Below are 288,358 nucleotides of genomic sequence, written 5' to 3' on the forward strand. Positions count from 1 at the left end.
AAGGACAACAGTTTGCCCTTTTTGGATTGTGAGGTCCACATAGACGAGGACAGAAGTCTGAGTGTTGGGGTATACAGGAGACCAACACACACGGACCAGTACCTGCTTTTTGACTCTCACCACCCACTGGAGCACAAGCTAGGGGTCATCAGGACCCTGCAACACAGGGCCGACAAGTTACCCACCAGTACCCAAGGCCAGGAAAAAGAACACAAACACCTGAAAGGGGCACTGAAAACTTGTGGATATCCTGACTGGACCTTTGTGAAGGCTCACACAAGATCCAGAAAGGAGAACAACCCAGTGAGAACTGAAGAGAAGGAGAACAGGCGAAACAACATAGTGATCCCGTATGTGTCTGGACTGTCTGAAAAACTGAGGAGGATCTTCAACAAACACCAGATCCCTGTCTTTTTTAAGCCAAATAACACACTCAGACAAAGACTGGTCCACCCAAAAGACCCCACACCACACAGTCAGAAGAGCAACCTGGTGTATGTAGTTAAAAGCAGTGAGGAATGCTCAGATCTCTACATAGGGGAAACCAAACAGCCACTTAACAAGCGTATGGCTCAACACAGAAGAGCCAGTTCCTCAGGACAGGATTCGGTGGTCTTCCTTCACCTCAAGGAAGAGGGACACTCATTTCAGGACACCAATGTTCAGATTTTGGACAGGTAGGACAGATGGGTTGAGGGAGGCGTGAAAGAAGCCATCCATGTCAAAGTGGAGAAGACATCTCTGAATGGGGGGGTGGTCTGCGACATCATCTTTCACCATTTTACAATCAGGTCCTTTCAAAACTCCCCAAAAGAACTACTCAGCAGAATGACTCAGGTGAGGTGACTCATGCTAACGACCACCATTAGCATACGAGGACTCGGTGAAACTCGCATTTCAACGACCCCCTTTGTCACTCCCTGGCTCCCAACGACCATCGTTGAGGAGCCAGACCGGCCTTGGCAATGGTCGTCGGAATGTGAATAACACTGACCACACCTCACAGGGGTTATAAGCTGAGGCAACATCAACCACCACCAGAACTGAAGAAGCCTCTTGGATGAGAGGTGAAACGTCTTCAAGGAACTTTCTTAAAGTCCAGTTGGGTCATATATTGTCATTTGTCAGTCACAGAGGATGAATGCTTCTACATTTACACTCTGGACACATTTTACTCATTATCTTTTTGCAGGATGTTTATTGTGATCCATCCATTATCTATACACCGCTTAATCCTCATTAGGGTCGCGGGGAGGCTGGAGCCTATCCCAGCTGACTTAGGGCGAAGGCGGGGGACACCCTGGACAGGTCGGCAGTCTGTCACACAGGGCTACATATAGAGACAAACAATCGCACTGACATTCACACCTACGGGCAATTTAGGATAATCAATTAACCTCAGCATATTTTTGGACTGTGGGAGGAAGCTGGAGTACTTGGAGAAAACCCACACATACACAGGGAGAAGATACAAACTCCATGCAGAAATATCCAGGGTAACCGGGACGTGAACCAAGGATCTTCTCGTTGCAAGGCGAAGTGCTAACCACTCTACAGCCCATGTATTGTTATGAAGTATTTTATTACTTTTACTTTTAAAATGAAGGTCCAGAACACCTCTTCAAACAATTTCCTGGAGATGTTATCTTTATCCTGGATGAGAAGTTAATTACATTTGTGTAATCAGTGTCAGCAGTGCAAAGGTTGACATTTATTGCTCTGTTTCACAGCAGTGCATGAATACAGCACACTGGGCATTGAACCAGAACATATAAATGTGTAAACATACAACACATCATGTTTTACCTAAACAGAGTGTGGACTCGGCAGCAATAATGTGCTGGATTGTGATCTGATCTGATTTGGACAAATTTCTCTCCACAAAACATTAATTTGCCCTGAAAAGGTTTAGAAATAGTTTACATATCCCTGTTTAGATGTGATAGAAACAGTACAGTTGTTTAGTGGACTTAGAAGAAGCAGTGGAAAATAAGTACTTGAACTTTGTATCTTATATTACTTAATACTTCTGCATGACAGCATTTATCTGACAGGTACTTTTTTCATGCACAAAACATAAATAAAAATCTGTAAAATATAATTACAGAGGAGATTTAACATTGAAGGCACTTCTGTCTTGCTCTTGTAACAAAAGGATGTTGCTTGAATGCATGCATTCATGCTGTCTGATTAACACTGAAACTAATTTAGTTGACTTGTTCATCATTTTGATTTCTGTTTTTCATACTGAGTCACGAAACTGACACTATACTTTTACACTAGCTAAATAAATAAATATAAATTGTGCAACATGTTTCATGCTCTCTATTTATCAACAGTTGTTGGCAGAAATGCATAAAGACACAAGAGATCTGTAAATGTCTAATAAGAAATGCATGTTAAACTTCAAGGATACATACAAATTATGGTTAAAACATAACTTTTGCTTGTATGTTTAGTATAAAACTGCACAGAATACCTTTAAATATATTTTTGCTGCTCTCTTTTTGTTGTGCTTGTGTTTTGAACCATTTTTGTTTTTACCTTTTTTCTGTTTTATTTCATATTTGGTTTTGTATTTATGTGATAGTTTTAGATTTATTATTTTAGGAATCACTTTGTAAATAGTTTTTGGGAAAGTGCTTAATACAATATGCAACAGAAATGAGCACACCCCTGTGTAATACCTTTTAAATGTCAGATTATGCAAGGCTGTACACCTTATAGTCCATCCATCCATCCATCTTCTACCGCTGGTCCGGGTCGGGTCGCGGGGGCAGCAGCTTTAGGAGGGAAGCCCAGACCTCCCTCTCCCCGGCCACATCATCTAGCTCCTCCCGGGGGACCCCAAGGCATTCCCAGGCCAGCTGGGAGACATAGTCTCTCCAGCGTGTCCTGGGTCTTCCCCGGGGCCTCCTCCCAGTGGGACGTGCCCTAAACACCTCACCGGGGAGGCGTCCGGGGGGCATCCTAATTAGATGCCCGAGCCACCTCATCTGGCTCCTCTCTACGCGGAGGAGCAGCGGCTCTACTCTGAGATCCTCCCGGATGGCCGAGCTTCTCACCCTATCTCTAAGGGAGAGCCCAGCCACCCTGCGGAGGAAACTCATTTCAGCCGCTTGTACCCGCGATCTTGTTCTTTCGGTCACTACCCAAAGCTCGTGACCATAGGTGAGGGTAGGAACGTAGATCGACCGGTAAATTGAGAGCTTCGCCTTTCGGCTCAGCTCCCTCTTTACCACGACGGACCTGTACAGCGCCCACATTACTGCGGAGGCCGTAGCAATCCGCCGGTCGATCTCTCGCTCCATCCTTCCCTCACTCGTGAACAAGACCCCGAGGTACTTAAACTCCTCCACTTGGGGCAGGACCTCATCCCTGACCCGGAGAGTGCACTCCACCCTTTTCCGGCTGAGGACCATGGACTCGGATTTGGAGGTGCTGATCCTCATCCCAACCGCTTCACACTCGGCTGCGAACCGATCCAGTGAGAGTTGGAGGTCCTGGCACGATGAAGCCAACAGGACCACATCATCCGCGAAAAGCAGTGACGGAATCCTGAGGTCACCAAACCGGACCCCCTCAACACCCTGGCTGCGCCTAGATATTCTGTCCATAAAAATTATGAACAGAATCGGTGACAAAGGGCAGCCCTGGCGGAGTCCAACTCTCACTGGAAACGAGTTCGACTTATTGCCAGAGATGCGGACCAAGCTCTGGCACCGGTCATACAGGGAACGGACAGCCTGTATTAGGTGGTCCGTTACCCCGTACTCCCGGAGCACTCCCCAGAGGGTTCCCCGAGGGACACGGTCGAAAGCCTTCTCCAGATCCACAAAACACATGTGGACTGGTTGGGCAAACTCCCATGCACCCTCAAGGACCCTGTTGAGGGTGTAGAGCTGGTCCACAGTTCCACGGCCGGGACGAAAACCACATTGCTCCTCCTGAATCCGAGGTTTGACTATCCGGCGGACCCTCCTCTCCAGTACCCCTGAATAGACCTTCCCGGGGAGGCTGAGGAGTGTGATCCCCCTATAGTTGGAACACACCCTCTGGTCCCCCTTTTTGAAAAGAGGGACCACCACCCCAGTCTGCCAATCCAGAGGCACTGCCCCCGATGTCCACGCGATGTTGCAGAGGCGTGTCAACCAGGACAGCCCCACAACATCCAGGGCCTTGAGGAACTCCGGGCGGATCTCATCCACCCCCGGGGCCCTGCCACCAAGGAGCTTTTTAACTACCTCGGCGACTTCGACCCCAGAGATGGGAGAATCCACCCCCGAGACCCCAGGCCCCGCTTCTGAATCAGAAGTCGTGTCGGTGGGATTGAGGAGGTCTTCGAAGTACTCCCCCCACCGATTCACAACGTCCCGAGTTGAGGTCAGCAGTGCACCATCCCCACTATACACAGTGTTGACAGTGCACCGCTTTCCCCCCCTGAGACGCCGGATGGTGGACCAGAATCTCTTCGAAGCCGTCCGGAAGTCGTTTTCCATGGCCTCGCCAAACTCCTCCCATACCCGAGTTTTTGCCTCGGCGACAGCCGCAGCTGCAGCCCGCTTGGCCAGCCGATACCTGTCAGCTGCCTCCGGAGTCCCACAGGCCAAAAAGGCCCGGTAGGACTCCTTCTTCAGCTTGACGGCATCCCTTACCGCCGGTGTCCACCAACGGGTTCGGGGATTGCCGCCGCGACAGGCACCGACCACCTTACGGCCACAGCAACGATCGGCCGCCTCAGCAATGGAGGCACGGAACATGGTCCACTCGGACTCAATGTCCCCCACCTCCCTCGGGACATGGTTGAAGTTTGACCGGAGGTGGGAGTTGAAACTCCTTCTGACAGGGGACTCCGCCAGACGTTCCCAGCACACCCTCACGATCCGTTTGGGTCTGCCAGGTCTGACTGGCATCCTCCCCCACCATCGGAGACAACTCACCACCAGGTGGTGATCGGTTGACAGCTCCGCCCCTCTCTTCACCCGAGTGTCCAGGACATGCGGCCGCAAGTCCGACGATACGACAACAAAGTCGATCATCGAACTGCGGCCTAGGGTGTCCTGGTGCCAAGTGCACATATGGACACCCTTATGCCTGAACATGGTGTTCGTTATGGACAATCTGTGACGAGCACAGAAGTCCAATAACAGAACACCGCTCGGGTTCAGATCGGGGGGGCGTTCCTCCCAATCACGCCTCTCCAGGTCTCACTGTCATTGCCAACGTGAGCGTTGAAGTCCCCCAGCAGAACTATGGAATCCCCAGAAGGGGCGCTCTCCAGCACCCCCTCCAAGGATTCCAGAAAGGGCGGATACTCCGAACTGCTGTTCGGCCCGTAGGCACAGACAACAGTAAGGAACCGTCCCCCCACCCGAAGGCGAAGGGAGGCCACCCTCTCGTCCACCGGGGTAAACTTCAACACACAGTCACCGAGCCGAGGCGCAATGAGTATTGACACCCCTGCTCGGCGCCTCTCACCATTGGCAACTCCAGAGTGGAAGAGAGTCCAACCCCTCTCGAGAGGGCTGGTTCCAGAGCCCCTGCTGTGTGTCGAGGTGAGGCCGACTATATCAAGTCGGAACTTCTCAGCCTCGCACACCAGCTCAGGCTCCTTCCCCGCCAGAGAGGTGACGTTCCACATCCCTAGAGCCAGCTTGTGTAGCCGGGGGTCGGTACGCCAGGCTCCCCGCCCCTGGCCACCGCCCAACACACATGGCACCGGACCCCTATGGCCCCTCCTGCGGGTGGTGGGCCTGCTGGAGGGGGGTCCCACGTCTCTTCTTCGGGCTGTGCCCGGCCGGGCCCCGTGGGAAGAAGCCCGGCCACCAGACGCTCTCCATCGAGCCCCACCCCTGGGCCTGGCTCCAGGGGGGGACCCCGGTGACCCGCATCCGGGCAAGGGACTCGTGGTTCCAAGATTTTTAGTCTTCATTGGGGTCTTCTGGGCTGCTGTTTGTCTGGTCCTTCACCCAGGACCTGTTTGTCTTGGGTGACCCTACCAGGGGCATAAAGCCCCGGACAACATAGCTCCTGGGATCATTGGGACACGCAAACCCCTCCACCACGATAAGGTCGCAGCCCCGGGACACCTTATAGTATTTGTGTTATTTCCAAGTTGAACAGTAGAGTGGTGTTCTCAGATGAAAAAGTGTTGTGAACAGTAGAATTTTCTCTGTTTTGGACCTGTGGACTGTTTGCATGTCTGCATCATGACTCCACATGAAAAATAATTGAAAGTAAAAAACTGATTGTGAGGCTTTACAATGATGGAAGAGTATACAGGAAGATCAGTGAGCCACTAAAAATCTGTGAAACGCAGCAGTTATCAGGAGGTGGTAGCCATAGTACCACTAATCAGAGCTGCAGTGTCATCTTCTTAAAATAACACCACAGATAGACCACTACATTCACACTCAAGCTGTGAACAGACGGGCAGCTGCTTCAGATTTGGTACAGGAATTCTGAATAGAAATCAGAGTTTCTGTGACAGTTCAGTGAGTGTAAAGGACAAGAAAAAGCTCGTGTTTGCTGTTCAGAACAAAACTGCAAGTTGAAACTTTGCTAAAGAACATGAAAAGAACCCTGATGAATATTGAGAGCACATTCTTTAGTCAGATAAGACTAAGATAAATTTGATGAGCTCAGATAGAGTACAGCATGTCTGTTGCTAACCCTATTATCTTTGGGGTCCATTTGACCCCGTTCAATGTTTAACATCACTCAATAAATGAGTGACATAATTTCTTTTGCTTCATATTAAATGACTTTTCCTAATTTAATGGGGACAACAGGGTAAACTTAAAATGAATGTGATATGTATTTCCCATTCTGTACACATGTTGTATGCATCAGTGTTCTTTGGGGTCAATTTGACCACAGGCTTTTAGCTGATGACAAGATGACTCCCAGTCTGCAGAAGCTTGATAGAAGAAAAATCTTCCAGCATGATAATAATCCAAAGCACAAAGTTATACAAGAGTTTCTAAAGAAGGAAAAAGTGGAACTATGGCTTGGACAAGAGTGCCGCTTGACTTGAATTCAATAGAACAGTTATTTTTTGCCCTTCTTGCCTTTATTGTAGACCACAGTGGAGAGAGAGACAGGAAATGTGGGGAGAAGAGTGGAGGAAAGAAATTTGTGGGTCGGCTGCTCAACCTGTTGAGATACAGTGGTGTCTGCTTTGGATAATTTTAAAGAGAAAGGCAGAGCAACACAGCCCCTTTAGCAAAGAGAAGCTGAAATAAGTAGTCTAAAGAATTTTTGGATCAACTTCCTCCAGTGTGGCCTGAACTTTTAACAGTAAATTGTTACTTTTCATGTGACATCGGAACAAATACCCTACTGTTAGACTCAGAAGTAATCTGATTACTGTGAGGTGATACAGTTAAGAATCGTTTGACGTGTAAGTGACATTCCACAGGGGTCTAGTCACTTCTTCCATATGCTGTCAATAAAGTTGTTAACTGTTGGATGCTGAGGTGTTTCAACAGTGTGTTGCAGCTAGTTTCCTCCTCTGTGGCTGCTGCTCAGATATGCAAACTCACAGGTTTTACAAGACAAAGGAGTTTCTGTGAAAGTGAGTCACCACCTGAAGAGTGGGTTAATCTCCAAGTGTCTCTCTGTCTTCAGTATCACAATTACTTAATTTGCATCTCCAGTGGAATCCCACTGCCAGAACCACATTAACATGACAGTAGCTGCCAGCAGCATGCAGAGATACCGGAGCCTGTCTGGGGGCAAATTCATGAGCTGGGAGGTCAAAGATTTTATCATCTTGTTCTATCGTGACCTGTGAGACTTTAAACCCTCAGGGATACAGTGGGTATGGAAAGTATTCAAACCCCTTTAAATTTTTCACTCTTCGTTTCATTGCAGCCATTTGCTAAAAATCAAAAAAGTTCATTTTATTTCTCATTAATGTACACTCAGCACCCTATCTTGACAGAAAAGAACAGAAATGTAGAAATTTTTGCAAATTTATTAAAAAAGAAAAACTGAAATATCACACGGTCATAAGTATTCAGACCCTTTGCTCAGTATTGAGTAGAAGCACCCTTTTGAGCTAGTACAGCCATGAGTCTTCTTGGGAATGATGCAACAAGTTTTTCACACCTGGATTTGGGGATCCTCTGCCATTCTTCCTTGCAGATCCTCTCCAGTTCTGTAGGGTTGGATGGTGAACGTTGGTGGACAGCCATTTTCAGATCTCTCCAGAGATGCTCAATTGGGTTTAGGTCAGGGCTGGGCCAGTCAAGAATGGTCACAGAGTTGTACCGAAGCCACTCCTTTGTTATTTTAGCTGTGTGCTTAGGGTCATTGTCTTGTTGGAAGGTGAACCTTCGGCCCAGTCTGAGGTCCAGAGCACTCTGGAAGAGGTTTTCTTCCAGGATATCTCTGTACTTGACCGCATTCATCTTTCCTTCAATTGCAACCAGTCGTCCTGTCCCTGCAGCTGAAAAACACCCCCATAGCATGATGCTGCCACCACCATGTTTCACTGTTGGGATGGTATTGGGCAGGTGATGGGCAGTGCCTGGTTTTCTCCACACATACCGCTTAGAATTAACGCCAAAAAGTTCAATCTTGGTCTCATCAGACCAGAGAATCTTATTTCTCATAGTCTGGGAGTCCTTCATGTGTTTTTTGGCAAACTCTATGCGGGCTTTCATATGTCTTGCACTGAGGAGAGGCTTCCGTTGGGCCACTCTGCCATAAAGGCCTGACTGGTGGAGGGCTGCAGTGATAGTTGACTTTGTGGAACTTTCTCCCATCTCCCTGCTGCATCTCTGGAGCTCAGCCACGGTGATCTTTGGGTTCTTCTTTACCTCTCTCACCAAGGCTCTTCTTCCACGATTGCTCAGTTTGGCTGGGCAGCCAGGTCTAGGAAGAGTTCTGGTCGTCCCAAACTTTTTCCATTTAAGGATTATGGAGGCCACTGTGCTCTTAGGAACCTTGAGTGCTGCAGAAATTCTTTTGTAACCTTGGCCAGATCTGTGCCTTGCCACAATTCTGTCTCTGAGCTCCTTGGGCAGTTCCTTCGACCTCATGATTCTCATTTGCTCTGACATGCACTGTGAGCTGTAAGGTCTTATATAGACAGGTGTGTGCCTTTCCTAATCAAGTCCAATCAGTTTAGTTAAACACAGCTGGACTCCAATGAAGTAGAACCATCTCAAGGAGGATCAGAAGAAATGGACCGCAGGTGAGTTAAATATGAGTGTCACAGTAAAGGGTCTGAATACTTATGACCGTGTGATATTTCAGTTTTTCTTTTTTAATAAATTTGCAAAAATTTCTACATTTCTGTTTTTTTCTGTCAAGATAGGGTGCTGAGTGTACATTAATGAGAAATAAAATGAACTTTTTTGATTTTAGCAAATGGCTGCAATGAAACAAAGAGTGAAAAATTTAAAGGGGTCTGAATACTTTCCGTACCCACTGTATAATTGAGTGTTTCAAATAATTACACGTATACTCATTTTAGATCTAACTTGCACTTGAGTTCAACAAGTTTCACAGAAAAAACAAAATCCATAACTTTCAGGACTTTCTGACGCAACAGTGGTGTGTGAGTGCTGACGTCAGCCACCGACGTATCGCAGGTCAGCACCGGAGGGATGAAACGGTGCTGCTGAGCGCGCGACAGGCTCAGCTGCGTGCGGCTTGCCCTCAGGACCACTTTTATTTAATGCACGAGAGGCTGCGGAGGGAACCGGGAGAGCTTCGGTAAGTCCAACCAGTAACGGAACGGGTTGGAGGGAAAAGAAGGGAAAGAAGCTGAGCTGCTGCTCTCAGTTTGTAGAGTGTGTTTATGTGGAGAGCTGAGTGAGAGTTAACAACACGTAAATGATTACGTGTTACAGGGTACAGCGGTTTAACGTAAATGTTTTAACAGTAGGAACCAAAGAATTAGTTAAATAACAGACAGTAATTAGCAAATCACAGAAAAAAGATCAATTTACATATTGTAACCCTCAAAAACAGGCAGTAAACTGTAAACCATGTTAAATTGTATTTTAATAAATGGTCATTTGTTCCTTTACGACGGTTGATCCTTACATTGAACTACTTTTACTGTATTTAAACCAGATTAAATATTGTTGTTTCGCAGATATTTACCAAGGTGTAAGCTTCCTACTCCAGGAAATTTTAACCATCACATATTTTCTGCATTCTGGCTGATTTTTGTGCACCAATTTGTTCTTTTTCTGCGTCAGTTTTTGCCGGAAATTTGTTACTTTTTTGACTGTATAATTCGCAGTATAATGGGATATAATGTAGTAAGGCTCTTAGGCTTTCTGTATTTCTTACAAATATTTATTTTCCTATAGATTTCTCATTTATTAGCCCTCATGAGACAAAACTCGCACACGTGCACGCACGCGCACACGCAAAGAGAGAGAGTCTGTCCTCTTTTGCCTCCTCTGTTTGTGGCAGTAGCCTCTTAAAATGTGTTTAATCAATACATAAACTCCTTCACTTTTATAGCTCATCTCCTAAACTTACTGCACTTCAGGATATATAACACATATGTGTTTGATGAGCTGAAGATTAGAGAGAAGAGGCATTGTTGCATCTGTAAGTAAACGTTACAGAGTGATAAACCATTTTATGCCTTTTTTTGCATTAGAGCGGGAAATGTCTTAAGTGATTTTATTTTGTTGGACTGTGGGGTTTGTGTAAAACTTGGCAGTTCTTTGTTCAAGTCACACCATCAAAAGGAAACAAGTAAAAAATGGGTTTGAAACCTCCACGATCCATTTGGTTTCTTTGTTTACTTTAGGGTTGCCACTAACTTCCATTGTTGACTACTTTTAGATTAATTAATTAGCTGTTTGGTCTATAGAATACCAGAAAATGGTGAAAAATGTTGATCTACATTTCCCAAAGCCGAAGGTGGTAAATGGCTTGTTTTAAAGATACTTGTGCTGTTATTATTTCCATTTTCTGCTACTTTGTCCTTTCACTCCACCACATGTCAGAGGGAAATATCGTACTTTCTACTCAGCTACGTTTGTGACTCAGCGGATAATAGCTTTTAAAATACAACTCATAGTTACAGCTTAAGCTGGTAGTTACCAATAGGGCTGCAGCAAACGATTATTTTCACAGTTCTCTTGATTAATCAAGAAGGTGTTAGACTGATTGATTAAATGTTAGAGGATGGTGAAAAATGCCGATCAGTGTTTCCTAAAAAACGTGTTTTGTTCTTGATTCACGCACAATCCCAAGATATTCCGTTTGGAGTCATAGAGGAGAAAAGGCAATAAAAAATCTTCACATTTAAGAAGCTGCAGTCCTAGAATCTAGACTTTTTGTGTCTTAAAAAAGTACTCAAACTGAATAATCCATGATCAAAAGACTTGCAGGTTAATTTGATAGTGGACAACTAATCAAATAAATTTTAATAATAACTGCGCTTGTATTTTGGTTTGTCCTTCAGAATTAGAATTTTAAAATTGTGTAATGACTTATTTAAATGTTTCTTTTTTGTTGTGTGTGCGCTTTTGGTTGAACTGGACTATTAGATCCTAGGGGCACACAGAAACTGTGGGAGGTTCTTTTGCAAATATTTTCTGACTTTTTTTAAACAAAGAATTGAATAATTAATAACATATACACATATCATTTATTACGTTTTCAGCTTTTAACAAGTGTATCCTTCAGTGGTAGAAATCTATATTTGGGGGGTTTGGTTTGTGGTGTACTGCATCCAGATTTTATGGTTACGACAGGGGGGCTCCCCAGTGGTACTGTAGCTATATTTAGGCTGTACGGGACCTACTGTACTGGACTGCACTGAGTTTTATTATCTGATGTGGGACATACTGAGAACTAAGATAAGGTTGTAGTGCTACAGCATCCATGTAACTTTTCCATCAACACAGTAAAAGCAGATTTGAAAGGATATTTTGGTGGGTGTTGATGCAGGCCAGTAAGCATGATCACTGTGTACAGTCAAGGCAATAAGTCTGTGTTACCCTATTTGACATAAAGCTTTCTATTTTGCTGTTATGTCTGACCAGTAGATACAGTAAAATGTATTGTAACAACAGTAATTGTGTTTGAGAGAAACAAACCTAATTAACAAAAGTGGTTAAAAATAGTGTAAACACGTTTTATTCTTTCTATATCTTACAATTTTGCCGCTAGTTAAAACCTTTTTTGTCTTAGCAGGAAAAGGCCCATAAGGCCAATATTGACTTTATCTTATCTAATGACAGCTGAAACATTTAATTAACTAATTAGTTGTCAACTGTTGCATTTATTGCCAACTCTTTTGATAATTGATTGATCAGTTTGAACCATTCTTTAAGCCAAATTTCAAGTTGATTTCTATAGTCTGTTTTAAAACAGCCTGACTAAAAGACTTCTTAAACTTTTAAAATAAAAAATATATAATACTACAATTAGTACAATTTGTTTCTGAAATAAAATAAAAAATAAAATACTCAAATATTAAGAGCAACTAAAAACTTTTGAAAAAGTGAAAATATTATAAATATTTGTGACTGGTTGGTATTATGGGTCACAGACACACACTACCATTCAAAAGGTTTGGGTCACTTAAAAATGTCCTTATTTTTGAAAGAAATTTTTTTTTATTGAAGATGACATTAAGTTAAGCAGAAATACAATCTAGACATTGTTAATGTGGTAAATGACTATAATAGCTGGAAACGGCTGATTTTTAATGGAATATCTCCATAGGAGTACAGAGGCCCATTTCTAGCAACCATCACTTCTGTGTTCTGATGCTACATTGTGTTAGCTAATGGTGTTGAAAGGCTAATTGATGATTAGAAAATTCTTGTGCAATTATGTTAGCACACGAATAAAAGTGTGAGTTTTCATGGAAAACATGAAATTGTCTGGGTGACCCCAAACTTTTGAACGGTAGTGTACAACACAATAGGGAACATCGATAGCAACATCCCTTCAGATTTTCTCACGAGTTGTGTATTTGATGTACATTTAGATTAAACAGGACCTGGTGTGCAGTCAGGCGAGGAGAAGGATTTGTGGAGAAGCCCCTAGCTCCCCACCTCATTGGTTCATCCAGGTAGGAGGCCCGAGACCGGCAGCTGCTGAGGAGCCTGGAAGGTCTCCTTGTTCTGGGACATACCTGCTGCATTTTTCATTGAGGTAGGGAGGGAGGTTCGAGTAGCTGTGGCTGACCTGCAGCCATGCATCACTTAAGGACTACAGTGACAAGGCTTCGGCCTCTAACGGCTTCACAGACAGCTCAGAGCCTATCGCAGGACAGACTGGTGGCGGTCAAAGGGGGCTCGAGGACATTTAAGCCCACGAGGCGCCTGAACACATCTGTGGCTGCTGAGCCCTTCCTTAATGGCACCAGCTCCAACTATGTAGAGGAGATGTACTACGCATGGCTGGAGAATCCCAAGAATGTGCACAAGGTACAGTAAACATGTTTGTGGTTGACTGCATATGTGCATCATATGAAATTTGAATTTGCCCTCAGGGGCATGGATTTCTGCAAAACAAAAAGCACATGCAAGTAATGGTGTCACAGTGTATTCAAGACTTGAAACAGTGAAACTAATCTACATCAACCTGCAGTAAGACATTAAGACCAAGCAGTTTTTGGATGTTTCTGTTCCTGTCACATTTTCACTCAGTGTGGGCTCATTTTTCATTACAATAACAAGCCCTGCACCCCTATGGAAACAACTCAACCATGGCTAGAAGAAGAGAACAATTACAATTTGTTAAACATTAAAAAGACAGAATGAAAATTAAGACTGATTATTTATTGTACAAAAATTTAATAAAATGAAGTCAATATATACAACAATTTCCAGAGGGCCCACATGTCTTACCAATACTGGAAAAAAAGTAGCTCTGCATACTACAGACATTTCACTATATATTTACAGCATCTACAAATTCAGTTTTTTCTCCGTACTCCTCACATCAACTCTAGAAATATAGTTCACCATGCTATATGTACATTCTAGCATATTGCTGACACCTCGCTCATCTGTGTTCTGTGTTTGTATTTACTTAAAGACAAAGTGACTTGTAGACCTTTCAGAGCACCACATTATTAGTTTTTGTGTAAAGAATTCTCACACAGATTGGGTCAGTTTTTTTAGCTGCTGCTTGTTCTCCAGAGGAATCAGCAATTTTGACAACACAACCTTCTTGTAATAAATGACATCATTACTGAGTTGCTAAATTGTTGCAACCTTACTGTAGTCACAGTTAAATGTTTCTTTTTTTAAATGTTTCTCCAGAGCCATTTATTTAATCGGCTCCAAACTCAACACTACACTCAGGTCTTATTAGTATTACTCATTTATTTCTGCAGACTTGTCTCCTCTTTTGTTATTTATTTTATTAGATTTCTTTCTTGTTGAGAACGTTTAAAGCTGCACTGTTGTGTTACCCTCATGTTTGTCTTTATGTGCACAGTGATGCTTATGGGTAAGCCATGCCATGCTTCTGCTCTGAGCTCTCGTAGGAGGCGGTCTCATTTTTCCTCGCTCCGTATCTATCTCTGTTCTCCCCACACCCTCATGTCTTCTGCTTGCTGCACTTTTTGTCTCATCTCGTCTGTCTGACTTGGAGCGATCGCTTGGCACTGGACCTTCGAAATATCGATCATGGAATTCATTAACTGGTCTCTCAACGCAACTGACAAGATTGTCGCCACAAAGAGCACAGGCCTTGAGGAGCCTACCTGCCGGGATGGGAGTTTTGCCTCTGGTTACGTGATGGACGCCTGGGGGAAGTGGAAGGGGATCATGTGCCTGGCACCCCTATCTGTGGAGGATGTGGAAGATGTTCATATATTCGGATTTATAATGACAGGCCTGCTGATAATTGGCTTGTTCACTGGCCTGAGCTTCGGGAAAATCAGGAAGACCGCAGATAGAAACGATGTCCAAACACTGCTGGTCTACGCAAATGATCGGCTCGATGCTCGGTATGACGAACTCAATCATAAGATGAACAATTTACTTGGTGTGTCTGTTGATGTGAGTCGCAAAGTGGAAGCCATCAGGGTGAGAATCGCTATAGCTGGGGTCTAAAATTCTTGAGAGCAGTAGGGGGAAGGTGAAATTGCTCCTCTCCCCCGCCTAAACAAGAAGGACACTGATTACATTCTGGCGCCCCTGGAACAATAACAAACTCCTCTGGAAGTTTCATGGCCAAGAGATAGCTCTCCTAACCCCCCCCCACCTTCCCAAGGACACCTGTTGACTTTTGGACCGGGCCAACCAAGGACGTCTCCATAGCAACCTGCTGTGTTATCGCGCTCCCACCCTCGCGAACTGAGACACCAGAGGTCTGAGACAGAAGAAGATGGGCTACACACATACACACACATCGGACTCATTGAACTGAGGACTGAGCTAACCATTCGCACACACATGCCCATACCCCCTCCCCTCTGCCTCCACAAGCTTCCCTCGCCATGCACAGGGGTCAGGAATCCATGCGCAGAAATTGCTGCACAGGAACCGACTAACTGTGCAGTGCTCCCCCCTCCACCACCCCACATCCTTATCCCAACTATCCTTGTCTTATGTCATGCTTTGCCTGTTTGCGGGTTTTTTTTTTTTTTTTAAGGTTCCTTCTCAAATTGAATTTCCCAACATTGGAGGTTTCATTTGGTACAACGAGCCTTTTTTTTCATTTACCCTCTGCTATCCCTACCCTACCCTATCCCAACATGTCTTTTTCTTTTTTCCTCAAGAAAGGCACCGCGCAGCACTGCGCAGCAGCCTGAGCTGTCATTGGCAGGGCAGCTCAAATGAAATTTCGTTGTATGTGAAAGTGTGCAATGACAAATAAAGCATAAATTCAATGACATTGAACTAGCCTCGACAAAAGTCGGGGTTAGCCAAAGTAGAATGCAAGTAATTGATATTTGGGATCGAACAAGTATCGGGGCCAATGTTCAGCATTTTTCTTATTAATGGTCTCTTCATTTTTATGAAGGAACTCCAGATAATAATAAATTAACTTGGTACTACTTTGCTATGGGAGAAGGCTCTGTCTTAAAGGGTAAAAGAAGTGATTACACAAAGACTCTTAACATGATTACCTGCAGCCTCACTCTGAGAGATGTGCTTTGATTTGTCTTTATCAAACTTTATTTATAGAGCACTTTTCATACAGTTAAAAAATGCAACGCAAAGTGCTTTACAACATTAAAAACATTAAAAACAAGAAAACCCATCCCTCCCTCCCTCCATATATACATATATGCACACAACTGCAGAAGCACACACACACACGTCCACACACACACATCCCCATACATACACAGACACACACACGCCCACAGACACACACTCCCACCACTGACAGTAGGGAGACATGGCATGGCGCTGTCTGTGTAGTTTCTCATTCATCCAGGTCATGGTTATCCAAAGTTGTTTAAATCAATCCAACTGGACTTTAAGAAAGTTCCTTGAAGACATTTCACCTCTCATCCAAGAGGTTTCTTCAGTTCTGGTGGTGGTTGATGTTGCCTCAGCTTATAACCTCTGTGAGGTGTGGTCAGTGCTATTCATATTCCGACGACCATTGCCAAGACCCGTCTGGTTCCTCAAGTCTTTGTCTGAGGGTGTTATTTGGCTTAAAAAAGACAGGGATCTGGTGTTTGTTGAAGATCCTCCTCAGTTTTTCAGACACTCCAGACACATACGGGATCACTATGTTGTTTCGCCTGTTCTCCTTCTCTTCAGTTCTCACTGGGTTGTTCTCCTTTCTGGATCTTGTGTGAGCCTTCACAAAAGTCCAGTCAGGATATCCGCAAGTTTTCAGTGCCCCTAAGGGGCCAAAGACTGGTCCACCCAAAAGACCCCACACCACACAGCCAGAAGAGCAACCTGGTGTACAGTTAAATGCAGCGAGGAATGCTCAGATCTCTACATAGGGGAAACCAAACAGCCAAGCCATGGCTCAACGCAGAAGAGTCAATTCCTCAGGACAGGATTCGGCGGTCTTCCTTCACCTCAAGGAGAGGGACACTCATTTTAGGACACCAATGTTCAGATTTTGGACAGGTAGGACAGATGGTTTGAGAGAGGCGTGAAAGAAGCCATCCATGTCAAAGTGGAGAAGACATCTCTGAACGGGGGGGTGGTCTGCGACATCATCTTTCGCCATTTTACAATCAGGTCCTTTCAAAACTCCCCAAAAGAACTGCTCAGCAGAATGACTCATGTGAAGTGGCTCATGCTAATGACCACCATTAGCATACGAGGGCTCAGTGAAACTTGCATTTCAATGACCCCCTTTGTCACTCCATGGCTGCCAACGACCATCATTGAGGAACCAGACGGGTCTTGGCAATGGTCGTCGGAATGTGAATAACACTGACCACACCTCACAGGGGTTATAAGCTGAGGCAACATCAACCACCACCAGAACTGAAGAAGCCTCTTGGATGAGAGGTGAAACGTCTTCAAGGAACTTTCTTAATGTCCAGTTGGATTGATTTAAACAACTTTGGATGGTGCTCTGATGTGTTAATCCTCCTGCAGCAGCACGCCTCTGTTCAGTCTTAAATGCCCCATAACTATTGCAGTGATTTTTGTTTTGACCTGCCTTGTCAGGGACCTCAATGAGTGGTAACTGTCCAAACTGTAGTGGGGTAAAGGTTACACAAACAGAAAGTGTCATTCCTTTGCATGTTTTTTGTCTGACTGTGCATGTTTTAAGAGTAAAACAGTCACAGGAAGCAATAGAGCAAAAAATCAGTGAGAGATAGCACAGCAGGTGGAATGTGGCAGTTTTTCATATTGAACGTTTCTTATAAAAACATTATGAGTACAAAATCCTATAAATTAGAGTTGTCAAAAAGGTAGCATATGCATTTTAAGTTCCAATACTTGGCCTCTTGTTCCAACTGTGTGTCTTTCAATCTTTCAGTTAAAACAATACTGGAGAGTAAGTCATTTCACCATGACTGTTTAACTCTTTCTTTAACCCGGTTCTAAATGGGATGCTTAAATACAGTTAATGCTGCCCTTTAGGAAAAAGACTCTCTCTGACTATGTGATTGACAAAAAGAGAAAAAAACCAAATGTGATAAGTGTGTAAGACAAGGATTATCACTTCTAACTTTCTCTCTGAGCAATCTTTTTATATGTTCATGTCTCTGACATACATAATTCTCAGTACAGTTGTTGTTTTTAGCACGTGTTTGAGTTTACCTGACAAGCAAGACTGCAGTTAAAAAATAAGTACTTTAGCACTGCAGACAAGCAGCTTGGAAATTACTCTGAAGTAATAAGCTGATAGCTGAGACGTTATATATAAAAAGGTCACACTACACATGTGCACAAATAGAGTTTCCATGTACTGTATGTTCTTACTGCTGGGTGCACTGTAAAAAGTGTGTTTCCTTTTGAACTGAACAAATTACTGATATATTACATACAGCTGCTGTTGTTACAACAACAACAACACACACAGACACACACACACACACACACACACACACACACACACACACACACACACACACACACACACACACACATATATACAATGGATGACTGGATATCCACAAAAATAGAGACAGTCCTGCTTACATGCCAGGTGCAATGTTGAAACCAGTGAAAATGTTTAGTCGCATGTGCAGCCTAAATGTTTGCCTTCTGCGGCTGTTTCAAAACAAATCATTTGAAACGGTAGAAAGTTTTAATTTAAGCCTTTCTTGCTTTTTAAACTTAAAGCCAAGAATAAAACTGTGGATGTTCTCAGTCATCCAGGTCATGATAAGTCTCAAGCAAGCATAAGTTATGGCAACTGGACTAACCTCGTGTGAGTCGAAAACGTTTCACCTCTCATCCAAGAGGCTTCTTCAGTTCTGAAAGCCTGGTGGGGAGTACCAGATATTTATCCACCAGGAGGGTGGTGGCAAAAACAAGTGGACAAAGACCCGAAACCAATAGACTCGTTAGGAGTCGTTAGCCTTTGATGGGCGGTCGTTACCCCTCCCAGCCCTCTAGGAGGGTGGTTGGGGGTCACCTGACTGCAGGTGGGACCCTCCCAAGGAGGCTGCACCTCCTTGGGAGGGCTCTAAGAATGGCGTTGTAAGTGGTGTCTCAGGCCCCCTCCTCTGTTCAAAGATGGTCCATCCCAAGGACAAAATTCCAAGGGAGAAACAAAGCAATGTGGTGTACGCAGTGCAGTGCAATGAGGAATGCTCTGACCTGTACATTGGAGAGACTAAGCAGCCATTACACAAGCGCATGGCACAACACAGGAGGGCCACGACCACAGGCCAGGACTCAGCAGTCCACCTCCACCTCAAGGAGAAGGGGCACTCCTTTGATGACCACAAGGTGCGCATTCTAGCCAGAGAGGACAGATGGTTTGAGAGAGGGGTAAAAGAAGCCATTCATGTCAAACTAGAAAGGCCATCTTTGAACAGAGGAGGGGGCCTGAGACACCACTTGTCTCCCACTTACAACGCCATTCTTAGAGCCCTCCCAAGGAGGTGCAGCCATCTGTCCCACCTGCAGTCAGGTGACCCCCAACCACCCTCCTAGAGGGCTGGGAGGGGTAACGACCGCCCATCAAAGGCTAACGACTCCTAACGAGTCTATTGGTTTCGGGTCTTTGTCCACTTGTTTTTGCCACCACCCTCCTGGTGGATAAATATCTGGTACTCCCCACCAGGCTTTCAGAACTGAAGAAGCCTCTTGGATGAGAGGTGAAACGTTTTCGACTCACACGAGGTTAGTCCAGTTGCCATAACTTATGCTTGCTTGAGACTTAAAGCCAAGAAGAACAATGTCAGATCACGTCAGTAAGCTGATCAGTGGCTTAACTTGGAAGCTGTGGACACACACTTTCACAGTGTGTGCTTAGGTTCCATTAACAGAAACAAACACTGCGCAGAACTTGAAACTTTGGGATGATGCTGATTATAGAGTGATTTCACATTTGTACAAATCCAGTCCCAGTTTAATAATAGATACATAATTTCTGATGTTTTATCAAGACTTTTTGTAGCCTGCAGTCATTTTTTGTTGATAATAAAACCCAACACTGTGCAGCCAGGTGTTAATGTCCTCACAACACTGTGGTAAATATGTTATGCCACGCTGCTCCTGTAAGCTGATTGCCACTACAGAGGAGGACATGAACAAGCTTCCTTTATGCTGTGACTACACGGATCTGTAAAACTTCTCACAGCAATAAGCCAATTACTCTGCTCTGTGGTTAGAAGATAAGATGGAAGGTCAGCTACGTTGAGCTTTTTGGAGAGGCATCAGTCAGTCAGCAGTCCATCACTATGATCTTCACTAAAATATGTAATAAAAGACTATTGACTGATTTATCAAGTTTATCCACACCCATGGTCCTCAAATGATGAATCCAAATGATTTTAATGAACTGAATTCTGAACAGTTAACAACAACTAAGAATTTTTCTAAAGATATCTGAGGCACTTGGAGGATTAATTCTAGGGCTGGACCCGAATATCTGAATTACAGCAGTATCCAAATATTCAGATATTCGTCATTAATTTGGGCTGCATTTCCGGAGCCCAGAAATTGCTATTCGGGCCAGCCTTAATTAATTCCTGTAACACTAATGGTATTATCAAGCCAAACTTCTCACATAAGCACATGGTTTGTGCACTCAGGCTACACGATTGGAAAATACTGACATTGCGATATTTAGTTTTTCTGTGACAGAAAAAAACATCAGTAAATACAGCTTGTGAATACATCAGGCATAACATTATGACCACTGACTGAATAACACTGATTATCTCTTCATCTTGGCACCTGTTAGTGGGTTGAATATATTAGGCAGCAAGCGAACATTTTGTCCTCAAAGTTGATGTGTTAGAAGCAGGGAAAATGGGCAAACTTAAGGAACTGAGCGAGTTTGACAAGGACCAAATTGTGATGGCTAGATGACTGGGTCAGAGTATCTCCAAAACTGCAGCTCTTGTGGGGTGTTCCCAGTCTGTAGTGGTCAGTATTTATCAAAAGTGGTTCAAGGAAGCAACAGTGGTGAACCAGCGATGGGTCATGGGTGACCAAGGCTCACTGATGCACGTGTGGAATGAAGGCTGGTCTGTGTGATCCAATCCAGTAGATGAGTTACTGTTGCTCAAGTTGCTGAAGAAGTTAATGGTGGTTCTGATAGAAAAGTGTCAGAATACACAGTGCATCACAGTTTGTTGTGTATGAGGCTGCATAGCTACAGACCAGTCAGGGTGCCCATGCTGAACTCTGTGCACCACAGAAAGCACCAACAATGGACACGTGAGCATTAGAATTGGACCATGGAGCAATGGAAGAAGATGTCCTGGTCTGATGAATCACATTTTCTTTTACATCACCTGGATGGCCGGGTGTGTCTCTTACCTGGGGAACACATGGCACCAGGATGCAGTGTGGGAAGAAGTCAAGCCAGCAGATGCAGTGTGATGCTTTGGGCAATGTTCCTCTGGGAAACCTTTGGTTCTGCCATCCATATGGATGTTACTTTGACACGTACCATCTACTTAAGCATTGTTGCAGACCATGTACACCCTTACATGGAAACGGTATTCCCTGATGACTGTGGCCTCTTTCAGCAGGATAATGTGCCGTGCCACAAAGAAAAAATGGTTCAGGAGGGGTTTGAGGAACACCACAATGAGTTTGATGGGTTGACTTGGCCTCCAAATTCCCCAGATCTCAATCCAACCCAGCATCTGTGCGATGCGCTGGACAAACAAGTTCGATCTATGGAGGCCCCACCTCAAAACTTCTAGGACTTAAAGGATCTGCTGCTAACATCTTGGTGCCAGATACCACAGTACACCTTCAGGGGTCTAGTGAAGTCCATGTCTCAACGGGTCAGGGCTGTTTTGACAGCAAAAGGTGGACCAACACAATAATATAGAAGGTGGTCCTAAGGCTATGCCTGATTGATTTAACTTTACAACAGGCTGCGGTGTAAACTCTGCAGTCTTCACGATATTCACCAAATAATGTGTTGTCAAACAGACTGGACGTCTCTCATTCAGGCCCCAAGCAGATTCTGTTGTTTCCGTTGCCATGTTCCTACTTTATGACCATCAATAAAAATTCCAAACAGTGAAAATTTTCAGTTATTAGTCCTCATTAAAAAGTGGACAGAAAAAAAGTGGATAAGAAATTGAAGAAAAAATTAAACAACTTACAGAGAATTATGCAATAAACCCAAGTGATCAATTATGGTCCGAACTACAAAATGCAAAACTAAACCTCGATAATATCCTATCCAAGAAAACAGAGTTTTTATTACAACAACTAAGATATAATGATTTTGAACACAATAATAAATCTGGAAAATTTCTGGCGAACCAACTCCAGCGCAATAAAGAAAAATCCTTCATAACAGCAATTCAGGATCCCTCAGGAAAGTATACTCAGTCACCTCAGGAAATCAACCAGACCTTCTATAATTATTACCAGAGTTTATACTCAGCAGCAGTTAACCCAAACATAGAAGATATACATAATTTTCTCAACAATCTAAACATGCCCGAACTAACGTCAAATTACAGAGACATATTAGATGCTCCACTGACTATGAAAGAATTACAATGTGCATTAGACAGTATGCCAGCAGGCAAGGCACCTGGTCCTGATGGTTTCCCTGCTGAATTTCTTAAACATTTTTGGTCAATGTTAGCACCCCTTTTCTTCAGGACAGTGACAGAGATTAAAAATAATGGTTATATCAGTCCGCACATGAATACAGCTGCAATTAAATTATTATTGAAACCAGACAAAGATCCTACGCTTCCCTCTAGCTATCGACCTCTGTCACTAATCAACACCGACATCAAAATTATCTCAAAAGCTCTCGCCTCTAGGCTGGAGAAAATCATCCCATCAATAATTCACAGCGATCAAACAGGATTTATAAATGGCCGACACTCCACCAACAACATCAGAAGACTTCTAAATCTAATCTCTTTGACGCAACGCCACAACAAAGAAGCTATTGTTATGTCACTAGACGCAGAAAAAGCCTTTGACAAAGTTAATTGGTCCTTTCTCTTTGCTGTGCTCCACAAATTTGGCTTCGGAGAATCATTTATCCAGTGGGTATCAGCTCTGTACAACTCACCCAAGGCTACAGTCACCACTAATGGGATCACTTCACAAAGCTTCAGTCTGCAAAGGGGAACGAGACAGGGATGCCCACTCTCTCCCTTATTGTTTGCGATCTTTATCGAACCATTAGCAACAGCTGTACGTCAGAACACCGATATCAAAGGTATCTGTGCTCTGGAGTCTGAACATAAAATTAACCTATACGCAGATGACATTTTACTTTATCTACAAGAACCCAAAACTTCAGTAAAGGAAGTATTTAACCTCATCACAACCTTCTCGCGTCTTTCAGACTACTCCGTCAACTGGTCAAAATCAATTATATTACCTTTAACAGAAAACTCGTGGAAGCCCGCAGCCCAAAACTCGCATTATTCTTTTCCTACTGGCAACATCAGATATCTGGGCATAAATATTTCCTCCAAACTCTCAGAATTAGTTCACCTGAACTTCACTCCACTTTTGGACAAAGTCTGTGATGATCTGAGGCGTTGGAACAACCTCCCCATCTCCCTTTTGGGACGAATAGCTACAGTCAAAATGAAAATATTACCTAAAATCAACTATCTTTTCTCCATGATTCCATTTAAACCCACATCAAAGTGGTTCCAATCATTAGACTCCGCTATTGGTAAATTCTACTCAAAGAATAAAAAGGCTAAAATCAGTTTGACTACCCTCCAGAAGAATAAATCCGAAGGGGGACTGGAGGCTCCCAACTTCATGTATTATTATTTATCCAACCAAATACAATATCTCACCAAATGGATACATCCTCATGAAGAATATAACTCCTGGCTGGAACTAGAACAGTTAGATTGTAACCAGATCAAAATCTCTGACCTTCCCTTTATCACTTCTGCCCTTAAACATCACTCCTGCTTCAAGAACCCTATGATCGCTTCCACCTTGTCTGCTTGGTGGAAAGCACTGGAAACCACAGGCTCCCAATTAAAACCCAGTATACGCTCCCCAATCTGGCACAACCCTGATTTTGCAAACAACAAAATAGCTCTTTATTTCAGCACATGGGCAGAGAGAGGAGTCACTCACCTCCATCACCTTCTGGATGATAACACATTTAGGACATATATAAACTTATTCCAAACATTTGAAATAAGAAATGGAAATTTTCTTCAGTACCTACAGGTAAAGAAGACTATTACAAGTAGAATTCCATCGCTTCAGACTACTTTACAGCCAACGGATTTACAGCCACCTGAATTTGTCGACTACATTGTGAAACTCTCTCCAAGAAATAAGAAGAATCTCTCAAAAATTTATGGTTTACTCTCAAAGACACACTCTATACACCTACCAACTCAAAAATGGGAAAAAGACGTATCCAAATCTTTTGACTCTGATTTTTGGACCCAAATCTGTGAAAACACATTTAAAATGACTAAAAACACCAACTTACAATTGATCCAATTTAAGGTGCTTCACAGAACGCATATAACGCAATATAAACTGTATAAAATGGGCTTCTCACGCTCAGACACATGTACGCAATGCACCCAAAACATGACTGACACTTACTTTCACGCTCTGTGGCTTTGTACACCCGTCTATCAATTCTGGGTAACAATCACGCAGAAACTCTCCAATATTTTGGACTGCGGGATTCCACATTCCCCGAACGTTTGCCTAATTGGTGATCTAACGCAAACAGCCCTTCCAGACATTCATATCCAACCCACACTTGCAGCTATCGCCATTGCCAAAAAGACAATTTTAGTTAACTGGAAAGATAAGAAAGCCCTCAACATCACCCATTGGCTGAACCTCCTCACAGAACACATTTCACTAGAGAGAATATCTGCTATCAGAAAAAACCATTTGGACTCCTTCAAAGAAAAATGGTCTCCATTTATTAAATCAATAAATATTAATCTATAGCCTCCGCTTGTATGTGGGCGTATGCCATTTCCCTCATAAAATTGTAATTATTATTCTGTCTGTGTGTATGGTCTGACTTCTCTCTGCTTTATTTCAGCTTATTAACCCTCTACCTTTTTAAGTAGGATGGCACCATGGACTTCAAGGCTGTGTGCATACACTGGTGGTGTCCCTTCCCTATTGCTCTTGGGGTTGCTCTCTGGCTCTGCGGGGCCTGCGTGGCTCGGGCCCCTCTGCCTGGGGGTGGGTGTCCCCGCTGTCTCTCCCTTTGAGTCCTGGGTCTGCTGGGTTTGTGCGCTCTCCTGGGGCCTTGGGGGTGGCGGCGGCTGGTCTCTTCTGGGGCGCCCTGGCTGGCCCTGGGGTTTGGGGTGGGTCGGCCCTCCGGTCGCTCCCCTGTCCTTTCCTGCTCTGCTTCCCTCCTCCTCCCTCCTCTCCTGCCTGGCCGCTCGTCCTCGTCCCTCTCCCTCCCCTGGGGGGGCTGGGGGCCCTCCGCTGCCTGGGGGTCTGGCATGGGGGCCGGGTGGTCTCTCTGGGGGGGTGGCTCTGGCTCATCCGGGCACAGGCCTTGGTACTTGCCTGTGTGCCGCCACTGGAGATAAATTTCTGCTGGCTGGGGGCTTCTGTCCGGGCCCGGTGCTGTCCTGGGGAGTAGTGGGGTGGGTGGGGTCTCGGTGGTGCTGCGGAGTGGGCGCCCTGCATCCTGGACGTGCCGGCTCCGGGGTGGGCGTGGGGGCTCATGGCCCTTGCTTCCTAGTGGTGCGGCCTGGTCCTCCCTCCGGGGCGGGGTGCTGCATGCGGCTGGCCCGTGGTGGGGCTGTGGCGCCTACCGGGGCGCTGCTCTAGCGCTGCGACTTCTGGGGGTTTCGGTGCTGGCCGGGCCGGTCGGGTTCGTGTGGGCTCACCTTGGCCTCTTGCCTCTGGGCTCTGGGGGCCCTCTGCATCAGTACCGGTGGTCTTACTACCTGTCTCCCCCGCTGCTCTCTCCTCATGGGCCGGATCCACACCAGACTGCCTCTTACTGTGCACTTCACACACTCCACACGTCACTGTATATAGTTAGTCTTAGGCACATATAGGGACACAACAGTTAGGGCCCTGAGAGCAGGTGGGGGCAGGAATGATGGGCTCTGTGGTGGGGCGGATGGCAGGGCTCTACGGCCTTGTCTCTTCCCCATCACCCTCTTGCTTGCCTCCCCTGCTCTCTAATTTCTTTTTAATGCACCACATACACTCACACCTTGGGGGTAGGTCTGGGACGGCTCGGGGAACTTGGGCCAGGGTAGGCTGCAGAGTAGCCATCCTCTGTGGTCCTCTGGCCTGCCCCCTGGACGCCTCGCCCAGCCTCCCCACTTTTAATGCACCACATGACACTCAGGGTTACACTATCACGGTGCAGGGATAATGTCTCCAGTCTGGGATCGGGAGACATATTAACAGGGAGTAATGGGGGGATCTCACTAATATGGCCTCACTGGTGGGACCCGGCCCCCTTATAGCTATGGTGTGGCGGGGGTGGACCATCATCCGTGTTGCTGTCGCTGGGGGGTCCCCGGGACCTGGGGGCTGTGGTCGGGGGGGGTTCTCCTGCGTGCCCGACGGGTCCGGGCAGGTGCGATGGCTCTTGGTGGGCTGCGGGGGCTGGATTGGCCGTCCTGGTGGGCGCTGTGGCTGTACTGCGGGCTGGTGGCATGTGGTGGCTCTGTCCTGGTGGGTTGTCAGGGCGCATTGCGGGGAGTGGGGGCCCTGGGTGTACTGCGCTCACCTGGGGCCTGGTGCGGGGGGTATGCGGGGTGCCTCCCTGTCGGCGTCGCCGGGCCCCACCACACTGTCCATTTTTACCCTCTGGACTCACATCGGGTCCCGGCTCCGATTTCCTCTGGCCGGCTCCCGGTGGTGGCCTGCCTTGTGATGGGCTGGTTGCCATCCCTTCGGTGGGCCGCTCGGCCCCTGTGTCTGGCTTCCTGGCTGTGTGGGGCCGTTGGCCCCCTCGGGGGAGGGAGAGGGGGTGGGGGTGGGCGGGTCGGGTGGTGGGGTGGGGGGTTTGGTGGGGACTGGGGTGGGCGGGGTTAGGGTTTGGGTGGCGGGTGGGTCCTCGTGCCCCGGGCCACCTGGGTCGGTCTGGGCGCGCAGGGGGTGTCAGTAGCTGCTCCCTCTTGTTCTCCGGGTTCGCGTCGTTCACGGTGGCCCCGGTGGCTCTCTGGGGGTGCCGCCCTGTGGCTCCTACGGCCCGGGGGGAGGGATGCCCTGTTGACTTGGCCCTGCCTTGCCGTGACTGCTGTTCTGGGCTTCGGGGTTCTTCACACTTGCATGTTTGATCAGGTCTTGCCAGCTACTGCCGAGTCCCATTTCAGCGATTGATGGGTCCCGCCAGAATGTGCTGAGAATTTCTCCAGTTTCTACCCTAAACTCATTCTCTCTCGCACTAGTATCCTTTTCTGGCCTATTCTATTCTATTCTATACTATCAAGACACCCACAATTATGGTGCTCAGTACCATTTGTTCATTTATTATTGAATCTCTTTTTCTTTTGTGTTGGTTTGGTTTTCTTTTCTTTTTTCAAATTTTTATTTTTTATTTTTTTTTTTATTGATGGGCAATTAGTAGTTGGGCATAACACACCACCTTACAATCTTTAATTGCAATAGCAACGCCTGTTATTTTCTATCCCTGTTCATCCTGTTCGTCCTGTTCGTCCTGTCCAGTCTTTGTTTCCCCCACACATCACTGAGGTGTAGCACTGCCCTCCCTGGCTCATAATAGGGAATTCTAATAAAGAATATCTGCTTAGCTTTCAGGGAGGGCCGGTGATGGTCACACACATGCACTAAATATTAAAATATTTGGCTGCAAGACTAAAATATGCATCAATCTCATATATTGTTGACTCCCCTTTTGTGGAGTTAAACAATGAGAACAAATGCAGACAAAAAAAGAAGAGAAGAAAAGAAAAAAGAAGAAAAAAAAAAAAAAAAAGTGGACAGTCAGACTTACAGTATGTAGAGCTTGTAGAGGTAAATGAAAAATAAAGTTCTACCCAAAACTCCTCTCTTGTTGAACATGTGCTTATTGATAGACTTCTTGCAGTTAATTACGTTCATTTGTGTGAAGCCAAACCATGGCAAATATTCCATTAATTGTGCTATACCTGATGATGGGTTTCCATTTTGCAACCAAATCTTCCTTTTTTAGTGTTTCTCTCCTGTTCCTCGCTCAAGTTACTTTGCACCTGTGGATTGTGCGTGTCAATTATTATAAAATTTAAAAGATAATACTAAGTGTATCCAATAATCTGTATATTGGAGTGAATTAAGCTCCATCAGACAGACAGCTCTTGTATATTAGGCATTACTTCTTAAGCAATTGCATGAAAACTGAAAGCATTCTGCCCAAAGTACATTTTCATACAGCCAATAGCTTAGTGAAGCTGAAGATGCTGTGTTTGTGTGTGCATGCCATATGTGCATTTTTAATACTCTGCACTCCTTGGTTCAGCTGAGAAGCCATGAGTGAACATTGTGACTCAGTGCTGCTTTGCCAGTAGCTGCAAGAACGCTGCAGAAGTGAAAGCATTATTCTGTTTGTTAAAAGGTGCTGAGGAAGTTGTCTCCTCTTCTTCTCTTTGCAGTCCTGGGATATATTTTTCTGTAATGCCAATGCTGGAGCTCCACCTGGCTCAGCCTACCAGAGCCCTCCACCCATCAATGGGACCTCTCAGGGACTAGCTAGTGTGCAAGCGCTGGTGAGGGCTCAGCCCAATGTGGAGAAGCTGGTGGGGGATCATCTAGCAGTACAAACACTGATCCGAGCATACCAGGTATTACAAACACTACAAAGCATATCAGAGGGTCTGCAGCACAAACACATGACTGTTATCTTCAGGCCTCTGCTATCAGTACAAGATATCCTACAGTGGCATGATAAGGAAGAACAGCAAGAACTGACAGCAGGTTGTCAGTGCAGTGTGCTGCTGGAGAAAAAGGATTTTGTCCCCTTGGCCTGAATAACAGCTCATTTTTCAGTTTCCATGTTCAGGTTACAGAATGGTGTTTTATGCACTAAATGTAATTCCTATCTAATGTATTTTGCAATAAATCACCACACGCTAACTAATCTATTAGATTCATGCCAGGATTAGGAGACTGTCTTAATGAAACCTTACTGTGACTTCTATATCAAAGTGAGGGATGGCAGTTATACATGTCAGACCACGTATACAAAAACAGTTTTTGTGTAAAATATAACAGTCATCTTCATTCGAAATTAATGTTTATTTATTGATTGATTTAAAAGGGATCAGTGCACGTAAATGTCACAATTTCATACACTGTACTAGATTAGAGCTTCAAGCTGATGTGCATCTGTAGTCCCTTGACAGGTCAAAACAAGACATAAAATGCAATAACAGACAGTACAGAGTAGTAGCACAATAGACAGATATGCTGAAAAGAACACATGATGTAAAGGTACAGATAATAGCACATCCCAGAAGTATCCTTTGATAAACACAACTAATTGAAATGAATGAAAACTAATCAGCAAAGACCAGAAAAATGGAAACAGACAGGAAATGCTGCAAAATTACAAATTAAGAGACTTAAATTTGGCAGCTTCCTTAAAACCTTTGACTTGTAACTGCATCTGGTCCAGACACATGTTAGGAAATCCTGATGGAAGCAGTCAGCCATTTACAAAGGACACACAGGCACTGATCTGCTGAAACATGTTGACAAAGCATGTACACATGCGCTTAGCCGTGTTGCCCTGTTGCAGGTACGGGGACATCACATAGCGAAGCTGGACCCCCTGGACATCAGCTGTGTGGACTTTGATGATGCCCCATGTACTGTCGGGTTCCAGAACGTTGGTGAGAAAAATAACGTTGCTGCATGTTTATTTATTTTCCATTTTAATTTCTATTTCCAACCTTCACTTTCCTGTTATTTGTTTAGTTTGTACACTGTCATCTACCTTTACCTGAGCATCCTTTTCTTTTTTGTTTACTGTTTTACCTCTTCTTTTATTATCTTCATTCAAGTTACACACCCATGTCCTTATCTAGAGGGGTCACCCCTCCACCACTGGCCTCCAACCTCTTTTGTTTACCCATCCTTTCCCTGTAGTATGCTGTAGATCCAGGGTCACCACGTGGCTCAGCTGGACCCTCGTGGCTTGACACCTTCTGATATCATCACTTTCGCTCAGTAAAGTAGCTCAGCAGAGTATCTTTAACCTGCAATGTGTTCTGAGTTTTAAAACACTCTTATCACTACCTCTACTACTAAATTCAGATGATATATAAAAACCTTTTTCATGACAGCCATTTTGACCTTTCACAGTGGGTACAGCAGAGGTGTATCTGTGTTAGATCATTCCATCACATGTCCCAGTAAGCCATGACATTGAACCAGCATCCACAAAGCAGGGGCTCCCTGACGCAGAATGCAACATTATTAATATGAGGGATTGAACAACTATCAGGGTCAGTATCAATCTGACAGTAAACACGGGGAGAGCCTCATAGCATTACATGAAGCTAAAATGCCATCACTTGTATTTCTATTGTACATATTCAACTATTGTAATCCTTATTTATGAAGAAGCCTAGTTGTCAGTGACAGGTTCCCTGCTATCATGTGCTATCAAACCGAAGTGAGAGCTGTATTGTCTGCACTGGGGACAGTTGCTGCTCTAAGCCGTGTATAAGTATCTTGAGATCCTGTTCAGATGTGACAGGAAAATGCACTGTGAGATGGATAGACAGATTGGTACAGCATCAGCAGTAATGCGGGTGTTTTACCGTATCGTCGTGGTGAGGAGGGAGCTGAACTGGAACACAAAGCTTTAAAATTATAAACTGATCTAACCCTCATCTATACTCTCGAGCTTGGAGTAGTGACCGAAAGAATGATGCTCTCCTTCTCCTTATGACTAAACTCTAATAAACTCTTCAACCTCACTTAAGATTAATCAGGGTGTGGAACAAGGAAACCGAATAATGTGCATGCAACAGGATCAAGGGTTAAGCACAAAAGCAGAGGGTTCAATTTCACCAAAGGTTGTAGCAGTTAATGATTTACTAGCAATAATAACTTCAGATTTCATTGCTCATTAGAGAGAGTAAATGAGTCATAAATGGGTTTTGCTTTTTTAATAATCAAAGCAAAGAAGTCTGAGCCTGTTAAGCTATAGGGGGATTTACATAAGCTAAATGACCTTTTTTTCTTTTTACAGCTTGGCAGCATTAAAGTTGATTTGACTGAAACTCAAAACTCTTTTAAACTTATTAGAAATCTGTGTCAGATACGTTTTAATCAATTTACTGATTTATTGATCCATGTTTGTGTCATAATAAGTCATGCTTGCACATGCTTGTCCTGCTGTTTTTTAGTTTTTGTCTCTGAGGGATAAGACATGTTTTATGATGTTGTTGGTGTTGAGTGATTTTTAATTAACAGTCTTAATCCAAAATATTCAGTCCATGTTAAGATAGAGGAGGGGACTTGAAAATTTAAATTGAAGGTAAAGAAAAATTAAGGTATCGAGCCAATGTAATGAAGTTACCTCAACTTCAATTTGGTTTTATATCAACTAAAGCAAAAATCTGAGTTTAAATTACAATATTAAGTAGATGCAACATATCTAAGTCACCCCAGCCCATTAAAGAGTCGCCATTTACTGTGTGTTAGCATAGTGATGTTAGCATTTTACTTTTTCAGCAATCAGTTGATTTGTATGTTAATAAGCCCCCTTTGGTCTCATCTAGAAACATTTACTAAATTTAACTCCTGATATGAACTTTGTCTCAATACTGTAAGGACGTGTGTGTGTGTGTGTGTGTGTGTGTGTGTGTGTGTGTGTGTGTGTGTGTGTGTGTGTGTGTGTGTGTGTGTGTGTGTGTGTGTGCGTGCGTGCGTGCAGTGGCATGTTGTGCATGCTGCAGCACACTGTCGTTGTGCCTTTTGAAAAGATTAGGCCTCTGAGTTCAAAAACAGATGACCTGTAGTAGGATGTTTCCACAGCTAATAGTGGCATTGTTCAATATCACTGAGTTTTGCTTTGTCCTGGTGGCACTGAGGTTCACAGAGGTTAAACAAAAGGTCAGTGTCAGCCTCCAGTCAGCCAAGAACACGTGAGAAGCTCTGTGTGATACTTATCCTGCATGGTTGTATGTTTGTGTTTTCCAGAATTTTCTTATTATAAAGAACATTTTTGCAGTTTGACTGCTGAAGGTAGGACCAAGACCCTCAAACCTCAAATCTTGCTGTTTGCTCACTTAGTGGAAACTAACCTGCGCCTTACATCCAGTGGTCAATGGTGCATTAACATTAAAATCTCTCACTTGCTCCTGTGGTTCTGCTGGGATAGTTTACCGTTAGCTTATTAACCCTCTGAACTCCGTTGTGGGCTCAGTTTTCACTGCAATATAAAGTCCTGCACCTCTATGGAAACAACACAACCATGGAGTAGATAGAAAAAAAAATGTCCTTTGTACAGTATCACACAGCTAGAATGCCATAAATCATAAAAAAAGAAAAACTGAAAGTTAAAGAACTTTGAAAAACCATCATGCCTATTATTTTGACCTACAGGTGTTAATAAACTGGAAAAAATGGTGGCTCTACAGGGCGGCATGATGGCTTGGTGGTTAGCACTGTTGCCTTACAACCCTAACCTTGCTTTGCTTCCCAGCCACGGGTCTTTCTTTGTAGAATTTGCATGTTCTTCCTGTGCCTGCGTGGGTTCAGAATGTGTTTACACAGAGCAGAGAGGAGATGAAAAGAAACAAAACACACTGGATCAAAAACATAAATGCCCAGTTGAAGGGCAGAGTAGAGTGAAAAAGTTTGTAAAATGTAAGTGGTTCAGTGTCTGCTGTTCGTAGAACCTTCAAATTTTTTTTCCAGTTTTGGTAACAACTGTGAAAACTTAAAAAAAATATAGCTAGAGATGATAATTACTAAGTTTTTCAGTTTTTAAAAAAAATAAATTACCAAAATTCAACTTTTGTTTTCTTTTTTAAATGATTTATGACACTCTCGTTCGGTCACACTGCACAAAAGATATTTCTAAGTTGTCTCGACTTCTAACTATGGTTGCGCTGTTTCCATAGAAGTGCAGGACTTCATATCGCAGTGAAAAACGAGCCAACAGGGAAGAAAAATTTTGCAGCAAGAAACTGCTTGTTGGTCAGAGGGGTAACTAGTAGTTATAGCATCAGGGTTGTAGCTGGTGTCCTCAGTGTTTGTTCTTTGTTCTGGAAGATGTCAGTTCTGACACATTTTACTGAACCAAATCGATCTGCAGGGTAGAACTGCTTTGAAACAAGGTGTGTGTCTTGGTTCCTGCCAACCTTTGCTCAGTTGCCGACCAAACAGGCTTATCTGTGCTTGCTTCTTTAAAATCTTCCTTTGATGATTAGATTACACACAGACACTGCTTGATGACTTTGCACCATCAAAGAAAACAAGTTGTGTGTGTTTTTATGTGTGAGGCAGCTCACAGAGGGGGGGGAAAGTCTAAAGATCTCTTATGTAACACAGAGAGCTGACTCTGGCATATTGCATTGAAAAGCCTCTGTCCTCAGCACAGCGCAGCACTCTGCACTAATTTGCTGACATAGACGTGCAAACAGACAGATACAAGCCTCGCTCCACCCCTCTTCTGTTCCATATTGCCTTATCTCTGCAAACACAAGCTGCTCTATAATGTCTCAGAGTGTTCCTCCTCAGAATATTGACCCAGCAGTCCTGCCCTGTGTGTGGTTTGTTGTTTGCTTTCACCTAGAAGCTGCTGCTCCCTGTGCTACTGTTGAGTTATTATAGGACGGCATATAGTCAATTAAAGAATTCCTGGAATTTGTAAAGTGCCATCCTTGTTCATTAACATAGACTCATAAAGCCAAAGAAAGTCACGAAAACTGCAAACTGACTTTAATTTCACAATGTGTTGATTGTCTGGAACTAAAAATATGAACCTAATGTTTTGATACCTTCTCATTTAAATTTGCTTAAATGAGGTTAAAAATTGCTTTTAACCTCCTTTGGAGGTACTCAAGAATATAAGAGTAGGAAAATGACCAAATTCTCACATATGCTAGCCTTTAACCAGTAAAAGTTTTGCTTAGGTCTAGGTGTAATTTTAGGTTTGCCTATTGTTTATAAAATGTCAGAAAATGATTAATAATGTCAATCAGTGTTTCCCAAAATTTAAGATATAAGATGACAAACAACTGGTTTTGTCCACAACCCAAAGATATTCAGTTTACTGTCATAGAGTATGAAAACAGCCAGAAAATATCCATTATCTATGCACCACTTAATCCTCATTAGGGTCGCAGGGGACTGGAGTCTATCCCAGCTGACTTAGGGTGAAGGCAGGGGACACCCTGGACAGGTCACCAGTCTATCACAGGACTACATATAGAGACAAACAATCACACTCACATTCACACATATGGATAATTTAGAGTTATCAATTAAACTGAGCATGTTTTTGGACTGTGGGAGGAAGCTGGAGTAACTGGAGAAAACCCACACATGCACAGGGAGAACATGCAAACTCCATGCAGAAAGATCCCGGGAAGGCCGGGACGCGAACCAGGATCTTCTAGCTGCAAGGCGAAAGTGCTAACCACCAAGTCACTGTGCAGCTCTACCAGAAAATAATAGCATCTAAAAACAATACTGCAGTCAGGGAATTTGGGTATATTTGGAATATTAGATGATTAATTTAATAGTTGGCAATCTATTCAAATCAAAGCTAATCACATGGGTATCGAAGAAAACAGTGAGCGTGCTCCTCGGGCTCCTGACCTGACATTCTTTCTCTGGTCTCGGAAGCTGCAGCTGTACCAGAGAACCTGCTGTTTCTTCTCTTGATAGTAGCTGCAGACCTACCTCTGCTCACCAATGATGATCCTCCACATGAAGCTCAGATTGTCTGCAGCTGCTGACTTACCAATGTGATGTTTGCTCTCTGCATACGTTTAAGCTCAAGGGGAAAATCACAAATTTACAAGTGGTCACAAAAACATGCCCAACACAGATCCTAATGTTTAGGTGTTCCACATTATCATGACACCTGACTCCTAAATCAACTATAATCTAAATATCAGAACTCTGTATTTGTTGCATAATTACAATAAATGACTTAGTCTTTTAAGGACACTTTAAAGGATGTTATGAGGAAATTACATACCTGTAAAAACAAAAATGGTTACTAGAAGTTAAAAGGAGGTTAAAGGAAGGACCTGATCTCGTTTGGCAGGTTAACTCAGAGCCTCGAGGGGCTGATGAGGAGAGCTCAGCCATTTTGAGAATGTAATCTGTTCAGTTGTGATTCTGTTGATTCTGCAGTGGAAAAAAGAGCTTTGGTCTCGCAGGAAATTAAAAGATGGAAACAGATACATTTGATACTAAAATGTTCCTTAAAGGGGTGCTTGACTGATTTCATCCACAAGTGTCAAATTATAGCATTCCTCATTACCCAGAGTGAGATATGATAAAAATTTGGGCCATTATGGGTAATGTAGGATCTGTTTTTTAAAACAGGAACTACAGATCTTATTTAATTCCGTCTCTGCAACTCGCCCAGCTTTATAGAAATCCTATACTAAAAAAAAATATAAAATAATTTAAATTGTTGGATTATTCCTTTAATATTTGAAGCAACTATCTCATCATAACCATGAGATAAAAATATGATTTACTTGATTTACTCGTGTGCCCAAATGTAGGACAATAACACTAGTTTCTGTGCATTTACATGTAAAGACCTAAATACAGTTAAATGAACCAACAAAAATAATCAGTCATTATTAAGCAAAAATGCCAAACATTTCATACTTCGAGTTTGTCAAATGTGAGGATTCATTGTTGTTTGTCATGGTATTTTAAATCCCTTTATTAGACATTTTGAAGGACGATCTGATAACAAGAAAACTTTAAAGGCAAGACAAAGTGTGTTATTATTAGATGTATCATTGTACCACATTTCAATAACAAGGCAGTTCAGCTCTTTGCATGGGATGTATGATAAGATATACAGTGGGTACGGAAAGTATTCAGACCCCTTTAAATTTTTCACTCTTTGTTTCATTGCAGCCATTTGCTAAAATCAAAAAAGTTCATTTTATTTCTCATTAATGTACACTCAGCACCCTATCTTGACAGAAAAAAACAGAAATGTAGAAATTTTTGCAAATTTATTAAAAAAGAAAAACTGAAATATCACACGGTCATAAGTATTCAGACCCTTTACTGTGACACTCATATTTAACTCACCTGCGGTCCATTTCTTCTGATCCTCCTTGAGATGGTTCTACTTCATTGGAGTCCAGCTGTGTTTAACTAAACTGATTGGACTTGATTAGGAAAGGCACACACCTGTCTATATAAGACCTTACAGCTCACAGTGCATGTCAGAGCAAATGAGAATCATGAGGTCGAAGGAACTGCCCAAGGAGCTCAGAGACAGAATTGTGGCAAGGCACAGATCTGGCCAAGGTTACAAAAGAATTTCTGCAGCACTCAAGGTTCCTAAGAGCACAGTGGCCTCCATAATCCTTAAATGGAAAAAGTTTGGGACGACCAGAACTCTTCCTAGACCTGGCTGTCCAGCCAAACTGAGCAATCGTGGAAGAAGAGCCTTGGTGAGAGAGGTAAAGAAGAACCCAAAGATCACCGTGGCTGAGCTCCAGAGATGCAGCAGGGAGATGGGAGAAAGTTCCACAAAGTCAACTATCTCTGCAGCCCTCCACCAGTCGGGCCTTTATGGCAGAGTGGCCCGACGGAAGCCTCTCCTCAGTGCAAGACATATGAAAGCCCGCATAGAGTTTGCCAAAAACACATGAAGGACTCCCAGACTATGAGAAATAAGATTCTCTGGTCTGATGAGACCAAGATTGAACTTTTTGGCGTTAATTCTAAGCGGTATGTGTGGAGAAAACCAGGCACTGCTCATCACCTGCCCAATACCATCCCAACAGTGAAACATGGTGGTGGCAGCATCATGCTATGGGGGTGTTTTTCAGCTGCAGAGACAGGACGACTGGTTGCAATTGAAGGAAAGATGAATGCGGTCAAGTACAGAGATATCCTGGACGAAAACCTCTTCCAGAGTGCTCTGGACCTCAGACTGGGCCGAAGGTTCACCTTCCAACAAGACAATGACCCTAAGCACACAGCTAAAATAACAAAGGAGTGGCTTCGGAACAACTCTGTGACCATTCTTGACTGGCCCAGCCAGAGCCCTGACCTAAACCCAATTGAGCATCTCTGGAGAGATCTGAAAATGGCTGTCCACCAACGTTCACCATCCAACCCTACAGAACTGGAGAGGATCTGCAAGGAAGAATGGCAGAGGATCCCCAAATCCAGGTGTGAAAAACTTGTTGCATCATTCCCAAGAAGACTCATGGCTGTACTAGCTCAAAAGGGTGCTTCTACTCAATTCTGAGCAAAGGGTCTGAATACTTATGACCGTGTGATATTTCAGTTTTTCTTTTTTAATAAATTTACAAAAATTTCTACATTTCTGTTTTTTTCTGTCAAGATAGGGTGCTGAGTGTACATTAATGAGAAATAAAATGAACTTTTTTGATTTTTAGCAAATGGCTGCAATGAAACGAAGAGTGAAAAATTTAAAGGGGTCTGAATACTTTCCGTACCCACTGTAAAAGAGATTATATAAAATAGGACTGCCTCTGGTCAAAGATTTAAATTGCTAACATTTGATCAACTATTAGGGGCACAATATAAAACTCATCTAAGTCTTCTGAATGCATTTGCAAGTGTTTGTTTTTTAACAGAAGGAAATGTGGCTAGAAAATGAGCCTGGTATCAAAATGTAGGTAAAAATGAGAGCTTTCATCTGCTGGTACTTTGCTTTGAGCTATCCAACATGGTGATAGGACCCTTAAAAGTTTACCCAAAATGCATTTTTTTAAAAGTTTTGTCAACTGAATTATCAGAAAACAGAAAACAGGTCCATGGTACCAATGCTTGTTCCTATGACTTTATGTCACAGAGTTTTCACTGGGGCACACTATGAAATATCCCATGATATTTGTGCTTGAAGTTGGTTAAAGAAGAAAACTGTGCTAAACAAAAACAAGGTTTTGTCTTTAGATTGTACTACTTGACCTGTAACTCTAAAAGTATTTACAGTACAAAGGTAAAAAATGTGTATGTTTGTATTAAATGTGTTGAAGGCATTTTACATATTTGGTTGATTTTATCTGGAATGACCCATACATCCTTTAGTTCTTGACAAATTCTTCAGACGGTTGCAGGTTGACTTTGTCGTCTTCACCATGGTCTTCTAAATGAGAATGTTAAAATTTAGGCCAGATTCAATCCAACTGACTGCAGCTAAGAACTGATTTAGTGACTCCACAGACAGCCATTTACATTTATTCTTCGTTTGACCTGTCAATATGACTAGCATTTTCTGTACTAAATAATTGATTGATCTATTAGGAAATAGTTGACTGAGTTATGGATAATAAAAAACTAACTTTATTAAAGTTTGCCATAAAAATGATGATGAAAAGAGACTCAAAGAGTTGAGATAGAATGTTTCTACTCCTGTGGGAGTCTGCTTGCAGCTTTTTGGAGTAATCTTCCAGATTGAACAGCTGCACGGGGAGTTAAAAGAGTGAAGATAAAAACAAGGCAGGGATTACAAATTCTAGGAAATCTTGAATTCAGTGAAGTTTTCTTTCTCTCTCCTTTTCTGTTTCTTGGTAATGGTTTGATGTCATGGAGTTATGTTTTTCTGTTTTGCTCTGTTTCTCCCTGTTTCTCCATCTCTGCATTGCTATCTTGCATGCCTGTGCTTGTTATTTTTGACCTTTTCTCCTGTCAATGTGTTCACAACAGGTTTTTACGGGCTGGCTGAATGTGACTTGGACAAGGTGTTCCGCCTTCCCACCACCACCTTCATCGGCGGCAATGAGAGCGCTCTGCCTCTTAGAGAGATTATTCGCCGCCTTGAGGTACAGTTCTGAACAAATGTTTACATACACTTGTAGAGACCTTGCATATCATGGCAATCATGAGTTTCCAATGACTCATATAACTCCCACTTTTCTATGATGGAATCATTGAAACAAACACTTTGTACTTTTTTTTTTGCTAATTCAGGAAAATATAGTGTAATTTTATGGTTGAAGATTGGAAAAAACAAATTGCTACAGATTTTAAGCTTGTTTTTTTGTTATTTTTAATTTATCAATATACATAAATCTTGTTGATGATTTAAATAGAGTAAAATAGTTTTATTTTACGGTCAAACACTGTAAAAAGACAAATTAGGATTTTTTTCACTAAATGTGTACATTAATACTTTTGTCTGTAATTTTATTAGATATTATCTGTAAACAAAACATAGAACATGTCAAATACTAGTAAACTGTTCAAAAAGCTGAAAAAAGTCAAAAACTGAAAATATAAGTTTTTATAGTATATTTGAAATAACTATTTGTCTTGCAGCTTTTATGCAGAGGACATCATCTAAAACAATGCTAAAAGTCTGAATTTTCTATTAGTTTCCAAAACACACTGTATGTATTGTTGAAGTTTTTTCCTAATAAAACCCTTGTTAAAATAATCCCTTTAAACATTTTAAATCTTGTATTGTTTTACATCCATATCTACTAGCTCACAGTTTCTCTCTTCTCTGCCTAATAAGATCTAAAATAATCTTAACCAGAATTAGAGCATCTCCTAGAGTCAGTATATAAATAATGCACCCCAAACAGCTACCTCATCAACTAGAGACCGACTAGCTGTCATCTAAATTTACATGTCCAGCACTGCAGATTCTTAAAAAAAAATGCACAAATTTCTGCATAAATATCCATATTTCATGCAATAAAAGATTCAGGTACATCAGACATTGTTGAGCAGATGGTCCCCTTGTGATATGAGTTGGAATAACCCAACCTAGTCTAGATCTGAGTCAGAAATGTTCTCCTTAATCTGTAGTTTTTGCCTTAAAGTCTGACCATTCAAAGAGACACATACTGACTCTCCCTGTGTCCTCTAGATGGCCTACTGTCAGCACATTGGGGTGGAGTTCATGTTCATTAATGACCTGGAGCAGTGCCAGTGGATCAGACAGAAGTTTGAGACTCCAGGAATTATGCAGTTCACTCTGGAAGAGAGGAGGACGTTGCTGGCTAGAATGATTCGGTCCACCAGGTCTGTCTGTGTTTCTTCACATTCCTCAACACACCTTAGTAATTCCCTGAAAAAGCATGCAGAGCATCTAAAGGAGGAGTTTTTTTCTGAGGGGTAGATGGAAGGGGGAATAGATTCTGAGCCACAATGTGAAGCAGCAACGCCCCAACTGTCTCCAGGTTTGAGGAGTTTCTCCAGAGAAAGTGGTCCTCGGAGAAGCGTTTTGGTTTGGAAGGCTGCGAGTCTCTCATCCCGGCCCTCAAGACCATCATTGACAAGTCCAGTCAGAGTGGAGTGGAGAGTGTTATCATGGGGATGTCTCACAGGTAGAGGCCTTGCATCTTTTTTTTTTTTTTTTTTAACCTTAACACTCTAAACCCAGAGTCAGAATTAATGAATCAACCACACCACAACCCAAATAAAGCAAATCCAGGCTGAAAATTGGGATAATTTCATCAAAGTCACTTTATTCTACACTTAATTATCTGAAACAAACTTTCTGCTTCTATACAAAAGAATGGTGAAATATCCTTTCATAGTTCATGTGCAAAGTAGTGGGGAAATAATTTTAGAGGTTGTAAAAATGGAAATAGTAAAATACCTAACACTAGTATCTGGGGCCACCATTTCTCCAGTAACACCTGTGGGCACAGGTGGAAATGTTGTCCATGTTGATCCCAGTTGCTTCAGGTTTTGTTAAACAAATAATCAGAGTAACTCAGCTTTTTCTCTTTTTTATTTATGGCATTTATTCTGCACAAAAGACATTATTGAGTTCTCTCTCCTTCTAATCATGGTTGTGTTGTTTCCATAGACATGCAGGGCTTTATATTGCAGGGAAAATTAACCCACACTGAATAAAAATGTGACAAGAATTTAGAGGCTTAAACTATTGTTGTCTAACTCACACATTAATGACCATCACCACCCTGAACTCTCACATGTCTCACGTCCTGCACACAGCCAACAATATAATGTGAAATGTGCAATATACACCACTACCTCATTCACTTTGCTATTTATATTCACACTGTTATTTTTAATGTATATTTGTAAATAGACTGTTTTGCACTATTTTTTAAAGATTTCTGCACTGAAAAGGAGAAGCTTTCCAATTTCGTTATACACTGTATAATGACAATAAAGCATATTCTATTCTATTCTATTCTATTCTATTCTATTCTATTCTATTCTATTCTATTCTATTCTACATGGATGCTTTCTATTCTGCTATCGTGTGTCGTCCTGTCCTCAGTTACTTATCGATCTCTTATCAGAAATTTGTTTTTCTATTTAATCCAGCATTGCCCAATAACCCAGTGATTTGTAGAAATTAAATATTTTTTTTATATAGTTAAACAAAAGTAAAGCAGGTTAATCGTCACTGATGTCTCTTTCTCTCTTGTGTCTCTTCAGAGGGAGGTTGAATGTGCTGGCCAATGTGATCCGGAAGGAGCTGGAACAAATCTTCTGCCAGTTTGATTCCAAGTTGGAGGCTGCAGATGAGGTTTGAGCACCACCTTCAGAGAGCCACGCAAATTATTATTAAACCTGTTTGTTGTAAAGCTGCAGATTAATAATAGTCTTCGTGTTATCTGTAGATGGACTTCTGTTATCTTACTGTTATCTTACTTCTGTCTGTTATCTGTAGATAACAGAAATCAGATCACAATTCTTTAATTTACTTTAAAGTGCTGCCTCATGTTGCATTGCACCAGAGCTGCAACAATTAGTTGGTGCATTGATTTTCCAATAAGAAGAAGATTTTTTGTTAAATTACAGATATTATCTTGTGAAATCACAGAAAAAGTGTTTATTTACACACAAACTATAATTTAAAAAAAGGGCCAAAACTGTCCAAATCAAAAATCTCTATTTTTACAAATAGTGGTTCCTTATTTTACAGTATGTGGCTGTAAAATTACACACTTATACTGTATTTAAATCCCCTAAAAACTGAATTCTTTTACACATATTTACCATTATTTTCACAGTTTTTATAGTTGTTGACACCCTAAACTGCAAGCTGTACCTCTTTATGTTTGTGTTCAAGGGTTCTGGTGATGTGAAATATCACCTGGGGATGTACCACAGGAGGATGAACCGGGTCAGCGACAAGTACATCACATTGTCCCTCATGGCAAACCCGTCCCACCTGGAAGCTGTGGATCCTGTAGTGCAGGGAAAGACTAAAGCCGAGCAGTTCTACTGTGGAGATACTGAGGGCAAGAGGGTTCGCTCATTTAGTTTGTTGTAGTTGAAGGTATATTAAGAAGCTGTGGCTGTTTTTGAAAAGCATGTTTGTAATGTGATTTGCAGGTGATGTCGATTCTGATTCACGGCGACGCTGCGTTTGCAGGTCAGGGCATTGTGTATGAGACATTCCACCTGTCAGACCTGCCGTCCTACACCACCCATGGAACCATACATGTGGTGGTCAACAACCAGGTGTGCACAGCTGCTGTAGCTAGTCAACAAATAGTCACTTTCAGATGCAGGAATCCAGCTTTCTCTGTAACCAGGTTTATAGTGTCGGCAATAGAGCCAACAATGATTTTGTAACTCGCCAGCTTTCATATATATTCATGTCTTATGTCAATATGTCAGATAAATTAATTCTTTCACACAGGCTCTCAGTCTACCCTGAAGGCCACTTTATAGCTTCTGCATTTTTGTGTGCAGAGTTTTATGCAGCAGATACACATGGTGGTTCCAATGCTATTGGACACAGCACAAGATTTCTGGAAAACTTCCAACTTCCAACTGGGACAATTCATATAAAATCAACTCAATCTGAAAAAGTTGCTACCTGGCCCATTTACATTAGCAGATTTTTTGTACATTAACTTTAGTATATTTAAAGAAGCCATTCCCTTATAACTTGTTACGTACAGGAACAAAACCCTTGACATGACATTTTCAGGGTTGAAAAACACTCCGTTAAAAACTGCAACCAAATCAGTTTTCATGCAATGACCTGACTTAGTTTGAGCTCAATCAATGGAAAGCATATAAAAATCAAAGCTCCTCCAAAGTCATGCATCAACTACTTTAATTACGGCTCTGCTCTATAATTATGAATTATAAAGGTGTCAGTGACAGAGAATCTCCTTGTACAGACTTCACTCACAACAAACTTTTGTTTTGAGCACAATTTGTTTGCCTGATGCATGGCAAGAGAATGCAATTGCAGAGCAGCAGTTCACATTTGCACATGCAAATTCTTGGCAGCACATGTACTTTATAATCCCATAAAATTACAAAAAGAAAAAGTCAAAACTTAGATTTTTTTTTACAAAAATACTGGGATCAGTAAACAGAATGCGACAGATGAATAGTTCAAGGACTGACTGAAATAATAATGCAACAAACATGCCAGTTTGTAACAGTTTCTGGCTCTGATATTCATGTCATTTTAAAAGATAGCACATTTTCTGATTCAGATAAGTCCTGTATGAATTCATTTGACATAAATGTAATAGTTGTTTGTTTGTATGTCAAAGTCTTGCTCTCCAGTTTTCCATTCACGCTTTACTGTTTATTGCGTTGTGAAAATAATTTAAAATGCACACTGGAAAGTGATTTTTCTTTTGTGCAACAAATATTCAGCAAGTTTTTAATCACAGAGAATTCATTCAGACAAATAATGTAAGAAATCTATAAAAACAGACAGGTATTGTGAGTTTGGAAATGGTTTAGTCTAAAGAATTTATCGCAACTGAATTTATTAAGAAATCTGTTTTGCTACAGTCCATGGGCTTGCTAAATCATTAAATCAGAAAGTGATTCTGTAAATTTCACCCCAAAATGTTGTACTTTACTAAACACACACCCTGATATGACAATGATAGACTATATTCATATAGAACGCAGTGGAAATGACCTACAGCATTGTGGGCATACTGCTGAGTTGCATCTGAGCTGCAGTGGTGATTAATAATATATTTTACTGCGACACCCACAGATTGGTTTCACTACAGATCCTAGGATGGCTCGTTCATCTCCATACCCCACAGACGTAGCTCGAGTGGTCAACGCGCCCATCTTCCATGTCAATGCAGACGACCCAGAGGCTGTGATGTATGTGTGCAACATAGCAGCCGAGTGGAGGAACACGTTTCACAAAGACGTTGTCGTGGACCTGGTAGATATTTATCAACACAGACATACCGCTGTCATCACAGATACTTGTTAAACTTCTGCATCGCCACTTTCAGGTATGTTACAGACGTAATGGCCACAATGAGATGGATGAGCCCATGTTCACACAGCCGCTGATGTACAAACAGATTAAGAAGCAGAAAGGAGTGCTGCAGAAGTTTGCTGAGAAACTCATCACTGAGGGAGTCATGACAGCACAAGAATATGAGGTAAAGCAACTTGTTGATGGCTGTTTGTGAACCATATTCAGTGTAAAGAAACTGAGGTCCAAAACAGATACATTTTATATGTTGAGGGCACAAAAGAACATCAGTGGCACTTTTACCTCGGGAGTTTTCTACACAAAGTCAACATTTTACACTGAAGGAAAAAGGCTTGACTGAGTGTGCAGGATGAGTGGGAAAATCACAGGTTTCGCTGTCAGCTGGAGGAAAGCTGTCGCTGGCAGACGATTCTGCTGTGTGACATCTCAACAACCTAAAGGTTGACTGCAACGAAAAAAGCCTTTGACATAAAAAACAGCAGTGTTATTTTAAAAATTCAAATTTAAACATTTTATTATTATATTCATTTCTAAATTAAACATTTATCTCTTTCAAGATTAGAAAAATTGTTTATACATTTCTCCAAATCTATTTAGAACTCGAAAAGCACTCAGAGAGCACAGTACTCCACCAAGGCTGTTCATTCCTCCATATGGCATTGTCAGAAATGAGGCATTTTTTTTGTTGAAATGCAGCATTTGTTTATTAGTTATTAATGATCAGACATCACAGCAACATAGAATGTGGCCATTTAATATAGATGTACTCACAAACAAAATGACCTTGCGCTGAGCACAGGCATGTGTTATGCATGTGTACATTATGTACGGATACCGAATCACGTGACCTAAATATGTAGCGGACGGCGGGAATTGATGGGACTCGGAAACACCCCCACAATTTAATCAATTGTTCCTTGTATAATTTCCGACGGACAAGTCCCGATAAACCCGCAGTGGTGGATTTGTAGTAGGACCGCAATCATGTGATCGTCAGCAGGCAACTGACATAGTGTTCACTTGTAGTCATAGTTACAGTGACAGCTTGTCGGTATTTCACAATGATACAGAAATCTTTCAGAAATCTGTGAATCCAGACTATAAGCCGCATCACTGCCAAAATCTAATCAATTGGTCCTTGTGTCATTTCTGACCTTCCCTGAAAATTTCATCCAATTCCATTAGTCCATTTTTGAGTAATGTTGTGAACAGACAGACAGACAAACCAATGGCGATCGTCACGTAGCTCCACTGCGTTCCTTGGCGGAGTAATAACTATGAGTAGGGCTGGGACCAAAAATATGACCACGTTTCTTTTAGATTTTGTTGATAATGGTGGGTGGCAGACTGATGTGCATGCACCCCACATCATGCAGAATAAAAAGAGGGAGTGTAACCCAGGTTCTTTTCTGAAGCTACACTTTACAGATGTTCCCTAAACACCTCACATATAATAGACGTGAAAATCTGAGGATTTACGGAGTGCCCGAAGAGGCCGAAAAAGGCTCTGCTATTATGTTGTCTTATGTTGACAAACTTCTTCATGAGGGTCTCCAACTACCTGAGGACGTGGATGATTTGCAAATACAAAGGGCGCATCGCTTACTAGGCCCTAAACCATCAGCTGGCAGGTGGCTGTGTACCGAAAAGCCTCTAGTCTCTACTGTTGCTGCAGCACAGCAGCCAGCTGTGAGATGCAAACTGGAGAACTGATGGTTTATAATATAACTTTATAATAGACTTGTTCCTGTTCAGATACTTAACGTACATTTGTCTCTTTCAGGAGGAAATAACCAGATACGACAAAATCTGTGAGGAAGCATACAATCGCTCCAAAGATGAAAAGATTCTGCACATCAAACACTGGCTTGACTCACCATGGCCTGGTAGGAGTCCTGTTTTTTTTTTTTTTTTTTTTTTTTTTTTTTATTAAATGAATGGTTTAAGGTGTGACAGGACAGCAAACAGTATTTTTAATGCACTCGCCGATATTAAGATACACTTTTTTCAGATTAGTGGAAAGTTCTAAAATACTCTAAAAACTCTAAAATTAGGCTACTATTTTATTTGATCTGTTGGATAGTTATCTAAATCAGTTCACATTAAATGAGATGATGCTCATATTTAAACATAACATTTGCAAAAACATGTAACACAAAAAAGATATTTGTCATAATGTAAGTTATTAATAGAGGAAGTTTTATGGTGATCAGTTCCTCTAAACTGTATCTCCTCTTAAAGTCATGAGTGCTGTAACAATTACATACAGCTAAGCCAAGCATTTGTTGGTTTCAGTTTAGCAGATGTGAGAATCATTTGCCTTATTTGTCTTATTTGATAGTAAACTAAATTCAGTTGGGTTTTAGACTGCTGCTTAATAAAGCAAAATAGATTGTTGTTGGGCTGTGGGATATGATGTTATATCAAAAACTTATTATTCAAGAAAATTATTTCCATCCATCCATTATCTATACACCACTTAATTCTCATTTGGGTCGTGGGGGGCTGGAGTCTATCCCAGCTGACTTAGGGTGAAGGCAGGGGACACCCTGGACAGGTCACCAGTCTATCACAGGGATCCACATAGAGACAAACAATCACACTCGCATTCACACCTATGGACAATTAGAATTATCAATTAACCTCAGCATATTTTTGGATTGTGGGAGGAAGTCAGAATACCAGGAGAAAACCCATGCATGCACAAGGAGAACATGTAAACTCCATGCAGAAAAATGTCGGGAAGGCAAGGATGCAAACTGGGAATCTTCTAGATGCAAGGCAACAGTGCTAACCACCAAGCTACTGTGCGGCCCTAGAAAATGATTTATTGAAAAAAATCGTTTTAGTCGCAGTATGCAGTCTGGAGTTGGGATGTTCATGATTGTTGACTATTTAATTAATTGCTGTCCGTACTTTAACAGATTATAAATGTTTTTACTGAAAGTATAAGATCAAGGAGAGACATGTATTGTAGATCCCCTGCTGTACCTGCTTACGCCACCAGATGAGGCCTCTTACTGTTTAATACTGCAGAGAGCATTGTGGGAGTTTAGCTGGTAAAGGGCCACCATGACACAGTTTTCTGTGAAGCCTGTGGACATGGAATGATGTCCATTGACTTAACTATGTATAATCAGTTAACTGATTATTGATTGTTGACAATGCTAATTTTCAGTTAAGAAACCGGTATAAAATTTGCATCCTTAGCCTGCATATTTGATCCACACATTGAACTTTTATGCTTTTGTGTGTGTGTTTTCTGTATATTCAGGTTTTTTCACCCTGGAGGGTCAGCCTAAAAGTATGAGCTGCCCTTCAACTGGCATCAACAAAGATGATCTCAGCCACATTGGAAACATTGCTGCCTCAGTCCCGGTGGAAGATTTCACCATACATGGAGGTGCTCTTTTCTCTTCTCATATTGTGTCTGTAGTGAATATTCTCTGAAGTTGCTGTCAGGATCTTTTAAGCCTGTTTGTTTTCTGCCTTTGTGTTCATGTTGTAGGTCTGAGTCGCATCCTAAAGGGACGAGCGAACATGGTGAGCCAGCGAGTGTGTGACTGGGCTCTGGGGGAGTACATGGCGTTTGGCTCTCTGCTCAAAGAGGGAATCCATATACGTCTCAGTGGCCAGGATGTGGAGAGGGGCACGTTTAGGTAGCACATAATTCTAACAGGAAAAGTCAGCTGACTATATATTCAGCATTTTTATGGCTAAATGGGGATGCTGCATGTCAAATACTGGGTTTTAGTTTGGAAATGTGTCAAACGATTTGTTTAACCCCTCACAGAGGGCCATCTGACTGCTATGTACACAGCTATTTATGTGGGTACTCATGCAGCATATTGTTTGAAAGCTGAGATTCTTTTAATTCAATTGATGCACACTATTTCTAAATACAGTCACAGCAGGTACAATCAACGTTCAATAAAATGTTGCCTTTAGTATAACATAGTACATTAATAATTACTCACAGATTGCTGCTGCATGGTTTTAACTTTGCATTCATAGTGATTCCACACTGAAACCTACACCTCTTCCTCATAAAACCGAATCAGTTAAAGTTTTAACTGATTCGGTTTTTGTGCAGATGGCTATCGGTGTCATATAGCCAGTGAAATTCTGACAAAATTTGGGGTCATTCAGAAATGTCCTTATTTTTGAAAGAAAGTAAAGAAAATGCTTCAGTTTGAAAATGTAGTTTTAAGCATTATACTTTTCAGTAACAACAGAGAGCTTTAACCATGTCAGACTTGCTCTGCTTTGCATTTGTACTATAAAAATAGGCTTTAATCTACTTTTCAACTTTCTTTTGATTCCATCCTTCTAGTTGTGGTAAATCTTAGCCTTTCTCCCTGTAGCAAGGTTAAACCCATCTGCTCCTGTTCCCAATCTTGATCAGGCACAAAAAAAAAATAAAAAATATCGTAAGGGAGACATTTCTCCCTCTTGACCTGTGGTTGTGTTTTTGTCTTCATCTGAGTCCTCCTCTTATTGATCTGCATCTCATGTTAAACAAAAATCCAAAATTCAGCTTGATGATTTTCTTTTCTATGATTTACTGCAGCCATCGGCATCACGTTCTTCATGACCAGAATGTCGACAAGAGGGTCTGCATCCCAATGAACTACATTTCCCCTGATCAGGCTCCATACACTGTCTGTAACAGCTCTCTGTCTGAGTATGGAGTACTAGGTGAGTAGAGGAAAAACACTGAACTCTTCGAGAATACTGAACATTTGTTAGGACATTACTGTCCTAAGAGGGGTGCTCGTCATTGAACATGTTTGGTTTTAAACCTGTTCTCTTCTGTGTAGGCTTTGAATTAGGCTTTGCTATGGCCAGCCCCAATGCCCTGGTCCTATGGGAGGCCCAGTTTGGAGACTTCCACAACACAGCTCAGTGCATCATCGACCAGTTCATCAGTTCAGGACAGGCCAAGTGGGTCAGACAGAACGGCATCGTGCTGCTGCTTCCTCATGGCATGGAAGGAATGGTAGGACCAGAGGAACTTGATCTGCCACATTCAGCTTTTAGCTTATGATGCTGTAATATAATTTACCAACCTTACACATCATTGTGTTGTTTACAGTCTGAAGACATAAACCGGCTGACAGTACAAACTGAAAGAACAAGAACTGAACAGTATCAAGGCTGAATTTAAAATACTCAAACAAGCACTGAATGATCCAAGCATGTTTGGTTTACATGATTTATTCAAACTATTAAGGGCCTGCAACTCTGAACTTGTTTTCACCAACCACCTATCCTGCATGGTGACACATGGCACACTTACTTGTAACAAGGTTGAAAGATTTTTAAAGTTATCTTTTTTTGCCTTTATTGTAGAGGATAGTGGAGAGAGAGACAGGAAATGTGGGGAGAAGAGTAGGGGAAAGACATGCAGCAAATTGCCATGGGTCGGACTTGAACCTTGACCACTGCGTGGGGACTATAGCCATTTTTCATGGGTTGCCAGCTCAACCTGTTAAGCTACCAGGGTGCCATTGAAAGATATTTTTATAAATTAAAAAACAACAATAGAATGTATAAACTTTAAATTTCACATATTTGTAGCATGTAAGTTCATATTTTTTAGACCTGAATTTGTATGATGGTTAAAAGATTTTTCTCTTGACCGTAGGAAAAACAAGTAAATCAGTGATGGCATTAAGTGTCTTAGTAGTTGGTGGAGTGCAGCTGTAATTAATACACAATACCCTACTGTGACAGTCGAAATGTAGCATATGTATATTTTCAAATTATCTACAAAAAAGCTATAACCATACACCTCTGATTACTTTACTCCCCTCCCTCACTCAGGGTCCTGAACACTCGTCTGCCCGACCTGAAAGGTTCCTGCAAATGTGCAACGATGACCCAGATGTTTTCCCTGTGAGTTTGAGTACAAAGATGTGAACAATTACATTCAAAAAATATGTACCTGTAATTTACACTACAGTTCAAAAGTTTGGGGACACTTGGGTATGTCCTTCTTTTGAAAGAAAAGCATTTTTTCAATGAAGACAACATTAAATGAATCAGAAATACAATCAAGACATTGTTAATGTGGTAAATGACTATTCTAGCTGGAAACAGTTGATTTTAATGGATTATCTACATAGGGATACAGAGGAACATTTCCAGCAACCATCACTCCTGTGTTCTAATGCTACATTGTGTTAGCTAATGGTGTTGAAAGGCTAATTGATGATTAGAAAACCCATGTGTAATTATGTTAGCACATGAATTAAAGTGTGAATTTTCGTGGAAAACATGAAATTGTCTGGGTGACCCCAAAATTTTGAACATGTGTAGGTGTGTAGGTACACAGGCAAAGCCTGTTACTTACTTTCTTTTATATTCAGTTTAACTGAATTCTCTGCTTTTTCTAAAATAAGCAAATACTGACATAATTTACTGAAGTTATTTAAAAGTTTGCTAATGTGACTTGTATGCAGAATTACAGACTTTTTAAACCCCACTTTTTTGTCAGAAATTGTCAGAAGACTTTGCCATGCGTCAGCTTTATGACTGTAACTGGATCGTTGTTAACTGCTCAACTCCTGCAAACTACTTCCATGTTCTCCGTAGACAGATCTTGCAGCCCTTCAGGAAGCCTGTAAGTCTTGCATATTCTGAACATGCAACAGAATACAGTTCAAGCCAGTCACCATGTCCTGTGCTCTGTTGTTACTTCTCTACTGGCAGCTGATAGTATTTACTCCAAAGTCACTGCTGCGCCACCCAGAAGCCAAGTCCAGCTTCGAGGAAATGCTGCCAGGTGAGTACTGAGCAAAAAAACAGAAGGAGATAAAGGATAGAAAGCAGAAAGTGGAGATTCAGTTTGTTAATGTAAAACTTGCAACCTGCAGGAACCCACTTCAGGCGTGTAATCCCAGACGACAGCCCGGCAGCTGTCAGCCCAGAAAAAGTAAAGAGAGTCATTTTCTGCACTGGCAAGATTTACTATGAACTGACCAGAGAACGCAAGAACCGAGGCATGGACGACACCATCGCCATTGTTCGCATCGAGCAGGTAATGTGAGAGGAAAAATTTACCCAATACCCCAACACAAGACCTACAAAGATTGACCCTTTGGATTGACTCTGGCCCATTCCCAATATTTACACCCATGAACTTTAAGATGTGTTCCTACTAAGTCTGTAGTTGTCAAGTCCATTAAGCCCCACACAAAATCAATCAATCAATCAATCAATCAATCAATCAATCAATCAATCAATCAATCAATCAATCAATCAATCAGTTATTTACAGCACATTTGTTGAGTTTGTATTTTCAGTCAAATGTAGGATTTACAGAGGGTCATGCTAACCTAGTTTGCTAAAATGTGTAAATACGGTAACAGGGAATGACAGTAGCAATTGTCCAATTGTACTGGAAATTCTTACTGTTTCTTCTGAATGGAAACTCATTGTTTCCTAGCAACATGTGCTGTCATAGTGTTATGTCCCATTTGTCAACAATAGTGTTATTTTTGAAAAACAACCAATTCTCCTCACATGTAATTCTTCCCTAAAGACCTTAATCATTCCACACTCAAAGAGTGAAAGTGTTCATTTAGCCTTTGTGCACTTAGTGCACATATATTAAGTATTTTTATTGTAATGATTTACCTTAGTTGCATACACTACCATTCAAAAATTTAGGGTCACTTAGAAATGTCCTTTTTTTTTTGAGAGAAAAGTTTTCTCATTTTTTTTTCAATGAAGATAAAATTACATGAATCAGAAATACAATCTAGACATTGTTAATGTGGTAAATGACTATTCTAACTGGAAATGGCTGATTTTTAATGGAATATCTACATAGGGGTACAGAGGAACATTTCCAGCAACCATCACTTCTGTGTTCTAATGCTACATTGTGTTAGCTAATGGTGTTGAAAGGCTAATTGATGATTAGAAAACCCTTGTGCAATTATGTTAGCACATGAATAAAAGTGTGAGTTTTCATGGAAAACATGAAATTGTCTGGGTGTCCCCAAACTTTTGAACAATAGTGTATGTTCTCAATAATCAGTTATAGTTTGTTAATCTGAGGTGTGTCTTTTCTTTCTGATGTGTATGATAATCAATCAATCAAAGTTGTACCCTCTCTTGATGAACAGTGACAGCAGTGGCTACATTTTCTGTATCCCTGAAGCTGTTTCATATTGTTCTGTGATCATTTGGTCAGTGACCAGTGGGATTTTAGAGTGTTCTTTTGATTTTTTTGGTTTTTCAGCTATCACCGTTTCCCTTCGATCTGCTGAAAGCAGAGACTGATCGCTATATAAATGCTGACCTGGTTTGGTGTCAGGAAGAGCACAAGAATCAGGGTTACTATGACTACGTCAAGCCCCGCATCCGTACCACCATCAACCGAACACGCCCTGTCTGGTAAGTTTTACTTGAGCCGGCTCTATACTCAATGCAAATTTCTTTTCAGCTGGAAAGATGCTGTCGGACACTTCCCTACACTTTATCAGCATTTAATCCCACTTCATGCAGCAGCTAGCCAGCTGTGCAGAGTAGACCTGAGTTGGATCACAGTACTGCTAATAATAACCTTGATTATTAGAGCATTTTTCAAAAGCCAGGTCACAATGTACTTCCAACTTTTTTACAATCTATGTTCATAACCTGTCAAACCAAAAATCTGTAAGCAGGAGCAGAGACATGAGAAACGAAGTTTCACAAGCAACTTGAGAGCAAGAAGGAGGTGTTAAGCCGGAGCACATGCAGTCTGAGCAGCGGAATACAATTGTACTCATAAGTTTATATCCCCTGGCAAAAGTGAAATGTTAGAAAATATGTTTGATCATGGAAAAACCTTTCTTTCATTTAGGGTTAGTGGTCAGGCAAAGTTATTTATCGTCACATAAATGTACTTGCTGTGATCTTTCATGTTTTCATTAAAAAAATGGTACATATTTTACAAATTCTGCCAGCGAACGTAATCTCATGAGCACAACTGTATCTGAGTGGAAACGTACATCAGAGCACATAAGTTCAGGAGCAGGAACTCTTTGAGTGCGAGGGCAGACCAAGAGTTCTGAAACAGAGTTACAATAGACAAAAACAAGAAATCCGACTCTTAAACTGGAGAACCACACTCCTGAATATAGATTAGAATGGACCCTCATAATCCCCCCCTTCTATAACCCTTCAGTGTACGAGTGATTGAACCCTACACTCTTCCATAAGTGGGTCAAAATGACCGGTATTAGAATCAATGTGTTTTTCTGCCTTTTGTCATTTTATTCAAGAACAATAATTTGTATTCTCGTATTTATTTTATCCTTGTCCACACAATAATTATTTCACAATTGAAATATGTTTATTTTATTTTAATTATGAATATTTTGATAACTAAAAAAGAAGAATATTACACAGAACATAAATAGAAGAATGTCAGTATCCATTTTGTTGACATTTTTCCACACTTTTCCTCCAGCTGTTGCTGTTCTCTGTCCCTCCAAGTTTGTGCACTGCATCACCTCTTGTATGATGTTATCGATGATAAAGAGCTTGTGGTAGTAATACAAATATTAGAATTTCTTTAAAAATATAAAAGGTAACTTAAAAAATTAAATGAAATGATATTGAAAACTTTTTTTGAGGAATAGCTTTAATATAAAATGATAAAAACTTTTCATTACAAAGACAATGCAAGAAAACGACCTCACTGGGTCATTTTTGACCCATTTATGCATCTAAGAGTCAGGCAAATTTGAGAAACCAAATGTTTGAAAGTTTAAAGTCTCACATTTTAAGTAGTGTAAACCACTTTAAGATACGAAAACCACAGCTACAATAGTTCCTTACTTTGTAATAAGAGTGTAGCAAACATGGGGTGGTTGTTGAATGTGCTGCACATTATTCACTCTAAGACTCCATTTGGCAAAATGCTTTCAAGATTTTTTTTTGTCAAAAACCTTGTGGGTGTTCACATTTTCAATTATTTTAACTTTATCTTTGACCGTGGTTGATGAGCTAAACTCCTCTGCCAACTTTATTCTGACCAACTATAAAGCCTCTTTCCCTGTCCTTCATTATTTCTCTACCACAAATTAGACTTCATAAGTCACTCTGTAAGCATGAATAAGCTCATTTGTGTTTCTGTGTTTGCAGGTACGCTGGTCGTGAGCCGGCAGCAGCTCCAGCGACTGGAAACAAGCAAACTCACCTCATGGAGCTGCAACGTTTACTGGACACCGCATTCAATCTGGAGGCTTTCTCAGGGAAATTCTAACAGCTCGTTTTTGTCTCCGCCCACACTGAGCTTCAGGCACCTGACTCATTTTCCTCAATATATTTACATATCAGACCTGTGAACAGGCATAATCTCACGTCAAAATGCACAAGACTTTTAACACTGTTACCATGAAGACCTCAGTGTTCACAGTGGTGGACTGAAGAAATAAACCTGCAATGAATGTATGAATTTATACGAAATTAACTTTGAAGAGTTTTATTTTATGAGTTAATCTCAACCTGCTCTGCTCTGTACATCAAGAATTTCACAGATATACAGAAATGTAACACCTGTTGATTAAATTCATCTGTGGAAGATTGTTTGCAAGGGGAAAATAATGATGCATGTATTTCAAAGAATAGTTAAACACTGAGGGCAATAGGCTTATTGGCTTTCCTGCCAGGAGTTAGATAGCTACCACTCTCATATCACTGTGTTGGCATAGAGATGGAAAAATAATACGAAAAAATACAATTTATGGTTTTAAAAAGGGGTGAAGTGCAGGATTATTACTCAGCCGGGATTATAGACGCTTTAAAGGTTGGATAGAGTCCCTGTTAGCTAACTGTATTCACCTGTTTCTAGCCTTTATGCTAAGCTAGGGCTAGCTGCCTCATATTTAGACATGACAGTGGTGTGCATCAGCTAGAAAGCAAATGAACACATTTCCCATCATATTTAACTATTCCTTTAAACCTGATGTTAATGGTGTGTTTAACAGTATATGCTATATTAAATGCAGTGTAATAGAAATAAAAGAATCCAGTATACTGGTGATCATTTAAAAGGTTGAGACTGAGCCGCGATGCAGTGTACAACAGAAATGAGCGATATCAATGACTGTGAAATGACTCAAAGCTGTATCACCTTAATATTAAACAGTAGAATATTTGTTTTGATGCAAAATGAAAAACTGAAAGTTTAGATTTACTATAATAAAATGCAGACCTCACAGATGGAACTCAATGCAACAAGTAAGTTCAGAACTTTATTTTTTCAATATTTTGTGAAACCATCTTTTTTTTTGACATGCTCAATCCACCTCTACAGGCAGATTACCAAATTTCCGGAGAGATGTTCTGTCATTTCTAATTTTTTCAGCTGCTCTTTGCTGGAGGGGTTGTGTTGCTCTACCTGTCTCTTAAAAACAAACCCAAGCTGTTTTACTGGATTCCAGTCAGGCAACATACTTGTCCAGGCCAGTATTTTATATATCCATCGACATTCATGTTGCATCTACACTACTGTTCAAAAGTTTGGGGTCATTTAGAAATGTCCTTATTTTGGAAAGAAAAGCAGTTTTTTTTCAACGAAGATAACATTAAATTAGTCAGAAACACAGTCTAGACATTGTTTATGTGGTAAATGACTATTTTAGCTGGAAACGGCAGATTTTTAATGGAATATGTACATAGAGGTACAGAGGAACATTTCCTGCAACCATCACTCAGTACATGAATAAAAGTGTGAGTTTTCATGGAAAACATGAAAGTGCCTGGGTGACCCCAAACTTTTGAACGGTAGTGTATATCATCTCCCCAACACCATCTGTACTCATGCAGCCTCATATCATCACACTGCCACCTCCATGCTTCAAGGTGAGGACCATGTGTTTACTGTTGTAGTCCTGGTCTGGTACAGGACAAACATCTGAGCTAATCAAATGTATCTTGGTCTCTTCTGACCAAAGAATGTGCTTCCAATATTAATCAGAAAATTTCATTTTGCAGCGGAAGATTATATTTTCTAGGATTTTTTTCACAGCTAGAATGTGAAAGTAGAGCACTGTCTATGACATTTGTGGTGGAGGACCACTGCAGCTCTGATTAGGGGTACTATGGAACATTCTGTACCTCCTGACGACTGCCACAACTGCTGATTTTTAGCAGGTCATCAATCTTCCTGTATCCTTTTCCATCTTTGTAAAGTCAATTTTTCCATTCTTTTCCATGTGGAGCCATGATGCAGACATGCCGACAGACACAGCCCATAAGTCCACAACAAAGAAAGTTCTGCTGTTCTCAGGTTATTCTGTAGCCATGTTCATGCAATCAGGCTGTCTGTCATACTCAGTTTAGTTTCAATGATCACAGGTTTTCTAACTTGAGCTACGTTCTACTCTGAGGTCTGTATTTTCAATGTAGTCTTTGCAAAGAATTTGCTTGTGATTGTTCATTTGATGAAACGCTCTAATGTTCAACTTGGAAATAATGCAACTACTTTGAGGACAATTTAGAAGTATTTGGCATTTAAATGACATTTCACATTGGCGTCCTCACAGCTGTTGTTTATTGTAGCTGAATGATGTTAAACTGAAATGAGTAAACAGCACGTCTTTTTTTAAGAAAGTAGAAGTGATTGAAAACATTCTCGTCTGCCTCGTGTCCAATCTCTCAGTTGAGGAGTAAACACATTTTTTCTACATTTTTATCTGAGTTTATCAGTCACTTTACACTGAAACAGTGCATGTTTCAGATTCACTGGCATTAAACATTTTTCTCCATTTTTTTCATACATTCTTTCACTGTTTCCATTTCTTGTCTCCTCTGTGGTTCATTCACCATTCTCTCCCATTGCCGTAAACATCCACTTGTGCCAAACACAACAGAATACTTGAAATTAGATTTAATAAAGGATAAAAACATGCCCGCAATGGTGGGGGCTCCTCATGTTTGAAGAATGTATTTATTTTCATATGGTGTGCATGTTTTATTGTCGACAAATAAAGACCTGTTGAATGGTGCTGTTAGAGGTATTTTATTTCAGCTCCAGATTTCAGGAAAACAGACTCTAGTCTTTCATAGACACAATACCATGTCTGAAAACACACATTATTAACCCTTTTAAAACCACAGGGATCACCGGTGACACCGCGGTGCATGTGTATTTCAAATTACTGTAACTCCTCGCTACTTCGTGCAGTTTTAGTCATTCAAACTGCCCCTGAAAGCTGTGAAACGGAGAAACGGGTCTTTCTGGTGCTATTACATGCATTATGGTAATGACTGAGTGCCGTGTGGGGAGAGGGAGTGGAAATGAGGAAATAAGTATTATAGTGCTAAAAGGGTTAAGCAGCAGAGACATCTGTCAATCATTGTAAGACAGTATCGATATTTTTTAAAAATTTAAAACAGACAGAAAATTAACTAGTGTAGTATCTGACCTGAGGTATGTGTTGCTTAGTAGAATGGGATGGAATGTATTTTTCCTGTTGAAGGAAGTCGATGCTGTGTTTAGATGGGGGTCCCAATGTCCAGGAAGTTGATCGATGGGGGTCTTTGGGTGCCACAAAGTCTAAGGGGTTGATTGAAGGGGCCCCTTTTGTTTTTATCATGGTCTTTTAACAGGAACCATATGTTGTGACGTCATACTTGACCAAAGCACATAAAAGTGGCCACAGGTCATTGTTCTGGGAGGTTCATATTGGCTCTGAATTCTCCATCGGGCAGACCATGGTGCCTGATCAGATGCTGTGTTCTTTGCAATAAAGTTATTATTATTATTATTTATTATTATTATTATTAAGCAAGTCAGTGTCAACAAATGTTTTCTTCAATATCTGCACATCCTCGATGTCTGAGAAACTACACTAGCAAAAGCAGTTTCATCTCATTCATTAAATGAATCAGAAATACACTCTAGACATTGTTAATGTGGTAAATGACTATTCTAGCTGGAAACATATGATTTTAATGGAATATCTACATAGAGGTACAGAGGAACATTTCCAGCAACCATCACTCCTGCGTTCTAATGCTAAATTGTGTTAACTAATGGTGTTGAAAGGCTAATTGATGATTAAAAACCCTTGTGCAATTATGTCAGCACATGAATAAAAGTGTGAATTTTATGGAAAACTTGAAATTGTCTGGGTGACTCCAAACTTTTGAACGGTAGTGTAAATCCTTTGTCCAGTGAGGAATCAATAAAGTCATCTTCTCTTATCTTAAATAACAGCCATTGTGATTTACTAGTTGCATTGTTTCAGATGATGATTCTAATTTTTGAAACTGATTCATTGTTCAGCCCTAACATAAAGTCCAGCACCCCTTTTTGTCTTGTGAATAAAGCTCCTGCTCTCTGGACATGAATCTAAATATCATTTTAAGCAGCTTTACTGCTTTAACAACAGAAGTATAAACTGGTTTACTGAATCTTAAAGCGGCTCTGTCTACTAGCAAAGAAAATAAGAAGAAAATGCAAAATATCACTTAAACAATGGTTCAGCAGATTTTTCTTTTCTGTAATACAAACATTCCTTCAAGATTTTACTGTAAGTTCAGATGCCTCACAGCTGACTTCTCAAACTTCGGATGGCTTTTCTGATGAAATCAAACAGATCCACATGTAAACCACCAGGTTTGTGCAGATCAAAACAGTAGTTCTCCAGAAGTCTGTACAGTTCCCCTGCAAGGAAGCATTATTAAAAATTAATATCATATTTAAAAGTAGAAGGTAACACTCCTGTATTTTATCTAATTTCCCTTTCTCTTCCTACAAATTAGCTGGTGTTTAGCTGTGAATTATTTCCAACAAAGTCATGAGTAGTTTGGTTTGAATTACTCTGCTAAGGAACGGGGCGGAGTTATGTGACGATTGGTGTATGTTTGTCTGTCTGTTCGCAACATTACTCAAAAAAGGACTAATGGATTTAGATGAAATTTTCAGGAAAGGTAAAAAATGACAAAAGAACCAAGTGATTAGATTTTGGGAGTGATGCGGCTTATAGTCTGGATCCACGGATTTATTAAAGATTTTTGTATCATTGCCAGATAGCGGCACGGCATCACTGTAACTATGACTACAAGTGACCACTATACCTGCTGCCTGCTGACGAGCACATGATTGCGATCCAACTACAAAGTGACCGCTGCAGACTTAACGGGACTTACCCGTCGGAAATGACATAAGGAACAACGCGATTCAGTCTCCGTACATAATGCAAGACCATTGTGTTTGTATGTACATCTATATTAAATAGCCTTCTATAGTGCCGTGATTTCTGATCATCAATAACTAAAAAACAAATGTTGCATTTCTTTAAAAAATGCTGCATTTATGACAAGCCATATGGGGGAATGAACCGCCAAGGCTGCTCAGTCGTATCATTTGCGACGGCAGAAATCTTTAACAAATCTGTGGATCCAGACTATAAGCATCATCACTGCCAAAATCTAATCACTTGGTCCTTTTGTCATTTCTGACCTTCCCTGAAAATTTTGTCCAAATCCGTTAGTCCGTTTTTGAGTAATGTTGCTAACAGACAGACAAACAGACAAACCAAATTCCTTGGTGTAGTAGTTATGCAGTAAATTAACATCAAGATTTGTCAAAGTTTTCTTGAAATGAGAACAAAATTATTTATAAACGATATAATAAAACATGAGTCAGTTTCTTTATCAGGTTTAGTCTGTGGAAATGAGGTAATATTGTGTTTAACTGCTGTGATGGTGAAGTTTTATAACATGTGTGTTTTAGTAGTTGATCATCATCCATCAGTTTAGAACACAAAACTCATTAAATTTCACAGACATGAGTAAACTTCATGCAATATTCAGCATAAATACTTGTAAAATGACACTGATTATTAAGGGAATCTATAGTACAGGCCACTTAAAATCAAGATCACTGCTGTCAGTTTATCAATTATTTTTCATTTACCTGATACAATTCTTCTCTTGTCAGTGATTTACCACTAAAAATTCATTTCTGTCTGAACGTTAAATATTTTGAATTTTTTTCAAATAAAATAACCTGCAGTTTAACAGTAATAAACAGCAAGCAACCAGCTACTACAGCTGATCTACAATACATGTTCTGACATGCATGTAGAGAACGCATTTTTTTTCCATCTTTTAGAGTTTGTGAATTGGCAGACACTAAATATTAAATGACTTGGATCGAATCAGTGGCAAAAAAATGTGACCAGGATATCTGTAGTCTACTGTGTAGTATAGAGCAGTCGTAGGGGAGCTGGTGTGCTCAAGCTGCAGTGAGAGGTGGGTGGAGAAAAGTAGGACAACGGTGCAGAGTTACATCCAAGACATTTTAAAGCAAAATAATATTTTCTAAATATGAGACATGGTGGGCTGCACAGTGACGTGGTGGTTAGCACTGTCGCCTTGCAGCTAGTAGATCCCCGGTTTGTGTCCTGGCCTTCCCGGGATCTTTCTGCATAGAGTTTGCATGTTCTCCCTGTGCATGCGTGGGCTTTCTCCGGCTACTCCGGCTTCCTCCCACAATCCAAAAACATGCTCAGGTTAATTGGTAACTCTAAATTGTCTGTTGGTGTTAATGTGATAGACTCTATATGTAGCCCTGTGATAGACTGGAGACCCTAAGTCAGCTGGGATATACTCCAGTCCCCTGCGATCCTGACGAGGATTAGCCACTGTATAGATAATGAATGGATGGATGGATGATATACAGTGATGAGTTTTGAGGGGTTTAATCAGCAACTCGAGAGGGAGTTGAACAAATGCTGCTGTGTGTTTGGGATCGCTCACCAACTGTAACCTCCTCTGTGACCAGTAGGTGGTGTATCTGCTGCAGACTTCGTTCCAGATGTTCATCCCCAAAGGTGAAGAAGGCCAAACCCTTCCTGGTCTTTGCTGCTGCCATCAGCTGGATCACAGCTGGACATGTACAGACAATACCAGCCGTTAGGTACCTTTATTCATGTTCCCCTCATGACTGGTATCAACAGGCAAAAAGCTCAAAGTAAAAAGGCTTTCAGACTCAAAAGTCAGTCATCCATCATTACTGTAAGAACATTTCACCTTTAAGTTGTGGGTCTCCGTTGAAAGCTCCACAGCCCCACTTGCCTGTAGCGATGTCGGGCTCTTCCTGCCCATGTTGCCCCTTAAATCCACAGTATGCCTTCAGGGACACAACAGAATCATGTAAAATGATCATCTCAGATCGAACACTTAATATAAACTGGAAAAGTGAATCTTTAAGCAATCTACTAATAGCGTGATGAGAAAATAGTAAAAATAATGAAAAACCTTTGCACAAACGTCACCTTGTTCAGTTCCCTGGTGATCTTCATCATACTGTACTGCTCCCTGCTGTTTTTGAAGTGCAGAGCGTCGATGGCGAGAATCTGCCTCTTCAGCCGAGCCCACACATCTCTGCAAAGATCACATCACATCAAATCCCAAAAGCCCAAAATAAATGTTTTAAATGTACATGAAGCAGCCGCTCGGACCTTTCGAGGTATTCTTCATGAGGCCCTGCCCACTCAAAGCTGTCGCCAAAACCAGAGTAACAGCTGAACTGCTGGGAGCCTGAGAAAAACACAATAAAACACATTAAACACCTACAAAAGGTGAGTTTTTTCCAAGTAAAAAGTTCAGGGCCAGATTAACTCACACTTGGGGCTCAAGTCTGTATTTCCAGGAATACGTGTGTGTGAGAGTCAGGGATGAGAATGACAAATGGCAAAAAACTCTGAAAATGTCTGCCGAAGGCACGGAAAATTTTTGTAAAATTCACTTAGAAATGGCATTCTCTGGTGACTTTTAACAGTGAATATATAAGGCAATCAACACCCAAAATCCATTAATTTCTTCAATGAATTTCACCTGTTTTTTAAAAAAACAATATCCCAATTTGGTGGGCTACCAAGGGGATACTTGATCATTATCATTTATGGTACATTCAATTTTTGAGTTTCATGCCTTTCAAGGAATCTGTTCATTTAAATGCAACATATTTATACCCTGTTCATTTTAATTCTAATACAACATATTAATACCCCAATATTTTGTTGTTCAAAGGAATGGCACAGTTTATATACCATAGATCTATACGTATCCACGCACCAGAAATGATCAAAACTCAACAATATCGTGTGCTTGCATATCCGCGAAATTTAACATGTGGAAGGAAACAATCAGATGAAACTGGCGCCAAATTGCTGCCGAAAACAGGCGGATGTTGTCATTAACATAAATAGCGAGTGATGTTTACAGATAGCAATGCCGATTTCCATTCTCACAGCTGTATCTGATTTTGCAACACGCGTTGCCGAAAGATGTCGGCGGCGGGATGGCCATCACGGCGGGCGGCCATCACAAGCCTCGGCTCGCGACGCGTCGGCCGGCCAGCTGCTTGCCTACCCCTACCCCTACCCCCCTACAATTTTCTCAACGGATTTACATGATTCACAAAAATTATACTTTCGGCGGAAAAAAACTCGGAATTCCGCGGATCTGCGGAAAATTCTCATCCCTGGAGAGTTCATCTGAAATTACAATGTGTGTTCATGGAAATGAAGGAATCCTGTTCAACAAGCAACATTCCTATGGCTCATAACTAAATATAGAATATCAATCAAGTTTAAATTAACATTTTAATTTTGATTCATTGGTTGTTCTTTTTTTCATCAAAAGGTGTTGTCCCCAGTGCTGGAAAATATTGGAAAAAGTCAATTCAAATCCTTGAATCCAAATCAAACCATGACATTCAAATTTGTTCGATAACAAATTTTCATTGTTCAAAAAGATATTTCATTGAAAAAAAACAAGAAAAGCACTCAGAGAGCACAGTACTCTGCCAATTCTGCTCAGTCATTCAAGTCGTATAACTTCCGACGGATGAAATCTTTAAATAATTTGTGAGTCCGCAGCGGCTGATTTGTGGTTGGATTGCAATCACGTGATGGTCAGCAGCCAGCTGACAGTGTTCACTTGTTGTTCACTTGGTGTCGCTGTCTCGAAACGATACAGAAATCTTAACAAATCCATAGATCCCGACTATAAGCCACATCACTGCCAAAATCGAATCACTTGGTCCTTGTGTCATTTCTGACCTTCCCTGAAAATTTCATCCAGATTCATTAGTCTGTTTTTGACTAATGCTGCAAACAGACAAACAAACAGAGAAATCAACAGTGACCATCACATAACTCCATCATGTTCCTTGGCGGAGTAAAAATTTGTCACATGGGAGAAGTTTTAATCAGCTTGTTTGATAGTTTTTGCCTGAATAATGGCTACGTTTTCATCAATCAAGCAATTAATTGCAATCTATACAGATTTCTAATCCACTAAAGGCCTGATCATGTGATTCTACCTGTAATGATCAGACACTCGCTGTCCGCCAGTTTCTCGGTGAAGAGACGTGACACGATCAGCTCTGGATTTATGAGGAACAAGATCTCTTCCTGCACCAGACCCGAGCTGAGGACTCCTCCACCGATCCAGCTGGAAGCAAAGTCCACCTGAAACACACGGATCATCAGCGCTGCTCTGACTGAGCTGTGGATCACTGCTGTGGGCTCTTACCTGAAGCAGTCCGGTTCCTTCAGTCTCAATGCTGCCACATGATGCAACGTACAGTTTATGCAGCTTCTCCGTTGACCTGCCGCCAAAACAAAAAGAGTCAAAGAAGCGAAGAGCAGCTCGGCAGCACTGAAATATCTTAACAGTTATTGGATGGATTGCTGTGAAAATTTTAGATATTCATGTTTCCCAGAGGATGAATCCAAATGAATTCAATCATCATCATGAAGTTCACATTTGAGGTTTATGTACAAAATATCTCATTATCTATGGATTGGACTGCTGTAAAATTTTAAATTCCTGTTCTGTGCAAGATAAATTGTAAAATCTTGAATCAGTTCAACTATACTACTCCACCAAGGAATGTGGCGGAGTTATGTGACAATCGGCATTGGTTTGTCTGTCTGTTTGTCTGTTCGCAACATTATTCAAAAGCGGAATAATGGATTTTGATGAAATTTTCAGAAAAGATTGGAAATGATACAAGGACCAAGTGATTAGATTTTGGCAGTGATGCTGCTTATAGTCTGGACCTACGGATTTGTTAAAGATTTCTGTATCATTGCGAGATAGCGGCACGGCATCACTGTAACTATGACAACAAGTGAACACTACGTCAGCTGCCTGCTGACGATCACATGATTGCGATCCTACCACAAATTGACCGCTGCAATCGATTATTGGGACTTATCTGTTGGAAATCATACAAGGAACAAATGATTAAATTGTGGAGGTGTTTCCGGGTTCCATCAATTTCTGTTGCTTGCTACATATTTAGGTCACATGAGTCTGTATCCGTACATAACATACACATGCACAACATACACCTATGCTCAACGCAAGGTCATTTTGTTTGTAGGTACATCTATATTAAATGGCTACATTCTATGTTGCCGTGATTTCTGATGATCAATAACTAATAAACAAATGCTGCATTTCTAAAAAAAAAAAAAAAAAAACCATGCTGCATTTCTGACAATGCCATATGGGGGAATGAACAGCCTTGGTGTAGTACTGCACTCTTTGAGTGCTGTTCTTTCATTTGTATGTCATGTTGCATGCAGGTTAGTGCATGCAACATGACATACCAGCAGACATTACAACTATCTTAGGTTTGGTTAAGTTTTCTGATGCAACAGCACATCGCACATGATTGGTTGAAGGACTGTTTGGAAATCCAATAATTCACTCTGTACAGTTTGTTGCTTTAATAAATGATGCAATTTTTGCCGCTTCTGCTTTTTGAAAAGACAACATGAAAGAGGACAACTATGATTGTGGTGCCTACATGAGAACTTACTGAGCATTTATTAGACGTTTGTAAAACAAAACAGAAGTTCTTACCTCTTCCAGCTGGGCATGTCTGTGTCTCTGAGGCAGTATCTCTCAAACGTCACCAGTCCTTCCAGTTTAGTGTCTGCAAAGGCATTAAGAAACAGTCACTAACCTTCACTGAAATGTCTTATAAATTGTCAGGAGTTGAGGTTTGAACTCACTCTCATTAGTAACCACATTAAAGTAATGCATGATGGCCCTCAGCTTCTCTTTCTTCCGCTCTGACCAATTTCCAAACAGACTGCAAGACAAGAATCAGCAGTTAAAAATCCCACTAGGTCCACAAAATGAAATCTATGTAAAAGTGTTTCCAGACCTGGTGAAGTTGATGCTGGGGTAGTTGTTGTACTCAGCGTTGGGTCTGGAGGTGTTGCGGTGAGGAAAGGTGCAGAAAAAAGCATTGGCGAGCAGGCAGGATATCTGAACCTGTGACAGAGTGATGGCTGCCGAGCGTCCTCTCTGGAGCAGTGGGACGGCCTGAGAACACACCAACACCTCATCACCATGTTCAGACAAATATTTTCTATCATGTCCTTCTTTTCCTCATTCAAGAGAGATAATCTTATCAAGCACCAAATGCACTTGGCTGGTAAAGCTGGTTCAAGGTACCTGGTGTTGATGTTGATCTTTAATCTACTTTTTAACTTTCCTCATGCCAGACATGCTTATTTATGATTTTTTACTTATTCTGATTATTTTGGGGCTGCACAGTAACTTGGTGGTTAGGACTGTCGCCTCGCAGCTAGAAGATCCCTGGTTCGCGTCCCAGCCTTCCTGGGATCTTTCTGCATGGAGTTTGCATGTTCTCCCTGTGCATGTGTGGGTTTTCTCCGGGTACTCCGGCTTCCTCTCACAGTCCAAAAACATGCTGAGGTTAATTGGTAACTCTAAATTGTCTGTAAGTGTGAATCTGAGTGTGACTGTTTGTATGTTTAGCCCTGTGATAGACAGGTAACCTGCCCAGGGTGTCCCCTGCCGTCACCCTAAGCTTCTGGGATAGACTCCAGCCCCTCTGCAACCCTGATGAGGATTACACAGTGTATAGATAATGTATGGATGGATGATTATTTTTAATTTGTTTTTGAGAAGAAACAATATTGTGAAAGTATTTGAAGAATTAATGTCTTATTTCAATGTTTGAAATCTTTGATAATGGTTATTCCCAAGCTGAGCTGAATTAAAAGCCTTATATTCTACATTTTGCCTCATGTTAAGATGTAGTAGCTTCTATATGAACATATATTTTCATAATAGAATAAATAAATTTAAAAATGCAGTATTTCAGCTCTGATGCAGCTTTCTCTATATGAGTATGCCACTTTGTGGTCTAAAGCTATATCCTACTCACAGCATGATCTGATTGGTTGCACATCTTGAAAAACAGTCAATCAAAACTAAAGGACAAATGTTCAAAAGTTCTAAAACATCAACACCAACACACAAAGTTACACAGAATTACATTAAGTCTTTGTTATTAGGTTTAAAGTTTAATAGTTTTTCTACAGATGCAAAAAGATACTTATAAAGAAAGTATATTTTTCGATAATTTAGCAAGTTTCACTAGTTAACCCCTTATGTCTTTGGCTGTTTCCTAATTTATTTTACTTTTTAAAAAACACCCAGATTCTGTAAGACCAAAGTCAAATCAAGCAGAAGAAGTATCCTTGTTGTTATCAGCAGGTCATAGTCATTTTTAATTCCAACTGAATCAAACTGTGAGTCAGAGAGTCAATACCAGGTATTTAAAAAGAAGGCAGTCACTCTGGTGCTCTTAAACTCTTGAACTCGATCAAATATGGTGTGACAGAAATGAAGCACAACATTGCTAATGTGTTCATTACTCTGCAGCCTCTTAGCTGAATGACAGTACATGAGATATCTTTTTGTACACTTGATGTTACCTTCTTTATTTGCTCAGGCAGCCTCAAAGCCAAGGCAGCGATCTTTGGAAACAGTGTGTTGAAGTAGTTTTCTGTTTTTGGGACACGCTGGAAATAAAATACAAACATTTCTTACCAAGTAGACATTCGGTGTTAAAACTAAATCATAGATGTCGACTGACTCTGACCTTGACGAAGGTTTCGAGAGCATCAAACGACCACCGATCTTTATACTTGGGGTTGTATTCGACAATGGCCGTCTGGTGAGTAGAAACAGAGGAGAGTTGAACATTTCGTGTTTATCAAAGACAGATTATTGAACATTACTGTACAAATGCTGCCACGCACTGCTACATCATTGACGCTGACTGTTGTTTTCCTGGCCAGAGTGCTCAGCTGCTTGGAGATCAGCTTCCACCTCGACACCTGGGAGGGCCCACCATGATTCACTGCCTGTAACATGATGTATTTTTTCCTGATTGTAAATTACATAAACAGTAGAATGCAATAGAAGATCTGTCATATTTTCACGCAAACCTGGAAACAATATGAAAATTTTCTGGTTTCAGCTTTTAAACTTGTGAAGATTTCCCTCTTTTCTTTAGGAGAAATAAATAGTTGAGGATAATTTGCAGATTAATTAATAATGAAAATAGCAAAGTGAGTCAGTCAGAGTGGCAGTGTCATGGTAACTTCTTTGTACAAAGCTCAAGTTTCCTTGAGGTGTAACCTCCTGAAGCAGCTTTATCACTGTGTTGCATCTCTTTGTGATGGTTTTATGTTTCCTTGAGGGTGTTCAACATTTTCTGGTTGTGTTTTTTTGTCTCTTTGTGTTGGTTTTCTGTCTCTTTGTGGTATATTTGTGTGTTTGTGGTCACTTCTGTAGACTTTTTTTCCTGATAACATGGTCATTATTTGAGTTGCTGTTTTAATCTGAATGTAATACTTGCTTGTGAACAGGGCATCTTCACAAAGTTACTGTGCCACAGGTCCCTGCCCTCCTGAGGAACGAGTCTTGCTCCACAGTTGAACAAAGACACCTGCAAGACAAGCGATACAGCCAGATTCAATAAGTGCTGAACTGAAGTAAAAGTGCCCATAGCACAGTGTAAAAATACTCCAATACAAGTAAGTAAGCAAGTCCTGCATTCAAACCTAAATACAAAAATAGCAGAAGCATTATCCTTACCTAAAAGTACCAAAAGTTAAGGTCCTGACTAATAGATTATCATATACTCACATACGGAGTACAAGAGTTCATAAATGTATAAAAACGATTTTAAAAAGTAACTTCATTCTGTTAAAGTTACAGAACAAAAAGATGTAATGGGACAACCAATACATTGAACAAAAATGGGAATTTGACCATGACTTAATATTTAAAAGCAATAAAAGGGGAAGCTTACAAGGGAGTTATATACTGTTAAACGCACTGTGTATGTAGCAATTACCAATTCTCACATTTTTAGTAAAAGACACCAACCTTCAAGTTTGTGTCTGTGCAAACAATCACAACAAAAAAGGACAAACTCTTACATCTATAAGGACAGTGTGTGTCCTGCTGAAGTGCAGCTTTCCCAGGCTGACATAACAATGTGGAAGTCGCTTCAGATCATCCAGCTGACAACACGAAGACTTGACCTCCTCCTTCTGTGTCCTCATTGGCAGATCAGCCACCTCTGGAGATCTAGATCTGACATGGCCGGGGCTTAATGATCTGGCTGAGGTTGATTGTATGTTTTTGGTATTGCAGGGTCCAGAGGAATAGGAAGACGTAAAGTCTGTTAAATCTTTTTCACTGCACTGCCCGGAGGAGGAGGATGAGCAGCTGGGCTGACTTGAGTTTTCTTTGCTGTTGAGCTCTTTTTCAGGCTTGTCATTGTCACTCCTTTGCTGGTCATTAGCCTGGAGAATGGCTTTCACCTGAGAGCTGTCATTTTTGCTCTGCCGCTTGGCCATCTTTGGAGGAAGTTTAGAAACAAGACATGACCGCAGGTTATAAGAGAGCTAGCACAAAATAAAATACAAAAACAAAACAAGAGTACAGTCATGCCAGCAGCTCTGTGATGCTGTGTTAAGGCCCTTTCAGACATATAACTATTCTACTGACTTCATCAGTCTGTTTAAGTGACAGCATTCTGTCAGCTTCAATCCGACATACCACCACCATGATAGAAGGAGCCACAGTACCACATTTGTCATACAGATTGAACAGAACGTTAAGTGAAGCATAACACATAATAATGAACTAATAATAAACAAGAGTCTAAATCTAAACTGGGTCAGTCCATATCAGTTCAGAAAGCAGTTTTGCTTCATTGCCTCAGATTTTGTTCAGATTATTTATTTGTTATTTTGGACTCAAAAAGAAGTCCTCTAAAGTGGCAGAAGGTTGAGAATTTCACATTTCAGACATGTTTGGATTTTCACCCTCACTTACCTGGGGAATCAATTTGAGGGTTCAATGAACAGAAATAAAACTCTCACAGTCATGATATTTGGTGAGGACAAAACTGTTTCCAGCAGATTATCAGCCCTTTAAAATGAAAAAAGTGCAAAATCTTTAAACGAGGGTGGCATCGGGCCTCCAGAAAGTTCCTGCAAGTGTGTATATATGGATGCATTCACATGTGCTACCAAAATACAATCTTTGGTTGATATTTCACCAACTTCGGAGGCCTCTTACATCCACAGAATTTGATGTGTGGCAAGTATGGCAAAGCAAGGTTCAAGTGTTTTGCTATTATGACATGTCAAAATGTGGACTCTTTCATGAGACCACAAGAACTGGTGTACTTAGGGAGGCAAAGTCTTAAGTTGCTTATATATAGTTCATGTTAACACATAGGAGGCTTAATTTGCCTTACAGAATTTCCCCATCCATACACTGGAAGTGAACATTAAAGAGCTGACAAACACAAATAATAATATACAATAATTCAACACAAATCACAATAAGTCTCCTGTTTGTTAAAATACTTCTGAAAATAATAAGCCTTTATAATGGCTTCCCTTTTAATGAGGGTGAAAACACAACAATTCCTACATCTGCCCCAACATGAGTTTATGAGTAAGTGTCGAACCGACAAGAAAGGTGGGGGAGTTGCTGTCATCTTCAAATCTGTATTTCAGTGCAACGAAATTACTTTTGGTGATTTTAGCCCTTTTAGAATATCTCTGTTTTTTTAGTAAAAGGTGATCCAAAAGTTCTGTTTTTAATTATTTATGGAACTCGAAGATATTCTGGAAAATTCCATTGATGAGTTTGCAGAACTGCTGTCAGTTATCTGCACTGACTAACTTTTTTTTTTATCATGACAGAGGATTTTAACATTCATGTTGAAAATAACCTGGATGGCAATGCCAAAGAACTCTCTGCTCTTCTTGACACTTTCGGCCTCTTGCAACACGGGAAAGGGTCCACACACTCTCAAGGCCGCACTCTGGATCTGTTTTTTTCTAAAGGTTCCCTTTGTTGATGTGAAGGACTTGGCTCTTTCTGACCATTTCTGTGTATTCTTTGACTTACAGACCATTCCAAATGTTCAGTTAACCTCTATGCCTGACAAGAAAAGGTACATAAATGAAAATACCAGTGTTAGTCTTGGTTAAAATTAAGATAACCTTGAGCAGGCCAAAAACACCATGGAGGAACACTATGACTGCAAGGGCCTAGAAAATAAGATAGCTCCACAACTACTCTCAACAGATAAATGCGATGAATTTGTATGCTTTTTTAATGAAAAAATACAATCCACAATGTTAAATACTTCCACAAAGCAGAAAAACAATAAAATGATGCAATCCCTAAAACTGCCCAAGAATAACTCAGCTGTCATGTCAGAATTCAATACAATTGGCCTAAAGACTTTAGAGGAAACAGTTCAGCAGATTAAACCATCAACTTGTTGTTTGGATCCAATGCCATCTGACTTTTTCTAAACTATTGTAAAGTCTGTCCTATTTGATTTGCAGTATACAATCAGTTGCTCACTGGAGTCAGGCACATTTCCTAAATCACTTCCATTAGGCCACTCTTAAAAAAGAGAACTGTGGATGCTTCCATTCCAATTATAGACCTGTCTCGAATCTTCCTTTCATAGCCAAGATTACAGAGAAACTGGTTTTTAATCAACTCAGCAATTTCTTGAACTCCAGTGGACTGTTTGACAAATTTCAATCAGCTTTCCAACCTCATCACACTACAGAAACTGCTCTTATTAGAGTGACATAAGATTGAACACTGACTCAGGCAAGGTGTCAGTTGTGGCCTATTGGATCTAAGTGCTGCGTTTGACACAGTGGATCACAGTTTACTGCTGAACAGGTTGGAAACTTGGGCAGGATTCCAAGGAACAGTCCTGGACTGCTTCAAGTCTTACTTGGGGGAGCAGAGATATTTTGTGACCATTGAAAGTTATGAATCCAATTGAGCGGCAATGACATATGGAGTACCTCAACGGTCAGTCACTGGACCCCTTCTTTTCAGCCTATATATGCTGCCTTTGGGTCAAATTCTCCAGAACTCAAATGTTAACTATCATAGTTATGCTGATGATACACAGATATATCTAGCACTGTCCCCTGATGGCTACAGTCCAATGAAATCACTGTGTCGCTGCCTAGAGCAAGTAAATAATGGGATGAACCAAAATTTCCTTCAATTAAACCAGGACAAAACTGAAATCATTGTTTTTGGCAACAAAGAGAAAAGGACTGCTGTTAGTAAATACCTTGAGTCACTACCCCTAGAAACCAAAGACCAAGTCCAAAATCTTGGTGTGCTGATAGACTCAGATCTGATCCTCAGTAATCATATCAAGTCATTCACAAAAATAGCCTTCTGTCGGCTTAAGAACATATCCAAAGTTAAGGGATTCAAGTCCACAAAAGACCAGGAGAAACATATTCATGCTTTCATTTTCAGTAGAATTGACTATTGTAACGGCCTTCTGACTGGACTCCCCCAAAGGAGCATTTAAAAGTGTTGACCAGAACAAAGAGATCAGAACACATCAGTCCAGTTCTAAAGTCTTTACACTGGCTCCCAGTAGGCCATCTCTATCTGAATTGACCAAATAACTAACAGTCCAGTTTATTTAGGTTTTCCTAAGCAGTGAATCTTCTGTCCAACTTCTGTTCTGTGCAAATAGTACATATTTAAAGAAAGTGAAGTCAATAATGTTTCCGCAGGAACAGCATGCATGCTGAAATCTTCATTGATATAATCAGCAATGACTCACCTTCATGCATGAATCATACGTCAATAATAGACTAATTTTACACCTGCTCTCTGATATACTGATTCAAAAATGTACTGAAAAATTAGGATATTTTCAAATATTTTAAAATCACAAATCATGAGCTCATGACTCACTAAAGGCCCTTTCAGACCTGCACTTCTTCCTGTTAACATGACTGCATCTGAACATGTCGGCTTCATGTCTGAATGTGCACACCGCTCAATTCTGAATTAAAGTCGCAATGGAAGTCTTACAAGGTCAGACCTAGAAACATTTCGATATCACTTACAAAATAGCACTAGTCTGAGCTGCACCCATTCTCAGAGACACGCAAGCAACACTTGTGTGAAGCAATTTATTGAAGGCTTTTTCTGCATTTCAGCATCAACCTTGGTCAAGTATTGATCCACTGCTCTGAAATTTTATGTATATGTGGCACCCATAAAATAGTGTGACCAGTTATGTGATAAAAGGTTAGAATAACTACTATGTTCATTACTTTGTCTGGTATGTACATGTGTGTCGATAATAATAAGGGCTAAATAAATTGTCATTGTGCTATTGAAGCTGAAAAATAGCAGTCCTGTGCAGGCAGCGGTGGGGCGGAACCTTTGTTTTGTTCCGGTTGCACCTAGGAATGGTGCGAGGGAACACGCGTCCCGCGCTCTCTTCAGAAACAATCTGGAAAGAAGCGCGGTGCACTGATGTTTCATTGTTCCTGCTTTATCCACCTGATACAGGTTGCATACACACATTTGTTATTGTGGACTCACGCTTGAGACCCGTAACAAATCTTGGGGGCTCGTCCGGGATCCACTGCCATCTGAACCAAGAAGGGAAGTGGGTCCAGTGATAACCAGAACCACGAGGCCAAGGCTAGAGACTGAGCGACAGCCAGGACGACAGCTGGTGGGTGTCCATGAGGGAAAGTGAGGTCCAGAGGAGGACCTTCATTCCACCAAGGGAACCGCACTGCTGCCTCATCACTGGGAATGCTATGTCAACAGCACGGAAGGAACTCGTTTGGGGTATCAAAAAGAACCTGTTTAAACTCTCCGGTAGTGAAGTTTATCAGCTTGCAAGAGACATTGCAACTGACAATCAAAGTGAAGACTTACAGCCTACTGATGAAGAAATCTGCGTGGACTTCATTCTGGAGTACATGCGTTCTGACACCTTACTGCAATTAGAAGATGGGGGTATGAGTCAGTTATTAATGCTAAATGATCATTTGTTGTCCATCATTGGGGATTGTACCACAGGTGCTGCCACAAAGAGGGTAGCATGGGTACAAGAAACACTCAACACCACTCAATATTTCTCCTATATTGGTTTCTCTTCATTGGCTCCCTGTTAAATCTAGAATAGAATTCAAAATCCTTCTTCTGACATATAAAGCTCTTAACAACCAATCTCCGTCATATCTTAAAGACCTGATAGTACCATATTACCCTAGCAGAACTCTTCGCTCTCAGACTGCAGGCTTACTTGTTGTTCCTAGAATCTCTAAAAGTAGAATGGGAGGCAGAGCCTTCAGTTATCAGGCACCTCTCCTGTGGAACCAGCTCCCAGTTTGGGTTCGGGAGGCGGACACCCTCTCTATTTTTAAGACCAGGCTTAAAACCTTCCTTTTCGACAAAGCTTATAGTTAGGGCTGACTGGGTGACCCTGACGGGGTGAGCTGGTGTTTTCATTTGCACAACTGACTTCCCCTCTTGACGTCCCTTTAGTTTGCCCCTAGTTATGCTGCTATAGGCCTAGACTGCTGGGGAACCTCTCTGGATGCACTGAGCCCTTCTCTAACTACCTATGTATTTACTATATATACCATTATTGCATTACATTCACTCTGTTTCTTTCTGTGTCCTTTCTCCGAGTGTCCCTGGTCCCAGAGCTGGATGCTGGATGCTTCAGATGTGTGGCTGTGTTTTATGGTCCTTGTGTCCCACCCCCCCACCTCTCTATCTCTACCCCTCTATCTGTATCCCTCTATCTCTACCTCTACCCCTCTATCTCTACCTCTCTACTTCTTCTGTCCCTCTCAACCCGCCCGGCCAGCAGGCAGATGGGTCCCCCCACATTAGAGCCGGGTTCTGCTCGAGGTTTTTTTCCCTGTTAAAAGGGTGTTTTCCTTGCCACTGTCGCCTTTTGGCTTGCTCTGGGGGTCAGGCATATGGGTTCTGTAAAGCGTCTCGAGACAATTTGACTGTAATTGGCGCTATATAAATAAAATTGAATTGAATTGAATTGAACCACTACACCCACTCAGGCAGAAAGGGACACTACACTCACACACACGCATGACCCTGACACACCACCCACCACCGCAGTACATGCTACACAGCACACTGACTATAGCATGGAGACACACACCACGGGACAAAATATAGACCAACTAAGGATGATGTATAATGAAGTAGGCAAGAAATTGCAGCACGTGAAGGATGTGAATAGTACACAACCTATTGTAACCGGAAGTACAGGTGAGCCAACACCACACTCACAGGTAGTGATGGACAGAATGGTTCCGTTAAAGGACCTTTCCTACCTTCAGCGGAGGGAATTTAAGTTACATGGGGGACAGATAGGGGACCAAAACTCTGACATAACCTATAGTAGTATCTGCAAACAGATAGATGAGGGAGTCAGGGAGGGTTTCGCAGAGACAGAGGTAGTTCGAGGTGTTGAGAGTTATTAAACCTGGTGTTTTCAAGGACATGCTTATTAACAAGGATGAAATCGCCATTAGTGAGATTAAAGGATTTCTCAGATCCCACTTCGGTGAAAGGGCAAGTACTGAACTGTTTCAGGAATTGATGTGTGCAAGACAAAATGACCAAGAATCCCCCCAGCAGTTTTTGTACCGCATGATGGGACTCAAACAGAAAATCCTCTTACAGTCAAAGCAGGTCACTACAGATATCCGTTACGACCCCAGGACTATTCAGGAGGTTTTCATTCACACGATCTATCAGGGGCTAGGTCCAAAACATAGTGACATTAGACAGCAGTTGAGACCATTGCTTTCAGACAGTCAAGTCAGCGATGAGGAAATTCTAAGCAAGGTTATGAAAATAATTAGTGATGAAAATGAACACCAGCGCAGGCTAGGTCAGACATCCAGACAGAAAATTACACATACACATAGTGTTCAGGCTGAGGGAGGAGATCGAGCTGCAGATAAGAAAAACAGCGAGTCTATACAACAACTCAGTGCACAAGTGGAGACCTTAACCAACATGGTTGCCACTTTGATGGACCAACAGATGGGAGCCTTACAGGCAACACATTCCACAGCAGTATCATCTCAAACACCACGACATGCACAGTTGCATAGCCCCCAGTTTCCATCTCACCAAGCACCTTTTCCTCCAAGCCAACCTTCTGGAAAGAGGAGAAAACCATTTGGTTGCAATAACTGTGTACAGCAAGGCTTAGAAAACTGCAATCATTGCTTTGGGTGTGGAGGCACAGGACACCGAGCAGTAGGTTGTTTAAAAGGAACCAAACAGCAGGGAAACGGGAGTTGGTCTCTGCCGAGGGACAGCCAGGGACCACACCACCACTTCAGTCCCACCCAGTAACCGCAGCATACAAGCAAAAACGCCTGAGAAAGAAAAGAAGCCCACACATCAGCAAACCTCATCCAGACAAAACACAAACAACTCCTGAAAGCACACCATGCACAGCAGCACTAATTGGTAGGAAAAGCCTGCTAAGTTGCTTCATTAATGGTTTTGCAGTGACTGTTTTACTTGATACTGGCTCACAGCTTAGCATCACTGATAGGCCAACCTCCCAGGCAATAACAACCCTAATCTCACAATTCAAGTCCCCTTCCTGGTTAGTCAGCTTCCTCTCCCCCAGCCCCTACTTGGGGCTAATGTCATTCAAGAGATGTTTAAAAGCGAAGAGTCTGCTGCTGATGCACACGGCATGGTGGTCGGCCTCCTCCGAAAAGCACTTGGAGTGGAAGAACAGCAGGCCAAAGTCATGGTCAACTGTATTGAAGTTCAGAAAACAGCAAACTACAGTACAGCCACAGTCAGAGTAGGGAGAGAAGGTGTCAGCATCCCAGCTGGTAAAACAATGCATGTGCGATGTAAAGTACCACCTACCTTTGATGTGTCCAACACTGTAGTTTTATATGAACCACCAGAAGAGAGCGCCCCCCTAGAACAGCTCAGTGTTGGGGAGGGGCTGCTAGAGGTTAGGAAGAGTAGGTGGCCCTGTGTCAGTGTACCCATTTCCAACCACACTAAGCAGGTAATCACTACACCGAGCAGAACCCAAATTGGTTCCATCCAACATGTAGTTAAAGTACTTGAGATAGGCCAACAGGAGGCACCACCACAGGCTAGTGTAGAGAGAGCTGAAGTTAAAAATGTCAACTCTTTGAGCAGCCCCCCTGCAGACCTTTGGAAACCACCTGTGGACCTCAGCCATCTAAATGCAGAACAACAGCAGATAGTGGAAAAAATGCTTTTTGAGGAGTCAGCAGCATTCGCTCGGGATGGCAGTGACATCGGATGCATCCCATCTCTGCAAATGTCAATTAAACTCAAAGATGACATCCCTGTTCAAAAAGCTTATGTGTCAATTCCAAAACCCCTGTACAAGGAAGTTAAAGAGTACATCCAGGAGTTGCTTGTGAAAGGATGGATTGTGAAATCACGGTCACCATATGCGGCACCTGTTGTATGTGTGAGGAAAAGGGATCGATCATTGCATTTGTGTATTGATTACAGACTCCTCAACAAAAAGACTATGCCTAATCGGCACCCGTTCCCTCGCATACAAGACCTGATCGATTCACTTGGAGGCTACAGCTGGTTTACCATATTGGACCAACCTTTTATACTGCATACTGATGCTTCCCAACAGGGCCTCGGAGCGGTCCTTTACCAAAATCAGGATGGTAAGATGAGAATTATTGGCTATGCCAATATAATAAATAATAACGCACGTTAACACCAGCAGAACAGAATTACCATTTTCACAGTGGAAAGCTTGAGTTTCTGGCCGTGAAATGGGCAGTATGTGATAAATTTAATGATTACTTGTACTATGCACCCCATTTCACTGTCTACACAGACAACAATCCCCTGACTTAGGTGATGAGCACAGCGAAGCTGAACGCGATGGGCCATCGCTGGGTTGGACAGCTGGCAGACTTCCACTTTGAAATCAGGTATCGATCTGGCAAAGAGAACATTGATGCAGACACCCTCTCTCGATGTCCTGTCGATATTAATGAACTCACTAGTCAGTATACAGAAAGACTGCCAGAGGAGGCAGTGCATGCCACCTGGGAGGGAACCAGGACAGCCCAGCAAGATGAAGTAGCTTGGGTGGCTGCCCTCAACATAACATCGCAACCACAAACAGACTTTGAACCCTGTCCTGTAGTCAACCATGAAGAGCTTGCAAAGGAGCAGCAGAAAGATCCCGTCATCGGAAAAATATTGGAGCTACGAGAAAAGTCTACAGAGCTAACTGATGAGAAGCGCAGAACATTTGACAAGCCGACAAGAAAACTGGCATGAGAATGGAGAAGGTTATATGTGGCGAATGGTTTACTCTACAGGAAGACCTTTGGTCGCAGGCAGTTGATTGTGCCAGCCACCTATAGACAGACAGTGCTTACTCACCTACACGACAACATGGGACATGTTGGTGTGGAAAGAGTCCTAAGTCTGGCCAGAGATCGTTTTTATTGGCCTTTCATGAAGAGAGAGATTGAGGAATATATCACCAGAAAGTGCCACTGCATAAAGCAGAAGAAGCCAAAATTACATGATAGAGCACCGATGGGGAGTCTGACATCAAAGTCACCCCTTGAGTTGGTATGTATTGACTTCCTCCACCTTGAGACTAGTCGGGGTGGGTATGAGTACATCCTGGTGGGAATCGACCACTTCACCAGGTTTGCACAAGCGTACCCCACCAGAAACAAAGCAGGCAAGACGGCGGCTGATCGCATCTTTAACGACTTCATTCCCCGGTTCGGATATCCAACTAAACTCCATCATGATCAAGGTCGGGAATTTGAGAATGAACTGTTCAAGTCCCTCAGACAGATATCTGGTGTGAAGCATTCCAGAACCTCCCCTTATCATCCACAAGGCAATCCGGTGGAGAGGTTCAACCGGACCCTGTTGCAAATGCTAAGGACACTTGGAGAGAAAGAAAGAGAAAATTGGAAGGATCACCTGCCTCATGTCATTCACGCATGTAATTAAAATAAAAAAACATGAGTCAACAGGTTACTCTCCACATTACTTGCTCTATGGCAGGGAACCACGCCTCCCTATTGACCTACTGTTTGGGCTGGTAGGAGGAGGATGAAGCCAACACTCAAAGTGGATATGCAAAAAAATGGAAAGAGAGAATGACAGAGGCATACAAGATAGCCAGCACTAACAGCCAGCAATCAAGTGCCAAAGGGAAACACTATTATGACAAACGAAACAAAGGTGTCACTCTACAGCTAGGGGACAGAGTTCTTGTCCGGAACCTTTCTGAAAGAGGGGGGCCCTGTAAATTAAAACCCTACTGGGAAAAGACAATCTACATTGTCAGAGAGCAACTTGGTGATAACCCGGTTTACAAGGTCAGTCCTGAGAACGGAGGCCGTCCACTGCGCACCCTTCATCGAAACCTGTTACTCCAAGTAAACAGCTTACCACCAGACCCACCAATCTTGACTTCACCTGTTAAGTTACAGAAGAGGAATGTAAAGTCAACACAGCCAGTGAAAGCTGCTGAACAGACACAATACGGTAGCACAAGTGATTCGGAGGAAGACGAGGAAGCACCTCGTTATTGGCTGTGAGTACCAAGAGAACTGTCAAAAGTTGATACAGGTGTTCACAAGCAAGACCAGTCTCTGGGTAACCCTGAGATGACTGGAGCGTACCCAGGAGAATCTATTCAAGCTGGGTCAGAGTTTGGAGGAGAAGGTGTAGGTGAGGTGGAACAAGAAGCTGGGAAGTGAGGTGATGCCACTTACAGAGGAGCCACAGCCCTGCGAGGAGCAAGTGCTGTTGCAGGTCAGAGACTCAGACACAACAGATGCACACATTCAAGGAGCACAGCCTGATACCCAGTTCATGGTGAGGAGATCTACCAGAGCAAGGCGGCCTGGTCAGATGTTGACTTACACCTCACTGGGCCAACCAACCTACCAGCCACGGATTCTGGTTAATGCCATAGAGACACAGCCAACATTTTACAGGTACCAGTATCCACATTCTCACCCATATCCATTCTCACACACATGCATCATACCTGCCACATACCTACCGATCACCCATCCTGTACATTGCTATTGAACCGTTTACAGCAAAGTAAGAGGCGTTAAATTAGTATGTTAGAACATGGCTTACGAGGTTGGTTGTTTCATATATTTGTTGGTGTTTGGTTTTATAGATGTATAAGTTAACAGGGTTAAGAAAGGTGATAGTTATTTGGATTAGAGATTTCAAGTGTCAGGAGCCACTTTTGTTGTTAGGGAGCATGTGGCACCCATAAAATAGTGTGACCACAGTTATGTGATAAAAGGTTAGAATAATTACTGTGTTCATTACTTTGTCTGGTATGTACATGTGTGTCGATAATAAGGGCTAAATAAATTGTCATTGTGCTATTGAAGCTGAAAAATAGCAGTCCTGTGCAGGCAGCGGTGGGGTGGAACCTTTGTTTTGTTCCGGTTGCACCTAGGAATGGTGCGAGGGAACACGCATCCCGCGCTCTCTTCAGAAACAATCTGGAAAGAAGCGCGGTGCACTGACGTTTCATTGTTCCTGCTTTATCCACCTGATACAGGTTGGTAACTGTGAATAATCTATAACTCTCTACCTCCCAAGGCCGCGCTTTATTAGAGTGATTGTCTGTGAAATGTTCTGTGTTGAAATGTTGAAACAGTTACATACATAAAAGACAAAGAAAGTTAAGCTTGTTTTATGCTTGCCGCGTCCGCGAGGTCCGTGCGGCTCCGTGCGGAAAAATTATGTCATTTTCGCACCCACGCCCCCTCCAGCGGCCTTTCCGTGCGGAAAATTTCCGCTCCGCGCACCTCCACATTTTTCTAACCAACGTGGACAGAGCCGCACGGAAAAACATGGCGGAGGGCCAGGACCTACTCGTAGCTGAAGTCTAGAAATACGTGAACTTATACGATTCATCACACAGAGATCACCGTGGTATGAACTATTCATGGTGTGAAATAAAACTAACTGCTGAAATGCTTTTATTCGGTAAAATGCCATGTTGTAAGTGGTGTAAACAATGGCAAACTTCTTCTTCTCTAGTTTAGTACCAGAGTAGACCAGGTAGACGTGTGTCTGAGCTACACTGCCCCCTGCAGTTTGGAAGCAGACTTCTTCTTCTCTAGTTTATTACTAGAGTAGACTAGGTAGACGTGTGTTTGTGATACACTGCCCCCTGCAGTTTTGGAGCAGACGCGCACGGAGTATAAATGCGCACACGTTCTCTCACACAGATTTCCGTGCGGCTGATTTCCGCGCGGCTCGTTCATGCGGAAAGTATATTCCAGCCTTTAGTCGGTCTCGGCGGAGTTTTCTCCTGCTGACGTCATCACGAGTGCCGCGAAAATGGTCTGATATGTAGAAAACAGTATTAAAGTGTTCTGAAAGCTCCCGTACACTATGAATGTTTAATATTTACATTGTCTAATGAGATTAACAGGATTTACATTTACTTAGTACAACTGAGTTAATACTGTTTATAGTGAACACTGATTGTTAATAACATGAAAATGGTTGTTCTGTTAAAAATATTTTGCTACATACGTTGACAAACATTTTCTAGTAAATACATTTCAGTAGCCTGTAATTATTACAGAGGTAGAGTGTCAAGCTTGGCAAGTTAAAAAGGGACAAAATGTACTAATTTGGATGATGCTGAAAATAAGCAGCAGTATTGTGACCAGTTGTATACTGTGAAAATTAATGCACTTTAATGAGTACAAGTGTTTATTGGACCAAGAAAAAAGGTCACTGAGGATGTGTGTGTGTCAGAACTGGTAGCACATCAGAATGAAATTGTGCTTTATTGAAGATGTGAGAAAATAGAATGCAATGATGGACTTTAGTGAACTGAGAACTCAAATATGAAAAACTGGAATGTGTACAACAGAAATGCGTTTATGAGCTTTGTTCATGATTTTGATGTGTTTAATAAAACACACAGAGAAACAATCTGGAAAGAAGCGCGGTGCACTGACGTTTCATTGTTCCTGCTTTATCCACCTGATACAGGTTGCATACACATTTGTTACTGTGGACTCACGCTTGAGACCCGTAACATATACTACAAACTTAAAAATAAGATAATGAATGTAATCCATTTCCTACAAGGATGTAGGAAATATAGTGTAGTGAACTGGATTTACAGGTTTGATTGTCTGTTGAGTCCATTGTTTCAGGTTCAGCAGGCAGAGAGTCCATGGGAGGAAGCTCATGGCTCACTCATGACTGGCTCCTAACCAACAGTGATGTCACAACATCATGTTTACGTCAGACTGAGGTGGGCAGAGACTTTTCCCTCCTGCACATGGATATTAAGTCAAACTACACAACATAAGTTCTGCACAGTGGAGCTCAAACTTCAAATACTCAAACACATATATTTAGATAGACTTGGACAGCTGATAGTTCCATGGATGCAGAACTTCAGAATGTGTTTTCACAGTAGACTAACCTCTAGAAGAGCAGAAAGGGAACCTGCCCACATTCCACATACAAGCTTCTACTTCGACAGCTGTAAATTATGCCATTACACACGGAAATCTCCAAAATGAGTAGGTTCGGTGCACTCACCTTTCAGCAAACACTGAACCCGATATGTTCAAATGTAACCTTGTTGTTGTTGGAAGCAGGTTTCAACAATGTAAAAGTAGAAGAACAACCACACGCACTCACTCAAAGTGAACTTTACTTTCACTTTGAAGCGAAAACGAAAGTGAACTGAAGACAGGAACAAAAACAAAACCCGCCCCCCAAAAAGTAAAATAAAAATTCCTCAGTCTTTATTACAGCATAGATGATTAGTCTAGATATTTATACCGGGCAATTTTGTTTCCACTAGACTAAGAAAAAAATAAACATATACATAAGCCAACTTAAAACTCCTTTAACTCGAGTTTGATTATTGAACACAAGATGGCAGCAGTGAGCCAACTCGGATTTGTTCACCTCACAAAATGACCATCATGTGTTCTTGCTTTGTTTCAATGATACTTAATACTACTACTACTACTACTACTACTACTACTACTACTACTAATAATAATAATAATAATAATAATAATAATTGGGGTCACTTGCTGTTCTATATAATATTGTAGTTCTTAAACTTAATATTTCATTTGTGTTTTATCTATTATTGTAGAGTCTTGCAAATAATATTTCATTTGTAATTAATATAATTTAGTGAGGTCTTAAACTTAATATTTCATTTGTATTTTGAATAATATTGAAGGGCAATATAATATTTATTTTGTCTTTTATATGATTTTGTATGGTGTATATATTTAATTTAGTCAGGTAAATGAAATTTATATAATTTACTGTAGGGTCATAAAAATGTTATTTAATTTGTATTTAATACACCTTTGTAGGAACTTAAATTAAATATTTTAATCAGTCAGGGGAATTTATATTTCACATAGTATTGAAGGATCTTAAACTTAATATTTTATTTGTGTTTTATGCAATTTTATAGGGTTTTAAACTCAGTATTTAATTAGTGTTGTTATATAATACTGTAGGGTCCTAAACTTGATATACACTACCATTCAAAAGTTTTGGGTCACTTAGAAATGTCCTTATTTTTTAAAGAAAAGTTGTTTTTTTTTTTCAATGAAGATAGCATTAAATGAATCAGAAAATCAGTCTAGACATCGTTAATGTGGTAAACGACTCTTCTTGCTGAAACAGCTGATTTTTAATGGAATATCTACACAAGGGTACAGAGGAACATTTCCAGCAACCATCACTCCTGTGTTCTAACGGCACTTTGTGTTAGCTAATGGTGTTGAAAGGCTAACTGATGATTAGAAAACCTTTGTGCAATTATGTTAGCACATGAATAAAAGGGTGAGTTTTCATGGAAAACATGAAATTGCCTGGGTGAGCCCAAATTTTTGAACAGTAGTGTACATACATGCTATGAACTTTCAAAGGGAAGAACTGTACATTTTACACCACTGCATTTAAACTACAGTTGCTAATTACAGATACTACCTATAAAGTTAAATGTTTGCTGACACTGTTAAAATAAATGAATAAATAAATAAAGTAAAAATATTTTGTGCAGCAAGGGTACCCGACAAAATATTTCTTTAAAAATTCTAATATGCTGTAACTTAAAAAAAAACAAAACGTGACAGTAAATGCAGATATCTGTAAAATAATGCTATTTTTCAAACTGTGTAACTTTAGTCATTTTACACCTTTTTTTTAACTCTTTTTTTTACAATTAGCTTGTTTTCACAGTGTATTGTTACTTTTTTCTTAGACTGAAGAATTGGATTCTTCATCAATCATCATAACTTAAAATGTAGAAGAAAAATTCTGATGAACAGATATTTTGGACTTTTCTTTCATTTTGAGGGGATATTGGATCATTTGACCTCCAACATGAAAGGTTACAAGGCCAAAAGCCTATTACATGTTTGAATGCAATGTGACACGTAAGTGTGGCTGCTGAATAAAAGTGAAACAGCAACAGGCCTTTCTGAAATGGTATAAAGTGATGACTGAATCCAAATACTCAAGTATTTGAGTAAATATACTTTCCACCACTGAGGGCTGGAGCGTATCCAGGCCCTTAGAGGAGCACAGTAGTAGTTCAGCTGTTCCAGATGTTGGGATCAATGCATCTACATGGACACTGACCAGAGGAACGCTTTACTTACTCGGCTGTATGGATTCCACCGAGATCAGAGCAGAAATGAAAGCAGAGTCCATGGCGACAGATGGTCGTAGGAGTAGCATGTAAAAAGATGAAAATCAGAGGTAGAAGTACAGAAGTTCATGTTAATAGCAACAAAATAAAGCTCTGCAGCAGTGGAACGGGGTCAAAATACTGCTGGAGCAGGTCACCCAACCTGAGACCATTTCCATGACCTTTACAGATGGAGTTGGATGGAGAGATCCAGTAGACACTGTAAAAAAAAAACAAAACAAAAAAAAAACTCTAACAATTTATTATTATTTTACAGATTTGCAGTGTGTTGATGAACGCATTAATTAACCATACAACACTGGTCAAAACTGTAAATAATGTCCACATCAAAAATCTGTATTTTTATAAATGGTAATTTGCTCTTTTGCAACACTTGATCAAACAATTACATTATTTTTCAAAAAGTAGGATTTTACAGATGTTTACTATCATTTGAAAGAAAAATTACATATGCACCAAAGATTTAAAAAGCAGTATATATTCTTTTAACTGTCATTTGACAGCTCTCCTTTCGTGAAATTAGAGATAATATCTAGTAAAATGACAGATAAAAAATATCACTGTGGAACAGCTTTTGCACATCAAAGGGCACTTCATAATCTGCTTTCTGGCCTTCAGTAAGTCTAAGGAAACAGCAGTTCTGGTATATTTTACTTAGAAAGTAGGATTGGATTAACAAGCTTCTTCTCTGTGTAATTCTCTGTTATTTACCAACAGTTGTTATAACGTCCACTCATCTAAGTGGCTGCTATACAAGGTACCCAGGATTTGCTCTGAAATATGTGAAAAAAAATACTACAGCTTCATGATTTTATCTCACTGAGAGAATTTAAAGCACTGATCAAAAGATGAGTAACCAAATAGCCAACTACTACTCCTGAATTTTGTTTTGTGTATCTTAATCCCCTGGTTGGTCTCATATATTTTCCTTTACTCTATGTCACTTGTGTCATGCTTGATGCAATAATATTTGTAACTTTACAGTGATGTGCCTTCTTGGCCAAGTTTTCCATGAAAAAGAGATTTTATTCTTCAGGGACTTCCTGGGTAAATTAAGGTTAAATAAATAAGACAAGATTAGCAAAATAAAGTTTTTTGGTGGTTACAATATTCCACCATTTTAAACATATTTTTGTTGTTATTAATTTGACCAAATAAAAGTTAATAAATGGAATATTGTAGATCAGCTATAGTACCTGGTTGTTCTTCCAGGAATTCCTCTTACTGAGGAGGCATCACTCAGACCATCGGCATTTCCATGAATTTTGATTGTTGTGGAGAGATGACATGGTTTTCGGTGTTTTGCAGGGCGAACATCCCCCTCACTATGTAGATCACATGTATTTGTAAAGTATAAAATAAGTTGAGGATTTTCTTTCTGAAAAAATCCTAATGTTATCTTATAGGCACAACAGTAAAACGAGAAACGCACTCAGAGACCACACTACTCCACCAAGGCTGTTGACCAATGAAATCTTTAAAAAAAATTCATGGTCCGCAGCGGTCGATCTGTAGTAGGATCGCAATTATGTGATCATCAGCAAGCAGCTGACATAGTGTTAACTTGTTGCCATAGTTAGATGATACAGAAATCTTTAACAAATCCATGGCTCCAGACTATAAGCTGCATCACTGCCAAAATCTAATCACTTGGCCCTTGTATCATTACTGACCTTCCTGAAAATTTCATCCAAATCCGTTTGTCCGTTTTTGAGTAATGTTGCGAACAGACAAACAGACAGACAAACCAATGGGGACCAATGGTGAACTCAATATTTTTGCTTTTTTATATCAGTTACAGCTGATAAAACAAAACCAGAAATCAAAGTGCTTCTATGATGGAATAATGTGACTTTATTTAAGGTTTTCTGTGTGGCAATTGCTTGACAAATTGAAAAATAATCCAAGAAAATATATTAGCTACAAGATGCAAAACTGATGTGGTGCAAATTCTGACAAATATGTAGTTAAATAAACCTGGTGTTTTTAGACACAGCTTTGTCTGGTGAGAGTCTTTGAGGCAGAAGGGAGCTCATTTTTGACACTGAGTGCAAATTAGGATGTTGTATGCTTACAGGACATGATTGTGGAGTAGCTGTAGGGCGAATGCCATCATGTGTTCCTGTGATGACAGTCATGTGTGTTGCTTTCTGCACAGACACTCACGCATCATGTGTCTGTTAGGAAACAGTGGTTTCAATGAGGGCGGAGGACCCTCGTTCACTGCCTCAGTCGTCCTGCGTCTCTGTGTTATTCTGGGTCAGCCATTTCCCTGGAATGTTCCGCCTGCTGCCAGAGAGAAAAGTCACTACAAAGGAATGCACACATAACACTGCAGAAACACAAGGATGACTTAAAAAGGCCTGAAAGTGAGCAGCTCATGTAAATGCTTCTCTCTGTGTGACTGCGAGCAGTGGCAGCACATCCTCTCTTTAAGGCATGAATGTTCCAGTTATGAAATAGGTGTGCACAATCTGGTGAACCATCTGCCTGAACTCTACATAACACTCCCAGGAGCATAATTAATCAACCACCAAAATCATAAATCTGAATCTGAGAGTGCAGGCAGCTTTGATTCTCCCTCTTTGTTTCCTCATCTTTCTGCTGGAGGTCGGATTGTTGCAGCAGTGACAGTTGAGTCAAAGCAGGGTCAGCGGTGTGCACCCTCCCAGGTTTTTCTGTACAGTTATGAGGTGGAGGACTGCGTTACTTTGTGCTGTGACATTGTGAAATGACTGCAGCATGCTGGAATTGTGTGTGATTGTACTATGCGGCAGGTCGTGGGGGAGGAAGCAGCTGCAGCGTGTGGAGTGTAGAGGTGGTGGTGGATGTGGGGTGATATGGATAGAGAAAAATGAAGAAATCTCGGGAACCTGTTTCCAGGGCAACAGAGGTCTGAAACACACAGGCATAGAGGGAGGTTGGACTTTTTATTCTCCACACTGCACTGCCCTCCGGCAAGATACTGCAGACACGTCTAATAACTCCAAAACACTGGCTGGCCCTGCTGCTAAAACACTGCCAGGTTTCACACACACACACACACACACACACACACGCACACACTCTCCGTGTGTTTGTTTATGAGTGTGTGTGCAGGCATGTGTGCTGCAGAGGAGGAGGAAATGCTGTGACACTCATGCATGCATGCATGTTGCAGGTGCATGATTGCAGTAAGTGGAAACCCATGTTGGCATGATGCATGGATCATACATACGTGATCACTTGCAGGTGACGTCATGTTCCATGATAGCTCCCCCTCACCCTCCTCTTCCTCACCCTCCTTCTTCTTCTTGCTCTAAAATGATCTGCTGCTCTGGTCTGCAGTCAGGCAGGCAGACTTTGTAGGGGGAGGAGGGACAGGAAAGGAAAATGCCTTTCTCTGTGGGAGACATTAGCCCTGTGATCTCATGAATATATTACAGAGCAATGAGGAAGGTGTAGTGAGCTGCCAAAGCACACACTGCAACAGCTTATATTCTAATTGCTAGTTAGTTATTTAAGTTTTTTTTATATTCTTAGTAAATAAAAGTGATGTAAATTTAAACCCAGAATAGTTGATTAATGAGCGTGTGTGGTATGAAAAAGCTATTATCACCAGCCCAGCCACGCTCCATTAAACGGTCATCAAGCAGCCTTGCCTTGTTAGCTCCGACTGCGACACTACGGCTAAGCTAAAACTGTTTAGCCGAGCTAACACAACAATTAAGCGTCTCCATCGTCTGGCAGCTGGCGCGCACATACAAGGTAAGCTCACATGTCATTATTATCAACATCACCCTTGATTTTATTAATATCTTTTATTTGTGCTATCTCAGCCTCTGTCGTTAACCGTGTAGCTAAGTACTTAAGCTAACGTTACACAAACTTAGCCGCTCTAGCTACTTAGCCTCTAGCTAGCTAGCTAACGGTGCCAGAGCCAGCGGCGTTTAAGAGCCTCCACACACTCATCTCCTTTTCCAGTCCTCCGCTGCCACTTACAAGACACAAACTTAACACTGCGAAGCTGCTACACCACCAGCACCGCTGCCATTTCAGCAAAACGGCACCATTTCTGATCATTACTGTGCATTGCAAACCGCTTTTTAACCGCAGCCTCAACATTATCTGCGTTAATCGAGCAGCCAGAGGCGGGTAGGTGAAACAAAACATATGCTTATTCTTATTTTTTAGTGATGGGCAACACACCACACACGCACACAAACACACATTCACACATACACACTCACACTGATACAGTGAGGCAGGACTAATGCACATCACATAGACTGCTGAAATGCTTTGTTCTGATCTGCTGCACATCTCAGCAGCGTGTTTTTGTTTGTTAGTGTTGTTGCAGCAGGAGATACATACACGTAGGGAGGAGTGTTGATTTGCATTCTTTTGCATTGTCTCATCATCGCCATATGAGCAGGTAAATTATCACAGGAAGAAAAGCATGTTTTACAGTAACAAGCCTGTCTCGATGATGCTTCTCAGCTGCTGGTTTAACATGCATGGCTTGTTGCAGTGTGCACCCCCACCCCACTTTGGCCATGACTTCCTGAATGTATCATGGGCACAATAACATGTTGTCTTGGCATGAAGCCAGGTTGAGTTAGTTTGGATCAGTGTTGACATGAAAACATACAGAAGTCCCTTTTACTTCAGCCTTGCAAATCTCCACATGTGAAAAACTATTAGAAAATACCCAATGAATAGTTGTTTTTGTTTGAAGGATTTTTTAAAAAGCAAGAATTTATCTGATTAGTTATGGAATAGTTTGCTCTAAATATGAAGCGGGAATGCATTGAGGTGAGGTGTTTTCATAAATGTAATCAAACAAGTTTTCAGTCCTATTTAGGTGGATTTGTTGATTGGTTTTTTTTTATGCGTTTTTATATATGTGCAGACCAGAGGCTTTGTTGGCATCTTGATACACTGTCTGGGGACTTGGCCCAGTCAGGCAGTCTTAAGATTTTAACCTGATAATTGCACCATTTCAAGTTGTTATTTCGGAGTTTTAAGAAGACACTATCTAACTTGCAATAAATACACTTTTTTTGCGGCATTTTGGTGTTATGCCTTGATCAGACTGGAAGGGTCAGGAGGTTTATGACTGAGATAAATTTATTTTTGATTGTTAACCTTTCCTGCATGCTATGTTATCTGCTTATTTTGTGTATTTTCTTCATTTCAGTTGCCTCTAGAGGTGTATTCATACGGACTAATATGATTAAATATATATTTTGTGTTGTGCGTAGATTGAAATTTTATTAATAACTTGTTCACATTAATTATGAAGGATTCTGTTGATTCATTAATGCTCATTTCCACTTGTGAAAGTATCCCTGCAGATTCATCTATACACGACCCTGGCAATATTTTGGAAGTCTATCCACTACCCTTCAAAAGTTTGGGGTCACTTTGAAATGTCACTATTTTTGAAAGAAAATCAGTTTTCTTCAATGAAGATAACATTAAATTAATCAGAAATACAGTCTTAGACATTCTTAATGTGGTTAATGACTATTCTAGCCGGAAATGGCTGATTTTTAATGGAATATCTACAAAGGGGTACAGAGAAAGATTTCCAGCAAGCATCACTCCTGTGTTCTGATGCTACATTATGTTAGCTAATGGTGTTGAAGGGCTAATTGATGATTTTAAAAAAACCCTTGTGCAATTATGTTAGCACATGAATAAAAATGTGAGTTTTCATGGAAAATGTGAAATTGTCTGGTGACCCCAAACTTTTGAACGGTAGTATATATTTTTGAGAAAATTTAGGCTTAGTAATTAATCCACATAAAAATTTGGGATTTGGATGTCCTGATCAAGTTTTTCATCCCCGGTCCAATTCAAGTAAATTAATATTAAGTATCTGCTGAGACAGAGTCCTAATCTGATTCCATTTTCCTGTGTAATACACATGTGAAGTACATTAAAGTATTTAAAGTACAGTAAATTAAATCCTTCACAACTGAATCACTATCTAATGTATAAAGAAAAAAATGCATTTCTGCATCGAAGCCATTTCTTAATGTTGCACTGGTCGTGACAAACCTTTGTTTAAACCTCCAGTAAGGCACTGTTGACTTTTCCCAAATCATGTGTCTGCAGACAATATCAGCAATATCAGCAAAGGAAAAATGTTCCCTGGGTTCAGTTTGTGTTAATAATTCATCGGTTATTGATTGATTATGGGTAAGAAAATCATCTAAAATTTGCACCAATATCATCCTGCCACCAACTGTGCTCTCGCATTAGGACATGTGTTAGACAGAGGACATTAAACTAAGGATCGTGTTTTTGCTCATATCAGTTGAAAAATGCATCAGTAAGTCCCTGATCTTTGAGAACAGATCTGGACACCCCCAATTTTGTGCCATATTTACTCCGCCAAGGAATGGTGGAGTTATGTTACGGTCTGCATACTTTTGCTTGTTTGTCTGTTCGTCTGTTAGCAACATTACTCAAAAACGGACAAACGGATTTGGATGAAATTTTCAGGGAAGATTCAGAAATGACACAAGGACCAAGTGATTAGTTTTTGGCAGTGATGTGGCTTACAGTCTGGATCCACAGATTTGTTAAAGATTTCTGTATCATTGCCAGATAGTGTCACAGGGTTACTCTAACTATGACAACAAGCTACGTCAGTTGCCTGCTGATGATCACATGATTGCGATCCTACTACAAATCCACCGTTGCGGGCTTATCAGGACTTTTCCATCAGAAATGATACAAGGAACAAATGATTAAATTGTGGGGGTGTTTCCAAGTCCCATCAATTCCCGCCACCCGCTACATATTTAGCTTGCGTGAATCAGTATCCATGCATAACACACACCTGTGCTCACCGCAAGGCCCTTTTGTTTGTGGGTACATCTATTTTAAATGGCCATGTTCTATGGTGCCGTGATTTCTGCCACAAATTTTTTCAAGATTTCAGCCGACCTAAATGATACGACTGAGCAGCCTTGACAGAGTTCTGCGCTCTCTGAGTGCTTTTCTTGTTATGACTGTTTGTGTAGAATGTTGCCCATACTTCTGTATGTTATTGAAAGTAGTCATTTAGCTGAATGCTGTTTAGGATGCATGTTGTCCTATTGCATGTGGACAGTGTGACTGGTTGCAAAGTTATAGCCACATCATGTAATAGATGGGCCAAGAGTTCCTTTGCATTATTTCAGAGTGAATTGTAATACACTGCTCTCTCTGCAAAGTAAGGTCATCCCACTTTATTTCCATGCTTTGCCCATGTTCCACGTTGTGGGTGCAGGATAGCTATACTAGTGCTTTTGGATTAGTTCAATGAATGGAGATTTAAGCTAAAATCATATACAAAGGTGTGCCACAGTATACTTGTTTTCTTACATTTTATTTAATAGTAATATGGGTGACCAACCCTTTAAATAATCCAGATGAAGATGTGCTGGTGAGGAGAAATGTTATTCATCAGTCAACCTCCCATAACACAATACCCCAAATAAATAGCAATCAAGCAGATCTGCTGCTTATGTTGCTGACAAAAAATCTGCCTGTAGAGCCCAATAATAACTTTTCTAACTACAGCAGTTTGCAATAAAACAATGAAAAATGTTTCTGTTTCTACGCAGCTACTTGTTGCCTTATGTTGTTAGTTACTTTGATGATTCGAGAAGCAATCAGCTATTTTATGCTATTTTAAAAAAGTTTAATGCATGATTGGAATGAGGGCTATTTTTTTTTTTAGAAAATTATTATTATTATTACTTTTGTAAAAAAACAAACATAAATTGACATCTAGGATTATTCATGAAAAACATATAGAGGTCGCTGGTGGAGACTGGGATGATGAGAAGGTTGTGAAAATGACTGAAAATGGCACAATGAAGTAAGGGACTTTTGCTCAGTTAATTAGTTTGTATATAAAGTTAAAACATTGTGGAAGTCTGGCACTCCTATAGCGGTTGTCCAGCAGATTTTTAATTAACTGTCACTTATGACATGACAGAAGACTAAAGCTGGTACTGGAGTTTTGTTTTTTAAAAATAAAACTAAAGTTGATTCTTTGACTAATTATTGCAGCTCTGCCACACACATGCACACAGTAAATTGATTTTAATGATGACATAATGACTTCTGTTAATTTTCAAGCAAAAAATTAACCCTGAGTAATATTGTAACACATACAGTTTGTGTTTTGAACATACAATAGGTGCTCCAGGCTTTGATTTATCTATCTGAGACACTCTTTAATCCCTCAGAGAAGTAATATCTTGTCCCTTCAGGGTTGAGAGCTGCCTTTTGCCTCTCATGGCGGCTGATGCTTTTCTGTATTTAAGAGGCTATTAATTGCTAATCTCTCAGATCCCATTGAGGCTCTTAATTTGTGCTTCATTAATGGCAAGGTCAGTGCAGGTCAGCCAGTGAGGGCTTTGTATTGTACAGTATGTTTTTATCAGGAAATGGCCTTCATCAAGGTTTTTTATCTATTCATTTGATTCCCAGATATTATTGTAAGAGGATATTACCGCTGAAACATTTAAATAATTTCTTTTTTTTTTTTTTTTTTTTTTTTTTAATACAGCAGCACTACCTGTAACAGTGACTGACTTTGAAATGCTTGCCACACCTACCGTTGGGTATCATAGAGAACAGCTGTTTTTCATTGTTTTCTGACCGTGCAGATACTAAACAATAATTGCCATCTTATTCAATAAAATCTTTCATTGGTTGCAGCCTTTTTACACATCAGCCACAAGTCTTTTAATTTCCGAAAGATTGGAGCCAACCAAGCATTTTTTACCTGATTGGTAACAGCACAAACCTAACCCCGATTCTTTGTTAATTTCTGTCACACATGGGTCCTAAAGGGAGAGCGCAATTTGTTACAGGATGCTAGGGATGTGAATTTAAGCAATTTTCTTGCTCAATAATTATCAATCAGTACATTAAGCTCTGATGCTCAGGTGCCATTAACTGCCACAAAAGTCTTTGTCATCGTGGTGTCTGTTACTAGCTGAACCCCCACAATGCTTTCTACCTCTACCTACTACCTCTTCAGGTTGCTACACTGGTAAACAGTAAGAGGCTCGCCGCGGTAGAACAACCAGGTACTATAACTAATCTCTGACATTCATGTAGAGAATACAGCAATGCGCTGTAGAACTCTTAATTTGTCTATCATATACATTGGATTAATTTTAATAACTTTAATGTACTTAAAGTGTGGCTGATCTTGGACAAAGGAATCAGTTTGGGACTTTATATTGACAGTAGGGCTGGCCCGAATAGCAGTTTCTGGGCTCCGGATATTTGGCCCCGATTAAAGACGAATATCCGAATATTCAGGTTCGACGCAGTGGGCAAACGGAGAACGGTTCCATCGGCTTGGGTGGGGGGGACCATCCTCCGTTTGCCTACTGCGTTGGACGGTACGGACCAAACCGAATATTCTGCTCGTTCCTCCATCCGTCTGTCCGCTGCAAGTAGGGATGGACAAAAACAGCAAAAGGTCACATTGAGCAAACTTTTTGTTTTTGAAAGGTGCTGTACACATAAAGCCGTTATGTACTGGGACACACTGACTCATTTTCTGGAATACTATATTGTATGGTAGTGTGGATATTGGAGTGCTCTTATTTTCTGGGATTTTTCAGGTAAGCCTCAAGGTGACGTCTTGAAATATTTTAAACCTGAAGATACTGAGTTTACTGTGATTATACGGCAGCAAAAAGCAGAAAATCCTGGTTGAGGATCTGAAATCAGAAAGCAATTATTTTTTTCCCGCAATTAGTTTTGTGTAAAAACTAACCAATACCATTTATCAGTTATCAAAATCAAAAATTAACAGACTTATTGTTTAATCTCTAAAACAGTTACAGGTTAATTTTCTTTTGTATTGGTTAATCAGTATAACAATCAAGATCTTGAGTATTGATAAGTGCGTGTCAAAACAAAAGAACCAGTTTAGGAGTCTTCGTTTGTGTGACTGTCTGGTTGCTCACTAGTTAATTGTGTGTGTGTGTGTGTGTGTGTGTGTGTGTGTGTGTGTGTGTGCGCGCACGTGTGTGTGTTTTAATTGATTAAATAGCAGAGGGAATATTTAATCATCTCTGCTAACAAGCTGCAAACCCGTCTTTCCCTCAAGCATTTCAAACATATTTGAACATTAATAGCTGTTACTCTTGAGTTAAATTGATAATCAGTTTAATTGAACTGGATTGTAGCTTTATGGCTCCAGATATAATCAGCTGCCGACAACCTGTTTGACCAACAGGTTTCTCCTTCTCTTGAAGACAGGAAGACATGGTAATAAAGGGATAAATAATGAATTTTAGATATTTCAATGCTGTAGTTATTGTTATTTTTAAAAACATTTTTACTGCGCGGCCAGATAGCTCAACTGATTGCACGGATGACCCATGAACAGGAGTTGCAGTCCCCAACGCAGTGGCCTGGGTTCGATTCCAGCTCACGGCCCTTTGCTGCAGTTCTTCCCCCCGTTCTTCTCCCTACTTTCCTGTCTAAAGCTCTACTAACCTATCTAATAAAGCCAACAAAAGGCCAAAAAAAACCCCAAAAAACATTTTGACTAATATTGCCATCTCCACCACAATTATTCATGCCATTTCATAGTTAATAATTAACTAGAAAAACACTCAGAGTGCAGTACTCCACCAAGGCTGCTCATTCCTTGTGTGATTTCCGACAGATAAGTCCCGATAAGTCCGTAGCGGTCGATTTGTTGTAGGATCGCAATCATGTGATCGTCACCAGGCAGCTGACAGTGTTCACTTGCTGTGATAGTTAGTGACTCTGTGCCATTATCAACAACACAGAAATCATGGATCCAGACTATAAGCCGCATCACTGCCAAAATCTAATCACGTGGACTTTGTGTCATTTCTGACCTTCCCTGAAAATCTCATGTAAATCTGTTAATCTGTTTTTGAGTATTGTTGCTAACAGGCAGACAAACCAACGCCGATCATCACATAACTCCGCCACGTTCCTTGGCAGAGTAATAATCTCTAACACAATGTCTTACTGTCTTATGTTTATTTAATTTATTTAACCTTTATTTAACCAGGTAGGTCAGTTGAGAACCAGTTCCCATTTACAGTGACGACTGGCCAAGAGGCAGTTTGTCATTTCAGTTATTTCAGCAATGATGACAAATTTCATTAATACAAATTACAAATTTTGTAATTACCAATGTAATCCATTGGAATAATAAAAGGTAATTTGGATACTTTCGATTATTTCAGAATCAGATGCTGAAAATACTGCAAATTCTGTTCCAGAAAATTGACACAGCGACAAAATTTTGAATTGTCACAAATATCTTTTTGTCTTTATGACTGAACACCAAACGTACGCATGGGTCTGAAAAGCATGATATTTTTAAAGAATTTGCTAAAATGACAGCATTTATCACAGCCAGAAACTGAAAATAGAACGACTCATTGGATTTTTGACTTTCTGATGCTCTTTGAACCCGATGTGTTCTGTCAGAAACATCAACAAATCTAAGCTTAAAATTGTGGTATGCCAAATCAAAATCACATTATTCTACAAGTCTCATTTAAAAGTTTGCCAAAAATAAAGTTGTGTGGCATTACCACGATAAAAAGATATTCTGCAGTTGTCTGTGCAATTGTGAAGCCATTAGTGATTTAGCTGTCATTTGACAAAAATTCTATGATTATTTGGCTGAACTGCAGGCTGTGTTCTCAAAGTACAGAGAAGAGAGAAGAATTAACAATTAAAAATCTAAGTGGGTCATTACATATCATTTCATCAAGTGGTCCCCGCCTGACCCTCTCAGATTTTTCTAAATTTTTACACACTTATAGAACATTATATATGATGGAAAAATCTAAAATTTCAAGGCATCATTGTAAAGAGTTCCAAAGTTATGACCATTTAAAGTAGGTACGGGGTACCCTAAAATTGTGACCAAAATTAAGACTTGAAATTTTCGGCTATTTTCAGGCTTCTATAACTTCTGAACAAAAAGAGCTAAAGGTCTGAAATTTTCAGGATCATTTCATAGGAATCCATAGTCCTAAGAAATGTGAAAATATTTACTTAAAATTTATAATTGCATGTTACAGAGAATGACAAAGTTGAGATTTTATCCATCGTGAACTTGTAAAATGCTACTTTTGGCCACCTGTTACACAAAAACTAATCATCCTATTCATTAGAAATTTTATGTGCTGTATCTTGGCTACCTAGGGAATGGATCTCTGTAAAATACAGGTCCTATGTTATGTATGATATATAAACAACTAAAAATCAAAAATATCTGTCCGACCTTTGGATTCAAAGGTCAATATCAGCATGTGGGATAGGTAGTATCACAAAGTAAAAGACACTGTGTGAAAGTACAGGAATTGCCCTAAATTTTGACACCAAGCACAACTTGCTTCTATAAATCCCTCTATGTTAAATGTTCCAATTAAATATGCATGTTTTCACCCCATATTTTAGCCATATATAACAGAAAATTTGGTGATTTTCAAGTGTTCAAATGTATATATTGCCGAGTAAAGAAGATATTAAGTACTTACAAATTTTCAAGAATATTTTGCAAAGTTGGTTCAGTTATGTCTTTTCAGAATTTTTTGAACAGTTCAGAAACCTTCTTTTCTGCATCCTGGCTAAGTTTATACTGATGACCCGTTGGTGTCATCAAGTCCGCAATTTGAGTAAGGATATGGTCTGTTGGCACCCAACACTGGTTTGTCCTTCCTCTGCAATAAATACATTTGAACACTTGAAAATCACTAAATTTTCTGTTACATAACTACTAAAATATGGGGTGAAAACTTGCATATTTAATTGGAACATTTAACATAGAAGGATTTATAGAAGCAAGTTGTGCTTGGTGTCAAAATTTAGGGCAATTCCTGTACTTTCACACGGTGTCTTTTATTTTGTGATACTACCTATCCCACATGCTGATATTGACCTTTGAATCCGAAGGTCGGACAGATATTTTTGATTTTTAGCTGTTCATATATCATACATAACATAACATAGGACCTTTATTTTACAGAGATCCATTCCCTAGGTAGCCAAGATACAGTACATAAAATTTCTAAAATGCTACTTCTAAAAGTAGCATTTTAGAATTTCGCAATGGATTAAAATCTCAAATTTGTTATTCTCTGTAACATGCAATTCTAAATTTTAAGTAAATATTTTCACATTTCTTAGGACTTTGGATTACTAAGAAATGATCCTGAAAATTTCAGACCTCTAGCTCTTTTTGTTCAGAAGTTATAGAAGCCTGAAAATAGCTGAAAATTTCAAGTCTTAATTTTGGTTGCAATTTTAGGGTACCCCCTACCTACTTCAAATGGTCATAACTTTGGAACTCTTTACAACTATGCCTTGAAATTTTGAGTTTTTCCATCATATATAATGTTCTATAAGTATGTAAAAATTTAGAAAAATCTGAGAGAGTCAGGTGGGAAATTTTCTTAAAATCTGTTGATTTCATATGGAATGACCCAAGTGGTAAAATATCTATAATATGTAGAGTTGCTATTTTTATCCTATATAGTTTTTTTCAATTTTTGCAAAATACATTAAAGAAACAATGCTTTTTATTGAATTAAAGTAAGCTAATTAACCTTAAATTTATGGTATTTTCACTGTCATACAAGACTTTTGTCTCATTCTTGCCATGGTTTCAAAATGTAAAGATATTCAGAAGAAAAGGATTAAATCATCAAATCTGACAATTTTTCACAGTTTTGCTTATAACTGATATTTTGATAATCAAACCGGGTTTCTGTTGATCCAACAAACCCTGCAGCTCTGACATGCAGACAAAGACAAGGTGACATTGCACCATCAAAATGTAGACACACAAAGATTGTCTTAATTACAGACCTCCAAAAAAGGGTCATAACACATTGTAGGGCCACAACACATGGAAAACAGATACATTTGGTTCATATAATAACACTTTCATGTTTATCTGCCACTTTCCCTCCTTTATTACCAGACGTTTTCTTTATCTCCATCACATTTCTCATCCCTGCTCCAGTGCCGCTTGCCTCCCACCTCCCACTGATGATTTTCTTTATCTGACGGTTGCCAACTGACATGCTAATTTCCCAACATCAGAGCCTTGAACATCCCCTCCCCCGTTTCTTCTCTCTGGGTTCCTTTTTGCACTTAACAGATTTGGGTCAGACACCCCACGTCTTGTATGAAAAGAGAGAGGAGGGGTGTTGTTGCTCACATCACGTGGCCACGATACCTGAATTCCCTCCTATCAAAAGGTATCGTCAGCCTCCAGACAGTAGTTTGTAACTTCCATCACAGCTGAGCAGCAAAACCACACAAAAGGGGGGTGTAAGATGTCTGACTTCATCACATGCTGAAATTGAACACAGGCAGCACAGAGTGTACCTGTGGAGGAATGATTGAGACTCTCTGTTCTCTCTCTCACAGTCTCTTCACTCTTTTGACCTCCGCTTCTTGACATCTCTTCTTCTTCTTTCCTCTTCATCCCACTCCTTGCCTGTCTGTTCTTTTCTTATCCTTTCCTTCTTACCTCTCAGCTACCGCAATCACACTGACAGCCAAAACACCAGAGGCGCTCAATCAACCCTCGACTGACCCTTTGCTCCTGCAGCTGCTGGCTGCATTATTTTGCGAGGGCTGAATTCCGTTTCATGTAAAGACGAAGCTGATAAGAGAGAAGCTCTCCAGTGTTTCCCAAAGCCCAAGATGACAAATATCTTGTCACAACCCAGAGATATGTTATTGTATCTACCCTCAGATGTGCATCGTTTTGGATAAAAGCATCTTCTAAATGAGATTATAGATATTCAATTTACTAACATAGAGGAGAAGAGAAGCCAGAAAATATTCACATTTAAGAAGCTGCAGTCAGAGAATTTCAATGATTTTTCTTTAAAAAAAAAAAATGACATAAACCAATCAGTTATCAAAATAGTTTTTGACTGATTAGTTAAGTAAATTAATCAATCCATTGATTAATCATTGCAGCATTAACATTCATTACATATGGAATCTACAGCCAACAGAACTTGAACAGAACAGGGAAAAAAATATATATGTGTGTGTGTGTGTGTGTGTGTGTGTTTTGTTTTTTTCTAAGTAATTACATATTTTTGATTATTTGATTTGTTGATTTAGGTTTTCAGTGTGGGGATGCAATTAACAATTATTTTTGTAATTTATTTTAATTTATGCTCATAAAATTACAGTTGATTAGCAAAAACTCCTTAGAGTAATTAAAGATATCACCTTGAAAAGTTTTTTGTACATATGCCACTGATGGGTTCTCCTGCCTTAGAATGCGCAGGAGAACAAATATTATCAAAAATATCTATAATGCTTAAATATGAGACTCCAATAAATAAAACAGGTTTAAAATATGTTTACTTAAAAAAATTTTCTTTTTTTCGGATGAGCTGATGATTTCCTTTCTTCTGGTTAAATCCTCTTTGGGGGTGCCAAAAAATTGCCTGTGATGTCTTCAGATCCCTTGTTTTGGCAGATGCCTTGAGCAGCCCAAAAATATTCAGTTTATTGTAAAATCCTCACATTTTAGAAATTACAAACAACCAATATTTGACATTTTGGCTTTTAAAGGTGCTCATTCAAGTATCAGAATGATTACTCAAGTACTAATTGCAGATCTGATCATTTTTTTATGTCTGCAATAAATTTTTGTTCGCTAAAAATACAGGAGGACACAAAGATCACAGTAATACAAAAAATGTAAAGATGATTCGTCTTGGCAGCAAACAAGTATGTGTGTGTGCGTGTTGTGGAGTGATTGTATGTCGGTGTGCTGAGAGGAGAGTGTGCCTCTTCACATCTCTGTTCTCTTAAATTCCTTTTGAAATCAGCAAACTATATTTAGCTCGCAGCACCCTCCCCCTCCTCTGAGAGGTATCAGAGCTACACAGTCAGCGATAGGCTAACGTTTTGATGTGCACAGTCCACACACATGCACACAGATTAAAGTGAGTGGCTCAGAGTGGGAGGGCACTCTGTCTTTGTGCACACAATGTGGGCTGTAGTGATGATAAATTGTTGCTGTGCAGCAAATGAGCTGTGAGTAGCCTATGTGCCTTTTTATATGTGTGTGTGTGTGTGTGTGTGTGTGTGTGTGTGTGTGTGTGTGTGTGTGTGTGTGTGTGTGTGTGTGTGTGTGTGTGTGTCTTTCTGTCTCTTAGGGCTGCCACTTAAGGACAGTGGGGGCTCTCTAATGATCCGCCGTTCATCCGATGAACCCCCTTAACTCCATGAAACCCTCCCTGCCTCCCACTCCACAAAGGTATACACACACAGACAGACACACTGTGGTGACATTAACCTCAGTTTCTTCATGTGAGCCACCTCACCTGCTCTGCCCAGCATATATTACACCGCAGTTGTTCAAATTGAATAATTCCTTCTGTCGTTTTTAAGCGAAAATGCCAAATATTTGATGAGACATTACAGTATATTGACATGCTTTGAATTTTGGATCTCACACATCTTAAGAACTTAATTTCATGAAAATTTTATCTGTGCCTCCCATCTGACCCCCTCAGAATTCAATGATTACTTTTGCAACAAGAAAAGCACTCAGAGAGCGTAGTACTCCGTCAAGGCTGCTCAGTGGTTGTATCATTTCCGATGGCTGAAATCTTGAAAAAAGTCGTTACAGAAATCACGGCAACATAGAATGTGGCCATTTAATATAGATGTACCCACAAATAAATTGACCTTGCGGTGAGCACAGGCGTGTGTTATGCATGTGTCCGTTATGTACAGATACCAAATCATGTGACCTATATATGTAGCCGGCGGCGGGAATTGATGAGACTTGGAAACACCCCCACAATTTAATCAATTGTTCCTTGTATCATTTCCGACAGATAAGTCCCAATTAGTCCGCAGCAGTCAATTTGTGGTAGGATCACAATCATGTGATTGTCAGCAGGCAGTTGGTCCTTGTGTCATTTCTAGCCTTCCCTGAAAATTTCATTTGAATTTTTGTTTCAAACTGAATATTACAGCCCCTTGAAATACAAAAGGGTGGGTCGAAATTTACTTTTTTAAGTATTTCTGAACCCTCATAATTTCATAAGTACAGCAGATAGACATATGATTTTCAGAATTTTCAGGGCTGAAAATCACATTTGAAAATATGTGACCACATAAAATTTACATCCACTAAAAGCTGTTTTTTGTTCAGTGTGATTTTCTTTTTTCTATGCCAGAATCATGGGATATATTGTCGTTTCAATTGCAAAACTGCAGCAGTTTAATATCTATGACATAGTCATGGAAACAATCATTGGTACCCTGGATGTGTTTCTGTTCTCTGATCATTCACCGGGGAAAATGTAGTATGTATGTGTGTAATTAGTAATGTAATCCTTTGGATTATAAAAATCTGACTTTATCTAACTGTGCTTTGGTATTATTTTTTGCACTGCACGAAAATCAAAAAGTAAAAATATTACACCTTATGCTTCACAAAATGGAGGTAACTACAAAATTTAAGGTTCTCACAAGTATTCTGTTTTCTCTTGGACTTTCTGAACCCCAAAAGGCACTAGCAGGTTTGAAAAGCATTTTATGTTTTATAAAATTACTAAATTTACACAATTTATCAAAATTAGCTGTTTAAAAACGGAATCATTGGATTTCATTAAAAACATTTTTTTAACCCTTAGCCGTGGTTGCACTGTTTCCATAGAGGTGCGGGACTTTATATTGCAGTAAAAAATGAGCACATAATAATGGTCAGTTACATAGTTCACATATGTACACACATTCAAATGTAATGATATCTTAGATTCGTGTTAATGTATATTTTCAGGCATACAGACCCTTTGCAAAAAATTAGAATACCATGGAAAAGTTTATTTCTTTCCATAATTCCATTCAAAAAAATTAATCTTTCATAGATTATAGATTCAGAGCCCCAATTTAAATGATTTCAAGTATTTATTTGCTTATTTTTACATAATTTGGGCTTCCAGCTCATAAAACCCATGAAAACAGGAATTCAAAAAATTAGAATACTGTGAAGAAATCACCATTTCCTTCTCAGTTTTTGCAGAAAACAAAGAAAGAAATTAGGATCACATCAAATCAATCAAAATATGGTACTTTTCAAAACGATATGTCAATCTTCAATACTTGGTTGGGAATCCCTTTGCCTTAATCACTGCCTTGATGTGCCATGGCATTACCTGGGAGTTATGGAAGCCCAGATTTCCTTGATGCTTGCTGTCAGCTCTTCTTTGTTTTTGGGTCTAGTGCCCCTCATTTTCCTCTTGATATTACCCCATAGATTCTCAATGGGGTTTAGGTCTGGCGAGTTGGCTAGCCAGTCAAGCACTGTGATGGCATGGGCATCAAACCAGGTTTTGGTGCTTCTGGCAGTATGGGCAGGGGCCAGGTCCTGCTGGAAGATGAAATCTGCATCTCCATACAGATCCTCAGCAGAAGGAATCATGAAGTCCACCAAAACATTCTGGTAGACTGTTGGGGTGACCTTGGATTTAAGAAAGCAGAGTTTACCAACACCTGCACCGGACATTGCACCCCAAATCATGACTGACTGGATATTTCACACTTGACCTCAAGCAGCTTGGGTTCTGTTCCTCACCCGTCTTCCTCCAAACCCTTGGACCTTGATTCCCGAATGAAAGGCACACTTTACTTTCATCGAAAAAGAGAACCTTGGAACACTGGCCAGCAGTCCAGTCCTTCTTCTCCTTGGCCCAGTTGAGATGCTTCCTACGTTGGCTCAGGCTCAGAAGTGGCTTGACACGAGGAACCTGATAGTTGTAGCCCATCTCCTAGATGCGTCTGAATGTGGTGGTTTTTGAAGCTGTGACTCCTGCCTCATTCCACTCTCTCCCGATCTCTGCCAGATTCTTGAATCTTCTCTGTCTGATAATCCGCTGAAGCCCACGGTCATCTCTTTTGCTGGTGCATCTTCTCCTACCACATTTTGCCCTTCCGCTAGACTTTCCATTGATATGCTTGGACACAGCACTCTGTGAACAGCCAGCCTCTTTAGCTATGAACTTTTGTGGCTTACCCATCCTATGGAGGGTATCAGTGATGGTCTTCTGGCCAGTTGTCAAGTCTGCAGTCTTCCCCATATTGAACCAAACTGAGACAATTGAACCAAACTGAAACAATTTAATGACACCTGGGGAAACCTGTGCAGGTGCTCTGAGTTTAGTAGATGATTAGTGTGTGACACTCAGTTTAAAACATTCATGCCCTGCAAAATTTGGGCTGATTTCTTCACAGTATTCTAATTTTTTGAATTCTTGTTTTCGTGGGTTTTATGAGCTGGAAGCCCAAATTATGTAAAAATAAACAAATAAATACTTGAAATTGTTTGAATTGTGGGCCCTGAATCTATAATCTATGAAATTTTTACTTTTTGAATGGAATTATGGAAATAAATAAACCTTTCCATGGTATTCAATTTTTTTGGAAAGGGTCTGTATATAATTTAAAATAAACAACTTTCAACTATTTGGTGGTCACTCTGAAGGCCTAGTCCGTATGTCCTTATTGTGATTGCAGTAATGCCTGACAAAATCAGCATACCTGCAGGTTAATGACTACAGCTGTGATCACTGAGTAAGTTGGAAACAGCAGAAAGTTGTGGCCACAGATCCTCTGAATGTGACTGAACAGCTGGAGACACAGCTGGTGACCCTGATCAGTGTCAGTCCTTCAACCTCCACTCTGTCTCCTCTTGCTCTCTGTGCTCCCCTGTGCTGTGTTTTTATACAGCCGTCTGGCACAACAGAATAAGTATGTAGTGATTTTAATGCAAGCCCATAAACACTACAGGTAAACAAGTTATTCCCAGTAAAATCGTTTGTATAGCCTGTTTGGAAATATAATCACCAACAGGCAAACTGTAGTCCTGTCTGCTAAAGCTGGAGGAATGCTAATTCTTGATTCCTGGAATTTCAGCTACACAGACAGCTTCATCTTATCTGCCGACACTTGTCATTCCTTGATCTTAAACAGGCTTTCTAGGGAAATAGCTTAGAGATTTTTTTCATTCATTAAACCTTTATTTATACAAAAAAAAATGATCATGGTGCACTGCAAAGAATGTTTGAGCTCAGCAAAATAAAATGTACGCAAATGTTTGCATAAATTTTTTGAATTATGACAACCTCTAATGAAGTTCAACTTACAAACTTCACTGTTAGGGGTATTCGTTTTCCCACTACAAACAAAGGTGTTTTTAATTACCAGTCTTAACTGTCTGAAGTCGTCCAGGCATGTTAAGATAGAGGATGGGACTTGAAATCCTGAACTCATGGTGAAGAAAAATTAAGTTACCAAGCCAAGTTCATTGTGTTACTTTAACTTGGAATTTAGTTTTAAATCGACTAAACACAGAAATCTGAGTTGCAATTACTCATAATAATAAGGTGATACAATTACCAACAATTCTATCAGCCCAACTAAATAGTGGGGATATGAAGGGCTGATGGAATCCCACAACTTCGGAATTCTGAGAAAATGTCCATCTTTCCAGTTTGTTTGACTAGCTTTACCTCAAAAATTTACTGATTTACAAATGAAAATAAATGAATGAATTCCATCGAACAGGTTTCTCACGATTGTAGATCCTTGAAACTGTTAAAAGAATAAATGTTTGTTTTTTTTCCAGCATTTTGGAACCGCCTTCAATAGTTTCACTGAAGCCAAAACAGTCTTTGAGCCTTTTGACTGCTCAGTTTCTTTGCAGTGAGCAATGGAAGGAAAAGCAGCGAGTTGCTAGCTCTCTGACATAACAAGCAGTGGCTGGAAAATGTGGCTGTCGAGAAACAAAAGAACAAAGCAGTGTTGACATAAAATCAACTTAATTTTCTGATCGTTTGACAAAACAAATAATGAAAAATGGACAGTGAAATATAAAAAAACACCTTTGTTATAGAGACAGAGGCTTCAGTCTGCTTTTAAATAATGCCAACAGTGCAGAGGAAGTGGTTTACACAAAGGGAGGAGAGGATAACCTCAACTGTTAGATGAATAAACCACGTTTAGGTTAATCGTTGGATCACCAGAGTAAAGGATGTATTCATGACCTTTTACTCAACACGTCTCTCTGTCTCTTACAGAAACATTAGCTCTAATACGGTGTTGAACACTCAGGAAATCTTAAAACATCTGTGATATTGTGACATTTACCAGTTATTGATATGTACATGAATGCTCTCCCTGCCTCTGCTGAACCTACTCGATCATCCCACTAACTCGACTTCATGTCCTCCTGCAGCAGTGACGGCCCCTTCCTAAATGAGCCAGTCTCCTGGCAACCAGGCACCAATCAGCACGCAGGATCTCTGTCTGTAGTAACCACAGTGTGGGGTGTGACCAATCCCACACACAGCCAGGTAACACATGACTCCTTGTTGGATGCTGTTCTCATCCTGTGTTGTTTTTTTGTAACTGTACATATATCTATATTAGGTTTAGAAATTTGGACTTGTAATCCAAATGTAAAGTTTTTTTTGTTTTGTTTAAAACTGGCTGTAATACTTATTTTTATAATGCATAACCAAATGATAGTAGAGCTACAACAAGTTATCAATTTGTGGAAAACTATTGAAATAATCCCTATCTATTTTGATAATCAATTAGTCATTTTTAAATTTAAAAAAAATCTCTGGTTGTAGCTTTTTTTGTCTTTTTTTCCCCCCTCCCATGATAGTAAACTGAATGTCTAAAGTTGTGGACAAAACAAGAAATTTGTCATTTTGGGCTTTGGGAAACACTGATCAATATTTTTTTTTTTTAACATTTTTTTATATTTCTGAGACCAAACAACTAATCAGTTAATCGAGAAAACGTTTTACGAAATGAAGTTGCAGCCTTAAGCACAAGCAAACGAAAAATACACAATTCATCATCATTATTTGCAGCCCCAATGAACATTATGTTGTAATAGATTTTATCTAAATTTTAATTAATTATGAGTTTTCAACTTATCCTGAATGGTTGGGCTCACTTCCACCGTGTAACCACCACGACAGCACTCTATTATAATAATCTTCAGTAGCTCCATAAAATTATAGAAAACTGTCACAAATTTTTCATCATTTCCCACACACACATCCAAAAATCTCTTGTTTTGTCTGACAGACAGCCCAAAACTGAAAAATATTTATGGGAAAAGCATTTTATCTTTACATTTACAAAGTTAGATGATGCAAAGTTTCCATTCAGCATGGCTTCAGTAAATATACCAAAGTTATTATACATACAAATCCTTTGGTTCTAAAGGGATCAAGGGGGAACCTTTTTCAGATTTGATTGATTTTTTTTTTTTCATGGGATGACTCCACTTTTTGTTGCAGTCTGACCAATACATTGAGCTAAATCCACTGGCTGTTATATTTATCTTGTGACTGAATTTCTGAATAAGCACCTCAAACTGCTTTCAAAGGTCACACCTACACTTTACTTCACAGTGAGGAGGAGTGAGCTGCAGTTTGAGTGTAATTCTCAAAACTTGGATAAATTCTGTTAAATTTCAAACAAAAAGCAATGCATGTTTCATCTGACTTGAACTTTTTAGGAGTATAAAATCAACCCAGTTAAACTTTCTGTGTTAGCGTACCACTTCGTGGTCTATAAGAGTTTTCAGTGATAACCTCTCTGTGTTTCCTGTGTAGGTGTTTTGTGCACCCATGGGCCCTGGTGAGAGCTCTGGCAGTCACATGATGCCCGGTGGCAGCCCTGGTATGGCTGCCGGCATGGGCTCCCAGTTCATGGGCCAGCAGTCATATGGAGATGCAGTCTCGAAAGGCTATAGCCAACCAGTCATGTACGGACGTCCCAGCGCTGCCTACAACCCAGCCTCCGCCTACGGTGGAAGGTACGTTGCTTTTCTCATGCTGAAATTTGAGCGTTTATGTGTAACTACAAATAAATATAAGTTGGTGTGTTTTAAAGGTACAAAAAATGTATTATTATGTTATATATACAGTACCATTCAAAAGTTTGGGGTCACTTAGAAATGTCCTTATTTTAGAAAGAAAAGCAGTTTTTTTTCAATGAAGATAGCATTAAGCGAATCAGAAATGCAATCTAGAAATTGTTAATGTGGTAAATGACTATTCTAGCTAGAAATGGCAGATTTTTAATGGAATATCTACATAGGGGTACAGAGGAACATTTCCAGCAACCATCACTCCTGTGTTCTAATGGTGCATTGTGTTAGCTAATGGTGTTGAAAGGCTAATTGATGATTAGAAAACCCTTGTGCAATTATGTTAGCACATGAATAAAAGTGTGAGTTTTCAATGAAAAACATGAAATTGTCTGGGTGACCCCAAACTTTTGAATGGTAGTGTATATTTGCAGCCTGTATCATGTTAACACTGTAAAAAAACAGCAGTATCCACGCAGGACAAATATCCACTGTGATCAGTTTGTGTTACCTGTCAATCCATTATTGATTGTAAATGCTGCTGATTATTGACTAAGAAAATAATTCTAAATTCACATCCGTTGCATCCTGCCGTAAATTGTGCTTATTCTTTACAACACCTGTGTGACAGCAGACATAAACACAAAGGACCAGGATTATGTTTGTGCCTATATCGACTGGTTACAAATTGCCTTGGTCCTTTCCAGTCCCAATCTCTGACATCAGATTTGGACATCCCTTAAAAAAAGCGACTTAAGCAAAACCTTTTCACCACTTCAGAAGCAAAATTTCATGAGTTTTCAAGCAGCTTTAAACCCTCAAAAATGTGATTCTCAACACCACAGATCTGATAATTGATAGTTGTGTCCTAACTAACCCCAAACTTTTGAACGGTCGTGTAAGTTATTACATCCAGGCTTTAGGAGATGAATGATGAATAACTACATAATCATGAATATAATTAATTGTAGGGCAAGCCATAAAAAAAGTTTCCAACTCTGAATCAGTTGTTTTTATATGCACAATAACTGTATTTTGCCCTTTTCAATTTGCGTTACTTTTCCCAGCATTTTTTAGACACTCATAATGTCATAAATATAGGAAATAGACGCATGAAATTTTCAGGGCTACAAAACACATTTGAGCTCTGTTAAATCAACCAAATCAACCCTACATCCACTTGAGGTGTCACAATCAAAAGCCAAAATTCAGACTGTTGTTTGTTTAGCATGATTTTATTTATCACAAATTTTGAGTGTCAATATTATAGTTTCATTAAAAAAATGCACCAGTTAATGTCTTTGTTAGAGAGTAATAGAAGGAACCATTGATGGATGTGTTTTCTGTTTCCTGATAATTCACTGGGGAAATCTTTAAAAAGGACATTTTGGGGAACTTTTAAGGGTCCTATCACCATGTGAGCTCAGTGGTTGGTCAAATCAAGTCACATTTTATCTACATTTTGATACCAGACTTATCTTCTATCCATGATTTGAATAGAGACAAGAGACATTTTTCTATTACAGGCATGTTTTCTAATAATTTTAAGGCATAAACATGCAAGCAATATTGACATATTCAAAGATTCTTAATATTTCAGTGAGGCGAGACAGAGCTGGTGTGCTTTGAAGAACTTTTACCATGTAAATGAACATTTTCTTGGTAAATACATCAGACACAGCTTATTATCCAAAGCAGACTAATTTTAAATGTCTAAATGCATGACTAGAGGGGACCTTTAACTGCATTCCCTTGTAACGTTGATTCCCTCCCTCGTTTCTGATTAATGTTATGATGTTGACAGAATAATGAACAAGGCATTATCAGAGGGAGCTAGTTTACAGCTTCTGCCTTCTTGTCAAGTTTTATCTCCAAACACATTTTTAACAGCATGTTACGTGACTTTCTCGCAGATTCCTCAGGGATAACAACAAGAACCTGGCATTAATTTAGTTCGAAAGCTCTTTACCTGTCAGCATCATTGTAAATTACCCTTCAATTATCTGAGGTTCCTCTTCTTTCAGCAACAAACTATTCTTCTGAGGGATAGTTTATTCTCTTTGTGCTTCCATCTGGCCAATCTCCATTTGTTTAATCCCAGTTTTTATTGTTGGATTGAGGGAAGAATTTAGATAAATCCTTTATGCTAATGCTAATGACATCCAGGCACATCACACTCAAACAGGCTTCAGTTGACTTTATAGAATCAATCATACAGAATCTGTCAAGCTTTGTTTGTATGGCAACTTTTTAAAAGTGATAGACACAGGAGGGAAAATATAAATTATGAGACTAATAAACACCAAAATATTAAGACACTTTTAATTAAAGACAAAAAATATATAAAGACAGCCAGCTTCAGACAAATTGACTGCTACAACACTAAAAGATAATAAATGGACAAAGAACAGGGAATATTTGGAAAGACAATACAAACAGTAGGAGAGGCAAGTAAAAAAATCATCAAATAAATAGATTACAGTAAAACTGTAAACAAGTGTTATTAAGGAGTTACTGTCAGAAGACATGTTTGAATTCCCTGCGTCTACATCTATTAATGGTTGTGCTGTTTCCATAGAGGTGCAAGACTTTATATTGCAGTGAAAATTGAGCCCACAGTGAGTGAAAATGTGACACAAGCAAAAAACAACAGCTTGGAGTTCAGAGGGTAAATTCACATCTTCAGTGAAGGACTTTTACCTGTGATGGAGTATTTTTTGTAATGTATTTTTTTAACTGAAGTAAAAGATCTGAGTTATTCCTTCACCACTGTCTCAATCACACATTAAAGCTGACACCCCAGTGGGAATAATGCTCCACGCTTTGACCTTTTTCTGTGAACCAAACAGGGGAGCAATTTACAGAAATTGGTGACATTTCCATGGCACGTGCATGCTTGTGTCTGACTCATAATGAAAGAAAATGAAAACATAAAAGCAAATGACTCTGGTAATTGAACAGTCTTGTATATTTGTACACAGCACCGTGCTGTTTATTGCATGCTGTCACCATGCATGCTGCTTCTGTGGGGTTTTACATCAGCATATGTCAGCGTGGCTGTTCTCGCCCACCTCTCTGACTCACACTGGTGACGAAACCTCACACACTCGTACGCTTGGTTCACTAAGTTCGTTACCCACTCATCTCCCTACCTTCCCCCTCTCCCTGCAGTTACTCTGGTAATAGCGGAGGTGCCGGCATGGGCGTTCGGCCTCCCTCAGACTTCACTCAGGCTGCTGCCGCTGCTGTTGCTGCTGCCGCTGCCACAGCAACCGCCACTGCTACGGCAACTGTTGCAGCAATACAGGAAAAACAGAACCAGGAGCTGAGCTATGGCCAGGTAAACGATCCTGAGGGAAAACACACACCAAGCATAAACAAAGGGAATGAGAAAGCTGCATAGGCCCAGTGCAACCATTTGTTTTAACTTGAGCTTCTACAATCAGTCCATCAATTTCTAAACATCCTATAAAAAATTGTAACATTTTTTGAACACCTTTTCAGATATTCAGATTGCCTACTTTTCTTTGCCACACATGATTGTAAAGTGACTATCTTTGAGACTGGACAAAACCAGGCCTCCACAAGAAAACTCTCCATTAAACTTGATGAAATTTGACTGTGCCGTTTTCACAGTTCATACTGTGTATCTACTGTACACATCTTGTATCTCATATTCACAGTTCATCCTGGTCATGCTGTTGATGCTACCATTTATCCTGATCTTTACTTTACATGTATTGGTCAGTCTCTCTCATTTCAGAGAGAATTGAGGAAATATGTTCCTCCATCATCTCAGATTTTGTTCAGGGTTTGTTTAGATTGTTATGTGGGAGCCAACACAAAATTCTGTCAGTATTTACAATTTTGAAAATTTCATCTGGTTTCAGACCTCTGAATTTTTCTATTCTTACTCGCAAAAAAACAAAGTCATCTGGTTCAGCCATTTTAATTATGTAGCTCCACCATCCCAGATTTTGTTCAGAGTTTATGTACACTACCAGTCAAAAGTTTGGACACACCTTCTCATTCAATGCTTTTTATTTATTTGTATTATTTTCCACATTGTAGATTAATAATGAAGATTAACACTTTTATTTACAACATAATTCCATATGTATTCTTTTATAGTTTGGATGTCTTTAGTATTAATCTACAAAATAGAAAATAATTAAATAAAAACCATTGAATGAGAAGGTGTGTCCAAACTTTTGACTGGTAGTATATATGTTTTAATATACTTTGCCTGAATTTTGAGAATTTCAGATGTTTTCATGCCTGCTTTTTTTGTTGTCATTTTGTTTAGTTTTTTCCCAACTCAAAAAATGTCTTACCTGAGAAGTCTTTTTAAGGGTTTAGTATCTCCAGAAATAAAACTCCTACAGTCATGACATTTGGTGAAGACACAGACAAAATATTTTTCTGCAAAAAAAACTGGCATAGACAGGCATCTTTATCCATCCATCCATTATCTGTACACTGCTTAATCCTCATTTGGGTCGCGGAGGGGCTGGAGTCTATTCCAGCTGACTTAGGGTGAAGACAGGGTTCACCACAAATCATGGGCCAGAGTCTAAGACTTGACCATGTTCAAATGTTAAACGTCTTCAAAAAATCACCAAGAGAAGTCAGCATTTGGAGGCAGCAGGATGTATTGTCGACAAAAATCCAGGAGTAGTTCTTAGCAGCATTAGGTTATCAACAAGCATTAGGTTGCATGTTCTCTCATGTTTTACAGAGAACATGCCCAGACATGTTCAGACTTTGCCTTATTATTTTGAGACAGATTTCATGCATATTATACCTTTATGTATTACGTTTCCATACCCTTCTTTTAAAAATTATATTGCTTTAAATTTACACAATTATGTTTTGAGTTATCTATACCATTTTCTGAAAAGCATATGATTTGTCTTTACACCAAAAATACATGTTTTACTTTATGATCTTCCAGCTTGCATGTGTGTGTGTCCTCCACAGACACACACCCCATACCATCAAAACATCAGTCATTACTAGAATAGTCATCATTATGTATTTTATACATATGTTTTAACTCTGGTCTTCAGTCTAACAGCATTTGACATAATTATATAAACATTTACTTTTAGCACATCGTACCCAAATAATATTACACCACAACATTCACACCTACGGACAATTTAAAATCATCAATAACCTCAGCATGTTTTTGGACTGTGGCAGAAAGCCAGAGTACCCGGAGAACACCCATGCATGCACAGGAAGAACATGTAAGCTCCACGCAGAAAGATCCCGGGCAGGCCAAGATGCGACCCGGGAATCTTTTAGTTGCAAGGCAACAGTGCTAACCACCAACCCACTGTGCAGCCCAGGCATCTGTGTGTTGTCTTTATATATGTAAAGCTACAAGATGCTTCCTCACCAACATGAAGCTTATTTTGCCTTATCTAATGTTGCTACACATGAACTTGAAATGAACACTGAACGCATCACAGTCAATCTCATGTTTATTTGATCACATAAAGGCAACTGCTGTAACAACAAGACAAGTGAAACAGGAGATCAATGCTGTACTAAAAAACAAGAGAAAACAATGCGTAAGAGTCATCATTCCTCACTTCATTTGTCTTTCATTTATTTGCAGTGCGGAAGTTTTCAAAAGCCATTTCAATGTCTCTGCTGGTTCTAAGTTCACATTTATATTTTCTTCCCCTCCTCACAGTAGATAGGTCTGGGATGGTGACACAACATACAGTGTTTCACCAACAGACATCATCAGATGGAGGACACTTGAACAACACTACTGTCCCACTTCTATGTGTGAATTTTCTTTGTCGGTGGTGAATCCCAGGCAATAACATCAAACACACGGCCTACGTCATTTAAGTAACCTCCATCTGATATCTGTTGGGTGCAAATAGTATAGTATAATAACATATAGTAAAGTACATGGTATGTTCTGTGACCATCTAATTTCCAAACTACAATGAGAAAGAGAAAACAGTACTAGCTTAACATTAAGACACATTGCTTGTTCTGTTTATATATTTGGTGTGTTCATGCAACACTGTTCATTCTGTAAATATCTAATCATACTGTATATATCCATATCCATATACTATATGGATCATATATCTTGGATACTCATGTTTTGCATACTTGCATGCACTTGCATTTATACTGTTCATACTGTTAATAATGCTCATACAGTATATATCTTAGGACATCCATATTGCCCTAAAATCTTTCCACTTAGACATTTTACATTGGACTAAACTTTAAATGCTCTTTTGCACTTCTAACTTACTAATATAGTTTAAGGGCACCCTGACAGCCTCAGCGCTGACTCATGGAGGTAGATGGATGCACTTTACATCCACACTCACATCCCTTATCCTTCTTGGTTACCGCTTCAGTGAATTCAAAGCTTTGTGATTTCTGTTAGGTATAAGCTCATATTTTCCTTTATTTTTAAGTCACACAATATTCCACAATCATGTTTTTGGTATTGTCCAATATTCAGACAATATCCCTTGCACAATACTGAAAAGATACCACTACTGCTGAGCCATTCCAGAGTTGGAGGACATTTGGGCTTCAAAATTTTTGAAAAATACACCTTCTCTTTTACAGTTTTCTGCTACATATTCATCAGTAATAGGTAATGAACTATCAAAGGCTTGATTGGCTCAGCCTACACATCAATGGTTAAATTTATATTCCATGTTTTCATTGTTGTTTGCTAACCTTACTCTAATCACAGTAGCAGGGTTGCTAATCCATGCTGATGTTAGCTTTTTCTCAGGAGTAGAAGCTAGATATTTAGCTAGCTGTTACTGCTGACCAAGAGGACAAACTTACTGATGGAAAAAAATAAAAAGAATTTGTCTTATCCTCATAATATGAGGCAGAGTGAGACATTCAATCAAGGCTGACAATGTTAAGAAAATACGAAAAATAGAAGAGAGGACATAGCTTTGCTCCACACATTATTTTGGAAAACTGATGATGTTAATTCCAGCGTATCATGTGATTCACTGTTTTCTTCTTCTACTCGCTAAAAAGGTTATGCTAACAGGGTTGTGTTGATGTTGTGGGACACACATTCCATGCATAATAATTAGTACTTAAAATATTATGTTGATTAAATAAAAATGTTCCCCCAATGACAAGAGACATTAATGAAAAAAATAGTGCTAAGAAAAGGAGATTTAATTTTAACTGTTTTATTTGAGATTCAATTTGGTCATCATTCGGGATGAGAATAGAGAAAAATGGTATGGTAAATCCAGACTTATTTGGTATTTTAAAAAATATTTTCAAACATTCCTTTCTCCTAGTTTTTTAAAAATTTGGTCTCAGGACAAGTAAATTTACACAACTGCATGTTTTAGTATTTTGTACATGGGCTATTTGAAATTTGATGGGTGGGACGTAAAATATCCTCTAATTCTGGAATGACCCTGCCAGCTTTTAATGGTGAGATACAAAATGTATTTTTTCTTTGATAATAAGGCTAATATAACAATCTGGAGATATTTACATATTAAATCATGGAAGATTTGGATAGTCTAGAAAAGAAACAGATGCAACATGTATGGCTTTCCCTTATAATGACCAAGACAGAAGGGCAAAAGTAAAGGTACTGGCAGTGAAAAGCTGAAAGTAGTGTTAGGCTTCCACATATATCCACATATATAACCACAACATCGATTCCTTGGCCAGCCCTTGCATCTTTGCTTCATGTCATACCCCCTTCTAAGATGATATTTCCTGTCTGCATTTCCACTGCAACTATCAATAAAGGCACAAATGCAAAACAATAATATAAAAAGGTTGTAAATTGAGCCTGGGGCAAAGTGGAGTGTGCACAGTACAATGGAGAGTCATCTTGTGCATCCTTCTTGACAAAAACACTCCTATATAGACAGATGAGTATCACTCAAATGGCTCATATTTTTAAAACACATTTTCTATTGAAGACAGTGCTGTGCAAAGGTTTTAGAGTACCGTATTTTCCGCACCATAAGGCACACCGGATTGTAAGACGCAGTCTCAATTACGGGGTCTATTTCTGTACTTAAGCCATACATAAGGCACACCGTATTATAAGGCACATGCTAAAACAAGGTAACGGAAGCAAAACAGTGAGTTTGGTTGAACTTTATTCTACTACGTATTTAAAAATACACTCACATTATTTTTTGATCAATCTTTTGTCACAAATCCATTGAAGTCCTCATCTTCTGTATCTGAATTGAACAGCTGGGCAATTTTGCCGTCAAACATGCCGGGTTCCCTCTCGTCATTGTCGGAGTCAGTCTCGTTGCCGGGTGGCTGTTCAGCAATGATGCCAGCTTTCGCGAAAGCTCGGACGACAGTCAAAGCAGATACCTTAGCCGAGGCATCCACAATCCATTCACATGTGGTGGCGTAACTCACCCGGCGCTGCCTCCCAGTCTTAGAAAAGGTGTTTTCGCCATCTCTCATCCATCACTCCCACGACGCTCACAACTTCACTTTGAACGCCCTGTTTACACCAATGTCCAGTGGTTGGAGTTTTTTTTGTTAATCCTCCCGGAATGATGGCGAGCTCCGAATTCATTTGCTTCACTTGGTTTTTCACAGTAGCGGTGATATGGGCGCAGATTTTGGAACTCAGTGCACACATAAGGCGCACCGGGTTAAAAGGCGCACCGTCGATTGTTGAGAAAATTAAAGGCTTTTAAGTGCGCCTTATAGTGCGGAAAATACGGTATTTCATTGCACTGAAGTATACAAGCATTAGATACTACAAATGAATATCCTTGCTGGACTTTCACTTCATTTTTGCTACAAGTTTCTTTTGATTTGTTTGTACAAGGATTCTGAAGCTTCTTACTTTCTAAGAGTCTGCTAACTCATAACTCAAAGTTTAGGAGATTTCTTAAGAGTGTTTTTTCAAACTTTTATACATCCTGGCCCTGTTTTGCAGTCGTGATGTTTGGTTGCAGGACTGTGGGAGAGGTGCAAAGCAAACACTGGTTTTCTGCTGCTTGCACAGATCCATGACACATGCTTCTTATTAACAGCAGAGACAGCAAATAATTTGACATAGCTGTCTCCTGTCAGACTATTTATTTTATGAACTACTTATCTGCATAATGAGTCACTGTAGCAGCTCAGCAAACAGTTTCCAGCTGAATTGAAAAGTAAATACAGGCCATACAACATCAAGCAATTTAATATGCATGTTTGCAGACATTGCCATGTCTTTACTTATTTTATTTTATTGATTAAAAAAACACCATACAAATTAATTCCAGGGTGGAGAAAATGCATTTATCAACTTTTATTAACTATAAAATTACTTGTTTTTCTGCCGATGTATTGTAGATCTCGACAGGTTACGAGCCAGGAGGTGGCGAGCCGGCAACAACGTGCACAGGACTGTGATTTTGTTAACCATCTAAACCTCCAAACCTGTCGGCGAGTTTGAAAGGGCCTAAATTATTCTATTTATGAGAACCAGAAAGTATAAAAATAGAAGCGTAGGATTTTCAACCTTCTAACGGTCCATGAGTTACATACATCCAATGTGTAGGTCTACTGGGTAATCAATCATATTGAAACATAAATTGGGATTTTTCATCAAAATCACTTTATTCTACTTGCCTCATTTAAAAAAATACAGTGTTTGCATGAGACTACATGTTTATTACTCCGCCAATGAGAGACTCGGCAGAGTTTTGTGACGATTGCAGTTGGTTTGTCTGCCTGTCTCTCTGTTAGCAACATTACTCAAAAACGGACTATTGGGTTTGGATGAAATTTTCAGGGAAAGTCACAAATGACACAATGTCCAATTGATTAGATTTTGGCAGTGATGTGGCTTATAGTCTGGATCCACAAATTTTTTAAGGATTTCAGCCGTTGGAAATGATGCGACTGAGCAGAGTTGGCAGAGTACTGCGCTCTGAGTGCTTCTCTAGATTGTTTTTGGAAACTAACCAAAGAAATCCAAATTAACCTCTTGACGCCTGTTGTTGCAAATTCGCAACATAACACTTTGATTTAGACTGCAGCCGAGATAGCATATCCATTCCCCCAATGCCAGCTTTTGCATATTCAGTATGTGTGTCGGAACCTTTTGCAACCACTGGTTTCTTGTAGGACCGGTAGGAGTGGGACCTAATTAATATGTATCTGTTATTATTATATATCTGTTCTATGTGTAATAGACAAATTAACAATCTCCACTTATTTTAGCATCAGCTGGAAAGCAAAAACGCGCAAAAATTAAAAAAAAAAATTTAATTGTAAATAAATTCAGGCGTCAAGGGGTTAAGTTTTTTTTAAATGATTTATAGCATTAAAACTTTGTCATGAGGCATAGAGGACATTTCTGAGTTCCCTGTACCACTATTTGTTGTGCTGTTTCCATAGAAATGCATGACTTTATACTGCGGTACAAAATGAGTCCAACAGTAAGCAAAACTGCGACAGGAGCAAACAAAAGCCCAGAAACAGCTTGAGTTCATAGGGTTTAAAAAAGTAATAGCAAAGTGAGAGAAGTCGTCATGGAATAAATTTAAGGGCATATCTTATCTCTGTCAGATCAGCTTATCCATCGAGCTTTTTGAGAGATTTTTTTGTTTGTTTTTTAAGTTAGAGGTTTTTTTATTTTATTCCCAAAAAAGACCACGTTGCCTAATAAATCAGAGTCCGGTTGGTTTTTCTGCAGCATTTCCCTCTCTGACGTACTGCACTACACTCTGCAAACTGTCCAGACTTTGGAAAACCACAGAGCTTTGTTTTCATCCCTTCTGTCGTACTTCCCTTTCCCTCACAGATGGGTGGAGCAACCTCTTACAGCACCCAGTTCCTGTCTCATCCGGGTCCCCGTGGCCCTCCAGGGATGAACCCTGGTGGGATGGTCCCTTCAAGGCCTGGGCCACCTCCCTCTACTGCAGGCTTGTATCCCTCTCACCCTGCGCAGACGCAGAGAATGCCCCAGCACGGAGGCTATCCAGGCGGACAGCAGGGCCTCAAACGGCCTTTCCATTCCGAGGTCAGTGCATGTTTGCTCACATGCTTAAAATGTAAATACACATCTGCAGCTCAGGAGCTGTGTAACAAGTCTGAAGATCTCATTAAGTGATGAGACAAATAAGCTGCTCTGCTATTTGAAGATGCCTAACTAGTTTGTAATGCCTCTGTTTTTTTATAAGAGCATGGCAGATAGTATGCATGGTCATCGTCATCACTTAAGACAAATCTGGGAGAGGGACATGAACTCAAACATTGAGGAAAAGGCATAGGACGAGGTGGTGTCCAAGGCGGGGTGGCCTGTGAGGGATGCGATAAGTAAATTTACACACTATAAGGTGATACACAGATACTACTATACAACAGTTAAGCTTCATAAGATGGGATTAATGAGGGACAATATATATTGGAAATGTATGAATGCCACAGGTTCTTGTCTTCATCTTTTGTGGGATTGTCCTCTGGTCTTCCTTTTTTGGCTACAAGTCATCAAAACTATTGGAGAGTGGTTAACCACACCATTACCAGAGTCTCCTCTGTTATGTCTAATTGGAGACAGATCCCTGCTACCACCAGGGGTGTCTAAAGCAGAGTCTGCCCTGGCACTAGCTGGGTTCATCACTGCAGTAGGAATTATTCTTACACTGGAAGAGCCAAGTAAGGCCTAGTTCTACAGACTGACTGAGGTTAATGACAGATACAGCCTCTTTTGAAGAGCTCATTGCAAGATTAAATGATGGTAGGGGTAAATTCTACTAGGTTTAGTCTCACTTCCTACTAGTGCCCCGTAATTATTATTATCATCTTCAATCATCATTCGCTTTAAATGCCCCCCCCCCCCGTTGTTGTCATTGTTGTTTATTTGCTTTGTTTTTGTTACTGCTGTATTTTTGTTGTTGTAGCAAAATGTTAGCATTAGCTGGTAAATGGCTGTTGCATGTGTTGTTGCAGTTGTTTCTGAATTGAAAATTAAATAAATTAAAACTTTGATTACAAAAATGCAAATACACTTACACAAAAATACCAACCTAACACTATTAGATATTTTCTTTACTAAAAGGCATAAAATATTATATATATTTTTGACCCATACAAATAGAGTTGCAACAATTAATCAATTACTTGTCAACTATTAAATTAGTCTTCAACTATTTTGACAATTGATTAATGGGTCAAAGTAATTTTTTATGAAGAAAAAGTCTAAATTCTCTGATTGCAGCTTCTTACAGTAAATGGTTTTGTAACAGATTCACATCCTGTATTTTTCACTGGGTCAGAAGTCATTTTGTTCAGAATTTACTAATTTGTTGTTAATATATGTTGACTGAATTTTGAGAATTCCATATGTTTCCATAACTATCTTATATTTATTTATTTCACCTTAAAAAATGTTTTACCTTGCGACCATATAGCTCAGCTGGCTGAGCGGGCAACCCAAAAACAAGGGCTATAGTCTCGACGCAGAGGTCATGAATTTGAAAAGCCCATGGCCATTTACGACATGTCATTCCCCTACTCTTCCACCCACGTTTCCTCTATCTCTCTCCAGTGTCCTATACAATAAAGGCAAAAAGGCCAAGAACATGACTTTAAAAAAAAAAAAAACCTGGGAAGTCTTTTTAAGAGTTCAGTGTCTCCATGAATATAAAACCCACAATCATTAAATTTGGTGAGGATACACACAGAACAGTTTCTAGCAGATTCAAATGATTGAATGGCTTCAACAAGGAACAAATTTACAATTATTGTCCCTTGAAAATAAAAAAACGTACAACATTCTCATACGTGGGTGGTATTGGGGCCCAAGAAAGTTCCTGTCAGTGTTTATAGGTGGATATATCCATGTTTCCTACTAAAAATAAAGTCTTTGTTCAATATTTCACCAATTTAGGAGGCCTCTAACATAAGCAAAATGTGTGGCAAGTATAGCAAGACAAGGTTCCAGTTTTTTGCTATTTGGACAAGTCAAAATTGTGATGTGGACCACAAGAACTGGTGTGCAGAAGGGTCTGTAGATTGTCATTATGTGCGTAACATTACAAGTCACTTCCATGATTGTCTTCACAATGAAAATCAAAAACATATGAGGCGTCTTATACTTTACTGAATGTTTCAGTGAAATAGGTTTGTAGAGGCCAGTAAAGAAAGGATCAGATATGACTTTATTTAAACCAATACAAATCTTTTCCAGGGTTTTCCGGGGCAGCAGTATGGCTCTGGCGGGATGTCAGGGTACCCCAATCAGCCTTTGCAGTACCCCACTGGTCCACAGCAAAGATGTGCCCCCTCGCCGTCTTACCCTTCCAGCCGGATGCCTCATATGGGGCAGTACTCTTCTGGATCACACAATCCAGCACAGTTTCCTCCTGGAGCCGGACAGCCCAATCCTCCACAGTATTATAAGGTGATCACAAACTAGAGCCTGACCAGCTCCTACAACCATGATTAAGCTAAGATTTATTTATATAAGACTTTTAAAAATAGAAGTTACTGTAGAGAATATAAGTAAATATACAACTCACAAAACAGAAATAATAAGAAGACATTTAAGACACTGGCATTTTCAAAATCTTTATGGACTACACAAATCATCCATAAATTAAAAAAATACCTCCCAGTTTCATTAATTTTGAATATAACCTCTTCCAAAGTTCAGTGGCTAACTTTCACTGCAAATTGTGTTCTTTATTTTAAGCTGAGTCCTGGGAAAGTCATGTAAACGGTTTTATTTTATTTTATTGCACATTTCATACAGCTTAGTATAGTTTAAAATGTGAGCTGATAAGACAGAACAAGTACAGTTAATTACAGAGAATTAACTCTCTGAACCCAAAGAACTAAAAAAAAAAAAAAAAAATGCGGTACCACACAGTTATGAATGCGATAAATTGTTTAAAAAACAAAAACATGTACATGTCTCATTTAAAAAGATGTTTAAATGAGACATGTACAATAAGATGATATTAATCAAAGATCCCAATTCTAATGTGAAATTCCTGATCAATCATCACTCATCACAGTTGAGTACTTCAGGGACTGTAGGAAAGTTGAAAATCTCACAATACTTCCTGATTTTACATTTTCTGACTCTGATAAATGTTGTAATTTGATTAAATTTTTACATGCTAATTCCAGCGATGGGTTTTGGGTTTCACATCAAGAGAATAATCAGCAGATTGTTCAATAATGAAAACAATTATTTGAGGCAGCTCAGCCGAGTGAATCAAACCCCTAGAATAATTTTAAAAAGAAAATGCACTTTTAGTTGCAGGAAAATGTGTAATTAATACAAATTTTGATTTACAGAAAAAGGTGAAAATGTAATAGTATAATAATAATACTCTAAGTCTTGTAACATGTCATTGTAAATGGCAAATCTGTCGGTTTTAGGGTGTTGCTTGGACAAAAGAAGTGATTGATTTTGGGCATTTTTTTCATTTCACACTATTTTTTGACATGTATGAACACCATTGCACTTGACAGACTGAAAAAAAAAATTCTATTACATCTGCACTGCCTGTAAGCACCAAGGTCCTGTTATCACGCTTGAACTTGTTTCATGACACTTATCCAGGTTGTTTTCTCCTGACGAGATCCTTACTTGTGTTGTACCTACTCAGATGTACGTCGCTTTGGATAAAATTGTCAATTGTAAATAATAAACCAAATTATAAACTGGTTGTTTGAGAATAATCAATAATAGGATTTTTCGCTGTTTAAAGATGATACTTTTTGATGTCTTATAAAACCAGAGACAAACGTGAAAGCTGCACAGATATTTTGTCTGCACCAGTGCTGAACGTCTTTGTGTGCACATTGATGGATTATTATCTGAGTATCATGTTTCTTGTGTTTGGTCTCCAGGTGGAGCCTTTCAATGGTCAGGGCAGCCTGCCATCTGGAGGAACAGGAGGATACAATGCTTTCACACAGGCTGCAGTGAACGGGGTAAGCCATTTGTGCTTCCAATTTGGTAATAACACACAGAAACATGATGGGCTTTTCTTGTCACGCACTTTGAAGATTTTAAGGTTCTAAACCTTCGTCCTCATCCTCGCCTCTCAGCCAGGTCGGGGGGGAGTGATGCCCGGGTATCCCAGCTCGCCAATGGGAGGGAATCCCACCCCTCCGATGACACCTGGGACCTCCATACCTCCCTACCTTTCCCCAGGCCAGGACACCAAACCCCCCTACCTCCCACCAGACACCAAACCCAACATCAACGCCCAGCAGCCCTCAACAGGTGAGAGAGAACCCACAAGTCAGGTTGACAAGCACACAAGATTTCACATATGGATTTTGAGACTTGAGCACAATAAAATACAAAAATAGAACATAATAACTTGAATAACGTGAATAAAATTAATACAAATTTAAATAATGATGTATTAGAAAGAAAAATAAATCTTACTTCAGAAGGATTAATTGAACAGATCAACAATATAAGGTAATCAGTTAACCCTCCAAACTCAAAGCAGAGTTTCCTGTCATATCTCCCTTCACCGTGGGCCTCGTTTTAGTGCAATATAAAGAATGGAACCAGCACATCATGGCTAGAAGTAGAGAAAACTCAGAAATATGTTCTGTGCAGTATGACACAGATGTAGTTCCATAAATCATTAAAAAAGAACAAATGAAATCTGAACTTTTGTGATCATTTTTAAATTTGCTGATTTTGATGAAATATCACAATTTTATGCTTAGATTTAGTTATTTTTCCTGAAGACAACCATATGCAACACTTAAAAAAAAAAAAAAAAAGATAACATACCCTTCAAACATGGGTTTTCGAGTTCACTGAGTTCAACAATAAATAAACTGCAAGCAGTAAGTAAGACAGAATTCAGAAAAAAAATTTAAAAAGATAAAAAATACATTACAATAACACAATAAAATGTTGAGTTTAATGTCAGTTTTTCTGCTCCTCTCAGATCTAGAAAAGCTGAAACAAGGTGAACTACAGTATTTTTTTCTGCTAATGACTGCATAAAGAGGATGCGACCTCTTAGGTAGGATCTGAAAGATGAGATTTTGACCACATGGTACCATTAAGAGCTTTGAATTAGGTACAGCAGCTCATGCTTTCTGCTCTAGATTCTGTCTATAGAGTCACCAGTATGAGCTTTAGTTCACTGTTGCATCAGTGACTCCAACTCTTTTGTTTTCTTCTCCAGGAAACCCCAGTGATGACCTGCGTCTCACCTTCCCGGTGAGAGATGGGGTCGTGTTGGAGCCGTTCAGGCTGGAGCACAACCTGGCTGTCAGTAATCACGCCTTCCAGCTCCGAGACTCCGTCTACAAAACACTCATGATGAGGTAGAGTTAAGTTCGCTTAGCATAATTTAACTGCTCTAGCTGGCAGACCCACAGTTAAACCTCGAAGTCTTTACTAGAAAAGTTTGTTGACTTGTGCGGCAGTCAGATTTGTCTTTTTACTATTGCACACATCTAGAGCTGCTGTTATTTTTTGTTTTGTGTTTGCCTTTGGTTTATGAATGACAGAAAATACTATTTTTGGTGAGATGTTGAAAACCTCCCTCTGAGATTGTGCTCCATGTTGACATGATTCATCACAACATTTTATTCATGCTGCTGATCTCCCAAATGAGATCTGCTATATTCAGATCTGCTGATTGAGAAGGAGGTTCACTGAATTCACGGTCATATTCATAAAACCAGTTTGTGTCATGAAGCATTACCCTGCTGAAAGTATCCATTAGAAAATGGTAAACTGTGGCCATAAAAGGGATCCATATCATCAGCAGTAGCATGTGTGGTTCATGTCCACAGGATTCATCAGTTCAATACTTCTCACTCATTATCTATGGAAGTAGATGTGCAGTGCATTCTAGAAGTGTTGCGTTGCATTTCGAGAAACAAAGTGTCACAGTGTCTGCTCATCATTTGCATAAAGTAACCTTGACCAAAACTCTATGCAAATGAGGAACAAGGAATGTGATTCGACGCTTCTGGAAACTTTAGAAAAACTTTAAAACTAACCATTATAATCTACAGTGAAAACAGATTCAACACTTGCACAACTTATTTCCCACCTCAGAAGTTTCCAGACACGCCAACATGTTGTTCCGGCAGCCAGTGTTTGCATGGCTGTAGGATGGTGGAACCTGTGTTTGACTCCTGGTCACGAACACCTGTCAATCATCTATGGTGACACTGCTTAGTTGTACGACCACCAAGCACCTAATGTTGGGAAATGGCGCGTTCTCTGGTGTCTCAAAGCACCCCTGAGGACACGACCCATCAGACAAACTGGTGCATTCAGACCAGGGTTGTTGGTATTAAGAAAAACCAAGTGTCCAAGAAAACACTCAACATAGTCTTTGCTGGTAATGAATTTAACTGTCGATTAGTTTGTGGTGACATTACATAGGTTTTTTTCAAACTGACTCAGACTGCTCTGACATGAAGGCATTACTGCTTACAGGAGTGAAGTGTGTCACTATCTAATATGTGTCACTATCTGACTTGATATATAAAACCATGAACCACCTCCTCACAGTCTGGGAACATACACTGCCAGAGACCCAAGATCACTGCCGATCTCAGTCAAGGAAAACTGGAGGAACACTGCAAAAATATAACCAGAGCTTCCACTAGTTTAGTGCAAGCCTGGTGACCTGCTGGACCTAAACACTGGGAATGATGTTTTTTCATCAGCTACAGCGGTGCGAATTGGTTGGAAACCGATATAATGGCAAGACAGCTCACCAGTGAGTCAACAAACTCGACCTCTAAGCAATAAAACTACCTTAAGGTTGCCATCAGTCGGTGTTTTAGTCGTTGGACCACAGACAATATATATCTATATGCCTAGTTGTAGCTTCAGCGACCTCTTGACTTCAGCCCTGCTTTTAGAGTAATTATGAAAACTGAAAATTATCGAAACTAATAAAGAGAAATATCAAAACACTTTAATTTTTGTAATACAAAGGGGGAGTAGACAGTTAAGGTGAGCAGAATAAACACAGAGGCCAGACTTCAGTTGTGACTTTTATACATCTAACATGAATTTAATGTGAAATCGGAGCAGCACATCTGTTATTCTTCCACTCAAACCAACAAGAATGTTTGATAACCCCACCCAGTCTGTCTCTGATTGCTGTGCTGTGTCTCCTCCTGCAGACCGGATCTGGAGCTGCAGTTTAAGTGTTACCACCACGAGGACAGACAGATGAACACTAACTGGCCTGCCTCTGTGCAGGTAAGCAGCCTCCCGGATTTTATGGTTTGCTTATTAAAGGTTTTTTGATATTTGGGTCATTCCATATATAATCAACCAAAACTGAACAAAACTTCCCACCTGACACTTTAGAATTAGATTTTTTTTCGTGTACAATAACTTGCATAAAAAATGTTATCATCATTTTATGAATTAGGCCCTTGAAGGTACTTTGGTCCAGATTTTGCACTTTTAAATTAGTGTTGCTATTTCCATAATTTTTGAGCTCTCATAACGTCAGAAAAACTTACAGGTGATAGCCATGTGAAACACAGGCAAAATTGATTTGGTTGCAGTTTTAAACAAGCTCTAATGTGTTTTTCGTCCCTGAAAATTTCATGTGGCTATCTCTTGTACTTAAGAAATTATGAGGACTCAAAAAGGCTTGTCATCTAAGAGCTTTCACAGCACTATCGTGGTGTCGGAAGTATAAAGCAAGATAACAGTCCTACATGGAAAATTTCTGTTCAATAAAAGTATTATTGTCAGAATGGACCATATTATTATTATTGATGTGTTAAAGTTTAAGCAGCTTTTGGTTTCTTGTATTTGTCTGATTTGGGTCTGATATACCTGTGGTATCCACATACCGACTGGCTTCTGCAGCAAAATAATTTTTGTTATTCAGAGATAAAATAATTTTTAATAGAGATGTAATGTCAAAAAGATTGTCTGAAATACGCAAGAGGACGAAGACATAAACTGAGTGAATCTCTACCCAGAATTTCTGGATGTGTTGCGCGATCCGAACTGATGATAAAAGTACCATTGTGTCATAATGCAAAGGTTTAAAGTGCTGGAACAGTTTGAGGCTGAATAGGTGGCAATTATGACAATTGAGAAAAAATGTTCATGTGTAGAAGCTGAACTACTTTTTGAAAAACTCCCATTGCAAATCTTGAGCCAGTCTGCAGTACAAAAAAGTACTTTAATGGTCAGTTATTTAGCAAAATAGTGATTTTTTTGTTGTTCAATACATCAACTAACCGTTGCATTCATTTTAACTTGAACCATTTTAGGTAGTTTAATCTGTAACGATACATCTCTTAATAAGTCTTAAATGGAAAATGTTATTGTGATGTCAATCCCAGTTCAAAATCTCCTTCTGACATGTAGTAGCATGAATTTAGCTAATCTAGTAAAGTCCAAGTACCTCAGATCTGTACTTAAAATGTACTAATTACTTTCTAACACTTCGTAAGTATCCAGCATGCAGGAAATGTCCAGTAGTTAGGCTAAAAGTAAAATTAACTTGATGTTGATCTGTATTGTACCAAATATTTATTCCAGTCCCATGTGGAATTAGACACTGCTACATGTGAAAAATGAGATAATATACCATACTTCTAATCCAGGAACACAACCAGAAGAATGAACTGCGGCTGTAACAGTATACAGTATTGTGTATCACAGCGAATATTGTATTACAGTAGTCAAAAAGCACAGCATCAACATAAGGCATGATTTATATCATATAAAGTAAAGGGCAAAAAATTTGTTTTACTCATCTGTTCATTCTGCCCTTGTGTTGTTGTTTCTCTGTATCAGGTCAGTGTAAATGCAACTCCTTTGTCCATTGAAAGAGGTGACAACAAAACCTCCCACAAGCCCTTGTACCTAAAGCAAGTGTGTCAACCAGGACGCAACACTGTGCAGATCACCGTGACGGCATGCTGCTGTGTAAGCCACCTCGAATGAGACTTTTCTGACTTAGTCACTGCAGTAAAACACATTTATCAACAGCATGTGTTATAGTACACAAAATCTCATTGAAACATGTCTCCCCTCCTGTCTGTTTCTCCCCAGTCCCACCTGTTTGTGTTGCAGCTGGTTCACCGACCGTCTGTCAGGTCTGTCCTGCAGGGACTCATGAAGAAGAGGCTGCTGCCAGCAGAGCACTGCATCACCAAGAGTGAGTTCACTTCAGCACTCCGAACAAAATATGGCCTGCTGTTGTGCAGCACATTCAGTCATAACCCTTCATTTGTGTCGCACTTTTTAAACACACAAAGTGCTTCAAAGTGTTCGAGTCTAGGAGCCTTAACTGCAAATGTTTTGTTCCTTTGTGCCAAAGTTTAGATCTTTGAATCACTAGAAACAAGGCGTCTTAGACTTTGACTTAGACTGACTTTATTAATCCCCAGAGGGAAATTCTGGTCTAAGGATCTTGGTAAGCATGAATGCACATAACAGAATAAAACGTCTGAATTAAAACTTAAGGCAACACCTCTGTGGGATTTTAAAGTTAGCAAGATGCCAGATCATGTTTCTTTATACCAGCTGAAATCGTAACAGATGAGTTTTGGATGAGCTGTAAGCCAAATTTTTCATCATTTAAGTGTGACAGTACAACTCCCATCTTCTATTGTCTAGTTTTCAGCACTAATGTGATGCATTGAGGGTCCTTATCAAGAGCTTACCTGTCTTTCAGTAACAGCCACTGTGGCTGCAGGAGACGCTGGTATGTCTGTATCACCAACTCTAAGAACAGTGACTAAAATGTCCTTTTTCTCCACTTTTTATTTAACTTTACATTGTTTTCAATTCTTTTGAGTTTTGCCTTGGATGTGAGCAGCAGCTAGGGAGCCACTGTACTGAATGGACTAGAGGAGTGGTGTAGGTAGCCTGCTGAGCTGTTGGATGCAAGTTGAGCTGGAGTGTTCTGGATTAGCTGCAGAGGTCTGATGACAAACACATACTACTTTTCTCCTGGAGCAATCAATTAGCTGTGTTGATAATTTATTAAATAGTTTACGGAGTCCAAATGCCAATTTTTTTTCTAGTTACAGCTCTTCGAATGCAAAGATTTTCTCCTTTATGTTGTGTGGTTTTCTTATCAGTGACAGTTACTACTCACACATGTCGCACATGTTGCTCTATGAATGTGGACCGCAAATAGATTCTGAACATTTTGATCACACTGTATGTATAAATGTCTGTATTGAGTCTTCAGACCACCATTTAATGATGCATTTGATTTGTTACTGACTTTATCTTCACGCATAGTAGTGTAGTGGTGGAGTAGCTCTTCAGACTTTTTAAGTGAAAGCCTTTGGAACATGCTGAAATTAAAAATACTGAAAATATTGTTTCAGTAAAAGAATATTGTTTAATCAGGAAAATGTACTTATCCAAGTAAATGTGCTCAAAGCAGAGAGAAGAGAAACGGAAGGAAATAACCCTTTTCAGTTCAAAGCTAAATTAATCACATCCTACATCTGGTAATGAGCAGGACAGGCACAGCTCATCAAACTTTATTTAAATATTTCTGGTTTGTTATCAAATGAATATAAACTACAAAATCAGTAAAGAGTCATTAATACTATGTAATAACCAGACACTAAACTGCTAATGTGCTTTTTTTTAGCACCAACAAACATCAATACAGATCACCGTCACTGACTGAGTATCTTTAACAATCATAGAAAAATCAAAATTTTTCCTGTCATTTGATAGATTTGAACACTGAGGATGATGAGCTAAAAGGTGTACTCACAGTGTCAGTGGTCTTTTAAGCATAGCGTCAAACACTCTACTGTTGAAGTTATAAAGTGAGTGTTTGCAGAATGAGGGAATCACATCCAAAGTTGTCATCTGATCTCCTCCCTGACAGAAATATTTCTCATCTTCAAAACTCTTTGTAACGGCACAATAGTCTTCAGTGTCAGAAGTGGTTTGTTCATATTTCAGTTCCCGTTGTCTAATTCTCATTGTCCAAATTCACTTTTAATCATTTAATTCATCAAATGCAACTTTTGTTCTGTAACTATCACTGTGAGTTGTTTTTGAAAATGAAATACTCTGAGGGATGACTAAAACTTAGTGTTTTTAACGTATTGTGGTATGCCTTTTGAAATTCACATCAATGTTTTGTAAAACCTTCTTTTAGAGTGGAGAATAACAGCAGCTTAGTGTGGATGAATATGTCTCATTTGAATGTATACGATATTGTACAGTTTACAGCGTTGGGTTTCACATCAGATTTCTCTCAGGCTCAATACAGTCTTTTGAATTTTTATTAGTAATTTGTGCCTTTGCTGCATCAGTTTATGATGGAAATTTCTTTATTTATGCCAGAAGAAAAATTCAAGTATCAGGTGGCAATTCCAGATTGACTAGAACATCATGCTCTTCTCTACATTTCTTTTAAACATTTTTCTCCTGTAGATCAACTTTTATAGATTAATATTATCTCTGCTGAGTCAACACGCATACGTGCAGGATTTACTTTATTGTCTTCTATTGTTTCTGGAAGGGGCCTCTTCAAATGTCCATGTGGCACTTATTCACATCATTTACTAAACTATCAACTATTGGATTTTAATTAATCACATATAATGATTTGCAGAACTCATTATTCATATTTTCAAAGTAAAAAGTATACTCGGTACTGAAGAAAAAAAGCTGTCTATTAGTAATGTTATTTTTCAGAATCTATCCCTAAAGACATACACTACCAGTCAAAAATTTGGACACGCCTTCTCATTTCATGTTTTTTCTTTATTTTCCTAACTATTTACATTGTAGATTCTCACTGAAGGTATCAAAATTATGAATGAACACATATGGAATTATTTAGTAAACAAAAAAGTGTGAAATAAGTCAAAACCTGTTTTATATTTTAGATTCTTCAAATAGCCACCCTTTGTTTTGATTACAGCTTTTACTGCTTTCTCTCCATGAGCTTTATGAGGTAGTTACCTGAAATGGTTTTCACTTCACAGATGTGCCTTGTCATGGTTAATTTTTGGAATTTCTTGCCTTCTCACCCAACCCCATGGTTGAGACCATCAGTAGTGTTGTGCAGAAGTCAGGTTGATACACAGTTGACAGCCCTATTTGACAATTGTTCGAATCCATATTATGCCAAGAACCAATCAGCTAAGTAAAGAGAAGTGACAGTCCATCATTACTTTAAGAACTGAAGGTCAGTCTGTCCGGAAAATGGGAAAAACTTTGAATGTATCCCGAAGTGCAGTTGCAAAAACCATCAAGCAGTACAACGAAACTGGCTCACGAAGACCGCCCCAGGAAAGGAAGATCAGGAGTCACCTGTGCTGCTGAGAATAAGTTCATCTAAATCACGGGCCTAAGAAATGGCAAATTAACAGCACCTCAGATTAGAGCCCAAATAAATGCCGCACAGAGTTCTAGTAGCAGACACATCTCTACATCAACTGCTCAGAGGAGACTGTACCAATCAGACCTTTATGGTCAAATAGCTGCTAAGAAACCACTACTAAGGAAAAGCAACAAGCAGAAGAGATTTGTTTGGGCCAAGAAACACAAGGAATGGACATTAGACCAGTGGAAATCTGTTCTTTGGTCGGACGAGTCCAAATTTGAGATCTTGGATTTTTGCGTTGTGCGATGCAGAAAAGGAGAACGGATGGTCAGAAAAGATGAACGGATGGTGGTTCCCACCGTGAAGCATGGAGGAAGAGGTGTGATGGTGTGGGGATGCTTTGCTGGTGACACTGTTGGGGATTTTTTCAAAATTGAAGGCAAACTGAACCAGCATGGCTGCCACAGCATCCTGCAGCGACATGCCATCCAATCCGGTCTACGTTTAGTTGGACCATCATTTATTTTTCAACAGGACAATAACCCCAAACACACCTCCAGGCTGTGTAAGGGCTATTTGACCAAGAAGGAGAGTGATGGAGTGCTGCATCAGATGACCTGGCCTCCACAGTCACCTGACCTACACAGTCACCTGACCTAAACCCAATCCAGATGATTTGGGATGAGATGGGCCACAGAGTGAAGGAAAAGCAGCCAACAAGTTCTCAGCATTTCTGGAAACTCCTTCAAGACTGATGGAAAACCATTTCAGGTGACTACCTCATGAAGCTAATGGAGAGAATGCCAAGAGTGTGCAAAGCAGTAATCAAACCACAGGGTGGCTATTTTAAAGAATCTAAAATATAAAACATGTTTTGACTTATTTCACACTTTTTTGTTTACTATGCAATTCATACATGATACCTTCAGTGAGAATATAAAATGTAAATAGCCATGAAAATGAGAAGGTGTGTCAAAACTTTTGACTGGTAGGGTATGCCCTGCATCCCACTTGAAATCCCTACATATGAGAGTACACACACAGGATACAACTACAGTTACATTGGTAATTATATAGAGTAAACTACAGTTATAGTAGAAAGCAGCTGTTAGCAAATCTAAATGAGCCAAAAACACATACTTAGTGTTTCTCAAAAAATATTCAAGAAAAGATGCCACATCTCTGGCTTTGAGCTGACTCTGGAGCAGAAGGCGGCCAAGCTGTTCTGAGAGTGCTGAGGTAGTTATCTTTCCTTTTTGTTCAGTAAAGAGAAACTTCAGCAGCGGCACCATCCCCGGGACCCCCGGTCTGAATGGAGAGGACGGCGTGGAGCAGACAGCAATCAAAGTTTCCCTCAAATGCCCGATCACATTCAGGCGAATCCAGCTACCAGCCAGAGGCCACGACTGCAGGCACATACAGGTACGAACAATCACACACCTGCACGCCAGGATGAACTCAAATCTGCTTTCTCACACCGTTTTTTTTTATCTTGTAGTGTTTTGACTTGGAATCATATTTGCAACTCAACTGTGAGCGAGGGACCTGGAGATGTCCTGTGTGCAAGTACGTAGTGTAACAAGGATTCACTGCACATTTTGGAATCTGATCTATTGTTAATAGCATAAAGGCTCACTGGCTGTTTGCTCCTCTCATTCACAGTAAAACGGCTTTGTTAGAGGGGCTAGAAGTCGACCAGTACATGCTTGGGATCCTCGTCTACATCCAGAAGTAAGTGTTGACTAAACGTTGTCATGTAATAGTCAACGGTGTAGCCAGCATGAGAAAGGCTGAGAGAAGAAGGGAGTGTAAATTCAGTGCAATGTCTGTTTCCACAGTACTAATTCAAGCTTTGGTCACCCCTAACCAACAGAAATAATGTTTTCAGTCATCTCCTCTTTGCTGTACCACTGATTGATGTTACGCTACATCAACAAAACTAAGATTTTATCAAGACAAGAGATGAACATGGAAGTTAGAATTTGTATAATATAATGGGCAAAAAAAAGATACGGGGTCTGTTCCAAGACCTGACATAAATAAAACCTCCATAACCTGTGCAAATGTCTTTCTTCATTTAATGCCCAATATTTTTTTAATTTTTTAATTTTTATTTTTGGGTGCTATTTGACATTAGCAGTGGAAACAGGTGGGGAACTTGGGAGAAGAGAGCTTCAGAATGACATGTAGGAATTATTACTTAGTTGGGAAACAAATGAAAGACTCGGGTCACCACGCCTGTCCACTAACTTTTTATTTCATTTAAGCCTGTCTTGTCTCCCTTCTTTTCATTTTCAGCTCTGACTATGAGGAGATCACCATAGACCCGGTGTGTGGTTGGAGACCGGTGCCCATTAAACCTGACCTCCACATAAAGGAGGAGCCCGATGGTCCAGTCCTCAAACGCTGCCGTACAGTCAGTCCGAGTCACATGGTCCTGCCGAACGTGATGGAGATGATTGCTGCTCTGGGCCCGGCATCATCCCCCTACCAGAGTCTGACCACAGGAGGCAGGAACACACCCGATTACAGCCGGCCAGGTAGGACAGAGGAGTCTGTGAATGATATAATGCAATGAAGCTACTGGTGTTTTACACTGCCCGTCCAAAAAAAAAAAACGTCGCACACTGTAATATTTTATTGGACCGCTTTTAGCTTTGGGCACGACACACATTTGCTGTGGCATGATTTTGATAAGCTTCTGCAATGTCACAGCAACTCTGTGGAGGCCAATGCATGTGTGAAAATGATGTGTGATGCTCCCTGAACAACTCATTCACAATATGAGCCACATGAATCCTGGCATCGTCATCTTGGAACATGCCCATGCCATCAGGGAAGAAAAACTCCATTGATGGAAAGACCTGGTCATTCAGTATATTCAGGTAGTCAGCTCTTTGGGAACATAACGTTGGTGAACCCGACCAACCCCAGATTATAACCCTAACCCCCACAGGCTTGTGCGGTAGGCGCTAGCCATGATGAGTGCATCACTTCATCCCCCTCTCTTCTTACCCTGATGCACCCATCACTCTGGAACAGGGTGAATCTGGACCCCATGACCGTCCACATTTCTTCTTCGAAGATGATGGTTCACCACTATCCTTCCAGATTTTAATAATGTGTTGGATGGTTCTTAACCTGATTTTAGTAGTTTCAGAAATCTCCTTAGTTGTTTTCTTTGCTTGATGCAGTCCAATAATTTGACCCTTCTGAAACAGATTAACATCCTGGTTGATTAAGAAAAGAGAAACTCTTCACTGCATCAGCTAGGATTAAATAAGTTGTTGCCAGCTGAAACATATTCATCACTGCAGTAATTATCCAATGGAGCGCTCTTACCTATTTGCTTTCTTTAAATCCAAGCAGCGACTTTTTTGTTGGACAGGCAGTGTATTATTAGCAGTTCCTCTGTTCAAAAAAACTGCACCGTTAAAATCTACGAGACTTGTAGTCCAGGCTGTCGACTATTACTGTAAATGGCTGCACAGTTAATCACATTGTAATCAGGATTTTGGCTTCCTACAATTAAATAAACATGATCAACAGAGATTTTGATGTTTAAACTGCTTCACTCAGAAAACAGCTAATGTAGATAAAATCATTCTGTGTCAACTTGGGTAAATCTGACAATGAAACGCCTTATTTGCTCTTGTCTAACAATTTTTTTGTCACACATCTGTCAGAGCTGCAGTAACTAAGTGGAGTCTGGAGGCTTCTCTGTACACAGCTAACTAACTGGCAAATACTGGGATGTTGTAGCATCAGTAAGCAGATGTTCAGCAAGTGACCGATTTTGGGTGCTATTTAATTTATATTCAGCCTTATTTTAAAACTTATTTTAAAATTTTAAGCAGTTTCTTGGTATTGTTTGCTCCTGTCACTTTTTCATTACTGTGAGCTCATTTTTCACTGCAATACAAAGTCCTGCACTTGTACTGAATCAGCACCTAGGCTAAGAGTAGAGGGAACTAACATGTCTTCTCTGCAGTATGACGAAGTCATAATGCCAGAAATTGCTGGTCACGCTGTTGGTCACAGCTAAGTTATGGCAAATCAGTTTTGCTAAGGAGCTCAGAATTTTTGGTTTGTGTATCTGTTGCAAGATGATTTTTAGGGTTAGAATAAAGTGATTTTAAATTTAATTTAAGCTTAGATTTATTTTTTTCACCGATGGGACACACCACATATTCAGATCATTAAAAGGCTGAAAATCTGATGATTTTTGACTGTAATTGTTATTTTTTATGAGATTACATGCCTTTCAAACCTGCTGGTAGGTTTTGAAGTTTAGTGGGTCAAGACTTATTTTGATTCAGATTTGTACTTTAGCAGGAATGTAGCTTAATACTGAAGTGAAAGCAGCACTTATTTAAATCAGAAAGTGCAATACAAAAGTATTTGTCCCTAAAATGAATTAATAATCATGATCTCAGCCTGCAGTATATTTTAAAAAATCACGATTATGATTTTGCAGATATTTGTGCGGCCCTGGCACTCTACTGCATGATCCGTATGGGCACATAATGTACACATTTATCTTTGTAGCTCACTCAGTCAGATCATCGTAGATGCTACGTGAACCAGATGATATTTCAAGCAGCACAACAAAGACGCTGAGTCTTTGGAAGCTGTCTTCTCTCTTGTGTAACAGAAAACAAATGTCAACACTGACCTGCTTTTATTTGCTTCGGTGTATTACAGGGAGTCAGGGATTCTCCAACCAAACTGGATTCACAGACTTCCCCAACACTCCTGGAACCCCGACACTCGGAGAGTACGCTTCATCCGGACCACCACCTCCACTCCCTTATCAGCCCGACCAGGTTAGACACCTTTAAACCCTCTACCACCACCATCTCTGTTACATAATATACAAGCAATCACACACAGACACATTCGTGCTTTTTCCTTGACATAATGCAGCCTCTGGCCACACTGATGATTCAGGACATTTTCCTTAATGGTTCAGTAGACCTCAATGACAGGCAGGGTATAAATACACCAAAGCCAGAAGGCACTGCACTGCGAGCCTGTTTCACATACAGATCCAGCTTTAAAAGTGTCTGTTATGTAAGTCACACTGAGGCAACAAACTGTCTAAATGAGTGGGAAACACTCACCACGAGCTGTAGTTTTTCTTATCCTGCTGCCACAAATACTCACTACAGCACCAAATGTGGATAAATCCGCCGCTGGAAGTAGTCGCCAAACAAATGCATTGTTTCCTCCAGTTTGTTTTATAAAGACTGTAGTAACTTGAACCATTTTAAAAATGAAATTATGTATTGTTAGCTGGTTTTACAGATTTAGGTCTTCAGTAGTAACATTTTATTAATATGCTGATGTTACTAGATGAATCTATTGATTATTTTCTTCATTAACTATTAAATGAGTCACTCCAAATAAAATCAAGAAGATCTTTAAAAAAAAAAAAAAAAAAAAGTTTCAACCTGACCTCTTCAAAATTCTGAGAGTCCAAAACCAGATTTATTTTTTTTTCTTAAAGTATATTTAAAAAAAATAAATAAATAAATAAAAATGTTATTCAGTTGTGGTTGATTGTCTTCTGATTGACAGAGTAAGCAGCTAATTTGTAGTCACCATTTGGCTGAAAATACCATGTTAGCACCCTCACAGAGCTACCATCTTAGCTGTTGAGTAGTTGACTTTCACCTGAAACAGCCTGAAATCACATCGGCCTTCAGTCTGAATTACACAACACTGACTGTCTCTTCCTTCTGGCCTGTAAGTTCAGTTAAGAGTCTTTAACTGGAGCTGAAGTAGACAGTGCTGACTGAGCAGATATTTGGTCACACATGCAATCCTAAGCCACTAAATCACATCCCACCTGTCTCACACAGCTGCTTCTTAGAGATCTGTCCTCCTCTACTGTCACACACTTCTGCTCATTAGCCTCTAGAGAAAAAGCCACAGTGATTTTCCACATGCAGAGTGTTATTTGTGGTGAAATAATGAAGTCTTGCAGCACTTTGTCTTTTTTGTTGCTAAATATTCTCTCCCTGTTTCTGTGTCTCACTTTCTTTGCTGCCAGACGGCTCACGCTGGGCGAATCGATCATTCCCATAACCTCCTCCAGCAGCACGCTTCAGGTGTCCATGGCAACCAGAATCTTGGTGATGCCAGCAGCCCGCTGCCACAGCGGAGCGCCAATACCCAGAATTCTCGACTGCAGGGTGATGGCTCCTTTGGTCTGGGTGGCGCTGGAGCTCCTGGAGGAGATGGAGCTGATCACGCACTAGATGTGAGTTCAGTTACGGTACAGAACTAGCCTTTTGTATATTGTATATATTGTATATATTTTGTATATTGTTATATTTTCTGTTTTTGACATTCTTTGAATATTAAAAGGGTAAAAATCATCTTTTCCATTGAGCAAATCTAATTTGCTGTGTTGAAAGGAAGGGCAATGGTGGAGTTTTTCCTGGAACTCACATTTATCTAATTGATTAATTTATTTTTACCTGCAGCCATAAAATATCCAAAAGATTTGTGTTGCTTATACTGAGAACTTTTTTTTTTCTACTGAGAACTTTGAGAATATTTCCATAATAGAAAAATACAATTTCAGATCCAGAAACTCGAAAGCTAGATAACCCACTTATTTACAAAAAAAAAAAATGCCGAGCTCGTTAAAAGAAAGAAAAACTGTGTGTCTAATTTACAGAAACCAATCCATTCATTTTTATTTCTGCTTAGGAGTAATAACAAAATGAATCCTCTTCCAGCAGAAAACCTCCAAAACAAAATAATTAGTGGAATACACCGATCAGGCATAACATTATGACCACCTGCCTAGTACTGGTTGGTCTCCTTTATGCTGCTAAAAGTCCTCTGACCCAGTGGGGCATGGACACAGGACCTCTGGTGATGTCCTGTGGCACCAGGATGGTGGCAGTGAATTCTGTGGGTCCTGTGGGTTGCAGGGTGGGACCTTCCTAGATCAGGCTTATCCTGGCACATCCCACAGATGCTCAATAAGATTTGGATCTGGGGAGTGTGGAACCCGAGTGAACACCTTTGCTCTATCGTGTTCCCCTGAGCAGTTTTTGCGGTGTGTCAGGGTGCATTGTCCTGCTGAGGGTGGCAACTGGCATCAAGGATTGCTGTAGCCATGGGGATTAAAGGATTGAGGGGTTGCTTGACCTGCAATGTTTAAGTGGGTGGTACATGTCAAACATCCACGTGAATGTCAGGACTCAAGGTTTCCCAGCAGAACATTGCATTATAGCAAGAATCCGGCTCGAAGGAGCAACCTTTTGGGGCAGTGGTGGCGCAACGGTTAAGTCTCTGGACTACTGATCAGAAGGTCAGAGGTTCAAGCCCCGATGCGGCCACTGTTGGGCCCTTGAGCAAGGCCCTTAACCCTTCCTGCTCCAGGGGGTGCTGTACCGCGGCTGACCCGTCGCTCTGACTCCCCCCATTGGGGAGATATGCGAAAATCAGAATTTCCCCTCGTGGGATTAATAAGGGATAATAAATTTAAAAAAAAAAAAAAAGATGATTGATGTTATTCACTTCACCTGTCAGTGGTCATAATGTTGTGGCTGATCGGTGTAAACTCAACCTGAGGCTACACTTCCTCCAATATTAATATATTGCTGTTCCTAAAGTGTCTACTTGAAGCCGACTCCAAAAATGTGTCAGTCCCCAATAGTCCTGTTCGACTTTCACCTCCCCTGCCTCTGTCTACATGTCACCGTTTTTAAACTTCCACTTGTGACAGCAGCAATATGCTCACTAAAAATGGCAAGTTGAGGACTACAGGGTTAGGTTCTCCTCAGACATGCAAGATAAATCCCATCTCTGAACAGCATATCTGTGTTTTCCAGACAACCCCTAATAAATATTATAGACAAACATATGTGAGCTTGTCATAAACCTTTGTTTCATCATCAGTGACAGAACTATAGGAGTCTTATATTTATCTTTTCTATCTGTAGTGCTGAAGTACGAAAGGGTTTGTCTGTACAGAGGTCATATCCACCCTTTGCCATATTAAATAGACAATTGTAGAACAGCAAGGAACATGAAAGTATCTGAGTGGGACTAGGGTGAGATGCATTCTGCCAGAACTAATGAACCACAAGCTCTCGGACTAAATGATGTTAATGTTAAATGGTAAATGGTCTACATTTATGTGGTGCTTTTTAACCGTATTCTACAAAGTACTTTATAATGTTTCTCATCTGTCCATTCATGGACACACTTACACACTGCAGCATGTAGAGGGACTGGGAGGGGAAAATGGTCAACCCTGCTATACAGGTGCACACGTGGACAAAATTGTTGGTACCCCCTCGGTTAATGACAGAAAAACCCACAATGGTCACAGAAATCATTTGAACCTGACAAAAGTAATAATAAATAAAAATTCTATAAAAATCAACCAGTGAAAATCAGAAATTGCTTTTGAGCTGTGGTTTAACAGAATTATTTTAATAAATAAACTCATGAAACAGGTCTGGACAAAAATGATGGTATTCTTAATATTTTGTTGCACAAAATTGAGGCAATCACTGCAATCAAACTATTTCTGTAACTGTCAGTGAGACTTCTGCACCTCTCAGCAGGTATTCTGGTCCACTCCTCATGACCAGACTGCTCCAGTTGTCTCAGGTTTGAAGGGTGCCTTCTCCAGATGGCATGTTTCAGCTCCTTCCACAGATGTTCAATAGGATTTAGATCTGGGCTCATAGAAGGCCACTTCAGAATAGTCCAGTGTTTTCCTCTTAGCCATTCTTGGGTGTTTTTTTTTTTCATTATTATGTTTATTAGGAACTTTGGCATCGAAATTGCAGGGAAAGTTACACTGACATTGTATATACATGTACATTTGGGAAAAAAGAGATAAATAAACCTCTACAAGTCATATAACATCTTATCTACAATATGAGAATCTAAGTCTATACAATTTCTTACTGCACCAAATTGTACTTCCTTTGAAGGTTTTAATTTTTTTTTTGCAACAACAACTTAAAAATAGAAAGGTAAACAATTATATAGAACTTGATAGGAACAATGAGAAATAGAGGAGAAAGCAGACAAAGAAAACAGGTAGGCAGAAGAAAAGTGAAGAAAGAAATCAAAGAGTGAGTGAGTGGGTGAAAGGGGGGCCGTATTCGGTTAAGAGGGGTTTAAAGACAAAGTAGGCTAGAAAAGAGTCCCATTTCTTTTGGAAAATATTCATATTACCTATTCATATTACCTCATATTTTTTTCCAATTTTAAAAAAGACATTACCTCTCTAAGCCACTGAATGCTGGAGGGAGACGTAGTGGACTTCCATTGTAAAAGAAGATGGCGTCTTGCTATTTAGGAAGTAAAAATTAAGACCTCTAATTGTCTGCGACTGAATCGAGCATAGTCTTCCGGGACACCAAAGACAGCAGTGTGAGGGGAAATATTTACAGAGATCGAAAGTATTTTTGACATCGAATCAAAGTAATTTTTCCAGAAATTGAACAAAGAGGGCCAAGAAAAAAGCGTGGGTTAAGTTGCAGGGTGAATAGTGACACTTACCACAGCTATCTATAACATCAGAGTATATTTGTGACAGTATGACTTTAGAAGAGTGAATTCTAAATTGTACTTTGAGTTGTATGAGTGTCAGACGTGCACATCTGAGCTTGCGCAAAGAGTATCGATGGCCGCGTCCCACCAACTATCTTCAAATACTAGGCCGAGGTCATTCTCCCAAGCCCCCCTCACCCTAATGGTGTGGGTATCATCAGAAAATATTAGATGTCCATAAATCATAGAAATTTGTGATTTTCGAGAAGGATCAAATTGCAAGACTTCTTCCCACATTTGAGTTGTAGGTATTTGTGGAAACATTGGAAATAATGATTTAATACAGTTCCTAATTTGAAAATACTAGAAAAGGTGGGAGGATGGGAGGCGAAACCTAGACGACAACTCAGTAAAACTACAGAAAACATTATTTTGATAGAAATTCTTAAAGAATTTCAGATCTTTGTCATGTCAGATAGAAAAGGTTGAATCCGAGAGTGAAGTTTTAAATAAATGATTCCTCAGTACAGGAGTTAGGATAGACGGAGAGGTAAATTTAAAATGATTTCTGAACTGATACCAAATTCTCAAAGTGGAACGGACCACTGGGTTCTGTGTAAATTGGGCGGGGTTGATAGGAATGGGGGTGGTAAGCAGAGCTTGCAGGGAAGATGTAGTACATGACTGTGATTCTAACTTGCACCAAAGCGGATCCACTGATGTGTACCAATAAGAGACCTTGTGAACATGTGCAGCCCAATAATACAATTGAAAGTTAGGTAGAGATAATCCACCACTGAATTTACATCTTTGAAGTGTATCTTTTTTTTTTTTTTTTAAACATGTGTTTATTCAGGTTTTCTTTGTTTTGTTTACAAAAGAAGAACAAACAACAACAAGAGAACTAAAAACGAGGCACAAAAACAGCAATAAAGAAAGAATAAGAATACATAAGTTTAAATAAAAATAAAAATAAATAAATAAATAGATTAATTTAAAAAAAGAAAAAAAAGAAAGAAAGAAAAGATATTGACAAATAATTGCAGAAGTCTGAAAAAAAATAGAATAAATAAATTAAAACAAAAGTACATAAAATAAGTAATAATAAAAGTAGTATAAAACAATACATATTAAACATAATCAAGTTAGCTTATGTCATCCTTCCAGCCATCGATAGGAATATTGTTCTTCTGAAGGAAATCGTAGAAAAGAGTCCATATTTCTTTAAACTTGTCCAGTCTGTTCGTTGTTGCATAGCTTATCTTTTCCAAAGCAAGATTAAAAATCATTCCTTTTAGCCATTGTGATGCTGTACAAGGAGTATCTGATTTCCATGAAGTTGCTATACATCTTTTTGCTTCTAGGAAACAAATATTCAGTAGGGATTTGACATTCTTTGAAAAATTACAATCCTTTGGGTAAATATTCAATAAACACATTTTGGAATTTAAAGGAATTTGCTTGCCAATAATCTGACCAACACTGTTCAATATTTGACCCCAAAATGAGAAAATATATCGGCACTCCCACATACAATGAAATAAAGTTCCCTTGAAGTCCCTACATTTCAAGCAAGAGTCAGGTATAATAGGGTTGAAGTGATGTAATTTTACAGGTGTTATGTATAATCTGTTTAACCATTTGAACTGCAATAATTTAGAATTTGTATTTATTGATTGGGTCTGAGCTAGCAGACAAGCTTGTGACCATTCTTGATCTGTTATATCTACATGTAAATCTGTTCTCCATGCTTGAAGATATCGTGAAGATGATTCTTTAGATGCATCTGCGAATAATTTATATAGAATTGAAACCTGTCCTTTAGAATGCAGGAGCTTCAAAGTGCAATCTTCTAGAGAGGATAAGGAGGGGAATGTCAAGCTACTTTTCCGCCTTGAGAAAATGAAACTTCTCAGTTGCAAATACTTAAAAAAATGTTTGGTGGGAATACCATATTTAGATTTGAGGTCTTCAAATGTCATTAGGGTCCCGCTATCATCATATAGATCTGCTACTTTTGCTATTCCCTGGGCTGCCCAAATTTTAAACCCTGAGTCAGTTCTACCAGGAACAAATTCATCATTACCATAGATTGGAGAGAACTGAGAAAGTTCAGCAACTTCTCTTAAATAGGCAAGCGATGTGTGCCAAACTGTCAGTGTGTTTCTCAAGAATGGATTTTTTGTATTTTTGGACAGTTTGCGTTTGTTAGCTGAATATATATAGAGGTTTGGGGGAATACTGATTTGATGTGTTTCTATCGAAACCCAAGCCGGCGGGTGATTTCTTTCAAAATAGAACATCCCAGCTCTAATTTGAGCCGCCCAGTAATACCACTCCAGATTTGGCATATTCAGACCTCCCCTATCATATGGTAAATGCAATAGAGAGAGCCTCATCCTGGGACGCTTATTGTTCCAAATAAAATCAGAAAAAAGCTTTTTAAGTGATTTAAAAAGTGAGGGTGGTGGAGCAAGAGGAATAGATTGAAAGAAATATAAATATTTTGGCAAAATTGTCATTTTTAATATATTTATTCGACCAATCATTGAGATTGGTAAATTGTTCCATCTGTTTAACAGCTGAGTCACTTTATCAGTTAAATTAATGTAATTATTTGGGACAGTATCCTTTACTGTGGAAGTAATTTTAACACCAAGATAGGTGAAACTAGTTGGAGTCATAAAAGGGGTTTGTATTGGAGGATTTTTCTGTTCTTTTTTGTTCATAAATAGGATTGCTGATTTGGAGAGATTAATTTTATAGCCTGAAAAGCTACCAAAGTATTGTATTAGATCTATTAGTGCTGGTATTGTCTGTTTTAAATTAGAACAGAACAGAACCACATCATCTGCATACAATGCGATGCGATGTTCTTTATCACATATTGTGATGCCTCTGAAATCAGTATGGTTTCGGATAGCCATTGCAAGTGGCTCAATTGCTATTGTGAATAACAGAGGGGACAGGGGACAACCCTGTCTTGTACCTCTAAATAGCTTGAAGGGCGTAGACAATTGTCCATTGGTTAATACCATAGCTTGAGGGCTCGAATAGAGTAATTTAATCCATCTAAGAAATGTATTTTTAATGCCAAATCTCTGCAAAACCTCAAATAAAAATGGCCATTCTACCTTGTCAAAGGCTTTTTCTGCATCCAAAGACAAGATAGCGGTATCTGTGCGGTCAGAGCTCTCAAATATAGTATTAAACACACGGCGGATGTTGTGAAAACCATATCTACCTTGAATAAAGCCATTTTGATCAGGGTGTATCAGTCGTGGCAACAATTTGTCTAAACGTCGGGCTAATGCTTTGCAAAGAATCTTTAAATCATTATTGAGTAGAGATATAGGTCTATAAGACCCACAAGAGGTAGGAGTTTTGCCTGGTTTTAACAATAGTGTTATTACTGCCATATTTAATGAAGGGGGAAGAGATCCATTGCCCAGGGCTTCTTTATACATCTCAAGTAATGGTTGTATTAGCATGTGCTGAAAAGTTTTATAGATCTCAATGGGAATGCCGTCAGGTCCTGGGGTCTTTGCCCCTTTCATACTTTTAATTGCCAATGTTAGTTCCTCTACGGATATATCAAGATCTAAATCAGCAAGTAAATTGTTATCTAATGGTACAATATTTAATGAATCCAAAAATTCTTTCTGATCATGCAAAGTAGAAGGGGTGATGTCAGAGCTATACAGATTCTCATAAAATGCTTTGAAAGCTTCATTGATCTGACTGAAGTCACTGGTTTCTGAACTTTCATTTACTTCTATCGTATTAATTGATCTTTCAGCTTCAGATTGTTTAATTCGCCAGGCTAGAAGTTTACTAGCCTTTTCCCCTTGTTCGTAGTAGGATTGTTTTAATTTAAGGAGGCTTTTGGTTGCTTTATTAACTGAAAGAATATTATATTGGGCCCTAAGTTCATTCAGTTTTTTGTATGTCTGTTGGGAGGGGTTACAGAAATGTCTGGATTGGGTCTTGTTTATTTCCAACTCCAACTGTTCCATTTCTAATTTCCAGGATTTATGTTTAGAGCTTGTATAACTTATCATATGACCTCTTTAAAAAGCTTTAAACGCTTCCCAACGAACAGACGCGGATGTTTGATTTGTATTATTTGCAAAGTAATCCGCAATCTGTACACCAATATACTCCATCAATTCAGAATTTTTTAGCCAGAAAGATTGAAGGCGCCATCTGGTGTTGAAAGATGGGAACTGCTGCATATTTAAGCAAAAAGATATTATGGCATGATCTGAAATAATAATACTATCATACCAACTATTTGAGACTGATGATACCAAAGAAGCAGAGATAAGAAAATAATCAATTCTGGAGAATGTTTGATTAGTAGCTGAATAACAGGAATACATAGATTGGTGTGAGTGTAATTTCCTCCAAATATCAGTTAAATTTAGTTCTTCCATGTAATGGAGTATTTCCTTTCTGGTCTGAATGTGCGATGTGTCCTTCCCTGTTGACCGGTCAATTTCTGGCTGGAGAGTACAATTAAAGTCTCCGCCTATAATATAGCTGCCTGTCAAGTCTGCCAAAGATAAAAACAAATTTCTATAAAAAGAGGGGCTGTCAATGTTGGGGCCATATAAATTAACAAGATTTATCCTGACTGAACAAATTTCACATTGAATAATAAGAAATCGTCCCAGTTTATCTTCCTCAGTTTTAATTAAACGGAATGGTACTGAATTGTGTATCAAAATTATCACCCCACGTGAGTGTGAACTGAATGACGCAGAGAATACCCGACCAGGCCACCTTTTCCTTACCCTCACAATGTCTTCAGGCGTTAAATGTGTTTCTTGCAAGAACACTATCTTGGCTTTCAATTCTTTAATCCTGTTCATTACTTGTTTCAGTTTGACAAGTTTATTTAATCCTCTCACATTCCAAGATGAAAACTGAAAACCTGTCATGGCATACTAGAAAAAGAAAAGATATTGACAAATATTTGCTGAAGTCTAGAAAAAAAAAAAGTGCCTGATGATAACCACAGCAACAACAACATCAACAAAAAAAAAATACTTCCCCAACTGAAGTACACATGCCCCTTCCCTATTTACACTTCGAAAAGAAACCTAAATTAATTAGGTTCAAACTGTGGAGCGAAGTTGGTCCACGTATCCAGGGAACAACGTCTAATCTAAGCTATCTAACGAAAAGACCAGAATCTCCCGGCGAAATATGTAATAAAGATGTAAACATTGCAATCAGAAAACAAAACCTACTTACTTTTCAGCAATTTCACTGTAAACTCTTTGTGTGAAAATAAAAACAATGATTGCTTAATTTTAAACAGTTCTAGACCATACGAAACAGGCCGTGTAAAGTCACTTGTAAGCATTATCAGTTCGCGTTGGGTACCTTTAATCAACCGCTGCGTCTGTTGCGCTGCTCATCTCCGTCTTCAGCCCCTGCAGAAAAGTCTCAGCACCAGATTTCGTGTCGAAAGTGTGGCGTCTTCCCCTGACGGTCACAAGCAGAGTTGCTGGATAGATTATTCCATAGCGCAGCCCACGAATGGAGTGGGAAGCCAGTTCCTTTCGAACGGGATCAAAAACCTTTCTCCGTTTGAGTAAATCCGATGATAGGTCAGGGAAAAACATGACTTTATTGTTGTCCACGAAGATATTACCCTTCTTTCTAGCTGCTTGAATCACTCGGACTTTGTCTGCGAAATTTAAAAACTTCATCACCACCGCTCTGGGTCGGGCAGTAGACTCACGGCTTCCAGGTGCATGTCCTCGAATCGGTCCGCCCACACGGTGCGCTCTTTCAATAACAGGGGGCTGAGGGAAGTTGTCCTGGCCGAGCGTTTTTAGGATCCATTTCTCCAAAAAAGCACACATATCTCCTTGCTCTTTGAATTCAGGCAACCCCACCAGGCGTAGATTCGATCTGCGTGAACGATTTTCCAGATCATCCACTTTCCGAGCGAGCTCTTCCATCGTTGTTTTCATGGCGGAAGCCTGTGTAGTTAAACACGCCACCTCATCTTCATTGGAGCTAATCCTTTCCTCAGCTTCTGTCATTCGGCCAGATAATGTCTTTAAGTCACTTTTTACATCGCCAATGGCGCCCATTAGCCCGTCAAACTTCACATTGAAATCTTGCCTCATTGTTGAGAACTCCTCTTTCACAAAGCGGATAATAGTATCTTGAATTGCTACGGGGCTAACGTTAGCATCATCGTAGCTAGCATCGGAGCTAGTTAGCTCCCCCGGGTTGGATGTGTCTTCAGCCGGTTTAGTAACTTTTGGCGTTTTAGATTTAGTCTTTAAAGACATGGCAGTTGATTCTTGCAGCTAAGAGACACAGTATTAGTCAGTTTACCGATTTCTGAGCGTGGTCTGATTGCTATTTCATGAGGTTTGCACGGGAGCTCCGGTCACACGTCTGCCTAGTAGCGCGCCATCAGCCGAAGTCCTTGAAGTGTATCTTTACTAATTCTGGCTATTTTGTCACACCATAAAAAGCTAGAAATTATTTGGTCAATGGTATTAAAAAAATTTTTAGTCAGAAAGACGGGGAGACTTTGAAACAAAAATAAAAACTTTGAAAGGATATTCATTTTAATCATATTAATTCTTCCAATATCTTGTGATAAGGGTAAACTTTCCCATCTGTGAAGGTCCTCCTTAAGATTAGACATTAAAGATGAAAAGTTTGCAGAAAAGAGAGCAGTTAATGTTCTGGTTACCTTTATCCCCAGATATTTAAAACCAGTAGGGCTGATTTTAAAGGGAATGTCAGATTGTTTAAGTTGTAGTGCTAACTTATTAACAGGAGCATTCACTCTTGGAGGCATTCACTTTATAACCTGAGAATTTATTATTTTTTTTTATTATCCCTTATTAATCCTACGAGGGGAAATTCAGATTTTCGCATCTCTCCCCAACTGGGGGAGTCAGAGCGACGGGTCAGCCGCGGTACAGCGCCCCTGGAGCAGGAAGGGTTAAGGGCCTTGCTCAAGGGCCCAACAGTGGCTGCATCGGGGCTTGAACCTCTGACCTTCTGATCAGTAGTCCAGAGACTTAACCGTTGCGCCACCACTGCCCCATGAGCTGTATCTTTTTAAAAAAGCTTGTATAACAGGAATAGACTTCTTTGGGTCAGAAACATATAATGGATCATCAGCATAAAGTGACAATTTAAATTCCATTTTCGACCTCGTTATCCCGGTATACACAGGAGAAGACCTAAGATAAATTGATAGAGGTTCAATTGCAATTGCGAACACAAGCATGGAGAGCGGACAACCTTGACGGTTACCACGTGATTCAAGTGATTCAGTGTATACAGAGTGTAGTAATGGGGCTAATTTAATCTTAAATTTTTTAAAGAATTCTACAGGGAATCCATCGGGACCTGGAGCTTTATTACTCTGCATGTTATTAATGACGAAAATAATTTCCTCTGTAGTTAACGGTGTGTCAAGATCTTTAGCAACTTCAGGGTCAGTAGTAGGAAAGCTAAGTTCATTTGGAAAGGAATGCATCTCAGTGGAATTAGATGGTGCATCAGACCTGTATAAGGATGAATAAAATGTAGAAAACACTAAATTAGTAGCTGCTGGGTCTGTGTGTAGTACTCCTGCTGCATCTTTAATTTGGGGGATGATATGTGAAGCTGCTTGGCGACGTAGTTGATGAGCCAAGAGTCGACCCGCTTTGTCGCCATGTTCATAATACGTGACATGGGAATGTAAATGAAGACACTCTGCATCCGTGGTTGTAATAAGATCAAATTCGGTCTGCAAGGAAACCCATCTGTTCAGTAGGTTCGGAGAAGAAGAAGCAGCATTTTGTTGATACACATCTTTCATACTATTAGAGAGGTCCTGTATTTTAGATTGACAAGATTTCTTTAAGTAAGCAGAGAATGAAATAATTTGACTGCGTAAATATTCTTTCATGGATTCCCACAAAAGGGAGCAAGAGATGGGCTCAGATTCCCTTTGATTGGTTGCAATAAAATCATCTATTGCAGCCAAGATGAATTTAATAAAATTATCATCATATAAAAGTAAACTGTTAAGCCTCCACAAAGATGAGTAACGGGGTTTTGGGTAAATCTGCATGTCCAATGTAAGAGGAGCGTGGTCAGAGATAACGATGGGATGATATTCGACAGACGTTACTTAGGGTATTAAGAGAATCAATATTCAATATAGAATCAAATTTCTTTTTTTTTCTTTTCAATCGTCGCAAATACACCACCGCCGCATGTCTCCACCTTCACAGCAGTCTTGCACTGTGTCGGGTACTCGCGAGTACTAAGATAAACTGCAGATAACTATCTTGCTCAGTATCTAGTCTTTGATACGTCGGGTTAATACGACGTTAATTACTCGCGAGAGCGTGGCCTTGAAATTGACATCACGTCCAGCACCCAGGCAGCAGGTCAGAGTCAGAGGAGTGTCGTTTTGGAAAATAGGTCAGCGACACACCAGAGAAAAAATATTAGCTCAAGATAACGCGTAATAGATTTTACAAGTTAAACAGACATTCGCAAAATATTGATGGCCAGCTAACGTTACGTAACATATTGATAGCTTCAGTTAACTGGGCCCAGTGCCAACTTGATAGCATTAAGCTAATACCTACCACGTACATACCATGTATGAATAACTGCTGACTCCATTTTCAGATGAGCTTGTTCAAATATATTTTTTTAATTTTAACATTCAGCCTTTAAAAAGCCATTTTCAACTGCCCATTCAATAAATAGGTTGTACAACAAAAATTTGCAGTCAAGTGTCATTTGTTTACGATGCCACGGCTCCCGCTGCTGCAAAAAATCCTAGAGGAAACACTGTATATGTGTGTGTGTGTGTGTATATATACACACACATATGTGCTTCCTCCCAGACCACTTGCCATGATGGTCACACAGTAGAAGTCTCCTGACAGAACCTGTGAAATATTGCCAAAAGCCCCATTTTTAAGTGAGGATACAGGATAAAAGGAATCGTAAAGACGGCGCAACACACTACCGCTAACACCTTTGTTTTGGAGACGTACTGAAACATAGTTTTATCTTCGACAATTAAGGTTTGCCAGCATCTACTCGCTTAGCAAAAGTGGCGGACATTTAAATTTTGCAAGAATTAAGGCAGTTTCGCCAGGAAAACAGACAGCAATTTGAAGAGTTGAGAAGTGACTTATCAGGTCTCACTAAAAGATTAGACGAGGCCAAAAGTCGGATCGAAAATGTTGAAGACCGGATGCAAGCCTCGGAGGAGCCATAATAGACGTGAAAATCGGAGGATTTACGGAGTGCCCGAAGAGGCCGAAAAAGGCTCTGCTAATATGTTGTCTTATGTTGACAAACTTCTTCATGAGGGTCTCCAACTACCTGAGGACGTGGATGATTTGCAAATACAAAGGGCGCATCGCTTACTAGGCCCTAAACCATCAGCTGGCGCACCGCCTCGCTCCATCATGGTCAAGTTTTTGAGCTTTAGAGTAAAAGAGATGCTACTACGCAAAGCTTGGGAATCAAAAGGATTCGAGTGGATAGACAACCACGTTAATCTCGACCATGATTATCTGCCATCCATCATTGCCAAACGAAAGGAATATGCCGAGATTCGGAAGATTCTGAAAGAAAACCAAGTAAAGTTCCAAATGTTATTCCCTGCCATGCTACGTGTGATGCATGATGATGGCACTAAAATATACGAATCAGCAGCGGAGGCAACCGATGACCTTGTGAAAAGAGGCTACGTGATTACAACAAAGCCAGCACCGACACCGACATCATTAATGGAACGGATAAAACAACTGTCATGGACTCGAGTGAATTGGCGCGGGACTAAAGCAACACCACGCGACTCCGCACGGGACACCAGCTACGAGGATAAGCTTCGTACATTCCAGAGAGCCACTCCAGGTGCAACAGCGGACTAAACTGGATTGAGGCACTAAATAGGAATCCTCCAAGAAATGCGCGGTTTCATTGACAGTGGGACAGTGGGGTGAGTAGACGGACTTGATAATAACTGGGTTCAGTTGATAGAGCTTTCAGGATACTGTGGACCAACAAGGACCCCCCTTCTCTGAGCCAAATTGAAAGGGTTTTGTCTTAGAGCGCCCTCTTGGGCTTGTCAGGGTCGAATGCCTAGACCCCTGTGTAGGAAGTCACAGTTATTTTAGACTATTTGATTTTGTTCTGTATTTTTACTGAATGTGTGTTTTTGTTCTTGTCTGTTCTTACACTCTGCTCTTCTGCGCAGAAAAGGCAGGATTACCAGTGTTATTGTTTGTGTTTAGGGTTGTCAAGGTTAACCGGTTTTACAATAACCACGATTATAAATAGATATTCGTCACATTTTTCACAACCACGATTATCCGTAGAAAAGCCTCGCGAGAGGTGCAATGCAAGAAGCGTGAGCTGCGCTGAGTGGAGAGTGGAGAGAGAGTAGCTCCTTGGCCTGTGCGCGCGCTCCTGTCTAATCGGCATCACTGCGCGCGCGCACACACAGACACACACACACACACACACACACACACACATACACAGAGAGAGAGAGAGAGAGAATTATATGATCAGTTATGACAGATTCTTTACTCGAAGTGTCCCTAATATTGTGGCCGCTGTGCGCAATGAGGTTGCCAAGATGGGACTGTCCGCCGCACGCGCGTTAACTGTCGGTTCCGAAGTCAGCGGTCCGGCGGCCGGGCCGCCCCGAGGACCCCCCGTGCCCCGAGTTTCCTCCCGGAGCCAAAACAACCGGCGGGTCGGGAGCTCCGGTTACCTCCTGCGCTCCCGTTCCCCGCCCGTCACAGCCGAGCTGCTTTCCTGCGTCCGCAGGCGAGGGGAAGCCGGCAGGCCGCGGCCGGTTGTTTTGGCTCCGGAAGCCCGTGCCCTCCTCCGAAGATGCTGTCGGCCCGGTCCCCTCAGCAGGGAGTGTGGTCCGGGAAGCCCCGCTGACAGTGGTAGTGGAGGAGACAGTAACCTCCAGGACAGGGAGGCTGTCTGTCTGTCTGCCTGGACCTCCTGTCAGACTCTAGAGTTTTCCCTGGGAAATGATCCGGGTGTTTTGATTAATTGTTGTAAAATTAGTGGTGAATTGTTTATATAAACGTTTTAGTAAAAATAAATAAGACTCCCATTTATCCCTTTTTCTGTAGTTATATTGTCTAAAATTGTGGAGGATATTTAAAGCTTAAAATGAAGTGTTTTTAGAATCTTTAAATGTATTCTTTTTATGTCTTTTTGTTTTGTTTGATTTACAAAGTAAACACTACGTTATCAACCATACATTAAATTACAACATTCCATAATACATAAAAGTCTCAGAGGCACTTCACTAGAACCAATAAATACATATTGAACATAAATAAGTAGTAATTATACATCATTTACAAGATTCCCAGACTGAATAGTTGCTGTAATGTGCCTGCCAGTTTTTGTAAGCATATTTTTTCTAAATTAAGGCAGTATTTGCTCATTTTTTTCCTACATCATGTAAGCAGCAGCACTCATATATAAATAGAGCATTTAAATCCAATCCATGTGATCAGTATCGGTAATCGGCATCCAAGGATGATCGGTATCGGTGATCAGCAGCAAAAAACCTGATCGGCACATCCCTAATTATTATTAATATTATAGAGAAAACAGCACAGTTTTTAATGCCAATCTTATAATTTTATTTTGTTTTAATGATGGCAGCTAAAGAAGCCTTTAAGTTCCTCAAGTTAATGACTGTTTTGTAATGCAGTTTGCACTTTTATTTACTACAAAGACATGTTGGAACAATTTATTTTATTTTATAAGAGCAGTAAATGTTTAAAAGTTTAAGTATTATTAAAGAGTTTATTTAAATACAAACACTGGGTTTTTTTCTTTCATAATGTCGATAATCGTGAATAATCGTAAAATCGCAATATTTCCTTCCACAATAATCGTGGCTCAAAAAATTGAAATCGTGACAACCCTATTTGTGTTCTTTACCATTATTACATTTACATGTCTAATAGACCTTTAAAGTTCATGTCACTTAACATAAATGGCATAATCAATCCAATTAAGAGGTCAAAAATGTTCATACAACGGGTGCCCGTATAGCTCAACGCGTTGAGTGGGTGACCCATGTACAGGGGCTGGTCCCTGACGCAGCTGGCCCGGGTTCGATTCCCGCTCGTGGCCCTTTGCTGCATGTCTTCCCCTGACTCTTCTCCCCTGTTTCCTGTCGCTCTCTCTCACTGCGCCTATCTAATAAAGCCCACAAAAAGGCCAAAAAAAAACTTTAAAAAAAAAAAAAAAAAATATGTTCACACAACTGAAAAGGGACAAAGTCCAGATAGCTTTCATACAAGAATCCCACCTAAGTGACACTGAGCACGCTAAATTGAACAGAATGGGGTACACAAAAGTATATTTCTCCTCGCATAGCACCGGAAAACGTAGAGGAGTGGCGATTTTTTGCTGTGCAATGTGGTAAATTTTGAATTTATATCTGAACTCAAAGATAAAGAAGGAAGGTACATTATGATAAGTAAAATTGATGGAACTTTAGTGAACTTGTTGAATGTTTACATTCCACCAGGTAGCGACTGGTCCTTCTACAAACAGATATTTGAAACCATTACAACAAAAAGTCAGGGCATTTTGATATGTGGGGGAGATTTTAGCATTCGATTAAACCCAAAAGTTGACAGTTCAAACGGTAAACCTGATAGCAAAAAGATTTATAAAAAAATTAACAATTTTATGAAAGACGTTGGAATTGTAGACATATGGAGGGAAAATAATCAGACAAGTCGTGACTACACTCATTACTCTAGGGCACACAATGTTCACTCCAGAATAGACTTGTTCTTGATGTTTGCTGATGACATACTAATATTTCTGGCGGACCCCACTCAGTCGCTTCCCAAATTAATGAAAATGTTGGATGAATATGGCTCTTTTTCAGGCTATAAGATCAATATTTCCAAAACTCAGGTATTAAAGCTTAATTACAATCCACCTACAAAAATTAAAAGTGCATACAAATGGAAATGGGATGCCAATAGCATTAAATATTTGGGAACTGTACTGACAAAGGATCCATCTGAAATGTTTCAGGCCAATTATGAACCTCTAATTTCAAAAATAAGATCAGATTTACAAAGATGGAATAATGTCTCTTTTTTGGGTCTACATTCTCAGGTTGATTCAATTAGAATGACTATCCTCCTCCTTTCCTTCACCTCTTTCAATGTCTTCCAATTCAGATAGTTCAAAAACATTTTGATGAATGGGACAGACTACTGGCAAAATATATTTGGCAAAATAAAAGAACAAGGATAAAATATCAGACAATGCAATTAATAAAAGAGAAAGGGACGATAGGCCTTCCCTGCCTACGGGAATATTACTATGCTGCACAAATTAGACCTTTAATCTGTTTGTGTTCGCCCACCTATTCGGCAGGATGGAAAGATGTTGAAGGGACTGTTACAAAGGACATACCAATTATGGCATTATTAGTTGACAAAAAACTGCAAACTAATACCAACTTTACCAATGACCCTATGTATGAATCTCTCTTAAATTCGTGGAATAGAGTTATGCATATTTGTAGCTTGGAAAATCTGTCTCGAATCCTCAGATGGTGTGTGTACGACTCTGACTTCAAGCCAAATGTCCTTGACAAAATATTTAAAAGTTGGGTCTCAAAGGGACTTACTAGCTATTACTCTTTTGTCCACAAGGGGACGTTTATGAGTTTTGAATTTGTACAACACAAATATGGATTAGGCCAAGGTGATTTCTATAGATACTTACAGGTTAGACATTACTTTGATCAGAATATAAAAACATCATGGGATGAAACTAACTTGGGGTTCTTACAAACTTTTCTAACATTAAAACATTTCCTCAAAAGAAAATAATATCTAAAGTATATAAAGCCATTCAACAAGGTAAACAGGCCAATACGGTCTACATTAAGAGAAGATGGGAAATAGAAGGGAATATGGAAATTTCAAATGAAAGTTGGGCGAACTTATGTAGAGTGCAATGGGTCACTACGGGTTGTAACACTTGGCAAGAGCTTTGTTGGAGGAATCTAACCAGGTTTTTTACTACACCTATTCAAAAGAGACATCAGGGTTGTGGTGGTCTCTACTGGAGATCCTGTGGGTCCTCAGGGGCTAACCATTTCCACATTTTTTGGGACTGTTCAGTGATAAAACTTTATTGGACACCGGTATTATTATTTTTTTTTTATCCCTTATTAATCCCACAAGGGGAAATTCTGATTTCCGCATATCTCCCCAATTGGGAGAGTCAGAGCGACGGGTCAGCCACGGTACAGCGCCCCTGGAGCAGGAAGGGTTAAGGGCCTTGCTCAAGGGCCCAACAGTGGCCGCATCAGGGGCTTGAACCTCTGACCTTCTGATTAGTAGTCCAGAGACTTAGCTGTTGTGCCACCACTGCCCCTAAATTTAAGAAGGGTCTGGTCTTGAACCAGCAACCTGCAGCTCCACAGGTAAACCCTTAACTCACTGAGCTACAGATCAGATGTATGTGAGCATATTAATTACATATTTGGCAGTAAAATACCCTGCAACTTTAAAAATGTGGGTGGGTAATGTGAATGTAATAGATTGGAGAAAGAAGGATCAAAGGGTGCTCTGGATATTATTGGCAGCAAGTCACAAAGCTGTAACAAGGAAATGGTTAAAACCAGACCTGCCGACAATTGAAGACTGGATTAGCACAATTCAAGAAATCTATACCATGGAAAAGCTTTCTTTTACCCTCAGGACTCAAAGGGATAAGTTTTACACTATCTGGACAAAGTGGACTGAGTATGTGAAGCCCATGAAGTCGGACTTTCAGTAAAGAAACAATATGTAAATGTGTGGAAATAATGTGTAAGTGTGTGGAAACCATAGTTTTGTAAAGGTAATCCTCCCATACATGTTCAACTCAAAAATGCTAAAAATGAAAATTATTTTTTTATATATATATATATATATATATATATATATATATATATGTATATTTATATATATATATATATATATATATATATATATATATATATATATATATATATATATATATATATATATATATTAGGCCTGGGACCTTAACACGTTAATTTCGATTAATTAATTACAGTGAAAATAACGCGTTAAAAATAACGCTATTAGTTGCACCCTCCTCAGTTCCCTCATTTCTGGCACACCGTTAACGCTGATGAATACTCCAGCCCAGTAGGTGGCGGTAATGAATCTAAAGTCTGTTTGTAGCCATGAAGAAGAAGCACAGGAAGCACTGAGTGAAGTCAGGCACTGGTGAACGGTGAAGGATGACGAGACTGTGCAGAAAGTTTTCTTTTAAAAATCTTCCTGATGGCAGCTTGGATAAAAGCCTGGTTGTGAGCAAATTGTACAACGAAGACTTTTCTGATCACTGTGTCACTTCAAGCCGACGGTATCACCTCAATGTAAAACATGTTGCTGTTAGCACCAGAGCTAACGTTAGCTACGAGTCATGCTAACGGCTAACGGTGTAGCCATCCCATAATAGACCACTTTTCTAGACAGTGCTTGAGTTTACAGAAAGTCTTTAAATGTTGAATAAAATCGCTATGATTGCACTTAGATTTGCAGTAATCTTTGGGGGGGTTTAGGAGAGCTATCTCTTGGCCATGAAACTTCCAGAGGAGTTTGTTATTGTTCCAGGGACGCCAGAATGTAATCAGTTTCCTTCATGTTTAGGCGGGAGAGGAGCAGTTTCACCTTTCCCCTACTGCTCTCAACAGTTTTAGACCTCAGCTGTAGCGATTCTCACCCTGATGGCTTCCAATCTGCAACTCACATCAACAGTCACACCAAGCAAATTGTTCATCTTATGATTGAGTTCGTCATACCGAGCATCGGCAGCCGTGATCCGATCGTTTGCATAGACCAGCAGTGTTTGGACGTCGTTTCTATCTGCGGTCTTCCTGATTTTCCAGAAGCTCAGGCCAGTGAACAAGCCAATTATCAGCAGGCCTGTCATCATAAATCCGAATATATAAACATCCTCCACGGATAGGGGTGCCAGGCACATGATCCCCTTCCACTTCCCCCAGGCGTCGATCACGTAACCAGAGGCGAAACTCCCATCCGGGCTGGTAGGCTCCCCTAGGCCTGTGCTCTTTGTGGCGACAATCTTGTCAATTGCGTTGAGAGACCAGTTAATCAATTCCATGATCGGTGTTTCGAAGGTCCAGTGCCAAGCGATCGCTCCAAGTCAGTCAGACAGACGAGATGAGACGAAAATGCAGCAAGCAGAAGACATGAGGGTGTGGGGGAGGAACAGAGATAGCTACGGAGCGAGGAAGAGTGCGACCGCCTTCTACGAGAGCTGAGAGCACTGATTAATTACAGTAAGTTTTTTTAATCGCGTCCCACCACTAGTGTGTGTGTGTGTGTGTGTGTGTATATACACACACACATACATACATACATACATACATACATACATACATACATAAACATAATACCTGTAAGAATAACAACACTCTCAAGGGAGGATTATAACCTCAAATATTAACATGTTAACGCCCTGTTTTAACATCATTTATCAATCTCAATTATCAGTTCCCTATAAAAAAAAAATGACCATAATAATTGAAAATTATACTTCTAGCAATATGCATTTATCTCCATTCACAATCAAAAATTTTAACTCTACTAAATACTTAACCATCGTAGAGATGTGGGAAACATAATGAACAACAATCAAAAGAATGGCTGTCCTGATCCGAACTATTATAGATTGCAACAGTTAATGGACATGACAGAATTATAAATGAAGTGATATACAAAGCATCCATTAGTCAACATCTGTGTTGAAATAAAGACAATGACAGTAAAACCCTTTAAATCAGTTATCCTACTTGCCCAATGTTTTAATAAAGGCTTCCACATCTGCTGGGTATCTTGAACTCCCTCTGGACATCGTTGTAGGACACCTTAAGACAAGCAAGATACACGAGACCAAAATGCAGTCCTGGCCTGTTCATCACACGTAGCTGACGTCTGACATCTTTGAAGGCTGCTCTGGCGTGTGCCATCTATACAGTGAAGTCAGGAAAGAAAGAGATGGTCATGTCTTGAATCTTGATCCGTTGCTGCGTCCTGGCTCGTTTCAGAATGTCTACACAGTCCTTGTGGTAGTACAAGCGGACCACTATAGGACGAGGGGGTTTGTTTTGCTTCAGCTTTGGTGTCAATGTGCGGTGCCAGCAGTCAAGAAGAGATTCTTTTTCAAGCTTGAAAGCTTCTTTAAGCAACGAAGCAGCATCCTCAGTAGTAGAGGCGGCTGCTGTGTCCTCCGGCACACCTACAATTCGTATGTTACTGCGCCTGGACCAGGCCTCAAAATCTTCACATCTGTTCTCTATTTTTATCATATCAGCGGATAGCTGTTCTACCTTAGCCTGGAGAGTTGTAACATCATCAGAGCAAGTAGTCAGCGCGGTTTCCATCTCGTCCACAGTGTGTTTCAGAGCGTTCATGTCAGACTGGGCGCTAGCAATGCTACTTGTTAGCTCCATTTTCAGTGCGTGAAGTTCCGACTTCATAAAAGTTAAGTTCTCACCCAAGGCAGCTTGTAGCTCTATTTTGAAGCTGGCCGACATTTCTTGACGTAGCGATAATATTAATTCAGCCTTGAATTCATCGCGGGTTGTCATGTCTGTTAGCATACCAGCGTCTGATGACGGTGATGAGGGAGAATCATTACTACAGGGTGAGGGGGCAGCTTGCTGTTCAGGCCGCAGAGATTATGCGGGCAAAACTGTCGCTTGTTTTCACTGTTTCTGAATTATTCCCCATTTTGGACAGCCAAAAGTTAAACTTGAGTCTTTCAGATCACAAAGTAGTGCCGCAGTAATTGAAAAGGTGCGCTTATTTCAGCATTAGGGGGTGATGTTGCAGGAGCCACGAAAGCGGCGTCCTACTCCATTGCTCGTCAAACCGGAAGCCATTCTTGGGTGTTTTTAGCTGTGTGTTTTGGGTCATTATCCTGTTGCAAGACCCATGACCTACGACTGAGACCAAGATTTCTGACACTGGGCAGCACATTTCTCTCTAGAATACCTTGATAGTCATGAGATTTCATTGTACCCTGCACGGATTCAAGACACCCTGTGCCAGATGCATAACACAGCCTCCTCCATGTTTCACAGTAGGGACAGTGTTCTTTTCTTGATATGCTTCATTTTTGCATCTGTGAACATAGAGCTGATGTGCCTTGCCAGAAAGTTCCAGTTTTGTCTCGTCTGTCCATAGGACGTTCTCCCAGAAGCTTTGTGGCTTGTCAACATGAAGTTTGGCAACTTCCAGTCTGGCTTTTTTATGATTTGTTTTCAACAATGGTCTCCTCCTTGGTCGTCTCCCATGAAGTCCACTTTGGCTCAAACAGCGACGGAGGTGCGTTCTGACACTGATGTACCTTGACCTTGGAGTTCACGTTTTTAATGTCTTTAGAGGTTGTTCTGGGCTCTTTTGTTTCCATTCGTATTATCCATCTCTTCCATTTGTCATCAATTTTCCTTCTGCGGCCACGTCCAGGGAGGTTGGCTACAGTCCCATGGATCTTAAATTTCTGAATGATATGTTCAAGTATAGTCACAGGAACATCAAGCTGCTTGGTGTTGGTCTTATAGCCTTTACCTTTACATGCTTGTCTATAATTTTCTTTTTAATCTCCTGAGACAGCTCTCTCCTGCACTTCCTCTGGTCCATGTTTCGTGTGGTACACACCATGTCACCAAACAGCACAGTGACTACTTATAACCCTATAAATAGGCCGACTGACTGATTACAAGTTTGTAGACAGCTGTGATGCTAATTAGAGGACACACTGTAGCGACCCCTTGGATTCACTCAGCAAGACGCTGAGAGTTTCAAACGGGTGTTGATTTATTCTCACTCTCGACCAGCACCGTGTACCATAAGCACCGTGAAAACTACAGAATTAAACAGAACACAAAATGCCTCACTGTAGTATCACAAACAATTCACATATAAATCATGTTCAGATCCAATACAAATAAACGCAACTCATCTGATAATAATGCATATTTAACATTTTCATACCTCATTCCGCCGTTCCAAGGGCGCTAATTTAAGTGTTAGCCATCAGCTAGCATGCTCTCCAGCTCGATATACACACACACGTCGCTGTTCAGAGCTACGAATACAGGATAATGAGGTAAATTGCAATGTAAACCTTTCCTTAATACAATTCAAACAGATAAATGTGATGTATAACTACTTTTTTAGACAGCTTTTACCGTTTCTCCAATGATGCGTGAGCACAACGTTGTTTAGACAAAGAAACAGGAAGTTCGGCATCACAAAAACCACAGAAGAAGAAGAAACGCACGCTTAACAAAATAAAAGCGGAACAGACCACAAGATGGCACTGCAGGACTACAATGTCTTCTTAATACATACACAATACTGTGCAGGAGAATAATAATACAATTTATCAGACATTTACACACACCTTGATTAAACATGTCCCTATGGTCACATTATTTTCAGTCATTTCTAGGGGTACCATCATTTTTGTCCAGGCCTGTTTCGTAAGTTTATTTTTTTAAATAATTCTTTTGAACCACGGTTCAAAAGCAATGTCTGATTTTCACTGGTGAATTTTCATAGAATTTTTGTTTATTATTACTTTTGTCAGATTCAGATTATTTCTGTGACCATTGTGGTTTTTTCTTTCATTAACCGAGGGGTACCAACAATTTTGTCCACGTGTGTAACCTGTTCTGTACCGGAGTCACAGCCAGCCAGTATGAAATTGCTTGGAAAAGGCACTTTTACTTACAAAATCGGCAGTAGTAGTAGCAGTAACAATGTGAAAATACCCAATGAAAGTAGTTCACAGCACAAAACTAGAAAAGCACTGAGAGAGCACTGTACTCCGCCAAGGATGTTCATTCCTCCATATGGCATTGTCAGAAATGCAGATTTTTTTTTAATTTTTTTTTTAGAAATGCAGCATTTGTTTATTAGTTATTGATGATCAGAAATCACAGTAACATAGGATGTGGTCATTTAATATAGATGTACCCACAAACAAAATGACCTTGCGCTGAGCACATGCGTGTGTTATGCATGTGTACATTATGTACGGATACCGAATTGCTTGACCAAATATGTAGCGGGAATTGATGCGACTCGGAAACACCCCCACTGTTTAATCAATTGTTCCTTGTATCATTTCCGATATATGTCCCGATAAGTCTGCAGTGATGGATTTGTAGTAGGGTCACAATCGTGTGATCGTCAGCAGGCAGCAGACGTAGTGTTCACTTGTTGTCATCGTTAGTGATGCCGTGCCGCTATCTCGCAATGATACAAAAATCTTTTAAAAATCCGTGGTTCCAGACCAGGCATCACTGCCAAAATTTAATCAATTGTGACATTTCTGACCTTCCCTGAAAATTTCATCCTATTCCATTTACTTACGTACTCAGACAGACAGACAATACTGCAGGAAATTATTCCTCTGAGTGATATTCTTTAGTGCAACTTAGTTCTTTCTACTAATTGTTTTTTTTTCTTTTTGAACAAACTAAATCTAGTTCTGGAAACATGTATGCTTATTTAAGCACAGACCCAGACTTGCAATATCTAAAACTGCACATTTGATGTTTATTCAAAATCTGACAAAAACTATAAACTTTCTTTGTTTTTCTACTACTGTCTGTCCTAAAGCTTCTTCCCGAGCTGACCAATCCAGACGAGCTGCTGTCCTACTTGGGTCCCCCAGACCTCCCTAACAACAGCAGCGACGACCTGCTGTCTCTGTTCGAGAACAACTGATATGACGTTCATGTCCACGCCGGTCAGCCTCCAGTCCAACCTCTACTTCTATCTGCCGTCTGAAGGCAGCACCGGCTCTGTTTGCACCCACTACCTGTGTCTATGTGTGTGAGAGCAGTGTGTGAGTGTGTGCCCGTCAGTGTGTGTATAAGAGCAGTGTGTGTGTGAGTGTGTGTGTGGTGGTGTTTTTGCGTATCGTTTCTGTTCCTTTCTGAAGTGTCCTGCTGTACTCTGAAGTCGTCTCAGTACAGTGTGGATGTAGGACTGAACACTGAGTATGAAGAATAGAACCGTACTCAGGCTCCGACTGCAGACCAGCATTTTAAACTACAACACAAACCACAGGCTGGAGAATTTCTATTTATAGGTTTTATAAGTGGAGGATAATGGGAGTTAATGGACACATTAATACGGCAGTTCCTAAAGTCTGAAAACTGGGCTCTTACATGCTCCCAATGTTAACAAACACTTTTTCTGCTGTGGATCGTCTACATGTCACAACATTGTCTGAGGTTTTACTGCAACTTATCTTTCCAAATTTATACTGTAAATCCAGATGTTGTTCAGACTCACTAAAAGTAAAAATTGTTGCACAGATCCAAAAGTTTCCCTAGACACCAAAAGTGTCCAGCTGAATGTTGGCTAAATTTCTATGACACTAGAAGGACATTCTGACAGTGAAGACCTCCACTTTCCTGTGGTATGCAACCCAAACCAATTCCACACTAAAATTTAACAGGTTCTTCCTTTGCCAGACACAAACTTTTCATTCCAGAGCCTCTTACCTGGCCCCTTTTTGCCTTAAAATGGGCATTCCAAGTGATTTCATAATAAAAAACACACACCCATATATACTCCTTATTGATACAAGTTATTTTATATAATTGTGTCCAACTTCAGGAAAGAACAGCAGAGGCACAGCAAATAATTAATGAAGCAGTTGTTGATGCTGGTATCAAGTATCTTAATCCCAATCCCATGATCTAATTTAGCAGCAGTGATTCATCGATCGATCCGGCTGCATATCTGCGTTGCAAGAATTTTTCAGAGCAGCACACAGCAATACTTTAAAGACTGGAAAAAGCCAGGCATAAATACGTCTACCTGGTAGTCCTTTCCCAAATATCGCCGACGTTTGGGAACCGTTGTAATATTCTATATTATTCTTATTGTCAAGATCACATGAAAGCACTGAAACCAACTCTACGTTATTCCATCTCTCAATACTTTGATTTCACTGGGTTCCTAAAAAAGATATTCAAAGTCAAATTCATTTTTATAATAATTTCGAGAAACAATTGCAGATTTCTTGAAGGTGACTGAGGATTCTTTGTATGAGTCTCATTTACCAAAAACTGTTGAATGTCACCTATTCATGACTTTGAAACCTTTACCAAAGAATGCAATCAAGATTTTCAGACCATAAATCATCAAGTCCTACTTTCAAAAACCAAAAAGTAACAGTTAGCAGCACCACAAACTGTATTAGAGGACCTGAAAACACCTATACACTACCGTTCAAAAATTTGGGGTCACCCAGACAATGTCATGTTTTCCATGAAGACTCATACTTTTATTCATGTGTTAACATAATTGCACAAGGGTTTTCTAATCATCAATTAGCCTTTCAACACCATTAGCTAACACAATGTAGCATTAGAACACAGGAGTGATGGTTGCTGGAAATGGGCCTCTGTACCTCTATGTAGATATTCTATTAAAAATCAGCCGTTTACAGCTAGAATAGTCATTTACCACATTAACAATGCCTAGACTGGATTTCTGATTCATTTAATGTTATCTTCATTGAAAAAAATGCTTTTCTTTCAAAAATACAGACATTTCTATGTGACCCCAAACTTTTGAACAGTTGTGTACATCCTGCCTAAACATGCTGTGATCGTTTACCAGGGTCACTGTAAGTAATCACGGTGGATTTTATCTTTTATTTTTGTATAGTTTATCATGATGACCAAGTCTCCCAGAGAGTCATGATTTAAATCTCGAAGGACTTTGTGGTTCAGAGTCTAAATAAAGAATGAACTAAAATCAAACCAAACTAAGAGCCACTGGGGAGGAGGTAAAATAATGATGAAATAAACAAAGCCACTTTGCTTCATTTTGCAAGTTTAGATAAACATTATCGCTCCATAGATGCTGCCAGTTAATTAAGTAGTTAATACTTTCTCATTTCATTAGGTCAACCACTGTAGCTATCCTTATTTTATTTTTATTTTTTTTTTACTTGTGATGACCCTGATACACCTTCCTGAAGTACCTGCCAAAGTGAATATTGAAACAAATAAGTTGCTTTGCTCAAATAGGTTCATAAAATATAATCTGTTAATTATTATGTTCAAATTCATTCTACAAATAACAATCTGTTGATACAAGCAGTTCCTGCATGTGGCCCAGTATGTAACAGCAGTGTTGGATTTGCTCATAAACCCAATAAAAACAGGAAAAAATATTTAAACTTATTATGTAATAACAAAATTATTTACAATTTAAAAATAATAATTACATCATCTAAATAAGAATAAATACAATAAATATTTGTTCAAAAATAATATTTGTTCAAAAACTTGAATTTAGTGAATGACCGTATCAAGGGAGAAACTAAATGTATTCAGATTTTAAAAATGCAATTGTAATTTTAACAGATTAGTTAGTTTTTTCTAAAATGTTGAAATCTGTGAATTCTAAAAATCACTTGAGAAGCAATCTGTTTATACAAATGTGTGCAGGGTTGTTGATTTTGGTCATAAACCCAATAAAATGTAAGAAAAAACAAATATAAAATATTAATAAGAATTATTTTACAAATTATTATGACTTGGTCAACTAATTCTAATTCTGTTTTATTACTGTGTTATGCTCAAAATTTAATTCAGATTTTCAAAATTTAAATTTCAGGTGTAGTCACTGCTGACTGCTACAAATAAAAACTGCTACCAAAATTTTTTTTGTTTGGTCCTATCACCAAATTTAAAAAATGTAATTACTTGTAATATAATACACCTCTCAATAATTATTGAAATTATCCAAATAAATACCAAAATATTAACAAAAAACACTGGTCAATAAAATCTCTTTAATTATGATATCATTCAGGTTAAGATGCTGTGATTTCAGGTGAAATGATTGTTTTTAACCTTGTGTAAATTGATGAATGCTGCAAATAACTTGAGAACTAAGTGATTCTTGCATGAGGCCCAGAATTGTTGGTTTTGGTCATTTTATGTGAATTATTAGCAATAACAACATATAGAATAGTAAGCGTTTCATTTTAAACCTAGTGAAGATGGCATGAGATGAACAGGATCTAAGCATGAAGTGATCATTGAGTAAATGCGAGAAAATACAGCCAACATGTACAGAAGACATTTAGAATACGTGAAGCTGGGAGAACGCCGAGGTTCATTGTGGCTCCGACTTCCTTCGGCACTGTGAAATATGAATATAACCCCCCACCACCACCACCACCACTGTTCCCTCTGTCAGTTCACCCTCTCTGGGGGGGTTTCAAGCTATGTCTCGTGGCATTTTCTGCCATCTGAAAGCCGTTTGTATGTTTTTAAATGGTTTGACATGTATAACCCATCATGACGCGGGTTTGTGTCCTGTATAATCAGCTGTTTTCATTAGAGAACGTGTGTGTACCAAATGAATTGTTAATCATGGTAATTTTAATGTTATTAGTTGGATAATCGATCATTGTTGGCACTGTATACATACTGTATGTTAGAAAACTATAAAGCAACTGTAAAAATGTCGCAGTCATACATACATTCGTGATGCATGTATGACAGAAAACTTGCAGTCAGCTGACATCGAGTTCATGCAGTTACAGAGGTTGAAATTATTCTTAATACCACTTTTTAAAGCTGACGTTTTTCTATGAAGGATTTTCCGACTGGTCTGACAAGGCAGCAATGATTAATGTTCTTTGCGAATTTGAGCAACACAATAATGCTATATTTGGAAAATATGGACTATTTAACTGCAAATTTGCTAGAAAAAAATGTTTTTTAATATGTAAACTATTCCACATATTTTGTAACACATTGTAATTGCCATTATTTTCTATTTATTTTTTAATCATAATCATCATTGTACCTACAGTTATTTTGTCCCCCTCCTCAAACTCAGAATCAAAATTAAAAATCACTTTATTTGACAAAAATGGTTTGTTTTGGATATTTACTGATGACTTGTATGTGTATGGAAGCAAAGCATGTGTTGGTCTGTATAAGGAACTGAATACTTAATTGTAAAATTTCATCTACTGAATTGTCACAGAAAACAACCCTACATTTTGGTTCTTTGATAGATTTATAAAAGGACTAAATATGACAAAATATATAAAAAATATACATACAGCAACTTAATGATCAGTGTTGGAGATGTCCACAGTTGTGTTAATATCCATTTCTTAGCACCATGACCTCTTAACTTCTTGTGATTTTATTGACTACAGCTGCTGACTCCTGAGGCAATTTAAATAATTTGATACACTTATTAGGATTAGCCACAAACACTACAATTTGGGGCCTAGCACAGATCTAAACAAGAAAAGCACTCAGACAGTGCAGTACTCTGCCAAGGCTGCTCAGTCATATGATTTATGATGGATGAAATCTTTCAACAATTCGTGATCCACAGCCCTCGATTTGTAGTAGGATCGCAATCATGAAATCATCAGCAGGCAGGTGACGTAGCGTTCACTTGTCATAGTTGCAGTGACGTCGCGATGATACAGAAATCTTAAACAAATCCGTGGATCCAGACTATAAGCTGCATCACTGTCAAAATCTAATCACTTATTCCTTGTGTCATTTCTGACCTTCCCTGAAAATTTCATCCAAATCCATTTATCCGATTTTGAGTAATGTTGCAGACAGACAGACAAACCAGTGTCAATCGTCACATAGCTCTGCCGCATTCCTTGGTGAAGTAAAAAACAAAGCATTTCAAAGCAGCTTTAGATACCAAAATCATCTGTGCAAACAATAGTATGTATAGTGCATGGTACAGTCGTTTCACTGCCACGATCAGGACGAAAACACAAAACTACCACCCGCTGCTGAGAGACAAGTAGTCAAGGTGGTCAAGAGTCAACCAAGAATCGGCAAAAAGCAGATCAGCAATGAATTAGAAACTGCTGGAACACAAGTGTCAGTGTCCACAGTTAAGCTTACTTTGCATTGCCAAGGACTGAGAAGCTGCTGTGAAAGAAGGAAATCCTTCTTCCAGAAACTCAACCTTAAAGCTTGACTGAAGTTTGCTGCTTATCACATGGATAAAGACAAGGAGGAAACTGAGGTCCTTCATCCCCAAAACACCAAACCGACTGTCAAGCATGGTGGTGGTAGTATTCTGCTCCAGAGCTGTTTTGGTGCGAGTGGAACTGGAGCTTCACACAAAGTCAATGGGATAATGAAGAATGAGGATTACCTCCACATTCTTCGGGAAAACCTAAAATCATCAGTGAGAAGGTTAGGTCTTGGATGCAGTTGGATGTTACAACAAGACAATGAATTCAAACATACTTTAAAAGTTTTTCAAGCCACTTTACATTCCATTGTCTTACAGTGTGTCTATACTGTACTATTTCATCCTCATTTCTCATCCCTGTACATATTGTAAATATTATTACTACTATTCTATTATTATTTTATTTCTATTACTACGTCTATTGCTACATAAGCTGCTGTAACAATGTGAACTTCCCCTGGCGTGGGGAGAAATAAAGGACTGATCTTAAAGTGGTGAATAAACTTAAATAGGGCTACAATTAATGTTTTAGACTGGCTTCCCTAAAGTCTTGACTTAAATGCCATCAACAACCTGTCTGAGGAGTTAAGGCTTGCAGAGTCAGTAACTTCTTTTAAACCACTTCTGAAAACCCACTTTTATAGACTTGCTTTTATGTGAAGTTTATTTTTAAGCTTTAATTAATTTTAGTTCTTTATTTTCTATTATGTCCTCTTTATTTTATTTCTCACCATGGTTGTAAGGCTTGGACCAGCGTCTCAGGATGGCTTGGTGTTGGTGTTCTGCTCTGGGTGAGAGGTAACGTGCACGGTGCTTCAGTAAGAGTCCTTACGAGTCATTCTGTTGGACATGGTTTGGACTTCACTCTCTTCTTAAGAGGATTCATCAGAGGAATCTTTTGTGTCTGACTGATCCTGTTCAGTTAAGAGAGATGGATTTCCAGGTGGATGACTGACACCTCCAGCTGGACGATAATCTGGGTCCTCATCATCTGAGATGTCAGAGATAACTGCCTCTCCATCATTCAGCATCTGGATGACCATTTCTCTTGTAAGCCTAGCAGCCATGACACTTTAGATGAGGAAACATAAAAGGAACAGAATGTTTTGAATGACATCAGTATGTAGGTATATAAATAAATGTGAATGCACACACACATACACTAACTGTACAGTAGGCTAATTTGATGATACATAATAATAATGCGTAGTCTTTCACACAAGAGTCATGAATGTGCAAGTATGTTGAAAAATATCAATTTGATGACAGTTTTTTTCTGAGGCAAAAAATGTAGATAATATTTACATGTATCAGGTCTTGCTGTGTAAAATAATCTTCCTGATTGATGACCATTGTGACAGTGTGTGTGGCCCACAGAAAATATATTCCTGACAGCCACAATTGATAAGAATCACAGGTTTCCATGACATTCTATGGGGAATGCATGCGGGTAATTTTTGACACTCTTATGGAAGCTTGGGGTAGTAATGCAAATATTATAATTTCTTAAAAAGTATAAAAGGTAACCGAAAAATTTAAATGGAATGATATCAAAAATCTGTTTTTTGAGGAATAGCCAGAATATGAAATGATAAAAACTTTTCAGTACAAACATATTGCAAGAAATCAACCTCATCGGGTCATTTTTGACCCACTTATGCATCTAAGGCAGGGGTGTCAAACATGCAGCCCGTGGGCCGAAACCAGCCCTCCAGAGGGTCCAATCCGGCCCGCAGTATGACTTTATAAAGTGTAAAAATTACAGAGAAGACATTAACTACAAATTATAAATTTATTAAACAATAATTTCAAAAATAATTTCTAGACAATGTGTTCATCATTTTTGTCATATTTTGTCTTGTTATTGTTGTTTTTTGTCATGTTTTTTGTCTGACTTTTGTTGTTTGTCTCATGTTATTGTCATTTTGTGTTTCCTTTTGTCTCGCTTGTGTTTTTTTGTCTTATGTTTATATTTTGTGTTTTGTTTTTGTTGTTTTTTGTCTTGTTTTTGTCATTTTGTCTTTTTCTTGTCTCGCTTGTGTCGTTTGTCCATTCTTTGTCATTTGTGTCTCATGTTTGTAATATTTTGTCTTGTTTTTGTTGTTTTTGTCTAGTTCCAGATACCTTTGACTAAATGTTTTGTACCTTTTGTAAATACTGTAGATCTTTTTGAAATTGAATTTGTTTTTCTTAAGAAGTTTCAGGTTGTTCATAATGTTTTCAAAAAAGATAGTTCCTTAACTGTGAACATTTTCAGAAAGTACTTTTTTGCACTAAAACAAAGGAAAAATTTGAAGTTGTCGTTATTCATAGGTTATTATGCTGTAATTGTACTGGTGCGGTCCACTTGAGATCGAATTTGGCTGAACCTGGCTCCTGAACTAAAACGAGTTTGACACTCCTGATCTAAGTGTTAAGGGTGCTTTATACATATGGTAAAATAATAATAATAATTATTATTATTATATCAAGAACCTAAGGGACATTTAACCAAACCTTAACATTGCTGTCTGTATGCTTTTGACCCATCAGATTTTTTTCTATCTCTAGAAGATCTTTAATAAATTCGTCAAAGACCCTAAATGCATATGCCTATAAATATATTTCATTGTTATGGTTTGGCTTCACAGAGCCTCTCCTCTCTGCTCCGCCCTCTCTGGTTGCCGAAGAGACCAGCCACTAGCCCCGCCCATCTTACTTGTCATTCGTCTGTTGCGGAGCTTGTCAGAGGGTCTGCGCTGTGATTGGCTGAGTGCGTCTTTGACCTCACCGCCACAGCAGCTTTATAAAACGCGGAGCTGGACAGACGGAGTGAAGCTGACGCGTCGCCAGGATTCACCGAGCGAATCACCATCACACCCTGGGAGCACTGACACCACCATGGGAAACCCCAGAGTGTTCTTTGACATCTCCATGGATGGAGCTAACGCCGGCAGGATCATCATGGAGGTAAGAGGAGCATTTTCACGTCTCCAACCTCACTTTTAGTTGCATTTAAGGTTACAGCTTTTAAACGCCTGACCGACATGTTGCAGTGCGTCAACTTCTCTCCTGCAGCTTTCAGTCTTCCATTTTGTCAGATTTGTATACCCCAGAGTGTGTTTCATCACAATATAATACAGTTAACTGTGTGGATGTCCAGAAAAGCAAGTAAATCAGGTAAAAACTCTTCCAAATGATCAGGCTGTGAGCTGCAGGAAACGCCCAGCAGCAACAGCAGGACTGCAGCTGGAATCTGCAGGTCACTTACCTCACATTTTTTCACGAGGCAACACAATTACAGTTAATTAATTAGTCAACACAATGTATAAATACATCTTTTTAAATGTGAAAACATTTCAAACAAATATAAGAACAGAGAATAACCATCTGAAGTATCAAGCCTGAATTTAACATGAAATCGTGGGTTGTTATGATTTTGTAATGTTTATCAGATGATACTTACATGTATAAAAACTATTTTGTCAACGAAATCTTGTAAAAATACTGTAAAATAATAGAAATTGTATAAAATGTCATGACCTATGCAGTAACTAAAATACAGTTTCAAGCCGTATTGTATTACTTTGGCTTTTAATGTTTAATGAGGGATGTGGAGAACCTTGAAATTACCAATAAACGTGGGTTAGTATAATACTGCAGAAAAGCGCTGTTACTAGTTGGGTTTTTTAAAGATTTTTTAAATATAAAAAATAGTTTGGTTTTAATGTATAATGTTATGTGAATAGAAATCTTGTTTAAAAAAAAGTCAAAATACTCTTGTGAAACAAGTAATTTATTTTTTAATTGCAAGAATCTAGTTCATATGAAGTGCAATGAGATGACCTGCAGGTGACTGTTGATACAAATCATGTATATTTGTCAGATCTCTATTGTAAAAATAAATAAATTATATGTAAATGTATAACATGAAAATATAAAATCAAAAGTTTGGACTCACCTTCTCATTCAGTTCTTTTTATTTATATGTATTATTTTCTACATTGTAGATTAATACTGAAGATTAAGATTTTTTTTGTTTACAACATAATTCCATATATATGTTCTTTTAGATTTTTGATGTCTTCAGTATTAATCTACAATGTAGAAAATAATTAAATAAAAACTATAGAATGGGATCATGTGTCCAAACTTTTGACTGGTGGTATCTTTTTTATATTATTATTTTTGATAATTACAACAATATACTGTTAAATGTAGATTGTATGTAACTTCACATAAAAGTCTTGTGAATTTGATAATCTTCATTTTTCAGCGTTATTTTAAATGTAAATTCTCAGGTAGAACTGCTGTTACAGTGGGCAGGTCAGGCTGTAAGTCAGATTTAATATTTCTGCTCTAATAAGAGCAACAATTAGAGTTAAAACTCTTTGCCAATTAATTGATGAGTGAACTCAGAAAAATAATCTGTTCAAAACATTCATATTTTTAACAAGATACCGCAAAATGACAGAAAATATTCTACCCATCAAAATACAGTCATTTTACTAAATTAAAATACAATTTTCAAAACGTAATTTTACATGAGGTCATTTGTATTATTTTTAAGATTTACTGTAAGATTTTTACATGTGTAAAAATAAGTAAATTACCTTTAAATTAAGTCGAATAATCTCATAATAAAAAATAATCTGACTAAACAAAAACAATGTTATTTGTTGGGTTTAATTATAGAATTTTGTTAAAAAGTTTGTAAGCTTGCATAAAAATCTTACTAAAAAAAGGTATGTCCATCTATAAAAATACCTTTTCATTACCTTGAATAAAACAGTAAAGTGTTCATTTAAGAACATATCAAGTATAATAGTTTTTACATTTAACTGTATATAAAAGTCTTGTAAATTTGATAGATCTTAATTATTATTATAATTAGCTTATTTTATTTTTATGCATGTAAATTGCCAGTCTATATAATATTCTAAATATTTTCATCTATTTTAAAAATACAGAAAAACAAAGTAAACAATGACCAAACACACTCAAATGATTAGATAACTCTGTGGTGGCTGTTTTTTGTTTTGTTTTGTTTCTTTTTGTTTACTTTCTTTTTATTGATTTTTCAAAACAGGGAAAACACACACACATACACTAAAAAAATTATAATAATATTGTGGTGGCTGTTCTTACTCACTGTGCATCTACAACCTGTAATAACTTGCAGAACAAAACACAACTTATGAGACAAGGTTTTATACTATACTATACTATACAGCTGTTCTTGTTTTACCTGACTAATTTGTTTCAGATGGTTTTCTATTATTTTACTAAATTTTCCTTTTAGCATTTTATTGTCATTGTTTTCCAAGTTTCTTATTCATATGCCTACATCTTCTATTTTCTTACTTGACCTCATTGTGAATGAGGCCTCAACGGTTCCATGTTTAAATAAACATTGAAGGCATTTTTAATTATTTCAAGCAAAAACACCACACAATATCTGCTTTCAGCTGTTCAGATGAGAAGTTTGTTTGCTTTTCCGTGACATTTGTGATAGTAAATTACCGCTTCATGTAACATATTTACGCTATAATGTATTTGTATACGTTGTATTGTACAACATTCAAAATTTTTTGACCTTTGATTTATCGATTTGCTGAAAAAAATGTGTTAGAAATCGATACTGAAAATTGAGCTACAGCCACAACCACTAACTGAAATCTGTTTGTTTGCAGCTCCGGGCTGATGTTGTCCCAAAGACTGCAGGTAGGTAAGCCAGAAAATAAAGCTCAATGCTCCCAGACCTGCACAGGCTTATATTTTCTCCACACCAAAAATGTATTTATGTTTGGTAGGAAAAAATGTGCATCCCCATTCATCTTCAGCAGTATTTACTCTAAATATGGGTCGAAGCTGTGGGTGATGCAGTGTGAACACAACATGCTGATGAAGCAAGTCTTAATATGAGGCTGAGAGGTACATGAGAGTGTAAACAGTGAAGAGCTGCTGTGATTAATAAGAAGGAGAAGAGAAAGGAAAAGAAGTCTTGTTGTCTTGAAATCTTCTGGCAGCTCTAAACAAGTGGTGGACAGCTCTGCCTGCTCTGTCTCACAACATTAACGACTCTTCTAACAAGCAAACCTGCATGATTCATTGCTGACTGACTGCTTCTGTCCTACTTAGCCATTGTTAGGTATATGACCTAATTATACTGCGGGATTAATGGCCTGTATGCTTCTTTTGTACATACAGTGGTTGCTATATTAGCTTCTGTTGGAAAAGCTGCAGTGAGGCTCTTTGACTGTTATATTTGCTAAGCCATGCCCAAGAATTGGATACAGCTGTTTAGAATTTTATAAGAACTACCATATGTTTACAAGTTGTTTTAGAGCATGGACAATAACAAGAGAGGTTCTGAGCAGAATTAATGTTTTTGTGATTTAAATGTGCCTTTTGTCTCCTCTGCAAGGAGAAAGTTGGGAAAACAGCTTCAGCAGCCATGGTTGGATTACTAAATGGGCCTACACGGCAAGAGCTCAAGATGCAAAAAGACTACAGTGAAGGCAACTACAATGAAATGAAAGTTATCTATATGGAGACACAAAATAATGGCAGAGCCTCAAAGAGCCACAAAAAGATGCAGAACAATTAACTAAAGTGACTCATATGACAACAAAGGGACAGTAAAAGCATCGCCAAGAGACACAAAACAACCACAATAGGGCTCAAAACTAACCCAAAGAGCGGCACAACAACCACAAGGACATGCAACGAGGGATGACTGCAATCACTCAAATGATGCTGTATTAACCACAGAGACACAAACTAATGGCAAAGATGCTTAAAATGACCCCAGACTGAAAAGGAATAAAAAATGCTCAAAAAAATTTGAAGAAACACAAAACAATTTTAAAAAAGCCCCAAAATCGAGTACAAAGAGACACAAAATAGCCACAAGAGACATAAAGAGATGCAAAACATCTTAAATGTGACGATGCAAACAGTTACAAAGACACTGAAAATAACCACAAAGAGACTCAAAACAACCACAAGACACACAAAATGATGACAAAGAGATACAAAGCAACTTCAGCGAGACGTGAAACAACTTAAAAGACTCAAATCAACTTGGCGGAGTGACCTAAATATGTAGCGGGTGGCAGGAATTGATGGGACTCGGAAACACCCCTACAATTTAATCAATTGTTCCTTATATCATTTCCAAGGGACGGGTCCCGATAAGTCCGCAGCGGTGGATTTGTAGTAGGGTCGCAATCATGTGATCATCAGCAGGCAGCTGACATAGTGTTCACTTGTTTTCATAGTTACAGTGACGTCATGCCGCTATCTCACAATGATACAGAAGTCTTTAACAAATCCGTGGATCCAGACTATAAGCCACATCACTACCAAAATTTAATTAATTGGTCCTTGTGCCATTTCTGACCTTCCTGAAAATGAAATCGAAATCTGTTAGTTAGTTTTTGAGTAATGTTGCGAATGGACAGACAGACAGACAAACCAATGCCGATGGTCACATAACTCCACTGTGTTCCTTGGTGGAGTAAAAATAAATGAACAAGACATACTATACTACCACACAGACTCAAAACAACTACAAAGGTGCTCCACTGCATAGAAATGTCCTCAAAACAACCAAAAAGAGATGCAACAGAATGACAAATTAAAAATGCCCTTAAAAGACTACAAAGACATACCAAGCATCCACAAAAGACTCACAACTACCACAAAGAGACAGAAAGTGAACACACAGACACTAAAAACTGCCAGAGACTAACCCCTGTACCGAGGGGCCCACTGACTTATTAGTCCATGTTAGCAGTATTACTGTAATAAGCAGTATGGCAGATACACGGGATTAGAGGGAAAGGCCTGATGATCAGATGTAGAGAGGAAAAAAGTTAAAAAGACGTCTGCTCTAGATTTTCTTCCTGTATTTTAGTTGGTGCATGTATCTTTAAAGAATTGTCTGTGTTTTTCAGAAAATTTCCGTGCTTTGTGCACCGGAGAGAAAGGTTTTGGCTACAAAGGCTCCACGTTTCATCGTGTCATCCCTAGATTCATGTGCCAGGTACAGTTAAAGCAAGGAATTTGTCCTGTTTCTGTTTAGATTAATTTATGACTGCCATGTGTGCTGAGCCAACTGGATTTGAGGTCTTTTTTGTTCTTTCAGGGAGGAGACTTTACCAACCACAATGGAACTGGAGGCAAATCCATCTATGGAGAGAAGTTTCCTGATGAGAACTTCCAGCTGAAGCACATGGGCATGGGGACACTGTCCATGGCTAACGCAGGGCCCAACACTAACGGATCGCAGTTCTTCATCTGCACGGCCTCCACCGACTGGTGAGCTCCTCTCTGAGCATGAACAGCTTCAGGTGTCGCTCTCACATACTAATCTGCTCTCTGCTCTCCAGGCTCAACGGGAAACACGTGGTGTTTGGCAACGTTGTGGAGGGCATTGATGTTGTCAAGGCGATAGAGAAGCAAGGCACAAAGAGTGGCACTCCTAAAGGCAAGGTTGTCATTGCCGACTGTGGTGAACTAAAATAGTGCGCCTCCTTCATGTCCACCTGCTCTCCTATATCATCGCAGTTAAACTCTAAGCATCAGCGTATCAGCAGTGTCACTAGAAAAAACACCCAGTGAACCCACTTTCTCCTCTTTAAAATGTTTGTCTACTGTGTTGACATTTGTTCTGTAATATTTTGTACCTTCTAATCTGTCCTTTAAGGGCCACATTTGTTAACAAAATCAGAATAAAATGATGATGGTGTAAATAAAACATGTCCATGTCCTCTCTTTTTCCTAGAGAGAATTTATGCTTATGTTTTATATTTTAGTATTCGTGTTATGTGATCATAATGTTACATTTTGATTAATTCATTGAAAGTAAAAATGTTCATTGTTATCTATCAATATATTTTTGTTTTTTACCACTGCAGATGACATACTCTTCACCAGATAATACTATAAGTGGTTAAATGGGGAGCTGAGCTGAGGATCACCTAGGTCTTCTTCCTTCAGTATAATCTGAGCTTAAAGTTCAGGATCAGAGTCAATCAAGACATTTTGTAACTGATCAACGCTACTGTTCAAAGAAATGTCCTTATTTTTGAAAGGAAAGCATTTTTTTTTCAATGAAGATAAAATTAATTGAATCAGAAACAAAGTCTAGACATTGTTAATGTGGTAAATGACTCATCTAGCTGGAAATGTCAGATTTTCAATGGAATATCTACATGGGAGTACAGAGGAACATTTCCAGCAACCATCACTCCTGTGTTCTAATGCTACATTGTGTTAGCTAATGGTGTTGAAAGGCTAACTGATGATTAGAAAACCCTTGTGTAATTATGTTAGCACATGAATAAAAGTGTGAGCTTTCACGGAAAACATGAAATTGTCTGGGTGACCCCAGACTTTTGAATGGTTGTGTATGACATCATAATCCTCAGCCGGATCCTTTGTTTGTGTCCATTGTCACACAGGTGATGTAAATTTGAATCATTTTCTCATTAAGTGCGGCACAACCAATCAATGGTCAGTTAGTTGGTCATACAAACTTAGCAAAGTGGCCATTTGTCCCATGCAGAATTGCTTGCGTTGAAGAAATTTGACTCTTGGTCCTTTGAAATTTGCTGTAGTGGTGTGTTTTATTGGTATTTCTGGTAATACAGTAGATTTACTGACACAGAGTATGGGTCTGCAAAGGTAAGTCGACCCAGAGCATTTTCAGGGTACACATTTTATAGGAATGTCAGAGGAAGGATCAAATGGTAGGGAGGGAGCTGTATGTAACTGCCAAGGTGAATAGTAGTTATTTTGCGTATGGTTGCTAATCAGTGAAAGAGGGTAAGACAACAGAACAAAATGGTAATTGAATCAAGAAGTCTGATAAACAACAAAAGGTAAGAGGGGGTCTGGCAGACAGTAGCACTTAATAAAAGATAAAAGAATTGTGGCTAACTGTGGGAAATGGAGTGACATGATGGTAATTATCTGTAGCAAAAGAAGTATCCGTAGTATCTGGTATTTTCTTCATCACTTGTATGTCTGAAATGTCTGAAAACTGGACGGAGGCCATTTGGCATCTCAGAATACTCTGTCATGGTGGCCTGTTAAAAGCTAAGCTAAAATCCTCTCATTACTCTGTTTTCCAACATGAGCTGCCTGTATAGCCTGAGTCACTGCCTCCTTGGGTCACTACAGTATTAAACAGTAAGAGATCATGCATCCAGGTATTACAACTACAATAAATTAAGTATGTATTATCTAGGACCAATGGTATCCTATAGGCACATACCAAATATAAAACAGCTTGGATCAGATTTTGCAGGGGGGTTTTTTTGTTGTTTTTTTTTTACAATGTAACATGAATGGTAAAGCCTTGCAGGCATCACCAAAAAAAAAAAAAAAACCATTTAACTGCAACAACACTATGAAGAACATGTAATATCTTGGAGGGTTGCAGAACAGCCGCTCAATTGCTTTCTGGGCAGCGATGTCTGTTTCAGAGGCCCAACACAAACTATTTTCTTGCTGATTTGAATAAGAGTATTTAAAGGAAATGATTACATAAAAGATTGAATGAAAACACAGTAAAACATGTCTGAGAGAAGTTTTTCTTTTTATTTCCAATTAAGTACAGAAGTTATCAAAACAAAGTAATCAATGCTCAGTGTTATTCACAATAAAATGGTAGAAACAAAAGTCTAAAAACCAACTCGAAGTACACAGATTAAGGCATCAACATCTCCTTTTCCAGTTTCTCCTCTAATGAACCTCAAAGAGAGTGATACAAAAATAAATCAAAAGAATTCAAGTTCTCCAATAGACAGGTCTCTGTAAGAAAACAAACAGGTAATGAGAACATAAACAGGTAACTGAGACCAACAACCACCATGACACAATAAAACCACAAATACAAAACACACAGATCCAATACAGCAAAGGTAAAGATCATAATGGTTAGACAGGCACTGACCACAGATAGTTCTTTATTTTTAGAAGTGCCTCCTGTGTGTTTTAACCTAATAGATTGAGGAAAGCTTTTTAAGAAAGGCAGATTTTGCTGTCGAGAGGACATCATGATATGTTACTCCGTTTTCCTGACACAAAATGTAGCAAGAGAGGATTTCTGACCGGCTGATTCTGGACTTTGGGAGTAACTTCATACCTCGATTTAAATATTACACAAAATGCGCAAATTTGAATTTTTTTTTTAAATAATACATTGACTGTATGTAAAGATAGATGAAGTGACAGCTCAGACATGAAGCCAAAACACTCTTATTGCCCCTGGTGGCTGGTCGCAGTATAGCTCTAAATCCCGCCCCTTCCATATGAACAAATTAAGAGAAGAAATTTATGGGCGATTTCTGTAACATCAGAGACGGTGATTGTGTTACACATGTCCAACTCCTACCCCCAAAAGACCAATCATCTGCTTTTAACAGTCTAAACCAGGAAAACTCCAGCCAGCCATGTGTTTGCACAGTGCTTTTTATAAGATTAGATTAGTGGTTTTTGCAGTTATGACCCTCTGTCCATTTATTTAGAAGACAGGAGTTTGGTCTCATTAGCCATAAATAACAGCACCAGTTTGGCAACACTTGCCTATGAGGACTTTGAGTCATTAATCTTTACATACAGTCTATGGTATAAGGATACAGGAGTCAGATGTGGCCCATTGGGGCTGATCAACCTCCGCAATTAGCCAGCTACGATGCAAATGGGTATTTATTTATCACACAATGAAAACAAACTGTCCCTTAAACTAATTGTGTCCAGATCGTTTGCTGCTCTGCCTTGCTTTCCAAGGCCACAATGCAAAACACTTTAAATTATTAGCTTGATATTTTGTGAAATACACTTACTTACATTCGAGAATGAGATGAGAAGATCAATGCCACTGTAATGTCTGTGGGATGGTGGACCCAGGAGGCATTTAATTTAGCTTAGCATGGCATAGCAAAGACTGATTTGTTTTTCACTTGTAGCTTTGTGTTCTAAATGTGATTTTTTTTTTTTGCTTGTTTTTCATTTATGATTTTCATGTGTTTAATTCATGACATATTTTTAATTTGTGAAATTTAAATGAGTGACTAAAGTTTTTTAAATTGGAAATTAGTTGTTTGATTTGGAACTTATTTGTTTTTAATTTGTGACTCGTACACCTGGAATTTGTAACTTCTGTTTTTTAATTTGGGACTTTTTGTTTGGTTAGCACTGTTGCCTCACAGCTACAAGATCACCGGTTTGCGTTTCGGCCTGGGATCCAATTACTTTTTATCCCTTAAAAAGGTGAAGGGCACATATAATGTGTTGTAATTCCTACACTGTTCATCTGATTTAGATGTAAATATCCTCAAATTAAAGCTGAAAGTCTGCACTTAAAGCTGCACAGTGGCTTGGTGGTTAGCACTTTTGCCTTGCAGCTAGAAGATCCCTGGTTCACCTCCTGGCCTTCTCAGGATCTTTCTGCATAGAGTTTACATGTTCTCCCTGTGCATGCATGCTTCTTCCCACAGTCCAAAAACATGCTGAGGTTAATTATCTGTGAGTGTGATTGTTTGTCTCTATATGTAGTTCTGTGATAGACTGGTGACCTGTCCAGGGTGTCCTCTGTCTTCACCCTAAGTCAGCTGGGATAGACTCCAGCCCCTCTGCAACCCTAATGAGGATTAAGCAGTGTATAGATAAAGATAATAAGTGGATGGACTTTTTATTAACTTGTAACATGTGCTTTTATTTATTTTTTTTTAAATCTTTTTCTTTTTTTCTTTAGTTTGATACCTATTTTGTTTTAAGTTTGTGATTTTTTTGTTTTTTATTTTTTGGACAGAGGTGGGCTAGCTGCTTCCCCCTGTTCTCAGTCTTTATGCTAATCTAGGCCAATTGACTCCTAACTCCAGCTCCACACTTAGACATTAGAGTGGCACCAGTCATTTCATTCAACTCTTTTAAGGAAAGCAAATAAATGTCTTCCCAAGAATTTCAAACTAAACCTTTACATTTCCACTGACTGTACAAAGCCATATTTTTATATACATTTTGCTGCATTCCTTCCCATCATCATGGTGGTGTTAAAACAACACAGATGAAAACCACAAGTCACAAAAAGTGTATTTCAAACATGATACTTGAGGTAATCATTATAATAACACTCAGGAGGGTATTTGAAAATCTGGTTTAAATTTCAGCATTGGATCTTCTACTGTTTTTCACTAGCATGAGAACAGAAGCCTCACTTTTAACACTGAGACAAAAGAGCAGACTTTGCATGACTTGCACTGAACATTATGTGTGCACTCTCCTGTCATCCAGGCAGTTGGTAGCTTTTGCAATGGCACATTTGTGGTATTCTCTCACACTGCACGTCTACTCTAAACACTTGTTGTGCTGGCATATTAAATTATCACTTAGAGTACGGCTACTCTGGACAGCTAACAGTCACTGTAAAGGTGAAGTGGTACACCAGACTGGAAGATGTTTAATAGATGTGTGAGTTTTAGATCAGTACACATCTAATACAAAAGGAGCGTTTGAAATACACTGGATTGAAACAACACATTGAACTAATTCAACACCCAACTGAAAGCAAAAATTGTACTGTATACTGCATGTTGCTATTCACAAACAGATAGTAATTGTATACGGACTATGACAATACTATAGGCTACATAGCTGTGCTGGTTTAGACCTGGGCTACAACTAGAGAATGAGTTATTCAGGGCACTTAATGAATGTAAAAAAGTTGAGGGAAGACCTGCAATGACTGAAGCTATGGGCAAGAATCACTGAGAAACACTCTTTCTGAGGGTAGATATCATGGGTTTAACCAACATATTCATTAGAAAAAAGAGTCAGGACCATATATGGTCCAGGGCAGGCATAGTGCCCATTTTAGTCCATCAATTTTGACATAGAAAATCCAGGCTGGCAGATAGGAATGCTTGAACTGATCCCCATTAAATAAGAAAATAAGAGCAGCAGGGTTAAAAGTCTTGTAACTGATCATAAGATTAATCAAAAATGTCAGTCATCATTATGAAGTGCAATCAAAAAGTTCTGAGACTCTGCCTTTAACATTCAAAATCCATTTACTTCAATTAGTTTACTGGTGCAGTAATAGGCTGCTCCCAGTGCTCCTGTGACACTTGTAAGCATGTCAAGAACAATCTGTGATAGGCTCTCCATCTCCAAACAGCAACCCCTTATGCTGAATTTCATTTTGGAGAACAGGAAGAATTTGCAGGGAGCCTAATCTGGACAGTTGGGCAGGTGGAGCGTAACCATGATGATGTTATGGTCACAAAACACATCCATAATTACTGCACTGTGACTGGCAACATGGTGCATTTGAGCACCACATCACAGCTCAGGTTATTTGCACCGAATGTTCCCCTTCAGACCCCTAAAGATGTTACAGTAGAACTCTGACAATCCAACCATGACAGATGAATTTATAGCAATCATGGTCCTGGGGATCCTGACTTGATGCTCCATCCCCTGGTCTGGAGTTTGCAGCTCTTCTATTGTCCAATGACCTGGAGTAAGCCACAGTCTAAGAACTTTTTGCTTGCACCTTGTACAGCTGCTGCCCCTAACTAGCAAGATTTACCTGGTGACACCAGGAGGCAGTGATAATACTGTCCAAACCTTATTAAATGAGAATAATTTTAAATAATCTATGTATTAGAAGCCATCGTTTGATCTATTTCCAATAAATCAGATAATTTCAAGATTTGGATACTAGTGCAGAGATCTGAAGCATTTTCCAACAGCAGCAGCAATAAAAATAGGCTTCATGTCTTCATAGATTTCACTGGAATGGTCTGAAGTTTGATTAAAATTTACTTACGGCTTGAAATTCATACAGGAAGCATGATATGAAGGTAAATATCATCTAAACCGGATGTTTCTAAACTTTTAGGTTGCTTTACAGCTCAGCAATGTGTATGTGGGTGAGTCTGATATTGTTTCATTGATGTGTTTTGAATTGTAGTCATTTATCAGTTTTCTCAACACCTTAAACATGTTTAGCCTCCATCCGCTGCTAGTAGCATGTGACTGAACATTACACTCAGTGATTGGCTGGTTCTTAGCAATGTACACAAGCCTGTGCCTTTGACTTTGTATCAAAGAACCAGATATTCTGGGATGCAGTTCCTCCTTTTTCTCTGTGTTGCCTTGAGCACTGTCAAGAGGGCTTGCTATTGGTCAAAATACACAAATTTGGATTTCGCGTTGAAATCAGTTGTGTGATCGAGACAGAGTTAGGTTGGCATATGCTGCAAATTACTCTGTTCGGTTCTTAATTAGAATTTGCTCAGACAACATCACAGATACTGCACCCTTTATATCTTAAAGAATACAGGTCTTCACTGCTTTACTGCTGTTTTAGAGGCTTAAGGGTTCAACAGATACAATAAATTTAATTAACTGAGTGTGGAGACACTGGTATCAGTCCAACCCTGCAGAGCTGCAGTGTCACGCTTTACCTCCTTCAGTGTACCTGGCTGCTACCTCAGGCTGTGTGTGTGTTGGGGGTGTTTGCAGCTCTGTGGCGTCGCTCTGCGGCTCTCTCTCAGGATGCCGTCCAGGCCGTTGAGCTGGCGGAGGAAGCCTCGGTTGGGGATGACGCCACGGTGGTCTTTCACTGTCTTAATGGCCTCCACCAGCGTAAGGTTTTGTCTGATCATCAAGTAGGCCAGCACCAGTGTGGCTGAGCGGCTCACGCCCACAGTGCAGTGGACAAGCACTTTACCTGCACACACACGACAACAGGAGGTTAAATCTGATCTGGACCACGTTTTCCAGATGTTATGGGTTAGATTTATGTCTGATTGGGTGCCCTGGTAGCTCAACTGGTTGAGCAGGCAACCCATGAACAGGGCCTATAGTCCTCAAAGCAGTGGCCATGGTTTGAGTCTGACCCATGACCATCTGCTGCAGGTCGTTCCCACATTTCCTGTCTCTCTCCACTGTCCTCTACAAGAAAGGCAAAAAAAATTAGCTTAAAAAAGATTTATGTCTGATTGACAAAGTCACAGTTTTGCTTTTCAATTTGTATCTGGAGCATCTCTTTGTGGTAATGTTTTTTCTCTTTGTGAGTTACTTTTTAGTCATTTGTGTCCCTGTGTGGTAATATTGAGTCTCTTTGTGGTCGTTTCAAGTCTCTTCATGGTTGTTTTGAGTCTCTTTGTAGTCATTCTTCTGAATGACTTTATTGCAGTTTTGAGTTTCTTTGTGGTAATTTTTTGTCTCTTTGTGGTTGTTTTGAGTCTGGCGGCATCTCTTTGAGGTTGCTTTACAACTTGTGGCTGTTTTGAGTCCCTTTGTGTGTGTTTTGCATCATTGTGTGACTGTTTTGAGTCTGTGGCTGTTCTGAGCCTTTCTGCTCGAATCTGTTTGGATCATTTTTGGGTCATTTTGAGTGTCTTTGTTGCTTAAAGTCTTGTTGTGGTTGTTTGGAGTCTTTGGAGTGTGGTTCTTCTGTTCCTCTTTTTTTTTTTTTTAAACTTTTTATTTATAACATTGTTTTTTTAAAGGAACAATGAACAGGGAAATCGTATTCCCAACATCAACAATGATACTAGCAAAAAATAAATAAATAAATAATAATAATAATAATAATAATAATAATAATAATAATAATAATAATAATAATAATAATAATAATAATAGTAATAATAATAATAATAATAATAATAATAATAAATAATTTTTATATATATGTACATACATACATACATACACATATACATACACTTAAAAATAGACATATAAATAAAAGAAATGATAATAAGGTAAATTAGATAAATAAAGACAGAGATGAGGGTCTTGGGATGAATTACAAGTCTGTGCATCACAATAACAGTGTATCATAATGACAATAGTGGTTAATTATCTATTTCAGCAGCGAAATACACACACCATTTTCTCCATCATTTTTCTCCCTGGTCCTTTTGGAGTCTTATGGAGTAGGTCATTTGCTCTAGAGTATGCAGCTGCTTAACAATGCTGACAAAGAGGTCTGTGGTAGGGCAATTTTTCTGGAGCCAATGTTTTGTGGTTTTTTTACTTGCTGCCAGCAAAATCTTAAGAAGGTAAACATCATTTGCATTCATACCATCAGGGATGATCCCAAGATAAAGAGTTATAAATGTCACACCAATATTAAAACCTAGGACTTTTGATATGATTCCCGCTACCTGGGACAAGACCAAAATATATGAGTGTGATCAGCCATGACCTCTCCGCATTCCCTCCAGCAGTTGTATTGGACATCAGTTTGTTTTGATTTCTGTTTAGGAGTGATGAAGAATCGGATTAGGTTCTTCCAGCAGAAGTTCCTCCAAGTCTTTGAGTTGGTGGAGGATACCTGTGTTTTCCAGGCACTCAGCCACATGTCCTGTGTTATTTCTATGTTCAGCTCTCTCTCCCATCTTTGTTTCACGTAGTCTGTGGTGTCCATCTTCAAAGAGGTGGGGGCATGGTAAAGCTTGCTTACAAGTCCTTTGTTGTTGCCTGAGTTATAAGCGTCCATGAATATTCGAGTGACGACCGATGGGCTGCATCCTTTTATTGTTTTACAGAAATAATCCCGTAGCTGCAAATACCTAAAGAGATCTTGTTTGCCCAAGCCATACATCTCACATAGGTTACTGAAACAAGAACATTTTCCTTTTTTAACAATCTTGCACATGGATGTAATTCCACAATGAGCCCAATGTCTAAACCTCTGATCCAAAGTTGCTGGTTTAAACTCCGGGTCATATGCCAGCCATCTAAGTATTTTCACCTCATTTACGAGCTGGAAGCGTTTGATCACTTCCCCCGATATATTCAAAGAGAAATTTATAAACTGACTTGTTGTCTGTGGTGTCTCATTAGTTTTTACCCCATGACCCAGTAGTGATTGTATTGGTATGTTTGTTAGTGATAACTCTATAGTCTTCCATTTGGCTACATAAGAGGGGTTACACCAGCACACTAGGGGTCTTAATTGTGCTGATATATAATAATCCTTCAACGATGGTAGGGCCATGCCCCCCTCCCTCTCCGGCAGCAGCAGTGTGGTCAGTTTGACTCTTGGTCTTTTTTTATTCCAAATGAATCATGAGATGTGTTTGTTCCATTCCTTAAATTGTCTCTGGGGAATTTCTACTGGTAGTGCTAAGAAATTATATAATAACCTAGGAAGGATATTCATTTTAACAGCTCTTATTCTACCACCAAAGTCAAGAGGAAGCAGGTCCCACCCACTGAGATCGTCAAATATTCTTTTATTGTTATAGGTATAATTAATTTTAAATAGTTGTGAAAGGTCCTTAGATAAACTGATTCCAAGGTATTTAATGTAAGATGAATTCCAGTTGAATTTGTATTTTGTAGCAACCTCCTGTGTTGTATAGTTGAATGTCATTATCTGGGTTTTGTGCATGTTGAGGGCATATCCCGAATATTCCCCATAACTTTCAAAGATTTTCATTAATAATGGCAGACTTGAATCTGGATCTCCTATCCTTCCCAATATATCATCTACATACAGGCTAATTTTGTATTCCATTCCCCCAATAGAAATACCTTGTATACCTTTTTCCTGACGTATTGCTTGGGCAAAGGGTTCAATGAATAAGTTGAAGAGGCTAGGGCTAAGGGGGCAGCCCTGCCTACAACCACGATGTAGAGTTATTGAATTAGAAAGGTGACCATTAATCTTAATTCTTGCGTGAGGGGAAGAATAAAGGGTTTGGATGTAGCGTATGAAATCCTCACTGAAGCCAAATCTGTTCATCACTAAATAAAGGAATTCCCAACCAACTGAATCAAAGGCTTTTTCTGCGTCCAGACTGAGAACTATAGCACTAGCTTTATTCTTATTTATCTGTTCAATAATATGTAAGGTCCTCCTTATATTGTCTTGAGTTTGTCTATTTTTTATGAATCCTGTTTGGTCCTCATCGATTAAAAAGGTCATGGCAGCTTCCAGTCTGTTTGCCAAGACAGTCATAAAGAGTTTGTCGTCTGTGTTAAGAACACTGATAGGTCTATAACCTTTACAGTCTAAGTTATCCTTTCCTTCTCTGGGGATTACTGATATGAAGGCTTCCCTCCACAATGGGGGGGAGAGTCCTTCTCTCAAAGTGTGGTTAAAGCAGGGCTCCAACAGCGGCAGCAGATGTTTGCTCATAGATTTATACCACTCTGGAGGGAAACCGTCTGTGCTAGGTGATTTATTAGTTATTAATTTTGAAATAGCTTTTCCTATTTCTTCTTTTGTTATTGGTGATATAAGTTTATTGTTACTGTCTCTGCCAAGTGCAGGTAGGTCCAATGAATTCAAAAATTCAGTAATTGTATGTTTACTAACCTGCTTTTTCTGGGAGTATAAAGATTTATAGTATGTTTCAAATGCTTTGTGTATTCCATCTAGACAGCGGGTTGTCTTTTTTGTAACAGGGTCTCTTATTTTGTGAATAGTGTTATCTGCCTGTTGTTTTTTGAGTCTCCAAGCTAATAGTTTAGTTGCTTTGGGGCCCGCTTCGTAATATCTTTGTTTCATGAACCTTATGTTTTTTTCAACTTCTTCACTTAAGATTTTATCTATTTGCTGTTTAACTTCCCTAATTTGGTTTGAGGTGTAGGGTTCTTTTTGTAGTATCTGTGCCTGTTCCAGGTCCTTCAGTTTTTCCCGTAGACTTAGAAATGTTTGATTCTTTGCCTTTTTCAGTGCTGCTGTCCTGGCGATGATCTTTTCCCGGAGTACTGCTTTAGCTGCATCCCATAATATATTGGGGTTAACCTCCCCATTGTCATTATCATGTAAATACAAATCTAAATCTGACTCCTGTTCCTCTTTTTTGAGTCTGTTGGCACCTCGTTGTGATTATTTTAAAGTTTTTTGGCTGTTTTGCTTCATTGTGTGTCTGTTTTGAGACTGTAGGCTGCTCAAACTCAGTTTGGATTTGTTTGGAGTCTCTTTGCCGTTTGTGTCTCACTGTGGTTGTGTTAAAGTTTGTGGTGATTTTAAGGTTTCTCTGTGTTTGTTTTGAGTCTATTTGTGGTCATTGTGCATCTCTGAGTTGTTGTTCTGTATTGCTCCATTTTTTGTTTTAAGTCTGTTTATGATAGTTTTGCATCACTTTGTGGTTGTTTTGCACCTCTTTATAGCCGCTGTGTAGCTTTTTGGTTATTTAAACTCTCTTTGAGAAACATTTTGGAAGTCTGTGCCCAGAATGCTCTGTTAAACACACATACATTACCGTTCAAGTTTGGGGTCACTTAGAAATGTCCTTATTTTTGAAAGAAAATCAGATTTTTTCAATGAAGATAACATTAAATGAATCAGAAATACACTCTAGACATTGTTAATGTGGTAAATGACTGTTCTAGCTGGAAACGGCTGATTTTTAATGGAATATCTCCATAGGGATACAGAGGAACATTTGCAGCAACCATCACTCCTGTGTTCTAATGCTACATTGTGTTAGCTAATGGTGTTGAAAGGCTAATTGATGATTAGAAAACCCTTGTGCAATTATGTTAGCACATGAATAAAAGTGTGAGTTTTCATGGAAAACATGAAATTATGTGGGTGACCCCAAACTTTTGAACTGTAGTGTCAATTCTGAGACTTACCTCCACTTGTGAGGGCTTTGTGGATAAACTCAGCAGCAGGATAGAAGTTGACACTCATGTCAAATGTAGGGGAGTCATGGGCTTCGATGCCGTGGTAGGTGATGTTCATGCCGGCGTAATACTCGGCTCCTCCACGCCACTTGCTCTGTGCACAGTTGAGGATGTGTGTGATGCCAAGTTTGGCAAGCTCACGCCGATCTGATGCAATGTCTCTGCAGAGAGAAGGAGGTTAACACAGCTCAGACAGTCAAACTGTTCTTCATGTCTCCACATGACATAAATTATGTAGAGTAATGGAGTAAAGGGAAATGCGGAAAACAAAAATAAATAGAACTGCACATAGATAATCACTCTGGAAAAAAATGGTTGGTTAGAGTGTGTGCTTGTGTGTGTTTGTGTGTGGTGGAGGGTGGGGGGTGGTTGCTAACTATAGCTCATATGTCACACAAAAGAAAATAAGACACTTGTGTCATGTCTGCCCAAGGAATTTCCACAGAAGTCCACTGTCCAAGGGTCTATAAATTAATTCAAATAAAAGCTAGGTCCATATTTAGAGAAGTTACCTCCCGAAACAAAAAACACAAAACAGGACAGAAGAGTGAATCATGCCCATATATCTATGAGAACAACTCTTTGAAAGTAACACAGACTCCAAAAGCCTTATTGAATTGTATTTCCTTATATTGTGAATCGTTTCTGTTTTCCTTGATATAAATGAAGACATTTCCACCATAAATTGACGCAGAAAGAGAACATATTGGTACATAAAAATGCACAAGAAGTATAGAGGTAAGAAGTAAGTACAAAGGAAAAACTTCCCCGCCTTCCCAGGATCTTTCTGCATGGAGTTTGCATGTTCTCCCTGTGCATGTGTGGGTTTTCTCCAGGTTCTCTGGCTTCCTCCCACAGTCCAAAAACATGCTGAGGTTAATTAGCAACTCTAAATTGTCTGTAACTTGTGAATGCGAGTGTGATTGTTTGCCTCTATATGTAGACCTGTGATAGACTGGTGACCTGTCCAAGGTGTATTGATAATGGAAGTATATTCATGCAAATAGCTGATGCAAAATTCTGAGTACTGGACTTTACCCTGCAGCTTTTTTTTTCTTGTCTTCCAGTGCTTAATGTTTTAATGTCTGTTTGCCATTCATGTTTTTAATGGTTTGGATCCACTCTGCATCTCAGAGCTATTGATATCTTATTCTGCACCTCAACCCATCAGAGCAGAGAATTGGTTGCAGGTAATAACACCACAGCCCACGCTCAAAATTAAGTGGGTTTTAACCCCAGCAAAAACAGCCGAGTCAGAGTCTCAGTTTAAAAATATGAATATTACGTACAGACTGACATTTGTTTGATACTTTATTATGTTGCCTGTAATGTTTGATTGGTGCTTTTTTGCTTCGGGTCATTCTGTATAAAATCCACCAAATCTGAAAAAATGTCCCACCTGACCCACTCAGAATTAGCAATTTTTTTTATACAATAACTTTATTATATTTAATGAAGTCATGGAAAGTTTTACCTTCATATTGTAAATGTTTTCAGAGTTGGAAGTATGTAACGGTGGAAATTTCTTACTTTTTAATTTTTACTCCGCCAAGGAACGCAGTGGAGTTGTGTTACGATCAGCGGTGGTTCGTCCGTTTGTTTATCTGCTTGTTCGCAACATTACTGTGATTCTTCTTCTCATACTTGAAGATGGTTCTTTATAACTCTGGCTGGATGTTTGTCCAGCTGCAAAATAAACCTATGAATCTAATGATGTTGATAAGACTCTAAATACCTGAATTGCCTCAAAATGTTGCACAGTCCTGTGCATATTTAATGTTCTTACATCACCAGAGTGTAGATGTGAAGTTTATAGTTAATTGTCATGTATTGGTTTGTGTGTGTTTGGTGGACAGACCCATCTTAATGGAGAAACCTGACGTGGTGGTGGGGACGCCATCCCATGTGCTCGCCCACCTCAACGCCCAGAACCTGGTCCTGCACTCCTCCCTGGAGATGCTGGTGGTGGACGAGGCTGACCTGCTCTTCTCTTTTGGCTTTGAGGCTGACTTGAAGAACTTGTTGTGGTGAGAATGTACAGATTTTTATCAGAAGTGATTCACTTCCTCCATGCAGCTGTTTGTTTGAGTTATAAAGAATTTCACCTGGAAGATCATTGTTACTCCGCCAAGGAACGTGGAGGAGTTATCTGACGATTGGCGTTGGTTTGTCTGTCTGTCTGTGCACAATATTATTCAAAAACGGACGAACAGATTTGGATGAAATTTTCAAAGAAGGTCAGAAATGACACAAGGACCAAGTGATTAGATTTTGGCAGTGATGCAGCTTATAGTCTGAATCCACAGATTTGTTAAAGATTTCTGTATCGTTGTGAGATAGCGGCACGACGTTACTGTAACTGAGTGTTTTTCTTGTTATTGTTTCAGCATTTTGAACCCTCAGCCACCAATCCCACCTGACGATTGGACCCCTTGAAAGTTTACCCAAAATGCAGCTCTTTTTTAAAGTTTTCTCCAGTCAGTTATCAGAGAACAGCAGGCACGTGCAGAGGGGGAGGCAGAGGGGGCTGAAGCACCTGCCCCTTTGCCCCTTGATGCCCAAAGTGCCCTTTTGTCAAAGTTGTTTTTTTAAATTTTATTTAATTTTGGTTTTTTATTTGTAAGTGTGTGTGTGTGTGTGTGTGTGTGTGTGTGTGTGTGTGTGTGTGTGTGTGTGTGTGTGTGTGTGTGTGTGTGTGTGTGTGTGTGTGTGTGTGTGTAAAAGTATTTGAAGCCCAAAATAATAAATAAAACAAAAATAAAATTAATAATAATTCAGATCTTCCCTCGGTCGGTCAAATGTTCTACGTAGACGTCCCTCACTCACTGCCCCGAGGTGCCCAGACGGCCTGTAGCTCAGCGCTAGCGCCGCTAGTCTAGAAACCGGAAACCCGAGGGAGGACTTCAACAACTGATGGTCCGGTGAGGAGATTTTGCAGCGGTATTCGTTTGTGCACGGTGTATTCTAGATAACTGATGAAGGGAAGTGAGCATCCTGTGAGTGTGTGACTCTACACACACCTGTCATCAGTTACAGGCCGCTGGTTAACCACACACAGCATGCTGAGAGGATAAAATGTCAGGCTTCTTTTTGTTTCTGTGTGTTTCTTTTGTCATGGGCAAAGTGCATCAGAGAGATGTATTATTTTACTGTCAGTGAGTTGCAGTGTGTTTCCTGTGTTTTTAGAGGCACTGAGGCATAGGTTATGTTATTTCACTAAAACTATGTACATGCATTTTCACATAATTTTGGACTACTGCAGTATAAATACAATAATAATTAGAAGAATTTGAATTGTGATTTTCTCAACCTCTCATTTAAAGATATCATTACTTGTTTAAAACATCTGTATTTATATAGACAAATTAAATGTAATATGCATAAATATAAAATATATAACTTTTATAACTTTGCTGTCTTGCACACAGTGGATAATCAAACTGAATAAAAGCACAAATACATTTAAATACATGATTTCTATATCATTTATTCATTTTTACTTTATTATTAGCACTACGAATAATAAAGGGCAGATTAAGAATCAGCACCATGGAGCAAATCCGTGTCTATACAGTATATGTCTTGAAAAGGTATGACATTTAAAAGCAAGGACCCCAGGAAGAGTAGCCACATTTAAACAGTCCAGTGTCTAATGGTGATCTAAATACAACTTAAAAATAATAATTTGATGGGCCCAATGGTGGCTACATTAGGGTTTGAACTAATGACCTTCTGATCAGCAGTCCAGAGACTTAACCATTGCACCACCCCTTCCATGTCACGTTCTTCATGAATATGGGTTACTATAATTCAGCCAGTTATATTGTCAGGTATGTTTCTGTCTGGTGTTTCAAATTTGTGCTCTGTGTGCCCCCTTTTAACTTTGAGCACCTGCCCCTCCAAAGGTCTCTGCACAGCCCTGGAGAACAGATAGCACATCCAGGGATGTCTGTTTTTATGAATCTGTCACAAACTGATGCAGTTTTGGAGTTGAAACTGTGATATATCCCATAATATTAATGCTCAAAGTTGGTTATAAAAAAAATGGTGCTGAAGAAAAATACTTAATTTCACTTAATTTTTGGATGCAGTTTTAATGGAGCTCAGGGTTTTTTTTTTTCAGTCTTGAACGTTCATGTGTCTATCTCCTGTACTTTTGAAGCTATAAGGCTGAAAAATGCTGGAAAATGTAAGGCAATTTAAGAGACCACCCTTATGACAATATACAAAAGGGCCTGTAACTCTGAAAATATTCATAGCATGAAGGTAAACTGTTGCAGGGCTTCAGTAAATATACTGAAGTTACTGTACATATAAAAACCATCTGATTCTGAGGAGATCAAGTGGAGGTATTTAGGGATTTTTCCTTGAATGACCGATAGTGTCTTTTGTGATCCGTTATTGTCGCACTATTTTTTGGAAAGCACCTCTGAACCCAGTTTTGTTCAGAGATAAAGTTCATTATCAATATTGTTATGATATCAACTCACTGGTCTCCGATGTAGAGCCTCGGCCACACTTCGTCTGCATGGTTGCAGGCCGTCTTGCCAGTGTACAGCAGCCTCTCCAGCTCCGACACGCTCAGGTTCGGGGAGGCGCGTTCCGAGTCTTTTCGGTTCGGAGACCTGGAGCTGCTCCGGGACCGAGAAAACCGGGACATGAACGCCATCTAGTCTGGGAAAGCAGACAGGAACATGACTCTCATAAATCACTGGAGCAAATAACACACATGACGTTAGAATAAAATACAATATCATTTGATTTGTGTTCTAGTTACAGCATTTATTCTTGGAATATTCGATTTTATATATATGAGAAATATTAACCTGTAGCTTTAGCTGTGACTCGAACAGTATTTGGCTCAGCATCTCCCCATGTACAGTATAAATAAATAAATACATATATATGTACCTGTGTTGGGGTTTCTTCCGTGGATCAGTGTTTGTGCAGGGTGCGCTGCTTTGCGGCCATGTTGCCTCATGTATCAGCTGTGGAGGATGGAGGGATGAGGAGCCAGATGCTGCTTCTGCTGCTCAGCATCCAGCCGACATGTTCACCTGCTGCAGCCGCATCTCCATCCTCTCAACAAGTCCCCCTCCAAGCCGCAGCACGACTGTGCTCCCGTTTCAGAGACACACCCAGGGTGATGCTGTTCTCTCCCGGACCACAAACGGCTTCTTCCGCTTCTTCTGAGGGGCGATTTTCCAGTGTGTTCTGCTCCAACGATGGAGCTTTTTTGTATGTTTATTGTTAATGGAGGTCTGTAGTTGAGTCTCTGCAGTGTTTGACTCCATCTGCAGGTCAGACGGGGGAAGTGCATTAAAAAAATCATCAAAAATCTATCATGAAATGAAGTAGAGCATATTGAAGCCTCCTGTAATAAGGTGAAAAATAGACTAGCTTATATATCTAGTATGAAACAAAACCACAATTGATTAATCTCACCCACTATCAAGACATTAAGACAGCAAGTAAAATGAACATTTGATTTCTTTAGTTTCAGACACTGACTATTTAATCTGTGTATTTTTTTCAGAATCACTGGCTTGACCATAGCTGTTTCTTTGTTGTTGTTTTTTTTAACAGTGCATCTACCTGCTTATGGCGCATTTAAAAAATATTTACCCCCTTGGAAATTTTCCCTTTTCATTGCTTTTTGACATTGAGTCACTGTCAATTTAATTTAATGTTTTTGACAAGGATTTGCAAAAAAGATTCTTTTGTGTCAAAGTGAAAACAGATTTTTACAAAATAACACTAATTAAATAAAAATATGTGATTGCAAAGGTATTCACTCGACAAAGTCAGAATTCATCACATGAACCTTTGGACACAATTACAGTATAGAGCCTGTGTAGATAGTTCTCAGTTGTCCTTGCCCATCTGGATACACATTTTACCTTATTCTTCTGTGCAAAACTGCTTAAGCTCTGTCAGGTTGCATGGGGATCATGAGTAAACAGTCCTTTTTAAGTCTATCCACAAACTGTCAGTTGTCTCTGTTGAATTACTGGAGTCTCTTTAAACAAGGTAAATATCTGTGCAATGGTATCTATCTATCTATCTATCTATCTATCTATCTATCTATCTATCTATCTATCTATCTATCTATCTATCTATCTATCTATCTATCTATCTATCTATCTATCTATCTATCTATCTATCTATCTATCTATCTATCTAGTGTAGGTTTGTATGTAGGTAGAGCCGTGAAGGCAACAATGACGTCAAAAGAATGCGACGCACGTGTGAACGCTGTGAGGAGGAAACATGGCCGCGGAGAGGCTGCAGTTTCATGAAATGGGCTTAGACGACCGTCTGTTAAAGGTAACAACCCATTTCACAATGACACTACTGTTAAACAAACTGTCGGAATATTTTGAAGTTTCAGCTGAAGAATAAAATCCAACGAGCAGTTCGGAAACTAAATGCAGGAGTTAGCTGTTAGCTTTGCTGACTTGTCTCGTGTTATGGTGTGTACTTTCTACTGCAGTTTACATGAAACAGAACGCTTGAACTTATCTTGTTTTCTAAAATATAGTATATTTAAGGCTTTCTGTTTTAAAAGTTTACTTTTGAACCGCACAAGGGGAGCGACAGACTGTTTTATGCTGACAACACTCCATAAGTTTAAAGCAGAATCAGCTTTACTGACCAAGTATGTGAACACGTGTAGGAGTTTTACTGTGGTGTTTACTTAGCTCACAAAACACACATGATTTGATTTATTAAATTCATTTAAGCCAATCAAATCACAAGTGTTTTTGTCTGTCTCATAAATAATTGTATTTTTTAAGGCATCAACTTACTAATTATTTTCAGTACCTACTTGGGGTCATAGGTCCCTGGTGTCACAATATCCCTTATTTTGATCCTACCCTGCTGAATGGCTTTATGCCAAAATCTAGCTGTAACAGCTATATGCGGTTAATACTACTTAGTATTTAATACTACCTGATGAGGAATGAGTGGTGGAAAGCACAATACTTAAGTATAATTTAGGACATTTGTACTTTACTTGAGTATTTTCATTTTCCGTTGACTACTGCTTCTACTCCACTACAATTCAGAGACAAACACTGGCACTTCTAGACAAAATTTACTGGGGGGGTGGGGGTGGGGGTGGCAAGGTGGGGCTAGTGTTTAATCACAGGGGTCCATTAAAAAACTACAACAATGATATTTAAGTACTAAAAACCTTTATTTGACTTCATATTAAAGTCAAACAAATGTTGGTTTTTTTTGTTTTTGTTTTGTTTTTTTTTTTACAACAAATGCATCAGCTGGAATAATTTAGTTATCAGGGCCAGTATTGAAATGCGTAATATAAGTACATTTGAAATCAATCACATGTAGCAAAAGTGATTTAGTTGCCTGCCATTCAAAATCCTTCCAATAGAGAGTTTGCTTAGCAATTCTAAACCTAGCGAGACCAGACATTTACAAACTTGATTTCATTGTCAGAGTGAGGAACAACAGTAACATGGTCATGTTTGCAACAGATCACATTAAGAGGTGAAATCGTTTTGCTTCCCAAGAAAAGTAGCTCATCTTTTCTCCAAAATTTATAGCAAGTCCGAATCCCAGCAACTGCAGGCAGACCATCTTTCCACCAGGCAGACAGCACTGGAAGCAAAACTACAGTTTGGGTGCATCGCTCTGATTCATCCACATAGAGCCATATTTAGTTTTGGTTTCAGCACTAGGGCAGATCATCGTTATGAAGTGTTCAGTTTATTATTCAGTCAGCATAGGGGCCGGTGACGTTTGGACAGTGGCACTGGCCGCTATAGGCTCCCATTTAGAACCGCCACTGGAGACAAATTGCATTTCTTACTCTGCTGCATTAATTTCTAAACTTTAGCTAATTTGCAGACTTAGTTTAACAATACAGATTATAATTAATGCATTTTGATATAATTTTGATCTCTGAAGGGGATTCACTATCTGCATATGTAAGTAGTTACATAATTTTTTTACCAGATCCCTCAGTAAAGTGCTGAACACCATAATAACTATAGTTAAGTACTTTTACTTTGCTACTTTAAGTATATTTTGATGCCGGTGAATACTTTTCTACTGTTACTTTAATGTAAATGCAGAACTTTCATTTGACACACAAGATTTCTGCACTGTGGTCTTGGTACTTTTACTTAAGTACAAGATCTAAGTACTTTGTCTACCACCGTTAGCTAATTATTAGTGGTTAATTAATGCAGCTGTTCTCATTATTTCTGACTAATACTGCAATTTTTATTTACAATATAAATTTTTACATCCAAGCTTCACTGTGTAATAAATTAAAAACGTGATGGAGCACTGACACGAGACACCATCAAAACTGACTCACACAAGGAAGGAGGTATGAATTTGTAAAACAAATGCCATGACAGTTTACACCCTGGGTCAGAACCGCTGCATAATGTCCATCCTAAACTGCTGCTTTTGCAATGTGCTAACTTGATTTTTCAACACTAGCTGTTACACTTCATCTAGCAGGTGATTCTGATTGCTGATTATATTCATGTTAAATGGATGTTTATTTAACATCTGTCTGTACAGTTTGAACAAAATATCTGACTCCTTTTCTTCTTCAGCCACATTCTGCTCTGTGTGATCACTTCCTGTTCTTATCCCCACTCAGGCGGTTGCAGATCTGGGTTGGTCCCAGCCCACTCTGATTCAAGAGAAAGCCATCCCCTTGGCTCTGGAGGGGAAGGATCTTCTGGCTCGAGCCCGGACTGGATCTGGGAAAACGGCAGCATATGCTGTCCCCGTTATACAGCGCATCCTGACCTCCAAACAGGTGAGAAGAGACAGAAATGACTGTGTATGTGTGTAGGTTTCAGTAGATTGGGGGTTGATGTGTATCTGTCTTGGCATGGCTGCAGGATATAATGACACCTGACACATGACTTGATGATTATTTTATCCGTTTTGTCTTTAAAATGTCAGAAAACTTTCATGTTTTGTCCATGTGAGGCATCACTGGTCTGTTCTTTAGCACTGCTTTTTGTCCTCCTGACCAGTTATGTTTATCTTCAGAGCGTTCGTGAGCAGGACGTCAGAGCTTTAATCCTGGTACCATCCAAAGAGTTGGGTCAGCAGGTCCAGACCATGATAAGACAGTTGACCTTCTTCTGCTCGAGGGACGTCCGAGTCACTGACATCTCTGGCAAAGCTGATCTGTCAGCGCAAAGGTCAGTCTGTTTCTTAACCTCAGTAACTGCAGATAAAAGAACTCTGCAAATGTTTCAAGGACTAGAAGTATGAAATTTGATAAACAGTTTTTAGTTATAGGTCAGCGTCATGCCAATTACAGTAGACAGAAAAAAACTAAATCAGATCTGTATGAGATGCAATGAAAAAGTTCAAAAAATCTAAATACCTTATTAAATTTGGCTGCTATCCCTGCTGAAGTGGTCATTTTGTGCAATGATGCCCCAGTCCCAGGGATTCTGCAATGTATGTGATACTCCCTGAAAGTTCTTTTTTGTAAACATGTTGAGTATCATCTCTGATGAATGTTGAATCTCTTAAATTGTGACAAAACAACAACCCCTCTGAGAATATTGAACTTGCTGTGTAGTACAGTCCTGTGGTAAACTGTGGTATGCAGTTTTCAAGATACCTGTCAGGTTGGTTCTTCTGCAGATTTAGTCAGTCTCTTTGTATAATTGTGATGTTCAGATCTTACTATAAGTAGTAGCACGTTCATGCATAGCCTTAAAGGTCAAATTTAAAACGGTGTGAAAATTAAGTCTTTGAGAGAAACCAGTACTGGACTTGTTTGATGCTGTTTTTTAGAAGAAGGGATTGTCCTTGCAGCAGCATTTCTAAGAAAATTGCAGGTGATTCTTCTTCTCATACTTAAAGATGGTTCTTTATAACTCTGGCTGGATGTTTGTCCAGCTGCAAAATAAACCTATGAATCTAATGATGTTGATAAGACTCTAAATACCTGAATTGCCTCAAAATGTTGCACAGTCCTGTGCATATTTAATGTTCTTACATCACCAGAGTGTAGATGTGAAGTTTATAGTTAATTGTCATGTATTGGTTTGTGTGTGTTTGGTGGACAGACCCATCTTAATGGAGAAACCTGACGTGGTGGTGGGGACGCCATCCCGTGTGCTCGCCCACCTCAACGCCCAGAACCTGGTCCTGCACTCCTCCCTGGAGATGCTGGTGGTGGACGAGGCTGACCTGCTCTTCTCTTTTGGCTTTGAGGCTGACTTGAAGAACTTGTTGTGGTGAGAACGTACAGATTTTTATCAGAAGTGATTCACTTCCTCCATGCAGCTGTTTGTTTGAGTTATAAAGAATTTCACCTGGAAGATCATTGTTACTCCGCCAAGGAATGTGGGGGTGTTACGTGACGATTGGCGTTGGTTTGTCTGTCTGTCTGTGCACAACATTATTCAAAAACGGACTAACAGATTTGGATGAAATATTCACAGTAAGTCAGAAATGACACAAGGACCAAGTGATTAGATTTTAGCAGTGATGCGGCTTATAGTCTGGATCCACAGATTTGTTAAAGATTTCTGTATCATTGTGAGATAGCGGCACAGCGTCACTGTAACTATGACAACAAGTGAACACTACGTCAGCTGTCTGTTGATGATCACATGATTGTGATCCTACTACAGATCCACCGCTGTTGACCACAAATTGTTTAAAGATTTCATCTGTCGGAAATCATATGACTGGCCGTAAACACAAGAAAAGCTTCGTCAGTTTAGATAGAAACATCTCATCAAATGTAAAATATGATAAAATGTGATGAAATCTGCATCAGGACTCGGACCGCAGTCCACCAGTCAGTGACCTAGTAGTGGTCTAGTAATGTAGTGGATTAAACGGAGCCTCAATTCAGAGAATTTTGCCTCGAGGCATTTTTGTAATCGTGTTACTCCAATAACTCGAGGAATCGTTTCAGCCCTATGTGTTAGTGTGACTCATTGTGAAATTAATGAATGTTTCATTAATTTGTGCAAAATATTTGTGGTGTTTTAACAGCCATTTACCGAAGATCTACCAGTCTTTCCTGATGTCGGCTACTCTCTCTGAGGATGTCCAGGCCCTAAAGGAGCTGCTGCTGCACAACCCTGTAAAGTCATTGCACACTCACAGTCCCAGAAAGGTTTTCTCTATGTTATGTAATGTTCATATGTTTCATGGTCTTAGTTTAAAAGTGCTGTTAACCATGTTGTGTGGTTCTGTCCTAGTTAAAAGTATTTTGGGGAGATGTGATTGTAAAAATGAAGTACGAGTCAACTTTTTTTTGGACTTAAGTTGTATACCCCTGGGTCAACACAGAGAAAATAAATAGTAAAAGGAGATGAGTTTGTATTAAGAATATTAAGGGTGAGCAGTTTGAAAGTAGTGATGGCAGAAAACATGCCCACAACTGTTGAAATGTGTGGAAATCTTTGAATAATAGGATGAAAGAGATAAATGAAATGACTAAAATATGTTGTTAAATAATATAGTGTAGCGCATTTGTCATTAATTGGAAAACATAAAATATATTTGAACATGTATTCGTAATTTGCCTGTGTCTGTAAAGTTAACAGCACAGTAGAGGTGCCGGACGTCTGTAGTAACAGAAGTTGCACAGCTGTGTTTGGTTTTGTCCTCACACCTGAATCTGTGTGTCCTCAGGTGGTCCTGAAGCTGCAGGGCTCTCAGCTCCCCGACAGCAGCCAGCTGCAGCAGTACAGCATCAAATGTGAGGAGGAGGACAAATTCCTGCTGATCTACACGCTGCTGAAGCTGCAGCTGCTTCAGGGAAAGACACTGGTGTTTGTGGGAGCCGTGGACCGATGCTACAGACTCAAACTGTTTCTGGAACAGTTTGGGATCCCTGCCTGCGTCCTCAACTCCGAGCTGCCCGTCCAGTCCAGGTGAGGGAAACATAGTGGACTGCACAGAGGTGTCTCAACTCTCGTATATGGCGGTTATGCTGCTGTACTGTCTTCATGTCTGTGTTTACTCTCACTCTGCTGCAGGTGTCACATCATCACCCAGTTCAATCAGGGTTTTTACGACTACATCATCGCCACGGATGAGCAGAGTTTGGCCGACCCCGCTGCTGCTGCTGCACAGACGACAGCAGGCAAAGAGAAGAAGAAGAACACAGAGAAAGGGGGAAAGTAAGTCACGTTACTGATATTTAACACTCAGCAGCTGCACCTTCAGATTCTGACAAATAAAGAACATCACTTATCAGGACTTATCCGCTGGAAATGATACAAGGAACAATTGATTAATTTGTGGGGGTGTTTCCGAGTCCCATCAGTACCCATCGCCTGTTATATATTTAGGTCAGGCGATTCGGTATCCGTACATAACGTACATATGCATAACACATGCCTGTGCTCAGTGCAAGGTCATTTTGATTGTGGATACATCTATATTAAATGCTCACATTCTATGTTGCTATGATTTCTGATCATCAATAACTAATAAACAAATGCTGAATTTCTGACAATGCCATATGGGGGAATGAACAGCCTTGGTGGAGTACTGCGCTCTCTGAGTGCTTTTCTTGTTCATAATGGAACACAAAGCAAGAAAATTCTTTTGGTCCTATCAAACAGTTTCCACAATGATCATGAGAATTAATTTACCACTAAAGTCTTGCTCACATAAGCACATTAGACTACTACTAAGGCAATATCCACTAGAAAAATCCCACTATCCCAGCAGATCTATGTATTTGGTCAGGGTTACATTAACCTGATCATCATAATCTAATGCAGTGATAATTCCCAAAGAACTGACACAACACTACATAAGAAGTCTCCTCCAAACCATAGGCTGTCTAGCAATACTTTTGTGGTACAACTTGTCCTATCTGCTCAACAAAAATAACTTTCTCATAGTTTCTCTGACCAAACATTACATGGTGTGAAGTATTCTCTATGTTTTATTTTGTGTTGTGACATGCAGCTACATTTGGTTCAGAAAATATCACTAGTGAACTTCTGCATTATTAACTTTGTTTTTTGTCAATGTGTGCTCAAAGCTTTTCAGAGATGGCTTGATCTACTTATCCAATATTATGAATCAACGTCATGATGAAACAGTGAAAAATCGTTTGTCTTCAGTAGGTTCTGAGATATTGACGTTGAAAAGATCCAACTGGACATCATTTTAAAGCTCAAAGCTTCACGATTTATACTTTGTAAACTGTTTTCAGAAACAGTTTCTCACTTTGTAAAAAAGAGTCTGTACACAAGAAATATCACTTTCTTACCTTTTATTCTGTCTGTAGAGGCATCAACTTGTACAACTTTGGCTTTAACTGTTTGTGTGAACATACCACACATCTGTTTATTGGCAGGCAATTATAGTCCTGCCAGCAGATATTAGATGAAATCGTCAGACTTTTACAGACTTTGCTCACTTGTTAATGACATTTTTATTTCCGAATTGTCTTTTTAAAGGGCAAAAGGTAAGGAGTACGGAGTCTCCAGAGGTGTGGACTTCCAAAATGTCTCCAATGTCATCAACTTTGATTTCCCTGCAACTGTAGAATCCTACATTCATCGAGTTGGAAGGTAAGTGTGACACTCTGAGGTATGATTTATTCTTTGATAATGATCAAACTCTGACAGTCACTTTGTCTGACTTTTTAGAACAGCGAGAGCAGACAATCCTGGGACCGCTCTGTCCTTCATCTCCCACACAGAGCTCGATCTGCTGTCGGAGGTGGAGGAGGCGCTCACAGGAGGTAACAATGATTTCTTTTACTGGCTTTGATTTGCTCTGGTCTTTGATATGGGACATCCCCAGGTATTTATAACAGTGTGTTTACTTCTGTTAGATAATGCTGAGTCTGTCCTGAAACCTTATGAGTTTAAGATGAAAGAGATTGAAGGCTTCAGGTACAGGTGCAGGGTGAGTATCCTCTTCATGTTTGGAAGATCAGATTCAAATCTGAAACTATTTTTTTCAGTTCAGTTATTATTTCAGTTCTCTAGTTCTACATAAGAAAAGATATTAACACACAATGCCTTAAAATGGGCATAAGTTAATTTTTCAATTTTTTGTGTCCTCTTAAAATTTCATGTCAGCACTGATGTTCTGTTTGTGTGTAGGATGCAATGCGTTCAGTGACAAAGCAGGCAGTGAGAGAAGCACGACTGAAGGAGATCAAACAGGAGCTGCTTAACTCGGAGAAACTGAAGGTCAGAGGTGCTCGATGTTCTTAAAAGATAGTGTTTGGGGAGCCCAGATAGCTCAGCTGGCTGAGTGGCCGACCCATAAACAGGGGCTATAGTCCCCAACGCAGCGGTCATGGGTTCGAATCCATTTACTGTTTGTCATTCCCTCACTCTTCTACCCATATTTCCTGTCTCCTCTCCACTGTCCTATATAGTAAAGACAAAAAGGACAAAAACATAACTTAAAATCAAAAAGATGGTGTTTGGACGGTTCTGATTGAATGTTTTTTGCTCACTCAGACGTATTTTGACGACAATCCCAGAGATCTGCAGCTGCTCCGACACGACAAAGACCTCCATCCTGCTGTGGTTAAACCTCACTTGAAGAACATACCTGAGTATCTCGGTGAGACGCAAACACACGCAGTCATCAAAACTCTCACTTAAGTAAAAGTATTACTGTAGTATAGAAAATTAGTTGCAAGTCAATTCATGCATTTAATTTGTCCCTAAAGTTAAAGTATATCAATGCTAACATTAAAATACAGCTAAAGTGCTTAATATGCAGGTGCTCCTTTTCAGAATAAAGTGTGTTATATTACTGGGTTATAATTATTGATCCGCTTCACAGCAATGTTGACACTATTAAAGATGAAGGTAATTTTATTTACCGTATATACTGGGAATTTACCCCGTTTTATTTTAAAGTGTGCCTCATAAGTTAGTAGTTGATTGTAATCATTTAAGTCTGCAAAGTGACTAATACTAATAGTAACTAATAGCTGAAGTTATCAGTAAATGTGGTGCAGTCGAAAGTAACATTTTTCTTTGAACTGCTGTGCAGTAAAGGTAAAAAGTTGAAAAAAATGTTTGTGTGTATATATGGCAAGGGACCACAGTGTGTGTGTATATATGCATATATATATATATATATATATATATATATATATATATATATTAGGGGACTTTAATGCGTAAATTTTGATTAATTACTTACAGTGAAAATAACGCGTTAAAAATAATAATAATAACGTGATTACTTGCGCCCTCCTCAGTTCCCTCATTTCTGGCACACCAGTAACTTTGATGAACACTCCAGCCCAGTAGGTGGCGGTAATGACCCGAAAGCCTGTTTGTAGCCATGAAGAAGAAGCACAGGACGCACTGAGTGAAGTCAGGCACTGGTGAACAGTGAAGGAAGACGAGATTGAGCTTGTTGGGCAGAAAGTTTTCTTTTAAAAATCTTCCCGATGGCAGCTTGGATAAAAGCCTGGTTGTGTGCAAATTGTACAACAAAGAGTTTTCTGATCACTGTGTTACTTCAAGCCAACGGTATCACCTCAATGTAAAACATGTTGCTGCTAGCACCAGAGCTAACGTTAGCTGGCGAGTCATGCTAACGGCTAACGGTGTAGCCATCCCATAATAGACCACTTTTCTAGACAGTGCTTGAGTTTACAGAAAGTCTTAAAATGTTGAATAAAATCGCTATAATTGCACTTAGATTTGCAGTAATCTGTGAATGTAGCAGACAGATGAAAAATGCAGATAAATAGAAATGAAACATTTTTGTGGTTTAAGTTTTTACTCCATTGAGGCTCTGCCTCCTTGGAGGAGGAATAACCTAAACAACAAAGATATCTCTTTTAAAAACTTAATTATAAACTTTTTGTTTATAAAAAATTACATAAATAAAAATTGATATTCCTATAAAAAGAACCATCAAAATGACACCATTTATCTGACCCAGAAAAGATAAAAACAGAATGAATCTCTGGATTTTCAACTTTCTGAAGCTTCTTGAACTACTTATGCTGATTTTATGTGCCATACAGTGGAAAAAAACAACTAAATTCAGGCTTTAAGTCATCAAAATCACTTTTTTCTATATGTCCCATTTTCCTTTTTTTTTTTTTTTTTTACATAAATTTCAAATTATAAACACATATATGTCTATTCATTGATTCAACTGTCAACCGCAATTTTATTTGAATTGAAAAACTTCACTTATTGTGTCAAATATTGGTATTTGACAAAACTGCAATTAATTGTAATTAATTAATTACAAAGCCTGTAATTAATTAGATTAATTTTTTTAAACCGCGACCCACCACTAATATATATATAAATATATATACATACACATACATACATATATATACACGTACACATACATATACATATATACACGTACATACATATATATATACACGTACATATATATATACATGTACCCATATATTTTTATATATATATATATATATATATAAATATTATATATATATATATATATATATATATATATATATATAAAAAATATTTTATTTTATATATATATATATATATATATATATATATATATATATATATATATATATAAATATTATATATATATATATATATATATATATATATATATATATATATATATATATATATATATATGCATATATACAAACACTGTGGTCCCTTGCCATATCGCGGTTCACTTTTTGCAATCTCACCATATCGCGGATTTTTTAATTACATTCGGTATCATGGATTTTTCCACTATATCATGGGATTTTGCGGTATATAGGTATATTTATATATTTATTATTGTGGCGAGCTGCGTTGGAGAGCGACACTTGAAAAAGGATAGCTGCTTTTTATGCACTCCGCAATTGGCAGATACTTTTATTTTGACACATACTGAGAGTGACACTAGATAATGTGGCAAGAAGTCATCTAACACACTACACTTCACACTCACAGTCTGACAGCATAACACTGAACCAAACTAACTAGGCTGACTAAACCACAAAAACACAAACTTTAATAACACTGTAACACTAACATAAACCAAAACTATGACATTTAAACCCCCAATGCCCCGAACTCTCATGGTGCATTGCAGCACAACAGTTCAATCATAGCGACCGACTCACATTATTTTAATTATTTTTGCGGTAAAATAAGCATTTTCTAGCCTAAAAAATTGAAAACAATAAAAAAAAAAAAAATTTATATATATATAAAAATAATAATTAAAACATATTTAAAGAATATTTTATCGAAATAAAATGCGCAGCCTACAGCTAGATGCTGATTGGCTCAGCGATCGTACCATCAGTCTCCTCTGTTTCCTGTGTATAGCAGTATTCAGCATTTGGCCATGTCCATTTCACATAAATGTCTGATCGCTTCATATAGTGTTGCTCTTTGGTGTGTGGGAAAGGTTTATAAAGCCTTAAAATATATATAAATAATAAAATAAATATGGTTACTACTTCGCGGATTTTTGTCTATCATGAGGGGGTCTGGAACGTAACCCCCGCAATAGACGAGTTACCACTGTACATATATATTGTTGATTGCTCGTCTGTGGAGTCTGCTCGAGTAGATATCACTCAATTTTTGGAGTGGGGAGCCGACAATCTACTGAGCCACCTTGACGATGCGCTGCAGGCCCTTTTTTTCACCTGTAAGTCAGGATACTCTCTATTATACGACAGTAAAATAGGCAGGGTGCTTAGTGCTGCTTGCCTACCTTCCTTGTATCTACTCCCAGATGTATGTCACTTTGGATAAAAGCGTCTGCTAAATGAAATTGTAATTGTAACATACAATAGGGTTTCAGTGGGGGGTCCAACAACATTTTTTGTCTCTCAGGAAGTTGATCTAGCCATATGTACACAGATTTGTTCACACAGCATGAACAAAGCCAGGGCTGAGCTTCTCATGTAATGACATGACTAAAGATGTCTATTACTTTTATTACTGTCCTGCAGTTCCTCAGACACTGAAAAGTGTGGTGCATCCACTGTCAAGCAGGAGGAAGAAGAGGAGGGAAAAATCCAATCCAATAGGAATCAGCAAGACCAGTTTCAAGGTGGGGCTCTGTTTAGATTGACAGAATGACAACTAACTGTGGAACACTTCCGTGCTCTCTGATGTGGAACTAGAGAAGAGTCTAATGGTGCCAAATCAGGTTATATAAACTGTTTAGATTTTTTTGCTTTACAAGAAGCTCAAGCAAGGCTATAGCATCACTTTAAGCAAACTGATAAAATTACAATTCTCCTACCTTTGATAGAAAACGAAAACATCTCCATTTGCTTGGGATCCAAAAATGAATGTTACAATAGAACTATATAGAACGAGAGCTGCAAAAAGAGATATTAATTTGGGTCAAATGTAAATAAATTTCTTTCGGAATTAATTAAACAAAATCAGATATTTTAAGGCGTCACCGTGGAAGATATTTTCTAACTTCTGTATTTCAAAAAGTTAAATAGTCCAGAAAATGAATTAGTAATGTAAATAGTGATAAATTGCAGCCTGTATATCTACTAATCAACTGTCAAATTTAGTTTTTCAAGTCTGTTCAATACATTTCACGTGTTTCCCTAAATATTATAGGTTCCTTCTACTCTTACCAGTTTTTTATGAAATTCAATCTGTTTCAAGGCATTTTATTGCAAGTTTAAAGTGCATATTAAAGCAAAAATATCCAGGAAAAGTGGATGTTTGACAATAATATGACCTCAAACATATTTCTTCTCTGGTAGAAGAACATCAAGGGGAAGAACCCACTGAAGAGTTTCCGTTACACCAGAGGCAAAAACATAAAAGGCAAAGCGGGCAAGTCATAGAAATAGAGTCATGGAGGACGCCTGAACCAGTCCTTGATGTTCCACCTGTGCAGACACTCACCTGGTCGGGTCTCCACTGTTGGAACAGGTGAGACAGATACAGACTGTATGGAGCTGATGAAGCTAGAAGGACTGCGGACAAAATGGACTTAAGAAAATGCACATTCAAAAACTATAAACCCATTATTGTATGTGTTATCTCATTTTTAAAACGTCCGTTCTGCTAAACTGAAAATGTTTCTTAAAATAAAATCCTTTAACACAGCATTTGTGCTGTAGTTGTGGTGGGTCAAATATAGAAAGCTACCGTGATTTTCAGCTGGTACAATCTTCACCACTGAAGAGCAAAGTTGTGTGTACGCATAAATTGTCATTCCTGTGATGTGTCATTGCATTTGCAGAGTATGGCTTGGCATGTTAGCAGTGCTAGCATGAGCTGTTTTCTTTCCATGCAGATGTCTGTCCTCAATGTGGTCAGACACATTGCTCTGGTCGCGTGGTAATGTGCCATTTGATCTTATATACAACCTTATTTTCATTTTCTAGAACAAAATATTGCCAAACCGCGCTGTTATCTACCATACTTTATTCCCTGCTGGATTACAACATCCGGGCAGTAGTGAGAGGACAGGCCCTGGCTAAAGGTGGTTGACTGTGTAACATCTTAGATGCAGCAGTTTACAATTGCTGTATAGTAATAAACTATTATTAATTAGTTACAGTGACTAGTGTTTCTGTAGGGATGTCCTGATCCATTCTCAAAGATTGGTGTCAGGGCTGATCAAGGCATTTCTTAACTGATCGGTCTCACCACAAGCTTTAAGCCTGATTCTACGTTTAAGTCACATGTTGTAAAGCGAGAGAGCGCGCCATTATTCTTCTTCATCAGCTTTGATTTGTGGTTTACAAACCAGCATAAAAAGTTTGGGACTGGGAATGGAAGGAGAGCACAATATAGGGTAGCTAAAATGTCTTTCGTATGGAAATATTTTTAGCTGGAAAACAAAAGCACTCCAACAGCTGTATTCAGTACTACCAGTTACTCCCAGAGAAGGAAACTGAATCCATTGTGCTGGATGAGCAGCCATCACTGTGGTGGAGAATACAGGTTCTCTGTCTTTTGGAGCTTTTGGAGCCACAGTACACCTGACCCTGTCCACACTCAAGACATTGTGGGTTAAAATGTTAAATAATTTGGTAGTCCAGTCATGTACATCCCCATTCATTTGCTGGCTTTCAACATCACATTTTTCTGCGCATCTTTTTTAGTATCTCATATGACACAAGAAAAGCACTGAGAGAGCGCAGTACTCCACCAAGGCTGCTCAGTCGTCTGTTTTCCAGCGGATGAAATCTTTAAAAAATTCATGGTCCGCAGCGGTCGATTTGTAGTAGGATCACAATTGTGATCGTCGGCAGGCAACTGACGTGGTGTTCAATTGTAGTCATAGTCACAGTGATGCTGTGCCGCTATCTCACAATGATACAGAAATCTGTGGATCCAGACTATAAGCCACATCACTGCAAAAATCTAATCACTTGGTCCTTGTCCTTCTGACCTTCCCTGAAAATTTTATCAAAATCCATTTGTTTTTGAGTACCGCGTTCCTTGGCAGAGTAAAAAACATCCGTAATTTCGCATAAGTTTCCTCTCTCTTGATGTAGTTTTTGATTTTTTTCTAGAAAGTTACTGATCTTGATGGGAGATGGAAACATTTTTTCTTAATAGGTTCTGATGAAGCAATGAGCTTTTTCTGCTTTTTCGTCCAGACAGAAGACAATCACACTCACACTTACAGACGATTTAGAATTACCAATTAACCTCAGCATGTTTTTGGACTGTGGGAGGAAGCCGGAGTACCCAGAGAAACCCATGCATGCACAGGGAGAACATGCAAACTCCATGTTGGGGTTTGGATGAATGGCCTGAGGGTCTTTAAGAATGGCTTCTCCGGAAACATTCTGGGGGAAGGATTTGTCCTTGGTGGGTCTTTGTCATCGGACAAGGAGAGCAGAGAATACTTTTGGAGCACAGAGAGATTGAGTTCAGAGACAAAGTCAACACTCAAGAGGTCATCCGACCTGTCAGGAGAATCGCACAGGAGCTGCAACTTTTAGAGAGGAGATCATTTCTGTTTCCCCTGCTGGATCAGAATATGTGCTACAGAAAGTCTAGAAGCATGTAAATGTTTGATTCGCTGTATAGAGAAAGATTTAATGCCAGTTTGAGGAGGGGATGTCTGGGATGGCCAGGATGGGAACTGGGGATCTTCTAGATGATAAGTACCAGCCACCAAGCCACTGTGCAGCCCTCTAAGTAATGTTATGGACATAAATTGAAGCATAGATGAATACACCAACTATGGTTATTTATAAAACAACTTCATTTTAATCAAATGCATTCAGCAGTACGATAAATCAGTTACACTGAGGCCAGCAATCACACTGTAAAGCCATTAAAGAAACAAAGATATTCACTGTAGATTTCCTATTAAGACATAACTAATCGTATTTAATGACTAATCCTGTTTGTACTGGAACATACTGTATGTTTTGGGTCATTCCATAAAAGAAATTACTGTACGTATCTAAAAAAAGTTTCCACCTTACCCCCTCATAATCAGCTGTAAACGTCGAAGAAAGTTTCAGATATCAACCACATTGTATTTAATTATAATGTGGCACAACAGCTCTCATTTGGCAGATTTATTTTTTTTGCACAATAACTTTAGTATATGTGATAACTGTGAAAAATATTCATATTATGAATATTTTCAGAGTTACAGGCCTTTGAAGTACATAGAGGTGGGTCCAATTATCCATTGTTTTTTTTGGATGTGTTATTACAGCCCAAGAAGATGGATAATTTACAGAAAATCAGCTGATTCTGTGGAAGTCAGGTTGGAGGTTCTGATTGATATTACAAGGAAGAGCCATTTTGAATTAAACATGGAGCCAATGAAACATGTGCTGTATAGTCTCTGCTCAGCGGAGACTTTCTATTCCTGATCAATTCTCTGTAAAAAAAAAAAAAAAATTCAAATTGCATCCCTCCATTCACAGTGTTGGTGCAAAAAATTTTCTGAAAGCTAAACAGTTAACACCTGTGTATTTTTAAAGTTGATATGTTGAAGTGGTTAGCAAGGACTTTGTATATAATAGATGTGGTTTCATGTGTAATAATCAATCAATAGTATATTCAAAAGGATAGTCCTGCGTGGGCACCGAGTCAAAGTTGATGCTGTCGAACGGGTTCTCCGTCGACCAGCTGTCCACTGGAAACCACGAGTCGTACCAGGAAGTTGTTCTCTCGGTTTCAGGTGGAGGTGTAGTGGTGGTTGTTGTGGTTGTTGTTGTCGTGGTAGCAGGAGTGGTGGTGAGACTGGCTCGTTGCCTCTGCAGACGCAGCCGGCGTAAACGCATGAGTCTCAGCCGCCGGAGTCGCTCTGCTTTCTGAGCGATGGCGTGATCATCGACCCCGGCGGTGGGGGTGGGGGCGGCCGTCGTCGTTTTCACCACGTTGTTTCTGGTGACGAGTCGAATGGGCCTCCTGCCATTGAGCGACATGATTTGCTTGATGCGGTCCCAATTGGACTTGGCTAAGGTGAAGCTGCACGGCGTGGCTCCGGAGTCATAGCCCACCATGCAAAGCCTCGTCTGGGGTGTGTAGCCATCAGCCTTCGCCGTCACTCTGTACTCTCCAGGGTTCAGCAGCCGCCAGTAATCACCACCTGCAGCTAAAGAGAATATTTGAGGATGTCAAAGGTCAGGATCTGAACTCCATCCATGGAGTCTATCCCAGCTGACGTAGGGTGAAGTCAGGGGACACCCTGGACAGGTCACTAGTCTATCACAGACAAACAAGTACACTCATCGACGGACAATTTAGAGTTACCAATTAACCTCAGGATATTTTTTGAGTGTGGGAGGAAGCCAGAGTACCCAGAGAAAACCCACACATGCACAGAAAGAACATGCAAACTCCATGCAGAAAGATCCCGGGAAGGCAAACTTGAGATCATCTAGCTGCAAGGCAAAAGTGCTAACCACCAAGCCACTGTGCAGCCAGGATCTGAACTGAAAACCGTTGACAGAAAAAGTTCAGAATGTGATAAATTGCAGAGTATTTTTCCATCCTACCAGTTCTGACATCGTGCCGTATTCCTTCCACAGTTACGGTGGCATTAGGCAGTGGATTTCCCTCCACGTCTCTGACTACACCCTTTATTCCTCGATGTACCTGCGCATGAAACAGACAGATCTCACCTTAAACCTCAAAGCAGGTTTCACATATGAACTACACCGCACACTAGTTCACATTTTTACAATTTTTTTGTAAATGTAATGAAGCCATGCAAAATTTTGCCTTCATGCTATGAATATTTTTAGAGTTACAAGCCCTTGAAGTACAAAGAGGTGTGTCAAAATCTCAAATGATTTTTTTCCAGAAAACAGGAAACTTTTTTGCTTGTTTCTATGACTCTACATTATAGGATCATCACATAATGTTGACGCTTACCATTTGTTATAGAAAAAATTGTGCTAAACAACTAACAGATCTTGGCTTTAGATTGTCACACATGGACTAGATGTAAAACAGATTTGGTTGCAGTTTTTAACAGAACTCAAATGTGTTTATCCCCTGGAAATTCCATGTGTCTCTCTCCCATACTTGTTAAATTGTGAAGGCTCAAAAATGTTGGAAAAAGTCAAACAATTTAAAAAGTGTGAAATTTTAACCCCTTCATTGTACTTCAAAGGTTTTGTGAACAGAAAAAAGTAAATCAAACTAAGTAACTCAAACTCAAATTGGTCACAGCTGGTCACTCATTGGTCCAGTTACTCACTTGTTCAATGAAGGACAGCAGAGCCTCGCGGTTGTTCTCCCACTCCAGAGGCAGCTCACTCTCATGGGGAAACTTATCACAGCCCAAGAAGATGGAGAGCTCGAAGCAGTTGGTGTGCAGGTAGCTGAAGTCATTCATACCTGTGGAAGAAGAAGACGGCGCGCTTCAGAGGACAGACACCTTTTCTTTTTCAGTCCCAGCATCCTCTACCTTTGCAGATGCTTTTGTTTGTACAGGGTTTGAATGGATTTGCATAGACACAGTCGATACTCACTGCCCACCACTGGTTTCCAGCTGGCCCTGTTGGTGATGCCCTGCCCTCCAGTGACGTCATCCCCATGGCAGGAGCCTCGGTAGGTCTCGGTCATGGTCAGGTGGCTATGGGCGTAAGACATTGCCAACCAGCGAAACATGGCGTCATCAGGAGTCTCCCTCAGAGCACCTTCGTTCTGCCGCTGAATCCGAGCCCAGGTCTCTTCGTTCATCTCAGAGTTGACTCTCCAGCGCCGGCTGTCGGTTAACTGAGACATCAGGACATTATTTAGTGATTTTATACGTGTACAGTTGCTGAGGTAATCTTTTAAATTGGTTTCTTTGTAAATTAGCCTCACAGAAACTGGTGGCCGCTGCATGTCGAATGGGTACGCGACCAGTTTTTCTCCTCCTTGCAGATTGGCTCCAAGCACAAATGGGCTGCGCTGCATCCAGGAAATTATAGCTTTGGTCTCAACTGCAAGCTGCAATAGCATGAAAGAGGGAATGCTTTAAAGTCAATACATCTGTGAGGAATTAAATTTGAAAATGTAATGACAAACTCACCGAGCCGTTAAGGGTGTTTTCTGGAAGGGGGATGTGATGATTGGGCACGATACGAGGGATCCAGCCTCGGTCCTCAGCTCCCCATAAGATGCTGTTGAGATCGGGGAAGTTCTGGAAGATGTCGTAGCCTTCCTCAGTCCAGTGGCCCAACGCCCAGTTTCCCATCTCAGAGCCCTAGAGGAGGAAGGAAGGACCAGGCTGAGGTGTTGTTTTTAAGGTGTAGATGTTTGGTGTCACTAAATAATAGGGTGTATTTGTACCTGAAGTTTTCGGTATCCTTTTGGTTCTGCATAGATGTGTACAGAATGAATGCATTCACTTGATGTGTGGAACCCAATTTGAAATCCCACATTTCCCTTTTGTAGATATGGTGAACACAGACCAACCAAAGCGTCCTTCACTTAGCTCTGTCTACGATGACTGTGATTAGTTTGACTGTTCAAAAGTTTGGGGTCACCCAGGCAATTTCATGTTTTACATGAAAACTCACCCATGTTATTCATGTGCTAACATAATTGCACAAGGGTTTTCTAATCATCAATTGGCCTTTCAACACCATTAGCTAACACAATTTAGCATTAGAACACAGGTGTGATGGTTGCTAGAAATGTTCCTCTGTACCCCTATTTAGATCTTCCATTAAAAATCAGCCGCTTCCAGCTAGAATAGTCATTTACCACATTAACAATGTCTAGACTGTATATCTGATTCATTTAATGTTATCTTCATTGAAAAAAATGCTTTTCTTTCAAAAATAACGACATTTCTAAGTGACCCCAAACTTTTGACTGGTCGTGTATTTACACTTGTCAATGTTCAACAGCACATTGTTCTCCTCATACTGGACATTTCTTCATCACCTCGTGTTTTCACCTCCGGACAAGTCTAGTCTGCTCTGATTGGTCAGCTGACCCAACCAAAACCAGTTATCATTGGTTTTTATCCAGATGGGGCTAGGCTCTAGCAGCAGCAGCTCAGGAAATAACTGTGAGGCAGCTGCTCATTTTGTGTTTGAGGCCAAACTAGCTGTCAGGCAGGTGATTTACAAATGTGTTACATGGTCATGTAGATAAGTAACGGAAGAAAAGTCTGGACTTGAAATGAGATGTTTCAGGCAGGTGAGGAGTCGAGTTTTCTGTGGGGGAAAATAACTGCCTTTGGACTTTGGGCTATCTAAGTTTGCAGGCCCTATTTAGGCACAAAAAGTAAATGTGGTCAGCTTGTGATCATGCAGGATCACTGTACCATCTCAAAGGCCAGCTCGTAGGCGTCGGGGTTCAGTGAGGGCACCAGGTGGATCCTCACTCCGTCCACCAGGCGGCGCACTCTCGGGTTCTCGTCATTATACTCTTTGCACAGAAACTGCATCAGCAGGAGGAGGAGCTCCCTGCCCAGAGCTTCATTACCATGGAGACCAGCTGTGTAACGGAACTCAGGTTCACCTGGAGACAATGAAACATGTTAACACAGATTTATTAACAAGAAGTTCCATTCAAGGGTTAAGAGTCAGAGCAAGTGAAGTAACATGTTTATACCAATCTAAAAACTTCCTGCCAGCTACACACTTCAGCATCAGGCAGCAGAAAACACTCAAAAGTCAACTGGTGGGCAAAAATTTCTTCCAATAAGTAAAACCGAATAGCTACAAGACACTCAAATCTGTGTGATTGAGAGTAAGACTCACTGCCGTTTCTCTAATATCCTTTGTTACTCTGCCAAGGAATGCTGCGGAGTTATGCGACGATCAGTGTTGGTTTGTCTGTTTGCAACATTACTCAAAAACAGACTAACAGATTTGGATAAAATTTTCAGGGAAGGTCAGAAATGACACAAGGACCAAGTGATTAGAATTTAACAGTGATGCGGCTTATAGTCTGGATCCATGGATTTGCTAGATTTCTGTATCATTGCGAGATAGAGGCATGGCTTCACTGTAACTGTGACTACAAGTGAACACTACGTCAGCTGCCGGCTGACGATCACATTTGCGGCGATCCTACTAAAAATCGACTGCTGTGGACCACAAATTTTTTAAAGGTTTCATCACAGAGATCACACAATGACTGAGCAGCCTTGTGCTCCAAGTTATCTCCAAGAGCAAGGAGCTAATGATAGTGCTGGCATTAACAGTCATTGATTTATTACTGTTATTTCTTTTATTTAATGTAACAGAAATACTGACTTGACATTGTTAATTTGGTAAATGACTATTCTTGCTGGAAACAGCTGATTATTAATGGAATATCTACATAGGGGTACAAAGGCTCATTTCCGGCAACCATCAATCCTGTGTTCAATCAATCAATCTTTATTGGTCATTGCACATTTTCATATACAACGAAATTTCATTTGAGCTGCCCTGCCAATGACAGCTCCGGCTGCTGCGCAGTGCTGCGCGCACCTTTCTTGAAGAAAAAAAGAAAAAGGACATGTTGGGATCTGGGTAGGGATAGCAGAGGGTAAAAGAAAAAAAAAAGGCTCGTTGTACCAAATGAAACCTCCAATGTTGGGAAATTCAATTTGAGAAGGAACCTAAAAAAAACAAACCCGCAAACAGGCAAAGCATGACGTTAGACAAGGATAGTTGGGATAAGGATGTGGGGTGGTGGAGGGGGGAGCACTGCACAGTTAGCCGGTTCCTGTGCAGGTGCACGGATTCCTGACTCCTGTGCATAGCGAGGGAAGCTTGTGGAGGCAGGGGGGAGGGGGGATATGGGAATGTGTGTGTGAATGTTTAGCTCAGTCCTCAGTTCATGAGTCCGAATGTTTGTGTATGCGTGTAGCCCATCTTCTTCCGTCTCAGACCTCCGGTGTCTCAGATTCGCGAGGGTGGGAGCGCGATAACACAGCAAGGTTGCTATGGAGACGTCCTCGGTTGGCCCGGTCCAAAAGTCAACAGGTGTCCTTGGGAAAGTGGGGGGGGGGTTTAGGAGAGCTATCTCTTGGCCATGAAACTTCCAGAGGAGTTTGTTATTGTTCCAGGGGCGCCAGAATGTAATCAGTTTCCTTCTTGTTTGGTCGGGAGAGAGGAACAGTTTCACCTTCCCCCTACTGCTCTCAACAATTTTAGACCTCAGCTGTAGCGATTCTCACCCTGATGGCTTCCAATCTGCGACTCAAATCAACAGTCACACCAAGCAAATTGTTCATCTTACGATTGAGTTCGTCATAACGAGAATCGGCAGCCGTGATCCGTTCGTTTGCATAGACCAGCAGAGTTTGGACGTCGTTTCTGTCTGCGGTCTTCCTGATTTTCCAGAAGCTCAGGCCAGTGAACAAGCCAATTATCAGCAGGCCTGTCATCATAAATCCGAATATATAAACATCTTCCACGTCCTCCACGGATAGGGGTGCCAGGCACATGATCCCCTTCCACTTCCCCCAGGCATCGATCACGTAACCAGAGGCGAAACTCCCATCCGGGCAGGTAGGCTCCCCTAGGCCTGTGCTCTTTGTGGCGACAATCTTGTCAATTGCGTTGAGAGACCAGTTAATCAATTCCATGATCGGTGTTTCGAAGGTCCAGTGCCAAGCAATCGCTCCAAGTCAGACAGATGAGACGAAGACGAAGAAATGCAGCAAGCAGGGAGACAAGAGGGTAGGGAGGAACAGAGATAGCGGAGCAAGGAAAAGTGCGACCGCCTCCTACGAGAGCTGAGAGCAAATCTAAGTTCTAATGCTACATTGTGTTAGCTAATGGTGTTGAAAGGCTAATTGACAATTTGAAAACCTTTGTGCCTTCGTTATTATCTAGCAAGACTAGCTGGATCGTGTTTCTTGTATTTCTACTTGCCCCTCCTTTGTAATCTGTGTGCAGTTTCTGCAACACTGTCACAGCAGAGCAAACTTTAATGAGGTAGAAATAGTAACAATACCTACCTGTCTCGTGCTCTCCTGGATTGTCAGAGATCTCCATAGCATACATCTTCAGGCCCTGCGAACTTTTACCGATGTTGTAAATTCTGGTGATGTGGGGACACTCCTCATTTATCACCTTCATCATCTGGGGGGAGAAAACACATCTGGGATGATGATGTTTGCCCATTTATAAGTTTATAAGCTTATAAGCATTGATATTCGGTATTATTCCGTGTTCAGAGTGAAAACCAGACCTGTCTCATATCCTTATAGTTGTGGTGTCTGAAGTCCAGGTCATCAGATGGGTTCACTTCATTCTCACTGCGGTGGCTGCCTGAAAGAATAAACATACTCATATGACAGACCAGCAGTGTTGGAGGAAGAACTTTTACTCAGTAAACCTAGAAATACTTCACTATAAAAATACTCTGTTACAAGTAAAAGTTTTGTATTCAAGTTTTCTTTAGCAGATCATTTTGGTTCATTTCAGCTGCTGTATTTCACATTAATGTGTCTACTGTGTCTCTATGTGGATCATGTCAATTTCCCCACCTCTGTTTTATATAAATATCAAGGTTAAGACCCTATAATATTATTTATTATATCAATTTTACCTACTAGTTAAAACTTTTTTTTACTCATTTGCCTTACTATTTTAAATATTAAGGTTAAGACCCCACAATATTAAGGGGCAAAACTATGTTGTTCCACCCCTAATGCCCCAATAAACTCAACAGTTCTCTAAAGCAAAAAGATTAAACTGATTAAACCAGAATTCACCAGAATCACAATTTTCTGACCTTCTATACAATTGAAAATCGGTCATTTATGAAAGGAAATCATTGAAAGATGAATAGATAATGACAATAACTGTTGGTAATTTCTGGTAATACTACATGTCCCTACTTTTCTCTGTGTTAATCACATTACAGGAAAATCTGTGGTATTCTTCTGAAAGATCAGAACCACGAGGTTTAGGACCATCATTGCTGATGTACTGTAGTGAAGCAAAAGTCGAACACATTTGCAGTTAGTCAAATCATGTAGACAGAGGTAATATGTAGATAACTCTGGAACTCTCAGTCTTACTGGGCGGCGACCCTTTCTATCCAACATTACTCACATTTTACTCACTTTAATAAACCAACTTTTCATGAACTAAGAGGCTTTTGTAAGAGTTTTATGACCTCATGAGTCACAACTTTCTCAGCAATACATCACCTTGCACTGGAAGAAAAAACACAAGTTTTGCCAAACTTGGAGTGAGAATGGTTTCACCTAACTGTGGTGATGCACAAAAGTCTGTTTCACAACATGAAGTTAACAACCTCAGAGCAAAAACACGTGTTATGTAACTGCAATACAAGAGAACTACTAAGTGTTTACATCATTTCCTGATAATAAGCAGCTGCAAGAAACATGCACAAAATCAAGTCTAGTCTGCAGAAGGGAAGTGACTAAATACATTGACTGGTGTATTGTAGAAGTTGTACGTGTCACATTTCCTTTTTACATAACTACATGTATCTGACAGCTCAAAACACATGATCATCTTATAAAACAGATTTAGTGAAGATAACATTAAATGACTCAGAAATACAGTCTAGACATTGTTAATGTGGTAAATGACTATTCTAGCTGGAAATGGCTGATTTTTAATGGAATGTCTCCATAGGGGTAGAAAAGGCCCATTTCCAGCAACCATCACTCTTGTGTTCTAATGCTACCTTGTGTTAGCTAATGGTGTTGAAAGGCTAACTGATGATTAGAAAACCCTTGTGCAATTATGTTAGCACATGGATAAAAGTGTGAGTTTTCATGTAAAACATGAAATTGTCTGGGTGACCCCAAACTCTTGAACAGTAGCGTAAACTTAAAACTTTCTTCAGCTACAGCTTTGGAGGATCAATTAAATGCACCTTAGTCCACTATGAAACTGTGATATTCTGCCACCAAAAGATTTAAATTACTCAATTAGTTAAATGTATATTCTAAATAATGTTGTGGGATCTTTTGATAAGTATTTAAATTGGTCAAATAAATTTGTAAAATATATAATATTGGAAGGTCTCATTGTCAATTTTTAACTTGTTAGGTAAATTAGTAACTTCAGTCTTATTCCTCTATTGAACATGACTTTGTCTGAACATGTGTCAGCATCAGTGGTGCTGTGATGGAATTCTGAAGGTAGTTTCTGTGCTACTAACTGGGCAGCTGACAGGCCAGGATCTCGGCTCTGAGACACAAGCTGCCGTTCCAGCTCTGAGGCAGGATCCGGATGTAGCGCGCGACCACGGGAGCATTAAACTGACTCATCACCGGTGTGTCCTTATCCACGTTCCCATAGAACAACTGCAAAGAGGATCAGAAGAGAAGGAGCTGCCAATTCTGTGATGTGTTACTGATGAACATGATTGGTATTGCTCAGTTTCCACTCACCCACTCAGCGTAGCCATCGTGCAGCACAGTCCAGTCACGGCTGTCGTTACTGAAGGCCACAAAATAGGACGACACGAAATCCTCGCTAGGATGCCAACAGCAATAATTAGCCATGGTTATTTTCACCAGAATTAAATGTTAGGACATTTGTAACATTAAAAACTCAAGGTAAATATTCATACAGCATCAGTACAAGTATCTTGTGAATATTTTTTTTAACCTTTATTTTACAGGGCAGTGGAGAGAGAGACAGGAAATGTGGGGAGAAGAGTCGGTGAAAGACCTGCAGCAAATGGTCGTGGGTCAGACTCGAACCCATGACGACAGCGTTGGGGACTATAGCCCGTGTTCATGGGTCACCTGCTCAACCAGTTGAGTTACTGGGACGCCCATGAAGTGAAATTTTAACATGACTCACTGTTGCTCTGAGTTCCTTCCCTGAGTGATGACCCCACTGAACTCCACCTCTCGGCGGGCGTCCACCTCAAACCAATGGTTCTGTTCCTCTGGTTCTGCACACCAGGCACCTCCGTACAGATCATCCTCATTATCAGAGCCCTGCACACAAACACATGTCAAAGTTGGAGACGGATAACTTCTTGATGAAATGCTGAGCTTAGATTAGTACCAGTTCTGATGTACTGGTGCATTTATGGTAGTCTACATGTATTTATTAATTTCCCAAATCTATCCATTTAATAATAATAATAATAATAATAATAAATACATTTTATTTGCAATGCACTTTTCCTTTCAACAAAAATCTCAAAGGGCTACATTAAAGATATAAAATGATAAAAACAAAAACAGGTAAAATATATATTTTTTAAATAAATAAAAATAGAAAAATACATGTTTAATTAAAAGCTCAATTGAAAAGAAAGGTCTTTAGGCCACATTTCCATCAAAAATAAAAATTCTTGCTTCTCTTCAGCGCAACCATTAAGTCATGGCTGACTCAACTGTGACCAAAAGTCACATGATAAAAAATCTTGGATTGTTTACACAGAGTGCAGAGGAGAAAGTATGGAAACAACTTAAATGTAAATAGTACAGTATCTGTAGCATGTCAACTACCATTTTTTCCCAGTGTTGGTGACACCTGAAGACACAGAAACATTTTATGATTCATGGCATTCTAAGTGTCATAATGCACTGAAGACATTTCTGAGTTCTCTCTACTCCTAACTAGGGTTGTTGTATCCATAGAGGTGTAAGACTATATATTGCAGTGAAAAACTGCTTGCTTATCAGATGGTCAAAAGTTTGCATTTAAAGGTTGTATGTTTGTCTAAAAATCAGCTGTGCTTCCACTGTGAGGTAATACAGGCTGAGATGCTCTGTGTGTAGATCACATATACCTGCATGTTGAGGCGTCCTCTCTGAGCCACGAAGCCGTGGTGAGACTGAGAGGATGCCAGCAGCTGGTCGTCTTCCACCCGGTGAGACTCCAAACCCAGAGGAGGACACTCTGAGAGGAGACACACACAGACACAATCTGTTAAACAAATGTCCCAGAAAGACAGTAAAACACAAACACTGCTCCTAAAAGAGAGTGTAGTAGTTTAATAAAAAGGCACAGTGGTTTAACAGACGTGTGTGTTCAGATAGGGTCATTTTACATTTACATTTATTTTTATGTGAAAAGCTCAAACTTTAAGTGGTGTGATTGTCTTACTTTTTGGTTCAGGAGGCACTGCAATCTGCCTCAGTCGCTCCTCTTCCTCCTCCTCCCACTTCTTCCTCAGCCGCTCGGCTTTCAGAGCATAACGAGAAAACAATATGTGTCAAAACATGCTTTCACAGGGACCTCGCTCTCCAGCCAGCCAGTGCTACACAAAATACTTCCATATGTGTTTGTATAGTGCACCTTCATTTCCACTCATGGGCTTTCTGTCTGAAATATGGGTCATTTCAGTCTGTTTGGAATCCAGAGTGGATTTGTGTTACATCTCGTTTGATTTTACTGGAGACCAAACTGTTGTGTAAGACTTTAACAGATTGATTTTTTCAGTCACCCTCCCTGTTTCTTAATTTCATCATACCACCCATCTGAACTTTATGGAAGTGTCCACAACAGGACAGTGAGCAGAGCAGCTCTTTGGAATTCCTCCCCTTTCCTCCCATGTCTGTCTCCCCCTGAGAATTTCTTATTAAGGAAGAAGGAGAAGTCTGGTATCATTTTGTCTTCTTTTATACTGATAACTCTCTTGAAAATTGCAAAACCAACGATATGCCTGTTTCCTAGTGCTTTGTGATTATGAAAGTGGTCAGAAAATGTTAGATGACAGAAACAACTGAAATGTGATTCCACTCAGACTTCTGCAGATATGCCTCAGTCTGGACACACTGGGCACTCAATCTGGATTTCAAAGTGTCTTTTGCGCCACTTGCAACACTACGTCAGTGTCAAATGTAGAGTTACAGGACCAGAATCAGTGCTGCTGCATGTAAGAACGAGGTGCAATACGAAAGTTCTGTTTGCGATGCATTCAAGATTTGCAAGCAGTAACGTATGAGTCAGGAGACCAGGTGACGTCGTGCTATCAACATCTTGAGCTGTGTAACACTTCTTTCTGTGACCCCTAGCGGATGCACATTTCCATTTCTTCATGGAGCTCAAACTTCACATTCTGTGTCAGTCGGAGATGATCCAACCTTCATATAGGATCATCAGTGCTGATAAGATGGAGGCCTACAAGCAGTTTTCAGAATAGCAGAGCCGCAATCTTGAAAACTGGAGAAAAAGCATCAGGTCAGGAGTACCAGGAGTATGTTCCTTCATTTCTTCAACATTCACGAACTTGTACGCAGTGAATTGTTTCCCCAGGGTCGAACTATCAATGCAGAATTCCACTCTAACTTCTAGAGGTGTGTTCAAATGCTACAGCATGTGGATGCTCCAATCTTATCTGTGCTTAGTCAAAGTATTTGGCTCCCTGTAACTTCTTCCTCCTCCCTAAAATGAAATTCGAGTTTAAGGGTCACTGCTTTGACACTGTTCAGGATATTAAGCACTCATCGCAGATGTTACAAGTGTTACAGGAGTACTAGGAGCAGAGTATTGCTGCACAAGGGATACTTTGACGATAATGTTTTTTCATTTTTTTTGATGGTGTCTTGGAACTTTGTGATCACCACTGCAGCCTTCAAACCACACCTACTTGGACACAACATTATGATGGCTGGGAACACTCACATCTCTCTTATACTGGAAGGGGAAAGGCTATGTTCTATCTTTGGGATAGTCATTCAGAGTCCAAGATTCAAGCAAATCTTTTGTTGATGGACCCACAGGGCGTGTATTAGTATTTCTAATCTGCCATGGTTTATTATTACTCCGACAAGGAACGCAGCAGAGTTATGTGACGATCAGCGTTGGTTTGTCTCTTTGTCTGTCTGGGCGCAATATTACTCAATAACGGACAAATGGATTTGAATGAAATTTTCAGGGAAGGTCAGAAATGACACAAGGACCAATTGATTAGATTTTGTCAGCGATGCAGCTTATAGTCTGGATCCATGAATTTGTTAAAGATTTCTGTATAATTACGAGATAGTGGTACGACGTCACTGTAACTGACTACAAGTGAACACTACGTCAGCTGCCTGCTGATGATCACGCTTGCGATCCTTCTACAATTCCACTGCAGCAGACCACGATTTTTTGAAAGATTTCATCCATCAGAAATCATACAACAATTCAGCAGCCTTGGCGGAGTACTCCGCTCTCTGAGTGCTTTTCTAGTTTTCCCAAGTGGCCAGAGGGTTGCCTTCAAGTTCTGTAGTGTGTGTGGTTTGTAGGGTCTGTATGGCTGCAGCAAGCAATAAACTGGACATCAACAGCCTTGTCCTTGCGTCTGTCAAATAACAAAATTTCACAATTTACAGAAAAGCCATAAAAAACCTTTTTCAGCCTTTTCCTTTCGAGCTCTCTCCTCTTCTTCCTCTTGTTTTTTAGCTGCCACTGTGGACACAGAAAATACCTCATTATCATTACTGTGAACAAGACTTGGGGCACATGTAGCAGATAATAGTTTTTTGGTTATTGGTAGGAAACAAACATACAGTCAGCATAGTCGTATTCTTCATACCAGGGACCAACGAATGGGATGGCGGTGGTTTCCTCTGAAACACAAGCAAATATGTGATATAGGCTGGAATTAATGTCATCCCAACCTTCAGTGAGATACACTGACCTCAACTACGCTGTGTACTTAGTTCTACCTTTTTATCTCCCTGCTCTATATGCCAAAAATAAAAAACAAGGTAAATGCTCCAACCCTACATTGTGTAGCAGAGGGGTACCTGGTATGTACATGATGACCTCAGTAGTTGTGACTTCTCTTATGTTATCAGGGTATCCACCAGGCACCTCATCTGTGAAGAAAACAGCACATTCTGCATCATCAAGAAAATACATCTGCAGGAGTAACCCTTTACTTTCTGTCGGTAAACATAGACATGTGGTGTCTGGTGAAATGTCATGATTTTATGCCTAGATTTGATACATTTTTCAAACAGAATGGCACATCATGCATGATTTGCACTCATGATAGGGACAATCTTAAAGTTGATCTATTTTTTTGTTTTAATTCTACAGTTTCTGGAAGTGATAAATGGTGTAATTTAGGAGTTCAGATGGTTCATGTTTTTTAAATACAGGTTGAGACAAAAATCATCTTGGTTGCTGGGGACTAGAACTAACATGTGCTTTAGTGACTCAAAAACAACATGCTGTAAGGGACAGAACTTTTTTTTGCTGACTGAGAACATCATTTGGTCACCATATGTTCATTTAGGGATGCCACATGTTCTTTTTGGAGAGCTGCATGGACAACTTCATGAAAGAATAACACGATATGATTTTTATATGTATGTATGTGTATATATATATATATATATATATATATATATATATATATATATATATATATATATATATATATATATGTATATATATATATATATATATATATATATATATTTTTTTTTTTTTTTTTTTTTTTTTTTTTTTTTTGCTGACTTCAAGAACCTTTTGCTTTCTAATTTCAGAGCTACAGATATTTTTATTTATTTATTTTTTGCTAGCTTGTGGGTCATTCCAAAAAATTTTGAAGCCCAAATGTCCTCCAATTCTGGAATGACCCTTATATAGAGTGGAGGAGGTTCCTCCTTAACTGTTTACCCAGTAGTTTGTCTTCATTTGCACTGTTGAACGCAGTTAAATAATAAATCAGTTTAATGGAGAGCAGCATCCTCCATGTGTTTCAATTTTCAAATGTGAAATCTTCCATTTTCACAGTTCTCACAGCCCACAGGAACCTCTAAGTGTTGTAATGAAAGGCTTCATAAAAGCTCTGGCTCTGAATGAGAGGATGCTGATGAAACCTACGTCTGATGTCCCAGTAGTCGGTGTCAGGCTCACTCAGAGTTTTTATTGGAGGTGTCGGCTTCTTTAAGACTGCATTACAAAGACAAGAGGAGCAATATTAACGTTTTAACTGCAAATCTATCTAGGTTAATTGGTGATTTGAAATTGTCTATAGGTGTGAATGTGAGTGTGCTTGTTTCTCTATGTGGCCCTGTGATAGACTGGCAGCCTGTCCAGGGTGTCCCCTGGGACAGACTCCAGCCCCCCTCTGACTCTTAAGAAGACTAAGCAATGTATAGATAATGGATGGATGATTACATGATATACACACATGTATACTACCGCTCAAAACTTTGGGGTCACCCAGGCAATATCCTTTTCCATGACAACTCACACTTTTATTCATGTGCTAACATAATTGCACAAGGGTTTTCTAATAATCAATTAGCCTTTCAACATAATTAGCTAACACAATGAAAGCAAACACACAGAAGACATTAATAGATGGTGCCATAAATGTATGTGAATATACCAGTATACCATTAAAGTCTTACCCCAGTCTGGCTCCACTGGCTCTTCCCTTCCAGGAGTCACAGGTCGAATCACTGTAAAGATGCAGATAAAGGGTAAACAAGGCAGAAGCCATAATCAGCAGCTCATGAGACCAAAGTATGAAAAGACAAAGGCTGAGAAATATTCATAATTTACAACCAAAAAGATGAAACTGAAATGTACATACAAGTGTCCCAGCCAAGCTCTATGAGCAGCTTCTCTTCCTCCTCGTCCAGAGAAGGGCGCCTGATATCCAGTTGTGTTGTGGTTGTAATCTTTGGGGTTTTGGTAGGTTTTGGGGTCTTGGGCTTCTTTGTGGGTTTGGGTGGTTTGGGTTTCTTTGTTGATTTTGGAGGCTTTGGCTTTTTGGTGGGCTTCGGAGCTTTCTGCTTCTTTGCTTTAGCCTCTTTCTCTGCTGCCTTCTTTGCCCTGGCTTCAGACAGATGGGTGAATATTCAGTTATTTTTAACCAGTATATAGCATGTTGTATGTATATATGTAAGGAAGAGACACATAAAGCAGCTCTGTGGCCTCTTTATATGCTTTTATTGAGGTTACATTGCTGAATGTTTCTCTTCAGTTCTTTTTTATAGTCTGATTATATTGTTTGCCAGCACAGATGTTTTTACAGCACCTATCAATCTGCACCAATAAAACACTGAAACTCAGACAGACAGACAGACAGACAGACAGACAGAGAGACAGAGACAGACACTGTTGGAGCACAGAAAAGCAGCAGGTCCTGGTTCCAAGGAAGGATTAGTGAATGGGCCTCCTAGTTCTGAAGGAGATCTCAGCCAGGTCATTAGTTTGTTTGGGCCTGAGACCAAACGAGAATGTTGCGTGCTTTAAAAGGGGGGTAGCGAGGAAAAAATGTTACAGAACACACAGCACGCTGTTCATCCGCTCGCTCGTCTGTATTAAGTGAGGGAAAAAGTGCGCGCTCACACCCTGCTGGAGCCCCAATGCATTACTAGTAGATTGATGCACATTTCAACTCTGTCAGCACTTACTTGCATAGACATATATGTCTATGCTTATTGTATCACAAGTGGCCATTATTTAAGGCATTACTAGTGGATCGGTGCTAAATCGACCAATACATAAATCAATCTGTATCAATCTGTATCACTGTTTATAACTACCACAAAAGCACTAAAAGCAAAGGTGTCTGCCAAGGATTAATAATCTCCTGTGACAGTCAGTCCTGTTCATGATGAAATCATTATGTAAGAGCAGACAGAGTGTGAGGAAAGGTCATGAGGCTGACAGAATGAGGCAGATCTCTCTTGGGAAATGTCAAGCTCACATCTGTGGAGTCTGTCTCACTCCCAATTTATCTTTTAGTGCTGCTTTGGCATCATATTTGAACACTCTGTGTAGCGTTTCATGTTGCTTTTTAATGTGTAGGGAAGTTTGATCAATACAACCCCTGAATGTCAGAAATAGATACTATGAATCCATGGCCAAATGTCTATTGCAGTCGCATCTGTTGCTCCTTTTCAGGCAAGATAAAATCTGTAACAGATCAAGTTTTGTTTTGTTTTTTTGCCCAGGATTTGATTATTTAAAATGTATTATCTACAAATACCAATTCATCCTGATCCCAGACAGAGGACATCTTGTGTGTATCTGTCAGACATCAGTGGCTCTGACAGACTCTACTGACATCTGCCAGAGGTCAATCAGTATCATTGAGGAACAGTGCCACTGTCAGTTAGAGTCTATTGTATGATCATTTAGTTTAATATAGTTTTGTCCAAATAGTGCTGATGAATAACTGAAACTGTTCTTTAGCCTCTTGAATGAGAGGTGAAAAGTTTTCAAGAACCTAAAAGAGAAGTCCAGTTGGTTCTTACTGAAGCTCTGAGGATTACTATGATCTGGATGACTAAGAATCTTGTTTTCTTGCCATAATGCGTAATAATATTGAAACCAAGGCTTTTAATGCAGTCAAGACTTATTGAGCTCCGTAGCTTGTAGTTTATTAAGAGATGCTAACATAACTTAACAGTTAGTTTTACGTTAGAAAGGTCAATGAACAAGCTAAATACCTTCAGTTAACCTAAAATTTTAAAGTAAAATTTTCTTCTGTAATGAGTTATTTTGCATTGCGTGCACAGTAAATGTCTTCAGATATTGTTTTGGAGAATATAAAGGTTACCAGATGGACAGTGGCATCTGAGAACCACCAGACTCAGACATGCAGAGGTGTTGAGTTACTCCTTCTCAAGTGTCTGATGACAAACTGCTTCTAAACTCAAAAGTATTAAGTAGGTGGTTTGCAGTGGAGTTACATGGAATATTACAGAGAGGAGATCTTCAAAGGGACTTCGGAGTTTTTAATCCACCCTCGTTATATAACCATCATTTGACACAGACACAGAGGGCTGCTTGTTTTCTTCTGCTAGACATGTTTCCTGATGTTCCACCGGCACTTCAACACAACAGTCCCTCACAGCCAGAACATTACCCATCATCTGTTTACAGAGAGGTCACCTGTTCCTGGCATTTCTGTTCATGTACTTAGGAAACAACATAAAAGAACATTAAAGCCATTGACAGATGATGTGAATAACACTGATTGTTAACAAAATGTTCTGCTAGGTCCTGGCACTAAACCAAGAGGCCATTTTGCCATTTTAGAGCAGCATGGACCTCGGAGCGTGTCCCTACCATCACTGTAGAACCTCTTGAGGGTGGTTTTCAGGGGAGAAAAAGGACCTTCTCCAGGGTTGAGACATCTAACTGGCCCTACAAGGATGGTTAATGTGGTCGGACAAAGATTCAGGCTCCTGCGGTGGAAAACAGCCTAATGTTGCTGTTTAATGTTATGAACCTGTCCAATGGATGGCTCAGGGTAGACATCGAATTTAGAACTTAATTGGCATTCAGACTAAATTGTGTGTCTTTTCTATTCGGCATTGTTCAATAAAGCAAAACAGTAGACACAGACATCTACTGTATGTTGTACTTGCTACTCCGACAAGAAACACAGTGGAATTAGATGGTGATCAGCATTGGTTTTTCTGTCTGCCTGTTTGTCTGTTAAAAACAATACTCAAAAATGGATTAATGGATTTGGATGAAATTTTCAGGAAAGGTCAGAAATAACACAAGGACCAAGTGATTAGATTTAGGCAGTGATGTGGCTTATAGTCTGGATCCATGGATTTGTTGAAGATTTCTGTACCATTGTGAGATAGTGGCACAGCATCACTGTAACTATGACTACAAGTGAACACTACATCAGCTGCCTGCTGACAATCACATGATTGCGATCCTACTACAAATCCACCGCTGTGGACTTATCAGGACATGCGTCGGAAATGATACAAGGAACAATTGATTAAATTGTGGGGGGGTTTCCAAGTCCCATCAATTCCCGCCGCCTGCTATATATTTAGTTTACACAATTCGGTATCCGTACATGACATACACATACATAACACACGCCTGTGCTCAGCGAAAGGTCATTTTGTTTGTGGGTACGTCTATATTATATCTTAACAACCAATCTCCATCATATCTTAAAGACCTGATAGTACCATATTATCCTAGCAGAACTCTTCGCTCTCAGACTGCAGGCTTACTTGTTCCTAGAATCTCTAAAAGTAGAATGGGAGGCAGAGCCTTCAGTTATCAGACGCCTCTCCTGTGGAACCAGCTCCCAGTTTGGGTTCGGGATGCGGACACCCTCTCTATTTTTAAGACCAGGCTTAAAACCTTCCTTTTTGACAAAGCTTATAGTTAGGGCTGACTGGGGGACCCTGACGGGGTGAGCTGGTGTTTTCATTTGCAAAACTGACTTCCCCTCTTGACGTCCCTTTAGTCTGCCCCTAGTTATGCTGCTATAGGCCTAGGCTGCTGGGGAACCTCTCTTGATGCACTGAGCCCTTCTCTAACTACCTATGTATTTACTATATATACCATTATTGCATTACATTCACTCTGTTTCTTTCTGTGTCCTTTCTCCGAGTGTCCCTGGTCCCAGAGCTGGATGCTTCAGATGTGTGGCTGTGTTTTATGGTCCTTGTGTCCCACCCCCCACCTCTCTATCTCTACCTCTACACCTCTATCTCTACCCCTCTACCTCTTCCCCTCTACCTCTATCCCTCTATCTGTATCCCTCTATCTCTACCTCTACCCCTCTATCTCTACCTCTCTACCTCTTCTGTCCCTCTCAACCCCCCCGGCCAGCAGGCAGATGGGTCCCCCCACATTAGAGCCGGGTTCTGCTCGAGGTTTTTTTCCCTGTTAAAAGGGTGTTTTCCTTGCCACTGTCGCCTTTTGGCTTGCTCTGGGGGTCAGGCATATGGGTTCTGTAAAGCGTCTCGAGACAATTTGACTGTAATTGGCGCTATATAAATAAAATTGAATTGAAATTGAATTGAATATTAAATAGCCACATTCTATGTTGCCATGATTTCTAATCATCAAAACAACTAATAAATAAATATTGCATTCTAAAAAGAATATGCTGCATTTCTGACAATGCCATATGGGGAAATGAACAGCCTTAGTGGAGTAGTGTGCTCTCTGAGTGCTTTTCTGCTTGTATTTGTTACTATTGTATTTAAGCTTGTTTTGGGGTTGTATTTTATGGGAAATAACTACAGAAGATTCAGGGGACATTATGTAAAATTTAAGATGTAATCTATATATATGGGAAAACCTCTGCTTTCATTGCAGGACCAAATATTTTTGTTGGAGGTCCACATTTTGGCCAAAAGCTGCTATTTCTATATTATTACCCATATATGCTAGTTTTTGTCACATGCTTGGACAGTAGTGAGCTACAGTGTGGCCTGTTCTTGAGGCTGTGCTAAAAGGTCTAGTCTGCAAAAAAAAAAACCCAAAAAAACATAAAATGAAATTTAAAAAATACAAGGAGTTTAAATTGGAATTCCCATGTGAGGTTGTAATGTCAACAGGCTGAATAAATAATGGATACCAATTCAAACGTGAAAAATAGTGATTACGTTTTTAATAAAAATGTGCTATGCATTTTATCCAATATATTACAGCATTAGATCAAAACTAAATATAAATATCAGCAAATCTGTGCTCAACCAAATTAATACAAACCTCCTGAAACATAGAAACATTTGGGACATCCTGTAAAATTTGAGGATTCTTACTGGTTCTTTATAATCTGCTGTGATTGGCTGCTTTTGTATTCTTCTCTCTGAAAGAGAGAAGCAAAACATCCTCTCCTAGAAGTTATGCGTCTGTACAACTACATCCTTTTCACATTGAATGTTAGCCGTTCCAGTGAATGAAGTTCTACCTCTATGAACTACATCAGACTTCGAGGTTGGGGTGGATGGAGGGTGCACAAAGTGCTTACACCAGGAACTGGGGATTCACAACCAGCCGCCCCTCTGTGGTTCAGACAACAAAAGCAGCTGGATTATCGTAAAAAAGAAAGATGGTTTTGGTTAAATACAAATGAACGCATTGTGTCTTGAGTCACTGTGAACTTTTTCTGTATCAAACCAGACCACGGTCTTTCCCGGACCTTAACCAAGTGCTGCCAGAGTTTAAACATACCCCCAAAAAAGGCTTAAAAATGCTGTAATCACAAGAGCTGGAAATTATACAGGAAGATCAGCAGCCTCATGTACAAAAATGTCCTCAGATTTGTGCTTGAACTTTTCCTAGGATCAGCCCCATCGTTGGGCTAATGCTTGATTCATAAAAGTGCAATGTGAGGAGAGGCAAGTTAACTCAAACACATCATGTTTCAACTTTTTTGTTGCTTGATACAAATACAAAACTCACACAGTTCTTGAGTTCACAATTTCTCACTAACTATTCCATAAGAATAATCTATCTAATCACTTTACTCTGTTTTAAGGGTTGTTTGATTAACAGTTTGTGTTTTAACCTTATTTAAACGAGTTTGCTGACATGCAGGTTCCACATGTGCACAGCAAAATGAGTGAGAAAAGAAAGACAACAGCTGATAGAGATTAGTTGTTTGGAAATATTTTAGTGACAGAAAGGATGATGTCAACCAAGAACAGATACTTTGTTGGCTGTGTCTTGCAATTGTTCTCACCATACAAGGCAAAAATTAGTTTGACTGTTCAACCTGGTCACATTTTTCCTCACTGTACACTCATTTTTCACTGCAATAAATATAATAATATAATTAAAGGCCTGCACCTCTATGGAAACAGTATAACCATAGCTAGAGGTGCTCAAAATTCAGAAAATGTGTTTGGTGCAGTATGACATAGTTATAATACCATAAATTATTAAAAAGCAAAACAGTTGAATTCCTTTCATTATTAATTTTACAAAAATGTACAAACAAATAATCTAAACAAATCAAACAACAACAGCAATTAGTATGGATCAGGTGCAAATGGTTTATTTTTTGGATAATTTTTAAACAAGACATGTAGAATAAAGTAATTTTGATGAAATATTCCAATTTTGTGCTTAGATTTGGTTGGTTTCCCTTAATGAGTTGAAGCACCATCTGAAAGTTGAAAATCCTACAATTCTTTCTGTTTTTACTATTTTTGGTTGATAAATGGTGTCATTTTGGTGATTTTGGTTAAGAAGAAATATACCTTTTCAAACTCGATGGTAGGCTCTGAAAGCTCTGCATCATCAATGCAAAGCTACGTCTGACTGCCACTGAAAGCAAAAACACTACTTTGGATGCCTTTGCTAGTTTTTTCATATTTATTAATATTAATTTTTTCACTGTAGTTCTCTTGAACAGGAGCTGTGTTAGTATGACTGTGATAAAGATACTGCTTGCTCAGCAGAGGCTTCGCTGGACAAAACAAAGCTCGAGAGATGAAAAATTGTTCTGGGTCTCTTTGGGTTTAGTTAATTATGGCCTTTTATGTAACTTATATCAGCCTCACAGGAAAAGCTTTGGCTGCTCCACTTGAGGTTTTGCTTCATGCAGCGGAAAGTTAACATTCAGAACATGAGTCTCATTGCATCAGAATTACTGAAAGTGGACTGTCTCATAAACCCTGTCTGCTCCCTCATGGAAAATCGTAGTGGAAATATTTCCACAGTTGCTCATGCTTTGTGTTTTTCATAGATGTGCCTTTTTTGTAGACATAATTGAAGTGCTTGCATGTCAAAAGCTTGTTTTCTGATTGTTGTTCAGACAAAACAAGCTCCTAAAACTTTTATATGTAGCTGTACGCACAACTTGCTCTCTGGCAAAGAAAACAGGTCATGTTAGCTGCTGCCAAGAAAATGTCAGACCACCAACTGCAAGTTCTTGCCCCGTCATCTCTGAATCACTGACATGTTTTCATCAAAACAAAATCCCCAACTCTTCTGGTTTTGAAATGCAATTCATGGAAAGTTTTTTTGTTTTTTATAAAGGTAAGAAATGTGTGTCTCTCTGTGGACACGCTGGAAGCAGAGCACTGGATAACAGTTTCCTTTCCATTCAAGCCAAATGTTTTGCTGCCTCAGAGATTGATTGCAGCTCTCACTCTGTGTGTATCCTCAGTTTCTTGGCTGCAAACTCTGACTGGGAGCTCAGAAGAGGAAAAATCTTATTTATACTTGCACATTTTTGCATATAAATGCTTTAATCCCAGATTCTTTGTGACTGAGTGCCTATTTGTAAACTAAAAATATTTGTAATGTTTGTGCAACTCAGCAGTTCCTTTTGAATTCTGAAAATTTTTAATTAAACTATTTTCAACCAACAAACTACAGTGAGTTAGAGGAATTAGAATTTCCTTGACAATCAAAACTGAACTTGAATTTAGTTTCAAATCAGGTAATGCAGAAATTTGTGTTTAAATTATATACAAAGTTAAGTTGATGCAACATTATGTGAACCCAACAAAATAATGTTTGCAACTCTTTTTTTTATCTTGCAAATTTGCTTTAATCCAAGTGGTGGAAATATGTCCATTTAATTACTTTTTACAGTGTCGAAACTCCTACTTACCTGCCTCAATCTCCTCAGGTGTTTTCTTCTTCTTTGGTTTTGTTTTGTCCTCTTCCACCACTTCAGCTATCGGCTCATCTGACATTACTCCTTCATCCTCCCCTCTGGGCTTTGTGAGTCCTTCTTCTCTCACCTGAACTGTGCTTCTGGAGAGTTTAGTATCATCTTGAGCGCAGACCAGGACGCAACATAGGGTCAACCCGAGCAGCACGACCACCCTCATTTCTACACTGACCACTGGATGAAGCAGAGCAGAAGTGCTCCAAGAATATCCCAGAATCTCAAACTAGCTGTGAAAATAACTGAACATCTGTTCTGCAGATGCAGAGAGTCGCTGCGTCGGGTCACCAGACCAAAGCAGAGGATATGAAAGGGATGGAGAGAACAAAAGGATGAGCTTGTGTAGGTCTGGAGAGCTTCCTCCTTTCTGACGAAGGAGCTAACAAACTCTGAGCGCTGCAACTTTCAAAGTCGCCTGGTTGTGCTGGAGTGGAGGAAATGCATATGTCTGGAGTGGATTTTTAGCAGCAGCAGAGCAGCACACCTCCCAGCCTCCTCCTTTCCACACACTCCTCAGTCACATCTCTCCCTCATGGCCCTTCACCCCGTTTTTCCCCTCACCCATCTCTGAACAGAGGGGAGGAGCATCTGCCACATGTGACATTCCTATGAGGGAGGGGGGGAGTCTAAGAAAGAAAAAAAGACAGAAAGAAATTAAGGACACTCTCTGATTTGCAGTTATCCACTGACTGACAAGAGCACCAGAAAACGTGATTCACAACGTACTTTGAAGAGGGAAACAGTGATTTAACAGAAGCTCAAGCTCCACACTGACTCTTTATTTCTCCTGCACTGAGGTGAAAAAGACAGCAAATGGGAGTTTGGGCAAAATAAAAAGATGGATGCTGGTGTTTCTTTGGCATGTTGTGCAAATCTTCTGTATTTGAAAGTGTGGCTAACTGTTGAAACGTGTAATAACTGTAAAATTCATGAGCAATAAAATTTAACACTGTGCAACTACATGGACTTGAGGGTTTTTACTATAAACCTTTTAGTCATCTCACTGCACATTTATTGAAATGCAATGTGGGTTAAATATAGTTACTCATTCTTGTATTATATATTACAATCGATTATAGATTACATAATCCTTTTCCTGTTTTTGAAGTCTTAAAACTCAAAAACAGAACACTAATGTAATTATTGTTTTCTTCATTTTCTTGTCTGTAAATATCATGTACACCCACAATTCTTACTGTTTGCCTTGGTTGCATTTCTTGCTATTTATTTTAGTGTAAACCATCACTGTAACAGGCAGTAAAATATATTTCAGTATGTAGAGTTTTACTCATAGTGTCATTTGCATAATTTTGTTTGCATGAACCTTAGATCCAAAGTTTTGAATAGTAGTGTAGCTTAAAATGATCTACCAACAGTACAAGACAACATCATTAGTAAAGGCTTTTTTTAAACAAGTAAAATATATCAACTCAAAAAAACCAACAGATATCTTAAAAGTAGTTCAACCAGACTAAAAACAAGTATCAAGAAGATATTAATTTTTCTTTCCAGTGAGAGAATGCCTCCTAACCCTCTTTTTGTGGTATATTTTCTGTATCCACACAATGTTTTCACCTTTTCGTTCCACCCTCACCTGTTTGCATTCCCGTACGAGGTATTGGAAAGGTCTTAAAAAGTCCCAAGTTTAATTTAAATTTAATTTGTTGAAACTGCAGAAATGGTTTGTTGCTGCACTACAGCTAAAAGACCACAGACTGACCCATGAGATACTCATTCTGAATGATGAATTAAGTAGTTTATTATCTCTGCTGAAGTCTTTCAGCTTAACTTTTAGAGTTTCTACATCCATCAAAGAGATAAAATGCTCTCAAAGACATCTACTTGATATCTGGCTCTGTTCACATATTAAACATCTGCGCTGCAGCTTACAGAAACTTAAAATATTTTCTTTGTTGGATGCACAAGTCATTTTTGTTTGAAGCAGCAATAAATCAAAGGCTGTTATCATGACTTCTTATAGTTGGTATCTGCACACTTGTTCCTGCAAAGGAGCCTGGAGGAGTTTTATGATGCAGTTTATACAATACAAAACAATACACTACAATACAATACAATACAATACAATACAATACAATACAATGACTTTAATCCCCGAAGGGAAATTCACTTGTCTGTTCTCATCTGTTTACTTTTGAATTAAATAATCTGATTGCTGATGGCAAGAAAGATTTTCTGAATCTTTCAGTCCTGCATTGCAGGGATAGGAGCCGTCCACTGATGTTTTGTTGGTCACTGAGGCAGATGTGAAGTGGATGATCCAGGTTTGTCAAAATGGCCTCCATCTTAAGTGCCTGTCTCTCCACCTCATCCTCCAATGTGTTCAATCTGATTCCAACCACAGAGCCAGCTTTTTTAATCAGTTTGTTCAGATGCCTTACATCCTTGTTTTTTGTACTGTCTCTCCAGCAGACTGCAGCATAAAACAGAACACTTGCTACCACAGACTGATAAAACATCTGCAGTATCTTACTGCAGATGTCTAATGATCGAAATCTTCTGAGGCAAAAAAGTCGGCTCTGGCCCTTTTTGTAGATGAAGTCTACATTTTTAGACTAGTCTAACTTATTATCAAGGTGGACACTTAAATATTTATACCATGTCACCACCTCGATGTCCACGCCACAAGTGTTCACTGGCTGAAAAGGGGGTTTGGATCTGCGGAAAGTTTATAATCTGTAATGTGCAGAATCGGTTGTAATATAAAAGTTGAGCAGCTTTTTCAGATTTTGGATGTTGTTTCCACACAAACTCAACACAGTCAAAGTGAATTTTAACAATAAGCAGTGGAAAACATTTTCATTCCTCAGCTTGGGATCAGTTTTGGTTAAAGTTGTTTATTTAAATGTAAATAAACTATTTGTTGCACAATTTGCACATAACCATGCTTTTATCAATCGGGAATTTTATTAAATTTTTTAAAAGATATTTTTGGGGTTGTTCTTAGCCTATATTGTAGTAGACAGTAGAGAGAAGATAGGAAACATGGGGAGAAGAGTCAGGGAAGGACATGGAGAAAAGAGCCATGAGAAGGAATCAAACCACTGCGTTGTGGATTATAGCCCCTGTTTATGGGTCACCAGCTCAAGCAGTTGAGTTATCTGGGCGCCCGGGAAAATTTTTAGAAGAAAACTTTATGCCCAACAAGTTCAATTCCGCCTCATCTTTCATCACTGTTCACCCAACTTTCTTGTGTGCTAACATCAGTTAGTGCATCCTGTGCATGTTCTTCGCAGCTGGCAAACAGACTTTAGGTGCACTTCCGCCACCTACCGGGCTGGATTGTGCATCAGGGTTACCCGTGGCCAGAAATTAGGGAACTGAGAAAGGCACAATTAAATGCGTTATTTTTTTATTTAACAATTTAACAAAACAGGTCATATCTGAAAGATACTAGCAAATTGTTTAAAGGAATATTAAAAACCGTCTAAAAACATTTCCAAACAAACAGTAAAACTATCTTTCACTGTGTACAACAATAGCCTTCACTACCTCCCTGCGTCTTTAGCTTCCATCTGTTCCCAATATGTAAGTGATGGTTTCATATCTGATTTGCTCTAACGAAAAATCCCCACACCAGCTAAGGGTGACATAACATTTTAACTTCTTAGAATTTATTTGTGGATATTAGACAATGTCTATATAGTGTAGACAAATCTCAAAATATAAGCACCTTGCAAATGTTATATATGTTTTAAGTTTCAGTGTCTCTTCAAGATCTTAAGTTTTCCACTAGTTTTGAGGGTTTATAGATGATTTACTGTAACCAAATACTTTCCTGATGTGTATCATTCTCAATAATGGATGGACATGTTGGAGAGTTAAGAACCCCACTGATGTCTGAGTATAAGAGTTTGTGCTAAATTACATACAGATGTGCTCAGGAGTGTCTTTTTGGAAGTACTTGTGTGTATGTGTGTGTATGTGTGTGTGTGTGTGTGTGTGTGTGTGTGTGTGTGTGTGTGTGTGTGTGTGTGAGAGAGAGAGAGAGAGAGAGAGAGAGAGAGAGAGAGAGAGAGAGAGAGACTGAGAATAAGATAGCAGACATGTAAATGTATATTTTATGTTTTTGTGTGTTTGAATATTTTTTAAGTAGGAATGAACATACACAAATACACACACACACACACACACGCACACACACACACACACAAACACAAACACTGAACTGCAACCAGTTATGCAGGACAAAAGGCTTTTGTTTTATACTACAATGCAACCCTGTTGAGAGAAATACGACCATGTTGTCAGATTTGAGATAAAAACAAGCAACATATTCACAAATGTTATTCTGGACCATATGCTGATTGTACAGGAATCATGAGTGAACAGCCTTTTTCAAGACCAGCTACAAATTCATAATTAGATTGAGGTCTCTGACTTGGTGACTATAAAACAGATTGCCCTACAGGATTTTCCTAAACATTGCTGCATATTTGTTACCCTCTACCTTTACAAGTCTTCCAGGGCCTGCTGCTGAGAAGCATCCCAGCGTCACGATGCTGCCACACTATTATGCTTCATAGTGGTGATGGTGTGTTTGTGATTAGGTGTAGAGTTTGGTGCCTGCCAAACATAGCATCTAGTCTGATGGCCAAAAACTCACATTTTTTCTCATCAGACCAAATAACCTTCTTTTACCTGACTTAAGAGTGTCCCGCTTCTACAGAATCCCTATCAAGATTTAATATGAGCTTTTTCAACCATGGTTTCCTGTTTGACTTTAAATTTTCTTGTATCCACCCCCTTATTTTTGTTTTTTATTCACTTTTTTTTTTTTTTTAAACAAAGTTGCTTGAGGTGTTATTTTGTCTTCATTGTGTAGTTAAAGCCAGAAGTACTGATTTACCAGTTTAGTTACGCTCACAGAGGGAAGGGGAAAAGGAGGGAGAGCTGCCAGCTAATAAGACAAGGTTGGGGGGCATGACAGTACCCCCCCTCTACATGTGCCACCTGGAACGTGGTTTAGTCTATCAGGATGCCATCTGTTGAAGTCTGTGATTAAGGACAGGTCCAGGATCTGGCATCTGGGGATCCAGCTTCTCTCTTCAGGCCCATATCCCTTCCAGTCGATGAGATACTGGAGATTGTGGCCACAGCAACGCACGTCCAGCAGGCGGTACACAGTGTACACTGGATCATCATCCTCCATCCTGGGTGGTGGAGGGTGATGGACAGAGGCTTCAGAGCACTCTCCCAGACAGGCTTAATTTGAGACATGAGACATGCAAGGTTGGGTGAATTCACATTGAAGAGGAACTTGAAGTGCACTGCACTGGAGTTTATGATGCTCTCAGTCTTGGAAGGCCCAATAAAGCGGGGAGCCAGCTTCCGAGACTCCACCTGTAAAAGGAAGTTCCTTGGCTTAGAGCCACACTTTTTCATCAATGCTTTCCTGCACCCTCTGGTGCAGGAAAGCATTGATGGTTGGCTTGGCCCTGTATCCCGTGTAAGGAACGGATAAGGCCTGCCTCTATGTTCGCTCACACTTCCACAACATCATCTGGAAGGAGGGAACGGCGACTTCTTGTTTCTGAGATGGGAACAGCAGAGGCTGGTAGCCGACAGAGAACTGAAACAGGGAAAGTCTAGAAGAGGAATTGACCAGAGAATTATGGGTGTACTTCACCAAAGGTAACAGGGAACTCCAGGAGGAGGGGTTGTCAGAACCTATGCATCGGAGGAGGTTTTTAGGCTTTTGGTTTATTTGCTCTTTCTTTTTTCCATAACTGAGATGTGAATTAGGGGCCTCTATCAGAGACGATATCCATGCTGATGCCATGAAGACAGAAGACTTGCTCAACCATAATGTTGCCGTTGAAATGTGCTGACTTGGAGAAATGGTCAACAAGGTGAGTATGGTAGTATTGCCATTGGATGGAAGCAGACCAGTGACAAAATCTAATGCGATGTGGGACCTGGGTCTCCTAGGGATGGGCAATGGTTCCAGGAGACCGGAACTGGGGTGGTTACTGGTCTTGTTGCAGGCACAGATGGAACAGGCAGTGATGAATTCATGGGTGTCTTTTTCTATGGAGGCTGCGAGAGATGCCAGGATGGCAGATTAGCCAGGAGGCACATGCCCACTAATGCACATGGGAACGGACTTCATCAGGGACAAACAAAGCATTCAGGGGTCCATTTTCAGTGTCAGTTTAGTAGGTTTGGATCTGGCGAATGAGGGACTCAATCTCCCAAGTGAGGGAAGAGACAAAGCTGGTACTGGGCAAGATTGTTTCTGGCTCTTCTGATGGTTCCTCCATGGAGAACTGTGGAGACAGGGCATCATGCTTGATGTTGTAGGATCCTGCAAGGTAAGTGAAGGAGAAGTTGTATCTCCCAAAGAACAAGGTCCATTGGGCTTGATGGGAGTTCAGTCTTTTGGCAGACTGAATATACTGTAGGTTCTTGTGATCTGTCCATACAATGAAAAGCTGCTTCGTGTCTTTCAGCCAGTGTCTCCATTCTTCCAAAGCCAACTTTACTGCGAGCAACTCATGGTTACCAATGTCATAGTTTCTCTCGGTGGGTGACCGCCTCCTAGAGTAGGAGGCACAGGGCTCTCAAAAGGGGACCGTTGAGACAGCATGGCCTCCACATTGCTGTCAAAGGTGTCCACTTCCACGATGAACTGAAGTTTCAGGTCATGTTGTACGAGGACAGGGGCAGAGGTGAACCGTTGCTTTAAATCCTGCAATGCTCAGGAGGCTTCAGGGGTCCACAGGAGTGTATTGGAGGGGGAGGTCAGAGCAATAAGGGGAGGAAGAGGAAGTCACAGCTGAACAATTGTAAAAGTTAGCAAATTCCAGAAACCTCTGGAGTTATTTCTGGTTTTCTGGTTGTGGCCAGTCCTGAATAGCAACAAGTTTCTGGGGATCCATCTTGACCTCGCCCAGGGCCACGATGTAACCATAGCACTTGTCAGCATTAACAAAGAATTGTTTTTTCAGGAGACATTCCAAGACCAAGCAGACGTGGTTGACATGATCGTCAGGGTTATGATAGATGAGTATGTCATCAAGATGCACCAAGACGAAATGGTCAATCATGTCCTGTAGCACATCCCATATCAGGTTTTGGAATACAGCAGGGCCGCTTGTAAGTCCAAAGTCCAAAAGTCATCACAAGATATTCAAAGTGTCCTAGCAGGGTGTTCAATGTTGTTTTCCATTCATCCCCCTCCCAAATGCAGATCACGTGGTAGGCATTGCAGAGGTCCAGCTTTGTGAACACGATGGCTTCATGTAATGCAGTGAAGGTGGAGCTGATGACGGGCAGAGAGTACTTATTCTTTACCTTAATGTTATTTAGTCACGAAACATCATACAGAGTTGGATGGAGCCCTCCTTCTTCTCCACAAAGAAGAACCCAGGACCAACAAGGGAGGACAAGGGTCTGATGAGTCCTACTGCTAATGAATTGTGAATGTAAGTCTCCATGGCAAGCACTTGGAGAGGTTGTACAGGTGGCCACTGGACAAGGATGCCCAAGGAAGGAAATCAGTAGGCCAATCATAAGGACAAGGTCTCAGGAGGGCAGTTGTGGGTTGGAGCAGCAGGAACAGCAGCTAAGCAGAGGAGGCAGAGAGCATGACAAAAACTTAAATGACCATGATTCAATGCTGAAAAGCAATGGAAGGGAGAACTTTCTAAGGGGGCTTCAATACTTTGTGTAAACACCATAGATTGATATTCCTCCCATTCTGAATTTTCCCCTAACTTGTCATCTGCCGCCGTCCCCTGGTTAAAACTTACACTCATTTTTTTTTTTTTGACCAAGTACCTGCAAAGCTAATGGCATTCCGATTAATATGCAAGCACCTGATTCACATGGTAAACTGAAATGCTTCCTAGTAGAGAAATAAGTCTACAAATTTTGCCAACAAGTTTAAACATTCTGGTTAAAACCCTACAATATTATACACTTTACCACAATACTGGACTAATTTCAAAAATTCAGGTTAAGAATCTACAACATTATACAGAAAACCCAAAGCACCACTGTTTCTCAGTACAGTCTCAGAGAGCTGCAAGTTTAACACTGATTATTGATCTCTTTGGGGCCGTTTCACCATCTGCAACTTATTATATCTCAATAACAAGCAGTGCATCAGTCATCGTAAAGTTATGTTGTACATCCAAACTTGGTCAAACCCATTCAACAAAAAGGAAAATATGGTTTTAAATTCTAGCAGAGAGCTCCAAAAATATGTCAGACAAGAGGTGCATTAAGATATCAGTGGTATTTTACGTAGATGACACATCCATAAAGACACATGGGCTTCATGCCAAAGAAGACAATGAGGTTTAAGTGCAAAAATATAAACCAATCAGGGTATCAAAGAAAGAAAAACTGTCACGGCTTAAAAAGCTTCAGTTTAAGTTTTTCTCTCAGTGTGGACATCATATAGAGTTGGAAGAGGATTTTGACAACTATTTTAAAGCTACTTAACCCTTAGGTGTCCATTTAATAACGACGTTGGCTTTATAGACAATTGGAGCTCTTTCTGGGGAAAACCTGGTCTGATTAGGAGAGACGGCATCCATCCCACTTTGGCTGGTGCAGCTCTCATTTCTAGAAATATGGCTGATTTTATTAGAACTCCTAAAGCATGACAACCCAGAGTTCAGACCAGGATGCAGAGTTGTAGTCTTCCACACCTCTCTGCAGTTTCCTCTCAGCTGTCACCCTCCAGTAAATCACTTAGCTTTATTGAGACTGTGTCTGTCCCCCGACCACCAAAATTCAATAAATTAAGCAAATCAAAAATAAACAAAAGACATAGTAACCATAAAAATCTAATTAAAATTAATACCACTATTTCAACTGAGCGAAGAAACAGGACAATTAAATGTGGTCTGTTAAATATTAGATCTCTCTCGTCTAAATCTCTGTTAGTAAATGATTTGATAACTGATAACCAGATTGATTTGTTCTGTTTGACTGAAACCTGGTTGCAGCAGGAAGAATATGTTAGTCTAAATGAATCAACTCCTACTAGTCATACTAACTGTCATGTTCCCCGAATCACGGGCCGAGGAGGAGGAGTGGCAGCAATTTACCTCTCTAGCTTAAAAATGAACCAGAGACCTAAACCTAGTTACAGTTCATTTGAAAATCTTACTCTCAGTCTCTCTCATCCAGATTTAAAAGCTCAGAAACCAGTTTTATTTGTTGTTGTATATCGTCCTCCTGCTCCTTACTCTGAGTTTTTATCTCAATTCTCAGACTTTTTATCTGATTTAGTGCTCAGCTCAGATAAAGTCATTATTGTGCGTGACTTCAACATTCATGTTGACGTGGACAGTGACAGCCTTACGACTGCTTTTAATTCAATATTAGACTCAATTGGGTTTTCTCAACATGTAAATAAACCAACTCATAGTTTTAATCATACCCTTGACCTCGTTCTGACTTATGGCATAGAAATCAAACAGTTAACAGTATTTCCCCAGAACCCTCTTCTTTCTGACCATTTTATGATAACATTTCAATTTACAACAATAGATTGTATAGGAGTTAAGAATAAATATCATTACAGTAGATGTCTGTCTCACAATTCGGTGACCAAATTTAAGGAAATAATATCCTCTCTATTTAGTCCAGCACCACTTACTGATATAATGGAAGGGAAATATTATAATTTTACCCCCACAGAAGTGGATTATATTGTTAATAATGCTGCAGCCTCACTGCGTACAACACTTGATAGTGTTGCACCTGTAAAAAAGAAAGTTCTATCTCAGAGAGGACCTGCTCCTTGGTATAATTCCCAGCTGCGGACTTTAAAGCAGGCATCCCGAAAGCTGGAAAGGAAGTGGTATTCCACTAATTTAGAGGAAGTTTATGTAGCTTGGAAAAATAGTCTAGTAATTTATAAAAAAGCTCTTCGTAATGCCAGGACAACATATTATTCATCTTTAATAGAGGAAAACAAGAACAACCCCAGGTTTCTCTTCAGCACTGTAGCCAGGCTGACAAAGAGTCAGAGCTCTGTTGAAACTTGTATTCCTTTAGCTTTGAGCAGTAACAACTTCATGAGCTTCTTTACAAATAAAATTATTACGATTAGAGAAAAAATTACTCTGGCCCTTCCTGCAAATGTCACAGATGTATCATCGAGTACAGATACTTTAGAATTGGCTGTAAGACCAGATGGATATTTAGAATTTTTCACCCCCATACATCTCTCTGAACTCATTTCAATAGTTTCTACATCCAAACCATCAACATGTCTTTTAGATCCTATCCCAACTAGACTGTTCAAGGAGGCTTTACCTTTAATTAATTCCTCAATGTTAGATCTGATTAATCTCTCTCTAGTAACAGGGTATGTACCACAGGCTTTTAAGGTTGCTGTAATCAAACCTTTACTTAAAAAGCCCACTCTAGATCCAGATGTTTTAGCCAACTATAGACCAATTTCCAACCTCCCATTTCTCTCCAAAATTCTGGAAAGAACAGTTGCAAATCAATTATGTGAACATTTACAAAGGAATAGCTTGTTTGAAGAGTTTCAGTCAGGCTTCAGAGTGCATCATAGCACAGAAACAGCTCTGGTGAAAGTTACTAATGACCTTCTCATAGCGTCAGATAATGGACTGGTCTCTATACTTATTTTATTGGACCTTAGTGCAGCATTCGATACAATCGACCACAAACTTTTATTACAGCGACTAGAACATTCTATTGGCATTAAAGGGACAGCACTGGACTGGTTTAAATCCTACTTATCAGACAGGTTCCAGTTTGTGCATGTCAACAATGACTCTTCTGAGCATACTAGGGTTAATCATGGAGTTCCTCAGGGTTCTGTCTTAGGACCAATACTGTTCACATTATACATGCTTCCCTTAGGCAACATTATTAGGAAGCACTGTATTAATTTCCATTGTTATGCTGACGACACTCAATTGTATTCATCTATGAAGCCAAATGAAACTAATCAGCTAGCTAGACTGCAAGATTGTCTTAAGGACATAAAGACCTGGATGACCTATAATTTCTTACTACTAAATTCAGACAAGACTGAAGTCATTGTATTTGGCCCCAAACATCTTAGAGAATTGCTTTCAAAGCATATAGTTACTCTGGATGGCATTACATTGGCCTCCAGTACTACTGTGAGGAACCTCGGTGTTATCTTTGACCAGGACATGTCCTTTAACTCGCACATAAAACAAATCTGTAGGACTTCCTTTTTCCACCTGAGAAATATTGTGAAAATCAGGAACATCCTGTCTCAGAGTGATGCAGAAAAACTAGTCCATGCATTTGTTACTTCTAGGCTTGACTACTGTAATTCCTTATTATCAGGTTGTCCCAATAGCTCTCTGAAACATCTACAGCTGATCCAAAACGCTGCAGCCAGAGTACTGACAGGAGTTAGCAAGAGAGATCATATTTCTCCTATATTGGTTTCTCTTCATTGGCTTCCTGTTAAATCTAGAATAGAATTCAAAATCCTTCTTATGACATATAAAGCTCTTAACAACCAATCTCCATCATATCTTAAAGACCTGATAGTACCATATTATCCTAGCAGAACTCTTCGCTCTCAGACTGCAGGCTTACTTGTTGTTCCTAGAATCTCTAAAAGTAGAATGGGAGGAAGAGCCTTCAGTTATCAGGCACCTCTCCTGTGGAACCAGCTCCCAGTTTGGGTTCGGGAGGCGGACACCCTCTCTATTTTTAAGACCAGGCTTAAAACCTTCCTTTTCGACAAAGCTTATAGTTAGGGCTGACTGGGGGACCCTGACGGGGTGGGCTGGTGTTTTCATTTGCAAAACTGACTTCCCCTCTTGACGTCCCTTTAGTCTGCCCCTAGTTATGCTGCTATAGGCCTAGGCTGCTGGGGAACCTCTCTTGATGCACTGAGCCCTTCTCTAACTACCTATGTATCTACTATATATACCATTATTGCATTACATTCACTCTGTTTCTTTCTGTGTCCTTTCTCCGAGTGTCCCTGGTCCCAGAGCTGGATGCTGGATGCTTCAGATGTGTGGCTGTGTTTTATGGTCCTTGTGTCCCACCCCCCCACCTCCCTATCTCTACCCCTCTATCTGTATCCCTCTATCTCTACCTCTACCCCTCTATCTCTACCTTTCTACCTCTTCTGTCCCTCTCAACCCGCCCGGCCAGCAGGCAGATGGGTCCCCCCACATTAGAGCCAGGTTCTGCTCGAGGTTTTTTTTCCCTGTTAAAAGGGTGTTTTCCTTGCCACTGTCGCCTTTTGGCTTGCTCTGGGGGTCAGGCATATGGGTTCTGTAAAGCGTCTCGAGACAATTTGACTGTAATTGGCGCTATATAAATAAAATTGAATTGAATTGAATTGAATTAATAGAGTTACACTCAAGACATTAAGGACAAAAATGTCTGTGCCAGATATGGCCATAAAATATATATACATTATCACTATTTTCTATGTTTATTAAACACAGTTTTAATCAATCTCAGTCCTAATCATGATTACCAAATATTTAGTCATTTTCAAAATTTTAACCCTTTGTTTACATTATACCATGACTGCTTTTATGAAGAAAAAAAAAAACAATGAATTATTTTCTATATGAAGGATGTTAAGAGGATTTTTTTCTTCATTGAGCACACTCTGGGATATGTCAGTGATCACCAACAACACCAGTTCTGTGCAGTGTCAGAAAACAAACAAAAACCAATAAAACAAAGAGTCTGGACTTTAAGGACAATGTCTCATAATTTTAAATATTTTCCCCATAAAACAAAAAGTATTTTAGTAAGGGTCTCTGATGCTTTATTATTATTATTATTATTATTATTATTATTATTATTATTATTATTATTATTATTATTATTATTATTATTATTATTATTATTATTATTACTATTATTATTACTCTGCCAAGGAATGCGGTGGATTGCCATTGGTTTGTCTGTTTGTTTGTTCACAACATTACTCAAAAACGGACCAACAGATCTGGATGAAATTTTCAGGGATTGTCAGAAATTACACAAGGATCAAGTGATTAGATTTTGACAGTGATGCCGCTTATAATTTGGATCCACGCATTTGTTAAGAATTTCAGGATCATTGCAAGATAGTGTCACAGCTTCACTGTAACTATGACTACAAGTGAACTCTACCATCATTTGTCTGCTGACGATCACATGATTGCGATCCTACTACAAATTGACCTCCGCAGACCATGAATTGTTTCAAGATTTCATTCGTCGGAAATGATACAACAACTAAGCAACCTTGATGGAGTACTGCACTCTCTCAGTGCTTTTCTTGTTGTTGTTATTATTATTATTATTATTATTATTATTATTATTATTATTATTATTATTATTATTATTATTGTTATTATTATTATAAAAAAACAACATTCAGGACCTTAAGAACAAAGTTGTCCATGCATACAAAGCTGACTATAAATAGTGCATTTTGTCTTGCTTGCATATCCTTCAGTTTGTCACTTTTTTCTACATTAGTAGCTGTCTCCATAATAAAACCAATGCTCCTTTCTAGTATAAACCATAAAACACACTCTCTCTCCTCCAACTAGTTCAGAATACAGCAACTTGACTTCTTACTGCTTTAAGCATACAACATCATGTCACCACAGTCCAGACTTTTTTTCCACTGCCTCCCTGTTCATTATAGAACTAGTTTTAAGATATTTTCCTGAACACTTTTGGAACGACCTGCCTGAGGAGATAAGAGTTGCTGTTGCCTGTCAACCTTACAGTTGCTCTTCTGCCCACTGGGATTCCTGCTTTTGCTTTGTCTTTCAAAGCACTTTGAAAATCCTTTGTTTAAGAAGGTGCAATAGAAATGAAGTTGTCTTAATTAACATATTGTTACTTTAAACCTTCTTAGAATAAAATTTAGCATGCATCTTGTCTTTGACAGTTAGTGTTCATGTTCCAGTTCAAACATCACACACAATTTGCTTTTGCTTTATATTGGACGTTGGTAATATATTTTTCTGCTCTCTGCTTTTTAAAAAATGATAAGAAAGGGCAGAAACAGCATCTTAAATGGCAAATCCAGATCAGTCTTGGTTTGAGTAACTCATATGGATCATGAATGTGTGCTCTCATTGGAATATAAACACTGAATCAGGTTACTTTTGCATCTTTACACCATAAAATCACCACATCTTTAAGCATGTTGTCTTGAAAAGGGTAAACACATGGAAAAATCACAGTCTGGGTATCTAATGTTCAGTAATATTTTTTAGATTATTATCTTGATTTAAATATGATTAAAGAACCAACTTCACCCTTTCCTGACCCTGTGTGATGAGGGGAAAACTGTAAATAAAGTCATCAAAAATATTCCACCATTTTTATTTGTTTTTTGTTTGTTTGTTTATGCTTTTTCTGGCATCATTGTGACCATATTTTCACCTTTAAAAAAAAACAGTTGTTTTTGCAGCATAAATTAGTATTTTTCTAAAATGAACACACCAACTTTCATAAAAATGTTTATTAAAATAAGTTATAATTACATTAGAAAATATCGAACATTTCTTATTCATTTTCATCTTCTCCACTCAGTCTCTTTTGGCACTTCACCAAGATTCCTAAACGAATGATGTTTGAGCCATAATTTGCAGACGTTTTTGCTGTAGATGTTGGTTTCTTCAGTCATTCTGTGCGTATTTACGCATTATGTGTAATAATGACGATATGGCACCAGCGGCAGTGGCGCAAACATCTGGAGCGGGTTGGGATGCTGGCAGTAAAGAGGGCTGTAGGAGAGAGGGGAGCAGACCGCAGGAGGAGCGGAGAGGGACGGTGTGGCTGTAAACTCCTCCGACTCCTTCCCCTGCAGACGCTCCTTCTTCCTTTTGGTGCGTCTGTTCTGGAACCAGATCTTCACCTGCGTCTCGGACAGACCCAGCACCGCAGCGATGGTGTGCCGCTCCAGCACCGACAGGTAGTGACACCTCTGGAAGCTGTGCTCCATCACCTGGAGCTGCTGCAAGGTGAAGGCGGTGCGGATCCGACGGCTCTTCTCCTTCACCGCGCACGGAGCCTTCTCCTCCGCGCTCTCACCTGACAGGGGACACTGCTGTTGCTGCAGCTCTCTGACTTCATCTCTGGACTTTTGAACCCCTAAAAGAGATCAGTAAATCATGAAGACAACAACAAATGATATTTAAAAGTTTTCTAGAAACGCTAAAAAAAATAATAATAAAAAAAAAAAAGCTAAAAAAGAGAAAAGTCTGGCAGCAACATGATGGAATACTGTAACATTTAAAAATGTGAAAAATAAAACATCGAAAGAATAAAGTATTATTATTATTGAAAATACAGATTTTTTGAGGTGGACCTTATTTACAGTTTTGACCCGTTTTTTTATGTAAAGTAAAATTTTTCTATGATTTTGCTAAATATTACCTGTGAAATCTGTAAATTTACTGTTTAAAAAGATGAACAATTTTCAAGCCTCAAGATATTCAGTTTCTTTTAAACAAAGGCAAATATTTGTAAAATATGCTGGCACTGAATTGGGTAAAAAAAAAAAAGTTGCAGAAAAACTGGAAATGAACTAGTTTATCTCATTGAGGGCTTTCAAATCCAAACGGTGAGTTCTTGAGGTTGACTCCACAACGTGGATGCAGTTGTTTTTCATACCTTACTTGTAAATCAAATTTTTTTATTTGTTTTTTGCTTGTGTTAGAATTGTATTTTACCTGTGTAATTTTCTAACTGAATTTTGTATTTCCTGCTGCCTATCTTGGCCAGGGGTCCCTTGCAAAAGAGGTTGTTAATCTCAATGCTTCTCCTGCGGTTAATAATAAATAAATAAATAACTTTTTAAAATTGATTTAAATACAGTAACAAATTCAAATTATATATATATATATATATATTTTTTTTTTTTACAGTGTATACATTTATTCACAAAGGCCTGACAAAGTTTCGTTCTCACCTGCAGCTGCTGCGTCCTCAGCATGGATTATTTTCCTGCTAAACTTTGTGGGGTCCAGAATATCTTCCACAGAAAACGGAGTTCTGTGAACCTGCGGTAGTTTGGTTGCAGTTGGCTTCATCTCGGCGCGCTGTGGACCGATGAGGGTACACAACTGCTCCTCCGGCCTTTATATACTCAGCCTCTGCAAATTTACATCTCAGTCAGCCTGAAAGTTCCACAAATGGACTTTTGACAGGAACAATCGCCACCTCCTTGCTCCCTGTACGGACACGCTCCGGCCCCGTGGGATCCCAGAATGTAAATGTGCGCTCTCAGCTGGGGGCGCCGCGCCGGTTATTTATTGCAGAGCATCTGGTTAAAATGTGCCCTCTTTCTCTCCCTCCGTGTTCCTCTTTGTGGCTCCGCTTGTCATTATTTGCAAATGTGGGATTTTACGCTGGTAGGACACGTGAACGCCACTTGTGATGCAAATTTATGGACTCATCAAAGGGAAAGTTGGAACCTTTTCTCTCCTTCTGTCCCGGTTTCCATTGCGCCATTTGTCCGGTTGAGTGCGGCAGGTTTAATTAGAAACACGCAGCAAACTGTGTAAGAGCATCTGATCATGAGTCCTGCTGGGTGAGCAGCCAGATAGGAGTTCTTCTATGGCTCAAGGATTTCACGCATGGAATTACAGCTGATTTGTGCCAAATGATGTAATTATTAAATCATTTCTGTGGATGGTGGAGAGACAGTTCATGTCTTCAGCCTGTTGAGCGAATATTATTGGAAAGTCTAATAACAGTGTTGAACACTAAACTTCATACTGAGTACTGTAATCACTTAAACACACCGTTCAAAAGTTTGGGGTCACCCAGGCAATTTCATGTTTTCCATGAAAACTCACACTTTTATTCATGTGCTAACATAATTGCACAAGGGTTTTCTAATCATCAATGAGCCTTTCAACACCATTAGCTAACACAATGTAGCATTAGAACACAGGAGTGATGGTTGCTGGAAATGTTCCTCTGTACCCCTATGGAGATATTCCATTAAAAATCAGCCATTTCCAGCTGGAATAATTGTTCACAATTTTCTGACATATTTTGGATCAAACAACAAACCAATGATTCCAGAAAATTATCAGTAGTGAAAATAATCATTGATTTGAGCACTACTTTGCACAAGCCAGCAAATGCTGCTAAAATCTGCATTAACGAGGAGAACTTTAGCTTCATAAAGAACTGAATATGACAGCTCTAAAGTCCAATAAAGTACAAGTACTCTATAGCTGTTTTGAACCCTTAGACCAGGGCTATTCAATTAAAAATTCACTGGGGCCGGATTTTCAGATTAAGAACATGAGCTGGGCCGGATGTTTTTAGCAGACACTGAGCAAAGTTAACCATTTAAAATAAACACAAACAGATAACAAAGACACTGGATGTTTATAAACGTATTGCCACATCCAAAAGGACATAAACATAATAGAAGAGCAGTACTTAAACTAAACCTGTGCTGAAATACTGCTTCTTTAAATTTTACATTTCAAACACAACTTCAACACGTTTTGATAGGTAAATATAAGCACAGGTTAAGGTGCATATGAACATAAAAACTAAGTGCCGATTAGAAACACCATCTTTTGTTTTGGTTACATCTGAAAGTACATTAAAAAGTAACTTGGTTAACGGTAACTTTTCAGAACTTGAGACATTTTTCTTCTTTTGAAATAACAAAAAACAGAGTTTGTCCCTGTCCATATTTGGTCTCATCTGAGACAGTCACATCTTCAGTGCATATAATCAAAAAAAAATAAACAGTAGGCACAGTGATAGTTTCTATCCCTTTGAAACGAAATAAAGCTGACATCAAAGTGCATAATAAAGTGATACTAAGTGAAATAACTGTCAAAACAAAATGTCTTTCCTAAATATTAAACTTCTAATAAGTGAACAGAAAATAGTCACATAAATACATAAAACTACCTTTAGTGTCTGCTACAGCACGCTGCTTTGTTGCACTTACCATGTCTCGAAGACATCTGTGGCGAGAATGTTTGACGTGTCAGACCTGTTTGATAGCAGATGCCACACTCATCTTAACTTTATCGTCCGTTAAAACTCAGTGCACGCAGGATTAAACCGACGGTTTTCCTCGCCGATTTGTCGTTTCAGGATAGAAAAAGACATGCTGCTATTTTCGCCTGTATAGAACTGCTAATGTTAACTTTTCAAACGCGTCTCCTCAACACAATGCATTGTGGGTTAGTTGCTAGGTTACGGCAAGTGTTGCATTCAATGTTCGCAATAATGTTGGAATTTTTGTAAGAACTTGTCGTCTCGAGGGTTGCTTTCGGGACGCATGTGGCCCGCGGGCCGCTAGTTGAATAGGGCTGCTTTAGATGGTTGGAAAGAGGTCATTGGGGGGTGGGCCAGTTGTGAGGGGCCCGCGGGCCGGATGTGGCCCGCGGGCCGCCAATTGAATAGGCCCGCCTTAGACGCTCCAGTGATTGGACCTTACACTCTTCCATTAGTGGGTCAAAAATGACCTGTATAAGAATCAATGTGTTTTTATACCATTTTTGCCATTTTGGATAAGAATAATCATTTGTATTATTGTTTGTATATTTTTGTCCACACAAGAATGATTTCATGTTTGAAATATATTTATTTTTCACTTTCTAACAAATTTTGAACATTTTGATGATTGAAAAAGGAGAATATTACACAGAACAGCAATAGAAGAACGTCACCATCCATTTTGTTGACATTTTTCCACTGTTTTCCTCCAGCTGTTGCTACTCTCCGTCCCTCTAAGTTTGTGCATCACCTCTTGTATGATATTATCAGTGATAAAGAGCTTGGAGTAGGTAACTTAAAAATTTAAATGGAATGATGTCAAAAACATGTATTTTGAGCAACCACTTTAAAATGAAATGACAAAAAATTTTCATTCCAAAGATAATGCAAGAAAAGGACCTCACCGGGTCATTTTTTGACACATTTATACATCTAAGGGTTAAGAATGTGAGTTACTCTCTAGATGGCCTCCATGTTGTGATCTACCTCCAACAGCTTCTTTAACTTTACAATTCTGGTAATAGTCCTGTCTTTAAAGCCACATTACTATTTCCTAATAATACCCACAGCAGCCACTCCTCACAGCATAGAGGGGGTGAGAGGTCGGGAGGTGGAGGTAAGTCATGGAGGTGGCAGCTGCTACATGCTCGCAGCTACAGACACCTACAGAGCGACTGGTATTGAAAGAACAGTAGAGGCCGGCCCATCAGGACAATTAGCAGATGTCATCGGTGGGCCTGACCCTCGCTGACCCTGGGCTTTGTATGGCAGCACCAGGGGGAAATAGATGGAGTCAGACGGGAAACTGGTGGAGGAGAAGAAGAAATGATGAACAGAAAACATACACAGTGCAGAGTATGAGCATCTGGACACATATAACTCTTATATTCCCCAGGGCTGCTCATGTCTGAATGTGTGGTCGGAGATGAGCTCTGCAAATTTTTCCTGACAAAAACACAATTAAGGTTTCATCCCTCAGATGCATAAGTGGATCAAAAATGACCCACTTTTCTTGCAATATGTTTGTAATGAAAAGTTTTTATCATTTCATACTCCAGCTATTCCTCAAAAAACATGCTTTTGATATCATTTAATTGAAATGTTTAAGTTCCCTTTTATAGTTTTAAAGAAAATATAATATTTGTGTTACTATCCCAAACTCTTTATCACTGATAATATCATGCAAATGATGATGAAGTACATAAACTTGGAGGGACGGAGAGCAGCAACAGCTGAAGGAAAAGAGTAGAAAAATGTCAACAAAATGGATGTTGACATCCTTCTTTTGCTGTTCTATGTAATATTCTTCTTTTTCAATCATCAAAATGTCCAAAATCTGTTATAAGGTAAAAAGATAAGCATATTTCAAATATGAAATCATTCTTGCGTGAACAGAAATATAATACAAACAGTAATTGAAATGATTGTTCTTAATCAAAATGACAAAAATGGCATAAAACACAGAGATTTTTATACAGATCATTTTTGAGCCACTTTTGGAAGAGTATAAGGTCCAAATCACTTGTGAATCTACGAGTTAATGAAGTTATGCGACAGGTTTTATATATTCAGCTCCATTGCATTTCCAGACATCGCCCATGTACCTCTATAAATAGAACAGTGCCCAACACTTCCACTGACAGAATTTAAAGGTGATTTTATTTCTCTGACTGGTCTGACCAACTGCAGCTCTGTATTTTCCACAGAAATCTCTCATGCAGACCAGATTGGAAGTATTTGCACAGTGTTTTTTTTAGGCTCCATGCTGTATCACATTCAATTTAAAATATTAATGTGGGTGGTACATTAAAGTGCCAAGTCTCAGTTTTTTACACTGCAAAAAAATCTATAAAACAGTGGTGAATGTCTGACAGTAAGGGTGCCAGAAAAACATACATTAAAAAAACAGTGGAAACCTGTAACATTACACAGAATGCATAATATTGGGTTATACTTTCACTTTTGCAAAGTTTAACACCAGCATCTTGATTATAGTCCCTGAAAGAAGCACACACAAGCAGCTGCAGACACCAAAGTTGCACAGTTGGTGTTATTATATCCCTTTTTCTAGTCCAAATCAAATCCAATCAAAATCAAAATATACTTTTTTAATCCCGAAGGAAATTGAGCAGCAGCACATCACACTACAAATATACAATAAGGCACAGTGAGGTATAAAAACAATATAAAATATGATATAAAGATAGAATGGTCTGCTAAATAAGTCCAAGTCCACCATCCCTACCGGGACGAGTTGAAGAGCCTGATGGCTCTGGGGCAAAGACTTCTTGAGTCGGTCTGTGGAGCATTTCAGCGACCGTAGCCTGCCACTGAACATGCTCCTCTGTCCGTCCAAAGTGCCGTTTAGGGGATGGTTACGGTTATCTATCATGGACAGCAGCTTGTTCAGAGGACGTCATTCAGCTACCATGACCACAGAGTCCTGCTCCCTCCAAACAATTTTGCTAGCCTTGTTGACCAGCTTGTCAAGTCTGTTTCTGTCCCTGGCCTTCGTATTCCCACTTCAAGGTGCATACAGACTTCTGCTGAGCCCCTGTAGTGTGGTCACTACATTGACACCACTTCTGGGTTGCATGTGGAGTCTCCGATACTTGGAAATTATGATACTGGCCTTATACTTTCCACATCTGTGAGCATCCACATGATGGAAATGTTGTCATTTCCCCAAGTCCACAAGCGTGGACCTTTTCCCGGATGTTCATGTGTAACCTAAATTTGTTTCCAAGCGACAATGGGGGAATGATGAACTTTACATCACACCATCACGTACTCATAGACACAGAAATGTATCATGCTCAAATCTCCATATAAATGGGAACTATCACTGAGCTTGATAAATTTAGCAGCAAGACTGCCAGAAAAAAAAAATGGTGGAATAAGAAAATATCAGCAGCAAATAAATCAGTTAAAAATAATTCCATCTTTCGCCGATTTGAAAAAAATACATTAAGATTTGCAAAAATATTGATTTTTCAGTTTACAGTTTGAGTTTGAGTGATTTGTTTACAGTTTTGGCTGTTTTTTTTCACAGTCAACAAGTAAATGGATACTTTTTCTCTTGGGTTTAACTAGATACTACCTGTAATTAAAAAAACAAACTCAGAAAATCTGTCAAATAACAGTTTTAAATGTAATTAATATGCTCATTTTTGTTGAAAATAATGGCATATATCTATAAAATAATCATATTTTTGTAGGTTTATATAAACCATGCAATAGTCAATCACTGTAAAAGAACATATGACCATTTGTAAAAATGGACAACAAAAACAATGATATTACTAAAAAATGGAGAACAGGTTTCAAAGTTTCACGAGGTCAGAAATAATCATCTGATAACTTCTTTACTGTTCCGACTTCACAGATGTGTATCCATTGTAAAGAGGAAAGGGGTGGAGAAAACACAACTATTCTCTGCCTAACAATGGCTTTAAAGACCTTTACTGCAGCACCCAGGAGTGCTTTTAACATTCCTTTGCTCTTTTGTGAGACGTCTGCTGGCACACTTCCTTTTTGTGCTTGACACGTTTTTACTGGTGAACCAAATAACTTTCATAAAGTTTGTGGGGTGGTCTCACGTCATCACAAAGCTTCTTTACTCTGTGAGCACTAAATGGAGACATGAAGAAGAAAGGAAGACATTTGCATGTCAGCAGCTGCAGGGATATGTCAGGACGTATCTTTAAATTCACTCACTGGATTGTTTGCTTTGTCATTTATTTACATTTAGTTAACTTTTAATACAAATTAGAGCAGTGGTTCCCAGCCTGTTTTATATGGAGTCACAGGAGTGCCACAATAAAATATAAATAAAAAAAATAAGGAAATAAATGTGTACATATAAAGAGAAATGAATAAATAAATAAATAAATAAATGTGGAAATATAAATGTAAATAAATAAATAAATGTGGAAATATAAATGTAAATAAATAAGGAAATAAATGTGGAAATATAAAGAGAAATAAAGAAATATAAAGAGAAATAAATAAATGTGGAAATATAAAGAGAAATAAATAAAAAAATAAAAAAATAAAAAGGAAAATGTTGTCTTGGCTTTTCCCTTTTTTTTTTTTCCCATTTTGTCATTGTCTTTTCCGTTTTGCATTTGCCTTTCCTTTTGGCACTCCTCAGTCCACCAAGTAAAAACAAAGACAAAAGACTGCTTTCTTGGTGGACTGAGCTGTCAATCAAATGGCTCTGGGCGGGGCTTTCTGTCCAGGGTGGGTAGTCCTGATCACAGGATTCCTGCCTGACGGCAGCTCCTAGCACAGCTGAAGTCAAGTGATGTCCCCGTGGCGCTTCGGCTAATTCTTCCTGAATTAAAGCTAACGTAGCATTAAGCTAACGATGTTTGTGTTGTGTTTCATGTAAACAGCTGGTGTGTTGTGTCAGTGTAATGTGGTACATTCAGTTAATAAAACTGTCAATGGAGACGCTGGTTCACATTAATGTAACGTTTAGAAAACATAAATGTGATTAAAACAGTGAGGTTAAGGTTCTGTGTTGTCAGTAGTCCTGAATATCTGCCAAGTCTCCGAAGTTAAACTGGAGAAAACAGTAAATCTACTGTCTAGTCGTTAACATTGTTTAATGACTGATTCACATGTTGTAGTACGTATTCCTGCAGTGTAGATTGGAAAAATAAACTCCCAGAATATGATCAAAGTAATGATGAACACTACAGTTATTACGTTTAAATTACAGCACAGATAAGCTGGATAATCATGTCGGCGGTAATGACACCCGGTTACGCCAATCGGAGGTCACCAAAATTAGTGTGGCATCGGTGTGTAACTTTGCCAAAACCATGTCGGACTCCGTAGTTTTCTCTGGACCCCTGCCTGATCTGACCAGCGACGATATGTTTAGCCGTATGGCATTGTTTCGCCGCTGGGTGTCTACGTGGTGTACTGCAAACGACGTTGGCTTTATAGACAATTGGAGCTCTTTCTGGGGAAAACCTGGTCTGATTAGGAGAGACGGCATCCATCCCATTTTGGCTGGTGCAACTCTCATATCTAGAAATATGGCTGATTTTATTAGAACTCCTAAAGCATGACAACCCAGAGTTCAGACCAGGATGCAGAGTTGTAGTCTTCCACACCTCTCTGCAGTTTCCTCTCAGCTGTCACCCTCCAGTAATTCAGTTAGCTTTATTGAGACTGTCTGTCCCCCGACCACCAAAATTCAATAAATTAAACAATTCAAAAATAAACAAAAGACATAGTAACCATAAAAATCTAATTAAAATTAATACCACTACTTCAACTGAGCGAAGAAACAGGACAATTAAATGTGGTCTGTTAAATATTAGATCTCTCTCGTCTAAATCTCTGTTAGTAAATGATTTGATAACTGATAACCAGATTGATTTGTTCTGTTTGACTGAAACCTGGTTGCAGCAGGAAGAATATGTTAGTCTAAATGAATCAACTCCTACTAGTCATACTAACTGTCATGTTCCTCGAATCACAGGCCGAGGAGGAGGAGTGGCAGCAATTTACCTCTCTAGCTTAAAAATGAACCAGAGACCTAAACCTAGTTACAGTTCATTTGAAAATCTTACTCTCAGTCTCTCTAATTCAGATTTAAAAGCTCAGAAACCAGTTTTATTTGTTGTTGTATATCGTCCTCCTGCTCCTTACTCTAAGTTTTTATCTCAATTCTCAGACTTTTTATCTGATTTAGTGCTCAGCTCAGATAAAGTCATTATTGTGGGTGACTTCAACATTCATGTTGATGTGGACAGTGACAGCCTTACGACTGTTTACTGTCGTGGAGGAGTGAAGAAACCAGCAATTCAAATTTAAGAAGCTAAAATCAGAGAAATTTGACTTTTTTCCTTTAATTACCAATTGGTTTACAGTCATGGAGGAGTAAAGAAACCAGCAAATATTCAAATTTAAGAAGCTGGAATCAGATAATTTTGATTTTATTTTGTCTTTAAAAGTTATTCCAACAATACAATCGATGTGTTTGATTAAGTGATTAATCATTGCATCTCTGTTCCTCTGGACTCACCTTGTTTTAGTTGAGTGGTCTCACATCTCATGCACTGCTCCTGGATCTAGTTCCCATCATCCTTTTCTTCTTAATGACTTTTTTCTCCTTGATGTTCCATCCTTGTTGAAATCGTTGGGGGCCAGGAAACAGCTATTAAAAAAAAAAACACGTAGATTGATTTTTCCATCAACTCTGACAGAACTACATTCTCTCAGTCAGTGATGTACAGTATACTATAAACTAAAACTATACTACAGCTCGCCAGTCCATCGCAGGGCCACAAACAATAGATATTCAATTTAATTTCATTCAAATAAAGCTGGAATAGATCAGCCAGACATCATCACAACAGATTCATTCAAATAAAATCTGGTCAGATCGCATCCAACATAAATCACATTTTGCAAACGAACTATATACAATAAAACCAGAAAAAATGATTCAAATAAAGTCAGAATAGATTGATCAGACATCACAACAGATTCATTCAAATAAAGTCTGATCAAATCACAATCCAACATAAATCACACTATACAAAGAGAAAATATATTCAAATAAAGTTGGAATAGATCGATCAGACATCATCACAACAGATTCATTCAAATAAAGTCTGACCAGATCACATCCAACATAAATCACATTCAGTTAAACTTAAAAAAAAGAAACTGCACTTAAACTATAATAAATAAGGGTTTAAGTGCGAGACCTCTTACTTGGAGGTTGGTCTGCTGGAGGCTCAGCACCTCTCTTACCTGTCTGGCAGCTGTGCTGAGAGGAGGGTGGAAAAAGGGAGAGACGAGAGAAGAGGGGAGCGAGGAGAGAAACCATGGAGGAGGAGGAGGAGGAGGGAGAGAGGAGGGGAGAAAGCATGGAGGAGGAGGAGGAGGAGGGAGAGAGGAGGGGAGAAAGCATGGTGGAGGAAGAGGAGGAGGAGGAGGGAGAGAGGAGGGGAGAAAGCATGGTGGAGGAAGAGGAGGAGGAGGAGGGAGAGAGGAGGGGAGAAAGCATGGGGGAGGAAGAGGAGGAGGAGGAGGGAGAGAGGAGGGGAGAAACCATGGTGGAGGAGGAGGGGGAGGAGAAGGGACAGAGGAGGGGAGAAAGCATGGTGGAGGAAGAGCGAGACCTCTTACTTGGAGGTTTGCCTGCTGGAGGCTCAGCACCTCTCTTACCTGTCTGGCAGCCGTGCTGAGAGGAGGGTGGAAAAAGGGAGAGACGAGAGAAGAGGGGAGCGAGGAGAGAAACCATGGAGGAGGAGGAGGAGGAGGAGGAGGAGGAGGGAGAGAGGAGGGGAGAAAGCATGGTGGAGGAGGAGGAGGAGGAGGAGGGAGAGAGGACGGGAGAAAGCATGGTGGAGGAAGAGGAGGAGGAGGAGGGAGAGAGGATGGGAGAAAGCATGATGGAGGAGGAGGAGGAGGAGGAGGGAGAGAGGATGGGAGAAAGCATGGTGGAGGAGGAGGAGGAGAGAGGAGAGAAGGGGGGAGCGAGGGGAGAAAGCGAGGAGGAGAGAGGAGAGAAGGGGGGAGCGAGGGGAGAAAGCATGGAGGAGGAGGAGGGAGAGAGGAGGGGAGAAAGCATGGAGGAGGAGGAGGAGGAGGAGGAGGGAGAGAGGAGGGGAGAAAGCATGGTGGAGGAGGAGGAGGAGGAGAGAGGAGAGAAGGGGGGAGCGAGGGGACAAAGCAAGGAGGAGAGAGGAGAGAAGGGGGGAGCGAGTGGGGAAAGCGAGGAGGAGGAGGAGCTAGAGGAAGAGGAGGAAGGAGAGACAGGGTGAGGATGGTGGGTAAACATGGTGGTGGGTGTATGTTTGTGTTTGTGTGTGTGTGTTTGTGTGTAACCAGTTGGAGGATCGGTGGTTGGGGGCTCCAATGGAGGTCCCAAGTCCTCTGAAAACAGAAACAAAGCAATATTTCAAAGTGCTGCTGTCTGACCTCAGAGACTTTCTGCTCCTCACATCGTTCACTTGGTTCCATCAAACTAAACTGGATCCAGGTGAACACAGTGGTGAAGCTGCTCAGACGCTGCTGCTGCTGCTGTCGTGTCAAAGATGGACACTGATTGTTTTCCTCAATGTTTAGAGCACAGCTTCACAACACTGATAGAACATAAGATCTAAATGAGCAGCCTCAGAGGAGAACATGTTGCTGCACATTACAGGACACCTTCAGTCCCTGGAGCTACAATACAATATAATAACTTTATTTATCCCCAAAGGGAAATTCAAGTGTCTGGAGTCTCATCAGTTTACTTTAGAATTAAATAGTCTAATTGCTGATGGTAAGATTTTCTAAATCTTTCTGTCCTGCAGCACAGGAATAGGAGCCGTTCACCACCGAGGTTTCGTTGCTCATTGAGGCAGATATGAAGTAGATGATCCATGTTTGTCAGAATGGCCTCCACCTTGCTCAGTGCACGTCTCTCCTCATCTTCCAATGAGTTCAATTTGATTCCGACCACAGAGCCAGCTTTTTAACCCTGGTGTTGTCCTGCCAGTCAAAATTGGCCCATTTTAGTTTGAAAATGTGGAAAAAATATATATTTTCACAGTGAAACTTCTAATGTCCACATTTTCAACATTTTTGGGAAATCTCTGAACAACAAGAATTTTCTTGCCAAATTTGGGGGATTTTTAAAAAAAATAAAACTTTTAAGGAATTATTGAAATTTTCTTCCTGAAGGTTTTGCAAATTTTCAGAAATTTGGGAAATTTTTTTGCTGAATTTTTGGATTTTTTTCAGACAAGGAAACAATATTTTTTGGTGCCTGTAAATGAGGACAACAGGAGGGTTAAACCAAGGCAGGCAGCAAAGTTCCATTTTACGCTGAGAGGACACTTTCTGGCTTTCAGGCTGTTTCTCACATTTCTGTACAAAGACCGTTCCAAAATGAAAACTGCACAATTTCAATCCTCACTTTGTGTGTCTTTAGTCAGCAGAGACTAGAAACACACTCAGAGCTCTGAAGCATCACAAACCAATGTTCTGCCTGTTTTACTTCATCCTCATATTGTGTCTAGGTCACCGCTTTAAACACAGAATTACAATTTAGAAATGATTACCATCTGTCAGCACTTAATATAAGTATATTTTTCCAAAATAAGGAGATATCTGTAAAATGCTAATAGAAATAAATAAATACAGTGAAAATAGTGTGATTTTGAGGTCAAATGTCATCAAAGAACAAATTACCATTCATACAAATACAGATCTTTGATGCGGACATTATTTACCAGTTGTGTAAAGTTTTTATCATTTACCATCATTGTGCCAGTTTATGCAATTACATTTAGAAATGCTGACTTTGTATGATATAATAACAGTACATTAAAAAAAAGCAACTGTTCAAACCCCTAATTTCTCACAGTGATTCCACCTCAACCAGTAAATACTAAATACACAGAACAGATTCAGATCCAGTCACATGCAGCAGTGATGCATCCACACAGTAATGTTAATAAAATCATTTCACTGGTGCCTCCACCATCAAACCACATCGTATTAAAATGAACTTTAAATGTGACCGTTTGAAAAGAGGGTGTGAGCACCTTCACTGATTTCTTCATCTTTCATGATACTACGTGTACTGTGTTTACAAGATGCTGCCACAGTCTCCATCACTGCTAGAAAATACTCATCCAGCCAACCAGCTGCAGCGCACAACACCGCATGACTCTACCAAGTCATGCGGAGCCAACAACGAAACTTCTCCAAAATAGGCACACAAACGTGCGAGCTTCTCTCCAGGTTAGAAACTGGAAATCATCCAGTCACTCTCACAGTTCGATAAGAAAACAGAGGAACAGCTTGACTCGGAGTGATCAACTAACAGCATATGGTTAAGGCTCCTAAATGATGACAAACGACAGATTCAACACAACAGCTGTTTGTCCGCTGACAGTCACACACTGACTTCAGGTCAGTTCACAACAACAAAAATCTAACGGAGTTTTTGAAGCAACATCTGAGCATCAGTTCACAAACAGGATCAGCTCTGAACTGAAAAGGACCCGATGCTCCGACATCTTCCATCAGATCAGCTCAGCTGCTTTGTTTACACCTGCATGTTCTGACGTCATGACGTTCCCCCGAACCCTTCTCCAAAGACTTCCATCATCTCCGTGGTTACCAAAAATATGCATCTCTGTTATTTTATGAAAAATGGCCCAGTCGCCATCTTTGTCTAAAACTTTTAACCTTAAAACATAGAAATTATTTAACATGTTTTAAACCTTAAAATACGTTAAAAATGATTGAACAACACAAGTAATCCTTTATAAAATACAGATGTTTGATGTGGACAGCATTCAGAGCTTTTGCCTGTTTTCTAACAGTTCCCTTGTAAATGAATCATATTACTGGTCTCAGCACAAACAAACCAAAGAACCACATCACATGAAATAAATTTTACATCAGAAAGTTAGAAAAGAGCTTCTGAAGACCTTCAGAGGGTCAGAACAGAGATCAGATTCTCAACATTTTATGAAAAAAAGTACAGTCGCCATTTTCCCCAAACTTTCAAAGTCAAATGTGGACAAAATGTACACTACTGTTCAAAAGTTTGGGCTCCATTAAATCACTTTAGCGCTTTGTTCACATATTTCAGGGTTTGTTTTTTGTACAGTAAAACTCACAAATAACAATTTAACACCAAGAAACCATCAGCATCACCCAAACTGTGTTTTACAAACAGGCCCTCCAAATTCTGTTACTTAACAGACTTTAAATTCAACAAATTATTCTCATTTTTGGACTGAAACGGCTTTCAAAGTGTCCACAGAGATCAGGATGAGTGAGACGCAGGAAAAGCATGAAATGAATTTTCTTACCTGAATGCAAACTGCAGGTGCTTCTCTTAAAACTGGTGCTTTCTCCGGCTGGTTCTGGTTCTTCTTCTTCTTTCTTCTGAGGTTGGTCTTCAGGAAGGTTGTTCTCAAAATGCTTTGCCGATCAGGTCAATTTGCAAAAGGTCCAGACAAAGTCCAAGTGCAAAAAGTGGCCGATCGAAGGTCTGTGGGCCTTTTATATGCGTTCGGAGCATTTCCATGGTTTTAAATAATGCACGCATGCGCCTGGGCCTGAGGAATTTTGATATGAAGTTCAATAAATGTTCTATTATGTCAACTTATTTGTTTCTAAACTTGACTTTCTCCATGTATACGCAGGAGTTTACCCACAGTTCACCTGCAATCACACATCTAAAACAGTCTAATCACCGCTTGTGCGTAAGGACGATTTGTCTTCATAAAATTGTGCTGACACTCTGATGGAGCTCAGGATTCATCCAGTGAAGCTTTAATACAAATAATTCCACCCTATAAAACTTCAATCTGTGCGTAACAGCTGACATGGTGTGTGCAAGTCAGAATGTTATTTATCGTCTGATCTCAGTCAAGTGACCGCTGCTGTGCCAAGTGCGTAAATGCGCTTAAAGACGCACTGATGGTTTCTGCTGCTGTGATGCTGCAGGTTTTTATTAAAATCAGAGAAAACAATGTGGCACACAGCAGCTGTGGGCAGCAAACAGGACCTCTGAAGGTGTTTTAATGTTTCTGCTGAATCCACAGTGACTTTCAGTGAAACCTTAACTACGTTTCTATTTCTAGCATTAATCCAACTGGTTCCACATCTGTCTGAGTCACACTATGAACTGGATTTTGACAGACATCTCAATATGTTATGAAGAAGATGCCACCGCTTGGATCTACCCCAACTGGGCCCCTGGGGTGACTGAGTGTGATGTTGAAAGAGCAAAAACAGTCCAGGAATCATCACTGATGATGTGTTCAGGTGCATCAACATGACAAGTGTAGCCGACAGCCAATGATAGGAGCGAGACGATAAACAACTAGAAAAGCACTCAGAGAGTGCAGTACTCCACCAAGGCTGCACAGTTGACATATCATTTCCGACGGATAAAATCTTTAATAAAAAAATGACCTTGCGCTGAGCACAGGCGTGTGTTATGCATGTGCATGTTATTTATGAATACTGAATTGCGTGTAAATCACTCTTATAAAGGTCTGTTGATCAGCTCAGCATTTTTGGCAAGCCTTTGTTTTGCTAGTATGAAAATAACCGTTCTCTCCACGCTTTTATTTTGAAGACGCATTTTTAATGTTGCGGGCTTTTATTTTGTCACCATTCCAGCAGCACAGGAAGTGTTTATCTAAGAAGCGGCTTCTTGACATGACGAAGATACAGAAAATTCTAGCAAAGGATGCGTCTAAACTTAGAAGCACCTAGCTGGGATGGGGACAAGCTCTTAGGTTGAAGAAATGAGTGAAGGACAGAAAGGTGAATTTGTGTTCAAAATAAGGCTGACGGCTGAACTTAACGTGTCTGGCTGGGGCTTGCTACATTGCGTGACCTAAATATGTAGCAGGTGGCAGGAATTGATGGGACTCAGAAACAGCCCACAGTTTAATCATTACTTCCTTGTCTGATTTCCAACTGATAAATCAGTCATTTTGTAGTAGGATCGCAATCATGTGATCATCAGCAGGAAACTGACACAGTGATCACATCATGGTTACAGCGACCTTGTGCCGGCAGCCATATCTAGCAATGGGAAATCCTTAACAAAGCCGCGGATCCAGACTACAAGCTGCATCACTGCCAAAATCTAATCACTTGGTCCTTGTGTCATTTCTGACCTTCACTGAACATTTCATCCAAATCCGTTAGTCCGTTGTTGAGTAATGTTTCACACAGACAGACAGACAAGACTCGTCAGACAACTCCCCATTCCTTGGCGGAGTAATAATTTTGACTCTTTTTTATTCTTTTTATTCTATTTTGTGTCTGTTGGCAAGATTTTTGCAGTGATTCAACAACTACCTCTGTAAAAACTAATGTGTCAAAAAAAAAATTTTTTTTTAAATAATTTGGAACCTGGCTTTTTTCACTGTTCTGATTTCTGTTCTGGAAATGAATGCAAATTAGTGCATATTTACCTAGAAAGTACCTCAGTTACACATTCAAACATAACATTACAGAACATTTTAATGCAAAAGAAAATGGCTGTCTTAGTGTCAGCAGTAAATAAGCATAAGTAACAAGTTTCTAAATTGTGGCTTCCAGTAAAAATGTAAGTCCACACAGGGTTTCTAACTCAATCTTGAGGCCTTGTCTTATGAAGGAAAATCAAGCTGTCATACCTTTAATATTTCTGCTGATATGCTTACTTGGTGAATATTGGTTAAAAAAAAAAACTAATCTGTACTTAACCCATTTATCACCAAGTTTATACCATAATCAGGTGACATGCAACAATCCTGTGATGTAGATGGTGTGATTTTATTATCACTGCTGTCGTTTATGTCTTATGTCAAGCACTTTGTTTTAGTTAGTTCTTGTGAAGTGTTAAATAAATAACCCTAACATATATCATATGCACAGAAGTTAGACAAGAAAACCTGTTTAACAGGAAGACTACATCTCCCACAATGCCTGGGAGTGTCTGGGAGCCTCCACTAAGCCACGTTTCACCCTGATAACCTGACCCACATGTACAAAGAACGAGACAATGGATGGAAACCAATCAGTCTGTTTGTTTCTGCTGCCACTGAAGCATGCCAAGAATGGGTTCAATGGAAAGAATACTGTCATTCATGAGGAGGAGAAGTCAGCATGACAGACACATGCTGGAGGAAATGGAGGCTCAGGATGATGGGTTTCTGACTTCCAAGACTCCAAAATGATATTTGAGCTCTGGAACACCCCCCAGCAAAAGCATTTGAATCGAAATGATAGCTGACTGTAGATTTAGAAAATTATCTGGTCATATAATACATTTTTCTGATGTTATGATTTGTATTGATATATATATATATATGAATGTTTAATGAGTTTGTCACATATACTATGGAGGACTAAAAGTGCCAAAATTAAATAAATAAATACATCATTAAATAATTAAATAAATATGTCATTAATTAATTAAAATTGGAATTAAATATTTCATTAATTAATTAAAATTGGAATTAAATATTTCATTAATTAATTAAAATTGGAATTAAATATTTCATTAATTAATTAAAATTGGAATTAAATACTTAAATGTGTTATTAAATAAATATATCATTAAATAATTAAATATGTCATTAATTAATTAAAATTGGTATTAAATATGTCATTAATTAATTAAAATTGGAATTAAATACATAAATGTGTTATTAAATATGTCATTAATTCATTAAAATACCAATTCATTTTAAGTAAAAAACATATTTCATTATTTCACTATTTAATTAATTATTTCATGGTCCTTGTGTTGTATGGAGGACTAAAAGTGCCAAAATTAAATAAATAAATACATCATTAAATAATTAATTAAATATGTCATTAATTAATTAAAATTGGAATTAAATATTTCATTAATTAATTAAAATTGGAATTAAATATGTCATTAATTAATTAAAATTGGAATTAAATACTTAAATGTGTTATTAAATAAATATATCATTAAATAATTAAATATGTCATTAATTAGTTAAAATTGGAATTAAATATGTCATTAATTAATTAAAATTGGAATTAAATACATAAATGTGTTATTAAATATGTCATTAATTTATTAAAATAACAATTATTTTAAGTAAAAAACATATTTCATTATTTCACGATTTAATTAATTATTTCATGGTCCTTGTGTTGCAGTGGATCATGAATTAATTTTATCTGTCAACCTCGCCCGTCAAAGTCGGTGGGCGGATCCTAACACCTGATTGGTTACCCTGCACATCAAGTCAAGGCAAATCGATTCCAGATAATGGATTGACGCAGAGCTTGTGAACACATTCCGATACACTGGGTGGCGCTATTCACCTCTACGTTGGTTTGGATACTCAATAAAACAAAACTTTATTAGCAACCGCTAAAGACTCGGTCCTCTTTCCCAAATGTTGATACATTCGGTGCAAGACAAATTTTCCTTTAGCATTTCCTTTAGCATCTACTCGGCGCGCCACGGCTCGTCTCGGTTTAGTTGTTTTTCCATTACATTGTGTACCACCTCATCGTGGGTTGAGTCGTCATAGCACGGTGGCCCGAAAGTCCCTTACCGTCATTTCTGTGCGACACAAACGCAATGCAACAATGTACATGGAGGCGATAGTACACCTGCTGCTCGGTCTGTGGCTTTCTGTCAGATTCAGAGTAATAGAAGAGTCGGAGAAAGCTGAGAGCGGCGAGTCGAAACACTCAAGAGACACACAGGAGAGTTTGGGAGGCGATACAGCAGTATCAAGCCGAAGACAAGAGGATATGAACGAGACGACATATGAGGGTAAGCTAATGCTAGTTCGCTAGCTATCGTGTATCAGTCCTGTGAACGACCCTGTAATGGCTGCAGTTTATCGCTATTAGGTATTAAAATATGTATGCTGTGTATGTGTTTCAGATGCTCTCTGATGAGACTTCATGGGATTTACCTGAAGCAGCAGCACATGAGCCTGCAGTGGCACAAGGTGTAGAGGAGGAGGGCAGAGATGTACAGGATGCACTGATGCACTACGTGTCATGCAAAGTTATTCTTCTTGTTATACTTCTGTTTTTCGGTCCCCGGACCGCTATTGTTTTCTTTAATGCAATTCTGACAATAAACTTTTGTAGATGTGTCTATACTATTGTTTGTTTGTGAAGGTTAGCAAGATTAAATAAAAAATTAAACGCCAAAACATTAAAACAGCTGTTTTAAGAAAATTCCAGTTTGATAAATCAGTATTGCTTTGGTGTAATTCAGTCACCAGAATTATGAACTGTAAAGGAGTTTGTGTTAAAACATGTTAAATCCCATTAAACACAAATACATTATTAGGGAATATAGAATTGTTTGGTTCAGACTGTTGACTCTTTTCCTACCAGTGTCTTAACAGACAAAATGAAAAGTTATGATGCAATCACATAAGTCACAAAATAGTTTATTAGTCAGCAGCAAAATCAGAACTATTTACAATGTGCAAAGTACAAACTGTGGTGGGCCTCTCCTACAGTGGAGGGCTAAAAGTAAAACTACATACAACTACAGGTGCTGGTCATATAATTAGAATATCATGAAAAAAGTTGTTCATTATTTCAGTAATTCCATTCAAAAAGTGAAACTTGTATATTATACTCATTCATTACACAGAGACTGATATATTTCAAATGTTTATTTCTCTTAACTTTGATGATTATACCTGAATACTAACAAAAATCTCAAATTTGGTATCTCTGAAAATTAGAATATTGTAGAAAGGTTCAATATTGAAGACACCTCTAATCAGCTAATTAACTCAAAACACCTGCAAAGGCCTTTAAATGGTCTCTCAGCCTAGTTCTGTAGGCTACACAATCATGGGGAAGACTACTGACCTGACAGTTGTCCAAAAGACGAGCTTTTTCATGATATTCTAATTATATGACCAGCACTTGTAAATCTCAAGTCTATGGGAGGTGGACTCGCTCACACTCGCCGGCTGCCCACTGCCTACCCCAGCTGCCCCAGCACACCCAGGAATGACTGGTTGAAGGCAGTATTCTGGGCCATCTCCTCCCGCTGCAAGGCAGCTTCATTCTCTCTTGCCTCGCTGAGGAGCAACCAGATGTTCTCATCATGCTGGGCATGACTCCACTCCTCCTCAGCCTGCATCTCCACAAGTACGCTAGGAAGGTCCAATTTTCTGTGGCCCCCTTTTCTCTTGCCTAGACCAAAGACAGAAAAGTGATCAGAGTCAGCTTTAATGGCCAAGTAAGTACACAATATACACAGAATTTGGTTTCGGCTGTTGGTGTCATCCTAGGAATATGGAAGAGAATAATAAAAAATAAACAATAGAAAGAGGAACAGGGCCACCCGTCCATCCATTTTCAATCATGATCATGTCTTTGATACTTTAATAAACTTCTGGCACTCTTCGCTTTAACCAAAGCACAAGCAGTAACTGCTCCACCACAAACAAAAACGACGTGGTGTGAACTTCATTTCATCCTGTGCACATTTTGGAGTTGCTAAGAAGAGCTGTGTTTTCTCATTTTTATGTATATTTTCATTCAGTTTCACAGCTACCTAGTGACTATAAGAAGAATGGTTGCAATACTACACTGCACCAGAACGTAAATTAATTAGAGTGACTTACTTGTTAAATCAATGGAAAATACCTGTAGTAATAATAATAATAATGCAAAAATCAACCATGCTCTCTGTTTACCGTGTCTTACCGGTGATAAGACGTTGCTGTGACGTGCTGGTGTCGGTGTCCGAGCTGGTGCTGGTGCTGGAGAGGAGCCGCTGCAGCTGGTGGAAAGGAGGCAGGGCAGCCGGGGGCTCCGCGACGGAGGTGGAGTAGGCTTCGCATGTGGAAAGGGATTCTTGAACAGAAATAAACACTCACTCTAAGTACAAGAAAAACACGGCATGCTGACTGAAGTATTAGCTTCTGAGAGCTAAACGTTAGAAACAGCAGCACGAAATACAAGCAGAGCACGGAGTTAGCGCCGATGGCTAACTAGCTATCTTATTGTCTGCTACAGGAGACAACGACGTTACTTTCTAAAAATACTTGTTTGCTTAAAAGAAGCTTGCCACCAATGGAATAAATGATGTATAAGTTTCTTGAAGTCACAAAACACTCACCGTCCTCGAACGTCTCCAACAATGCAGCGGCTGAGTCTCCCTCCTGTTGCTCGCCGGTGCGGTGCCAGTAAATAGCTTCCATTAAACCTCTTCCAACACCTCCTGGTTGACCCACGCCGGCCGTTGTGGTCCTGGGTGGACCGATAGTCACTTTTGAGCTTTTTCAGCTTCTCCCTACACTGCTTCTGTCCTCTTTATATACAGTCTACTGTATATGTGAGCGGCCATCCGCTCAGAGACCTCCTGATAAACTTTCTCCGTCCAGCTCTCTCTGTATTCTTTGGTCCGCCACCAAAGACAAAGTCTCGACCTCTTCATTCACCCACGGTACAGGTCTGGCTGTCACATTAAAATTATGAAGAACAGAGAGTTTCGTGAAGAGCAATGCACACCGTCGCTGTTTACAGTCGTTTTTTAATGCAGGATTTTGTTTTCGTGCTGAAGTTGCTCTGTGTGAGAGACAGCGAGATCCCAAAATGGCTTTTGCCATATGGCCGAGCGGTTTTGCCATATGGCAAAAGCCATTTTGCCATTTTGCCATATGGCCGAGCGGTTTTGCCATATGGCATTGAGCAGTGGTTTATGACAGACTCAGGATTGGTATATGGCGAAATTGTGTGACTAATCATTGTTGACGTTAGTCACAAAATACTGTCATGCAATGTGCTTTTGATTCACGTGCAGTGCGATTTAGGTTTACTATATTTTTTATGTTTCTCACACTGACGTCTGTACACGTATGACCGCCGATGAGTACCGTAACGTCACAGGCCGTGTTAGGTGGCTAGGCTAACCGTGTTAGACACCGGAGCCAGCCTAGCCTTAACCGGCCATATGCCCTAATAGTCTATACACTGTATATACTGTGTGTGTGTGTGTGTGTGTGTGTGTGTGTGTGTGTGTGTGTGTGTGTGTGTGTGTGTGTGTGCAATCGCAAGACGTATGCTTGCACTTTTGTTTTTTTATGAACGACTGTACATTATTAATAGCGCTATATTAAAACTGTTACAGTTGCATGTCATTTCCAAGGGTCATAAAGACATTCTTTTAATTTTGAAATCAGCCATATACAGTTTCACTTGTGAAATATAAGCCACACAGTTTGCACCACATCTACCAATTCTACAGCGATTGGTAGTAATAATATTACTAATAAAGGCAGGGACAGGCCTTGCGTGTATGTACAGATGATACTTATTTTTTCACTGAAATATCCGCTGTATGAAAAAACTGTGCTTCTTTCACACGGTCAGATATCTGCCAGTAGGGGGCGTCGTTGGTGTATTTTTCCATGTCAACAATGACACAGTTTTAGAGGTTTCTTAGGTGAAAGATGAGAGATTGCAGAGAGATGACTCAGAATTGAAACTCAGTACACGCCATTTTTAATTCCTCTACTTATCCACCACCGCCACATGGTTGATTGTGACCAGTGACATTATATACGCCATTACCAGTGGAATACAGTGCCACACGCCATTATCCTTGCCATATACCGTTTCAGGTTTGCCATGTGCCGTTGCATTTTTGCCATCTGGCATTTCGGTCTTGCCACATGGCACTTCTGGTTTGCCATCTGGCATTTCGGTTTTGCCACATGGCATTTCTGGTTTGCCATCTGGCATTTCATTTTGCCACATGGCATTTCTGGTTTGCCATCTGGCATTTCATTTTGCCACATGGCATTTCTGGTTTGCCATCTGGCATTTCTGGTTTGCCATCTGGCATTTAGGTTTTGCCACATGGCAATATATATAAGTCCTTTATTTCTCCCCACGCCAGGGGAAATTCACATTGTTACAGCAGCTTATGTAGCAATAGACGTAGTAGTAGAAATAAAATAATAATAGAACAGTAGTAATAATATTTAGGAGGGTGGCAGGGGGAGGGGTGATGGTGGTGATGGGGGGTGAGACAAGGAGGGGTGATGGGGCTGTATGTAGAGTCGAGTCGATGCGTACTCATCATCCCGCTGTTGTGGAATCCTCTTCTTAGTGGGAATCGTCGTTCTTGAAATTGTCATCATCCTCCTCGGAATCTACAAATGGTGGAGGATGGAGGAAAGGTGGTGGTGTTGGTGGTAGAGAGCTGAGGTGTGAAGAAGGAGTTGGCTGGTCGGTGCTTTGATGAGAGGGGGGAGGAGTGGGAGCAGAGTCAAATCTGTTAAAGAACAGATTCAGCTCATTGATCCACTCCCGGCCTCCTGCTGCAGCTCCCCTCTCATGGCCTCTGCTGGAACCAGAGATGGATCTCAGGTCTCTCCAGACCTCCCTTGTGTTATTGTCCTGCAGGTAAGATTCCATCTTGGTCCTGTAGCTGGCCTTGTCCGCCTTGATCTTCGTCTTTATCTCCTTCTGCACCCTCCTCAGCTCCTCTTTGTCCCCAGATCCAAAAACCCTCCTTTTCTCCTTCAGCAGGGCCTTCAGTTCCAGGGACACCCAGGGTTTGCTGTGAGAGAAACACCGTACTTTCCTGGTCGGTACGATGTTCTCTGCACAGAATTTAATGTAGTCCGTAATAGTGTCAGTCAGTGAATCAACGTCCTCCCCATGTGGACCACACAGCACATCCCAGTCTGTGGTCTCAAAGCAGTCCTGCACCACCTCAGTGGCCTCATCAGACCACTTCTTCACATACCTGATGGTGGGGGGTTGTTTCTTCACCATAGGTATGTAAATGGGCTGCAGTCTCACCAGGTTGTGATCTGAGTGGCCCAGCGGGGGGAGGGGGGAGGAGCTGTATGCATCCTTGATGTTTGCATACAGCAGGTCCAGGGTTTTATTGTGTCTGGTATGGCGTACTGGGTGAACGTGGGGAGAGTGGCAGAGAGCGATGCATGATTAAAGTCTCCTGAGATGATGATAAGAGACTGAGGGTGTGATGTTTGCAGCTGGGACGCTTCAATGTGGATGAGTTCACAGGCTGCAGTCGCATCAGCTGAGGGAGGGATGTACTGTGTACATCCCTCCCTCGCCTGTAATGGCTATTACATGTGATAGCTATATATATATATATATATATATATATATATATATATATATATATATATATATATATATATATATATATATATATATATGGAATGAAAGTCGGAATATATATAATGAAAGTCGGAATATATGGAATGAAAGTCGGAATATATGGAATGAAAGTCCGAATATATGGAATGAAAATCCGAATATATTGAATGAAAATCCGAATATATTGAATGAAACTCTGAATATATGGAATGAAACTCTGAATATATTGAATGAAACTCTGAATATATGGAATGAAACTCTGAATATATTGAATGAAACTCTGAATATATGGAATGAAAATCTGAATATATGGAATGAAAATCTGAATATATTGAATGAAACTCTGAATATATGGAATGAAACTGAATATATTGAATGAAAATCTGAATATATTGAATGAAACTCTGAATATATGGAATGAGAATCTGAATATATGGAATGAAAGTCTGAACACTTTCATTCAATATATTCCGACTTTCATTCAATATATTCAGAATTCTAGATTTTATATATATATATATATATAATTTCCTAAACGGCATGCCATATATATATATATATATATATATATATATATATATATATATATATATATATATATATATATATATATATATATATATATATATATATCATGGCATATATAACACATATACCAGTGGTACCAGATCCATTAGAGGTGGGAGGGCCATGGAGGTTGTTGTGCAAACCAGGGGCACATACTCAGTTTTGTCACACTGTAATGTCAGTGCGTATTTCCAATGACAATCATTGGATTATTGATTAAAGTGCTACATTTCTCTTAAATATGAGAATGTTTTAAACTGTGGATAGATATTTCTCCTTTGTTGCAAATTCGAGCAGAAATGTGTATATAAACGTGTATATAATTTGCCTTGTTTTTCTCACTTTAATTATTCTATGTTTCTATAGAAATACCTTCAAATAAAGTTACAGAAAGTGAGATCCTTGACTTCAGCTTTTAAATTGTCACTCTGACACTCTGTTGGTCTTGATCATTACATCATTGCTATTCATTGTTCTGAGATTCAACGCAGCATGAGAGACAGATTTCGAGAACTTCAGCTGTGCCTTAAACTGGCAGAACCGGTTCTTCAGGGATGGAGGTGAGGGTTTCACACATCAGCAGAAGTGTGAATGGCCCTAATTAGCATTTGAATCTTGCTGTTGTCTGTCATGACTGGTTGCCACACACACTTCAAGATTCAAGATTCCTACCTCTTAGTATACAAGTACACAAAAATAAAACGAGAACGAAAACCCCACTTTTCATGCAGTGCAGCAGACGTCCTCTGCAAGCTGCCACTCATCTAAGAAACAGTGTTGATTGATTTGTTTGGTTTCCGTACAAGGAAATGACATGCAACTGTAACAGTTTTAATTGCCATATGGCAAAAGCCGTTGCCATATGGCAAAAGCCGTTGCCATATGGCAAAATGGCTTGCCATATGGCAATGGCTTTTGCCATATGGCAATCCATATGGCAATCCATATGGCAAAAGCCATTGCCATATGGCAAGCCATTTTGCCATATGGCAAAAGCCGTTGCCATATGGCAAAAGCCGTTGCCATATGGCAAAAGCCGTTGCCATATGGCAAGCCATTTTGCCATATGGCAAAAGCCGTTGCCATATGGCAAGCCATTTTGCCATATGGCAAAAGCCGTTGCCATATGGCAAGCCATTTTGCCATATGGCAAAAGCCATTTTGGGATCTCGGCGCTGCTGCTGTGTGTTGTCACTCCCTGCCCAATCAGTGGCCTGCACTATGTAAACGCCACATTATCGGCTCATCTCAGCTCACTGGGAACCTCAGCCGAGAAGGTGCTGAAAATTAGTCCGTATGGAAACGCTTGCAAACAAAGATGAGACGAGCCGTACCGTGCCGAGTAGATGCTTGTGGAATCGCGGCTAAACAAAGACGAGCGGAGCCGTGCCGCGCCGAGTAGGTCCTAAAGGAAAAGCGCTCGACACTCCGAGCATCGCTGCAATTTGACAGGCTGGTAATCCACAAAGAACGTGATGTTCCAGAACTCCCCTCGGTATGCCAAACGCCCTGGTCCCTGTGTGTGCTCCTGTTGCACCCTGGTACCAGAAAACCGGCGGAGTACTTCCTCTAAATTTGCAGTCACTCTACGGTCAACATCTTGGTCGGAAAGTGCGGAAATAACTTCAACAACTTCAATAAATTCCTCTGCTTTACACGCTACATGCTCGCGGTCAGCAGGTCCTGCTTCCACATACTCTGCAAGGTCTAAAATATTTCTCACCAACTCTCTAGAAAGTTCACAGCGACTGTCCCTCTACACAGCCTCCATGTTTAGAAAGACTTCTACTTCCGGTTTCAAGGCAGACAAAAGCAGTGGATTAGACTAGATTCACGTTAGTCCCGCCCACGGACTTTGACGGGCGAGGTTGACAGATAAAATTAATTCATGATCCACTGCAACACAAGGACCATGAAATAATTAATTAAATCGTGAAATAATGAAATATATTTTTTACTTAAAATAATTGTTATTTTAATAAATTAATGACATATTTAATAACACATTTATGTATTTAATTCCAATTTTAATTAATTAATGACATATTTAATTAATTATTTAATGATTTATTTATTTATTTAATTTTGGCACTTTTAGTCCTCCATAACATACAGGATATACTGTACTGTAAAAAAAAAAAACGTTTTTCAAAATCAGTTTGTAGCCGTAACATCTTTAAGAATTTACTGTTATTATACATATTTTCCTTGTATTTTTAGATTACAGATATTTACTGTTAAAATCACATAAAAAATATTCCTTTAAATTTTAACCATGACACAGAGGAAATAAGTAATAATAAAAATAACCACATCAGAAATTTTGTATTTTAAAAAAATGGTAACTCATACTGACCTATGAATATTATCGATAAAATATAAATAAATTTTAGATTGCTATTTTACATATCATCTATATTTTGTTAAGTTACAGATAATGCATCCTTTGGTTATTGCACCGGCTAGCTACCCGTTTTTCTCTCTCGTTTTACCGTTAACGGTCGTGAAAGGTTCGCATATTACTGTTATCTTTTAGGGTTACGCTAGCCGTGCTTCAGTTTATGCCGTGTGTCTCGTCAGAAAAGTGCCCTTGCTTTATTATGACGTTATTTCAAATTGTCGACAATTATGCCTTTCCATTCATTCGCTATTTACTCATTTATCACCTCTTTTTGAACGAGCCTTCATGAAAGCGTTGTTATAGCGGTTAATATTTTTCATTTCTATTGTTTTCTAGCTGTACGCTGTTACATTTCCAGACACATTAGTCAGTGCATCTATTATAAACTGTGACCGCCGTTATAAGTAATGTTATGTATGAATATCGTCGTTATGATTGTCAGTCATTCATCTTTCCTTACGTTACTTCACCATTCAGTGAGTAACTGCGGCGGTGACATGAGTCTAACAATATAATTTAGCTTTCAGCAGCATATGTACATACATTTTCTTAGCCCAAAAACAATACTTGTCATGAGCTAACTGTAACTGTGATTACTTATAGCGGTCCTTTTGTACTGTAATGTTATTATGCTGTCCCATTAGCTTAGAATATGAATGACATTTGCTCTAGTTCAGCTCATGCACCTATAAATAATAATGACATTACTATAAAACATATCAATGATGGTTACTAGTTCTAAACTCTGGCTGGTACATTTGGTGTAACTTGTACATTTCTTCTATGTTAATAGGTAGATGGCTTCCAAACAAAAGAAGCACAGAGCTATGTCAGATGAGGAGTGGGTGTCCCGTCTGACAAGGTTTGCTGCCTCTGGGGTTTGGCCCTCTGAGGCAGGAAACAAACCAGCACGACGCCAGAAGTAGTGGCATGAACTGAAGGTAAAGTTGGACAGAATAATCAACAATAATTGTGCAGTTATCAGGGATAAAACTAATTAAACTAAAAGCGGAATACATTCTTATGACATACTCAAATTTTATTATAGATTGAGAAATGTCTGATGCAGCTGAGGGGACAGGCCTCTCTGTTTAGAGGGACACAGGCATGTAGCTGTGGTCTGCGTACAAAGAAGGTATCACTGATCTTTCATTACATTAATAGCTACAGGTGTTGTATTCTCTATGAATAAATTCCCTCTTTCTTCTCTGTGCACTTGTAGCCTTCCAGCTCTGTCCCTGAGCCTCCACAACCTGAGCCTCCACAACCTGGGCCTCCACAACCTGAGCCTCCACAACCTGAGCCTCCACAACCTGAGCCTCCACAACCTGAGCTTCCACAACCAGGTCCCTCAGCAGCGTCGTCTACACAGACAGAGCGGCCACAAACATCTGGGCTAGCAGCAACATCAGTGGACACAGGCAGTATTATGGGCACATATACTGCCAACAAAATGCTGGGTTGCCACTTGACCAGTGGATGGAGGAGATGCAGAGAAAAAGAGCAAACCAGTAATGGATTCTTCGTCCTTACTGGATATGCTGTGTAGATATTGTAAATAGTTTTAAATAGAGCTGTACAAAATATTGTTTCTTTATTTTTATATTGTACTGTTGTATATAGTTGTGTTAAAATTGTTTCAATATTGTTACTGTTTATTGTATATACTGCACTTAAGTCTTGTATTTCTTTGTGTGTTTGTGTGATATCCAATTAATCTGTAAATGTAATAAATCTGGTCTTTATTTCTGCAGCAGTGCTTTGGTGTTTTTTTACATAAATATTTGTATAATAAGACAAAGACCTTATTGCATAGTCTAAAGTGACTTGATATGGACAGCATTTATTCAAAACCATTTCATAATTGATCAAATGGGGCTTGTTATTTGTAAGAGTATCAATATAAGTAGATACACACAAAAAACAACTGTTTATACAGCTCTGTCAATAGCACATAAGAAAAAGCTGTTTTCTGAAGGTCTGACCAGTTAGCATTACATTTACAATAGGCCACTCATAATTTTATGTCAAAGTTAGTTATATCTCAAAGATTAACAACAACTGATTAAAGTTTGTGTTTGAATATAGATGTTAGGAGCTGGGATCGAACCGACGACCTTCGGATCCACAGCTTCCCTGACCATTATCCTGTAAAATGACATATTTTGCCTAAATTATTAAAATTCAAGACAGTCAGAAAGGCAGCAAGGCCAGGAAAGGCTCTTAATTCATGTCTTTATTTCCAAATTTTTCCTAATTTTTTTCCTTTTTCTCCTCCTTTTTCCTTCCCCCCTTCTTCCCCTTCTTTTCGCCCTCTTCCCCCCCCTAAACAGACTATTGTTCCCCAGCTTCAGCCCGACGGCCCCGAGGTCGGGCTGCTCAGATCACAACCTGGTGAGACTGCAGCTCATTTACATACCTATGGTAAAGAAACAACCCCCCACCATCAGGTTTGTGAAGAAGTGGTCGGATGAGGCCACTGAGGCGCTGCAGGACTGCTTTGAGACCCCAGACTGGGATGTGCTGTGTGGTCCACGTGGGGAGGACATTAGCCGCGATTCCACAAGCATCTACTCGGCACGGTACGGTTTGCCACTATTGTATCTGACTCGGCTCGTCTCGGTTTAGTTGTTTTTCCATATAGCCTCATCGTGGGTGGAGTCGTCATAGCGCAGCGAGCCGAAAGTCCCTTAACGTCATTTGCGTGTGTTACACCCCTGTACAGCATGCTGTAAAGGGGGGGAAGTGAATGAAAGAAGAAACACGCTGTTGTTGCTAGCTTTCATCCAAAAGTATAATGAATTTAGTGCATAACAAACACACATCTTAATAACAACAGTTTAAATGTCAACTTACAACTTTATATATACATTACAACTTTATATTTTACCTGTAAAGGGGGGAAGTGAATGAAAGAAGAAACACGCTGTTGTTGCTAGCTTTCATCCAAAAGTATAATGAAAAGCCGCAGGCAACAAGCTCCCCCTACAGACCAAAACAGGAAGTGCACGACAGCGAAACCTCGACACAACTAATCAATCACAGGGTTGGATTCGCTTCTCTTCTACACAGCAGAACAAACAATACAATATTTATGTTTTAAATACGATTTTAAAGTATCTTTTAAATGAACTTAAACTCTCTCCCAACACATAATTCTTACCTTAAGATTGTTTCTATTTTTAAATGTATTTTTAATCATTTGTACTATTAATCACTATTTTTAAACATGTTTTTAATCCTTTTGACTAGGTCATTCATTATCTATCCATTACACACTCCCCCACAAAACAGATGTCGTCCCGACGTCACAATTAACTTCCACGATCCACATCTCATGAATATTTGCAGCAAATTATGAAATGTCAGATGCAACTTTCAATCTCTTCATATACAAACTCATATATGTTTAAACTTATGAGCTCTAAACATCAAAACCCCATTAACATACTTTCTGTTAAACAATAACCCCTTTAATCAGTCCATGAGAAAATTAAATGCATTTATGAGAGCACTCAGCTTTGCAAAAGTCCATGAGTGTATGGTTTGAGAGTGGTAGAGTCCATGAAATGTATGAAATGTGTGAATGCATAAGCTCTTAAGTGTTTTACACAGTCCATGAGAAATGAAATGCATATATGAAGGCACTCAGTTTTTCAAAAGTCCATGAGTGTATGAGTGCATTTGTGAATGTAACAGTCCATCAAATGTCTCTGTTTCAGTAACCAGGAACAAAAGCTGTTTGGTAGTGGAAAGGTTGTACTGGAATCACCCATGGTCCTGCTGTTTGTGCTGGTCCATAAGATGGCGGAGGGTACCAATACATGGTGCTGCTTGGGAGTCCAGTACTATAACAAACAGGATTACCCAGCTGGTCATATGTGAAGATTTTTGGAGCTCGCCTCTCTCTAATTGGTCGCTGATGTCCTTGTTCTGTGTCTCTGTCATTTTCAGCCGGAGCAGGAAATGTTTGTGCTGGCATCTCAGCTTCTGAGATCGTCTCCTCTTGTAATGCACCCAGATCTGGTGTGTCCTCATGAACCATCACCTCTTGAATTTCTGAAATCTGTTCATCATCCAGCATGTCTTCTGTGACCTGAACTACCTGCTCCTGGGGAATGTCTTGTGGATTATGATCAGCATCATCCGAGGTTATACTAAAATCTCTGCTGGCATGTTCACTGTCTGTGTTTACCTGCGGTTGATACATGGGCAGTGGTTGCTCTTGAGGCATATAATAATAACCTTCATCATAGTCATCATCACTGTCACCATCATCATGATGTGATTCTTCCCTGTCTCTGTTGCTTTGGGAGATGATTTTCCTCTGAGGTGCAACAGGTTTCAGCAGGATCTCAAGGGGTAAATGGTCACATGGTAACAGAAGATTACGATGTAGGATCTTGCTCTTTCTACTCCTACCCTGCTCTGGCAAAACTTCATATATTGGCATGTTTTTTCCCACCTGTCGAATGACTTTGTGGATACAACTTTCCCAGTGATTGCGAAGTTTCCCTGTCCCACCTCTGGGTGTCATATTCCTTACCAACACACGGTCACCTTCATGCAGCACAGAACTTTTTGTCTTGTTGTCATAGTTTCGTTTACTTCTCTCAGAGCATTTCTTTGCATTTTCAGTTGCAATCTTATATGCCTCTTGCATTTGTTGTTTCCATGTTCTCATATATTCTTGGTGGTGAGCCGTTCCTGTTTCAGGGGTCAAACCAAACAGCAAGTCAACAGGCAATCTTGGTGACCTCCCAAATAAGAGATAAAACGGAGAGAAGCCTGTGACTTCACATCGAGTGCTGTTGTAGGCATAAATGAGCTTTGGCAGTGACTCTTTCCACTTTGATTTTTGACTTTCTGTGAGTGTTTTCATCATTTGCAACAGTGTACGATTCATTCTTTCCACTTGTCCGTTACCCTGTGGGTGGTAGGGTGTTGTTCGTGAGCCCATCACTCCACAGTTTTTCTTCAGCTGTGCAAATAACTGATTCTCAAACTCACCTCCCTGGTCATGGTGAATTCTCAAGGGGAAACCAAACTTCAGTGCATAATCATTAAAAATCTTATCGGCAACAGTCTTGGCAGATTTTGAAGTTGTAGCATAAGCTTGTGCAAATCTTGTGTAGTGGTCAACAATCACCAGTATGTATTCATATCCACCTTTGCACTTGTCTAAATGCAGGAAGTCAATGGATATTAACTCAAATGGCTGCGTTGTGATAATGGGTGTTAGAGGGGCTCTTGTTTCTTTAAAAGGCTTCTTCTGTTTGAGGCAGGTACAGCGATGCAGCACATACTGCTCTATGTCTTTCTGCATATGTGGCCAGAAGAAACGATCTCTAACAAGTGATGTCGTGCGCTCCACACCTTGATGTCCCATTTCATCATGAAGTTGCCTCAAAACAGTCATTTTGTACTTTTCTGGTAACACAAGCTGTTTCCTGGTGACAGTTTTCCGATGTAATATTCCATCCTCATCTAAGCTGAGCTTGTCCCAATCCCGCAGGAGACGCTTACTCTGGACACTGAATGACTTAAGCTCTGCTCCAATGGGTCTTTTGTCAGACTGTTTACAGCATATAACAGGGCCAATATTTGGATCTTCTTTTTGAGCCTGAGATATAGCTTCCCTTGACAAAGAAGTTGATGAGCTCTCATCTGTGACTTCACATTCCACAGCCATCACAGACCACACTGAATCTGTAACTTCTACTGCCTGGACAGTGGCTTGTATTGCGGTTGAAGACATTTCTTCTGTGCATTGTTCAATCACAGCTTCTATGTTACAAGGCATCCTTGAAAGTGCATCTGCATCACAGTTTTCTTTGCCGGGGCAATATCTGATGGTCAGGTGGAAATCTGCAAGTTCAGCAACCCATCTGCAGCTTGTGGCGTTGAGCTTGGCTGTTGATAACACATAAGTGAGCGGGTTGTTGTCAGTGTATACAGTGCAAGATGAACCAATCAGATAGTCCCGAAATCTCTCAGTAACTGCCCACTTCAATGCTAGAAATTCTAGCTTTCCTGAATGAAAATGGTAGTTTTTCTCTGCTTTGGTTAGGGTGCAGGATGCGTAGGCTATCACACGTAACTTGCCCTCTTGTTCTTGATACAATACTGCACCTAAGCCTTGGTTAGATGCGTCAGTGTGCAGCACAAATGACTTATTAAAGTCTGGGAATGCGAGGATAGGTGGCTCAACTAGACAGTCAATCAATTTTTCTAGAATATGTTGGTGTTCATCAGTCCATGTGATTGTTTTGTGTGCAGGAACACCTCTGTTTTTACCTTTTGCTCTCCATGTCTTTGTGTTCTTCCCCTGCTGTTCACTCGATTCAGGTCCCCCTTCAAGCAGAGCATACAAAGGTCCAGCAATGCAAGAGAAATTTTTAATATACTGTCGGTAGTAGCTCAGGAGGCCCATAACTGTTCTCAGCTCCCCTACAGTCTTTGGCTTCTTCTCCTTTAAAGCTCTGACAGCAACAGTATCAGCAGGATCCATTTTACTGCCCTCTGCTGATACAATTCGTCCAAGGTAACGAACTTCACACTTAAACATTTCACACTTACTTGGCTTTAGTTTGATCCCATACTGTCTTAATCTCTGCAAAACTGTTCTTACGTCCCCAACATGGTCCTCAAATGATTTGCTGAAAACAAGGGTGTCATCCAGGTATGGTATACAGATCTCATCTCGCAGACCTTCCAGACATTCCTCCATGCATCTCTGAAATGCAGCTGGCGCATTCATGAGGCCAAATGGAATTCTTATCCACTCATATAGACCCCATGGTGTCACAAAAGCTGTCATGGGCCTGCTGTCTTTTGCCATGAAACCCTGATGATAGGCCTTACCTTGATCCAAGAGCGAGAACCAGGAGTTTCCTCCAAGGCCATCCATGATGTCCTGCACTCTGGGAATAGGCTGACGATCTGGCAGAGTCTTTTTGTTCACCTCACGGAAGTCGATGCACAGTCTCAGGGTTCCGTCCTTTTTACGAACACAGACGACTGGTGACGCATACGGTGAATTGGACTTTTTCACCCAGCCTTGTGCGATGAGATTGTGCAGGTAGTCTTTCATCTCCCTATATAGAGGTCTGGGCACCGAAAGGTAAGTTTTTGCAACAGGTTCAGTGTCTTTTAGAGTTATGCTGAGTTGGAGTTTCTCAATGCAGCCAATATCATTGTCTGTTTTTGAGAAGGAAGCTGACTCTTCTCTCAACATTTGCTGAGCTACTTTCTTTTCTGGTTCATTGAGGTGGCTCAGATTCACGGGTGGGTCCCATACATCGTCAGGGGCTTGGTTGTTATCAACTCTGATATGATTCATTGAGGCGGGAGGAGGTGAGTGGCAACCCTCTAAAATAGATGCTGGATAAACTGCCTGAATCTGCTGGACAGTTCCGACCACAGTTTTTCCTGCCAATACAATGTCATGGTCTGTGGGGTTCTGCACACTGACAGTAATTAATGGCTTATTATCTTTTGCCACTGTTACAAGACTGTCACAGAATTGAAGCCCTTCAGTCCAATGGGGATTCACATCTGGCTCAAAGATGAGAGTCAAATCTTCAGGTGGTGAAGACATATTAACAAAGCACTCGACTTTTACAGATGTGTGTTTGGGTACGTTGATTATTTCTTTTTTTGTCTTCACAACATACTCTCTATTATGTTCAACTCTTACTTGTTCAACGAAGGCTTGTGCTTGACTTGGTTTGAGGTCAGGGAATGCTGCTCTTACTGTGTGACTGAGGCGTTCTCTCTCAGTTGGATTGGAGTGTCCTGCTTCACTGTCTATGATGAGATCAATAACATTTGAGCCAATAATGGGACAAAACAACTTGTTTCCCTTCATGACAAGTGTTGGAACAATAACTTCGGTGGTGGGTGCTCCTTCTGGGGCCAATCTGAAAGTAACCTCCACCCAACCTGCATATGGCATGTTTTCACCATTTGCTGCCACTATGTCTAGTGTCTCTGCACTCTCCAAAATTTCAGAAATGTCTCTCAGTCTTGTGTCCTGTAAATGTTCATATTTCCACTGTTCATCAATTATTGTCACTTGAGAACCAGAGTCCCACAAAGCTTGAACCCTCTCACCTTGGATGTAGCAGTGGATTATGTGTTTTTGTCCTACCAGTGGAGCCACATTTGTTTGTTTTTCTCTTCTTGAGTGAGTGTGTGTAGTCATACAGGCAGGTATTTTACATTTTTCTCTGTGCACAGTCCAGTTGTTAACTCGACATGACTTTGAACAATAAAGCTCTTTTTTACATGATGAGCATTGCTTCAGTCTTATCACATCACTCTTCTGTCCACAGTGAGCACAGAGCTGGGACCGTTCTGTGTGGCTGGTCACTCCCTGTCCCTCGCGAATGACCTTTCCTCGTTTAAAGGGTCACCTGCAAAATGTCTCTGTCCTCTAGCTCGACATCCAGCCGAGAAATGCTCGCTGCTGCCACACCTGAAACAGTGGTTGCAGTAGTCCTCAGTCCCACGCTGTCTGCAGCCAAAACATCTCCTCATGTGTCCATGGTTTGGTGGTGGGTAGTTGCGCTGTGGAGCAAATCTTTGCTGATACTGGGCAGTCTCACCTCTTTGTCCTGGGCCCGGTGGAAACCAGTATCTCTGGGGCAGGTTTTGTGCTTGATGACCAGCAAACTGTTGAGCTGCTGCACCATCCTGCTCTCCTGCTTGAGCCTTGTGTTCTCTGGACATGTACTGGGGCTGCTGCATACACTCTCTTATATGAGACACCTCAGCTTTAAGATCTTTTAGTACAGCCATTTCTGATCTCATTTCTTCAAGTTGGGTCATGACACTGAGAGAAGCTTTACTTGTGTTTTGTTGAGGTGTTGGTTTCTCATGCTTCTCAACAGGAGCTGTACTGGACTGTGCTGAATGAATGCTGACAGGTCGTTGTTGCCCCAACTGTTTTTTCTTGTTTTGGCTTTCTGCTTCATATGCACAGGCTCTGTTAAGTCTCTCAAGTAACAGTTCATCAGAAATGTCACGTTGTTCAAGATATGGTTGAAGGTCACGTTTAATGTTATCATTTAGTAGCCCCGTTGATACAGTATGAAGAAACATGTTCTGCACTAAATCTGGATCATACTTGAGACCTGACTCTGCCTCCTGTGAAGCAAACAAAATCTTCTGTCTAAGGTCAAAAGCACGAATCAGGAAATTCTGTGGGGTCTCTTTAATGCCTTGAACCTCAGATGTTAGTTGTTTATAGAGTTCAGTTGCACTCTTTTCCTGGTAATGAGAGCGAAGTATCCGTCTCAGTGTGGGTAAGGTCAGATTAGGTCTCCCTTCCAGATAGCTACGAACTTGCAAGCCAGGAGAGATGGCTCGGATCACTGCATCTACAATCTCAGACTCTGGAAATCCCTTACTCAGTCCATGTTCAATCTGACGAGCTAAACTTGAAAATGTGAGACGATCTTTCTGTCCGGGCTCACCTATCTGGCCAGATACTTTAAAGTCCTTATGCCATGTTGGAGGTGCATGACTATAGGGTGTGTCCTGTGTTGATATTTTGCTGGAAACCACTTTGTGAGTCTCTGTGTTCTTTTGGTCACGTCTTTTATCCCTTTTCTGTGTTGTTGACAGCTGCAAAGTCCCAACTCCTGCCACTACACTTTCTTGCTCTTTGTCTTGTTCATTCTTTTCCTCTATTATCAGTATTTCTTGTGCATTTACCTGCTCAGCTGTTTCGCTTTTTTGTTTACTTGCTCCCTGAAGCTCAGTGATCTTGTCCTTGAGGCAAAGTAAATCAGACATCCCTTTGTCCTCCAGTTCATCAAGCTCCTCTCTCTGGATGTGGTTAGATATCAGTGTAATAAGGGCTGTGCGGTTTTTGCCAGTAACATGCTCAAACGTGGGGCCTGCAATGAGTAAAAAGTCACATATTGCCACTAAAATGTCTCTAGAAAGCAGGCACAAATCCCCAATTATTTCAAGCTGCAACTTCTCCATTTCTGATGAATCCATTTTCCTGCAGAGATACTTGAATGTAAACGACGTGAAGTGGTAGTTTTAGCCGTTGAGGGTAGTTAGCTGCGCTCCTGGTATGTAGGAATACCTCAGATTGCATACACTTTCCTCAGACTGCAAACGTCCTGCTGCCGTCGATCTACTTCCTTCATCTCAACACTGGCTGGTTTTTGGGAGGGCTGTGTAGTGCTCTGGGGCATCTAACAGGGGTAGAAGCTGGTCCTGGCAACACACATCCCAGCGGTGCCTCCAAATGTTACACCCCTGTACAGCATGCTGTAAAGGGGGGAAGTGAATGAAAGAAGAAACACGCTGTTGTTGCTAGCTTTCATCCAAAAGTATAATGAATTTAGTGCATAACAAACACACATCTTAATAACAACAGTTTAAATGTCAACTTACAACTTTATATATACATTACAACTTTATATTTTACCTGTAAAGGGGGGAAGTGAATGAAAGAAGAAACACGCTGTTGTTGCTAGCTTTCATCCAAAAGTATAATGAAAAGCCGCAGGCAACAAGCTCCCCCTACAGACCAAAACAGGAAGTGCACGACAGCGAAACCTAGACACAACTAATCAATCACAGGGTTGGATTCGCTTCTTTTCTACACAGCAGAACAAACAATACAATATTTATGTTTTAAATACGATTTTAAAGTATCTTTTAAATGAACTTAAACTCTCTCCCAACACATAATTCTTACCTTAAGATTGTTTCTATTTTTAAATGTATTTTTAATCATTTGTACTATTAATCACTATTTTTAAACATGTTTTTAATCCTTTTGACTAGGTCATTCATTATCTATCCATTACACGTGCGACACAAACGCAACATAACGGAGGCGATAGTACACCTGCTGCTCCGTCTGTGGCTTTCTGTCAGATTCAAAGTAATAGAAGAGTCGGAGAAAGCTGAGAGCGGCGAGGCGAAACACTCAGGAGACACACAGGAGAGTTTGGGAGGCGATGCAGCAGTATCAAGTCGAAGACAAGAGGATATGAACGAGACGACATATGAGGGTAAGCTAATGCTAGTTCGCTAGCTATCGTGTATCAGTCCTGTGAACGACCCTGTAATGGCTGCAGTTTATCGCTATTAGGTAATAAAATATGTATGCTGTGTATGTGTTTCAGATGCTCTCTGATGAGACTTCATGGGATTTACCTGAAGCAGCAGCACATGAGCCTGCAGTGGCACAAGGTGTAGAGGAGGAGGGCAGAGATGTACAGGATGCACTGATGCAGGTCGTGTCATGCAGAGGTTAAAAGTTATTCTTCTCGTTAGACTTCTGTTTCTCTGTCTCCGGACCACTATTGTTTTCTTTAATGCAATTCTGACAATAAACTTTTGTACCTTTTGCAGATGTGTCTATGCTATTGTTTTATCTGTGAAGGTTAGCAAGACTACATGACAAATTAAACACCAAAACATTAAAACAGCTGTTTTAAGAATATTCCAGTTTGATAAATCAGTATTGCTTTGGTGTAATTCAGTCAACGGAATTATGAACCATAAAGGAGTTTGTGTTAAAACATGTTAAATCCCATTAAACATAAATGCATTATTAGGGAATACAGAATTGTTTGGTTCAGACTGTTGACTCTTTTCCTACCAGTGTCTTAAGACAAAATGAGAAGTTATGATGCAATCACATAAGTCACAAAATAGTTTATTAGTCAGCAGCAAAATCAAAACTATTTACAATGTGCAAAGTACAAACTGTGGTGGGCCTCTCCTACAGTGGAGGGCTAAAAGTAAAACTATATACAACTAAATCTCAAGTCTCTGGGAGGTGGACTCGCTGGCTGCCCACTGCCTGCACCAGCTGCCCCAGTACACCCAGGAATGACTGGTTGAAGGCAGCATTCTGGGCCATCTCCTCCCGCTGCAAGGCCGCTTCGTTCTCTCTTGCCTCGCTGAGGAGCAACCAGATGTTCTCATCATGCTGGGTGCCAGTTCCGCTCCTTCTCAGCCTGCATCTCCACAAGCACGCTTGGAAGGTCCAATTTTCTGTTGCACCTTTTCCTCTTGCCTAGCCCAAAGACAGAAAAGAGATCAGAATCAGCTTTAGTAAGTACACAACATGCAAGGAATTTGGTTTCGGCTGTTGGTGTCACACTAGGAATATGGAAGAGAATAATAAAAAATAAAGAAACTATAGAAAGAGGAACAGGAAGAAAAATGAAATAGCAACATTAAATAAAACAATATATACAGAAATTTACAGCTAGACTGGAATAAACACATTAGCAAAATGATAATTGCTATAAACAGTAGTGCAAAAGCAGAGAATGCTGTTCATGGTGAAAAAAAATGCTGTACATATCCATTGGAATACTGACTATTGTACAGGTGTTTAGGAATGGCTCAGCTGTTTATTACAGTGATGGCAGTGGGGAAGAAACTGTTTTTGTGTCTGGTGATTTCTGTGTACAGAGCTCTGTAGCGCCTGCCAGAGGGGAGGAGGGAAACAGTTTATGTCCAGGGTGAGTGGGGTCTCTGATGATGTTTTCTGCAGTCCGTACGGCTGTAGTCTGTTTCTGTCCTGCTGTGTGGCTGATCCAGAGGTGCACAGGACAGATCGGATGACTGCAGTGTAGAACTGGATCAGCAGCTCCTGTGGTAGGCCATGTCTCCTCAGCTGTCATAGGAAATACATCCTCTGCTGAGCCTTTTTCAGGATGGAGTGGATGTTCGTCTCCCACTGCAGGTCCTGAGAGATTGTAGTCCCCAGGAGCTAGAAGGACTCCACAGCTATGATGTGATGTATTTAGCCACCCGTCCATTGATTTTCAATCATGATCATGTCTTTGATTGTTTTACTTTAATACATTTTTGGCACTCTTTAACTGAAGCACAAATAGTATCTCCTCGACCACAACTAAAAACAACGTGGTGTGAACTTCATTTCATCTTGTGCACATTTTGGAGTTCCTAAGAACAGCTGTGTTTTCTTATTTCTATGTATATTTTCATTCAGTTTCACAGTTACCTAGTGACTATAAGAAGAATGGTTGCAATACTACGTTACACCAGAAAGTAAATTAGAGTGACTTGCTTGTTAAGTCAATGGAAAAAAAATGGAGCTGCATGTGTTCTGTTTATGTGTCACTGTAGCTACATGTAGCTTTCATCAGGCGTTCCTGAGCTGGCTGCTGCACAGTTTGCATTTACACCTGTCTGAATTCTTGGTCGTTGGTCTCGTTGTTCTGATCATGCTTGCAGGCATTTACACCTGTAGTGATAATAATAATGCGAAAATCAACCATGGTCTCTGTTTACCGTGTCTTACCGGTGATAAGACGTTGCTGTTACGTTGATGTTGACGGTCGGTGTTTGAGCTGGTACTGGTGTCGAAGCTGGTGGTGGAGAGGAGGCAGGGGAGCTGGGGGCTCCATGACGGAGGTGGAGTAAGCTTCGCATGTGGAAAGGGATTCTTGAACAGAAATAAACATTAACCCTAAGTACACGAAAAATACGACATTGTAACTTGTGAAAAAAATAAACCTGTACGACCACTAGCTTAGTTCGTCATGCAGACTGATGTATTAGCTTCTGAGAGCTAAACGTTAGAAACAGCAGCACGAAATACAAGCGGAGCACGGAGCTAGCGCTGATGGCTAACTAGCTAGCGCCGATGGCTAACGAGCTACCTTATTGTCTGCTACAGGAGACAACAACGTTACTTTCTAAATATACTTATTTGCTTAAAAGAAGCTTGCCACCAATGGGATAAATGATGTAAAAGTTTCTTGAAGTCACAAAACACTCACCATTCTTGAACGTCTCCAATAATGCAGCAGCTGAGTCTTCCTCCTGTTGCTGGCGGTGCGGTGCCAGTAAATAGCTTCCATTAAACCTCTTCCAACACCTCCTGGTTGACCCACGCCGGCCGTTGTGGTCCTGGGTGGACCGATAGTCACTTTTGAGCTTTTTCAGCTTCTCCCTACACTGCTTCTGTCCTCTTTATATACAGTCTACCGTATACGTGAGCGGCCATCCGCTCAGAGACCTCCTGATAAACTTTCTATGTCCAGCTCCTTCTGTATTCTTTGGTCCACCACCAGACAGAAAAATCTCGACCTCTTCATTCACCCACGGTACAGGTCTGGCTGTCATATTAAAATTATGAAGACAGAGAGGTCTGTGAAGAGCAATGCGCACCGTAGCTGTTTAGATTTTTTTTTTAAATGCCGGTTTTGTTTTCGTGCTGGAGTCTCTCTCGTGTGTCGTCACTCCCTGTCCATTCAGTGGGCTGCACTCCTGTCCAATCAGTGGCCTGCACTATGTACACATCACATCTCGGCTCACTTCATCTCGGTTGGAACCTCAGCCGAGAAGGTACGGAAAATCGTGCCTGATGCCATGCGATAATCCATATGGAAACGCTTGCAAACAAAGACGAGCCGAGCCGCACCGCGCCGAGTAGGTGCTTGTGGAATCGCGGCTATTGATGCACTGACAGACACTATTACGGATTACATTAACTTCTGTGCAGAGAACATCGTACCGA

General features: G+C 39.8%; 8 protein-coding genes, 3 long non-coding RNA genes and 1 pseudogene across 18 annotated transcripts; 7 read left to right on the top strand and 5 right to left on the bottom strand.

The window, feature by feature from the left end:
• The first annotated feature begins 9,595 nt into the window (after positions 1-9,595).
• ogdhb (oxoglutarate dehydrogenase b) lies at positions 9,596-57,395 on the top strand. Its single transcript, XM_023272807.3, has 23 exons — positions 9,596-9,726; positions 12,980-13,421; positions 28,628-28,816; positions 29,773-29,866; positions 38,883-38,998; positions 40,051-40,205; positions 40,364-40,510; positions 41,601-41,691; positions 42,238-42,417; positions 42,504-42,632; positions 44,149-44,328; positions 44,402-44,554; positions 46,172-46,274; positions 47,663-47,791; positions 47,897-48,047; positions 48,959-49,086; positions 49,209-49,387; positions 50,215-50,286; positions 50,888-51,013; positions 51,103-51,175; positions 51,267-51,430; positions 52,640-52,794; positions 54,529-57,395. Exons 2-23 carry the CDS (start codon positions 13,188-13,190, stop codon positions 54,647-54,649), a joined length of 3,069 nt encoding a protein of 1,022 aa, XP_023128575.1. The 5' UTR covers positions 9,596-9,726; positions 12,980-13,187; the 3' UTR covers positions 54,650-57,395.
• pargl (poly (ADP-ribose) glycohydrolase, like) lies at positions 57,391-82,363 on the bottom strand. Its single transcript, XM_055019105.1, has 16 exons — positions 82,240-82,363; positions 68,691-69,113; positions 68,101-68,194; positions 67,503-67,603; positions 67,343-67,414; positions 67,176-67,262; positions 65,591-65,751; positions 65,436-65,515; positions 65,284-65,356; positions 63,943-64,018; positions 63,731-63,878; positions 61,863-61,941; positions 61,677-61,785; positions 61,432-61,531; positions 61,159-61,287; positions 57,391-59,059 (listed from the first exon to the last, which is right to left on the bottom strand). Exons 2-16 carry the CDS (start codon positions 69,111-69,113, stop codon positions 58,941-58,943), a joined length of 1,851 nt encoding a protein of 616 aa, XP_054875080.1. The 5' UTR covers positions 82,240-82,363; the 3' UTR covers positions 57,391-58,940.
• A 5,357-nt stretch (positions 82,364-87,720) lies between these two features.
• Positions 87,721-165,248, top strand: zmiz2 (zinc finger, MIZ-type containing 2). 6 transcript variants are annotated; one of them, XM_055004029.1, is made up of 21 exons: positions 87,721-88,135; positions 100,591-100,691; positions 105,681-105,798; positions 107,080-107,282; positions 110,508-110,676; positions 118,150-118,368; positions 120,538-120,750; positions 122,211-122,294; positions 122,412-122,589; positions 123,521-123,662; positions 125,490-125,568; positions 127,135-127,266; positions 127,393-127,498; positions 131,916-132,073; positions 132,150-132,217; positions 132,314-132,382; positions 132,950-133,191; positions 135,356-135,477; positions 136,707-136,916; positions 156,429-156,590; positions 160,945-165,248. In XM_055004029.1, exons 2-20 carry the CDS (start codon positions 100,642-100,644, stop codon positions 156,570-156,572), a joined length of 2,706 nt encoding a protein of 901 aa, XP_054860004.1. In that variant the 5' UTR covers positions 87,721-88,135; positions 100,591-100,641; the 3' UTR covers positions 156,573-156,590; positions 160,945-165,248. The 6 variants fall into 6 exon arrangements, with proteins under 6 accessions (XP_054860004.1, XP_054860006.1, XP_054860009.1 ...); XM_055004031.1 differs by lacking the exon at positions 160,945-165,248 and adding an exon at positions 88,717-88,802; XM_055004032.1 differs by lacking the exons at positions 87,721-88,135; positions 160,945-165,248 and adding exons at positions 88,284-88,522; positions 88,717-88,802.
• Positions 132,891-135,467, bottom strand: LOC129347309 (uncharacterized). The gene is made up of 2 exons (XR_008599341.1): positions 135,327-135,467; positions 132,891-133,206 (listed from the first exon to the last, which is right to left on the bottom strand). It is a non-coding gene; the product is annotated as an uncharacterized LOC129347309 (long non-coding RNA).
• LOC129347308 (uncharacterized) lies at positions 146,548-154,498 on the top strand (annotated as a pseudogene).
• A 3,659-nt stretch (positions 165,249-168,907) lies between the features above and the next one.
• ppiab (peptidylprolyl isomerase Ab (cyclophilin A)) lies at positions 168,908-175,072 on the top strand. Its single transcript, XM_023286061.3, has 5 exons — positions 168,908-169,278; positions 172,002-172,032; positions 174,270-174,358; positions 174,461-174,633; positions 174,705-175,072. The coding sequence occupies exons 1-5, from the start codon at positions 168,943-168,945 to the stop codon at positions 174,838-174,840; spliced, it is 765 nt and encodes a 254-aa protein (XP_023141829.2). The 5' UTR covers positions 168,908-168,942; the 3' UTR covers positions 174,841-175,072.
• Positions 175,073-176,898: 1,826 nt separating this feature from the next.
• On the bottom strand, positions 176,899-192,253 carry LOC111586100 (dual specificity protein phosphatase 26). Its single transcript, XM_023295797.3, has 4 exons — positions 191,899-192,253; positions 191,478-191,661; positions 186,937-187,148; positions 176,899-182,059 (listed from the first exon to the last, which is right to left on the bottom strand). Exons 2-4 carry the CDS (start codon positions 191,654-191,656, stop codon positions 181,815-181,817), a joined length of 636 nt encoding a protein of 211 aa, XP_023151565.1. The 5' UTR covers positions 191,657-191,661; positions 191,899-192,253; the 3' UTR covers positions 176,899-181,814.
• Positions 192,254-193,206: 953 nt separating this feature from the next.
• ddx56 (DEAD (Asp-Glu-Ala-Asp) box helicase 56) lies at positions 193,207-206,062 on the top strand. 2 transcript variants are annotated; one of them, XM_055004036.1, is made up of 14 exons: positions 193,207-193,314; positions 195,632-195,793; positions 196,033-196,187; positions 197,070-197,240; positions 198,010-198,100; positions 198,655-198,896; positions 199,002-199,145; positions 200,442-200,555; positions 200,634-200,728; positions 200,822-200,895; positions 201,096-201,185; positions 201,462-201,567; positions 204,932-205,032; positions 205,712-206,062. In XM_055004036.1, exons 1-14 carry the CDS (start codon positions 193,258-193,260, stop codon positions 205,793-205,795), a joined length of 1,686 nt encoding a protein of 561 aa, XP_054860011.1. In that variant the 5' UTR covers positions 193,207-193,257; the 3' UTR covers positions 205,796-206,062. The 2 variants fall into 2 exon arrangements, with proteins under 2 accessions (XP_054860011.1, XP_054860012.1); XM_055004037.1 differs by having other exon boundaries at positions 205,715-206,062.
• A 2,099-nt stretch (positions 206,063-208,161) lies between these two features.
• On the bottom strand, positions 208,162-232,221 carry aebp1a (AE binding protein 1a). Of its 2 annotated transcripts, XM_023291905.3 has the most exons (21): positions 231,630-232,221; positions 223,872-224,117; positions 223,687-223,737; positions 223,154-223,222; positions 222,067-222,138; positions 221,827-221,886; positions 221,666-221,725; positions 219,437-219,514; positions 219,120-219,229; positions 218,177-218,316; positions 217,759-217,843; positions 217,527-217,671; positions 215,574-215,653; positions 215,341-215,464; positions 212,707-212,903; positions 211,462-211,635; positions 211,254-211,379; positions 210,917-211,163; positions 210,643-210,782; positions 209,936-210,035; positions 208,162-209,532 (listed from the first exon to the last, which is right to left on the bottom strand). In XM_023291905.3, the coding sequence occupies exons 1-21, from the start codon at positions 231,850-231,852 to the stop codon at positions 208,979-208,981; spliced, it is 3,081 nt and encodes a 1,026-aa protein (XP_023147673.1). In that variant the 5' UTR covers positions 231,853-232,221; the 3' UTR covers positions 208,162-208,978. The 2 variants fall into 2 exon arrangements, with proteins under 2 accessions (XP_023147673.1, XP_023147674.1); XM_023291906.3 differs by lacking the exon at positions 223,154-223,222.
• A 14,145-nt stretch (positions 232,222-246,366) lies between these two features.
• Positions 246,367-247,756, bottom strand: pnx (posterior neuron-specific homeobox). Its single transcript, XM_023278600.1, has 2 exons — positions 247,636-247,756; positions 246,367-246,815 (listed from the first exon to the last, which is right to left on the bottom strand). The coding sequence occupies exons 1-2, from the start codon at positions 247,754-247,756 to the stop codon at positions 246,367-246,369; spliced, it is 570 nt and encodes a 189-aa protein (XP_023134368.1).
• Positions 247,757-264,496: 16,740 nt separating this feature from the next.
• LOC129347310 (uncharacterized) lies at positions 264,497-265,841 on the top strand. The gene is made up of 2 exons (XR_008599342.1): positions 264,497-265,506; positions 265,621-265,841. It is a non-coding gene; the product is annotated as an uncharacterized LOC129347310 (long non-coding RNA).
• Positions 265,842-284,654: 18,813 nt separating this feature from the next.
• LOC129347311 (uncharacterized) lies at positions 284,655-285,202 on the top strand. Its single transcript, XR_008599343.1, has 2 exons — positions 284,655-284,864; positions 284,979-285,202. It is a non-coding gene; the product is annotated as an uncharacterized LOC129347311 (long non-coding RNA).
• The last annotated feature ends 3,156 nt before the right edge of the window (positions 285,203-288,358 follow it).

The sequence above is a fragment of the Amphiprion ocellaris genome, chromosome 17 (genome assembly GCF_022539595.1).
Source record: "Amphiprion ocellaris isolate individual 3 ecotype Okinawa chromosome 17, ASM2253959v1, whole genome shotgun sequence".
Classification (NCBI taxonomy): Eukaryota; Metazoa; Chordata; class Actinopteri; family Pomacentridae; genus Amphiprion; species Amphiprion ocellaris.

What these genes read in the sequence shown, in the direction of transcription:
- ogdhb (XM_023272807.3), top strand. Translation starts at nt 13,188, where the DNA reads ATGCATCACTTAAGGACTACAGTGACAAGGCTTCGGCCTCTAACGGCT. An exon ending in CACTGATCCGAGCATACCAG is followed by an intron (nt 28,817 to 29,772) that starts GTATTACAAACA and finishes GCCCTGTTGCAG; the next exon opens with GTACGGGGACATCACATAGC. An exon ending in CTCATGGCATGGAAGGAATG is followed by an intron (nt 49,388 to 50,214) that starts GTAGGACCAGAG and finishes TCCCTCACTCAG; the next exon opens with GGTCCTGAACACTCGTCTGC.
- pargl (XM_055019105.1), bottom strand. Translation starts at nt 69,113, where the DNA reads ATGGCCAAGCGGCAGAGCAAAAATGACAGCTCTCAGGTGAAAGCCATT. An exon ending in GACATGCCCAGCTGGAAGAG is followed by an intron (nt 64,019 to 65,283) that starts GTAAGAACTTCT and finishes TTTTGGCGGCAG; the next exon opens with GTCAACGGAGAAGCTGCATA. An exon ending in CGAGTGTCTGATCATTACAG is followed by an intron (nt 61,942 to 63,730) that starts GTAGAATCACAT and finishes TGTTTTTCTCAG; the next exon opens with GCTCCCAGCAGTTCAGCTGT.
- zmiz2 (XM_055004029.1), top strand. Translation starts at nt 100,642, where the DNA reads ATGAACCCCCTTAACTCCATGAAACCCTCCCTGCCTCCCACTCCACAA. An exon ending in AGGAGCTGAGCTATGGCCAG is followed by an intron (nt 110,677 to 118,149) that starts GTAAACGATCCT and finishes TTTCCCTCACAG; the next exon opens with ATGGGTGGAGCAACCTCTTA. An exon ending in TCCCTTATCAGCCCGACCAG is followed by an intron (nt 135,478 to 136,706) that starts GTTAGACACCTT and finishes CTTTGCTGCCAG; the next exon opens with ACGGCTCACGCTGGGCGAAT.
- ppiab (XM_023286061.3), top strand. Translation starts at nt 168,943, where the DNA reads ATGGTTTGGCTTCACAGAGCCTCTCCTCTCTGCTCCGCCCTCTCTGGT. An exon ending in TGTTGTCCCAAAGACTGCAG is followed by an intron (nt 172,033 to 174,269) that starts GTAGGTAAGCCA and finishes TGTGTTTTTCAG; the next exon opens with AAAATTTCCGTGCTTTGTGC. An exon ending in TCCCTAGATTCATGTGCCAG is followed by an intron (nt 174,359 to 174,460) that starts GTACAGTTAAAG and finishes TTGTTCTTTCAG; the next exon opens with GGAGGAGACTTTACCAACCA.
- LOC111586100 (XM_023295797.3), bottom strand. Translation starts at nt 191,656, where the DNA reads ATGGCGTTCATGTCCCGGTTTTCTCGGTCCCGGAGCAGCTCCAGGTCT. An exon ending in AGGCTCTACATCGGAGACCA is followed by an intron (nt 187,149 to 191,477) that starts GTGAGTTGATAT and finishes TTCTCTCTGCAG; the next exon opens with AGACATTGCATCAGATCGGC. An exon ending in CAAAGCCCTCACAAGTGGAG is followed by an intron (nt 182,060 to 186,936) that starts GTAAGTCTCAGA and finishes GTGTGTGTGCAG; the next exon opens with GTAAAGTGCTTGTCCACTGC.
- ddx56 (XM_055004036.1), top strand. Translation starts at nt 193,258, where the DNA reads ATGGCCGCGGAGAGGCTGCAGTTTCATGAAATGGGCTTAGACGACCGT. An exon ending in GCATCCTGACCTCCAAACAG is followed by an intron (nt 195,794 to 196,032) that starts GTGAGAAGAGAC and finishes GTTTATCTTCAG; the next exon opens with AGCGTTCGTGAGCAGGACGT. An exon ending in TCAGCAAGACCAGTTTCAAG is followed by an intron (nt 205,033 to 205,711) that starts GTGGGGCTCTGT and finishes CTTCTCTGGTAG; the next exon opens with AAGAACATCAAGGGGAAGAA.
- aebp1a (XM_023291905.3), bottom strand. Translation starts at nt 231,852, where the DNA reads ATGAGGGTGGTCGTGCTGCTCGGGTTGACCCTATGTTGCGTCCTGGTC. An exon ending in CTGGAAACCAGTGGTGGGCA is followed by an intron (nt 210,783 to 210,916) that starts GTGAGTATCGAC and finishes CTTCTTCCACAG; the next exon opens with GTATGAATGACTTCAGCTAC. An exon ending in TGCTGTCCTTCATTGAACAA is followed by an intron (nt 210,036 to 210,642) that starts GTGAGTAACTGG and finishes TTTCATGCGCAG; the next exon opens with GTACATCGAGGAATAAAGGG.
- pnx (XM_023278600.1), bottom strand. Translation starts at nt 247,756, where the DNA reads ATGAAGCCAACTGCAACCAAACTACCGCAGGTTCACAGAACTCCGTTT. An exon ending in TGAGGACGCAGCAGCTGCAG is followed by an intron (nt 246,816 to 247,635) that starts GTGAGAACGAAA and finishes GATCTCTTTTAG; the next exon opens with GGGTTCAAAAGTCCAGAGAT.